Genomic DNA, 265,130 nt, shown 5'->3' with positions numbered 1-265,130 from the left:
AAGAAAGGAAGTTCAACCTTTCTATCCTTTTATTGGGAGAGCAGGTTACTGTGAGGTGTTTGGAGGGGTCCAGGATGACTCAGTGGCTTTGAAAGCTGGTTTTCCCTTTAGAAAATTTTGCAAATATGAAATCTTACAGCACTTTCATATTTATAACATAATTTGCAAATTTGCACCACATTATGGTTAACTTCTGTGTCAAAATAAAGCCAACTTGGAGCTTAATGGGAGGCTAATGGAGGCATAACCATCATAAATGGAATTGATGGTGCAGGCAAAATGGTATGTTATTCTCCCCCTAACCTGTTTTAGGAAGTTACAGTGGAACAAATAGCTCTGATAAACTTACTTGTTTTACCTTCTATGTCCTGTTTAGATAGTAGAAAAATTACATTCAAGTCCCTAACCTGTCAGTTTACCCTTTCTCAAAGTGTATACAAAAATGAATCTAACACTTAAGGATAACTAACCCATAATTGTTGTGGAGCTTACCAGAGTGTAAAGTGGCTCAGTTTTATAAATATTTCAAGCAGCATGTGTGGCCACAACAAACTTAATGTCTAAGGACACCTTTTTGAATGTATGTTACGCATCTAAACTGCCCTGAAATAATACAATGACACTAGAAGGGTGAGGTTGAGTGGATAGTTAAATTCCACTCCATACCACTCCAAGCAGTCCAGACAGATACTATTGGGTAGCAGTTTGTAAAAATAAAATTCCTGACCTTAGGATATTACGTATATTGGATTAAACAAACAAGCTTCATATTGCTGGTTTGTTTAAACTGAGTGCATACCCACCTGTTAAGGAGCCTTATTCACATTTACTATGTGAATCAGATGGTGTGAATTCAGTCTGCGTGGCCTAAATGTAGTTTTGCTGGTATGTATGTATGTATTTATTTATTTATTTAATTTATATCCCGCCTATCTGGTCATTGCGACCACTCTAGGCGGCTAGAGTGTATGTACAGTGTGTGAGTACAGTGGCATAAATTGGAGCAGTGAATTGCCATAACTGAGTTGCTACTTTTATCATGCACCATCATGCACCAACTCGCATTTCTGGTCTACGGTGAGGAATACAAGCAGTGACTTGTTAGTGGCACTTCACCAGTGCAGTTACACAGGCATATCCAATAGAATTCTCACCAAGTTAGAAGCCAAGCTTGCTTTGTCATATACAGTGGTGCCCCGCATAACGAGCGATTCGTTTAACGAGGAATCCGCATAGCGATGAGGTTTTTGCGATCCTAAAAGCGATTGCATAACAATGTTTTCAATGGCTAAAAATCGCTTTGCGATGATCAGTAAGCGTTTCGCTTATTGATTATTGCATAACGATGTTTAAAAAACAGCTGATCAGCGGTTCCAAAATGGCCCCCAGGAAAAAATGGCCGCCCGCAGTGTTTTTGCGCCCTTTCCTCACATATCGGGCAGCGAAAATGGCAGCCGCATGGAGGATTTTCTCTTTAAGGTGAGTTTTTTGCCCATAGGAACACATTTAAGGGGTTTCAATGCGTTCCTATGGGCTTTTTTGTCCTCCATAGTGATGATTCCATATAGTGACGATTTTTTTGGAACAGATTATCATCGCTATGCAGGGCACCACTGTACTGTATTGTTTACATTGAATGTGGCAAAGAATACCCACAAGGGGGCACTCATGTATCATGTTAAGCTCCTGCACTGCAGGCACTGTTAAGTTTTTATTTGGGGTTGCATCTCCATGAAATTCTGTTTCATGTCTGGATGCTGCCCTGACAGGTATGTTTAGGAGTAGCTTTCAGTAGTTAGTCATAGGACTTCATACTAATCTAGTAAATCATTTGTGCCTAATCTGGAGTCCTGACAGTCACAGTGTCTCAACTCACAGCATACTAGACAAGTTTGAAACTGTTAAATGTTCTTGCTGTAATTTGCACCCAGACCATTGTTGCAAGCTGTGGCTTGTTGACTCTGCTGCTGGAGATCTAAAAGCAGACTTAATATTGTCTGAAACATCTTGGGCTAATAAACCCTTCTTGGTTTATAGATGTATTTTGCCTTAATCCTTTTTTCCTGTAGCATATACCATTGTAACATCAATCTTTGTAGATCAGTGGATGAATGTATTATATGCCCATACATGCACGGCAGTGAGCTAGGCAGAGGTGGAATGGTAAAGAGACCATTTTACTGCTCCCAAGATGCTTTTCTTTCCCTAGGGCTTACCCATGTAAAACTCAAGAGTTACCAAATACAGTTTTTGTTGTTTAGTCGTTTAGTCGTGTCCGACTCTTCATGACTCCATGGACCAGAGCATGCCGGGCCCTCCTGTCTTCCACTGCCTCCTGGGGCTTGGTCAAATTCATGTTGGTTGCTTCAATGACACTGTCCATCCATCTCATCCTCTGTTGTCCCCTTGTCCTCTTGCCTTCACACTTTCCCAACATCAGGGTCTTTTTCAGGGAGTCTTCTCATGAGGACCAAATTTAGTTGTAGTCCTGACACAAACATTTGCATGCTGCTACTAAATATAGCAGCAGCATGCAAATGTTTGTGTCAGGACTACAACTTGGGGAATTCTGGGATTTGTAGTCCAAAATGCAAATCTGCCCAGCTCTATCGAGTAGCAGTTTTTGAAACAGCAAATGTCTAAGTATGCTAGGTCTGTCCTAATCGATACAGTCAGAATTGTCTCTGAAATCTTCCTGGCATAATTAGTGATGATATCACCAGCAGGGGGAGATTGTTGGTAATTGAAGTGGTTAAGGATTGAGAGCTGCAGTCCAAAAATAGAGGGCTACAGTTCCCCATCCCTACTATAAAACATTATTTTGATGGGAGACAGGCGAATGGGATAGGGTGTTTGGATTTCTTTCAGCTCCCATTCTCAGAATTCACCCAGAGTATGAGCCCAAAAAGCAGACTCATGCTGATTTTTTCCCCTATTTTGATTTCTGTCCTCGTAGGAGGGCCTGGCATGCTCTGGTCCATGGCGTCACGAAGAGTCGGAAATGACTTGACAACTAAATGAAAACAACAAAAAGTACTCCTTTGAAAAATAGTGAATCTGTCTCTGAAAGTTGCAAAGCTTTGTGGGTGAGGTGGTCTTGATGTCCCTGTAGAAATAGACTTCCAACAGAACCTCCTACCACCACCACATGAAGCCTCCCAGGGATCGTCAGGGGCAAATGTTTGTTTTTTCAAAGGAGAAAAATGCAAACGGCAATGGAAGTAGGGAAACCTCTATCAGCCTCTATTTGGGGCTTCCTCTGAGAATTCTGCTTGAAGAACTGGGCAAATTCTGGAAAAAAGAGTCCAAAAACCTGGAAGTCCCACCTCTGCAGACAAAGAGTTACAGGAAGAAAGTGCCCTGCTACCCCCCAAACCACTTGAGCCCTATTTTTTTAAAATTTTGTTAGATGGTAAAGGTCTTCTGAACAGCATGTGCTGGCCCATAGAAGTTGCATCTAGGAATCTCCTCACTATAAACAGATATATAAAAGGAGAGTTTTTTGAGGGGGGTGGTTCACTACAATAGGCAATTGGTTTTATGAACTTCCCAAAGCTTACTTATCAGAGGATTCAAGTTCATCTAGGGAAGTTCTTAATTCTGCATAATGAAGGTTCAAAAGAAATATACGGATCTATAACAATCACACGCTGTTCAGTTGATTTAAACAACCATGTGACAGCCCTATTGCATGGTTGTTTAGATAGTTTCAGAAGTAGTTGTCATTCTACGTAAAACATGCTGTTCTTCTTCATGGCCTCTGTGAATCACACTGTAGCTGATCTGCACTTGTGCAGAACCACGTCAGAAGATTCAGAGCTTCTGCGGTAGCAAAAAACACATTAGAATAGACCCCTCCTCCTCCATATAAATATCTTGGCACCATGACTCTCCGTTCAGTTTCTTTCAACCACCACGTTGAAAGCCTCGTACCTCTTCTGTGAGATAAAAGTGAAAGGGAGTTGTACTCTTGATCCAAAAAAATCATCGCTATCTGGATTCGTTGCTATGCGGGGCAAAAAAACCCCATAGGAACGCATTAAAACACTTAAAACACTCCCCCTATGGGGGAAAAACTCACCGTTATGCGAAGATCCTCCATACGGCCACCATTTTCGCTGCCCCGTAAGCGAGTAAAGGGCGTGAAAACGCTGCAGGCAGCCATTTTTTTAATCCGGCGGCCATTTTGGATCCACCGATCAGCTGTTTAAAAAAACATCGCAATGCGAAAATCGGTAAGCAAAATCCATATCGCTATGCAGATTTGTTGTTAAACGGGGCGCTCGTTAGGTGAGGCACCACTGTATCTTGATTACAAACTGTTTTATTGTTCTTTCCGTGTGCTGCAGCCTCCAGCCATCAAACCTCCATGTTTTTATAATCAACATATTTTTTTCTTTTACTAATCATTCCGTTACTTCATGGCCCCTTTGGGCCCGTTTAAGCACTGTGTGGTTTGTGACAATAAAATACTGCTTTTGGACAGCCACGCTGAGTGCCTTTTTTGTTTGGGCTAGGCGCATCAAACCTCTTGCTCCCATTGCAAAAACTTTAAATGAGGAGTCCTTCACACCCGTCTCTCCAGACTCAAACTCCGTCTTTGGGAATGGTCATTACAACCTACCAAAATCATGGCTCAGCCTCCTTGTAAGACCGCTTGCCAAGCTAAGGCCATGGAGAAAGCCATTGACGAACCCTCTAAACAACATCCTTCAGCCACACCATCACATTCCAATGCTTCTTCGACATACAAAACCTCTAAGGCGGCGGTCCCCAACCTTTTTGGGACCACGGATCAGTTGGGGGGTGCAGGCTCCATGCGCGGGGGATGCCCTCCCATGCTCGTGGAGGGGAGTGTAGTTAGTCATACATTAGGTTCCTCAGCACTAATGCATCAGAGGTCTCGATCTCGACAGCTCTCGGTGTCAAAGCGATCTCACCACAAAGATCCACATGGTAATCAAACGACTTACTACCCAATACCTAAAAAGTCCAGGACAGTCGAGCGTCACGCTTCTACTCGCAAAGCATTTGCAGCTCCTGTCAGCCAATATTTTCCGGCTCCTCAAGATGATGGAGACCACTCCTCTCCATCTGTATCCCCGGTCTTGATGTATTCAACCACCCTGCGACACGTCCACCAACTCGGCAGCAACCTCCCCTTCACCATCATCGAGATACTGGTTCCATTATCGACAACACACTCTTCTTCAGTTGTCAATCCTCGAATTCAGGTGTCTAAGACCCACAGTCTGTCACTACCAGGATGTTGACTTCAATACCGAAGCCCCTGAATATCCACCTCTGTCCATGGATGCTGCATCAACATCAATACCAGTTGACAATCGTCAATGTTGACAGATGTCCATGGACATGCCGCCTTCCCCAGTGTCAGATTGTCAACGGTATTACTATGGTCCACAACCCCTCAACACCAACATCAATCGACACACTGTTGACTCCAGGCCTGACTCCGAAATTTCAGATCAGAGATCTAGACCACAGACTCCATCCATATTATTTACTTCACCAGAGTCTGATCTTGCTGATGTCAACCCCCATTCCTAGCAGAAGATTTTCAAACATACGCACAAGTCATGATCCACATGGCCAAGTCTTTGGATCTTCAGATCCACCACCCAACAACTGAACCAGTGAATCACCTCTATGATCCCATCTCGAAGGACACAACTATCCCGGTTCATATTTCTACGCTGCCATCCCTACTCAGCACCGCTCAGCGGTGTTGGACTAATTTGTTTGTTTGTTTGTTTGTTTGTTTGTTTGTTTGTTTGTTTATTTATTTATTTATTTATTTTATATCCCGCCTATCTAGTCAACTCAGGACCACTCTAGGCGGTTAACAAGAGAAAATAATAAAAGAAAACATATATAAGGCGGCATAAATACCTAATAAAAACCTTACAGAGATAGAAAACCAGAGAAGAGGGGAAGGAAAGGAGCGTCAGGAATTGTTTGGCGGGAAGGCCTGCCGGAACATCCATGTCTTCAGTTGATTCTTGAAGATACCCAGTGATGGAGCCCCACAAATCCCAGGAGGTAGATTGTTCCTGAGGTGAAGAGCCACCGCCAAGAAGGTCCAATTTCTTGTCTTTTCCTTCCGGGCCTCCCTCGGCATTAGGCTCCTCAGCCTCACCTCCTGGCTCGCACGAGTGACACGGGTAGATCTTGGTGGGAGTAGGCGTTCCACCAGATAACGAGGCCCTAAACCATTTAGGGCTTTATACGTGAGCATCAGCACTTTGAAGTCGATGCGGAAATGGATGGGCAGCCAATGCAATGTGGCCAGAGTGGGTGAAATATGTTGGAATTTTTTCACTCCGCTGAGTAATCTGGCCGCCGCATTCTGCACCAACTGTAGTTTCCACAGCAGCCTCAAAGGAAGCCCCACGTAGAGCGCATTACAGTGGTCTAATCTTGAGATTACGAGCGCATGTACCAAGGTGGTGAGTGTCCCCACATCAAGGTAGGGCCGCAGCTGCGCTATCCGCCTGAGATGAAAAAAGGTGGTGCGGACCACCGACGCCACCTGTGATTCCATGGTGAGCGCCGGGTCCAGATGGATCCCCAAGCTGCGGACCCCATCCCTGGCAGGCAGAGTCACTCCCCCAAAAGAGAGGGAGTTTCCCAAATCCCCAACTGTGGGGGGGGGCACCCTCAGTACCTCCGTCTTGTCCTTGTTCAGCCTCAGCCCGTTCTCCTGCATCCATTTCAGTACGGCCTCCAGGCAGCGCTGAAGGCACAGAACGGCATCTCCTGTGGTTGGCAAAAAGGAGATGTAGAGCTGAGTGTCATCCGCATACTGAGGACACAAGGCTCCACACCCCCTGATGACCCCACCCAGCGGCTTCATGTAGATGTTAAACAGCATTGGGAAGATAATTGACCCCTGTGGAACCCCACAATTGGGGCTCCACGGGGCCGAGACACTCTCCCCAAGCTGCACTCTCTGGGGATGGTCCTCCAAGAAGGAACGGAGCCAGGCCAATGCCAGGCCACCTATTCCCAACTTGGAGAGCCTCCCCAGGAGGATACCATGGTCAATGATTTCAAAGGCCGCTGAGATGTCGAGGAGGACCAGCAGAGACACTTTGCCCCTGTCGGCCTCCCTCAGTAGGTCATCACACAGGGCAACCAATGCCGTTTCTGTACCATGGCGCGGCCTGAAGCCCGACTGAAATGGATCCAGGGCATCCGTTTCATGCAGGAGCGCTTGAAGCTGGTCAGCCACCACACTCTCGACCACCTTGCTTAAGAAAGAAACGTTGGCGACGGGTCTATAATTGCCAATTTCATCCGCCGCCAAACTAGGTTTCTTCCTGATGGGCCTAATGAGTGTCTCCTTGGGGGCAGATGGAAATCTGCCCTTAAGGAGAGACCCATTAATTATTACCGTGGCCCATTCCGTTGTTAAAGGCCTGGCTGCTTTGATTAGCCAGGCCGGGCAAGGGTCCAAAGAGGAGGTGGTGGCACGGCAGCGATCAATCGCCCTGGCCACAGAGTCAGGCGTGACAGGCTGAAAGGAGTCAAGTATCACCGGGCAGGATGGAGCGCTGGACATCTCAGCTCAACTCACTGTATTCAAAAAAGGAGAGAGCCAGCTTCCTCTCATTCGGTAGTGAAGCGAATTGATAACCTATACTGAGTACATGACCCTGGGGTGCTTTTTCTTCCAAAACAACCAGCTCTGAATTAAATATTTATAGAGGCCTCACAATCTTGGTCTCGACATCATCAAGCCTTTATTCCCCCTAATAAAGACAGCAGGAGGATTGACTCTATGGGCAGATAGCTATACTCCTCTGCGACTTTCACCATGCAAATGGCAAACTCAAGGAGACATGGGAGTGTATCAGCGATTCCTTTGAGATAATATGGCCGCCTTGTTGATTCCCTACCAGAAGACAAAAAGGTACTCACTCAGACCTTTCAACAAGAAGGCCTCTTTGTTGCTAAACAAGAGATGTTTTCAGTTAGAGACACTGTAGATGCAACGGCCAAATCCATGGCTACCTTGGTAGTGCTAAGACATTTTTCTTGGCTAAGAACAGCTGGCCTTGCCAAAGATACCCGGGCACGCATTGAAGACCTCCCCTTTGACAGAGCCGAAACAGACAATATTTTAGAAATTGCCCAAAAGAAACTCAGCTGCTAAACAGTGGGGAGTCTATCCTTCTCATCACCAGTGCCCTCAACGTAACCATTGGAGACAACCCTACAATTCTTACCAGAGGTTCCAAGAGGAACCCCAACGTCAGCAACCCTACACGCCTTATTTCAAACAACAATACAAAACCAAGCCCCACCAGCAACCTATCACTAGGCGTAATGATCGCAAACCAAAACATAATATTTGACGCCTTCCCAACTGAGATCGCTAATCAACACTCCCCCCACTCTCTGGAAACACTTACCATCGGAAATCCATCACTACCGATGCCTGGGTCCTGTCCATCGTCCAAAGGGGATACCACATTCATTTCCACCACCTCCCTCTGTTGTCACATGTTATGACACCACCGTCTCAAATCCTACAAGAATAGAAAATTTACTTCTTAAAGATGCCATAGAACCAATACAACAAGACAACAGAGGTTTTTTCTATCATTATTTTACTGTCCCCAAAAAGGACAGCTGTCTTCGTCCCATCTTAGACCTCAGATTGCTCAACCAACATATCATCACCACCAACTTTCGCATGGTTACCTCCTCAAAAAAATTTTTTTTAAAAAAAGATTGGTTCACAGTCATAGATCTCTGAGATCCGTACTTCCACATCCCCATCCACACTTTCCACAGACAGTTTCTTCATTTCCAACTTGGATACCTGGCATATCAATTCAAAAGACTCCCTTTTGGACTTGCCACAGCTCCCAGAGTCTTCACCAAATGCATTGGCCCTGTAGCTGCTTAGCTCAGACTACAATCCTCATTTTCCCATACATCGACAACTGGCTCCTAGTAGCTCGTTCCTGCCGCAGAGCGCGACATGGCACTCATGTCACTGTATCCCTCCACGATCTTGGTCTTGTGGTCAATATGCAAAAATCCAAATTAGGACCTGCAAAAATCGTCCAATATATAGGAGGTCACATAGACTCTACCCGAGCCTGTGCATTTCTCCCTGCAGACAAGCAACACAATCTCATCTCTTTGCTTCAAAGTTTCACACACACCCCAGGCTCTAGTACCTGCCTTACTCATTCAGTGGGTATTAGGCACCATGGCATCTATGACCTCAGTAGTATAACATGTATGTCTCAAAATGAGGTCTCTTCAATCATGGTTTCTTGCCCTCTTCGACCTACTAACCGACCCTCCTCACACTCTGGAACCTGCCTCCCAACTGACATAGAGGCGCTTCCTTCCAAACCTTTCAGTAGGATACTCTTTCCAGCAACCACATCCTCAAATACAGGTCATGACCAATGGCAACCTTACAAGCTGGGAAGCACATTGTGGATCACTCAAGATCCATGCCAGATTAGTCACACAGAGAACGATCTCTCCACATAAACTAGAATTACTGGCAGTGATAAGGGCATGGAAAGCCTTCAGAAATCTCCTGGCTGGCAAAATGGTGTAGATTGCCACCGACAATACCACAGCCATGTACTACATCCTCAAACAGGTCAGTACCCACTCTCCAGGCCTCCTCTATTTAGCACATCACATCTGCCTTACAGCTCTACATATCACTGGTCAAGAAAATGGCCTGGCAGATCTCCTCAGCCGGACAAACTCCCAAGCTCACGAGTGGGAACTGGATCAGACAATCTTCTCCGCCTTTGCAGGTGGTGGGGTGAACCAACTCTGTCCTCCAATTTTTACTCCATCGTAAGTCTAGATACATCTCCCTTTCCTCTCTAAGGGTTTACCTCTCAGCAGTCATCTCCTACCAATCAACAAATTCTCCAGCGGCTCATTTGTTCAGACATCCCACACTGAAACGCTTTCTAAAGGTTTTATCGCACTTACCCAGATACTCATCCACCCTCCCTGCAATGGTCTTTAACGCTTGTTTTGCAACAGCTTACTAAACCCCCTTTTGAACAATTAGCTTCAACAGATCTTCGGCTGCTTACTTTCAAAACAGTTTTTCTTGTAGCAATCACATTCACTTGTCAAGCCAGTGATTTGGCAGCATTGTGGCATGACTACCCTCATTTGCTTTTTTTTTTCCTGACAAGGTCACATTATTTCTGGATATTTCTTTTCTCCCTAAAGTTGTATCTCAATTTCATCTTTCCCAACCACTAGTCCTTCCCTCCTTCTTTCCATCACCATCTTCAGCTCAAGAAAGACTCCTCCACACTTCGGACGTCAGGAGAGTCCTCGCCTTTTATTTAGAGCGCACACAACCTTTCAGGCATTCACTGTACCTTTTTGTCAGTCATCAACGTCCCATGAAAGGTCTTCAGGTGACCTCTAAGACAATTTCTCGCTAGGTTGCTTCTACTATTCACCTTGCATACCAGCTTGCTCGACAGCCGGTCCTTCTGGTGATTCACCCTCATTCCACCAGGGCATTGGCAGCTTCTACAGCGTTCCTCCATGGCGTACTTCTTCTGGACGTTTGCGCTTCATCCACATAGGCACAGCCGTCTACTTTTATGCGGCACTATAGACTGGATGTCCGACAGAAGTCTGATGCGGCATTTGGACATGCTGGTTTGGCTTCCACTTTGACGTGACACCCTTCTTCCGGGTAAGCCAGCTTGTTAGTCACCCACGGTGCGATTCACAGGTCACGAGAAGAATGACAGGTTACCCACCTGTAATTGTAGTTCTTCAAGTGGACCTCTGTGATTCACACATCTCACCCAACCTCCCCACTGTCACGCCATGCAGATTTTCTTCTCATTAACGTAACTGAAGGGAGAGTTGTGGCGCCAAGATACTTATACAAAGGGGGAGGGGTCTATTCTAATGTGTTTTTTGCTGCCACAGAAGCTCTAGAATATTCTGAGGCTCCACGCAGGCACAGATCACCCATGGTGTGAATCACAGAGGTCCACTCGAAGAACTACAATGACAGGTGGTGAAGGAAATCAACTCTGAGTGCTCGCTGGAAGGACAGATCCTGACCAATACTTTGGTCATCTCATGAGAAGACTCCCTGGAAAAGCCCTTGATATTGGGAAAGTGTGAAGGCAAGAGGAGAAGGGGACGACAGAGGACAAGATGGTTGGACAGTGTCATTGAAGCGACCAACATGAATTTGACCAAACTCAGGGAGGCAGTGGAAGACAGTTACTGTTGTATTTAAAAATATTCTGAGGTGTTAGGATTGTTGAATTGTCCTGGAATACAATATTTTTAAAGTAATGAAATGTGTACCTATCAGTTACCAGTTGCAGTGCACAGAATAACTGGTGGCTAGTGGTAAAAGGTTGGTAGTGTTCTTCAGAGACAGATGGATACTTGAACAATGTTCCAAAGGCAGATAATAGTTTATGACAATATTTTAAAACTGGCATATAATATTTTAAATTTATTACAAAAGTTGGAGTAGAAATCGCTGCTCAGCACTAACTGGTAAAAAGGTTACATCATTTCCATAGCACATCATTTCACATAGCTTGAACTGTGTGAGATTTTACACCTGTATTATGTAGTGACTGCCCATAAGCCCTCTTCAATCTCTGAATTAGGCAGATAGAATGGTTGCTATTGGATGCACATAGACAGGGAAGAAATACAGGCTTTCTTCAGTCAGTTTACAGTGGAATTTTACTTAAGATTCTTACAAGGGGCTTTGCATTTTGATCACCCCTTAGTGGGTTGCTGAGTCACTAGGTCGCCATGTACTTGCTGTTGTTGGCTCAAGAATTCAGTGCCCAGAGGAGATGAAACTTCAAACTAGTTGGCACAGAGCTATTGTTAAATGAGCCACCCAGTTCAGCTTTGCCTTTCATTCAGGGATGGCTTTTATCTGAACAAATCTTGGGTTTGAAGAGGGATGCATTCAAATCCTTAAATAGCTGCATTGTCTTGCTCAAATTTTTCACTGCTTGAAAAACATGAGGCCACCTGTGTTTTCCTGCACATTGCTATTTTCTTTCCAATCTCTTTGGTCTGGAACAGTAGCAAAGGCATAAAAATTGCTTTCCGGGAAAAAAGAATTTCATCAATGGCTGCATGAGTAATAGGCTTGATCTGTCTACCAGACAGTATGAGATTGTTCATGTGTTGAAATTTTCTGGCATTCTAAACTTAGCTATTTGTCTACAGCCCTTCTGTGTGGACCATGCTTTTCTAAACAATACCAAAAACAGGTTAACATGGTTTGTTTCTTTGTTCTGCGCTTTCAAGCTTCGTGCCTTACTCTAAATCATTCAAGTATATTATACATTAATTTTCCAACACCTTGTGTTTTTCACCTTCTATTTATAATATCCTTTTAGCTTCTCAGTTTGCTTCTTTTTGCACTACTGTTTTCTTGTACTGAGCTGGCTTCAGGCTTCTGGGATCTATTTTGTTTTTGCTGGGTTGCTGGAATCCACTAGTCACAGTCAGTGCAAAAAAGTAAGACTTGAGAATAAAGCATATTGAGCCAAAGAATCTGGTTCGACTACTAGCATGGAACAAATTTCTGTCATTTTATATTTAAAAATCATGGGGGGGAGAGAACCCCCCCCCCGATGTTAAGTAATTTGGTGTCAAAGGTCTTACTCTTTTGCTGGAAATGATTGTGTAGTAGTAGACACAGATCTGCCTGTCCCTTGCATATACTACTTCTGTGTAGTCTCTTCATGACAGCTAAGAATACAAATACTGGAAAACAAGAGACCATTAGCACACGGAATAAGCATGCCTCCAGTTGCTTTCTGGGGAACTCCCAAAACAAGGTTTAGCTCACTGTTTCAACTTGTTTCAAGGTGAATGATTTTTATAACTCCCAGCATTGCAGTGTTAGGGTACGGATATTTAACTCTGGAACAAGCTGCTCCTTTGATATGTGAGAGCTACCTGTTTGGAATTCTCATCTTTTGCCAAGTGACACTCTAGCAAGCCAATTGTCTATAATTGCCTCACCTGAATGAAATTACTGCCCTCTCCCCACTTTGGAATTACTGCTGATACTGATCATAGCTACAAAGCTGCGCTTGTCCTCAGGGAACCCTTCAACCACAAAGACCTTCCAGTGAAATGGGAAGGGGTGCAGCTGTTGCTGGTTGCCCATCTCCAGCTTTGGGATCGCTCCATTTTTCCCTTCTTTTTCTTTTGTCCAATTTCATAACACAATCTGTACTATGGAGCCACTTCTGCCTTTTTCAGTTGTGTAGACTTCGGGCCCCAGGAACCCTGTAAATCTGCAATTGTATTCTGGCTTGTTTACACAAACAGCCTGTATTAGGAGGTGATGGTGTTGATCATTTTTGCAATATTAACATTTAAGTCTGTGTTGATACACTAAGTGCTTTCTAGATCTAGGACACATCTCTTAAGCCACAGCATCTTGGAGGTGGAGGTCCAGAATAATCTCAAGTCAAGCAGAGTACATGAGAAGGACTTTTGCCTGATAGAGTGTTGCCACTCGCCTGAATGGCTGTTCTGACTCAGATGGAACAACAAACTGAACAAAGAGTTAACTACATTTAGGCTGGAACTGGGTGAACATGTCAGTCGTCAACACTGCAGGACAGGTAGTGTGCCTACAGAAACAAATAGTGTGTCCGGATTAAGACTGCATTATGTAATGTGGGTCCTTTCTGCCTGTGCCCTATTTGTTTGTTTAAAATATTTTTAGCCCACCTTTCTCCTTAAAAGGACCCAAGTTGGCTTACAACATTAAAATGACAATATTTAAAAGCTAAGAATGGTAAATATACAAGTATTTAAAAAATAATTAAACAAGTATATTAAAATGGTAAATAAAATCAATACTAAAGACACATTTAAAAGCAACAAAGCACTACAATTCAATTTGAAAAACTGCTCAGCCAATGACTAAGGAAAAGCCTATCTGAAGAGAAAGGTTTTTGCTAGTTTGCAGAAGGACAACAAAGATGGGACCAGCCTAGCTTCCCATGGGAGGCTATTCCAGAGTCTGGGAGCGGCAACAGAGAAGGTCCTCTCCACAGAGCCCTTGTTTGCTCTCCTCTTCATTTCTGCTAGCTAATGCTGAAGTATTTTACCATAAGCATCCCTCTCCCAGCCCCAGAAAACCTGACTGATGAGAAAGAAAGTCTTGGGTTTCTTACAACATTGTATGATACATGTTTTTCCTTCTGTCCTAAAAGCAAGGTTACGTCTTGCTTTGTGTATGTATGTAGACTCCAGATGTGCATGGTTTGCAATGACATTAATGGAATCTAAACACTTCCCAGTACAACTTCGTGTGTGTTTGTTTAAGTGAGAGCAAGGACCATGAAATCCAATCTAACCATACCGCTATAGGGCCATGGTGCCAGACTGCCTTGTGCTACTACTGGCTCTGGGACATGAAAGTGAAGAATTCTTAAAAGTGTCATGTATAAACAGAAAGAGAAGGTATCCTTGAATGTGTCTCGAAGGGGAGAGGCCAGCCCATTCATTTCAAAAGGATTAGAAAGCCATCCTTCAAATGCCGCACACCAGATGAGCTATAAGTGAAATGGCCAAACAAGATGACACATTCTGCCCCTTCTTGGGAAGATGTGAGGTCATCTTGGATGGAGCTTTTTAGGAGTGGGTTCCCATGGTAACAGATTCATCTTGGTAGGGATAAGGTGAGTATATTTGTCCTTTCTCTTTTCTAGAGAAATCATTCATTTAAAACACAAGAAAACCAACACAACCCACCTTCAGAGAAAGAACACCTGAGACAAGCTGTGTCATGCCAGCTCTGCAAAGAAATGCTGCCCGGTCTCAACAAGCATGTTCATGCATGGCTACTGTACAAAATCTAACTTTTACTAGGTTGTGAGGTGTTTTTTTTCCTTTTAAAATCTCCAGGCTGTTCTCTAGGCAGTTAACACTGTGTTTATTGTCAGATCTGCAGCTCTTCAAGTTACACAGTGTGAGATGCAAAAACCTCCTCGCTGATGTCAAAAATGGGGACAACAATGTCCCTAGTCAGCTGGGATATTCACTGGGGTGCCTGCCCTTCCCCTACGCCATGGTCCAAAGAAAATATTAAGCATTAACGTGTAGAAACGGGGCCATGACTAGGCTAGGTCAGGCTGCCTTGCTGCCAAGGAGCGTGCGCCTGTATTGTGCTTATCTAGCTTGATGGGTAGGGACCAAATGCAAATTCATGGCATGCATACACTATTTTTTGACATAATTTTGTGCCATGTTGCTAGTTGCAACTTCTCACTAATTAAGTAGTCTCTGTGACCAAATCAAAAGAAAATCCTTTTCATAAACAGCTCTACACAATACACGTGTTCCAGTTGGGGTCCCTATGTTTTGTCTTCCATGTGGCATGTATAGGTACCAGAAGAGCTTTGAAAAGTTATTTTTTGGACTGCAGCTCTGACAGTGCCCCCACTTAAGGTGGCTTTTTCAATCTACAGTCAGTGAGTCGTCATTAGCACTGGAATTTCCTCTGTAGGACTTCTTCACAAACTGCCTATGGAAATCTGCACATCCCAGTTTTGGGAGCCAGCATATATTGTAGTAAACTGAGAAGCGATGACTGCTTGTCCTAAAACAGCAATGTAAAATCAATAACAATGATAAAGCACTCTCGACCAAAAACTGAGACATCTCCCATTTGCTGCTACCATAACAGCCAGGTAGTTACCAGTTGGGCATCTCATTTTTGGCCTAGGAACCAATGGGGGAAGACCAATCTGTTTAGTTCAATACTATCTGAAGCACATGTGAGGCACATCCCACTAATGTTACAATACAATTTCTTGGATGGCTTGTAACCATTGTGAACCCACTGAACCACTGGTGGTGCAGGTACAACAAGCCTGCAAGCTTTGGGACTACATGATGGGTGAATTCCTGTTCAAGGGAGGGGGGGACTTGATGCTGGCCCTTTCCTCTTGGGTTCGTAATGATGACATATGGTGAATCATACAGGTGGCACATCTGGCATCAGGTTTTTGCTAGTAGTTCCTGAAGTATTTTATGTGTAACTCAATGGGAATGTATGATATCAGCCTCTTTTAAAATGCCATATGGGATATAAAGATAATTAAGCAGCTTGCAGAAACAAGGTCTGTCTGTCCCACAGCTGTTCATAAGCTTGCACTGACAGAAGCTGATCTCATCCCATCCATCCTGTGCCTTAAAAAGCCACCCCCCCTCCAGTTGGTCAGCTGAGGTGCTGTGCTAGGGCAGGGGGGGAATGCTGTATGAAATGGGTGAAAAGCACAGTCATGTGCATAGGGATGTGACCGATTCTAGGCCTTGTAAGTTCTAAGGAGGCCTAGCCCAGTCTTTCTATCTGCCAGACCCCGAATTCCTCCAGGAATTCCAGGTCTTGTCTGTGCCTGGAAGCCTGGTCCATGGTGAGGGATAACGAGTATAATACCTCAACACTTCTGGAGAGCTACAGGTTTACTGGCCCTGTTGTATGTATTGAACCAGACAGGCCATGTAGGGTTGCCAGGTAAGCAGCACCCGATGCCATCCTATGCCCTGTGATTTCAGGATTGAAACCTGGCACTATGTGTTGGTTGGCACAGGGGTAGGCCAGGTGAGGGTTGGGAGTGGGGCAGGAATGCTTGTAGGCCAACTGACTGTGGAAATGGGCAGGAGAAGAATCTGGAGAAAAGGGCCTGGGATCTCAGCAAAACCCATTTGATTGCCTCTCTAATTGCTCATTGCCCCTTCATAAGCATCCTTCAGTCTTGAGAGACTATGGTAATGTGCTCTGTATGGAGGACTTGTATGCTGTATGCAAAGCTGGAGTGTCTTCTCCAGAGCACAAAGCCTGGGTAAAATAATATGGAGGATAGGCTGCTACCCAAGCAGCAAATCCCCCCTCTCCACCGAAGCTGCCTCCAGGACTCCAACTCCAGATTTTGCCTCGAGGCCAACTCCTGAAGCCTTTTCCACCAATGGATATAGCCACAAGGCAGTGGAGGTTTGAAATCGGAGTTTTCCTTCTCCTAGATGGGTTGCCTTCCATGGCTGATGAGCCCCACCTACCTGGCCTGCTCCCTCATGGCATGGATGATTGCAGCGCCGCCGCCTCCTTGTCGTTCCCTTCAGATAATGGCGGTGGTGGCCCGGCTTTTCCCCTCTCGGCGGCCTCTTCCTGCATTTTCCCCCTCCTGGGGTGCTGTGGCAGCGGCTCCTGTTCCGATTCATCTTTGATTTTGGTTTCGTTTCTCGAGAGGGGAGCAAAAAGTGCACTCAGCAGCTGCAGTAGTTGTGCACCCCTGCATCTGTTGCCTGAGGCAGCATTTTAATGCTGCCTGAGGATAGAGTTGGCCCTGCTTCTGTACAATATGTCTTTCCCACACCAGTGCTGCTGAGAAAACTGAGGACGTGTTCACTGGCTTCTAAAAATGATAAATATGGGTCTTAGTAGCTAGTCTCCAGATCAAACATGGGACTATGCCAGGACTTGCTACTGGCATCTGGAAAGCTGGCTGGTGTCGTGGCACAAGGGGTGCACAGCCACTGATTGTTTTGCTCAAATAAGGCAGTCAGCTCGCCCAGAGCAGGAACAGCTCCAGGTTCCCAGGCTGTTAACCAAGAGGACCTTCAGCATTCTGCAGTCCATCTTCATCTTCCCAGCCACCCTGTCCTTCCACTTTGAATGCCTCCCGTTGTCTCCCTCTGACAGCTTTTTCACTCCCCATTAACGCCTCAGTGCTGTTCATTCAGTCTTGCTCTGCCCCCCTTCCTCACCAGTCTCAACTCCACCATATATCTTCTTTGTCCATCTTGGAGAGGAATGTGGTGAGGCATGCAAGATGGAACCGATGTTTGCCCCATAAATAAACTAAGAAATTAAGATATATGCCAGTGGGGCCACAATAGCTTGATTCTAAGGTGCTTTGTTTTTAAAATGTCTCATTGGAGAGACTGACCCCTTCTCTCTCTCTCTCTCTCTCTTCAGACACTTGTCCACAAAAGCTGACATTATAATACAGCAGTTAGTCTTAAAGTGCCAAAACTTACTTTCTTTCTTTCTCTCTTTCTTTCTCTCTTTCTTTCTCTCTTTCTTTCTCTTTCTTTCTTTCTTTCTTTCTTTCTTTCTTTCTTTCTTTCTTTCTTTCTTTCTTTCTTTCTTTCTTTCTTTCTTTCTTTTTATTTTTGCCTGACACATTGGAAGTCTTGCTAGGCCAAAAACAGTACTTAGCCCAGGAAGCACAACACTATGGCAAGGGGGGGGGGGTGGATATTATCCCTCCTGGCCTCCACACTTTAAAATGATGACACCATGCTGTGGCACTCAACAGTTGCACTCAACAACACAAAATTGGCTATCACCACTGGGAAGTCTTACATAGTTCCTTCCTTCTAATGGGATTGTATCCCTCTATTGGCCAACAGTACATGATTTTGAACTCTGCTTCCCCCACCCCCTGACACCCAAATGAACAGAGAGGAATAAGATATAACACACTTGACTTTCAAGTTGTTAAGGCTGTGAATCAGGGAATAATTTCCTGGGGGTGGCTTGGATGTGTCCTTCCAGATATTGGGCTTCAACTCCCATCACAGTCAATGGTCAGGGGTAGAGATTGGAACAGTTAGTGTCCATAATCCCCCAGCCAGTTAACATGGGTGGGGGATTTTGGAAGCGGTAGTCCAAAAGGTAGCATTTTTAACTTGTGGTCCAGAATGATGTGATTTCTAGGCTAGCAGCCTCTGGAGAGCCTCAAGTTCCTGACCTTTGTTCTAGAACACTGTGTAGATGGAACTCCATTAGAAGCAGGTTATCAGGAAAAGCTGGAGTGGATGTGTGGCCATCCAGGAATCAGCATGTGGTATATATACATGGCTGTATGCATCTATTCAACCACTACAGGCAGGCTTCTTCAGATTGATTTTTAATTAAGGTCTAGCTGGGTTTATAGCATCAACAGATGGCTAAGTGTTCCTGGAGGCAGTGGGAGGCTGTTTTGGCTCATGCAGCATAAATAGGAGGCTGACCTGCTGCTTAAAACTTTAAAAGGCAGGGGGGTCCCAATCTGTCAGCAGCCAGATGCTGAGGCTCTCCCTCCCTCTTTCCTTGTTCAAAGCAGTCCTTGAGAAACACTTTGCCAAGGTCTTCTTAACCCATTGGCCCCCTCAGCTAGATTCCTGAGCTCAAAATAGAGCTGCAACTCCCCGCCCGCCCGCTTCCTATCTTGCACTATTTAGCTGTTTTCTCCATCAAATACATTTCGTATCCCACATTTATTGGTGCACCTCTTCCCCACCCCAGCCCCATCTGTATATGTACCCTCTGCCAAATGCAACATCCAGTTTGGTCTGCTTTAGCTACTGGCCTGTGTAGGGGACACTGATTTTGGTCACATCACTGAAAGAACTCTTGCTTATGGATCTCTTTGAATTTGAGAAGGAAAAGGGAAGAGAAAACAATTATTTCATCTAGAAGATGCTTATCAAGAAGCGACAGGAAGTCTCAAATGGTATCACCCCTTTGATGACCATTGCCACATTTTTAGATTGGAAATAAGCTTTTCTCATATCCAGAAGGCTGGTGAACCGGCCTGTCCTTTGCATCCTTCCCCTGGAGCACTTGGCATGGTCCATTTCTTTGAACCATCAGGATTGGCTGTACTACAGGCCTATAATAAGTAACTACTGCTGTTGCACTGCACAGTGCTTGGTCTTACACTGCGTTTGTTGCTGGCATTTTTCTTGATAGCACAGCACAGCACAGGCCAATCTGTTTCTGAGGTTCATTAGGGGAGGTTTCCCTGCTTGAGACCATTAGATCCTTTCTGGTATAGTGACAGAGGTACAGTTTACTGCCAAACATTTATGGCATTCTATTTAAATGTTACATTCCATTCATCGCTACGATGACATTTCAGAAAATGCTCCCATCTCCCAGAGCTGGCCTAGAACAGTCTGTTGCCAGAGAAGAAGATGATCACAGTGCCATCCATTCTCCATACAGAAGTTGATTCAATTGGCAGCTGAACCTTGCTTCATCACTGACAATGGCACAGCATCTTCCACTGGACCTGAAAGACGGAAGGAACTCAGGGCAGGCTATGTGAGGGACACAGCTCATTTTGCAGATCTTTTCCTTTGCCCAGCATCAAGGCTGGACCTGTTGCATCTTTCCCATCAGTCCTTCTAATCCTACATTTCTGTGATTCCATGACCACGACTTGTGACTGAGCTGCGCTAAATTGCACATGGCTGTGCCCATGCAAAAGTGCTGAAGCAAAGAAACACTTCTCACTGAGATATCCAGGACTGATGTCTTGCTAATGTAAATGCTGCTCGCCTTCAAGACAAGAGGTTAACACAGCTACCTCTTTGAAAATGTCTTCAAGTCAAAAAACATTTAGACAGCAAACTAAACCATAGTTTAGCCCAGTGGTGGGCAATGTGTGGCTGGAAGGGTGTTGCATGGATCCCCATGTGGCTTGTGGGGGTGCTTATGGACCCCCAGAATGTTTTACATGTAAAGACACTGTATCACTGGGGTTTTTTTATTTGTTTTTTGAATGTGCTTTCAAGTCACTTTCAACTTATGGCAACCTTAAGAGTAATTGCCACTCTTTAATAGCAAATTCGGGGCTGCGGCTTCTTTTCTGCAGAAAGCTGTTTAGTGAGTCAAATCATTGCGTATGAGGTCTTGCAATTTCCTTACAGCCTTTAACTTTTCCCAGCTTCATTGTCTTTCCCAGGGAGCATTCCCTTCTCATGATGTGCCCAAAATGCAGCATATTCAGTTTTGTTGTATTTGGTTTTAAGGCGAGTTCTGCCTAGCTGTGGCACCCAGTTACAGTATTTGTCTTTCTTAGCAGAGCATTATATTCATAAAGCTCTCTTCCAATCGCACCTTTCAGATTTTTTTCCCTGTTGGTCTTCTTCACAATTCAGCTTTCACGCCCATATGTCATAATCAGAAATACAATCATAGAAATTATCTTTACCTTGGTCTTTAGTGAAACATCTTTATTCTTAAGGATATTTTCTAGTTCCTTCAATAGCTACCCATCCCAGATCTCAGTTTTGTTTTGATTTCTTGGCTGCAGTCTCCATTTGGTTTCATGGTTGACCTGAGGTATGCAAAATCTTTAGCAATTTCAGTGGATGTGGTTGTAGAGAATGGATAGAGATTGGAAAAGTTCCTGTATCAGGCTATAGCTCCCAGAATCTTTCTGCCAGCCTGGCCATTAGTCTTAGTCTGAAGCGCTGTCTGAGGGACTCTACGGATTATACTTTTAAAAAGTAACTTTTTCAAGCTTTGAGAATGATTTGCAAAAATGCATACTTGGCTCTCGGGACTTTGCTAAGTCAGCTGCATGGGCCACCTGGAGAATGATGGGACACCGGTGATGTGACTCACATCTGCGAAAGCTGTTGAGTCATGCTCTGGGGATCCTCAGTCGCAGCCAAGCCAACCCTGACCGAGCCTGCAGGGACTTCGTCTGGAAAAATTGCAAACCAGTCCAAACATAGCCAGTTTAACAGAGATTATTATATTTGTCTGTTTCTTCTGTCTGTTTTCTGCCAGTTTTTGCTGTGATGATTATCCTCTGGAAACATGCTTGTATAAGTGTGGGTATAAGGAAGCCTTCCTCCAGCCTGGTAACATTCATCATTTTTTTCTGGATCATAACTCCCAGAATCCCTAGGCAAATGGTTGGAGATGATGGGGGTTGTAGTCCAAAACATCTGAAGAGAACCTGGTCAGGATAAGGCTGGCATAGAGACAGTGACCAGTAGGTTACTTGGAAACATTTCTAGATTAATGGACATGATACTGGGATTCAGAGCAAGGGAACAAATGTTGGGCAGTGTGTCACTTTCTATCCTAGTGAAGCAAGCACTCCTGGGCTGTTTGTGTTGTATTTTAAAATGGAATGTGGCACACTTGCTCTTCAGATCCCTTCAGTGAAAAGTCGAAGCTCCATTTCATCCTGTCCTGGCCATTTGGGAGTGCTTGCTTGGAGACATTTTGTCCTTGGAATCAATTTCTGAGAACACAACCTGCGTGTATCATTTCTCTTTATTTATGAAGACTTAACTGCAAGAGTAAATCAATAGCTTTCCCTCTGGGAAAAAAAGTTTGCTTTTTAGTTTATTGTATTTTAAAATGAATATTGCACATTTTTCCTATAAACTGGCTGCAAAGTTTTTCTTACTACCATAAGCCACTTTGAGTCATTTTAAGGAGAAAGGCGTGGCAAAAATATTTTGAATAAATGAATAAATAAGTGGTCTGCAGTTTGTAGATAATGAGAACATAACAAGCCAGCAAAGGAAACAGCATGCTTTACACAGACAATCAGGACCTTCGTTCTTCTCCCTGGCCTCTGTGCTTCACACCGATGGGTGGCTTTGTCCCTGTGCAGATGCCTCTCAGAACCTTCCAGAGCCTTAAAAAAGAGTGTTAGCCATTGAGCATGCCATTGAGCATGCCCAGATACCAGACATTTCCCCACCAGTTCCTTTCTTACTGCCTCTCAATCCTCTTGTGGCCTTCATTGATCTACATGAGAATGACTGACTAGAATGACTGACCGACAAGCTCCTTTTGCCAAGGAATTCCCTCAGAGATGAAATTTTAGAGATGGAAAAACCTTGATTTTCCTCTCTGTCTGAAAAAGCTCTGAAGGCATGGAAAATATGATGTTGAGTAGGGATGGGGGCTGTATATGGTCCACGAGGAATCCTCACCTTGCTTGCAGCTCCTTTTGCTATTAACTCTGATCAAGGATTGGAGAGATGAGGCTATTTAAAGCCTAAGCATTTTTTTCCTCTCTTTTGTGAACTAGGCCCTGGTTTGCAACCTAAAAACACATCCCATTGAACTGAGCACCGCCTGGCTCCAAACATTCTCAAAGTGTCCCAAGGAACAATGAGGAAAAGGTGTTCCTTCAGGTATCCTGTCAGGGTGGCTATATGTCTTACCAGACCAGCAGTCACAGGATAGTTCTCTGGCTGAAGGTATTCTCTGTTCGTAGAGCAGTCTGTTCCACCTTCACTTTGAAAAAAAAAACTAAGAAGAGGTTACTGGGGCCTTAGAAATGCCTAGGAGCACCGGGCTGCACCTGGAGAGCAAGCCTGTGCAGGTGCCACCCAGCCCACCCAGCCCACCCAGTCTTTCTCACTTGCAGCGGGATGCATTGTATTTCTCTTCAAATTATAGTTATCAGGTCTTCATTTCTGTCAATGCAAATGGCATTGACATCCTGCACCCTCTTTGTGTGACACACTTCCCTCCCTTTTTCTTTTCTTGGCAAAATGCTCCTCTCCCCAATCCTGACCCAAAATGAAAGGAAAGATACAATTCAATCAATTGTTCTCATGTGTTTTTTCTGGCTCATGCATACCATGGAGGCTGGTATCCCCAGACAGCTTTCCAAAGGCAGCCCCATGGAAAGTGGCCAGCCTGAACCCAGCCAAGGGCGGAGTGTGCAGGTGAGCAGCACCGCTCGAATCTCGGGCCTTTCTTGGGGACATTGTGTGCAGTCAAACACTTCCAAATCCTCCGTTTCTTTGTGATCAATTTCTATGGATGCTCTTTGTAGCTCAGCCCAAACTTTATCTCCAATAGCCAGGGGGTGCTGCAGGGTGGGTGCAAGGCAGAAATCCATCTCACCTGAGCTGTATATTTTGTTTTGCTCAGCATATCCATTGCCACAACATGTGCGAGCATTAAGTCTCTTTCTATGATTTAATTACCTCGCCATGAAACACATTCTGTAGCCAGACTGGTGTGTGCCTTTGTGATGTGTGAGGTTCTTGCTCACCTCAGACCACATCCTGTGATCTCAGGTCCAGGCAACTGGCAAACCTGGAAAGGGCCAAGATGGGCTTTTATACTCAGTGAGTTGGTATGTCTGTTATTTCTGTCTCATACAGAACCCAAAACTCCATTTCGCCTTCTTCGCACTCTGACTTCAAGAACCAGGGCCCTCCTATCTAGCCCAGGTTTTGCAATTCTGTTCTTGAGCCTCAAATTTTATACCGTGCTTGCCTGATGAAGAGCTCTGTGCAACTTGAGAGCTCACCTTATTTGTAACTCTTTAGTGATACAACAAAGGTACTGCCTAACCCAGAACTTTTTCTTAATACCGAACTGCACTGCAACCTGGGCTTCCGGCCTGATTTTGAAAGCAGAGGCTCAAGAGCTGGGTTTGTCTAGGCAGTCTTTTTAATTCAAAGTGTGCCAAAGTGCCCTCCAGGGGCTGGTAATTAAGCTGCCTTTCTGAAGAGGCATGAAGCTTCCTTGTTATGGTTTGGTTTGATAACTACTGCATGACTCATGCTTGAGATCTGGGCCAAGTGAAATCCATTGTGGTTGAGCCCAGCTGCTCTTGCCCTCCAGATACTGTGCAACAGGGAGAGCTGCCTGCTTGCCCACCTCCCTGCCTACACCCACTGCAAATTTGACCCCACCTGGCAAGGCAGAACCTCCCCTGTCTGGTACAGCACGTAGCACTCACACACCTCATACTGTTAAAGAGTTGGTGTGCCCTGGTTTTTCAGCCTTTGCAGGCTGCTTTCAGTGTGGGGAACAGAAACATCTTATTATTCCTCTTCTCTTATCTTCTTAGGAAATCAGGGTCCCAGAATTCATTGAGAGACTCAAACCTGCAGAGCTGGGGAAAAGGACATGTTTTGACTGCAGTTCCTAGAAGTTTTCCAGGCCACATGGACAAGCTGGTGTATTCCGAGAGTTGTAGTCCAAACATGTAACTTTGCTTTGCTCTGGGAGCAAACCAGAATGTCTAGAATATGGATAGAGAGGACTGGCATCAAGCAGGGCAGAACAACTTCTAATGCCTGTGAAATTAATTAAACATTCACCTGGCACAAAATGGAATCCAGATTTCCCACACAGTTGATTAACTTGGTTTTGGCATTTTTGCAATACATGTTGGTTGACCTACATTCTGAGGTTGTGGTGAAGCAACCACATGATCACTTTGTAGGGCATGATCACTTTGGCACATACACAAGCCTCAGGGAGGACTGGCAATTGCCACAGGTGGCAAAATGTTAAGGAGCACCAGTGGCAACCCACTGGTCAGTCCTCTCTCTTGAGTGACAGAGAGAGGACTGGCTACACCCCGAGCCAGCACCTTAAGGTGCAATAAAACACACGGTATGCTGTCACAATCGCTAAACTACACTTTTCTGCATGTAATCAGGTAGCACCTTCTTTCTAAAAAGCAAAATATCTTCAGCCAGCTTCAACGCTCAGGCTCAGAGAAGTCATATACAATGATGCACCACTTACTTGTCTTAGTACATCCACTCTCTACAGCTTCATCCCCACAGATCTTTTTGACACTGGCTGTGGTCCAATGCGCCCAAGAATATCTGTGGCATCTTGCCCAGGATACATGTTGCAGCAATTCTGCACAAGTGCACAGGCAGGATTCATTTCCAAGAAGTGCACAGCTTCAGGAGAAGTATCTGTGCTCCATTACCTGGAGTGGTCCTAGCTGAAGGGGTAGAGCTGGTGGTAGGCCAGATGGTGTTGGTCCCAAATTCCCAGGACTTCCAGCCGGTATGGCCAACAGTCAGTCTGGCAACATCTTGAGGGTATGGGCTCACCATCCTCAGCCTAAGCTTCAATGACACAGGTTGACATTTATTTTGGTTGTTGTGGGTTTTTCGGGCTCTTTGACCATGTTCTAAAGGTTATTCTTCCTAATGTTTCACCAGTCTCTGTGGCCGGCATCTTCAGAGGACAGGAGTCAGAACTCTGTCTCTAACTCCTGTCCTCTGGAGATGCCGGCCACAGAGAATGGCAAAACTTTAGGAAGAAAAACTTTCAGAACACGGCCAAAGAGCCTGAAAAACCCACAACAACCATCAGATACCGGTCGTGAAAGCCTCCGAGAAGACATTTATTTTCTTGTTCAGTTGAAATGCTATTGAGAGAAAAGTTAATATCAAACCACTGCCCTGTTGACAGTTCTTCCATTCTAGTTCAATGGATGGATGGTTGTCAGGGCCACAGAATTGAAGGAAATGGTTTAGAAAGCACCACTCCTTGTGGGCTTCATCCTGATCAGTCCTCTCCTCCTATAATTGCTCATTATAATTGGCAGAAGATTCACACAAATGTAGCTATCTAAGGCAAGGATCACTTCAAATGGTCTGTTAGTCATGTTGTTGGAATTGGCTGCTAGGTTGCAATTCTCTACTTTTGACAAATTTCAAAGTACACTCAGTTAAGTAAGCTGCATAAAGACTTGAAGTTTCTTTGCCCCAGCATTCCAGCTGAGATGCATCATATATAAAATATATCGTATAGTTTTGTGATCAGGAAACTGTCTCCTTCAAGATAAATGATTTTGTTTTCAAAGCTAAGTTTTGTTTTATACAACACACATTAATGTGCCGTCTTTCTTTATTCATGTCAGAAGCACCAGAATGTAATTAAAAGAATGCAACAGAAAATTAGGCAACAGCCTGTGTATAATGGTGGGGGTGGGGGACACACAGTAGGAGCCTTCCCAAAGAGTGTGAATGCATTCGGGTGTGTCCCTAAGGCAACAAAAATATTCTGCCGGTTGACCTTTCTACTCCCAAAATGCCAATGTAAGTCAACTAATTGTGCGGACACTAATGTGTCATAACCTGAAGTAACTATTAAGAATAAGGAACCCCACAGTACCTTTTGTAAACTACAAGTTCCTTCCAGGCCCTTTCCTCCAGGAACAACTTCTGAAAACAAAACCATGGAGCGTCTCTCCCAGCCTTTCTCTCATGAGAAGTAATAGCGGGGAGGGAGTGGGGCGATGGGAGGAAGAAAATAGGGTAGTGGTAAACTACGGTAAGGAGAGAAGCACACACAGAGATCTGTGACTCTCTTTGTTTAATATACATAGAATTCCTTTGGAATGAGCCGGACTCTGCTCGGCCATGTGGGTGGTCGCTCCACCTGTGTCTTCTTCACAGTCAGAAGACAGTGAAGGGGCCTAGCACAGCTGTGCCAGAGATCCTAACTGCAACCTGCTTTGGCAGTGCTAAGCAGTGGCCCTTTTTTCTTTTTTCCATTCCCAGTCCCTCTGGGACTTCACCCTTCCTCTCCCCTCCTTTCAGCAGACTCTGACATGCAAGACTTTAGCAGCTGAAGAAAGCCTTCCTTGACAAATAATGACATCAGGCAGCCTCAGCAGAGGAACCAGATGGTTTAAAACGTTAAAAGAGATTGAAATACTTCTGCCAGGAGATGTTCCATGACTTGGTTGTACCCATACAGTGCATCTATTTGCAGACCTAAATCAGTGGTTTAGGTATCTGGCTGTGGAGCCAGAGGTTGGGGGTGCAGTTCCTCATTGTGTATTCCTGACGGGGGCTGGACCGGATGATCCACAGGGTCCCTTTCAGCTCTGCAGTTCTACGTATTTGTCAACGACAGAGGAATGGTATGCTTTGTAACTCCTGACATGCGAGCTAGGGAATCTGTGGTCCCCTGTATTTTCAGTTGATCATTCTGTCTACTGCTCTCACCAGCCCGGCTAACTGCGAGCTGAATCATAACAGAAAAAAGAGTTCATTAATCTCGTGGAGCAGCAAATTCTACCAGGAGTTATTTTCCAGTTTATGATCTCAAATTCTTTGAGCTTCAACATTTTATTTTTTTTAAAAAAATGAGCTTTCATCCAGAATGAGGATGGCCGTTATAATTTTTTACTTCTGGTATAGAATTTTTTTAAGCACTGTTCTCCCACTGTCTCCCAATCTGAAGAGACCCTTATCCAGCAGGCCGAGGCAAAGAGGAAGTCACAAAACCAGCAAAATCAGGGAGCTGGACAGGGGACAGATTGGATTTGTCCTCAGTGTGGAAGGGATTGTCACTTTCGAATCAGCCTCCTCAGCCACATTAGGTGCTGTCCTTCATACAGAGCACGTTACCACAGTCTTTCTAGACTGAAGGATGCGTAACTAATAGCACTGTTTCCCTCAAAGTGAGGAGAATTACGGCTTTCTGATTATACTGGCTGCTTCTAAACACCAGCCTCTTGTTTATGAATTACTCTCCACCAATTCCTTGCTAAGGCCTGGTTTTGTCTCCTTCATCTACTGGCAAACTGAGTTTCAAAAGGATTTCTACAATCACCCGGGACAGCCCATTTCCCCCCTCATGGATCCGACAGGAAGGTTGCCTCAGGGTCTCTAGCATGAATTCATAACAAGATTAAGAACATTGAATTGAGTGCTAACCAAAAAAGAGCTGCTGCCTGCATTTTTGGAGGCTGTTCTGCAATGGATGCAGCCAAATGGACTAAGGTTGAACCTGGACAAGACGGAGGTCCTGTTGGGGGGATGACTCTCACCACAAAGAATTTGGTTTGCAGTCTGGGGGTCCATCTTGACCCGGTGCTTACCATGGAGACCCAGGTAGCGTCCATGGTTTGGTCTGTCCATTTACACCTTCAGCTGCGTCCCTATCTAGACACAGGGGCACTCAACACACTGTTCCATGCACTCGTAGTCTCAAGAATAGACTACAGTGGTGCCTCGTATTATGATTGCCCCGCATTACGACGAAACTGCATTACGACGTTTTTGCGATTGCAAAACGCTGATCTAAATGGGCTTGTTTCGCTTTGCGATGATCGGTTCCCTGCTTCGGGAACCGATTCTTCGCAAAACAACGATTTTTCTACAGCTGATCGGCGGTTTCAAAATGGCCGCCAGGTAAATAAAATGGCTCCCTGCTGTTTTCTGGGATGGATTCCTCGCAAGACAGCCACCGAAAATGGCCGCCCTATGGAGGATCTTCACTGGACGGTGAGTTTCCAGCCCAATGGAATGCATTGAAGGGGTTTCAATGCATTTCAATGGGCTTTTTATTTTTGCATTACAATGTTTTTGTTCTACAGCGATTTCGCTGGAACGAATTAACATCGTAATGCAAGGCACCACTGTACTGTAGCACTCTCTACATGGGGCTTCCTTTGAGACTGATGCGGAAGCTTCAGATGGTCCAGAATACAGTGGCCAGGCTATTAACAGGGGTGAAAAGATTTCACCGTATTTCCTCCACCTTTGCTGCCTTTCACTGGCTACTTATCCGCTTCCGCATTGTTTTCAAGGTGCTAACCATTACATATAAAGCCCTTAACAATTTAGGACCTTGATACTTGGCAGAGCATCTTCATCTGCCCAGTTCTACCCGTATCACCAGCTCCAGTCAGGCTGGGCGGCTGAGAGGCCTAACACAAGAGATGCCCAGTGGGAAAAAAACTAGAAATTGGGCCTTCTTGGCAGTGGCCCCTCGCCTTTGGAACAACTTATCTGTAGAGATCCACCTGGCTCCCTCACTGAGGGCCTTCAAGACTAATCTGAAGAAATGGCTATACAGGCAGGCCTTCCCTACAGCCATTACCTAGCCTATCCCCCCTTTTCTTTTTCTCTCCTTCTTCTTTTTCTTCTTTTTTCCTTTCCCATCTTGGACTAATCTGGATTTTATCTTAATTTATTTTCATATTATATGTAAACCACCCAGAGTAGATACGTTCTAGATGGGCGATATATAAATAAAAGGGATGTGGTGGCACTGCAGGTTAAACCACAGAAGCCTCTGTGCTGCAAGGTCAGAACACCAGCAGTCATAAGATTGAATCCACGCGACGGAGTGAGCTCCCGTTGCTTGTACCAGCTCCTGCCAACCTAGCAGTTCAAAAGCATGTACAGTGGGGGCTTGACTTACGAACGGCCCGAATTACGAACATTTTGACTTACGAACCGCTCTCATAGGAAAATATTGACTTGACTTACGTACTTAGATTTGAGTTACGAACTGAAAAAAACCTGAAAAAAACCATGTGGCAGGCAGGGAAAGTGCAAAATTTGAACTTTCAGTTAACTGTTGGCCAGTGAAAAGGGTGCCTGTCTGCTTCCTCACTCCTCCCAGCGTTTAGAGAGTGGATTGGGAGTCTTCAGACTGCCTGGTACTGCCTGGACTGTATTTTCCCTGCCTTCCCTGAACCTTTCTTGACCTAAGAAAAAAAGAAACAAAATATCCCCCTCTAGTGGTTGAAGGCGGAATAGCAGCTTCCCATTAGTTTCTATGGACGGAAAAGAGCAGATACGGATCAAATGGTTCTCAATGCATTCCTATGGGTAATGCAGATTTGACCTGAGAACATTTTGACTTGAGAACCGCCTTCCAATGCGGATTAAGTTCTCAAGTCAAGACCCCACTGTAGAAATGTGAGTAGATAAATAGGTACCACCTCAGTGAGAAGGTAATGGTGTTCCGTGTCTAGTCGCACTGGCCACGTGAAACTGTCTTCGGACAAACGCTGGCTCTATGGCTTGGAAACGGGGATGAGCACCGCCCCCTAGAGTCGGACACGACTGGAATAAATGTCAAGGGGGAACCCTTAGATATATAGATATAATATAGATATAGATATAGGTAAATTATTTATTTATATGAATCAATCAATCAATTCTTAGTGATCTTCATCTTTAAACCAGACTAGAATTAAACAAGCCTTCATAGGCAAGATGCCATCAAACAAAATTTGACAGTTATCTTCCGTAAAGAGACACCCACAGCCTCCTTAGATCAGCATCCATTCTGCACTATTTGACAGATGGTTAGCAAATGATGAAGCCAATACTGTATGTGGTTACTGATTGCTGTCTTTGTTTCCACATGAAGAGCCAACCAGGGTTGTGTGGGATGAGACTGGCTCCATTAGGTCTTGGAGAAATAGGGGAGAGGGGGAATAGCCAGTTCAAAAAATGGAACAATGGCTCCTCATTGCCATTTCTTCACTGTCAAACAACAAATACTGATTTCATATTCAGATGCAGTGGCATCCCAGAATAATTTGGCAGTTTTAATCTGCTCTGTGATTGCAGACACTCAGATGGATTTTGCTTAATTATGCAAAGCAAACTTAGAACCAGTCACATCTGTTGTGGAGGAGGAGGGGGGGTGAGGGCCTGCACAGTGACGCTAGGAAGAGTTTTGTTTAGGTATCAAGGGGCTAAGTGGGCTTGGAACTGCTGCAAGCCCATTCCCCCCCCCCCAGTGGGCCTGGGATAATGGTTTGGCTCAGAGCTTATAGGGAGAGGAAATGCTGTGTCATGGAAATTTGTAACCTACATCTGAGTTCAAGAGCATTAACTTCAACCCAAATGCTGCCGAGAGCTTTAGAGCTTCCAGGCAACATCTACCTTACAATTTCTGACATGTATCCCTTTCTTCCCACACAGACCAGGACCCGTAGGAAAAGACACAATAAATCAAAGATTATTTTCCGGACCTTAGAGGAGAAGGTATCAAGGCCCAAGGAAAAGCATGCTGAAACCCAGTGGAAGCTCACCACAAGTTTAAAGTGGGTTTCCTTAGGGCTTGCATGGTTTTTTGGAGCCACCAATGACTACTCTGTAGTTCATAAGGGGGCATTGAGGTGTTTGCCATCAATGCCAGCCTTTGTCTCCTCCACAGCTGGGAGAACTATTGTCCTTGAGCTGCCCAGGACCTTTCAGATAATGACAAAATGACTGGCTCCAGTTTATCAGGAGCCATAGCCATAGGCCACTTGGGGTTTTAATGGGGTGATTCGCCCAAGAATCGCACTGTGACTTTCCTTCTCTTGGCTCAAGGGCCAGCTACAGTCACATCCATAAACCTGGGGACAACCCATTCCGTGATGAAAACAGATTTCAGAAGTTGGGAAGGTTTTGGGACTACAGCTCCAAACATTTCCCAACTGCAGCAGTGCCAGGAAGCACTATCCCTTTTGTTGCTGGGCTGAAACGGTGACAGGCAAAAGGGCAGAGGCTAAACTCCTCTCACCAATGGGACCTTCCCTTCCAAGTGCAGTGGGAGGAAAGGTGAAAAACTTCCCTCGCAGTGCCCCAAGGTTCTGTGACCCATTCTCCTGTCTTCAGCTGCCATTTAAAATTGACAAAAGATTCACACAAGGGATAGATTTAATATTCTGTTTATTTTTACCTGCTTGCCCCAGTAAGGCAACATGTGCAGCATGGAGCGGCCCGGGAAAGAGCCAAAAAAAGTTATTTTTAAATCCTGCCTTTCCTTACCAGTGAGAAGACTTTCTGAGAGATTCTAATACTTGCAGTCCTGATTCTGATAATTACAGTTGGTGCAACAGACTAAAAATAGCTATCCTTCTGAAACATTTGGTGAGTTACATAGACTTTTTAAAATGTGTATGTAACCAGTTTAACACTAGTAGGAGTAGCATTAATATTTGAGCAGTAAAATGTGCTGCAGCCATCTTGGAGGTTGGTTACTGTTGAGAGGATCATGCTCACCCATATACAAGTGAGAGAGTTTCTCTATCCAGGATAACATTTTTGTTGTTTGTTGTTCAGTTGTTAAGTCATGTCCAACTCTTTGTGACCCCATGGACCAGAGCACGCCAGGCCCTCCTGTCTTCCACTGCCTCCCAGGGTTGGGTCAAATTTATGTTGGTCGCTTCAATGACACTGTACAACCATCTCGTCCTCTGTCGTCTCCTTCTCCTCTTGCCTTCACACTTTCCCAACGTCAGGGTCTTTTCCAGGGAGTCTTCTCTTCTCATGAGATAGCCAAAGTATTGGAGCCTCTGCTTCAGGATCTGTCCTTCCAGTGAGCACTCAGGGCTGATTTCCTTCAAAATGAAGATGGGGCTGTTCTCCTTGCAGTCCAGGGGACTCTTAAGAGCACCACAATTCAAAGGCATCCATTCTTCGGCGGTCAGCCTTCTTTATAGTCCAGCTCTCACTTCCATACATTGCTGCTGGAAAAACCATAGCTCTGACTATGCAGACCTTTGTCGGCAAGGTGATGTCTCTGCTTTTTAAGATGCTGTCTGGGTTTGTCATCGCCAGGATAACCTAGCAGTCTCTAAATAGTTTGATCATCTATAGTCCGTGTACTGACCACAGGTTTGGAACATTAATTTTGAATTATTACAGCCAGGATCCCCCAGCCAGCAGGATCTTAACTCTCATAATCTTCCATATATTGCATTAAAAAGTATCTTTTCCAAGTTCTGGTACAGGCTCAAGGAGACAGCCTGGAGGAAAAGTTATTTTATAGCTTTCCTCACTAAGCACCCACATTATGTATTGCCGTAATTGATGTGCTACTTCCAGAGGCTGCTACAAGTCTCATAAGGGCCTGATGTAGAAGAGGAGTTCTGATGATGATGTGAACAATCCAGCATTATTTATTTATTTATTTATTTATTTATTTGATTTCTATCCCGCCTATCTGGTCTTATTCGACCACTCTAGGCGGCTTACAATTCAACAATAGTTTTTAAAAACATTACATTATAAGTTAGCAAAGACAAAAATCAAAGGAATATAAGAAGAAAAAGATCGTCAGGGATAAGCTGTTGGGAAGGCCTGCCTATACATGAGTGTTTTTACTTGTTTCTTAAAAATGTCCAGCGAGGGAGCCGCGCGAATCTCAGGAGGTAAGTTGTTCCACAGGCGAGGAGCCACCGCCGAGAAGGCCCGGTTTCTAGTCTTTTCATTCCGGGCCTCTCTCGGCGTCAGGCTCCTCAGCCTCACCTCCTGGCTCACACGAGTGACACGGGTAGATCTTGGTGGGAGAAGGCGTTCCGCCAGGTATTGAGGTCCTAAACCGTTTAGGGCTTTATAAGTAAGCATCAGTACTTTGAAGTCCATGCGGAATCGGATGGGCAGCCAATGCAATGCGGCCAGAGTGGGGGAGATATGTTGGTATTTTCTCACTCCACTGAGTAATCTGGCCGCAGCATTCTGCACCACCTGTAGTTTCTGCAGCAGCCTCAAAGGTAGCCCCACGTAGAGCGCATTACAGTGGTCTAATCTTGAGATTACAAGCGCATGTACCAAAGTAGTGAGAGCCTTTTGCAGGGAGCTAAGATCCTGTCAGTTGCTGGCAGTCTAGGGACATTCCTGGGACACGTCCCAGCAGGCCCAGGGCAGAAATTCCAGGACTCTTATCTGTTAATCCCTATCCAGGGCTCTATAAGACCCCCAGCTTTCTCTGCTTGCCTATGAGCGAGGTCTTTCTTTTCCCCCTTACACCAGGGCTTAGCTGGATGACACTCTAGCAGGATGGGGAAGACCTAAACTATTCCCACAAGAGGACAGAGCAAATGCCCATGAGTCCCTCTGCATTACTGATCAGTTAGGGACTTCCATGTTTAAGGTGTGGAATGATGATGGGATGGACAGTAACGCCCATCCTCCATAGCCAGCACAGCCTGGTAGCTGAGGGTGACGTGAGTTACATTCTGATAGTCTGGACAGGGGGAAGGGAGGGTACATTACTCCATAGATCTCCCCTGCTAGATTTCTTAATATCTTACTTATATCCTTATAGATGGTAACAAATGCATTTAAAGGGAAACTTTGGCCTATAAACCAGACTGAGCCTGAGGGAGCCATCAAAAATTTTTACTCTGCAGCTACCTTCGATTTTCAATGGTTGGTGATAGGAAGGGTCTTTAGCCCCACTCAGAGCTGAGACTCTCAAAAGCAAAACTTGGTCTTTGGATTGACCATCTGTTCCTCTTTTACCTGCTGTTAATAAGGTAGTAGGTCTGTAGCTAGGCTGTGTGAGTTCAGACTGCAAAGGGCCTCACAAGATCAAATAAGCTTGCAGGCCAGCAATGAGATTTTTTTTTTTTTTTACTTCAAATGAACAGAAAATTAGACATAAAGAGGGATGTTTGAAGTCTCTCTGACTGGGCCATCTTTCAGTATGTGCTGGGGATTTTGTATGGAGGATCACCCAGTCATGATCTGCTCTAGTTCAGAGACAGGTTTGCCAGTTTATTTTTTAATGTTCTTTGTAGACAACTGGAGGAGCTCTAAATTTCACGAATTCTAGCTGCCTATCCAAAGAAATAAAAAGCAACTGCCCATGCCTGCGGTGCCATAATTTGGAGCCCTGGAGGTACATTTGTTTATTTGTTTGTTTATTTATTTAATCCCGACTTAGTGAGAATCCACTACTCTGGGTGGTGTACATAATAGATATGTGTGATGTGGCCAGTGGAGGAGGATATCCGGGTTAACATCGGTCTGAGCATGGCCTGAGATGCTGGGCATTATGTGTGTAAATGACAGCTGTCATAGAGTACTGCTGTCTTTTTCCATTGCACTCACCTTCCGTCGCCTCCTGAGGTAAAACATATAAGTGCCCACAGGTGGATAATCCTGTGTTGGATCTGTAGCCTGCCTGTCTGGAGTTACGGAGTTTGTACCCTCCAGGGAAAAGGTCTGCTTGGTGTCTTGTACGGGTGGCTTACTCACCCTCCTTCCCTGAGAGGATATGTCCGTACTGTATGCTAGATGGCAGGAATCCCATAGAGGAGTTACTGCCATAACAACATTCCTTGATGATCCAGCTCCCTGGGGTGAGTCATTACACAACACACACCCCGCTCTAAGAGTCTGTCTTTTGGACTGTCAAAGAAGAAAACCACAGGGTGGGTGCTGGTGTCTGGCGCTTGGCTGGCTCCTTTTTTTTTTCTTTTATGAAGCAGCAGCACATTCTACCTGGGACCATTGAATGGGACAGGAAGCAGAATTTGCCACTCACCTTGGAATATGTGTGTGTGTTCTGTGCTGTCAAGTCGGAACTGGCTTATGAGAACTCTATGATTTCAAGGTGAAATATTTAAGGATTGGATTTACCAGTTCCCTTCCCCCAGTGAGTTTCCATGGCCAAGTGAGTATTTGAACCCTGTTCTCCGGAATCCTAGCCTGACACTCTATCTACTACACCACACTGGGAGTCAACCAGCTTTGAATAGGTGGGGAGTGAAATGAGGACAGGGCCTGCCCAAAATATTGCCGCATGAGACAAAAGACAAAAATGGCAACCCCTTCCCATTCTACATACAGAAGGGCAGCGGGCTGGCAACTGAAATCCCTTCAACACTGTTTAATAGACATCATTTTCCTTTGAGGGTGGCAAGCCAGCAAAAGGGAGTACAGGGAAGTCCCACAAAGCACACACAATCAAGTCTCCCAGTACCTTGCCAATGCTCCCCCCCCCATCATCCGGCACCTGAGACAACCACCTCACTCTGCCTAATGATAAGGCAACCTTGAGCAGGAGCAGAATAAAGCTTGAATGCGATGGGAGTAGCTCCAAAGTGATAAGGCAAATGTCAGCCAAACTTCGCTCTCTGAGTGGATGCAGAAGAACTTTGTCAATAATGGAGGGTGTGGGGGGAGGGGAAGGTAGGCCAGACGTTGGAAGCAACACCGGCGTTCTGATTACAGGAATATCATCTCCCCAGGATCCAAATCTCATTCAGTAGTAACATTTCTTTTTCCTGATTAACCAGATGAATTAACGTGTATTTACCAAAATATACTCCTGTTCACAGCTGCTATCTTTTACCCAACAGCCATGGTTAGGCTGCAGATCTAAACAAATGGGTGTGTGTGTGGATCCATTTTATCCAAAATACAGAGGCATTCACTATAACCATGCCTGTCACCTCTGGATTACACTTGAATTTGCATCTCCATATCCAGCTGACCATTTCTCCAAGGTTTTGGTAAAACCATTGTTCCTGTGTTGCTGCTGGATTAATAGACAGATGGGTGGAGGTGCAGCAGGGGGAGAGAAGAAGACACAGGTTCTGGATCTCGGACATTTGCCACCAGCGATGTATATGTGTGTGTGGAATTAAAACTTGAATTTAGAAGATCATGCTTAATAATTATATGTGCTGTAAAGTCGATTCCGAATTATGGCGACTCTTCCTTGTGTTCAATCAGAAGCAGCTGATATTTAACCAAATTTATTTCCTTGGGTCTATGGGATTAATTCCAATCTTGCAGCATTTCTGGAGTCAAAAATAAGATGTTTTGGAGCACATGGGACAAACAGCATTCCAAGACTACTACTAGTGCTACTGTATCTCATACTCTTCTTTGCTCCTGTCATGGACTAGGTTGAACAATTTATCACTGAACCACCCTTTTGTCTCCTTGAATATGCAGCTAAGGCTCATGGGGGTTGCTGTGCGAGACTATTTGGAAGGCAACACGTTGCTCACTCTTGCCTTCTGACATCATCAAAACAAGCAGATCAACTATCCAGAAAGAACAACCATGCAATTCCTTGGCACCCGTCAGCCACATCCTGGCAATGGAGCCAGCTCGCCCAATTCAATTATGATAGTCCTTTCCTCTAGGAACTAAGTGAAGCTGAAGGCTGAGCATCTTTCAGAAGTGCGGAAGTCTTTTGATTTCAGTTTTGGTGGTGGATTGTGTACATTTAAAATTACATTTTTGGGGGGGAGGAGGGATTGTTTCTTTTAATTCAAGTGCATATTTTGATTCTTTTCAGACTGCAACCTCTTGGGCACGGCTGGCAATGAAATGGATTCCCCCACCCATCAAAAAATGTGAAATGAAACTAAGCTAATTTATTCAACTTTGTGATCCTGCTTGTGTGTGTGTTTAGTCGTTAAGTCATATCTGGCTCTTCGTGACCAGAGCACGCCAGGACCTCCTGCCTTCCACTGCCTTCCAGAGTTGGGTCAAATTCATGTTGGTAGCTTCAATGACACTGTCCAGCCATCTCATCCTCCATCGTCCCTTCTCCTCTTGCCTTCACACTTTCCCAACATCAGGGCCTTTTCCAGGGAGCCTTCTCTTCTCATAAGGTGGCCAAAGTATTGGAGCCTCAGCTTCAGGATCTATCCTTCTAGTGAGCACTCAAGGTTGATTTACTGTACTTCAGAACGGATAGGTTTGTTCTCTTTGCAGTCCAGGGGACTCTCAAGAGTCTCCTCCAGCACCACAATTCAAAAGCATCAATTCTTTGGCAGTCAGCCTTCTTTGTGGTCCAGCTCTCACTTCCATACATCGCTACTGGAAAAACCATAGCTTTGACTATCTGGACCTTAGTCAGCAAGGTAATGTCTCTGCTTTTTAAGATGCTGTCTAGGTTTGTCATTGCTTTCCTCCCAAGAAGCAGGTGTATTTTAATTACGTGGCTGCTGTCACCATCTGCAGTGATCATGGAGCCCAAGAAAGAAAAATCTGTCACTGCCTCTATATCTTCTATTTACCAGGGGGTGATGTGACCGGTGGCCATGATGTTAGTTTTTTTTGATGTTGAGTTTCAAACCATTTTTTTTTTGTGCTCTCCTCTTTCACCCTCATTACGAGGTTCTTTAGTTCCTCCTCACTTTCTGCCATCAGAATGGTATCATCTGCATATTGGAGGTTGTTGATATTTCTTCCGGCAATCTTAATTCTGGCTTGGGATTCCTCCAGTCCAGCCTTCCGCATGATGTATTCTGCATATAAGTTAAATAAGCAGGAGGACAATATACAGTCTTGTCGTACTCCTTTCTCAATTTTGAACCAATCTGTTGTTCCATATCCAGTTCTAACTGATGCTTCCTGTCCCACATATAGATTTCCCAGGAGACAGATAGGGTGGTCAGACACTCCATTTCTTTAAGAACCTGCCATAATTTGCTGTGGTCCACACAGTCAAAATCTTTTTCCTGCTTAGGAAAGTAAAATCCTGCTTACTAATGTACAATTTCTTGAAGGACAATTTGCAGAATCCCCCAGCCAGCCTCAGGGTTTAAGAATTTGTAGTCCAGAAAATAATATTTCCAAGTTACTTTCTCTTGGGTTTCTCAGGGGGTGTGGGGCATCGTGTCATGAGTATGCTGATGACACACAGCTCTACATCTCCTTTCCACCAACTGCAGGTGATGCCGTTCTGTCCCTCCAGCGCTGCCTGGGGGCTGTACTGCAATGGATGCAGGAAAATGGGCTGAGGCTGAACCTGGACAAGATGGAGGTTCTGAGGGTAGGTGTCCCCACTATCGGTCACTTGGGTGACTCCCTCTTGTTTGGGGGGTGGCCCTTGCCACAAAGAGTGGGGTTCGCAGCCTGGGGATCCATCTGGACCCGGCGCTCACCATGGAGACTCAGTGGCATTAGTGGTCCGCACCGCCTTTTTACATCTTTGACGGATAGCCCGGCTGCGACCATATCTCGATGTGGGGGCACTCACTACCTTGGTACATGCACTCATAATCTCGAGATTAGGCCACTGTAATGCGCTCTACGTGGGGCTACCTTTGAAGTTGACGCGGAAACTCCAAGTGGTGCAGAATGCGGCGGCCAGACTCCTTAGTGGAGTGAGACAATACCACCATGTTTCTCCTATTTTTGGCCGCGCTGCATTGGCTACCCATTTGGTTCCGCGTCAACTTTAAAATCTTAATGCTTATGTATAAAGCCCTAAACGGTTTAGGGCCTCAATACTTGGCAGAACGCTTACTCCCACCTAGTTCTACCCGTGTCACTCATGCAAGTCAGGAGGTGAGGCTGAGGAGCCTGACGCTGAAGGAAAGGAAAAAACAAGAAACTGGGCCTTCTCGGCGGTGGCTCCTCGCCTCTGGAATAACCTTCCTCCGGAGATTCATGCAGCCCCTTTGCTGGGTACTTTCAAAAATCAATTAAAAACGTGGATGTTTAGGCAGGCCTTCCCCCCAGTTAATTCCTGATTCTCTCCCCTCCTCTCTCTGTTTGATTTATTTTGTATGCTCTCCATCTTGCAGAATTGTCTAATTGTGTAATAATTCTTTTCTTATATTTGCTTATGTATTTTGTGTTGTAAGCCGCCTAGAGTGGTCGCAATGACCAGATAGGCAGGGTATAAATAAATAAATAAATAAATAAATAAATAAATAAATAAATAAATAAATAAATAAATAAATAAATAAATAAATATTTTGTTTCTCCTCATCCTCCACTCCTAACAACTATGCATGCGCATTTCAAGCATCACAGATGGAGGGCTCCAATTTGCCATTCTGGCTGATGAGAGAGGCTCAAGTGGCAGAAGGAGAATGAGGTGCTGCCAAGGAGGCTCATCAGAGATGTAATTAGGGGAACCACCTATGTAAAGAGGATGCCATTGTCTGTGGTGCTCTCTTTAATTTTGCTGCCTTGCTTGTGACTTTCGTCTAATTAGCGCTACTGAAGCTTTGCTGGAGTCTTTGCACAACACCCCCCCAGGCCCCTCTATTCCACACTGGTCTGCATTGCCTGTCTGCAAGCGGAGATTTACAAAGAACCGCTTTGGAGTTCTTTGTGTTTAAAGGCTTAGCACAGAGTCGCCAAGTCTCAGCCTACTGAGAGCAAAAAAGCACCATCTTTTATGCCTTCATAGGAATCACTAGTTGCCTAGGAATCTTCTAGTTGCTGAGCTTGGAAAGAAAGGCACAATGTAATGGTCTCAGGGAAGCGACAGTTATCCCATATAAGATCTTGTCATTATGGGATTAAAATCAAGATCTGGACATTTTCTCTCCTTTTTTTTGGAGTACATTTTCCAGAATCCTATAGTTTAAAAGGGGGGGACTTGACTACCATAAATATAAACGTCTCAATAGACTGCAATATCCATGTGTGTATTGACACATACCAGATTTAAGATATCATCAATGAAGCTCCCGTTTGACTTTAGGATCTTTGATATATAGAATGATGGTCTTTTGCAGTCTTGAGATGAAGTCACACAAATATTTAGTTGCTTCCTACCTAAAATAATCCTGACTTTTTCCCTCAATCCAGATTGAATTTGTCCATAGTGGCTCAGTTGTTTGATAACCATTGGGATCAGTTCCAGCTCTACAATTTGCCCATGAATCAACATTATGACCACACCCGGCCATTTTGTTCCCTAAGGCAAAGGACAACATGGCACATATAAAAGCCAGACAGATTTGCAAATGAATATTACTCTAACCATGGCACAGATCACTGTCCTTCACTGTGCCCTAAAGCATCAGTCTAGTTAAGGGGTTGCCAATAAGGTTGTGCCATTTGGATTTCTTTTTTTACTATAAATCCTAGGATTCTTCATTCTGAGACTTCCACCTAACAGACCCATACCTACAGACTCATCTGGAGAATGGCCTAGCTGGAAAATTTCATGGCCTAGCTCCTGCCTAGCCTTCTGTTAAAAAAAACGAAGCTGCTCAGGTGCTACCTGTCCTGGATGCTAACATCAGGAAAGCCCCCTTCTTAAATAGGAAACTCGGCTGGATTTAGGCCATGAAACTTTTCAGCTAGGCTTTTCTTTGGGTTTATGAAATGTAGGTGTCTGTAGATGTGGGTGTGTCAGGTGGAAATCCCAGAATGGAGAATTCTGAGAGCCGGAATTTTAAAACAACAACACCCTGAAGAACACATCCCAAGGTTCTGTCCTTCATCCGAAGGAAAAGGACTACACACTACAGAGCTCAGGAGAAATGGCTCAGGGGCTGCTACTGATGCCCTCACCCAGCATCTGTTACCTGAGAGTTACTTTTGTTCTGCCTAACGGAAGGACCAGCCCTAACTAGGAGTCAGGCTAACACAAAACCTCCAATAATTCTCATTGCAATGTAGTGAGCAACTAATTATGGTGGTTTCTGCTGAAAGGCTGTTTTCCCCAAAGACCCAGAAGGAGTTACAAATTTAACAGCACAGGGGCCTTGAGGTTGTGCTATGTTCCCTATGATGGTCTCACAGTGCAACATAACATGGGCAACAAGACGGAGAGGAAGCAGAAGCAGCATTAGAGATTTGAAAATTTACTTTTCGTGATAACAACTCCCTGAATTCTCATATGGTCTGGCCAGGCTAATTAGAGGAGGGGTTCTGTGAGTAGCTGTAGTGCAAAAGAGTAACTTTTCCAAGCACTAAGCAGGGCACTAGGTGTTCTGACCACTCCCTTGGAATGACTGCAACAGAGGAGTGATCATCATCAAATACCTTTTCTTCTTCCTTTATAATGAGCTGCTCTACAACTGTTAGCCTGAGGCTAGGTGAGGCACCAGGAAGGGGCAGGCAGATGTCTGGTTATGCCTTTGTTACTGGAGCTTGGGGGGGGGGGCAACCATCATCCTCTCATTTTTTTTGGTGACTGTCCAGCCTTGAAAACCTGAAAGGATCTGGTATCTTTCTCATCTGACATTTCCACAGGGAAATGAATCTGCTTTCTGGCTCACCAAGAGATTGTTTCTGCAGAGAAGCCAACTCTGCTTCCTACTTCTGATGTTCTTCCCCTTTGATTTGTTTTACACTCTCCTTTCCTTCCTCTCAACTACTTTTCTTTAGCTTTTCTCCTTGCTCTCCCGCTCCCCCCTCACTGCCCAGTCCTCCTTGTGCAACATGATATCTAGATGTTCAGTTCCTCATTTTCACCCCCTGGCTCCACTCCAGTTGTAACCAGGATGACCCCACTACGACCAGTCAGGGACAAAAGACAAGGAATGCAAAGCATGGCAAGCTGTCAAACGCAGATTAATTCAGGAGGGTCCAACAGCATGCAGTGCCTGTCAATTATTGGGACAGAGGAAAGACAAAATAAAGGGGGGAAAGGGGGGAAGACAAGAATATGAGTGTAAAGGATGGCAACCTTACACTCAGGTGCTGCTGGGGCAACGTTATGCCCAGACAATCCTATCCAAGATTCTGCTTGGGTTCTAGATTCAGTTTCATTTCCCTTTCTTGGGAGGAACAGACGCAGTCCTTGCCATGAAGCATGTTGCTCCATGGCCCATAAAGTCTCACCAACAGCAAGCTGTTAACTGTGCCCAGTTTATGTGCCCAGGAGGCTTTCTCTTCTGTTATTTCTCTCTCTCATGTTATCATTAAGAGTGCTTCCCACGTAGAACTAAATGAAAGAAAGATATAGCAAAATGCAATGTCTATTGCGGACATAGCATTTGGAAAAACAGAGCCACTTATTCAGCCCAGAAGTGGAAACACTGCTGTTCAATGCTTTCACTTAATCATCAGAGTTCAATGTGTGCTGCTTATATACTGCCCTATAGCGCTTAAAGCACTTTCTGGACGGTTTACACTTAATTATGCAGGCTACACATTGCTCCCCACCAGCAAACTGGGTACTCATTTTACCAACCTCAGAAGGAGGCTGAGTCAATCCTGAGCCAGCTACCTGGGATACAACGGGCCGTGAGCACAGTTTTAGATGCAATGCAGCAGTTTAACCACTGCACCACGGGGCGGGGGTAGGGAGAGGGAGAAGTACCCTATCCTAGGGATTTTCTGGCTCAGAAATCATAGTTTTAGCTACTGCAAGGTTTATTGAAAGGCCCGGTAGCACTCTTTAGGATTGGAGACAGCAAACTTTCTAAAGTACAAATGGAGTGTACAAACAATGTTGCAGGTGGGATTATGTCATTCAGTCTTTCATCTAGCAACACTCTCTTATAGAATGATCCATTCCATCCCCTTCCTTGCACCTCACTTAATTCTGACTCAACATTTTGCATCCACTGAGCATGCCATATATTAATATCTTAGAACTGCAGAGCAGGAATCATTGAGCCCAGTTCCTGTCAAGGAGACACAGTGAGGAATTGAACTCCTAACATCTGGATCTGTAGCCAGATACCTGAACCACTGAGCTATTATAGCCATATTTGGGAATTTCCCAACTAGAGTGTGTTCTCTCCTATTCTTTGTTTTCCTACGGACCACCTCCATGCCTGCTGACATTACTGCCTTGTTTATGTGATATTATTCCTACATAAGATATAGTAGCTGAAGAATTAAATTTAGCTTCAGATAGCTGCATTCTAGTTGAATCCATTAACATGAACGCTGAAGTGTCATGTTCTCTAAAATACCATCTAAAAACACCTATTGCTTCTCAGTCACTTAATAATAATAGTTAAAAAAGGTAAAGGTTCCCCTTGATAATTTTTTGTCCAGTCGTGTTCGACTCTAGGGGGCAGTGCTCATCCCCGTTTCCAAGCCATAGAGCCAGCGTTTTTGTCCGAAGACAATCTTCCGTGGTCACATGGCCAGTGTGACTTAGACATGGAACGCTGTTACCTTCCTACCGAGGTGGTCCCTATTTATCTACTTGCATTTGCATGCTTTCGAACCTCTAGGTTGGCGGGAGTAATAATAATAATAATAGTTACATCCCATCAAATTAATTCTGACTTAACAGAACCCTTTTCCAGGGTTTTCTTGGAAGAGTGTACTCAGGAGTGCTTCGCCATTCCCTTCTTTAAGGGAATGCTCTGCAACTGAGCAGCATTCCCAAGGTTACCATACAGTGGGCGGGTTTTCTCCTAGGAACCACAGAGCAGAATCAAACTCTCAACCTCTGGCTTTGCAGTCAAGTACCCAACTCACTAAGCCATCTCTCATTAGTTATACAGTATAACTCAGTGGAGGGGACGTGGTGGCGCTGTGGGCTAAACCGCAGAAGCCTGTGCTGCAGGGTCAGAAGACCAAGCAGTTGTAAGATCGAATCCACGCGACGGAGTGAGCTCCCGTTGCTTGTCCCAGCTCCCGCCAACCTAGCGGTTCGAAAGCATGCAAATGCGAGTAGATAAATAGGGACCACCTCAGTGGGAAGGTAAACAGCGTTCCGTGTCTAAATCACACTGGCCATGTGACCACGGAAAGATTGTCTTCGGACAAAAAAACGCTGGCTCTATGGCTTGAAGAGCGGGATGAGCGCCGCCCCCTAGAGTCGGACACGACTGGACAAAAAAAAATTGTCAAGGGGAACCTTTACCTTTACCTTTATAACTCAGTGGTGTAGGCATCTGGTTACAGAGTCTGAGGTTGGGAGTTTGATTCCCCACGGTGTCTCATTGACGCGGGCTGGACTTGATAATCCATAGGGTCCCTTCCATCTCTGCAGGTCTAATATTATTATATACAGATGTTTGTGTCTCCACTGGATTATTCCTGTATCCTTGGAGACCAAGGGGGGAGATGTCCTTGAGTTGCCTGGAGCCTCAGATTCCAGTAGATCCTCTGTGGAAGACACATCCTACGGAAACTGTGTTTCCTCTCAGGGAAGGGCAGAGAGGAAGGATTGGAGGGGGCTGGTGTATGATGACAGCTTTCCCACCCCCTTTCTTCTTCTCCCTTGTTTTGTATGAATTAGCATGAGGAGAAGGGAGCGCTTTTGGATGACTTACTCACACCTGGTGCTCTTTCTCCATGGAAGGCACTTGTTCTGCCTGGGGGTAAGATGGAGGATTCCTTTCTAAGCCCAGGTATGTGAGGGAAAGGCATCTGAGAAGTGAAGAAAGCAGCAGGGGCTGATGAAGGAAGCCTTTGCCGTTCCTTTGGCAGTCTTCTCCAAATCAATAACCTCCAGGTGGTTTGAACAACAAACCTTCTCATTCTCCATCAACATAGCCACTGGGCTGATAATAGATGATGATGATGGGGGCTCTGGTCAAACGGTCGGGAGGGTGCCACTTTACAGAAGGCTGTTTTATGACATGAAAGAAAATGGGAAATTTAGAGTGACAGACTCATTAATTTCTGTTGTATCTGAAAGATCACAATTGCATTTCCTAACATTTTAATCACACATGAAACCCCCTTGCTAATGTGAGTCTCCTTCATGGATTGCTGCCTTGTCGTGGCGAAGGGGCTTGAGCAACTCAGAGAAGCTATGGGCTATGTCGTGCAGGAACACCCAAGACGGACAGGTCATAGTGGAGAGTTCCGACTAAACGCAATTCACCTGGAGTAGGAACTGGCAATTTCCACTTCAGTATTTTTGCCAAGAAAACCCCATGATCAGAAACAAAAGGCTAAAAGATATGACGCTGGAAGATGGGACCCTCAGGTTGGAAAGTGTCCAACATACTACTGAGGAAGAGCGGAGGACAAGTACAAGTAGCTCCAGAGCTAATGAAGTGGTTGGGCCAAAGCCGAAAGGACGCTCAGCTGTGGACGCGCCTGGAAGTGAAAGGAAAGTCCAATGCTGCAAAGAAAAATACTGCATAGGAACCTGGAATGTAAGATCTATGAACCTTGGGAAGCTGGAGGTGGTCAAACAGGAGATGGCAAGAATAAACATTGATATCCTGGGCATCAGTGAACTAAAATGGACAGGAATGGGCGAATTCAGCTCAGATGATTATCATATCTACTATTGTGGGCAAGAATCCCGTAGAAGGAATGGAGTTGCCCTCATAGTCAACAAAAGAGTGGGAAAAGCTGTACTGGGATACAATCTCAAAAATGATAGAATGATGTCAATACGAATCCAAGGCAGACCTTTCAACATCACAATAATCCAAGTTTATGCACCAACCAGCATTGCTGAGGAGACTGAAATTGAACAATTTTATGAAGATCTACAACACCTTCTGGAACTGACACCAAAGAAAGATGTTCTTCTCATTCTAGGGGACTGGAACGCCAAAGTAGGGAGCCAAGAGATAAAAGGAACAACAGGGAAGTTTGGCCTTGGAGTTCAGAACGAAGCAGGACAAAGGCTAATAGAGTTTTGTCAAGAGAATAAGCTGGTGATCACAAACACTCTTTTCAAACAACACAAGAGGCGACTCTATACATGGAAATCACCAGATGGGCAATATCAAAATCAGATTGATTATATTCTCTGCAGCCAAAGATGGAGAAGCTCTATACAGTCAGCAAAAACAAGACCTGGAGCTGACTGCGGCTGTGATCATCAGCTTCTCATAGCAAAATTCAAGCTTAGACTGAAGAGAGTAGGAAAAACCACTGGGCCATTCAGGTATAATCTAAACCAAATCCCTTATGAATACACATTGGAAGTAAAGAACAGATTTAAGGAACTCGATTTGGTGGACAGAGTGCCTGAAGAACTTTGGACAGAGGCTCGTAACATTGTCCAGGAGGCAGCAACAAAAACCATCCCAAAGAAAAGGAAATGCAAGAAAGCAAAGTGGCTGTCCAACGAGGCCTTAGAAATAGCAGAGAGGAGAAGGGAAGCAAAAAGCAAGGGAGATAGGAAAAGTTACAAAAAACTGAATGCAGACTTCCAAAGAATAGCAAGGAGAGACAAGAGGGCCTTCTTAAATGAACAATGCAAAGAAATAGAGGAAAATAAGAGAAAAGGAAAAACCAGAGATCTGTTCAGGAAAATTGGAGCTATTAGAGGAACATTTTGTGCAAAGATGGACATGATAAAGGGCAAAAATGGAAGGGACCTCACAGAGGCAGAAGACATCAAGAAGAGGTGGCAAGAATACACAGAGGAATTATATCAGAAAGATCTGGATATCCTGGACAACCCAGACAATGTAGTTGCTGACCTTGAGCCAGACATCCTGGAGAGTGAAGTCAAGTGGGCCTTAGAAAGCCTGGCTAACAACAAGGCCAGTGGAGGTGATGGCATTCCAGCTGAACTATTTAAAATCTTAAAAGATGATGCTGTTAAGGTGCTACATTCAATATGCCAGCAAGTTTGGAAAACTCAACAGTGGCCAGAGGACTGGAAAAGATCAGTCTACATCCCAATCCCAAAGAAGGGCAGTGCCAAAGAATGCTCTACCGTACAATTGCACTCATTTCACACGCTAGCAAGGTTATGCTCAAAATCCTACAAGGTAGGCTTCAGCAATATGTGGACCGAGAACTCCCAGAAGTACAAGCTGGATTCCGAAGGGGCAGAGGAACTCGAGACCAAATTGCTAACATGCGCTGGATCATGGAGAAAGCCACAGAGTTCCAGAAAAACATCTACTTCTGCTGCATTGACTATGCAAAAGCCTTTGACTGTGTGGACCACAGCAAACTATGGCAAGTCCTGAAAGAAATGGGCGTGCCTGACCACCTTATCCATCTCCTGAGAAACCTATATGTGGGACAGGAAGCAACAGTTAGAACTGGATATGGAACAACTGACTGGTTCAAAATTGGGAAAGGAGTACGACAAGGCTGTATATTGTCCCCATGCTTATTTAACCTAGATGCAGAATACATCATGCGGAAGGCTGGACTGGAGAATCCCAAGCCGGAATTGCTGGAAGAAACATCAACAACCTTCGATATGCAGATGATACCACTCTGATGGCAGAAAGTGAGGAGGAACTAAAGACCCTTGTAAAGAGGGTGAAAGAGGAGAGTGCAAAAAACGGTCTGAAACTCAACATAAAAAAAACTAAGATCATGGCCACTGGCCCCATCACGTCCTGGCAAATAGAAGGGGAAAATATGGAGGCAGTGACAGATTTTACTTTCTTGGGCTCCATAATCACTGCAGATGGAGACGGCAGCCACGAAATTAAAAGACGCCTGCTTCTTGGGAGGAAAGCGATGACAAACCTTGACAGCATCTTAAAAAGCAGAGATATCACCTTGCCAACAAAAGTCCGAATAGTCAAAGCTATGGTTTTTCCTGTAGTGATGTATGGAAGTGAGAGCTGGACCATAAAGAAAGCAGACCGCCGAAGAATTGATGCCTTTGAATTGTGGTGCTGGAGGAGGCTCTTGAGAATCCCCTGGACTGCAAGGAGAACAAACCTATCCATTCTAAAGGAAATCAACCCTGAGTGCTCACTGGAAGGACAGATCCTGAAGCTGAGGCTCCAATACTTTGGCCATCTCATGAGAAGGGAAGACTCCCTGGAAAAGACCTTAATGTTGGGAAAGTGCGAAGGCAAGAGGAGAAGGGGACGACCGAGGATGAGATGGCTGGACAGTGTCACCGAAGTAACCAACATGAATCTGACCCAACTCCGGGGGGCTGTGGAAGATAGGAGGGCCTGGTGTGCTCTGGTCCATGGGGTCACGAAGAGTCGGACACGACTAAACGACTAAACGAACGAACGAATGTTCATTACCAACGTTCACTAATTTTTCTCTCTCTTTAAATATGCACCAACATTAGCTATTTGAAGACAATGCAATCCCCACCACACACCACTGATTTACTTGAAAATATATCAGTTAAATTTAAATAAGTTTAAACAAAGAAAAAGTTATAATTTTGAAAGACTTAAAATACAAGGCTCCACCTCTATAACACTAGTGTTATAGATTATTATAACTTTTAGTGACAATTTGTCTCAATTTAGGACATCAGCATTGGCATTTCTTACTGCAACCAGTTCTATGACTCAGTGTGTAATAGGAGATGCCTATTTTGACTTAACATTTTCATTACTGAAAGTTATGCTGCTGAAGTTGTACTGACAGAAATATACCATAGCATTCCACCAAATGCTATATTTTATCTCTCTGTTAAATCTTTGTGAAGAACATATAGTATGGAAGACTGTGTTAAATTCAGATGGAGAAGTGCACATTGATAAAAGAAACAGCAATAACTTAATATATGTACATCACACTATAGGAAATTAATGCAGAGATCCCATAGTTACTGACATTTTTGGTGTTCCCTTTCTTTGGAATTGGAATTAACACTGTACATTTCTAGTCTGTGGGTGATTTGCAGTGATGGTTTTAATAAATCTCTTGCTCCTACATGCAAGTTGCTAAGAATTTTGGATGCATTTGGATTCAGACCCTATTCCTGTCACCTTTCAGAATCATAGAATAATTGAGTTGGAAGGGGCCAATAAGGCCATCAAGTCCAAGCCCCTATTCAATGCGGGAATATAAACCAAAGAATATCTGGCAAATGGTTGTCCAATTTTCTCTTGCTTGTCTCCAGTGTTGGAATGCTCACCACCTACTGAGATAATTGGTTCCATTATTGCACTGCTTTAAGAGTTAGGACGTTTTTCCTGATATTCAACTGAAATCTGGCTTCCTGTAGCTTGAGCCCATTATTACGTGTCCTGCACTCTGGGATAGTCAAGAAGCCCCACCTCTGTATAATCATCTTTCAAGTATTTGAAAAGTGCTATATCATATCTCCCTCCCATCAGTCTTCTTTTCTCAAGGCTAAACATACCCAGTTCTTTCAGTCTTTCCTCAGAGGGCTTGGTTTCCAACCTCTGGATCATTCTTGTTGCCCTCCTCTGAAATTTATTTATTTATTTATTTATTTATTGGACTTATATACCGCCCCATAGCGCTACAAGCACTCTCCGGGCGGTTTACAATTTTAATTATACAGGCTACACATTGCCCCCCCAGCAAGCTGGGTACTCATTTTACCGACCTCGGAAGGATGGAAGGCTGAGTCAACCTTGAGCCGGCTACCTGGGATTTGAACCCCAGGTCGTGAGCACAGTTTTAGCTGCAGTACAGCGTTTGTTGGAATCCTTCTTAAAGTGTGTTGTCCACAAGTCAACATTGTTGTTGTTTAGTCGTTTAGTTGTGTCCGGCTCTTCGTGACCCCATAGACGAGAGCATGCCAGGCCCTCCTGTCTTCCACTGCCTCCTAGAGTTGGGTCAAATTCATGTTGGTAGCTTTGATGACACTGTCCAACCATCTCGTCCTCTGTCGTCCCCTTCTCCTCCTGCCTTCACACTTTCCCAACATCAGGGTCTTTTCCAGGGAATCTTCTCTTCTCAAGAGATGGCCAAAATATTGGAGCCTCAGCTACAGGATCTGTCCTTCCAGTGACCACTCAGGGTTGATTTCCTTCAAAATGGATAGGTTTGTTTTCCTTGCAGTCCAGGGGACTGTCCAGAGTCTCCTCCAGCACCACAATTCAAAAGCATCAGTTCTTTGGCAGTCAGCCTTCTTTATGGTCCAGGTCTCACTTTCATATGCCGCTACTGGACTATAGCTCCGACTATGCGGACCTTTGTCGGCAAGGTGATGTCTCCACTTTTTAAGATGTTGTCTAGGTTTCTCATTACTTTCCTCCCAAGGAGCAGCCGTCTTTTAATTTTGTGGCTGCTGTCACCATCTGCTGTGATCATGGAGCCCAAGAAAGTAAAATCTGTCACTGCCCCCATTATCTTCCCCTTCTATTTGCCAGGAGGTGATGGGGCCAGTGGCCATGATCTTAGTTTTTCTGATGTTGAGCTTCAGACCATTTTTTTCACTCTCCTCTTTCACCCTCATTACGACGTTCTTTAATTCCTCCTCACTTTCTGCCATCAGAGTGGTATCATCTGCATATCTGAGGTTGTTGATATTTCTTCTGGCAATCTTAATTCCACCTTGGGATTCCTCCAGTCCTGCCTTTTGCATATGTTAAATAAGCAGGGAGACAATATATAGCCTTGTCGTACTCCTTTCCCAATTTTGAACCAGTCAGTTGTACCATATCCAGTTCTAACTTTTGCTTCCTATTCCACATATAGATTTCTCAGGAGACAGTTGGCCAGGCACTCCCATTTCTTTAAGAACTTGCCATAGTTTGCTGTGGTCCACACAGTCAAAGGCTTTTGCGTAGTCAATGAAGCAGAAGTACTGTAGGTATTTTTCTGAAACTGTCTGGCCTTCTCCATCATCCAGAGCATATTAGCAATTTGGTCTCTAGTTTCTCTGCCGCTTTGAAATCCACCTTGTACTTCTGGGAGTTCTCGGTCCACATACTGCTGAAGCCTATCTTGTAGGATTTTGAGCATAACCTTGCTAGCATGTGAAATGAGTGCAATTGTATGGTAGTTGGAGCATTCTTTGGCACTGCCCTTCTTTGGGATTGGGATGTAGACTGATTTTTTCCAATCCTCTGGCCACTGCCAGAGGGACGTGGTGGCGCTGTGGGCTAAACCGCAGAAGCCTGTGCTGCAGGGTCAGAAGACCAAGCAGTCGTAAGATTGAATCCACGCGACTGAGTGAGCTCCCGTCGCTTCTCCCAGCTCCCGCCAACCTAGCGGTTCGAAAGCATGCAAATGCAAGTAGATAAATAGGGACCACCTCGGTGGGAAGGTAACAGCGTTCCGTGTCTAAGTCGCACTGGCCATGTGACCACGGAAGATTGTCTTCAGACAAAACGCTGGCTCTATGGCTTGGAACCGCGGATGAGCACCGCCCCCTAGAGTCAAACACGACTGGACAAAAATTGTCAAGGGGAACCTTTACTTTTACCGGCCACTGCTGAGTTTTTTTAAACTTGCTGGCATATTGAGTGTAGCACCTTAACAGCGTCATCTTTTAAGATTTTAAAGAGTTCAACTGGAATGCCATCACCTTTTTGTTAGCCATGCTTTCTAAGGCCCACTTGACTTCACTCTCCATGATGTCTGACTCAAGGTCAGCAACCACGCTATCTGGGTTGTCCAGGACTTAATTCTATAAATTCTATGCTCTTTTTTGTTTCTAACTCCCAGGCCAAGTTTGCCATGTTTTATTCTGCTTTATTTCCTACTTTTGCATTCTAGTTGATATAAGCCACAAATGACATGATGGAACATAACAACAATAAAAGATTAATGGTGTTGGTGATTATTTGGTACTGCTTGTCTCCCATTTCCTTGCAGTATCAAATGCTTGGGAAGAATAGATCTGAGGAGAGAGGAAAAAGCATAGGAAGCTCCTTGTGTCATGTTCTTTCCAAATGTTTTGACAAACATTGCTCTCAAAGAATCTTATGCTCCAACTCTAGGCCTGCAGCCAGATCCAAAACTCTTGGCAGTCTTATCCATGCCTTGTTTAATGAACTCCAGTCATTTAATTGGGACAAGCTGCCCTTCCTTCATTAATCATGCTTTTGAGCACAGGACTGTTTCAGCTGAATGACTGGTTAGAGGAAAGTGAAGGAGTTGTGATTGGGGTGTGTGTGTACATGTGTGTGTACATGTGTGCATGCATGTGTGTACCCACATGTGCATGTATATATACCTCTGATTAGCGTTCTAGGAGAATGAAGCTGGCAGTGACCATAAACTTGAGATCCTGTGGAGCATGATCCCCCTCCAGAGGAAAAATGGACAATAACCCTACACAAGCAACAGCTAATGAGGCGGCAAGAGAGATTTTAAGTGCTGTGTTTTTAAGTGGGGAGGGGATGTTGCGGCAGTCCATCCTCTGTTTTTACAAGGGGAGTGCTCTTCTGGAGCCTAAAGAGGTTGTTTGTTGGCACTGGAATGAAAAGAAGGTTCAGTGTGAACAGCAGTATCCCACTTGTGCGCATCTGGCTGCTGATCAGAGGTCACAACTTCTTGCTGGAAGAAGAATCCTTGAACTCTATGCCTTGAGACTTACATACAAACTAAGACTTAGCCATACAGGTAAGTGAGATAGTTTAGTGTACTCATCCCCTGTTTGTCTGGTTTGGGTTGAGAGAAGGAACCCATCATATATTTTTTTAATCTGTCAGGTGGAGGCATAATTAAATCTACCTCTGCGGATGCCTTACAATTTGGACAAAGAAATTGCTTGTTTTTCAGCTTGCAGAACTTTAGGAAGAGACGTTAGTTAAAACCATAAAATGACCACCCTGTTTCCCCCCCCCCCCAAAAATAAGACCTAACCCCTAAAATAAGCCCTAGTTAAGTGAAACCCTGCCCTCCACCATTGTGGTTGTGGAGATACCAGAAGATGACATGACTGTATTTGAATAAATGTAGATCGTTGTACATGAAAAAAATAAAACATCCCCTGAAAATAAGCCCTAATGTGTTTTTTGGAGCAAAAATTAATATAAGACTCTGTCTTATTATTGGGGAAACAGGATATTATTTTGTTTGTTTGTTTCATACTACGTTCTTCACACACTTTCCCAAACCACAATACAATAGTCTTTTCTTTTAAAAGCACAATAAACACCACTTAAAACAAGTATAGGTTTATCATTGCAAGACGTTTTCTTTTTTAGAAGAAAGGAAGTATTTCTTTAGAGTAAGTATGAGTATATTCTCAGTGGCTAATGATATCAGTCTTGGATTTTTTCCCCAGTTATCTGGAAATAATTTAGCACCGATCTATGTGTCTGCACAAACAGCTTATGAATTCATCTGCAACTGAAAGCTGATAGTGCAATTACTAATTACAGTGCTTAATTTCATTTTTAAAAACTCTAGTTTTAAAAAGGATGATAGAAAAAATAATAGATGAACTGGAAGAGATTTAAAAAGGAGGGAAATAAAAAAAATCAAATGCAAAAGTAGAACGTTTAGAATGAATGTAGGGATGCCAAAGAAAAATACTGGTCCAAAAAAGTGCAAAAACCAAAAATTAAGAAAATATCAATGTGCATAAAAAGAGCAACGGCTAGTAATTAGGTTTAAAAGAAAATGACAATGCCTACTATGGAAGGATATTAATAATTTTCCAGTAGTTGATGCTAAAGACTAAATTGCAGTGTACAGTGAGTATATTGAAGAGCTGTTTCAAGATATCATATCAACAGAATTTATTGAGCCTGGCTTTGATAATGGAAAGGGGGAATGAAATGAAATTAAGTGTGGATGATTTAAAATGGCAACCTCCTGGACTTAACAATGTTGAGAAGAGAAATCTTGACTCCATTTTCTCCCTCTACAAAACATTAGTGTCATATTGCTTGTATGTGTGTCTCTATTTTTAAAACATGGGCCCACCTCCCGTGACGTCACCACAGCCCACCCCAGAATATCACAAAGGCCCTACCTATATGACGTCACAAGTACACATTCCTACGACACTGCAAAGGCTCAACTCATGTGAGATTTTCATTGAGGTTCTCTTGCCACACTTTCTAAGAACACTTTGATGCAGTTTAAAGAGTCACACAGTCATGCATTAAGATGCATTCAGATTTACTGTTGAAACAGAACAGCACATACCTGTTTCAGATAGATGTGTGAAATACAAAACTAATGTACACTCTCACCTCAGTTCTCAGGGTAGTGAAAACTCCAGGTTGCAAGTGTTACCCATGGATTCTTCCCTTGGAGAGAGATCCCTGGAAAGGTACAGAGCTTGTTATAAATCATGCTCTATTTACACATATTCATAAAGCGAGCATCAGTAGATGCTACAGAATGAACATGGCAGCAGACGCAGCCCTGTACCAAGACTTTACCAAGACTTCCCTTTCCAGGGTGGGATACCTTTGTCTCACAATTCTTCCAGAAGGCAATGCAGCTTTGTGTGTCATTTCCAGTCTCAGACCAAAAGCAGGCATTAGATATAGTCCATAACCAGAAGACGGGAATGCTTAACTAATGTGAGCATTTGAGTTCCGGCGCACTAGCTTCTTTCATCTCTAGGATTAGCTTGCTTTGTTTCGTGATTGGTCCCATGCATGACTCAAGCATGGGATTCTCTGAAGTCTGGTTTCACAAACCCAAAAAGACTGCATCAACTGCCTCTCTACAACATTAACATGCTTTCAGCTCTTTGCCCGCTTGCTTACAAACAGGGCTGGTTGGCTTTCTCTTCTTGCCTAGTGCAAAGAGTCACAAGAAGTCCACTCGATCCGTCAACTATTATCTTCTCGGGCCATTTTGTTTGAAACACATCACCAATATTGCAGACTACTTGCAATCTTTTCTCAGGTCTTAGAAGCCATTGCTCAAAATAACTTATGATGATAATAATTACCACAGAAATCTTGGAGCCAAGTAGCTGAAAGGCAATGCCAGTATCAACTCTGTATCTTATTATGCTACGCTCTCTGAAATGGACCTAACCAGCATTCCTTCCCTTCCACATGCAATTAACACACCACTTCCTACCTCCCCCCTTTTTTCTACATAGTTATCACCTCAAAATGTTTTATGATGCAATCCTCCTTCCTCAATTCATCCCAATAAAATTTTCCTAATCACACACCAGACTGAGATACCACACATAATTAAAGAAAAAACAATCAGTTGAATTCAAATGCTGAAGCATACATCAATATTGATAGAATTGCTTGGCTTGACATAACCTATTTTAACAACTGATCTGGGGACTTCCAGATGCACAGTTTTGGGATGATTAATATGACTCATGTTGCTGAAAAGTCATACTTTGTTGAATGTGTTATATAGCTTGAATATCTGTGAGACAGGCCTGCCTTCTTCCCTATTATTCTTGTATAATAAACTATTCATTTGTTCATTCATCTAAATGGGAGGAAAGGGAAAGGAATCCTTGATTTCTTTCCCTTTATACATGCTGCTTTTTCTCAGGCTGCACTGGAAATGGAGCAATCTGAACGTCCTCATGTTGTCCTCCTGTTCGTTTGTTTTTCTGGTGATGGCTGGCTTGCATAACCTCTTCATTAAATTCTGGAGCCACATCCTTCAATATTTATGTACTAAATATATTCTTATGGTCTCCAATGTCTCAATGTATTGCACAAATTGAACCAGAATTCCCCAGATATCCTCATAAAATGGATGGGAACAAGGTTGCACCAGTGGTCATTTTTGCATGTCTGTTGTCTCCCTTGGACCATCAAGGATTGATTTAAAGGTTGATCTAAAATTAAATCCTTCAAGGGATGGCCAATTTGCTTCACCCAGCACCAACTCTCCAAAGTCTAGACAGCAGCCTGCCCACCTTCTCTGGGATATTTAAGCTAGAAATGGATTCAATCACCAATTGTGGAGCTTTCTTTGTGCAGACTGTGCACTTCAAAACTCAGTGGTTTAGGTATCTGGCTGCAGGGCCAGAAGCTGGGAGTTGGATTCCTCACTGTGCCTCCTTGTCATGGGCTAGATAAGGCAGGAAACCATCTGTCAGATCTGCTTTGATTTGGATTCCTGCATAGAGCAGGGGCCTGGATCCGAAGGCCTTATAGGCCCCTTCCAACTCAATAATTCTAAACAGACCTCAGGGTGGGGAACCTGTGATATTGCAGTTGTCGTTGGATTCTAACTCCCAACAGCCCCAGGCAGCATGTCTGATGGTCAGGAGATGATGGGAGTCATAGTCCATCTATATCTGGCCACAGGTTCCTCATTCATGATCTATGAGGAGAACAAATCTACGACTAGTTCTTTAATGTCACAGCAGGAATGTAAGCATCTTTCAAGAAGATGTAAGGAGATTTTTTTTAAAAAATCAAAATAACATTTAAAAAATAGCATGCAAGGTGCAAACAGAGGCAGCACAACAAGTGTGCTGTTAAGGACATTACAGACAGTAGCCAATACACACTCATAATACACAGTCACCTTCTACTGGCAATCACGTTAGCAGCTTAAAGTGCACTGAATGCACCAACTGTTGGAATGGTAACATATTTCCAGGTTTAAACAAACAATCCTATATTCCCACAACCTGAGAGGAAATATGTAGACTGTGTAAGTAATGAGTTACAGCTGTGCATTTAATAGTATTAAAATGGATTATCCAGAAAGGCAGCAAATCGTATGAGTGACAGATCTCTGTGGCAGAAGGCAGCAATGTTAAGATTGTATTATTATGCAGGTGAGGACAAAGCATTACAGATGGAGCGGCTACTGAGTGCAAGTCCTGACACCCTCTGCTGGTTATACTAGGTCAGGCTTGCCTTTGTCTATAGTATAGGAAGCAGCCAATAGCCAAAGATTGTTTTGTATAGCCTCATAGTATACAGTAGTACACACTGGCAGAGAAATTAGCTCAGTGGTTTATGTACCCGGCTGCAGAATCATAGGTTGGGAGTCCGATTCCCCACTGTGCCTCCTGTGAGACAAGCCAGCCTATATAGCCTTAGGCAAGCTGCACAGTCCCAGGACATCTACAGAAGAAGGGAATGAAACCACTTCTCAGTATCTGCTACCTAAAATACCCTGAAAAGAGTCCTCATAAGTTGGAATCTTGACAGCATGTGCAAACACATGCACACAGAGAGAGAGTCTGAAAAACTAACTTCACCATGTCTTGGCTGCCATATATGAGCCTGCTCAAATGTTAAGATCAGGTGCATTTGGTGAGTACATAGGAGAGGGCCTTCACTGACTTTGGAACTCCTTTCCATGGGAGGCCAGTCTGGCTCCATCATTGCTGTACTTCTGCAAGCAGACAAAGACCTTTCTCTTCAAGAAGTCTTTTCTTAGTGGCAGACTCTCTAGGAAAGGTTTTAAGGATAGTTTGCATTTTATTGCTTTTAAATCTAAACTTTAGTAATGCTTTATCTACCATTTTTAATATAATGTTATTAATTCATTTAATACTTGAATAATTCATTATTTTTAGCTTTAATACTGTGTTTTAATGATGCAAGCTGCCTTGGGTCCTTTCTTAGGAGAAAGGCAGGGTTGAATGAATGAATGAATGAATGAATGAATGAATGAATGAATGAATGAATGAATGAATGAATGAATGAATGAATGGCTTGTGAACTGCATTTAACATGTAGGCCACACTCTGGGTGGATCTGCTTGTGGTACTGCCTGGCTACATTTGTCTGAAGGATGCTAAAGCAAGAAGTGGGGTATCTACTCAAATGCAGTAAGTGGGGAGGAGCTGTCCTACACATGAGCAATAGTTTCAGCACCAAACAAAGGCTCTTTTAAAAACACTTTCACATACATATGGCCTTGTATCTGTCTATAAATTAAACTCACAGCAGACAAAGAAAGAAGAATGTATCTTTCCTAGAAAGTTCAATTCTTGGACATGAATTGACCACAATCCCACCCTGCAATTGACACTAAGCACTGCTTGGATGCTTCTTTTGCCTTATTTATGAGAATCCCTTGGTGTAGTAGTTGTTTAAACACATTGCAATCCCTTAAGGTGGATCTTCCAATGGACCAAACTTCCAATGGACCAGCAGAGACACAAAATTTGCAAAATATGTATTTGTGAATATATATATATATATATATATATATATATATATATATATATATATATATATATATATATATATATATATATATATATATATTCACAAATACATATTTTGCAAATTTTGCAAAAGGCATGAGGGCTGAGCCATTTGCACTGCAGTAAGCCAGAAAATCAGTGTACAGTTTTCTACAGCTATGCAAGTGCAGTACAGGAATGCCGTAATTAATTAGAGGTAAAGGTAAAGGTTCCCCTTGACATTTTCAGTCCAGTCGTGTCCGACTTTAGTGGGCGGTGCTCATCCCGCTTTTCAAACCGTAGAGACAGCGCCTGTCCGAAGACAGTTTTGCGTTGTCACGTGGCCAGCGTGACTAGGGAAAGCCGTTTTACTTTCCCACCAAGATGGTACCTATTTATCTACTCGCATTAGCATGCTTTCGAACTGCTAGGTTTGCGAGGAGCTGGGACAAAGCAACGGGAGCTCACTCCGTTGCATGGATTTGATCTTACAACTGCTGGTCTTCTGACCCTGCAGCACAGGCTTCTGCGGTTTAGCTTTGGCTATATAGAAAGATACTTCAGTTAAGGTATGTTATAAGCTACCACAGCTAGGTTCCGTATTACAGAGTGACTACATACATACCTCTGAGTGTGAAAATGTCTAAGAAATGGAGTACTATTAGGATATCTGCTTAAGGGCTGAGGCTACACGTTTTGATGGAAGAGACGTTGGATCAAATGCTACAGCTTGAGAAATCCCCCAGGGCCCATGATGGCTGAGGAGTTCTGGGAGTGTAGTGTAAATTAGTAACTTTCCCAGTTTTGAGTTGCTTAATATTTACTGGAAGAGGTCATAGTCATTGTTACACCTGGGTATGTATGTATGCTTCATTACAAACAAAGCAGGGGGATGTCATCTGCAATAGCAATTATGGGGAAATCTGTTATTTCAAATGAATGGGCAAAGTTTTTAAAAAATGCAATTTTGTATCTTTGTCTTGAAAAACAGGTGCATTCCCTTCTTGGAACTCTGTGTTTAGGTGCAAACTGCTAGGATGTGACAGAGATCTCTTGGATCAAGCTGCTTTAGAATGCAGGGCTGAGGAATCTGTGGCTCTTGGAATCCTGTTCCCAGAAGACTCAAATGGCCTGGCGGATAGTGGGGACATGATGGGGAAAGGAGGTCGCTGACATCAGGAAGGCTACTGGTTCTCCCAATGTGTTTTAGAGCCTGTTCTAAAGGCATGACTCCTAAGGATGAAGAGAAGGGGTTGCACAATTTTTTTCCAGAGGGTCCAGCATAGGAAGATTCTTTCCAGCAGTGTTTCGTATCATTTTTTATTAAAGGAAAATGAAATATAGTACTACTGCAGAATGCAAGACGACTGAAGAATGCAATAGTTGCTCATTCACACCCTGAAAGGCATTCTGCTTCCTCAGTGTCTTTTGTGAACAGAGTGGGAACTCTTGTCTCAGAGGATGCTCATATGGGCATTTGTTCCACTGTTTAGTTTGCTGATGGGTCAGGCTGGTCCACTCTTTTTCCCAGTGTCCACACATGGGTATCACTGGAGTGGACCAATTTGTTCCAACCTGCACCTTTTTCAACCTCCGTCAAGAAGTTCTACTATTTTGGTATAGGATGGAGAGCTCCATTTCACTTCATTCCCACCAAGTGTGGCTGCTTGAGATGGATTAAACCAGAGCCTTGTCACTCCTTCCAGTGTCAATTTCTGGTATTCCTAAGTGGTTTATGAGCCACCTCAGGATATCGGAAATTGAACCCTTCCCGACTGTCGGTGTGATAATTTTTTATGTCCGCTAGTTTGTTGCTGGTGCAATGAATCACTTACTTTAAACTAAAACACTCCCCTACTTTGCCTGTCTGTGTATTGCTGATCCAAACCGCAGCTGCAAGCAATTTCTCAATCAGCAATACACGGATAGGCAAAGAATTTTTAAAAAATTAAATGAAGTGATTGATCAAATCAGTGATGATCTAGCAGATATAAAAATAATTTCACTTACCCTCTATAGATCATCAGGAAAGTGTTTTATTGACAGCCTCATTCCCCGTGGATTTGTTCAACCCCCCCTTTAAGGCTGTCTATTATATGTTGTGATATTTCCCCATAAGGGAGTCACTCTACCTGAGTACAATGTAGGTGCACAGCAGCATAATGAATCATGAGGAATCATAAGAGTCGTAGTCTAACAACATTGGGAGGGCTATACTTGCCTATTCATGGTCCATTTGAGCCTTGATTATTAAAATACCTTTTCCAGTTCTACACATTTATCAGGCCTGGTGACCAAAACAATGCATAGTGTCTAAGGGTGGCTGGACCATACACTTGTATAAGAATAAGATATTGCTAGTTTATTTTAAATTCCTTATCTAACTTTATTTTTTAAACCTCAGCTGCACACTGGCTCAAAATTTCCCTTATGTAGAGAAATTCTTTTGTAACTCTTTGCAATCCATTTTTTCTTCTTCTCACCGCCATAAATAATATGGCACTCTCTCCAGACTTGGCAAACTCACCACCCACCCCCTAACCTTGTAACTCACATATAAACAAACTAAAAAGCATTAGTCCTAATGTACAGCCCTGGTGGACTCCAGTCCCCCATCCCTCTAGTGAAAGAACAGACCACCTGGTTCCACTCTCTGCTTTTTGCTTTTTATTCAGTTTCCAATTTGCTAATTTTGCTCAGCAGTCTTTGGTCAGAGACTTTGTTGAAAGCATTTTGGAAGCCCAAGTAAACAGTCTCCAAAAGATCCTGCCTGTCCAAGTGTTCATTTCAAACCCTGCTGTAGCAAAGTGCAGGGACACATCCCTGAAAATCATTGTGTCGCTGGTGCCTTAATTGAAAGCATAGCCTTAATCAGCAAGTGGCTCTTAATCACCCCTTGCTCAATTTATCCAACTGGAATAACAGTGTCTGTCTGTCTGTGACCCTGAGGGCAGGTTCCCAAGTGTGCCTCCTGCAAGAGAAGCCAGCCTGTGTAGCCCTGGGCGAGCTGCAGGGTCCAGAGGGCCACCAGGAGCAGAGGAGGGTAAACCAGAGTGAGTGCTGAGCCCGCTAGACCTGTAGAACCCTGGAGGGGGGTCGCCATTAGTCAGAACCGATTTCAGGACATGCAGCTACGTATTGTTATTATTACTACTGTATTTCCTCCATTTCGTTGTGCGGGCGATTATGCACACTCTTGTCCCTTCAGGCTTGAACAATGGTTTTTATCCTTTCCCAGAAGGATACCTAGTAGCATCTCTCGCACTGGCGGCGCCTTCTTCTCGTTCTTGGAGAGACGACAACGAAACGACCCAGACCCCTTGAGAACACAAAAAGAGCGCGCCGAGCGAGCCGAGCTGGAAGCGGTCCCGGGCGCGGCCTCGTCAGCTCCCCTCCCGACGTGCGAGCAGCGAAGCCGCCCCGTGTCCCACCTGAGTGCGCCATTGGTTGCCGGGCACAACAGGGGCTGGGCGGCCCTCAGGCACTCCCTCCGCGCCCATCCTGAGCCCATTTGGGGGGAAAGCGCGGGGAGGGCGTTTTCTGGGGCGGGGGGAAGCGCAGCGGGGCAAGAAGGCCGGAGCGGCGCCCAAGGCCGCCAGAAGGAGCGGCGACCCTTCCACACCCACACACCCCCAGACGGCGCCTCCCTCCGGGCAGCAGCCGCGCGCGGCCGGGACGCCCTCCGGATCCCCTCGCCGCTCCTTCGGGAAAGTCGCCCAGGCTCCTCGCTTTCTTTCTTTCTCTCTCTCTCTTTCGCTCTCATGTGCACCACGGAAGCAGCAGCCAAGGGGGGCTCCGGCTGAGGAGGAGGAGGAGGAAGAGAGAAGCAGCTGCGCCAGGGTCCCAGCTCAGCATTGCTCGGTTTGGAGACTCTGCGAGCATAAGAGGCGGCGGGGTGGTAGCGCCAGGTAACTCCCGCCTTTCTGTCGGCTCTCCCCCCCGAGAGCGGCGGAGGAAGAGACGTCGCTCTTACCGCGGCTGCTCCTGCTTTCCTCCCCCGGAGGGGCGGCGGGCGCCGCATGTGCTGCTGGCTTCCGACGGGGCGAAGGCTTTGCCGTTCGCGCCAGCGCAAAGGGCGCCTGAGGGGGTCGGGCGGCGCTGTCCTCAGTGCCGGCGGGTCCTGAGTGAGAAGACGCCTTCTTGACCGAAGAGCTCCCGGCTGGCCCGGCACGGACGCCGCCCGTCCCCTCGCCTCTCACCTGCAGCCGTCCACGGGGGGGGGGGGGGGGGCTCCTCAAGCAGGACTGACTGTCAGGCCGGTCTTCCTGGGGCAAGGCGGCTCCGAAGTCAGGACCGCGGAACCCTTTGGAGTTGACCTCGGGAGGAAGCCTACCTCCTCAGGGGCTGCAGCCTGGGAAAAGCACGCTAGGGTCTAGAGAGGAAGTCCCGTTGGTGGGAGAAGACGAGTGGGCCGCCAGGGGCTGTTGAGCTCCAGCCCCTCTGGCCCGTCTCCGTTGGCGGAGCTTGGGCTGCGGTCCGTCAGCGGTTGGAGGACCACAAGTGGCCCACCCAGACCTACAGGGAGGGGAAGCTTCTGGGCATCACCTTGTGCCTGGGGGGGGGGGGAAGCCTGCCACCCAGTTCATATCCTTGCTAGTGACCTAAAATCCTACAGGGGAATGGCCAGTTTTTGTGGCAGTTGCTCAGTGTGGAGGACGGGTCGGCCACTCTGCATCTTCTGCCTTGACACGGATGGCCTCCCTCTTCCCAGAGGAAGCTTTATCAAGTTTAAAGGAGGCCCCATATTCACCTTGGGGGGTGGTGGTGGTCAGGCTGCTTCTGGCTTTTGTTTGTTTTTGTTCTCATCTGTACTACCAGGTCCCTGGGTCAGCAATGCCTGCTTTCCAGATTGTGTTCAGTGCTTGATAGGTTTAGAGTATAATGTTATAGGCTGGTGTCTGCTTTCTGGAATAAGAGGAACTGCGCACCTCCAGTTTCTTAATCATCCAGTCTCCGTACCTCATCTTGGCCATCACTGTCCCTGTAAAGCTGGAAGTCTGAACCTTTGGTCCTTTGGACTTCAGCTCCCAGAATTCCTATTTACAGGCTTTGTTGACCAGAGCTTCTGGGAATTGTAGTCTAAGTGATGAGGCAGCCCAAAAGATCAGAACCACTGCTGTAGAGGCTTTGCAGCAGGAAAGGCAGTGCAATTGAAAGGGTTCAGTGGTATTGGAATCACTTTTGGATCTAGTCACAAAACATTTCTGAAACTCAGAGACCGATTTCTGTGAATGCATGTTTGTTTGCCTACATCAACTGTTCATTGTATAAGTATCATGCAAAAGCCCCAGGGTTTCTTCTGTAGGGGATATTCTTACAGCAACCCTCAGAGATAGATTAGGATGGAAGCTGGTGACTGTCCTGAGGTGTAACTTACAACTAAAACTCAGGACTCACTGATCCAATGTTTTACCTGCTGTATCTGCATAACCAAGACTATCTGCACATTTGTCAGCAAATTTGCATAATATTCTTTAGGTTTGCACAGCACTGCAGGTTTCTTTGGAGTTCCCCTTCGTGATACCCTGTGAGTGATTACTGCTGTTTTACAGATTGAAAACTGAGGCTGAATCAAGAAGATTTATTTTCCTATTGCATCTTTGCTTTTGTGTGATTGTTCAGTGAGTTCCAGTTTAAAATCAATGGTGTGACGTCTGTTCCATTCATAACTGGCAGAGGTGGATGGCCATGCAGTGAGTAAGGCAGCCCTATTTGCAACGTATGTAGCTGCAGAAAGATATTGCACAGGCTTTGAAGAACTTCTTTTTCTTACTGTTCTTTTCCTTCCGGAGGCTGAATGTCTTCATTGCTTCTTTTGACTTTGAGTGTGACAGGTCTAAGCAGTGATGTTGTGTTGCATTACTGAAGAACTGATTAAAGACAGCTACTTAAAACAGTTTATTAAGTGTGCAGAGGGGCATATTTATTATTGTTGGTCCCCTACAGTCTACTTCTGGCTAGCACTGGCTCCAGGAGAAGTCTCTCTTATGTAAGTGATGCAAAGCAATGATGTCACAAATCGAACTTGGGACTTTCCAGATGCAGAGTCTGTGCACTCCTCCACTGAACTATGACCTTATTCCCTTTGCTTCAGATCAGGGAGTAGTGTGGCTGGTCTCCAGTGTTACAAAAATGAATGAAATAATGAAGAATGGGTGGGTTGCCGTTCCTTTGCAATGAAAACATAGCTTAGTTGCAGAACTGCAGAAATGTCATCTTAAGGAAAGCTGTGTGAATCCCACACCCAGTAGCAAGAGCAATGCATTTGTTGCAGAAAGAGGGGTTGCCCTGAGTATTGGAGGCATTTGTGGCTGAACTGGGGTTAGCATTCAGGTCTCTGAGATCATAGGATTCCCTAGTTCTTGCAGAGTGAGGAAAATATCAAGAACATTAATGTAAAGAAATGTTGGTTCTTGTTTTTGTTTGCAGCTAATTGGAATCTTCTTGCAAAAGACATCAATCATGAAAATGAAGTGAAGGGACTTTGAGTGTTCAGAAAGTCTGCAGTTGCTTTTGGATACTCCTTTCCCTCTGTACAAGAAAGCCATTGGGAAAGGGAATCTCTGTGAGAGGAGGCTCCCAATTATTAAGTCCCTTTCAGTGTTGAAGGACAGATGGGACTGCTCGAAAGCCCAAACAGCATCAATGGACGTCTGCTCCCACAGACTCCCTCCAGTGTGGATAATTGTACAAGACTATGGGAATTGTAGTCCTGCTGTCAAGAGGGGCAAATGTTCTGCCAGCTCAGAGGCAACCGAAAAAAAGAACACCCACATTTACAGGATTAGGAAAGCTAAAAGGGGAAGAAGAGTAGCTGGAGGACAAGAGCTGTGGAGGGCTGGGCAGTCATGCCTGGGAAATTGGATTTTACTGCCTCTGTACACTTTCTGCCCTGAGGCTGAGCTCTTTGCTCCACAGCAGGCTCCTCCCAAAGAACTCTTTAAAGACATGCTTTCCTGGGCTATGCTTTCCTTTTCCTGAAGGTGTAGGAATTTACTTGGAGGAAGATGCAGGGTGAGCCGAGGCCCCTCATCCTAGACAAATAGGACAAGGACAGGGTGGGCTACAGTCTTCATAAGTATACCTGTGCTTGCTTCTTTGCAAATGGGTGGACTAGCAATCTGATCTGTGCACACATGCAGTATCTTCCATATTTTTTTTTAATATAGGGGATAAGGAACTTCTGATTTTCCCCTTCCATGATGTTTTGGACTATAACTCCAATATAGCAGTGGTTCCCAACCTTGGCTAGCCCAGGTATTCTTGGACTGCAACTCCCAGAAGCCTTCACCACCAGCTGTGCTGCTTGGGATATCCGGCAGATGCAGTCCAAAAACATCTGGGTTACCCAAGTTTGGGAACCACAAACACCGAGGAATGTCATTGCATGTGACATTTTAATAAATGAACAAATTTGCTCATTACGGAATAATAGCAGAGCTTCAATGTCTGGATCAATAGAGTATGGAAGAGCGATTATTTTTGTCTACAGATCCTATAAACCTTTCACCAACATGGCCACTGGCTGAAAGTAACTTTTTCACACTCTACCAGAATGTTAGTTGCCTTGGTAGAAAGGTATATGTTGAGATATTCAAAAGGCAAAGCTGCAGTTTCCTAACAAGGCACACACAATTGGGCATTTTACTGAAGTCAGTCATCCATCTCTAAGCAATTGCCATAGTCTTCTGATTTATTCCCATAGTCCAACTTCACCTCCCTGTACCTCCTGCTAGGGGTTTATTCAGTGCTTTTGCTGTCTTTTGTATAAAGCCCTGTAACCTTATCCATGCGAGACTTCCCCCTGTGGTTTCTTTGTTTAGTCTGTTCAAAAGAGGGATGAGCAACAATTTCTTTTGATTCACGTGTTGATAAGAACTTTCCAAAATTCACAAATTTCTTCATAAATTTGATGGAGAGAAAGGGGAATTGGCAAAAGTTCAAATGTAGGAGAAAACAAACTCGAAAAACTCACCCAGCTAATCCATTCAATCTAATCTCTCTCCTCCTAGGGTTTATAAAATCTCAATAATTTCTGCCATGCTCCGGGATATAACGGTAAATTATGAGATGCAGATTTTCAATATGACAGCCATGTTTTTAAGGACCAATTAGAGACTAGCACAAATCAGCGGTTCATGTCAGTTTGATTAGTGGCCAAACAGACACTTCAAAGCCCCACCTCATCTGGCAGGTCCTCACAGAGGCAGCAGCCTGGCTTCCCTGCTCCGCCTCCTCTGGGTGTGGCCCTGGAGTGGGCGCCCGCCAAAAGAGGCAGGGCTTTGAAGGGGCCAACACCTGTTTGGCTGCTAAACAAGCTGGCAGGAACCGCTGGTTTGTGCTAGTCTCTAATTGGTCCTTAAAAACATGGCTGTCATATTGAAAACTGGTGGTTCGTGCCCATCTCTAAGAAGCATCCTTTTTTAAAAAACCTGATATAGTCATATCTATCAAACTAGTTTCAACAATGTTCATATCTACCAAAATCAAGTATTTTGTAAAATAAATGGATTTTATTTGCTCATTAAAGATGAAGCCAGCCAGAAATACATTACATTATAGCATACAGAGAGAGAGGGAGAGGGAGGGAGCTCATAACAAAGTATTGTTGTTAGAAAAATTTGAACCTATACAACCCTGAGGGTTGCAGTTAAGTTCACAGGGAGCAGGGAAGCTTAAAGGGCTAGCATATGGTGTAATCATCCTTTCCTGTCAACGTCCTGGAGCTCTGAGTCTTTCATACCTAGGTCCACTCTACAACTGGCTATGTTTTTTTTCCTTTAAAGCCTCCAAAGAAGGCAATCTTGGCATCTTCCTTATGAGATGTGGCAATTTTGTCAAGATATTGCAGGCAATTGTTTAACTATTTAAACAAATTTACTATTTTATTTTATTTTTATATGATGATTACATGATTTAGCTTGCTGTAAACTGCTCAAAATAGTGCATTTAATGAATGGGGGAGATGGATGGATGGATGGATAGGTTTATTGAGAAGATACATGTACAACAGAGCAAATTGTTGAACAGCAACAAATCTTGGTTAACTCAACCATGGCTCAATGTTATGGTGAAACATGAACTTTGTGTATGGAAGAGAAGAGGAGGGAGGAAGGGGAGAAAGAAAGAAAGAAAGAAAGAAAGAAAGAAAGAAAGAAAGAAAGAAAGAAAGAAAGAAAGAAAGAAAGAAAGAACAAACAAAGAAACAAAGAAAGTGAGGAAAAGAGGACTGACTATGTAGTGTATTCATTCATTCATTTGATTTATATACCACCCCATTAGTGCAAACACTACTCTGGGTGGTGTAGAGAGATGTAGATAGAAAAATAAATCCTGCTCTGGTTTGGTTGCTTGATGAATTGGAGCTTTGTGAATTTTCCTGGATGAGTGTACAGATAAGAACATCATTATTCAAATGTTTCACATCTCCTAATTTTGCAATACAATTCTCAGCTCCCAGCTTTCCTCCCTTCTTTTCCCATTTTGGTCCTGTAGCCACTTTTTTTCCTCCTATAGGCAGTATTTATGGTATGCATAAGTAGTGGTACTACATAACTGCTAAACATTATGATGATACTACACAGCTGAGGGTGCTAGCTCTCATTCACCCTGTTGTGTAGACCTTTGGTCTAGATCAGTGGTTCTTAACCTTTGTTACTCGGATGCTTTTGAACTGCAAGTCCCAGAAACCCCAGTCAGGACAGCTGGTGGTGTAGGCTTCTGGGAGTTGCAGTCCAAAACTCCTGAGCAACCCAAGGTTAAGAACCACTGGTCTAGATGGGTGGGATAGAAATCCAATAAATAATAAATAAATGAATGTGTGTCAGTGGAGTAGAATGCAGCCTCTGCAGCAGGTCTTGCCAATGATCTTCTTCTAAAGGTCTTGCCTCTTTGTCTGAGCTAAGCCAGTGCCTCTTTCTTGTCCTCTGTCTTACAGATTCTACAATGAAGAGGGAAATGCTCTTCCTTGCTGCGTTCCATGCGATGCTCTTTTCTTCACTGCAAGTTATGGCTCAGAAAAGGGACAGAAGTAGGTGGAATATTCTTGACCAAATGTTGCAGAACAGCCCATCATTCAGTGCACATGCTTTGAAGGCATATACTTAAAATCCTGGAGAAGTTATCTTTTTGGACTACAGGACCCAGAATTTCCAAGCCAGCATAGCCACAGTTCACCTCCCTATTGGCAGTTCTTGCTGGGGGATTCTGGAAGTTATAGTCCAAAAACTCAACCAATTCAAGTTCTGCCTAATATCTTGGGGGAGTGGGTGGACACAGCTCTCCAGTTATAAGGTCCGGAAAGAACAGGCCTTCGAGAAGAACCTAGGAAGCTGTCTCATATGGAGTCAGGCCATTGGTTCGTGTAGCTCACTACTATGGAACTGCATTGACCAGCGGAGGCTCTCCAGCACACCTGAGAAGGGCACTTCCCATTCTCACCTGGAGATGCCAGGCATTGAACTGCCAGCCTCACACCTGCAAAACCTATCCTCTCTCTCATTGGACTGTGGTCCTTCTCTGCAGTCAATAACTGGTCCGACTCCATGTCAAGCCGACTTAGTGTGTCCTTCAACGTATAATATTTTACACTAGCATTAAAAAAAAGCAATTCAAGAGAGATCCTGCCCCAAGGAACTTAAGACTGAGTGACTATCTAAGAACTGGAGCATAAATTGGACTGAACAGGCTTAAGATGGGAGGAAAATGAGAAATTGAGGGAGATGGGGATGGAAGATTCAGCCATCTGTAGCAATGGCGGTCCAGTTTATCTATGGAAAAGTATTTCCAAGGGCTTTGAAGAGCCAGAGAGGATGCTGCTGCTTTCACAAAAAGCATTTAGTGTGGGACTGCCTTATTTTTATCATGCGTCTTTTTAAGTTTGCCTTAATTTTACTTGGCTTTTTGGATCTACACTGTGCATCCTTGTAGACAGACTTATCTCTAGCTTTTCCGTGAGGCATACATATGATGTGTGTGGTGGGGTGTCAAACAGATTAACCTATTGCCACTCAGAATGCTTTCATTACTAAACTTTCTAGTTGGAACCATTTTTAAAATGTTAGTCACTCTTTTCTTTCACTTAGTATTAAAACACTTTTCGGGCTTAAAAGAAAATCAAAATATTCATTTATTAAAAAGCAAATTATGAAACATTGTAGTGCTAATTTGTGTATGTGTGTGGGAGTGTGGGAGTGTGTGTGTGTGTGTGTGTGTGTGTGTGTGTGTGTGTGTGTGTGTGTGTGTGTGTGTGATTGAGTGAGTGAAAATCTCTGCTGCTCCTGGCTTCCTGTCCAGTCACCATTATTTTGCTTGCATTAAGTTGGCTGGTGAAGGTCATCTCTACCCAGACCTCTCCCCATGAAAGCCCTTTCCTAAGTTAGAAATTGATCCTTTTTGGTATAAGATGCCCTGTTCCAAAGGAATTCTGAGATGCAGTTTCCTGGCAGCTAGGAAGGATAAGCAACGGAGAATTCCCCGATGTGTTCCCTGTTCTGTAGCAAAAATAAATGGTGTACAGTGACTAGATGGGGGGGAAACCCAAGCTGCATTTTCTCATTAAAACAAGACATGTAGTAGGTACATAGATTCTTGCAATCTGATCTTCTACTGCTTGAAGGTTTACGGGAATGCAGTTGTGCTCCAAAACAAAGCACATATTCCTGGTGGCTGGAAAACTCAATGTGTCAAATTATTATCTTAATGTTTGAGGAGAAAATACCTCATAGAGTCCTGCTGAAATAGAAGTTGTTCTGCTGCTGCTACCCTTGGACCTGGAGCCTCAAGTTAAGGCTCTCTGATGATTTAATTTCGAAGGAATGCAGCATGCATGAGGTACCAAAATAACTTCCTTTGTAAAGGACACCTGACAGACATGCTTATGTATTCCTGAGCAGCTGCAGAACAGTAGCAAAGAATGTGTCATCAGCCTTAGGATACACACAACCTTCCTTTTGGCCCATGTATGTCCAAGCGTAGGCCACACCCAGCTCCTGGAAAAAAAGGGGGGGATGCCTGTCACACATCTATACTGGAAGTTACAGGGATGAGGGGAGGTTGTTTGACTTGGCCATTGTTCCATTGCAGTGGTCTGCACCAATGTTTACTTGGCTGACATGGTGTTCCTGGTGGATGGCTCCTCTAGCATCGGAAGAGCAAACTTCCGCATGGTCCGATCTTTCATGGAAGGGCTGGTTGTTCCGTTTGTCAATGTGGTGGGGGAGAACGGGGTGCGTTTTGGAGCTGTGCAGTACAGCGATGATCCCAGGTGAGTCCTGATCTTGCTTGTCTCTGATATTAGTCACCTTCATAGAGGGTGGGTCTCTCAACCACCATTACTGTATAGTTAAATGGCATCAACCTGTTCAGAAATACTGTAGTGCTGCAAATCAGATGCTGGAGACGAATACCATGCCTGGCAAGTAGATTCCTTAGAGAGATCAGGTTATAGGAACCAACAGGATGCCCACATAGCTTAATAGAGACTTGCAGTGATCCAGCAGGCTTTTTCTTGACAAGAGAGGGTTTTAAGTTTAGCAGCATTCAACCCTCAGCACCTTTGGGCAAGAAAGGAAGAAGCCCTACAGAGCCACTCTCAGTTAGCGTCGACAACACTAGCCTACATAGGTGTGAGTGCACTAGATAGTATATTGCAGCTTCGTATGTTGTTGTGTCCTTGGAGAATTTTTTTATTTTTTATTTTTGCAAAGCGGCTGTGTTTTAAGCAGCTGACTGAACAACATTAGCTGGTCCCCAAATATTGCTGGGACATATTTCTTTTTGGTTTCAAGCTCTCTTGAGATTTAAGCTTGCTCTTTTAAAAAGCAGCATTTATGACATGACCTCTTCTTGTTTGTCTGAGAGCCAACAATTCCTTTTATATGACTTAGAAAAAGCTCATTAGGAACCTCCACTGAGACTTGGACTTTCTGAAAAAAAACTATCTGGTGACACACAATCTGCCTGTAAGAGGAAGTCCTCCTGTAGACCAGGGTGGGGGAATGTCAAGTTTTGGGTTTGAGTGCTTCCACTTGTTAGTGGTAAGAGCTTTATGCTAAAATACATTGGTACTTTTTAGTACCAAAAACAAAGGAAGTTTTTTTACCTTTGTAAAAGGTCTGTCTGGGAAAAGGTCTCTGAAAATGAATTTGGCCCTTGAGGTAGCTGTATATACCACAAGAGAAATGGAAGGCCACGTGTAGTGGGTTTTGCTGCTGCCCTTTCTCCCCTTTAATTTCTTTATGATCCCAGGACTGAATTCACATTCTCCAAGTTCTCCAATGGAACAGAGGTGATGAGGGCTGTCCGAGACATGGCCTACAAAGGTGGGAACACACGCACTGGAGCAGGCCTTCGTTATGTGGCAGATAACTTCTTTGGAGCCAGTCAGATCCGGCCAAATGTTCCAAAGGTACTATGAAAGACTGTCCTTTTGCCAGATGAGAGAGACAGAGAGAGACAGAGAGAGAGAGAGAGAACAAAGGGAATTCCCAAATGGTGCAGACATAAGTTCATGTGACTTCTCACATCTGATGGCTTGTACTGAGTTCGCGATACTGGAAAATACATATATTGAAGCCGGAGTGTTAATGGTTACTGTTTCTGGGCAGGCAAGTAAAGAGAGAACTGTAGAATTCCTAAGATCTGAGAATCTTCCTGTACGCAATATCTGTCCATTCAGGACACAATCTCACTAATGCAGCAAGCACTCAACAAACATGCAAAGACCGTATATCCATTTTCTCCTATCTGGTGCCCTCCAGATGTGTTGGATTCCAGCTTCCATCATTCCAAGTCAGCTAGCAGCTGGGAATGATGGGAGTGGGAGCCAATATATCAATATGTCAGCAGGCGGGAGATGCCTGCTGTAAGTGGTTCTACCAAATTTAACAAATAAGGCACATACTGGAATATTGTGTGACCTTTATGGAATTCAGCAGAAGCTATATGGTGTTTTGAAAGCAGGGGAGATGGCTGGGTCTCTGCTGCATTTTCTGGATAGATGGCCCTTCTCCTTAAAACAAGCAAGACCACCCCCATCCCACCCCCAACATCCCTCATTTTGATTTCTGTACCTGAGCTCTCAGTCAATATGTGTTCAGACCAGGAGCAGTGAAACTTTTAAAATTCAGAAACAGGGACTGATTCAGGGTTCCTTATTACTTTCTCTTCTGCCTTCAGATCTGTATCCTCATCACAGATGGAAAGTCTCAGGATGAAGTTGAACAGGCAGCGATGAAGCTGAAGAATCAAGGCATTAAAGTATTTGCTGTGGGTAAGTGGTTCTTGCATTCATTTCCTGTGAGGGGTTGTGCCCTGTCAGGAACAGCCTTTTTGGGCCTTCCCTCTCCACCCATGCCCCTTCCTTCCATCCTTGGTTCCCACTACTTCCTCCCTCAGGCAGCTGCAGGCTCTGTGCTGGCTGGGTGGAACTAGTTCATGTTTCAGGGAGTTCTTGATTACCACATTAAGACTGGGTAGGGAAGGGGAATATTGGAAGCATTTGATGGAGCCCCTCCACAATTATTAGTCCTGGAAATCCTCCCCTTTGCACAGATTTCACGTGTCCCTGTGATGGTATATATTGGGGGAAAAGGTCAGTTCAGATAAATAGATGTAATACAGTTCTAATGTGATGGTCGAAGCGACCAACATGAATTTGGCCCTGCTCCGGGAGGCAGTGGAGGACAGGAGGGCCTGGCATGCTCTGGTCCATGGGGTCATGAAGAGTCGGACACGACTAAATGACTAAACAACAAAATGTGATGGTTGGGGGCAGTGGAGCTTATAGTAACTTCATTAGCACACTGTTTGACTAGCTTTCAGAACTGCTCCATATGTAGGTATTACCATGATTATCGTATTGTTCTGTAACAATACAGAAAATATAATCTAGAACAGTGGCAGCAAACCTTTTTGGGCTCATGTGCCCAAACTGCGGAAAAAACCCACAAAAATCTAGCAGGTGGTGTGCCACAGCGGTACTGGAAGTGGCGGCGGTAGAACCAGAAGTGGCAGCAGAAGGGGGAATCCCAGGCACGGAGGTGCCTCGAGACCCCACTCTGGATCCACCACCAGCACCAGCTGCTCCAGATCTGCCTGCCAAAGTACCAGCACTGCGGCTGCAGCCGCTTTCTCAGGTTTGGCTGCGGGGGGGGAGGGGAAATAGTGATCCAGCGACTCATGGTTCGCATGCCGGCAGAAAGGGCTCTGCGTGCCAGCTGTGGCATGCGTGCCATAAGTTCACCATTGCTGACCTAGAATATAATTCTAAAATAAAAAAATGAGTTGATAGATTATAGTTGGTTTTGTGTGGCAAGTGTGTAGAGGGATCCTTTCCTTAACAAGGCCATGAAAGTTCCAGGCTGGCCATAGTTCGTTAAAGGAAGAAAAAGCCTCATAGGAATATAAGAAGAGCCATGCTGGATCCCACGAGCAGCTTCTTTAGTGAAGACACTGTTTCTCACAGTGGCCAACTAGACGCCTCACTGGGAAGCTCTCAAGCAGGACAGGAGACCAAAAATACCCTGGTGCTCATGCTTCACAGCAACTGATATTGAGAAACATACTGCCTCCAATACTGGAGATAATTTCTAGCCATCCTCACTAGAGGATATTTGAAGATGCCTGCACAGCAGGACTTAATGAGGGTCTGCCCCGGCCCCACGGGGCTGGACTGTCCATCCACACGTCTTGCTTTGGAGCCAGTCCCACTCATCCTTCCAATCACTCCCAGAGCCCCGCTCAACTGGCCACTCCAGGAAGGGATGGGAGGATGAGTCTCCCTGCATGGTTGCTGAGTGGCCAGCCAAACGGAAAGAGAGCAGCGCTCCAGGCGTGTTTGAAAAGATGAGCAGGACCGGTGCTGCAGCAGGAGGCATGAGTGGACAGTCCTGCCCCAGGGCCCAGACCCTCGTTAGGTCCAGCTGCACGGGGATATTTGTATTCATATGCAAATATAAATACCCCCATCTCTAATCCTGACTAGTAACCATTGAGAGTGGTATAATATACCAGATGAGTGGGATATAAATAAATAAATAAATAAATAAATAAATAAATAAATAAATAAATAAATAAATAAATAAATAAATAAATAAATAAATAAATAAACAACTGAAGTATGAGCTAGCATGAAGGATCAGTACTATCATTGGTATTTTTGCACCAAAGTTGGCATTTCATCAGTGCTGAACTGCTAGCTTGCTTACAGTAGATTCTTGTAGAATTCAGGCAGAGGCCAGCCTCACCCTTTGTGTAGCTTGCAGATATTGTGTGTACTTGTCACTCCCATCAGCCTCCCAGCTCAACATGCTTAAATGGTGCCAAGCCTTGACTTAGCCAGCAATTCAATTCCATTTTGCACTCGTTACTGAACTAAAAGCTCATAGCATATGTCTATGACTAAAAGGACTATGAGGCCTTGAAAGCAGGAAGGATGCAGTGGTTACCTCAGGGAGAATGAACATTAAAGACGATTCTTAATTGTCCTCCCCACTGCTTAGGTATCAAGAATGCAGACCGCAAGGAACTAGACAGAGTGGCTTCCACACCAACCGAAGATTATTCCTTTTATGTCACTGACTTCAAAATATTGGCATCTCTGCTGCCGCTGGTGTCACGAAAGGTGTGTGCCACTACAGGGGGCATTCTACAGATATCAGGTAAGAGGCTTGGCGGAAAAAGATGGTCCTTGGCTTGATTTTGCTATACTTTGGTTCTGAGTCTCTCACTCTGGCAGTGGCAAGAGAAGGATTTGGCCTGCCCCTGTCGTGTTTCCATAGAAACATCCAAGCCTTAAGTAATCCTGGGGGAGGCTCCTGATCAAATCAATGTGATACTTCTTCCACCAGGGTGACTGAGCTCCCATCTTGCTGTTGGTTTAACTTCACCATACCTCACCCTGCAGGTGACTAGCATCCTAGTTCTCCTCCAGTGATTTCTGGTGTCAACATAGCCACTCAGCGTTCTTCACATCTTTCCACTTCAGGGAGGAAAAGAGTAGCTTTTCTGAAATTCTCAGCTTTTGCTGTCTATGCATGTAAGATCAATGACTGTTCTAGCAAGAAGCCTGATTTCCCCTTTCTCTCTCTCTCTCTCTCTCCTTTCTGAAGGAACACAGGCATATACTGGCCCCTCAAACTTGGTCTTTTTGGAGCAGGGAACAAGCACACTGAGAATCCGATGGACTGCAGCCGGTGGTCCTGTCACAGGTTATATAGTACAGTACGTGCCTCTCACAGGCCTGGGACAGCAAATCATAGCTGAGAGGCAGGAGGTGAGCACATCACTTACAATGCAATACAGTGCATGTTTACTTGGAAGTAAGTTAGAGTGGAAAAGAATTTAATTGGGATCAACATTTTCAATTGAAATGTCTATTTTGTACCTCCCCCCCCCCCCCCCAGATCTGTTCATTTTGGAAAAAAAAAGAATATAGACGAATGGGTAAACGTGTAGACCATTGAAAAAGGCACACATACATTAGTTCAGCTGTAAAAATGTGTACAAAAATTATACCTCAAAAATGTGCAACAGTGCTGTCATGGGCAGTGGCAAATCACCACTGATTAATGGCTTCCTCTGCTGATTTCTGAGTGCATGCAGCTTTGTTGGATCATGTGCACATTGCATACACTCCAAAATTTCCTTTGTTCAGCAACAATTTGGCTTCAGTCAGTGACAATTTGCTGCTGATGTCATCTCTATTGTGGAACTGCACAGCAGGATTTTAGCCTTCGATTCCTGTGTGAGAAAAAAGTAACAAAACCAGAACTGAGAGAGTTTTGCATCCCATGTTAAAACCGTTAGTATTTACTTCCAAAGAAGCAGGCTCAGAATTGTAGTTTCACTAGCTGTGATTTGACTCCACGGTGTCCTGAAAAGGGCTTGGGATACACATTCAGGGGCAATCTGTTTAAGTTTGCTTCCTTCCCTGCCCTCCTCCCTTGCAAAATAGAAGTAACCCAGACCCATCAGTCTTTAGACATTTGACTGTTTGTCATGATCGCTAGCAAACATTATCACCATTCTGTATTCTGGAATGGACTTTTGTGATTGTTTACTTACCACATATTTGTACTGTTATTGTCTTTTTTGTTCAGCTGAAGTGTTTTGTTTACATAATAATATGAAATAATGGAATTCTCCTTCCCTTCCCCTTTGTTTTGTTGTAGGGGAGTTTTCTCACAATGTCATTTTTTTTCCTGGTTAGCCCAGCAACTTCTCTTTCTCTTCAGTCTTCACCTATTTCTCCAGTATTTGAAATGTTTTCCTTAGACTGCATTCATTTCCCCCCCTCTCTCCCCCCCTCCTTTCTGACTTTATGAATGAGTTAGTTGTGAAAACTTCCATAGTCCACATTCGGTCCTGTTTGACAGAGAAACTGGGAGCTTCTGGCTAGGAGTAGTAAGGCAGAGGCTGTAAGGTCATCAAGAATGCTATAATTGTCCCCTGCATTATGGATTCTGCCCTGAGTTTGGACTACATGACCTCCATGATCTTTCACAACTATATATTTCTATGACTCATTATCAAGATCGTTTGAAACAACTCTTATTATTTGTTTGTTTATTTGTTTGTTTAATTAATTTGTATACCACTCCATTCTGTTTATCATAAAAGGGACATCCATTTACTGCAAGTTATGGTGGGGGGAAAACACTTTGTTAGGTGATGATTTTGCTGCTTAACTAACCCATCGTATTGGATGCACTGCTGTCCTTGAGATGGGAGTTGCAGGTGGTATTTTCTTGGCCCACTTCCCTAGTTTAAGTTGCTGTACCCGTATTTTCAATTAGCTCCGCAATGAGAAAATGAGGTACTTGTATCTTGTCTGTATTTTCTCCTAGAGAAATTGATATCAGTTTTGGGACAGACTGATGTTGCAATTTATATTGGGAAAACAGGGCAGACGAAAGGGTTAAAGGCTTGCCCCACCGCATTGCTACTCCAGTCGGATGTGGGATGCCCATCTCTCCTGTCTTCGGTATTGGCCCCAAGGTCCCCAAGAAGAGAGATCCTTCTCCAGAGTTTATTGAGCATGTTTCATCATGTGTAGGGAGACAAATGCCGATCATTGCTTCCGGTCTCTTGCACAGTATGCGCAATATTCTGACATGTGACTGGGGTGTGCTTAGCATTAATCATTATGTGCGCATGAAAAAAAAATCAGAGTTATTCTTGCTCTTGGACAGGTCAGTTTGGGAGCTGGTGAAACGAGTACCACGCTGCGTGGCTTGAGGGGAGGAACAGAGTACATGGTCACTGTGATTGCCCAGTATGCCAACAGCATTGGAGAATCGGTTTCTGGCAAAGGACGTACCCGTGAGTAATGAGATCTGCCTTTGATAACACCAGTACTCTGTGATTTCTTTGAGAAATCCTGATACTTGCGTTTGTAATGACCCCTCACAATGGCCTAATTCGCCCTCGCCCAATCTGGTACCCATCCAAGGGGGGGGGGGGGTTGCACTGCAACTCCTCATCATTCCTAGGTATCATGATGACATGTGTGGCACTGCTATGTGCAATAATCCACATAGGGTTTTCCTCCCACTGGAGGCTGGTGGCTCCAGTTTCATAGAGATAATGAATCCACTCTGGGATTTGGCCCACATTTTAAAGGAACTACACAAAGTGCAGGGCCTAGCTTCTGTACAGTTCAGAATAAAAACTGAGTGAGCACAGACACATACACTCATACAAAACTGGAGTTCCTACCATGTGGCTTCCTTTCTGCTATGGAAGTGCTTTCTCTAAAAGGACACTGAAGCAACTGGCTTGGCAGTAGTTTGTTCAACGTGCTTTGCTGGTTAGACTCTTGGATTAGGGTTTAGGGGAGACTCAGGTTCTAAAGTCCACTGAGGTATGAAACTCACTGGGTGATCTTGTGCCAGTCACTTTGTCTCAGTCTGAGACCTTCCTCACAGGTCATTGTAAGATAAAGTAGAAAAGAAGGAGGGAGGAGAGTCATGTACATCACCTTGAGTTTTTTCAAAGAAAAGACAGAATATGCATATAATAATTACAATAATTAGTAACAATAAGTGCAGTGGTTTGATATTTAGCAAATAGTGCTTGATCTGTAAAAGCAATTGACATTTTTCAGCAATGTCAAAGGGGAAAAAAACACATTAAGGTGCCTGAAACTGTCTTTTTATCTGTTCATTAGGACTAATCAGTGTTTAGAGAAGTTATTTTTTTGAGAATATCGCTACCAAAACCTATGAGTCAGTGTGATTTCTGGGGGGTATAGAACAAAATGGTAACTTTTCCAGACTCTGCCACTAGTAGGAAAGCTGCCTGCTAGCTCTCCTTGTTGATACAAAACCATTATGGAAGGTTTATCCCGTTTCCATGGCATGTTGCCGCGCCTTTGGTTGGCGAAGGCAGGCATGCCAGTTCCAGGCCTTCCTGGCTGGATCTGTACACTGGTAATCTCCAGCATCAGTTACTCTCATATGTTAGGCCTGACTTTCAAGGCTTCTTCAAAATTTCAGTTATTTTAATTTGATTTGTTTGTTTATTATGAAATGTGCACGCCTTTGAAAAAGATTTTTTCCCTCAGGGCTGCTCAGCAAGAATACAGCTGCTCGGCTGCTGTCTGAGGCTGGCCCTATAGAACCCATTTGACCTGTTTTCAAGCAGCAGCAAGTCTGGGCTACTTGTTGATTTCCAAGGTGTATTCACAGCACTGGTGCTGCCTTTTCAAAGCCCTGCCTAGCTTAGGACCCAAGACCCGAAGGACTGCCTTTTCCTGCACAGACCTTGCCTGTCTGTTGAGCTCATAACCACATGCTCTTCTCCAAGTGTCCCCAGCCTTTCTGAAAGCAGGGTGGTGTGCCATTTAGCCTACGGTGTCTCTTTGGGGGGGGGGGGAACCACACAAAGAGGCTCGCTCGTACCTACACTTGAGTCCTTTTGATGAAAGACTAAGCTGGTTTCCCTTTCTTGAGCTTTTCTAAACAATGGCTGACAGCACAGCCTTTTAAAGCGGCCTTGCCCCACTTGGATTCTCACGACTCCCCTCAGCCTGACACAATAGGGTCAAGGGGTCAGGAATAAAGGATGATGCATTCCAAAATACCTGAAGGACCAAGTGTAGGGAAAGCTGCAGATAATGTCCTCTGAGAAGTGAGTCCCTACCGAATTCAGTGAGACTGACTTCCAGGTGAGTGGTGTAGAACCGCAACCTCAGTTTGGTTTTACTCCACTTTGCGAGTACTCATGGATGTTTGTTTTCAGTCTCTTCCATTTTCATTATGCTGAAACTGTCTGTTTATGTGTTTTTTGTTTTGTTTTTATTCATTGTTAGGCACCCCTATGGTATATGTTTCTGAGGGGCAGGGTATCATTAAACAAACAAACAAATACAGTATATACAAATTTAGTTCTTTTTCAAGTAAACTCCCACATAGCAATTTGGGATTAAAGCTGGATCCTGGGTTGTAAGACGCTGAACACTGCTACTATCTCCAACGAAAGGCTCATGAGAAGAGCGACTGGGGCAGGCTTTTCCTGCTGAGGAATGATATCTCATTCCTGCTGAGTCCTGACTGCTGTTGTATGCAGAGACGGCTGGCGAGTACGGGAGTACATGAGCTGTGCTTGATCATGAATCTTCTCGTGACACTCTGGAGCAGGATGGGCGGCGTGTCACTGGCCAATGGGACAGGCAGAGCACGATGAACTTTTCACTCTCCAGCTTTTCACTCTTCACACCTTGTTTACATTGCAGAGATCCTGTCTGGAGTGACCAGTTTTCGGGTGTCAGAAGCAGGACCATCCTTCCTTAGACTGTCGTGGGCTGTGGGCCTGGAAGGCGTGCAAGGCTACAGGCTCACTTATGTGGCCAGAGGTTAGTGAAGAACTTGATAAGGCTGCCACCTGGGGCAGAGGTGCAGTGGGTACGGCAGGGAACACCCCAGCCCCAGTGAACTAGATGGAGCCTGGTATCAGTCAGAGCCACTGCAGGAGAGATTTAAGGCTCCTTTGCCATTTGCTGGGTTGAGTCTTTCGGAAGCTGCACCTGGAGCTGCCCTTCCCCAGCCTGCAGCCATCCCAGTGCTTTTAGCCCTGGCATTTCGCCCAGAGCCTCACCTAGTGCACAGCCACACCTGCTGCCAAGGCAGTGTATCTCCATAGCAGAGAATGCTGGCCCCGTGGGCACTAAAAAAGCTGTTGAGCTCAGCAGAACCTTCCTTATGTTGGCTGAGACTTTGCTCTGCAGCTTTGGCCGCAGAGAGCTTATGTGTTTGCTCTCATTGTCCTCCACCTCATTCTAGAGTCTTGTTCTGGCCGTGCGGGATATTCATCTGAGCACCACAGCACAGACAGTTCTGACTCCTGTCCTCTGAAGGAGACTGGTGAAACGTTCGGAAGAACAACCTTCAGAACATGGCCAAACAGCCCGAAAAACCTACAACAACCAATCTGTAGCAATGTTAAACCTCACTGTAAATCTCACAGGTTCTACTCACTGGAAGACAACACTTCAATTTTTTTCAAGCTGCTTCTGTGTGCACATCTAGGGAAGCCATGCCTACTCACAAAAGAGAGGGGGTTGATATTTAAGCCAGTCTCATAAAGAGACAGCTCATGCTCACTACTGTTCATGTGCTGCTAAAATTTTTTCTCTTGGCAAAAACATTCCAGTGTCTCCTGTATTCCATCAAAATCTGGCCTTAACATTTATGAGAAGACTATTAGAAAATCTGTATTATACAGTGGTTCCCTCTAACATATAGCTATGGCTGACGACTGGTATCCGTATTATATGTCCTGTAGAAATGAATGGCAGAAAGGATGCCTTCCCCTGCCTCCTTGTTTTGGGAACTTTCATAGTCTACTTCCAGATCTTGCGACTTTCTGAAAGCTTGAGATATGTATTTCTCTTTTTGCCTAAATGGACAATGAGCAGAAATAATGATGGGATGAAAATTGTGCTTTTTCGGGGATGAAGCAGAAGCTGACAGACCTGTGTGATTAAAACTTTGGCAGCATCATGAGCTGGCATATTAAATACTCTTGAAAGAACAAATGGTTTTATATAAACTTTCTGGTAGTAGAAGGCAAATGAGAGTACTGCAATGATAGGGGTGCTGAATATCATACAGCTATTAGCTCATTTTTGTCCATAAATCTAAATTTGTTTCTTTTCAATAACTCTGTCCACCTGTCCAATAGAGATGATTCAGATGTTGTTCTTTGTACCTCATCAGAACTTTTCTACCAAATATGCTTTATAGCTACTGTTAGCTAGCTCTTTCACAATCTGATGCCCTCCAGATGAGCTTGCCTGCCTGCTGGCTGGGAATGATGGGATAGGATGGGAAGGAAGTGATGAAAGTTGTTGTATTTCCCAGCTGGAAGACACCAAGTTGTGGAAAGTTGCCTAACAGTATTTTAAACCGGGGCCTCTGATCTGCCACATTGCAATAGAATAAGAATTGCCAAGTTTTGCCATTGCTTCTGTCTTGCAGTGAATTCAGGATTCTGTCCCTTTCTCTCAGAAGAGCACCAACTCTTTGTTGTAGGAGTGATGAATCCCTTTATCTTTCAGTCATTGGGCTTGCCTCTGTTTCATGGTCATTAAGTTGCAAGATGAAATTTTCAAAAATGGAGGGACTTTTCTATTACGTTCCAAAATAAGAGGTGACCCTTCCAACCAGTCATGTCACTTATTTGTGGGACCTCTTTGACGGGTCTATTTGCCTCTTACCAGATTTGGGAGAAATATATTCTCATGCTTCTGTTATGTAATTTATTCTGAATTTTTATTCTTCTTTTTCTGCTCAAAGGTGAAGCTGAAGCTGAGGAGGTGACCCTTGGGGCCAGTGCTACATCGTTCTTGCTCAGCAACCTTCGCCCTAACACTGAATATGTTGTCACACTCTACCCCATCTACTCACGACAGACAGTACCACCTGCTGTGGTTCGTGGGCAAACATGTAAGTCCCAGCTGACCTGGAACAGACCTTGTAGATTTGGGAATTGTAAGGTTTTGTTCTCAGGAGGCTTTGCCGTGTTTTAGGAGGACCCGTGCTAAGCTTCATTCAAGGAGACGTTTTAGTGATGGCAGTTGCAGGAAAGACCGATGGCCCTTGGTGACTGCTATGCTCCTGGCTAGCCCTGTGGGAGTGCCCTGGGCCTCCAGGAAAGAGGTCATTTGAATCATTTCCCACAAGTATCATGACAGGCAGGGATGGCTCATGCCCTGCCCAAAATATTGGATTGAAACTCCACACCATCTGCTCCATATGAGCCATCTATGATGATAGCTCTTTCTAAAAGTCGTGTGCTAGATTGTATTTTTGTGCTTGGAACAGTTTTTTCAGGCATCTATTCACAATATGCCATGTAAAGTATGACCTAGAATAATGAACAACATGATCAACAGAATTGGCCCACCAGTTCCATTTGAACTTGGCTGTAGACTCTGAGAAACCAAGGTCCAAGAACACCTTTTTTATTTTTTTGATATAAGCCATGTCTTACGGTATTGGTTGCCTTTATAGGTCAAGGGGTTTTGCAGTCAGGGTGTGTGTTCTGTTGCTGAATGTTAGCTTGTGGGAATTAACCAGGAGAAACTGGTATGTTCCACCAGTGCCCTTTGAGATTTTTTTTCTTTCTTTCCTGAACTGGCCAATTTATGAGAGAAAGCTGAAGGTAAAGGAACTATTGGCTTAAACTATTATGGTGCTCGTGCATCAGTGTCCCGTGGCTATTTCCTAAGCATTAAGTCCTGCTGAATTCATTGGGACTTACTCCCAAGTAAATGTTCACAGGATTATAGCTTCAATGCAGAGGACAAGAGTGGTACAGATTGCAAGGCAAGTTTGATGAAAATGTGGTATTCTTCATTTTATTATGAAGATTTACAGTATGTTTGATCTTTTCTGTTCCCATCAGACTTTACTATTTTAAAACTACTTATGATTTGCCTAAGAAGTATGACAAATATGAAAAGTAAAAAAAGAGAGAGGAATAAAAAAACTTTCTAAAAATAAGAAATGCAATTCATTTCTTTGTTAGTTTAGACTGCGAAGGGGAAGTAAATTTAAGTAACCCTATATTTAACTGAGAGTCATATGTAGAAACATGCCTTTCCAACAAGAAGTATTACAGCACTGAGCATGTAAATGTTTCTGGTTTTGTTAATCCCTTGATAAAAGGTGGCAATGCATGTAACCTCAGCAACACATCCTGTGGGTGATCTCAGCAGCCCCCTCTTCCAGGAAGCACAGTAGGGATTTGAATGCTTAACACCTGTCAATCCAACCTACTGAATTATACTAGCACCACTAGCCTGAGATACTAGGGTGCAAATGTGTCCTGTAATTTTGCTTATGCCTTGAAACATCCTCTTATATCAGTTTCATCCATTGGTATCAGGTGTAAGATCAAGCCTAAAGCAAACAGCATCCTAGAGAAGGAGGGTCCTTAGTGCCATTCTTCCTCTGTATAATTTTGGATGGTATTTGTAGACAATTTCATAACTTTAATGCAAAATTAGCTTGCATCGCTTATCCTTGTTGTGTAATACTCTAAAGTGGCACCACAAGCCCAGTGCCTGAGCATCTTACCTGGCAGGTTGGGGTCTGCTAAACTGCATTTATTTTGTAGCAGAACATATGAGTGGCATGGAGCCTTTGTTTCCAGCTGTTGAATCAACAATTGAGTAGTTTGCCTATAACAGGCAACAGAAGCCCAGTGCCCTGGCCATTTATCTCTGTTGCATGCTAATAAGGCTTAAGTGCCTTAGAAGTTGTAGTCGTTCCCATTTTTTACTGATAGTATTTTATGCATGTGGTGGTCTTTGGGTGGTATTAGGTCTCTGTAGTGTAACAGTTTCAGGATTTTGTTTCTACAGTACTTCAGGCAATTTAGACAGGCATTTTAGTCCAAACAATATTTTTATATATATTTATTATTGGCAGTTTAACATTTGCATGCGTAAACCATCAGTATCCTTGCAACATATTTTAATTAATACATGTAAATAATTGAAGTTGCACTCTTTTATCAACTTTTACATAAGAACTTTAACCCATGGTAGTCATGTTCTCTCACATATGTATGGTGAAATTAGGAATGGAGTATTGAATGGATCTGAAATATAACTTTCTGTGTTGCTTTTTACCTCTCTGGTCAGTGAGTCTGGCAGGAGTGCAGCAACTGTCTGCTCAGAACATCTCTTCCCAAGGTATGCTGGTGACCTGGCGAGGTGTGGGTGGAGCAACTGCGTACCGTGTTACCTGGGGACTTGTCTCAGGTATGTCTTTTTAGCTACTCTCTTTTCCTTCTTCTGTCCCATTGTGAGGGTGCTAGAGCATACGATGAGCAATATAGGCAATGTGGCAGATCTTCTTTTAGACTACTTGACTGACCCACCTGACTTGTATGTAGGTAACTGCTCACATGCTCCCTTAGACTTTATTAGCTGCTTTGGTACGTTATGGAAGCTTAATACAGTAGTATTTATTTCTTCCCAGATATAACAACACCCTTGGTCCTTTCAAGGAGAAAGGCGAATAAAATAAAATAAAATATTTTAAATAGATAAATAAAATTAATAACAAAAACCCAACAGTTATTTTCACATGTTAAAAATCAACAGGATTTGGGCCAGCTGTATAATCAGCTTACTATGTGATTAAGTGATTGGTCTTTGAATGAATCATCACCAGATAATGTCTGTTTCTGTGTACTCTGATGGGAAACTATTCTGTTCAGCCCTTTTAATGCGTAAACTTACTGGTGAATATTAAGAAAATCTCATGAGGAATCAGGAATTCCTCTTGAGTGAATCAGTACTGACACGAGCCTGCAGTGGGCGGACTTGGAAGTGGGGGCCTTGCAGTGTTCCATGTTCCATGGGCTTGTCTACGTGGACTCATTTGGAGCAGGCTGGTGCGGACTAAATAGTGTCACTTAAGACTGGGTAGAGATCTGGTCTACCATTTGGTGCTATCCATGAATTCAAATGGCATACTCCCCTCATGCAAGCCTATTTAGTCTGCCTGGCTGTTGGAAAAAAACAAAAGGAAAAAGAAAATATCCTCTTCCTTGCTCCCTCCTTCCTCCTCTTGCTTCTGGGAGGATGTTTCCAATTTTAATTTTTTTTAAAAAAGTGGCACAGCACACCAACGTTGCCCTAATACATTTTTAAAAACATTTTACTTCCTCTGGTCCACAGAGCAGAGGAAGCATTTCATTTCCCAATATCATGAAGTGGGTGTCTTTTTAAGCTAATGAACAATATGGGAAATGGAAAGAAGAAAGCAAATTTATGTCACAAGCTTGCTTTGGTTCATTTCCAGTGATTACATGCACTGGAAGCAGATCAAAATAGAGTGATCCTACCCACGCTAAACAAAGTAAAAGCCCCTGACAAGGGACCCAGAATGGTGTAGGTCAGGACCCTCTGGGACAGGCTGGTTCAATTCCAGTAATTAGGTCATGTGCACTCTCTAGATGTACCCATCCATTATGGGGATGATGGGGATATAGGTGTTGGGTCTGGGGATAGCATACATAGCCCTATCCCTCATTCATTTGTTCCTGTACCCTCTTTGGCCATAATGACTCACTTAGACTGGAATCTCAAACATCTTTGATATTTAGCTCCGTGTACAGCTTTGTCTTTTATTGCTCTAAATGTGACATACATAGTCTGCAGGCCTTTTTAATGCAGTCATGGGCAACAACACTATGAGAACACTTTCTGGGACATGTCATATAGAATAAATGTAACAGCTATTAGCATTTTTTTACTTGGTGTTTTCTTTAGGTCAGGATACTCAGACAGCTGATGTGGATCCCAGCAAGAATTCTTTCTTGTTGACTGGATTGCAACCCAACACTGATTATGTGGTAACTGTGGCTCCAGTCTACAGGCAGGTGGAAGGGCCCAAAGCTTCCATTAGAAGAAGAACTGGTATGTGCACAAGGGACTGCTGCTGCTGCTGCTACTACTACCTACTACCTACTACTACTACTACTACTACTACTACCTACTACTACTACTACTACTACTACTACTACTACTGCTACTGCTACTGCTACTGCTACTACTACTGTTTTATTGGACTAAATTCAGCAGTACATTTGTGATCACAGCAGAAATGTCTTCCCCTTTCCTTTTCACATCAGCCCTCCACATGGTCCTAAAGCTCTCCAGCGCTGAAGAGTTTTGAAGACCCTTAGAGTGGTTTTGGGAGGTGCATGAGAAACTGGAATGAGAAAGCAGAGCAACTTCTCTCTTGGTTCTACTGGATCCTATTCTTCTGCCACCATTGGATACCGATGACTGTGATTGTAATTTTGATTTGTTGTCAACAGTGCCAGTAGTAGCAGTGGCAAAAGCAATGGTAGCTAAGCAAAGTAGATTAATTACCAACCCATTTATAAACTTGCTTGTCACAGAATAGTTTGTGGAGACGTGACAGTGAAAGTTGGTGCACAGGTTCCATGTTTCAGATCCATATACCAACTCATACCACAGCTATACTCAAAGGGGAGAGGTTAATACAAAATATAATGCAATCTCATGTCGTATTTCTTTGAAGAAATGTAGAAATGGAAATTGGTATGCATATTCAATACAACATCCTACATTTCCAGGATGAAGCCCTACTAAACTTATGCTTTTGAAGAAGTGACCATGCATGCTTTAGTGGTGGATGTTGTGCTGATTGGTTGTCTTCTCCCCACTGAAATTCTCCTAAAGTCACAGGCTCATATTTGAGGCATATTTGGAAGGTGACTTAGTGAATGGTTATTACAATTTTTTCTGTGGGTGAAAAACTCTGCTGACTCTAGTTTGTTTACCCTCTCTTTAGAAATACTTACAGTCCAGACACTGAGAATCATAACTGTTGACCCAACATCCATCCAGGTGGCCTGGAACATCATCCCCAATGCCCGAGGCTATCGGCTGGAATGGAGAAAAGCAACAGGTAGGCTGGTCAGATCTATACAGTGTGTGGAGAGGCTGTGTTGGAAAGGTTGAGAGAGATACCCATGGAAGAGATTCTTTGCTGAAGACTTTCATCTCTCTTTTTTTCCTTAGCCACCTCCAGGTTTTTCTAGGATGTGGCATTTAATAGTCTCTGTTAGGTGTAGCAGCTTCAACTTCTTTAGAAAAGGCTTAGAACAGGAGTGAATGCTCTACTAGGGTTTAACAGCCACACCCTCACCTCTGGCCTTTGGAGGGCCATAGCGACTCCAGCAACCCCACATTTTTAAAAATTCAGACTAATACCTTCTGCCTTCTAATGTTCATCATTATCATTCTAATGCTCTCAGTATTTGGGAAGATGGAGTCTCCCTCCCCCGCCTTAAAACATGGCACGATTGCCGTTTTGCCCCCTATAGAGCACAAGAAGAGTTTCTGAGTCAATATTCTGTTTTCCAGTTTTAGGGGGAAGAGTCTGGTTGGGGGCACTGGGGATCCCTGGAGTTGTGGGATGTGGGCCCCTGGGTTGTTGCTTATTGCCCAGCCCTGGCTTAGGAGGAAAACTCTGGAGTTGTTGCTATTGAAAGTTCTAAGGAGTAGAAAGTTGACAGGCCAGGAGTTGGCAGTCATTGTGACTAAGAAGTCAGTCTTCTTCCACTGTGACAGCTGCATATTTACTCCCTCAAAATCTGTTCCATCCTATTTCTGGATTCATCTGCAAACATATCTATTTTAGTCTCCCTTTTTAATGCAGACTTGAAAAGCATTTAAGTGTTCTAAACACAGTTTTACTAGGGGGTGGAATCTCCACTTGGAGTATTTTCTGAAACACAAGCTGTGTCAGAATATTTAGAGAGAGTAAAAACTGCTGAGTCATTTGCATCGTAACCCTGGAGGTGGAAATTAGGTCAGTCCCTCAAGGATCCTTAACTCTACTTTGTACCCATCTCTAGGCATGGAGCCCCCCAAGATGGTGTCGCTGTCTACCAATGAGAACACCTACACTATGACAGGGCTGCAGCCAGGCACGGAATATTACATCACTCTCTACACCTTATATGATGGCAAGGAAGTGGCCACACCAGTCACCATCTCACAGACAGGTGAGAGAGAGAAAGAGATACCTGATGCCATTTGTTGCACATGTAGTCCTCAAGGAAAACAGTTCTGTAAACAGTGCATCTAGTTTTCACAGCTGGAGAGGATGAAGGACATGGATGTGCATCTGCAAAGTCTGCCTCTTTCAACACCAGGTTGATGTTTTAACAAATATGCTTCCCTGTCTCCGAATCTTACTGCTTAGTGGAGAAATACTTGCCTGCAAAATTAGTTTTATTTTGTTCTGTTGGAAATGGGTTATTCCATTACGGAAATTTCCAGAATAATATTTTTGGCAATTAAACTAAACAAACTGGATTTGGGAGATTTCACTAATGTGGAATTCTTACTGGTTTGGGTCTGCTGGTATTGCCCTTTGGTGTAGAGTGTTTTGTTGTTTTTGTTTTTTTGCTGAGGTTCAAAGTTGAAGTCCAAAGCTTATCATCCCTTACATCATAAGTAAGTCCTCTTCCTCCTCCTCCTCTTCTTCCTTCTCCTCCATAACAAATACAATTGCAGCCCTTCCCTGGTCTCATTACATGGCAGCTCCAGGACTGGCAACTTAGTTCCTCTTGTTGCCTTCTCTGATTTTGTGTTGCAATTGTTTTGCAGGGATAGCATCAGTGGGCACCGTCTCTGACTTAAGAATCCTTGAGACCACAGGAAACCGAGTCCGACTGGCCTGGACGGGTCTCCCAGGAGCCACAGGGTATAAGATTGTGCTACGCAATACCCAGGGTGAGCCTCTGAGAGAGCGAGTGTGGCCTGTTTGGGAAAGTGGCATCGGGCCTGCTGAAGTTTTAACAGCCATAGGATCAAAAGATACAGCAAATAGTTATGCAATGAAATAATATTCCATTCATTGACCCTGGGAAGCCCTGCCCTAGCCAGATAGAATTCCTCACTTGCCTCCTGATTTTATATGCATGTTTCTAGGCTTTACTGTTACCTTTTTTTAAAAGGGGGGTTCTCGGCTCATTACCAGTCAGAGCACCAGCAAGGTAACACCACAAATACATAGCGGAGACAGAACCTGGGACTTGTGCATATGGCTTTTGTGGTCTTTGCTGCAGATGGCACAGAGAAAGTCCGGCGTATCCCAGGCTCCCAAACCACTGAAGACCTAGTTGATCTGAGAGAAGATGTATCTTACGTGGTCCGTGTGTCAGCTCTTATTGGTAATCGTGAGGGTAGTGCTGTTCCTCTCAACATCCGAATCCGTAAGTGTTACCTGGAACCAGGTTAATCCTACTTGTGTTTAATCTATCTGTGTTCCCAAGATAGAAGCAACTTCCAAGTGCATTCTTACTTTGTGAAGACAAATGAGGTTTTCCCCATGGAAAATAAAGTAAGCCACACAGTGGGCAAGGGAGAGGGAGATGTACCTTCTACTTGTAAGGATTTCAGGTGGAATAATCATTAAGATGAATGGATAAGAAAAGTTGAAGTGTCACCTTAGGGCAAAAATTGGCCATGTAGTCGTTTATTTATTATTTATCTTTGTGTAAATGGGGGCTGTCATTTCTTTCTCACAGTGCCTTATGTCATGATGCTCTGTAATTCTTTGGTATTTATGGAAAGGAAAAATAATGTATTTTGGCACTAGCAAAGACAGAATAAGAACAGGAGTGACTTTTATTCCTGAAACTCATCTCCACTGAAAGATGGAAGAAGGCTTCAGGCTTTGCTTATCCCCCTTTTGCATGAACCTTTCCTTCCCATTCGGCCCAAGAATACAGTTCTCATAGTTTCATCCTTTATGTGAATTAGCAGGAACAGCAGCAGCTTGAGATGTGGCAGATAACGTGAATGCTATTTGGTAATTAGATAGATGATGAGTTTTCAGTTTTTTAGTCTGTTTTAATCCTGTTTTAATTAAACTGTTTTAAATGGTTTAAATGGTTTTATATTGTATTTTTAAAATATAATTTTATTGACTGTATCCGACATCGAAATCTGTTGACATATGTACATTAGAAACATTTCCGTGAATAAGCTGGAAAAGATTATAATACTAGGCAACATTGTATGGTGTAGGAAAAGAGGAAGACCAAATATGAGATGGATTGATTCAATAAAGGAAGCCACATCCTTGAGTTTGTGAGAGCTGAGGAGGGCTGTTAATGATAGGACATTTTGGAAGTCACTCATTTATAAGATTGCCATAAACCAGAAGCTACTTGATGGCATATAAAACAATGACAAATAAACAAATAATCATGTGTATACAAATTACTGAAAATGAAAGTTATACAATGCAGTCAGCATAAGGTGCTGGATTCCTGGTATCATCAGAAATATTACTTCTAGCTGTGCTAGAATAATACTCCAAAGTGTGTAATCCAAGATGAAATGCCACTTCTTGCTCCTTATAACTGCTTGGAGGCTTCTGCTATTCCTGTTGTTCCCAAGCGGTCAGTGGCTTCTTGCAACCTTGCCAAGTTCTTCCAGTAATCATGGCACTAGTTCTTTTTCTTTTTTTGTCTTCCTGGCAGGGCCATCATTCATAGGCAGTATATCTAACCTGCGCATGGTGCCCGTGGGAGTGGGTCGTGTCCGGCTATTATGGACTCCCATCCCTCGAGCTACAGCGTACAGAGTGGTGATTGTCAATATGCAAGGTAAGGATTGCTTTGTGCATGTGCGTGCATGCATGCATGTGCATACGTGTGTCCATGGTCATCTGAAGTTAAAGATTAGACTTGTTCAGTGAAATGCTGTGCTCTTTTTTAAATTGGTTCCTTATTTATTTAGGAATATTCATAAACTACATAAATCCAAATATTTTAAATGGTTTACAACAGTCTTATACAATAGACACAATGTAAAAGGAGACATTGAATCAGTAATGCACAATTCCTACATTATCCATATAAAAATAATTACATACTAGGCTGAACTGGGATGGTTTCTGAAGGTAGGTGTATCTTCAAAATGTGCCTTAAAATAAAAGCTATTGGAGCATGTCTGGAATCCGAAAGAAGAGTATTTCATATAATGTGTGCCATCACATAAAATGCTATTCTCTGAATGATCTCAGGAGCCTGTGGCACCATCAGGATGGCCTACCCAGATAATCTGGTCTCAAAGACTGAATAGGCCTGTAAGGGAAAAAGGAAGATAACCAGGTCCCAGGCTGGTCAGGGTTTGAAGATTCAGCAACAGATCCTTAAAATTGGTTCAGTGAAGCCAGAGGTTGACAGTTCAATCCCTCACTATTCCTCCTGTAAGTAGAGCCAGCCTGTGTGGCCTTGGGCAAGCTGCACAGGCTCAGAGTGCCACCAGAAGAAGGGAATGGTAAACCACTTCTGAGTATGCTGTACCTGGAAGGCCCTGGAAAGGTTCTCCATAAGTTAGAAGTGACTTGGCAGCACACGATTATTGTTATTTTTTACAGTTCTTTCAGCAAGAGTGTTGTGTGCTGCTGGAAGGCTTCTCCTCTCACTAACCCAGCAATTCTGTAACAGCTGCAGCTTCTGGACTGGACTTTGGGACAGCTCTACATAAGGATATTCTCAGAGTCCTACCTGAGTTTATTGCTATATGGACCACTGTGACCAAACTATTCTATTTGTGATCTCTGTCTTTATGAACATGGTTGAAAATGGAGAGGGACCTAGAGGAGAATAAGCTTGGGATAGACGTGGAAGTTCTAATCTTTTGAAAGCCGGACAACCGTCTAATGGAAACGGTTAAGCAATACAGGGCACGTGGGGTATGCCTAAGAGTGCTTGAACAAGGGTTCCAGGAGAATAATTATGTCACCTTGTCTGGAGAGACAGAGATGCTTTGTTCAGAGTTAAGGACTGAATCAAGTGAGCCAAACTGCACGAGTATGATCTAATTTCTCTGTACTCTTTCTTCAGATGGTTCTGAGGAGGTCAGACGGATCCCTGGTGAGCAGAGTTTCTTGGAGCTGCAGGACCTGAAGGATGGTGTCACATACTCAGTGCAAATAACAACACTCTCAGGCACCCAGGAGAGCATTCCTGCCACCATTACTTTCCAAGTGGGTAGGTTCTGACTCGGGGGGGGGGCTAGCCTGTTTCATCCTCCTCAGTGGCTCAGGTCTAACTTGCAGACAGCTGTGTCCCTGAGATTTTTTTACCTCTTTAGCTCTGCAAGGACTTCATGACTGGTAAAGGACTGGCAGTGTATACCTTGTTTCTCTCAGTAAGGTTTCAACATTGCTCTAGCAATCCAACATGAAGCTTCTAACAAATCTGTTTATAAGTGACAGCTCTTTAGTAGTACAGTCGTGCATCCCCACTCATGACTTTATAGATTACCATGTTATTACAAGGTATTCTTTGGCATTTCTTTCTTTGTGCCTACATGGAGAGCTCCAAGATGAGAAAAGTAAATTAGCGTTAATAGGTAACTTCAAATTAGTCAGTGTCACTCAGCTTCAACTCCTCCATCAACAGTGTCATGATCATAATGCCACCTCCCTAGCTAATAGAGCCTTTATGGAGATTTCAGAATTAATAGACTTTAGAGAATAAACTTTAGTTTCCCAACAGCTATACAAATTCCCAGTGGTTTGTGATGATGCTGCTTTCTGTGTTTATACAGTACTGTATCTGTTTTTACAAGTCACGCCCTTGATTTCACCCTTGACCTTGTAGAATACCCATCTGTGGGCAGCATCAGCAACCTAGAGGCAGCTGCAGTTGGGCCCAATCAGTTGCGAGTGACATGGAGTCCAGTTGTTGGGGCAACCGGCTATAAGGTGACATGGCGACCAAGAGATGGTGAGTTTTTTCTGTGAATAAAAAATAATATATGCTAATTTTGCAATTTCACATACTTGGAACTTGGCTTTTCATTACTTTCAAGGATGAGAGATGTAAAATTTCTTTTTAAAAAATTCCATTTCTTCCAGGAAAAAAACAGTTGTTCCCTGTTTTTTTCTGGAAACAACATAAATTTTCAGAAATTTTACATCTCTATCCTAGAGTACTAATGGGAAAAATGATATCAGAACCAGGAAAATGAAACTGTATGGGTTTCAGGGGTCTGGATGTAATAGTAGGCAGTCACCTGGAGATTTGTTTTGTTAAAGTGTCTGTAAAATGGCTTGGAAATCTTGTTAAGTTGAAATGAATTGGAGTATCCACAGCAGATCAGACTAGCCTTTTGAGCTTCATGCTCAATCCCATGCTACTTTCTGAAGTTCAGGTTGTGGCAGTGACAAGGTTGTTTTCATTAGATTCATCGGCTTACACCTGGTGATAACGCTGGTGGTTGTCATTCACTTAGTTATAACCTTGAACTGCATTTTCTGTAATACTTTGTCCATGGATATTTCTGTACAAGGTAGCTAAGGCTTTTAGCCCATGAGGAATTGGGCATTTTCCTTCAGGTAGGGTGTACTGAAATGGGGTAGAACAGTGGTTCCCAACCTTGGATAGTCCAGGTGTTCTTGGAGTGCAATTCCTGGAAACGCCAGCCAGCACAGCCAGTAGAGAAGGCTTCTGGGAATTGTAGTCCAAGAACACTTGGGTTACCCAAGGTTGGGAACCACTTGAGTAGAAGGCTATCTATCTATCTATCTATCTATCTATCTATCTATCTATCTATCTATCTATCTATCTATCTATCTATCTATCTATCTGTCTGTCTGTCTGTCTATCTGTCTGTCGGTCGGTCGGTCGGTCGGTCGGTCGGTCGGTCGGTCGGTCGGTCGGTCGGTCGGTCGGTCGGTCGGTCGGTCGGTCGGTCAGTCTAACCTCACATTTCTCTTTTAAAAGGACCAAAGGTGGCTTATATCATTACAAAGACAATATTTAAAATAAAAAGCAATGATTATACAAATATTTTAAAAGAATTAAATATTATATTAAAAATGGTAAATAAAATCAGCACTAAAAAGACATTTTTGCAGCAAGGCACAACCATGGGTTATCTTTTTAAAATAGCCAAATTAATTTAGGAAAAAAGTCAATGGAGTCCACATGTTAGGCAGTATGCCATCTTCTGTGCACTGGGTGGGTGGACTCCCTCTCTTTGTTCCGGTTGTTGTGTTGCCACGACCGGAGGATTTCTTTGTACACAGAAAATGCTACATATGGTTGGTAGGAAGGCAGAGCTTGCAAACAATCTACTGTCCTTTCCAGCTCAAAGCTCCTGAGGCAGCTGGGTGCCATCTCTGAGCACAAACCTTTTCTAGGCATGGAACTGAAAATGTATCTTAGGAAATGAAAATAAAGCATTGAAGGCTGTCTCTGGACTTCCAAGGCAAAGCACATTAAAGCAAGGAGGATGATTTTCTAAAATTATAATTAAATTATATTTATAAGATGGAAACTACAGAAAGCATGCAAATGATTACTCCATTGAAACCTTTCACAGTATCTAGATCGTGTATAAATTTGTAGTCCATGCTGCAAAATTATTGTGAAATAACCTCACCAAATTTTTACATCCCAGCCTGGTGTCCTTCAGCTATCTTTGACCACAACCCCCATCATTCCCAGCTTGTGAGATGGGATTTGCAGTTGAACATCTGGAAGGTACAGGCTGGGAAAGGCTCATCTAAAACAGACCACTTCACTCTCCTCCTAGAGAAGGCCAAGTCATCTTCACCTTGAAACTCACAATGTAGATCTCCCTTTTGTGCCAGATAGGACATACATTGCAAACCGTCTGCTTTTGTAGCATAATTGAGATTTTCCCTGGAATCACCAGGGTAGCAGAGGATCTGGGAAATAGATTTAAGTAGTTCTTCTTTTCCACTCAGAGAAGCTCTGTTCATAGAAGTTAAGATTATGCAAAGCTTCATATGCTTTATCATCCCTGTCAATACTGGTTAAATTAGGAAATGTTTAGACAAATATTGTTAAAAATACAAAGCAATTTCAATTAGTATGGTTTAATAGATGTTTGATATGAACTAATTATAGGTTGATTGGGATGATGGTAGGTTGTTTGGACTTTCTGTTCCCATCAGTTTTCTAAATATTCACTTATTCACAGTGGTAGGCATCATATGGTAGCTGAAGTGGAATTTGGATTGATTACCTACAGTATGTCCTTGATAGGGGCTGGACTCGATCCATAGGGTCCCTTCCTGCTCTTCAATTCTAAGACGATGATGATGAAATCTAGTAGTAAGTTGCGAGTATAGTAGGCCCTTGGGGATCTGGTGAGTCAGTCCCTGTGTAAATTCCATTGGTTCTGATTACAATTTAGGACTGGATTTCAGCTGCTGTTTTCCACATCCTGTCTTCTGAAGTTGATAACAGTTCTCATTTCCTAAATATAGCTAATAACATCCATGGAACAGTAAACAAATAACCAGCTGAGCACCTACATGTTATGTCTGCTAATGATTTGACTCACAATACATGGCTGAGTCTGCCAGAAGGATGATTCATCTGCTTCTCACCAAAGGAAAGTTTGGGTCAGGAGGAAAGTAGATGTCTTCCTGTGAATGGGGCATGCAGTGTACTCGCATCACCACCCACATGTACACATAAACGTGTTGTTCACTTGCCCACCCATCTCCCTCTTGCCCCATGCATTCCTTTGAACAACAGCATATCTTCTCCCATCACCCACGCCGTCATGGACATTATAAGGTTGCTGTTATAAAAATCTGTGTCTTGGAGGGATGCCATGATTTCCATATCCTGTCTTCCACACAGCGACTTGCTAATATTCCTTAAATGTAGTCTGTCGATTGGAGATGTTTAGGCCACATATTTGTATACACAGTTTACACTGGTCACTCCAGACTGGGAGAGATACTGTAGATATGTTTCTATTTGTGCTTTTGATTTGTGCTCCTTCCAACTCAGAATATTTGTCCCTTACTCCCCAGGTCAAGAGATCTCTCAAGTCCTGCCTGCAGATATAAACTCCTACATTATTGAGGGCCTGAGACCTGGGGTTGTCTATATCATTGGGGTTTCAGCCCTGGTTGGCAGCCAAGAAGGGAGTCCAGTTACCACCACAGCTACAACAGGTGAGATTAGCTCTGGACTCTGCCCACTGTAGCTCCGTCTTGGCGGCACCATTGTTGACAGTGCCTTTCTGCTCTTTGTATTGTAGCCTCAGCTCAAGTGGGAATGGTCACCAGACTCAGAGTGCTTGAGTCCAGAAGCAATGTGGTGCGAGTCTCATGGGTTGGTGTGCCAAGCGCTACAGCATACAGAATCGTGTGGAGCCTCCGTGACGGTAAAGTTGTTGCTCTAGTTTAGCAGTAGTTACATTTCCATGAATTCTGTAAAAGTTTTGCTGCTGGAAATCCCTTATTGCTTCTGTTTGGGAATGCAGTTGGCTAAGCGTTGACATGATTATTGTTATTATTCTAAAGCACTAGTTCTTACAATTTTCGATGAAAGTTGTTTCTTGTGGAGATTCTGCTGGAAATAATGAGGGTACTTTGATTTCTGTTGTGAAGGCCCACTCTCAGAGCGATGTCTGACCACTGAGGCTACATTCCAGCTTCCACGATGGATATTTTATGCATCAGAATTCTGAGATTAGAGAAAGGGAAAAGCCAACATGGTGGGATTCAGGGAGATTCCAGGAGGAGAAGACATACCTATAAAGGATATACATTCCTGTTGGCTTCTAGATAGGATTGCAAGCTGGCTGCTGATCGACACCAGTCCTAGATCTAGTGTAGGTCATCTTTCCCCATTCAGTTCTGAATAATAATAAAACCAGAGAAGAACATGCTGGCCCAAATCCTACCCACATAAGCCAAACAGCATGCTGTGGCAAATTATTGCTGGTGAAGAAGTCAGCACATGAATTTCTCATTGTCTGCCAGGTCATACATCTGGTGTGTAATAAGATATGCAAGTCTCGACTTCCTTGTCATGTGTATTCGTAATTAGTGGGAACTTGCTGCAGTGATTTACACTGTTTGACTTACTGGCAAGCATAAGTGATAGGATCGTGGCCATTAAAAAATAACCCCAGGGAAGGGAGCAAAAATGATTACCATTGTCCTTCTTGGGCTACTTGGAATCTCTTGTTCTCATCTAAAAAGCGGGAAAGTATGAGCTGAAATTAATTTGGGAACTAAGGCAGGATAATTTTCTTTAATTCTTATTTTGTAATGAAATTATTATTTATACCTTTCTAGTCTGAATTACTTCACTCATATTGATTATGAAGGCTATTGAATTTAGAAGTTTTAGAGCACGGAGGACCAAGTTCTATCATTTGTTTGTTGTTTTATTAAGGAGACTGCAAATTTAAGCTGATTTAGTAAAAGAAACTGTCAAAGCCAAATTTCAAAACTAAAAGGTTTAGACAGATAAAAAAAGTACAGTTCAGACTCTGAATTTTCTTTTCCAAGGTTTAAACTTGTGGAAAATCCTATTTTAGTTCTAATAAAAACCACCACAGACCAGTCATAAACATTGGAAAGTTGGCGCATCTTGATGCTATTATTGGATATCACCAGACTAATATTTGTTTCGTTCATGCTGCTGTATAGCACAGAAGATATTTTAGTATTAGCCAGATGTTGGTGCTACATGTTAGTATGATCAGAAGATATAACTGACTTTATGCCTGGAATCGTCTAGCGTTGGTTTTTACAACTCAAAAAGTGACGTTATCTTCTTTTGAAGGTGGGCCGGAAAACAGCAGATTGGTTTCAGGAAACACCAATTCTTTTGACATCCTTAACCTAGAAGGAGGAGCCAGTTACACAGTGAGGGTCACAGCACTGATTGGCAACCGTGAAGGAGACCCTGTGTCCATCACCGTCACCACACGTAAGGCTTACTTTTGTCTGTGTCTGATGTTTATACTCCATTTTCATTTCAGAGAGCCCTGAGTGGCATTTTAACCTCAGTGTGTGATGTAGAATGGGCTGAGATATGGTGCTATCATTGCAGAAACATTTCTGGGAGCAGGTGGACTGTGGATGAAGTGTGGCAAGACAGCTTTTGCCTTTTTTCAAGTGTTAATCTGCAGAAAGTGTAGATGGCAGTTCCTAAACTTTTGCCTCAGCAAATTTCATACTTCTCATGAGAAGTATGAGAAATTGTTCCCTCTAGTCTCCTGTCTGGTGGTAATGAGATTTCCTGTGTTCTCTTCCTTTCCTAATCCTCCCATGTTTTCTCTTAGCAATGGTTCCTGCTCAACCAGTTGGGAATCTGCGTGTGACTGACTCCTCAGAAAAGCGTATCCGACTAGAATGGAGCCCAGCACCTGGTAGCACTGGCTATAGGCTCACCTGGCGGCCAGCAGGAGGTGAGCACCTCTCACACCTTCTTGCCTTTTCCTGTGTCCCACACAAATGGCATTAATGGTCTCTTCCACATGGCACAGGTGGACCAGAAAGTAGCCGACTGCTGCCACCCAACATCAACACCTATGACATTGAGGACCTGCAGCCAGGAGGGAGATATGAAATCCGTATCACAAGCCTTATCGGCAACCAGGAGAGTGAGGCCGTGGCTATTGTGGCCAATACAGGTAAATCCAATCCTATCCCCTGCTGAGTTGGCTCCAGTCACTCCAAACATAGAGCAACAGAAGGCGTCTGAGCATCACTGTTCATGCAACTTTGATTGGGGCCAAGATTTTGGCCCTCAGCACCACTTGATAGCTGCATCAGGCTAAGACAGAAACAACAACAACAACAACAACAACAACAACAACAACAACAACAACAACGACTCCAACATAACACACCAGACATAGCAGTAATAGAACAAAGTAATGCCTGAATCATTGACATTGCAGTTCTGGGGGATGGCAGAGTTGAACATAAAGAACTGGAAAAATTCACAAAATACAGGGACCTGGCAAATGAAACATTTTGCTTGTGGATGAAACACACTTCAGTGCTCCCTGTAGTCATTGGGGCTTTCGGAACAATATCAAGAAATTTCACACAGTACTATAAGCAGTTTTAGATCTCAGGAAATAACACCATCAGAGCTACAAAAAACTGCTATACTAGGAACCTGAGTGCTCACTGGAAAGACAGATCCTGAAGCTGAAGGCTCCAGTACTTTGGCCATCTCATAAGAAGAGAAGACTCCTTGGAAAAGACCTTGATGTTAGGAAAGTCTGAAGGCAAGAGGAGAAGGGGACGACAGAGGACAAGATGGTTGGACAGTGTCATAGAAGCGACCAACATGAATTTGACCCAACTCCGGGAGGCAGTGGAAGACAGGAGGGCCTGGCGTGCTCTGGTCCATGGGGTCACGAAGAGTTGGACATGACTAAACGACTAAACAACAACAACATACTGTGCTGATATTTGGCAGATACATAGGTTTTTGGTTAAAACTTGTATCAGTTACATAATACCAGGCAATGTTTCTATAGTTTTGATTGACTGTGCCTGGTGTTTTTTAATTTAATAATAATAATAGTTCCACAGAGACAGTCACTGCTAAACACAGTGTGAATATTTAGTGAAGATATCCAAATGAATTTTTTATTGGGTCAGTGACTGCAAAATAAATACTACTACTACAAATGAAATTTGGAATTGACAAATGTGCAGCTCTGTCTGTGCGCTGTGGCAAGATTCAAAACCTGAATGGAACAGAGTTTAAAAGTGGTGATATTTAAAAATCACTATCAAGTGATGAAAATTATATGATATCATCTGCTTCTAATATTCCAAGTGATGAATTATATTTTCATCACTTGGAATATTAGAAGCAGATAATATCCTGCACACAAAGGTTAAAGAAATGACAGAAAGGGAATATATTTAAAAATCACTATCAAGTGATGAAAATTATATTTTCATCACTTGGAATATTAGAAGCATATACCGTATTTTTCGCTCCATAAGACGCACCTTTCCATAAGACGCACCGATTTTTTAGGAGAAGAAAACAGGAAAATATAATCTGTTTTCTTCGCTCCATAAGATGCACAGACTTTCCACCCCCCTGTTTTGTGGGAAAAAAGTGAGTCTTATGGTGCAAAAAATACAGTAATATCCTGCACACAAAGGTTAAAGAAATGACAGAAAGGAAATATATCAAAAGACTGCAGAAAATCTTAAAATCAAAATTAAATGGTGGAAATACAACCAAAGCCATAAACACATGGTCAGTTCCAGTAATTAGATCCATCTGGAATAATAGACTGGACTCAAAAAGAACTAGAAGAATTGGATTGAAAAACATGGAAACTAATGAACATTCATCACATACTATATCCAGAAAGGGATGTGGAGAGATTATATTTACCACAAAAAATCAGAGGCTGTGGATTACTGCAAATACAGGAGGTAGTAGAGGAAGAAAAAAGAAGCCTAAGTGATTATATCAGTACATGTAGAGAAACATTACAGTACTTAAGGCAGTGAAGATAGAAAATATTTTGAAAGCAAGAGAAGCAAAGGCTCAATATAAGAAACAACAATTTGAAAATAAATTAACAGCTGGAAACCGCTACATGGACAGCACTAGAGAAATATTGATGGAATGCATGATAATAATTCAGCATTGACATGGCTAAAAATAGGGAAGGCTTAACTTTTGCTGTACAAGATCAAGCTAATATCCAAGGAATTAGTGCTAAAAGAAGTTGTTGCTTGACGTTGTAATTCCAAGGGATGCCACAATTGAAGATAAAGAATTGGAAAAATTAACAAAATACAGAGACTTAGCAATAGAAATAACTCACTTGTGGATGAAACACATTTCAGTGGTCCCCATATTCTTTATTACTACCGTGAAATTTTATAAAATATTATAATCAGTTGCAGTTCTCTAACACCAAAACAGCAACATTAGGAACAGCATACATATTGCACCAATATTTAACTGAAAATTAGATTTTTGGTTAAGATTTGTATCTGTTTTGTAACAGCAATCAAATACTATGTTTTGAATTTTTTGTTGTTATTTAAAAATCAAAACAGGAAGTGACTAAACAAATAGTCCTAGTTTTAATTTTTAGGCTGCAGGGAGGTTCTGGGTTTGGGGTCAGCTACAGTCCACCCATACAAAAACCACTACTCTTGGATTGCTCCAAAACAGAAAAACCCCATCTCATCCACTTTACATGTATGTTTATATGTATCTAAACAACCTTAACAGGTGCATGTGGACCATGAATTTCTCTTGGGCTTTCTCTGATGCAAAAAATATACATTTCAGTTTACAAATGGGAGGCAGTCAGGCATAAAGCAAAGCTATCTGACTTTTAGTGTTGCCATTAAATGGCCTGCAGAACTAAGAACAATCAAATCTATCAATATACTTTTTATCAATACTGTATACTTTTGCTTAGTTTGCCAGATTTCTAAAATTAACTTTGTTTTATTTTTATATGAATTTTGTTTTTTAAAGACAGTACAAAAATGCATAATGTTTTGTGCTCAGTTGCCACCTTGGATCCTTCTTGAGGAGAAGGGTGGCAAAAAAACGAACAAACAAAAATAAAGTATAAACATTGTTGTACTGTATTATATTTTTAAATGTACTGTATGCATATTCTCTTCACCCAAGTATATAGTGACTGTGTGTGTGTGTGTGTGTGTGTGTGTGTGTGTGTGTGTGTGTGTGTGTGTGTGTGTGTTTTAATGGATGGACCTGATTCCAACTTTCAAAACAGCTAAGTTTGCATCAAAATGTGAATTGAGCCCAAATCGGGTGTTTCTCTGTAGCTGCCTTAGGTTAAATTCTGCTTAGACAAAGGGCGCCATCTTCTGGTGAGAGCTCCAAATGGCATTTCCCGAGAGCCAAAAACCATGATTTGGCCTTGTCTTTCTTGGATGTGTACTGTATATACTTCTAAAGGAGTAAATTGGGGGAGTTATAATGTTACCTTATACTTGAGGGTAAGGTGTTTTGTGTGATGTCTTCTTGCTATTTTTCCCCACTTGCTGTTTTCAAGTTCAGATGCAAATGTTATTTTCATATCTATAGCACATCTGTGTTTGGATATCATTACCGATCTTTGATATTTTCGTATTGCCTTTCCACAGTATAGTGTTCAGCTTTTAAATTATGCCTGTCAAACTGGTAGCAGTGAATCTGTTGCTATTCTTCTTGCCCACGCCATCTTTTTGGAAGACATTCTGTCGTTTGTACACAGTAGTTACAACTTCCGGTAATCACTCGTATAGTGTCTGTGCTTGTGACTACTTCCCAGAGGGAAGGATGTATCACTAGTGCTCTAACCGCCATCAGTGGTCATGGATATCCCTCCCAGATACATCTCAAGGTAGAGGCAATGTTTGCCCTTCCTCCTCAACGGGCCAAAACATCTGTCTCCCTTTTCCCTCTCCTTTTGTAGCAGCTGCCGGCCGTGTGACCAGTTTCCGGATTTCGGAGACAAAACGGGATTCTGTGACTTTGACCTGGAATCCCGTTCCTGGAGTCTCTGGCTATGTCCTCGCTTGGAAGTCTCCCAGAGGTAAGAGCCAAAAGGATTCGAGCTGCGGCAATGAGGCTTTGGGAGAAGGAAATGCCCGTGGTGTGTTCTAGTCTCATCCCATCCACTTCTTGTGCAGCTGGGTAGGGAGAGGCAGCCCTGCAGCTGGGAACCATCGGATCTCGTTTTCTTTGTTGATTCACTGTGTGCCTGTCCTGCCTTTTCTCTGTGGAGATCAGTTCCCCACTACCATTAGCAGCATCTTATCCCCACATTAGATTACAGGATAGCTTAGGCTTGTGCAAAGTCTCCCAAGGAGCTTATGCCTGAGTGGGGATTGGAATCATCGACCTAGTCCAGTCCAGTCCCCTGAACCCTTTCACTCTTTCAGCTCCCAGGCAACCTTACTATTAATGGAAGACAATTGCTTCTTTTGCTATTGTAATTTGCCCCATGTAGTTTGACCTTAGCTGTGGTCCACAGGTTAAATTATGGCTTAATTGGGTCACCCGCTCAAGACTAATTGTGGGCTTTGTCCATGAAATTGCCTGTGCTGGTACCCCTTGGGTTCCTCTTATGTTTCAGATGGTGAAGAGACACAGAGAACATTGCCTGGATCAGCAACATCCTATCAAGTATCTGGCCTGCGCCTGGGTGAGAGATACACCTTCACTATCCAGCCACGGTTTGGGAGCATCACAGGTGCTGAAGCTTCTGTTACTGAGCAAATAGGTAAGGCTTTGCTTTCAGAAAAGAAGGATGAAGCCTCTTTTCTGTAGTGCTCAGGGTCTGTATCTATCCACTTTAATATCAACTGTCTCAGACATGGCATGTGTAGCATAAAGGGATTGGACCTATGTTTTTCTTCTTGGTCTTTTTAAAATTCTGTATGGAAATGGTATGAGACCAGCTTGTTAATTCAGTTTCGCTGAGGTGGTTTCTATTAGGCCTTGGCCTACTGCAGGGGAAGGTGTGTTCCAGAGGATGGTCAGTTCTGGTTTTGGAAAAAGATCCTAACAACCTAAGTAAGGCGCGCGGCAGGTGAGATGGCCTTGAAGTCTCCAGTAGAACGTCAAGAGGCTGTGATTGCCCATTCGGGGGGGGGGATGGGTGCCAGGGAATTGGAGGGTGCTGGGGGAGGGGGTTAAAGTGGGTGTTTTCGCATGTGGCCCACCCACGTTTTTTTCCCCATCCTCTATTCTGTGCTCCGTTTCAAAACAATTTGTACAGAAGATAGGAAAGGACCACACATGAGGGCAGAATTTCTCATCCGTTCTCCTTCTGTCTTTCAAGATGGCATGAAAGGAAGGTGTCTTGTTTTGTGTTCCTTGGTCCCAAGTGGCTCCTACCCACACCCACACCTCACATTCACTGTGGACCTTTCCCCCCTACAGTCTGTCAAGACGGACGCAGTGACATCGTTTTTCTCGTACATGCCACTCGAGACAATGCCTACAACGCAGAGGCTGTGCGTAGCTTCCTCTCCAGCACTGTATCTGCACTGGGCCAACTCGGCCCTCGTGACACCCAGGTAACTGACAACATCGTGGTTTTACCCCGATGCACTTGTACACTCTCTCTCTCTCTCTCTCTCTGTGTCCACTTGAAAAAGAGCTCCCCTGAAGCTGGTTCATGCCATGGACCATTAGGATGGAGTGTCACTCATTTTAGTCCTCACAATTTTGTACTACTAGCAAAAAATGTAGTAAGATGGAAACAGCTGAAATCGCAGAAGAACCTGCTAACAAGAACACCACTATTGCATAGCTGTGTGTCAGGCAGCCACAGTTTTGCTGCCTGTGCTGGTGGTTGCCCCATAACTGAGTTGCTCTCGGCTTACCAGGACAAAATCTTGGCCCGTACGTCTCTCTCTCTCTCTTGCCTTGGCTGCCCTCTTGTCTCAGCTCTTTCCTGCAGCTCAGTGGTAGAGGTCATGCCTCTCTCCCTCCATCCCCAGGTGGGCATTGTGATTTACAGCTACAGAAGCCTCCCTTTGCTCCTGCTCAACCGCTCGAGTGACCTGGCCAATGTCCTGCAGACCATCCGCTCACTGCGCTTTGAAGAACCAAGTGGCAATGCCATGGGTAAGGAAGAAGCAAGCAAGGGCAGGTCAGTTTGGGAGGCCCTGGGGCTTGTCTGTCAGAGGCTGCCTTGAGGAGGGAGCATGGGTCCCGGGGCGCCTGGGTAGAGACACTGCCTTGAGGCCTACAGGTAGAGATAGTGAACTCCAGGACACAAGAGCTGCTGCCACTGATCATTTCTCTTTTGTGTGCATCTGTTCCCCTGGGTGTGCCTCTGCTTTTTGTTTTGTGCTGGCCAGGAATTGCAATTAATTTCGCCAGGAACTACATGCTGAATCCTAGTGCAGGGCGCAGAGCGGGTGTGCCAGGAACCGTAGTAATACTGGCAGACGGGTCATCTGCCGATGATGCCATTGGGCCTGCAAGGGAGCTTAAAGCGACAGGTAAGACGTGAGTCATGGAGAGAGGGAAACATGGAAAGACAGAGAAGAGGACTTGCTGTTGTGGTTTGAAACACATTGTTGTCAGCTGTTGTAGAGCTCTGTCCTAACGTGCTATTTGGTGGACTTCTATAAAATGCCTCTCCTTCTATTGGGAAGCATTAAAGCAACAAACGGAGGGCAAAGAAGAACCTTTACATGTATGGCTACACCTTTAGTGGCTTCCACGTCCTTAATCAGATCATAAACAATTGAGGTATCCACCATTCAGCTTTATTGAAGGAATTTGGGGTGGAGGGCAGCTAATTGGCTTACAGATGTTTTTCTTTATAGTGTCAGGGCCAGAATTTGGAATGGATACCTGTTTCAGCTATAGATACCAGAATCCTTTGCGTAGTTTGAGCAACCTTGGCTAAAATGTCCCTTTGGAAGAGGGAGCGGAGCTGCCGGTATCCTGAGTCTCTTCTGTGAACTGTTACATGATATGGGCAAGAGGTATGGCACGGGGCCCCTCCACTGGCTTGCCTTCTCTTTTCTCTTGCAGGGGTAGAAGTGCTGGCTGTGGGCATGGATGGAGCCAACCGTGAGCAGCTACGCCGCCTGGTAACCAATGAAGACCCAAGCAATGTTTTCTTTGTGAGAGCGGCCAGCAGTTTGCCAGAGGTGGAAGAGGGGCTTTCCAGTGCCCTTTGCAGGGCACCCATCCCAGTAGAGGTAAGGGATTACTTATGGAGCACACAAAAGAATAACCTAATGCTGGTTGAATGGAGGAGGGAAAGGAATGGGACCATTTCTGTGGAAGAGACCTTGCTCCACCTATGTAGCCGAAATGGTCTTAAAACAATGTTTCTCAACCTTCGGTCCCCGGATGTTCTCGGACGATAACTCTGAGAAATGCTGCCCAGCACAGCTAGTACTGGAAGCTTCTGGTAGTTTTAGTCCAAGAACATCTGGGGACCCAAGGTCGGGGAAAACTGACTTAAAGGAATGATAGGACAACGGCTTCTGTAGTTTAGACCAGTGGTTCCTAACCTTGGTTAACCCAGGTGTTCTTGGACTGCAATTCCCAGAAGCCTTCACCACTAGCTGTGCTGGCTGGGGTTTCCAGGAGCTGCAGTACAAGAACACCTGGGTTACCCAAAGTTGGGAACCACTGGCATTGTCTGTGTCCTGAATTTATCACACACAGAGGATGACAAGAAATGCTATGCTTCAAGTGGGAAATTCTAGCAGGAAGTGGGCACCTATGACCACTTGGAAGGGCAGTACTTTGTTACATCCAGTGAAGCAGGGAAGAGAACTGTGCCACTTTTCTGCACTTTGAGACTTCTCATCAGGTGCACACCAGGCCTCAAATGTTCATCACCTCTTGGTAGGACGTAATAAGCAAGTAGCTTAGCCAGTGGTTACATGAGTACTGTGGCAAATTACCACTTGGTACTTGGCTGTAAACCCCAAGGTCTACGATGTGTCAGGCTTGCATAGCAGCGTTATAGCTGTTCTAACAAGACCTTTATAGCTCTGATTCTTTTTCTCTCTCTCCATTTGTTAGCCTGGACCAGAGTGTACTGTGCAGTGTCCCAAGGTAAGTTACTGACAGCAACCCTGCTGCAGGACAGCTATTGCTTCAGGTAGATGGGAGAAGGCCGAGTAGGTGGGCCAGGGACCATGAGATGTTTCCAAAGCCATAGCAGAAAGAGTGGCAGATTAGATCAGTCTTGCCCTCCAGATATACTGAACTACAGCTTCCACCGTGGGCCATTCTGAATAGGGGTGGAAAGAATGATAGTCCAACAAATCTGAGAGAGTGACTACAGAGGCATTCGTTCTCCTGCTGAGTCTGCTCTTTAGCAGAGCTTTAAAAAAACTTGTCAAAGTATAACTGATATGTTAGCAACACTTGTAAAGAAATGCAAAACTTCCCCTCTTCCCTACCAGAGTGGAAGATTTCCATTTCTCAAGTTAATCAGCTTCTCTAAAGGGTCAGCCAGCCAACTGCTTAATGATCTTGAGAAATCATTCCGTTTAAAGGGAAATAATCTTTCTTTTTAAAGGGAAAGAAGATCTTGATCATGCTAAAAAGAGTTGCGTGAGGTGCAATGTGGTTTCCTGACCCAGAACCATTTGGGCCTTGCTTGTGAATGCAAGGATCGCATCATGTATTTCTATACAACCTTAAGCGACTCTATTTAGCCTGATCCAATTTTACTATCTAGCCAACCCCTCAGTGGCAATATGTGGATGTTGGGGAAGGATGGAATTATGAGAGAAAATGCACATGCTTATCAAGGCTGCTCCCAACATTACTTTTCCCTACTCCAAACGTCTGAACATGGCTAGAAAATAGCTGTTGGGGATATATGTTTTTGTGATATGGGAGTGGCAGATAAAAATCAGGTAAGTCTGATTAAGTGAGAGAGTTGCTGGGAGCATGACCAGGCTTGCAATTTAGATTCACATATTAGATACTCAGAATGTGGGCACTGGAGAGGTTCATGTAGCAGCCCTTCCCTATTGAAAGAATGTGCAAGAGGTTCGGGGGTTTCACAAGCTACTTCTACAAGTCCAGACCTCAACCCATCATCTTTGGCTTCACTTGCTGTGGAAAAGGATTCTCAATATTCATGCATGCATACATCCTCCCTGTTGGAGGAACTGCCACAATAAAGGTTACTGTGTCACGGAAAAGCAATACACACAGCAGTCAGTAGTCTGTAGACCAATTACTTGTGCTAGCCAAATGGGTGGGTAGTTGGCTTTTCCCTATGAACTTTGGTGGCATAAGTATGATTCAGGGCACATCAGCTGTGGGATAAGGTCAGGACTAACCTGCACGCCCCTTTGTGTAATCTTCCAATATTTGGAAGGAAGGAATTCTGTTCATCTTAATTATTTAAGAACCACTGAGAGAGAGGAGGAGAGTTATAAGAGAATTGATTCTAGTATGGTCTGCTTCCTCATGTTTGATAAGAGCTCTGAAATCTATACAGGTTGAGCCAACATGGACAAGTTGGCTGCATTTCCCTTGGCAAAGAAAAATTTGATGAAGGTCAGCAGGCTGTCTGTCAGATTCCTAGAGGACAAGACAAACAGGGAAGGGAAGGGCCTTGGGAAACAAAGAAAGGTGTTTTTTCTGTATTCGCTCAGCATCGTCTTTCCCAGTAGTTATGGGCCAGTCCCAAAGCTGACCTTTAACAAGTTCAGAAGGCATTTTAATAATGAAAGTCCCAAACTTAAACAATTATACTTGAAGTAGCTCTAGCTATTTTTGAATCAGGCTATCAACATACTGTCCTTCTCTTCCTTTATAGGGTGAGAAAGGAGAACCTGGTGAGATTGTGAGTATTTTAAACATGGAGAGGACTGAGCTCCTCGTCTGGAGTTCCTTTGAGGGCTGGAACACATGGTTACTTGGGGAACAGGTATTAATTTCTCTGGTCATTTCTGCAGGGACAGAGAGGACGCATAGGACCTCCTGGCCCTCCTGGAGATCCGGTAATGTTGGCTGTTCTTTATGAATCCCTGAAGTGTATGATTTGCTACAGAATTGATCCTTCTCATTAGAACCCCATTATTTTGACTAAATCCTTTTTTGATGTTTTAGATCCTCTGATGACACCATCTCTTTTCTTAAACAAATTATTGATTCTACCCCCAGAAGTACTTTTTCATGACTAGGCACTTTGTAAATTTAAAATTAATTCTGTCATTTATTAGCTTCGGTAGTCTTCGCTGGTTCACGGTTCTCCCCAGATACCGTATTTTTCGCACCATAAGACACACTTTTTCCCCACAAAATGGGGGGGGGTGGAAAGTCTGTGCATCTTATGGAGCAAAGAAAACAGATTATATTTTCCTTTTTCTTCTCCTAAAAAACTGGTATGTCTTATGGAAAGGTGCGTCTTATGGAGCGAAAAATACGGTAATTTGCCTTTCATAGCCATCTTAAAAACAATTTATTTATTTATTTATTTATTTATTTATTTATTTATTTATTTATTTATTTATTTATTTATTTATTTGATTTATATCCCTCCTATCTGGACGACTGGACCACTCTAGGCGGCTAGCAGAGGCAATCTTTTCCCTGGATGGTCAAGTGATGGCCAAGTGATGCTATTTTCTGTAGGAATGTGTGAATGAACGTCCATATGTCTAGTATGATCACAGCGCCAGCCCAACAATACCTCTGTAATATGTGAAGCTGCTGTAGACATGACCAGTTGAATGTTATTGGCATGATATATTCTCTAGCCACACCATTACCTTTCTCAAAAGCAAAAACTATTTGGATTTCCCATCATTTAGTTACTTTTGGGGTTGGCTGTATTATTTAAAATAAACACTATAGAATAATAGTACTGCCTAAACTGGAACATTGGCCCTAGTTAATTTGCCAAAGACTCCAGGTTTTAAGTCAGAGGTGAGCAAAGTGCAGCCTGCAGGTTACATAACACTAGCCAGGAACCCACAGGTGTCCCCCTCGGCAACCATCTTTCCCCCACCAGCCCCCTACCCTGCCAAATTTAATTTTTAAAAAACACATTTTGCTCAACAAATCTTCTTGTCCTTTTGCCACGTTAGGGCCCCCAAAAATCTTGTTTTTAATAAATAATGTATCTTGATTGTGTTAATCGTCTTCACGAATGCCCTTTTTGAGATATAAAAATGAATAAGTAAATAAAAATTAGCAAGTCTTCATAGTTCAACTATGCTTTTCAAAATCTGACTTTTTTCATCATTCATTGAAAGGAGCTTATTCTTTTTATGTCGTGTCTTGCTTAGTTAGGGGTTGTTTAGGCATCAGAAAAGCCGAGAACTATGGTTTTCTGATGTTGCTTTAGCTGCTGGTCACTGCTGTATTATTTAATTGATTATAAGTGTTCTAGAATTATTTATTTATTTATTTATTTATTTATTTATTTATTTATTTATTTATTTATTTATTTATTTATTTATAGCCCACCCATCTAGTCCTATAGACTACTCTGGGCGGGTAACAACATATCATGTAACTATTTAACATTTAAAATCATAACAATATATTACTAAATAAACAATGATCTAAGATGGGAGAAAACACAAAATAACAAAAATTCCGATGGTGGGTGGAGAGAAAGCTTGCTTAAAGGTTTTCAATAAGTATCAGTGGTCGTAGAAATAAAACTTAAAATTAGGGAACCCCACTCTTCTTGCAGAACTCAATTAGCCTCAAGAAATGAATTTGATTTCCTGAGTTTTAAAAAAATTTATTTAAGGAAATAAACAAATTAACAAATAGTTTTTATTTAGTAAACAAATACATCATTTTTTTCCAAACTGAACAAACAAGTTTAAAAGTTAAAAAAAAAAAACCCTTGCAAGTGTGGTTCCCTGAGCTGGTGGTCAGTCTGAAAAATGCTTTCATGATGGCATGGAAGAAGAAATTTCAGCTGGTGCCAGGCTAAACCCTCCGAAATTTCCTTTTTGAAATTGCTATTAAAGCTAGAGGAGCCCTTTCCTCCCTTTCAGGTGGCTGTCTGATTGCTACGTACCTGAGACAGGTGTGAGGATCAGGTTCCTGGGACCTGACTTGCAAGTCAATAAAGACTGAGCCCATTCCATGTTTGTAATGTAAATGAACAGTGCTCAGAAAGACACACAAAACAAAAGTAGAGCCAGCCCAGCCTAAACATTTTGAATTCCATAGACTGTACACCAGTGGTGAGTAATACAAAACCGTTTTGGTGGCCCTCAAGGCCATTCCAGAGCTCACCAAATAAACTCCCCCCCAAAGTTTTTGTCTAAAAAAGTTGCTATCATTTCTTTGCTCTGTGGAATACAGTTGAGAATGATATGAGTGTAAATGGATGTAAAAGTGATTTTGCTGTTAGGAGGAAAAGAAACTCTTCCTGCTACAAAGCAATAAAATAACACAAATTTTCTACTCCTTTTTTTCAGGGACGCAATGGGCTCCCAGGTCCTCCAGGTCCAGTGGGACCTCAGGGGCCCCCAGGCGATGTCATTGGACGACAGGGTGATAAAGGAGAGAGGGTGTGTATTTCCAGCATATCATGTAGTCTTGAGTATTTTATCAAGGAGGGAAACAAGCAATGAGGGTTATAGAACTTCATTTTAAGAGCGAGAAGCCTTCTTTGTTGCTCTACCTTCACCTATTGAATTTAGCCTCATGGATTTTAGCAAATTACTCAACACTTTATGAATGTCAGCTGGATTTACGGGCTGAAATCCTGTTGGTGTAACTATGCCTAAAGAAGGGTGATGATATTCTGAGCAGGGGGTGATTTATTGGTAATTAAATTTTTTCTGTTTCTGTCCCAATTTCCATGCAATACCTTTCATAGCGTAAATACCTTGAGAGCCACAGGACAGAAGGAGGAAGGCTTTTATTACTGAAAATCCCCACCACAAGACAACACTATCCACAGGGGGAGATTTTCAGTAATTAAAGTCTCTTTCTGTCCCGTGGCTACGATCACTTCCAAGTGATGAAAGCCATTACACAGGAGCTGAACAAGCTGAGGAGAGAAGTAGCATGTGTTTAGTTTCTGAAATCATCCCCCAGCTTTGTTAGTGGCACAATTACCCTTCTGAAGACATGAATTATGCAACCAGATTTTAGCCATTAAATATCTTCAATGAAAAGTATCACAGTTTGATTTGACAATGCATTGTAAGAAAGCTGGTGATTTGTTTATATATGGAAATTATCATTTGATGACAGACAGCAGTCAAGTGAAGAAAACCATTTATGAACCATCTCTATGAGAATCCCATGTCTCTTTGCCATCACTAGAAAGCAAACTCTCTTTATATGGAGGTGGGAAAAATGCTGCGCTGAGGTTGCATGCAACTCTCCAAAGCTGTTTTTACATTTCCATCCTACCCCATCTGACTTATTTGTCTTTCTGCTATTTTAAAAAAGAGGGTTTACCAAGCCAAAGAAGTTCCAGGGTAATTTCTACTCATAGTTTTTATGAGCAATGATAACTATTTAACACTAATACTAATACGTACCCATCTTTCAACCGGGAGGCAGTGGAAGATAGGAGGGCCTGGCGTGCTCTGGTCCATGGGGTCACGAAGAGCCAGACATGACTAAACGACTAAACAAAATGACCCATCTTTCAAAATCAGAATTTGACTTCTTGCTACTTTGGTTTTAAGTTTCTTTTCCTTCACATTCCTGATGATCCTGCACAGTTTGTGGAAGATCATGCGGAAGAAACTTGGTTCATAAACCTCCCAAAATTGTCCTTCCTGATATTAGAAGAAAGATTTGGTCAAGGACCAGTTTTGGGAGGCGTCCCTACTCTTGCCTCTGCAACTCACAGAATTTCCGGTTTGGTCAAAGGGATCATCCAACAATGGGTGCCCTCCTTATCACCCAGAAACATCAGGGAATGTCAGGGACCAAGATCTTCGTCTTAATGCTGGTGATCTTCGACTCCTTCCCCCAAATTCATCCCTGCCTTTCATCCAGTGCAGAGCTATGTCTTTTGCTGTGTTCTGTGTGATTATGTATGTCCACGTATTCATAAATATTAGGACCGTGTTTGCAAAGATATGTCCCTTAAGGTTTTCTTTTTCTTTTTTCTTTTTTCAGGGGCTTCCAGGAGCAAATGGAGCACCAGGGAATCCTGGCCGTCCAGGCAATCCTGGTTCACCTGGCCAACCAGTAATTAACACTTTTGTCATAGTTGCAGGCAGGGGCATATCTATTTCCCAGGCTGCTTTGCTGTATTGAGACATTGTTTGACAGAATCCATCAGTTTCAGCCTCAACATAAAGAGGGTCTCTCCTTAGTGCGGAAACATATTTTCACCTTGTATTCTAACCATTCTAGACATGTGCACTAGTGCCAACATTTAGATTCATAATTTGGAATTATAGTTCTTCAGATTCAGAATTTGGCATTTTAAAAATTTGGAATTTCTGGATGTTTGAAACTCCATTACAGTCAATATGAATATAATATAGTCAAAATTTTATGCTTTAGAAAAACAGAAACAGGAAAAACATTTTCCAAGGATTTCCCTGTATCATCTGACACCTTTTCAGTGATCGTGCCAAACAAAAAGAACGCTCATCGACAGCAGTGCCTAAGTATTAGGAGTGGGCATAAACATGAACAGTGGGAATGCCAGTAGGAAATGCCAGCAGCATTAGTAAAGCAGAGGACAATATTCTTTTGCTTTCTAATCTGTAGGAGTAAATGGGACTGTAATGTTAGGAATTAGTATTACAGATACTCAGAACTATCAAATTCAAATTTGGATATATTTGGAACTATTCGTTTATTTATTTAAAATATTTTTACCCCACCTTTCTCCTCAAAAGTACCCAGGTTGGCTTACAACATTTGAAGGTCAATATTAAAAAGCTGAAAACAGTAAATATATAAATATTTTTAAATTAAACAAGTATATTGAAACTAAATAAAATCAGTACTAAAAACACATTTAAAAGCAACAGACACAACAATCCAATCTGAAAACCCCCTTTCAGACTGCCAGTCACTAAGGAAAAGCTTGTCAGAAGAAAAAGGTATTTGCCTGCTTGCAGAAGGGTAGCAAAGATGGGGCCAGCCTGGCTTCCCACGGGAGGACATACCAGAGTCTGGGAGCAGCCACAGAGAAGGTCCTCTCCTGTGTCTCCACCAAGCGCGCTTGTGAGGGTGGTGGGACTGAGAGAAAAGCCTCACCTGATGATCTTAATGCCCAGTCAGGCTCATAGAGGGAAATGTGGTCTTTTAGATAGCTTTCACCCAAGTCATTTGGGGATTTATAGGTTAAAACCAGCACCTTGAATTGTACCCGGAAACGGATCAACAGCCAGTGCAGATGTTGTAACAGGGGAGTTATATGTTCCCTGCAGCCAGCCCCAGTTAACAATCTGGATGCAGCATTTTTGACCCTCTGAAGTTTCTGAATGCTTGCCAGAGGCAGGGCCATGTACTGTATAGCGTTACAGTAATCCAGCTGAGATGTAACTAGGGCATGTGTCACCATGGCCATATCAGACCTCTCAAGAAATGGGTGCAGTTGGTGCACTAGGTTTAACTATGAAAAGGCACTCCTGGCCACCACCGAAAGCTGGACATCCAGGCTCAGAAATGAATCCCGGAGCACCCCCAAGTTGCACACCTATGTTTTTAGAGGGAGCGCAACCCCATCTAGCACAGACTGAATTCCTATTCCTTGACCTGCCTTTCGACTGACAAGGAGTACCTCTGTCTTGTCTGGATTAAGTTTCAGTTTATTCACCCTCATCTAAGTCCATTACTGATACCAAACACTGATGCAGAGCTAAAGTAGCTTCCTTGGATTTAGGTAGCAAGGAGAGGTAGAGTGTCATCCACATACTGGTGACACTGAACCCAAACACTCTGGACAACCTCTCCCAGTGGCTTCATGTAGACGTTAAATAGTACAGGGAACAAAACAGAACTCTGAGGGACACCACAGGTCAACAGCCTGGGTGTTGAACAGGAATCCCCCAGCTGGGTCAACCCCTCCAGGAGAGACAGCTCAGAAGGATACCATGGCTGATGCTGTTGAAAGCTGCTGAGAGGTCCAGCAGAAACAACAGGGAGGGACACACTGCCGCTGTCCAGTTCTTGGCATAGGTCATCCACCAAAGTGACCAAAGCAGTCTCTTTCCCATAACTAGGCTTGAAGCCAGATTGAAATGGATCTAGATAATCATGCTCATCCAGGAACCCCTGGAGCTAAAAAGCCACTACCCACTCCAACACTTTGCCCAAGAATGGAATATTAGAGACTGGCCGGTAATTATCCAATACCATGGCATCCAGAGGGTTTTTTCAATAGAAGTCTTACTGCTGCCTCTTTTAAGCATCATGGGATCCTACCCTGCTGCAAGAAGACATTCACTATCCTTTGTACCCACTTGGCCAGCCCCTCCCGGGCAGCTTTTATAAGCCAAGAAGGACAAAAGTTCAGTAGCTTTGATTCCAAGGATCCTGTCATCATCAGGCTGAAAAAACTGAAACCTATCCATTAATACAGGACAAGCAGGAGCCATAGTTACATCTACAGGGCCTGTATTAACTACAGCTTCCAAGTCAGAGCAGATCCAAGGGATTTTGTCTTCGAAGTGCCATGCAGATTCCTCCCAGCAAGCTCTATTGTGGTCTACAATCTCTTCCTGGGGGCTGGCATGTAATAGGCCCTTGAGCACTTGAAAGAGCTCCACTGGCCGACTCTTTGTAGATGCAATGATGACAGAGAAAAATGACTTCTTTGCTGCCATTCCTGCCACGAAATATTCCTTCCATTGGGCTCTAGCCCCTAGTGGGTCAGATCCTCTCTGAGTTTTCTGCTGTAGTTGCTCTAGTCTCCGTCCCACTTCTTTCATCACCACCACCTCCCCACTAAACCAGGGAGCCTAGCTGGCTCTCCTTCATGGGAGGGGACATTTAGGAGTGATTGTGTCAACAGCCCTGGCCTTTCCCCCATTCCAAAGGTGAACCAGGGCTTCAACAGAATCACCTGCCGAGTTGACAGGAAACTTCACAAGAGATGTTAGGAAACCACTTGGATCCTTCAGCCTCTTGGGGTGAACTATGTTAATCAGTCCCTCACCCCTACGGAGGCTCTGAGTTCCAGTAAGTCTATACCCCACCAGATGATAATCTGTCCATGACAATGGGACTACAGAGAGTTCTTCCATGCCCAGACCACCAACGTCTGTCCCAGTACAAAAAAGCATGAGTGGGGGCAGATACCATTTGGGACAGACCCATGGTCATCATGGAGGACATGAAGTCCTGAGCCACTCCTGACTAGGCTGCCTTGGCACGGATGCTGAAGTCCCTCAGCGCAAAAAGCTGAAGGGGCTCCACTACCACATCTGAGACCAGGTCAGCAAGCTTAGGCAGGGAGACTGTTGAGCAGCGATGTGGGAAGTACACCAATAGAATTCCTATTATGTCCTGGGCTCTGCACTTTCAAATACACACATTCAAGCCCAGAAAACTGAGGGATGTAGCACCTGGTGAGGGGGAGACTATCATGATAGACCTCTGCAGCTCCACACACACTCCCCAGCCCCCCAGCTCCTGCTTGCTGCTGCACAGGGAACCCTGGTGGACAAAGCTGAGTGAGATTGACACCCCCGGCCTTATCCAACCAGGTCTCTGTTATATAAGCCAAATCAGCCTGTTCGTCCACGATCAAGTCCTTGATGGCTACTGTTTTTCCATTTACCAATCTGGCATTTAGCAGCGGCATTTTCAACCCAGGGAGCCTGTCACAAAGGTCCAAACTATCCAGGCTATTTAAATTGGAAGACAGCTTAGGGGCAACCAATACTCTCTGAATATAGTGTTAGTCGGTGAATTCCAAATATTTCTGAATCCAAATGCACATCCCTAATAATTTTGTAGGGACTGATGCTAGCCTGCTTTGAGTACTTCAGGAGTTAACTTACACATGCATCACTTTAGTTTTATTATTCTTATCTGGGCTTTTACACAAAAAGAGAACCTATTCCCTATTGTTCATTTTCACCTGTTAATTATTGTTCATTGTTGTTTATTACTATATTTCTTTTTTTTTTCCTACCCCCAGGGCGGTCCTGGCCTCCCTGGTCTCAGAGGATTCCCAGTAAGTAATAGGAATGGTGCTTGTGATTCTTCGTTTATCACCTTAAGAGAGTCTTGCTGATCCTTAACTTTGCCTTCTAGGGAGATCCTGGACCTATTGGGCCACTAGGTCCAAAGGGCGCAAAAGGCGAGCCGGTAAGTGGATAGAGTTTCTGTCTGTTTCTGGTGGGCTTTTGGGAGGTTGGGATTTTCAAAAGAGGAAGAAAAAATATATTAATTATCATTGAAAGCTGCTTCAGAGTCTTGATTTTTAATGGTACTACACTGAGTGATAAGCAAATAAGTATGATGTGTCTCTATATCAATATGTGTGATAATTTCACCATGTGTCATCCTTGAGCCATCCAAACATTGTTTCAAGGAGCACTACCATGGCCAGGATGTTGGTAGCAAGTCCCAGTATTCAATATTTCTGTATTGCTTCCATGCCATATATTTCAAATTCATTGCAGAAGCTTTTAACTCATCAGTTATGTCAAGATTCAGGGGCCCTAGCAACTGCTCTAGAATTCTTGAAATGTTGAAGCTACACCAAAAGCTTGTTCTACCTCAGGGGGTGGGCCACAACAGAGTTCCAGAAGCCGAAAACCTCTCATCCCCAACATTTTGAAAGATTTCTTTTTTGAAAAGTTGCCATTTGCACCCCTGATTGTACACCCAGCATGCACCAAGCATCTTGTCAGTTATCCACAATTAGCCATGGCCACTTGGTGTGATTTATCCTGTGCAAATATAAAATTGCAATAGGATTTTGGAAGTACAAGGAAAAGTTCTGGTGAGCTTGGAAATTAGCAAATTATTTTATGTCTTTTTAGTCTGTCCTAGCATATTCATCCATATTCTCCCTTAAATTAATTGTGGAATAATAGCTGCTTCTTTTCCATCCAGAGAAACTGATTCCCACTTAGTTTGTGAATGGTAATTTTTAAAAATGAGTTTTGCTATTTTGTTTTCCAGGGGGATCCTGGAGCAGGTGTAGGTGGAGAAGGACTTTCTGGCCGGAAAGGAGAGCCTGGCAATCCGGTATGTTACATCCTGCTCTCAGTAAATGAGTTGTTAAGAAAAAAGTGGTGGGGGGTGCCAATGGGAGAAAGGGGAGGCAAAAGGGATAGCAAGTAGGCTCATATTACAAGAGAATTTATGGTTTTTATATCCTGCTGTACATAACCCGTATACATGCCTATCTCAGCACTTGTGCTCTCTCTTGGAAATGGGCAGTGCAGTCCTATGGGTGATTACTTAGAATCTCGTTCTACAGTGTCTGGTGAGGTTTATATTTACATGTAAAAGTGCATGGGAACGGCAGCTATAATTGGATGCCTATTGAGTAATCAGTGTTCCTAGGGCTGTGAGGGCATCTGATGGATAAGGCCTTGATTTTGATGAGCTTTTCCTCCTGTCCTCCCCAAGGGAAGCCCTGGACTTCCTGGAAATCCAGGACCCAGGGGGCCATTTGGTGATCCTGGACCTCCTGGGCCACCAGGACCTCTTGGGCCACCAGGATCTCCTGGCGAGTTTGTCAAGGTATGTTTTCACCTCCCTCAGTTACTCTGTGTTTCAAAAGTCCCTTGATACACTTTTCACAGAATGCTGTTCATCTTTGGTCACCTCTGTTGGCTTTGTAAGGTGAGCTTGTGGTCCCATCGGCACACTTGCATCTCCTTTGCCCACATGCTTCCAAACCCATGAGTATTCCCCTTGGGCCCCTCTGTAGCAGCTGCATGCTGGTCTCTCATCTTGCTATCATGCATCTTTTCTGGCATAAACATCAACCCCACAGAGCTACCAAACCTGTATTTTGTCTTTTGTAAGGCCCAAATTGCTGTCTATGTATGTAGGCTTGGCCAGATAGGAAACACAATCCAGATACCCAGTTTTGTTTAGAAGCACCCGTGCATATGAGCAGGAATCCCAGCATCTCCTGTGACCCAGGCAAGCATTTGTGGAACATGTCTTGTGATGCCATTTTGGGATAAACCCTGAAAATATTATTGCAATAAATACCCTGTCATTTCTCATGCACCATCTATTGCAACAGTTTCTTGTTATTAGATACAAGTGTATAGCTATTTGCTTGTGATTATTTGGTGCAACTGTTCTCTTGCTTAGTATGTAGAAAACTTTTGCTTACATGTGGGCAATTTTTTTTTACAGGGAGCGAAGGGTGATCGAGGTGAGCGAGTAAGTGATCTTTTTTTTTTCCTGGCTGCTCCGCCTTTTCTTGTGGCGTATTTGACCCTGAGAGATCAGTCACTGATTACAAAACAACTGAATTGTGTGGTTTGGAGAGATCTGCAGGTCATTTTTCCCCTGCCCCTGTACAGAGACAAAACACTCACTCTGTCCATCTGTCTAGATCTGGAGTAGGCTGAAGACAGTTGTCTAGAAGTTGATGGACTGCAATTTCTACCACGCCTAGCCAGTGTATGCAGTGATGAGGAATGCTGTGAGTTGCAGCCCAACAACTTCAGTTTTTAATTTATTTTATTTTATTTCTAGACGGCACCATCTAGTCAGGTGACTGGTGCCTGCTAGATCCAAAGGACCTTCCAACTCTGTGGTTAATCCATGTCCAATGTACCTCTTGGATATTGCTCTTCTTGGGAAGACAGTGGCTCTGTTTTACAGGCTATTTTTTCGGTAGTGTGTAAGAAAGAGCAGGAGCGTGTCCTCACACTCTCCATTTTTACAGGCATATCTAATACATTTAGAGTGTGCATGTAAACGTGTACATGCATACACATACAGAGAGCAAGAGAGTGAGAGCACAATGTAGAGTATGAATGAACCTAGCCAAAGTTGTGTTTGCCAACACATACATCATACCCTTACATTAATAGGAATTTTGGTTTGACTGTGGCTCAGTGTCAAGCACATCACTAGTCACGTGTGAAATGGTCTTAATATACCAATGAAAAATAAGAATGCATTCCTATCTTCTGGATTCTTAATCAAAGCACCTGGATAGATGCCCCTATGCTGCCTTTTGGGCTCATAGGATGGGAGGGACATTAGCCTCTTATGTGGCTTAAGATATACTGGGAGTCCCCTAGTCTCCTGGGTTTGTGGCTCATTATGGCCTTCAGGTTTGACCCAACTCCAGGAGGCAGTGGAAGACAGAAGGGCCTGGCATGCTCTGGTCCATGGGGTCGGACACGACTTAATGCCTAAACAACAACAATGGCCTTCAGTGGCTTTCATGTTACTAAATCAATCCAACATAATAACCATTAAAATCCAATTCTGTTTTACAACTCCGTGGTCCAGTTTTATGATCACTATTAAGTTTTGGGTGCTGTAATGGAAAGGGAAGCAGACTCAGCTAATCCTGCTAGTTTTGCTAGACATTCAAAACCTATTTTTGCTGCAGTAGCTCATATCTTTGCTTCAACAGCTGCAAATAAAGCTGGCTAGTAGGATTTTTATTGGTTGATTCTTTTGTCTATATTTAGGATTTGGTTGCCTGATCAACTATGGTTATAAGCTGTACTTTTGTATAATGTGATCTTAATATACCAATGAAAAGTGAGAATGCATTCCTATCATTTTTTTCTTTTTGTCTTTTGCTGAATTACTTTGTCTTCTCTTAAGGAACTGCACCATCAAATGTATTTGTTGACTTCCAGTTCTCTCTCTCTCTCTCTCTCTCTCTCTCTCTCTTTTTCTTTTGGCCAGATTGTGTCCCAGTTCTTTTAAGCTTTCTCTTCATTCCTCAATCATCTCATGGTGTAATGTGGGTGGTGGTGGTTTCCTGTTCCAAATTGTGCTTATCTCTTTCCCTTGTCTATGCTTCTCAAATCATGCGTAAGTCTTTGCTTCTGGGTATACTTTTGATTTCTTCTTCATGTTTGCTCTTGTCCAAAGCTTCAGGTGGGCTGTCTGTCCTTTCCCCAAATATTTTTACAGTTTACAGTGGACCCTCTACTTACGGAATTAATCCATATTGGAATGGTAGCTGCAAGTCGAAAAGTCTGTAGGTCGAATCTCCATTGACCTACAATGCATTGAAAACCGATTAATCCCATAACCAGTGGTTTTTATTCTATTTTTGTTTCATTTTGGTTTTTTTCTGGTCTGTAAGTCGATTCTCCGGCTGCAAGTCGAATCTAAATTTTGCGGCCAGAGAAGTCTGTAACTCAAAAAGTCTGTAAATCGAGGGTTCACTGTATTAGATTAAATGTTTGCAACATCAAAAGAAACAGCTTTTGAAATGCTAGCAGTTTTGCAAATCTCATAAGGGCCAGCTGATCAATGCTTTTGTACAGAGCCCCTTCAACTGCAAATGGAACCAACTTAGCACTTAAGATTGCATATCTCACCAAAATGGGATAAGTGTTGTTTTGCTTCAAGGTAACTGATTGAATTATAGAAATCAGGAGAAATCTCCAGAAAGTCCTCTATGCAGTCACTACAATTTGAACTCTTCTTTGCATATCCTTGTTCTGTGTTGTGTGGTGGAAGGACAGAAATCTTCCTGATTCAAAGTGATGCAGAGCCTGAAAAAGTAGGATTCATGCTGGCTTCTGGGAGCTGTAGTCCAAAAATATTCCTTGTCCACATTGTAGGGTGCTGGGCCACAAGTGGTTGACCTCTAAGCTGGAGACTGTGTAGAGATGAACGTTCCAGAGTGTAGTGATGAGGCTTATGCTCCTAAGTGATTACATCGTGTGCTTTCCATTCCTAATGTGTTGCGATATACTATGTAGTTGTTGGAACCAGTTTTTTAAAGAAGACCAGAGTTTACCTTGACTGTCTTTCTAGGGTCCTCCTGGAACAAGTGATGGAGGAGGGGCCAAAGGAGAGCCAGGCATCCCAGTGAGTACATCCCTTGCCAGGCTTTGGCACCACAGAGGTGGATGGAGTGGAGGGGCAAGGGCATTGTTTAAAATGTATTGGTACTGCCTTCAACACATCAGGATGGGTATTTGAAATTATACAGAGGTTAGGGTAAAGAAGTGAAGAATTACGGCTGTCTGATAAGATTGTCAAAGTGCGTATGCTTGGGGTGGACTATATCAATATTATCATCTGACTGCTGGGAAAATATGATTTCACTGAAACAAAATGACTTCATTAGGGGAAAGCATCTGAATTCCTTTAGAAGAGGGTCTGTGAGCTGTTTTACTGAAGAAGACATAAGAGTTCTTCCCCTTTTGTGTGATCTCTGCTTTCTGTTTTTCATTTGCCAGGGTTTGGCTGGAGATCCTGGGCCCAGAGGACCTCCTGGACCCCCAGGGCAAAAAGGTGAAAAGGTAAGGATCTGCCCGTAGGCACTAGGCGAACTAAACTGAGTGCTCCTTTGCCACTTCTAAGCCACCTGCACAGGGTAGAAGCTTGCTGTTGTGCAGATATACAGATTAGCCTGAGCCATAGAGAATGCTGCAGCTCCGCTGCTTGCTCTTAATCACTGGACTGGCTACCTCCTCCTTGGATAGGGAATCCTGGGCAGGTCTCCGTTTCTTGTGGTTAAATGGCTCTTTGTTTTGTGCCCAAAGGGGGAAGGAGAAGAAGGTTTTCCTGGACCACCTGGACGTCCTGGAGAGCCTGGGGATCGGGTAAGCCCTTGAAAAGGAAATCCTTGTTCTTCTCTCCATGGTCTTGATGAGATTTAGATTGTACAATATCAAGGCAATTTCTCTGTCCTCATTGTGAGAACAAACTTAATAACGTCATCATGGGCGAAGCAATTTTAGCTACATAACCTCATCCACAGTATCAGCCTTATCTGTTTATATGTTAGACTACTCCGTAGTGATCCTCTTGTGGAGGTGGGTGCAAGGGTCCTTAAGAGATCTTATAATTCCTCCAGCAAATTCCTCACTGAAATATGATATTCATGCTATTGTTTTCAGGGCCCTAGAGGACCTCCAGGTGAACAAGGAAGCAAGGTAGGTACTCTTGACTGTCAAATTTGGAGTAGTCGGTTAGGGTGGGTTGAAAAAATTGCAGCTTGTGATCACTACTTTGAACAGGTCTTTCCCCTACTCAAGACAGAAGGTAAAACTTAGCAGATGAAATGGTCCTCCAGTTCCCTTTAATGTTTTACTAGCATTCTAGTTCTTTTAAGATATTCTTGTATTAGAGTGGGGGGGGGGAAGGCCATATTTACTGATCACCCCCCACTTACTTACCTTGCATCACCATTAGCGAGTCTGCAGCATATCCTTAAGTTCTTGACATGATTTAAAATGGGGGGGGGGACAAGCTTGAGGACCACTTTCCCACAAAAATGGCTTTTTCATCTTATGCCCTGATTTCGGGAATAGTGTCTGAGAAAACCCTAACCTAATCTCACAGTATACACTTTCTTTTTTCAGGACACGCTGATGTAATAGTGCTTATACATTGGTTGAGGAGAGAAGTCCTTTGACTTATTAGGGTTGATCTTTCCCATTTGCCCAAACATTCTTATCCCCTGCTGAATTACTTATGTGTTTTGCTACTGGTGACTCATCTCTTCTTTTCGCAACAGGGAGACCGTGGGCAGCCTGGTTTGGCAGGACCATCTGGAGAGAAGGTGAGATCAGCTGGAGTAGATGTTCCCACTGGGCAGGTCAGAGGCAGAATCCTGTTGAGTCAGGAAGGCAAGGCAAAAGCAACTGGCTTAGGCAAAGGCATCGTGTCCAGAAGTCTTTCCAAGTGGAGTTTCCTTTAGCCTATTCACACACATGCCCTGTGACCCTTGCTGCCTCATCACTTGATATGTGGCATTGGACATCTGAATGTGTCAATCTTTTCTTGTCAAGGAAGTGGTGTAAAATCACTCTCTCCAAGATGTATGACTGGATGCCTTTCTCCACCTCTCCCTTTCCCCATCTCTAATGCTGCAGTTGTCAGGTGCCTAAGATCCATGTGTGACTAGGCTAAAAGAAACTCCGCCTGAAAAGACTGTCCTTAGAGAACTGCTGAGATAAGGTTCTTTATTTTATTTTATTTATTTATTTATTTATTTATTTATTTATTTATTTTATATCCCGCCTATCTGGTCGGGTGAGGACCACTCTAGGCGGCTAACAATAATAAAATACAACAATAAAAATATGAACGATTCTGAATGACAGAACATTACATTACATTATGTATTAGACAAAAAAGAACGATAAGAAGGGGAGAAAGGGCGTCAGGAGTTATCTGATGGGAAGGCCTGCCGAAACATCCATGTCTTTAGTTGATTCTTAAAGATACCCAGCAAGGGAGCCCCATGAATCTCAGGAGGTAGGTTATTCCAGAGGCGAGGAGCCACCACTGAGAAGGCCCGATTTCTTGTCTTTTCCCTCTGAGCCTCCCTCGACCTCTGAATCCCATAGTGACTGAGAAGCAATATACGTACATAAAATTTCCACACTACATTTCAATCAAATTATCCTTAAAGCAGTTTACAAGATGATCCCAGTATCATAGTAGTTCAGTCTTATTGATAATGTGTGTGCACCAGGATTACTCCTTTCCTGTTGGTAGGGTTTGTGAACATCTGGGGTCATGGCAGTGCTCCCTCATGGAAAATAGTCATCACATTGTTGATAGTAATGGACTTGTTGAGATTTTAGCTAGGGTCTTAAATAAATCCATAGGAGTATTCTGGGTAATCTTCTAGGAGCCTCTGCTACAATCTTGGTTGTGCAATTGGGGGAATTGTTTTTCAGGCATATACGGAGAATTGAAAGTTGGGAAAGGCTGCCCAGATCCCATTCTCAAAGTTGAAAGCCTTAGCTTTGGCTTGAGGAGACTCCAGAATAATTGTCCTAGGTCATAGCAGGACTTGGCAAAGTGTCCGTGCTGGTTGGGCAATTCTGGTCATAAGTATGGGCCCAAAAATGTAACATTTCTAAGCCTGGATAGAAGTATTTCTTCAAGATGCTGCTACAGGGAAGAAAATACATGCTGTAGATGTCTTCTAATGGATCCTGGCTGGTGTCAGAAATACATTTTGTTCAGTACCCCCTGGCACTTCAATCTTCCTTAAATACATGTATGTCCTTTTCTTTGCAGGGAGATCGCGGACCACCTGGACCCGAGGGAGAAAAGGTATGTTCATTTAGTGCTTGTGCTGCTATTCCTAAGAGGTGACTGGATTGTTGGCAAAATAGGCAGTTTATGCTATCCTTACTGGATAGCAGGTTCACTTCTTCAGTTAAAATTTATTTACTTGTGTTATCAGCTGTCTGTGCTCCACATTTTTCTTATTATCCTCCCAACTTTTCACACTACTGGAAGTAAAAAAAAATGCCCCGTATAGATTGGCACATCAATTTCCTGACACCCACTCTGCTCACCCTGCCTCTCATTGCTGCTTGTTCAACCCATGAAACCTCATTTAAAGCTTCTAGCCACCATTTCTAACCAGCTGTTGGCTAAAACGGCCTTCCTCATAGTCATTACCACTGCATGCTGTACAGGAGAGATTGGAACACTGAGGGTAGACCAATCATGTTTGGTTTGGCACTAGGACAAAGTTGCATTTTATCCTGGCCTTTTGTTTCTACCTAAAGTCCTCCCAACCTTTCACCTTTTCTAGGATATTGCCTTACTGGTCTTTTTTCCATGGCCTATGTTACAATTGGAAATACTCTTTCACATGCTGGACACAATTTATGTATTTATTTAAAATATTTAATTTAATTTAATTATCAATATTGAATTTAAAACAAGGAAGGTCCTCTGCATTTTATGTCCAGCTCCATTTTCAAAGTTGATATGGTTGCTTCTGGCTCACTCTGGCCCTTAAAAGTGACTCCCAGTGACGTTTCAATATCTTGCCAAGTGGATTTTGAAGATGATCAGATTGGTTTATCAACGGGCTAAGACCCTGTTTCCTGCTGTTTCAATAAGTCATTTCACTAGGGCAATAGCCACCTCCATTACTTCTTTGAAGGCAGTCTGCCTACCTGAATTACGCTGAGTAGTGACTTGTTCCCAATTACCCCCCTTCATCTGACACTATTACCTACAGCAGATATCAGATCACACAGGCATATTTGTTTGGATAAAGTAGTTCTCTTTTCTATGCCAATGGTAGTGAGTACAGGTGCCTACCTATCATCTTCCAGAGACAGATCTTCCAGAATCTCACTGAACCGTATATATGGATGCACAAAAATTACAATGAAGGAAAAAAAGATTGCTTAGCTGTAATATTGGTTCTTTGAATAGTCAGTCATCTGTGCATTCACCTATGGTTCTGCCACGGTAGCACCTGATTTTCCCCCCAGTCAAGGGACAGCTTGCAGACACATACACTTTAGATAGGAGGGATGGCCTATCTTTCCCTATTCAGGAAGTTCCTAAAAGCAGCTTTATGTAGGCACCGCATCGTTTGTGTGAACACACAGATGGCCACTCAAAGAACAAAAAAAGCGACGTGTTTTTCTCCACAAGGGTGGTACAACAAACATAACAGAGGGGGAAGAACTCAAAAAGTCCTATTTATCCAGACATTTTGGTCATTAGGCTTCTAGTTTAGTCCTGGTCTCAAAATAGAGGTCTGCTGAATGTGTTGCTGGTGGCCGTTGCAGATAAGTGACTACCCCAAAGCGGCACATTCTGAGGTAAAGAAGCAGTGGCTGATTTCCACTTCTGAAAATATTAAGTCCGATTATAATTCAGACTACCCTATTTTGACATGTTCATTCTGTTAATAATATGGGGAGATTCTTAGTTATGCTACTGTGGGCAAGTGAATAAGGAGCTGATTAAACAGAGATGCTTTGTGGGGGGCTGTTCAGTTCTTATTCCTTAATACTGAACCTGAACCTTTGTCCAAACCTGGTTCAAAGAAAAAATATCTTATGGTTGTTGTGGGTTTTTCGGGCTCTTTGGGTGTGTTTTGAAGGTTATCCTTCCTAACGTTTCACCAGTCTCTGTGGCTGGCATCTTCAGAGGGACAGGAGTCGGAACACTGTCTGTCTCTGTTCCTCTGAAGATGCTGGCCACAGAGACTGGTGAAACGTCAGGAAGAACAACTTTCAGAACACGATCAAAGAGCTCGAAAAACCCACAACAACCATCAGTTCCCAGCTGTGAAAGCCTTCGAGAATATAAAATACAGTATATGGTATCTTCTTTCTGCCAAACCCACTGTTTCTTCTTGTTTCAGGGAGAGCAAGGACCATCAGGGCGCCCTGGTCCATCTGGCAGAGATGTAAGTTTGGGACTCCACATAGAATGAAAACCAATCTAGTTGGGAATCAGCAGTTTCCATTTCAGGGGCTATGTTGACAGTACATCTGAGTGCTTGGAAGTAATTGTCCATATTCGTTTTCAATATAACCACCCAGAGATTGATCTTTTGTGAGTTGGGAGCAGATGATAATTGGAGTAGGCGCAGTGATGGAACTTGCTGACGTTGCCTTGCCTGCAGCTGAGTTTAGTGTTGGAGTGCTGTACTAATGGCTAGAATGATATATTGATGGAGACTTTGGTTTAGAAATCAAGACTTCACTGAACAAAAGTCTTTTGTTGGCTGAGCATGGTTTGAAACAGAAGAGGATGGAAGAGGAGAACTTCATCAAACATGGTTTCCCTGACAGTCTCTCCTTTCCTGCCTGGGATTCCAGGCCTGCACAAAATTTCATTTCTACCAAGTCATTCTAGTGAAAAAAGATGTCTGTGTCTTGGTATTTGCCACATCATGGAGAAAAGAATACATGGAATGGGTTCCATGAGGAACCAGTTATTCCAACACCCCTCTCTTAGCTGCTTGAGTTTGCAAGAGCTGACCAGGGTCGCATAGACCAGATGGGCAGGATACAAATCAAATCAAATCAAATCAATCAATCAATCAATCAATAGAATAGAATAGAATAGAATAGAATAGAATAGAATAGAATAGAATAGAATATTTTGGAAATCACAGTCACCAAAAGTCAGAGGTACTTGATAGCACATAAAAACAATGACACTTACTGTAGCTGCTACTTCCTCTGCGACAGCTCATGCCCACCACATCCTCTGCTTTGAAGCTGCCCAGCAGAAGCCCAGGCTCACAGCCTTATGTTTTTTTCTGAATGGGTCATTCCACCCAAAGTGTCTACGTTTTTGCCAGCATGATGACCCAACATGAATCCATACCTTAAGGGCTGGTCAGGCAGCGTACTTAATGCTGCCATTCCACTAAAAATAGCCCTATTGGTGTATTCCAATTGTGCAGTGTTACTGAGTGTCATAGCAGAAGTTTACTTAGCCTTGTGTTGTGCATCATGTGCACAATATGATCCTTTAACAGGCTGCATCATAAATCACTTTGAATATTCTTCCCTCTATTGTTCCTGAACGAAGACCTTTCTTAATGTTGATTATTGATGTTCTCCTCTATATCTGCTCCCTGGATATACCCAAGTGCTCTGCAAATGGTGCTAGTGTTATACAGAAATGACTAATGTTGCTAGGGTGAGATGCATGCAAGCTATCAGATTTAATTGTGATGCCTGTATCTGCATTTGATCATTGGAACAGGGCTTGCCAGGACCACCTGGGTCTCGAGGAGAAAGGGTAAGTATTATTTGACATATTCTATATGATGTTTCTTGTCTACCTACAAGGGGCCTTCTCAGTAGCTGCTTCCAGGTCTTGGAATGCACTGCCCCCCTTCCTTTTAAGGCACTCCTTTAAGCGGTAAGTGGATGTCTATGGCATATTGTATTTATGAAATTTAGATTTTTTTAAAAAAATTAATGTTTTAAAATTTGTTTTGAGTCTTATTTTCAATCTTAATTAATTTTTAATTGTATTTTAAATGTTTAATTCAACTTGCAGTTTAAACTTATTATTGTACAGTTTTAATTGTTGCGAGCCACCTTGGATCCCTATGGGTAGAAAGGCAGCATATAAATGATATAATGATCAACAAATAAATAAATAAATATAGGTTCAAGATGTGTACTAAAGATGCCATTGTCCCATGGAATATCTCTGCTTTAGGCAAATCTGGCATCTCTACATAGATATTAAAATTACAGGCTGTGTTTTGTATTAAGACGTTTGTGGAGTTTGGCTTGCCTTTTTTGTGACCCTTCCTCCCCCTACACCAGGTTATACTCCTTACCGAGATCGGTCAGCAAATCTAAAGAGTTGCTCCATGCCTCTGTTTCCTACTATGGTAGCCCAGTCCAATGTATGACCCACCAAGTTAAACTTAGTGCATCAACCATATTTTGTGACTTGTTGGTAAAACAGGATTTTATCAGGTTTCTGGAGACTTTTTGATAGTTAGCTGTTGGGTTAATTAGCCACAAATTGCATAGGCCCAGCCTGTATGTTCAGTTAGACAAAAAAAAAAGCTGACCGTGTTAAAAGCAGAAGCTCTTTCCTTTACTCAGTAAGATACCATACCTGAATTGCCTTCTCGCAACAACAACTGAGATGATTCGCAATTCACCACAAATGAAGTTATAGCCTCTTCGACACCTAGCACATTCGTACTTATTCTGATTTATTAAGCCAGGGTGATGACCCTCAATAGTAATGCAGAGAGTCCAAGATTGCAAGATGATTTGGTATAGGGGAGATGATGAAATCCTAGTGAGAATCACAGTCACACTGAATACTTTCCCAAAGGGCTTTGTTGTCTTTGTGAGTTTTCTGACACCATTTCCTCTGCTCTTCCTTCCATAGGGAGAGCCAGGGGAGCCTGGTGTACCTGGAAAGCCGGTAAGTACCCTCTACTGAACTGGCAAAGCGGCATGGAAACAATTAATGGATATACTTCTTAGCTTATTGTACCTCTTCCCTCTCCTCTCCATATAGTTCCTGTAATGGACTGGGCTGAGAAGATATGATCTCTCATGCCCTCTACAACTCTGTTTCATTTTCTTATCTGTTATTGTCATCCAGTCACTGCACAAGACACTCTACGTAAATCATATATCTTCCCATGCACTCCATACATGGGAATGGTCATTTAGCATCCCTTGAATTTCACCCCCACAAAAACCATCTGGACAGTTGCTTGGATAGAAGACTGTCCAATGCCCAATGTATCTCTCCTATCATCACCTTCCTCTTAACCATCTTGACTAGTTGGTGGGCAGATGGAGAACTCTGCCCTCTTTCTGTGTGAACAGAGAAGACCCTGACTTCACCAACCCTGTAACTGTAGGAAGACTACCTTATAGAGTGGTGTCCACGTGGTATTGTTAAGAAATGCTCCGAAAAGGTCACAACAGTTTTTCCCCCTCCCTGTGTGTCTCTTCCAGGCTTCTAGTGTCTCAGGGATCAAAGGAGACAAGGTAACTAATTTGCTTCTCAGTAGATGTTTATAGAATTAGCAATGTAGAATAATATTAATCCTGTCTGTTACTATACATTTTCTTAGATTGCAAGAATATAGTTCTCAAGCCAATTCTGGCTACCCTTTTCCTGGTGGTTTAATTCCTAGTTTTAAGAGCACCTCAGGAAGCAGCTCTATGTATCTTTCATTAATAGGATATGAAGAAGAAGAATGCTGGCATATGAGGGGGAGTGCTGAAGCTACAATGTGCCATTTTTTTTCCTTTTCAGGGGGAGTTGGGCCCTCCAGGACCCGAGGGACCACCTGGACCAAGAGGAGATCCTGGGAACAAAGGGGAACGTGTGAGTTTCCTCACTGCTCAAGATTATTATTTTGATTTATTTTTATTAATTTTTCAAGGGGATAGGGGTTGAGGTAGAAATAGAGGGACAAGAAAAAAACAGGGGGGAAGGGTAGGAAAGGGTAAAATTTCAGAGAGTGGAAAGGTATTCTTACATCCACTTATACAGTTATATTAAAAAGGGAAATCATACAAAGAGAAAAACAATATAGTGATTTTCCAGAATATCTATAGTTACTAATCTTCCATTTCCTTGGACCTTCCCTTTCTTTTTCTTTTGATCTTTAAACTTACTAATTTTGCAAGTTTGATATTATTCTGCCAAATTAATGTCCACTGCTCCAAATCAATATTATAACCAATATTTTGTGCCCATTTTTTCATATATTCTTTCACCACAACGTATCCTCTTATATTTTACATTTCCATCATTTGGCCATCTATAGAACATCTTATCTATATTTTCTTGTTCTGCCAAGTTTATATCCATTGCTCTAAATCAATATTCTAAGCCATATTTTGTGCCCATTTTATCATGTAATCTTTCATTCCCTCATCTTCCATCTTATCAACCATTTATATTTACTTAAATCTGCTCCCAAAAAGTTTCATCTTTACATCCAATACTCTACATTAATATTATAACCAATATTTTGTGCTCATTTTATCATGTATTCTTTCATTCCTTCATCTTGCATCTTATTGACCATTTATATTTAATTAAATCTGCTCCCAAAAAGCTTCATCAACTCCACATACTGTCTCCTTTTTTGTCCCATCTGCCACGACATATGTCCCATCATCTCCATTCCCCTCCCTTTCATAATAATGTTCATTGTTTGCCACACTTGTACTACTGACATCTCCATAAGAGGGGTTAATAAATTAGCTGTCAGTTGCACTGTATCTTAAAGTTTTTCCAATGAAGACTTCTGGGATCTAGAAGTAAAATTGTCTCCCTCTGTTTATAGTTTTAGTAAGTTGATTTTGTCTTGTTTTGTTTCCTGTCATAGTTCTTCCGGCTCGGCCTTGGGACCCTTCGGCTTTTTCTCCATCTTCACTGTAGATTTCATTTGTATCCCTAAATCTTTAATTTGTTCAGATAGCTGTTCCATCTCTCCTTTTATCTGTTGTAATCCAATAAATAACGTATCTTGAGTATTCTCTTGCCAGTCCTTGAGAGCGTCTTGTTCCATGATTCAAGTAGATACTGTCTCTTTGCAAGTATTATCTGTTTTTTTCCCAGCAGGTGGTAAACACAATAGATGCTCACAAGGGCAGCTTGTGTCTTGTGGCAAATAACATTTACAGTTCAATCTTTCCAGCCTTTGTAATTACCAGTTGTTGGCAGGGGGTAGGGGTTTTCCTCCATTTAAAATGTTTTCCCAAGACTTTTCCTGGCTGCTTCACAGATTTAAGTCCATCAACTTTATAATTCAGTAGTTTATGGTTATATTGTCCTGCTGAAGTGGGTCTTATTACAGCAATACAAACAAAATCGTTTTCTCCCCTCTCCCTTTCTTTTCTTTTCTTCCTTCTTTCCTTTCTCCCAATCAAGCCTCAAATGGAGAGGGGGGAGTGCTCACCCATCTCGCCAGATCTAGTTTAGTTATCTAGTCACTTTCTATGACAGATTACACCTGCTCTCTTCATTATTTAGGTCCTTAGTTCCATATGTAAAACAAACAACTTACTATGGTACAAGTTCTGGTCACAGATATTTTCCAAAATTCTTCTGTACTTTTCCACATTCTGCCAGGGGCATTCACAGCTTTCTGCCAAGATGGCTCCCACTCAATTTCTGCACTCAGATGAGTCTTCAAAGAGAAGGGAAAAAACTCAGGCTTCCACTAGTACTTCTCCCTTCTCAGTCGATTCTACTGCTTCAGACTTTCACTTCTCCTAGAGAAAATCCTCCCCACCCCAAGGTTTGTGGGGTTGAAATTGGGCGGTCTCCGTTAGTTTCAGGAGCCCTCCTGAAATGTGACCAGTTTCGCTGCGATGAAGCCCTGCCTCCCTCACTGCTAAAGATTATTATGTGATGTCTTAGCCCATATTTTATTACAAAAATTCATCAGACAGAACTTTTTTCTTTCTGGTTGGTGATCTGGATTTCAGCCAAAACTGAGATGCTCACTTCTGGATATTTTGTCAGAGGCTGTTTCTATTTTCAAGCAGGAACCAATCTAGTCACCTACTAGGAGAGCAAAGGCTGGGATCAAGATATAGAAGGCCAGACAACCTGCTATTTCTTCTGGAGACTCTAGCAGTGCAGGGCAAGAGGGTGTCTCTATTCTGATGGAATGGAGATCCCCTGGCTGTCTCTTCTGTTGCCTGAACATCAGCCTGCCTTGCCTTTGTTCTGCAAGACCTTTTAACAGGGCCTATTTCAAGACCCTAGTGTTCAGGTTGACTCTCTGATAATGGTTCAGCACTTCCAGCTCTGCAAGATTTCACTGTACGTTGAAGCTTTGCTTTTGTGCTGATATGGCAAATCCATGTTTTGTTTAAGAACTCCACTTTATCCCATGGGAGAACAAACTCTGGAAAATCTTCAAAATGGTAATGAAGCTGATCTTAGAGTAAAGATGTGGTATCCACATCCTTCAGGAGGGTTTTATAGTTTTGTTTTACTCCTTAGGGATCTCCTGGATTCAGTGCACCTGGCCCACCTGGTCCAAAAGGAGAGCAAGGGGACAGAGTGAGTCTTTTTTCATTTCCTAGATCTACAAGCAAACAGAGAGCTGTGTACTCCAAAAACTGTATTTATCGGAGGAGGAGAAGGGCTCTGCTGTGCCTGAGCTGACTGGTGGGAGGCCGTGAGCCTGCCTTAGCAGACTCAGTCACTGAAATGCTTCTAATGTCTTAACTCCAGCCTGAGCAAATTGGCAAGTTGCCTTTTGCACACAAATATAAGCCAAGTCTCTGAGACCAGATAATTGTTAAGGGGATGGATTTAGGACCATGGATTCTTCCAGCCTATGGGCAAGAAGGGTTTTTCCTTCCACTCCCACCATGCCCCGTGCTGTTCCTTAGTCCTGACTTGAAAGAAGCTCCAGAAGAGCTTCAATTCTGTAAGAGCCTCTGCTTTCATAACATCACCCCAGAACCATATTAAGTATCTGTTTTTTCTCTCTTCACAGGGGATTGTTGGCCTGACTGGCAAAACTGGCCCAAAGGTAACAGTATTAGATTAAGCGAACAAAAGGATTTGTGGGGTTTTGGGCTTGCTTGGCTGGTGTGATATGAAATGATATTGCAGGGGTGCGATAGACAGTGTTCAGTGGAAGACACACCTCATCCAGCAGCAATCTGGCTTTAGGCAGACTGCCGCAGGATGCTAATCATGTTCTTTACATGATTACATGTGACTCTGATTCAGTTCAGCATCACAACAACCTGGAAAGTCTCAAACATTTGCAATATAGGAATGGCATTTCTATTTTTTTATAATTGCATATAGATCCTCCAGGGAGGTGGGTTTTCTCTCCTATTTTATTATCAAAACAAGCCCAGGAAGTAAGTTAGCTGAGACGTAGTGGTAACCCAACGTCGGTCTGTGAGTTTAACTGAGGAGGAGGAATTTGAACCCAGAGCTGCACAGGTAGAAGCCAACATGTTATCCAGTATATCATACTACCTCCCTGGTAGTTCTGTTCAGCTTGATCAGGGATGGGAGAAGGAACACTTCCTAGCTTTCCTAGAGATATGCACCTGCCAGTGGGTGCTAGTCAGGAGTTTTGGCCTGCTCCATGATCCCAGATCATTTGGGCTGATATCATGTTCTTTTCCCTGTGCTATGGTTGTTTTGCTTAGGGTGACCCAGGAGATGCAGGGGAGAGGGGAGAGCCAGGAAGACCAGGACCTGCTGGACCGATTGGCCCACGAGGAAAAGAGGTGAGAGAATGAGATGAGTCTGATCCTTTCATATTAGTCTTTTAGCCCTGAATCCCATCTTAACTCAAATTGTCATCTGGAGCCTGACTTCTTAATTCCCTTGCTGTGTATCTGTACGGTATTAATACTACTAGTACAATCCAAGTTACAGCCCAGTGAACGTGGGCCCATCAGCTAGAGACCAGTGTTCTAGGCAACATGGAAGTGGCATTGTAAGTGCAGTCTTGCTGGTGGTAGAACATTTGCCAAGAAATATTGGAAGTGTGCTTGAAGATGGGAATATGTGGCATGAAGCTGGACTGCAATTCTCATCATTTTCACCATTGCCCACTGTGGCTAAGATCAATAAGAGCAGCAGTCTAACAACATCTGGAGGAGGGCTACTTGGTTTCCATTATGACGATATTGGCAGTGCTGTGTGGGCTTGATTTCCATGGAGAACTTGAAGAATTGCCATGGCAAGATTAGCACATAATTTCTGGGAGTCAGGTTTCTCCCTTCTTGTAGTAATCAAAAACACCAGGGTGCTGCCTCTCCCTCGATTTAGGTTGGAAGAGAGTGTTCCTTCACCCCTGACTTAAGTCTTTCTTCTGCAGAGTCTGTTTGTTTTTCGTGAGTATATGTGCAACAGTTGGATGGCCATCTGCCAGAGATGCTGTAGTTGTACCCTGCATTATCCGGTAGCTCCTGCCGTGAGCTAGAGATTGGGCTAGATGATCCCAGTTTTTTTTTAAAAAAAAAAACAACAACAACAGATTATATGATTCCATAGGACAGAAGAGCCAAGGATGCATCACATGTAGACTGCGTTTGAGATTTTGATCTGTTACCATAGATTGTGCACGGAGGGACAAGGATATTGTTTTAACAAGCAAGTTCACTTTTGGTACTGAGACATGAATCATAGGACCTGTTGAGATTGTTTGATCATCAGTAACTTGACTGCTGTGAATAATTTATTTTTAGGGTGAAAGAGGTGACAAAGGAGAAGAAGGAACCCCAGTAAGTGATTGTTATGTACTCTGGCACGCTTCCTTTTTTGTCATTAAAAAAAATTACTTTGTTTATTTTTTTATTTGACTTAGTCCTGCAATATTCTATTTCTTTCTCCTCCTTTTCCAAGGGTGAACCAGGTCCATCTGGCAGACCAGGAGAGAGAGGTCTACGGGTAAGTGTGGTGGACAACACTGTCCCAGTTATCGCACATGGAGGGAGAACAGAAATGGCTGGAGACAGTCATGAGCTGTGCTCAGTGACTTAAGCTAATACGGGTCTCTTGGTTTGTAGCACTGTTGCCATCTCCTTGTGTACAACTCTCTTATACCGAAGGCTTCAGAAGTGTAGATATTGTATCATACAGCATTCCTCCTCCCAGCTGCCCCTGAGTAGCTATTTTCATCAGCAGTGGTGATGGGGTTGGTGGCTAGAAGTTTTATAACCTACTGATTACAAATGTGAAGACTCTTAGCTCTCCAGGGATTAAAAACCTTGTATTCCATAGCTCTCTTACCTTTAAGAGCCTTATGTTTTCTCATTGTATTGTCTGGATATTCCATCTAGTCCCACCCATTTAGTCAAGGGATTGGGGCCCCTACCTTTCCTTGAGTATAACTAGGAAAATGACTGCATGTTTATATTCTGTGTTGTTGTTGTTGTTGTCTAATATCACAGGGTCTCCCAGGAATCCGAGGGCCCCCTGGCGAGAAGGGAGACCAAGGGGACCCAGGTGAAGATGGAAGAAACGTGAGTGTACCTTTCCTTAGAATCTATTGCTGTACCTGGCTACCTATCCTTGTCTTCACCATATTTCTTCTTCCTTTTACAGGGGAGTCCTGGAGCACCAGGGCTGAAGGGTGACCGAGGGGATCCCGTGAGTAGTGTTGCCATCCCGGCTGCTTATTTCAGAGTCCTTAAAAAAAAAAAAACTAAATAGTCCTTCAGGTAGTCTATGGGCTTGGCTACATGGCTCAATTGGAGTGGGCTGGATCAGGCTAAATAGAGCTGCTTAAGGGTACAGAGTGGTCTGGTATGCCATTTGGTGCAATCCTTCCATTTACATAGCATACACACCTCAAATGACCCTATTTGGCCTACCTCCCTTAAGAAAACAACACCCCCCTCCTTGCTCCCTCCTCTTCCTCCTCTTTTCTGGGAGGAAGCATTCAATTTAATTTTTTCCTTAGAGGTGTAGTGCATAGAGTTTTAAAAAAAACTTTTGCTTCCTTCCTCTGCTCCAAGGAAGGGCAGAATAATTTTTAAATTTCCCAGTATCATGAAGTGATAAATTGTCTTCTTAAGCCACTTAACGATGTTGTGAAATTGGAAGTAGAAGGGAAATTTGAAGCTGTAAGATCTGCTTTGGTTTGATTCCAGCAATCACACATGCTGGAAATAAACCAAAACAGGGTGATCCCATCCACACCTAAAGCAAGCAGCACACCTAGAAAACAGTACCCCCACACACAAGGACCCAGAAAGGTGCAGGTAGAAACACTCTGGAGGCAAGCTGGTTTGTACTGGCACTTGCATCATCTGGTCATCAGAAAAAAAGCAAATCATCCTGTCCCCACAGTGTGCCCAACAGCAGGACAAATGCCCATGTGTTCACTGCCAAAGTCTGCTTATTGAGACAAGGGCCAGAAATAGGGTTGCTCTAGCTTAGAATGGGTTAGCACGTAAGTACTTGTACTACTGAATGAGGCTATAGAAGACATCTTATTTATTGCAGACCAGCAAGGCAGGAATATGCAAACCCTTCTGGCCACTTCCAGTTTTGTTTTGTTTTTAGAGTGCTGTCCCCTGGTGGGATATGGACTGGCTTCTTGATCCATTGAGCTTGTGCACTCTGGCTTTGTGCACTGATTCTTCTCCTTGTATCTGCAGTGGCAAATGGAGTCTCTTTTGCTCCAGTTCTGTGGCCTGCCAGTTTCCTTGCAACCCTTCTGTTCCCTGGCATATACACGGTGTCACTTTTTAATGCCATCAGTTGCTTTAGATATCAAGGGTTCTTGGCACTGTGGGTGGAACTGCTGTACCCGTTATCCTTATTATATTAATATAAGGAAATTGTGCAAGAATATGTTTAATATTACTTGTTCTGATTCTGGGGGAAAGGCTATTGTCTGAAGGTTTACAATCTTCAGCTTTGCTGAAACCTAGGAGGTATAAGTTTGGTTACTGCCTCGAACAGTATGAAGAATCTGAGGCCACCCTGAGGGGACCACAGCTCCCATCATCTCTGATCACTGTCACTGCTGGCTATTGCTGATGGGAGCTGCCTACCTTAACTTCTGTCGTTGATGAAAGGCAGAATATAAATTAATAAATCAACCCACCAATAAAACAGGAATGAAAGGCTTAGCTAGCCATTTCTGAGCACCTGACCTTCCTAGCATTATGCTCTGAGGTAAACCAGAACTTCTCACATGCCTTGTGGAGATATTACATGTGTATCTTATAGAGTGTGCATCAGGGATTGCCCTTCTTTTTCCTAATGAGCATGAGTTATTTTATGTGCTCTTGCATGAGACATGCCCTGGACACTGTGAAAATACTATGTTTTAATCTTTGTTCTTCTGATTTCCTCCCCTGATGCAGGGTCAGCCAGGACCTCCAGGCCAGGCAGTAAGTCCAATGTTTTCCCTCCAAACCCCAGTAGCTTGTTTTGACTCTGCAGGTCATTTCATGTGTACCTTCCTTTTTGTACTCTGTAGGTTGGTGGGGGAGCTGCTGGAGCAGGGCAAAAAGGAGAAAAGGTAATCCCGCTATGAGGTTCCAGCATCCTCTTGGTGATAGTCGTTGAAATACTGTTGCTGCTTGTCTACAGATATGTTTGGGGGGGATGAAAGTGCACAAGAGCACTCCCAGTGAAAAGATTATTTGCTTGGTGCCCAAACTAAATCTTACATTAAATATGCATTTGCATTCAATGTACAGGATGTTGTTTTTAAGAAAATTGCATTGGGTGGGGGAGGGATAGTACAACTACAACTGTCATAGCACATACAGAGAGAGATATTCAACCCTTTCTTCCTCTTCTGTGGTCTTAAACAAAGTGCCTCTTTTGTTATTTCCATTGGATAGGAAATCCACACTGACACTCTTCCTATAGTCATGCTAGATCACATTAAATGCCTATCTAGTATCCTGTCTTCCACAATAGCCAATTAAACACCTATTAGAACACATACACCCAGTGGTATGTGAGGGCAAAAGCCATCTCAGTGTTTTCCCAGCAAATGATATACAGAATCATAGTGCTTCCCTGTGTAGCCATCATGATTAGTACACATTTATAGCAGGATTTGCCACTAATGTGTTTAATCCTATTTTTATACTATCCAAATTGGCATCAATTAACTTCATCTTGTTATAGTATCTACATTTTGATTATGTGCTTTGTGAAGAAGCACTTCCTTTTGCCTGGCAGTTTCAGTGGACAACTCCAATTTCTAGTATCATTGAAGAGGCAGAAAAGTTTTTCTCTGTCCACTTCTATCCATCACATGCATAGTTTTATAAACCTCTATCATATCCTGTACTTAGGAATAGAAATACTTTAATTGCAAGGGTTTGCTTAAACATCATGTCCAGACTGGTCTTCAGCTAAATTGTTGCATATTTCAGAAATAGTTCTGCAGAGGTCCGTTCATAAGAAGTAAGACTCCAGTGTGTTTCTTGTCTGGCTGCATAATGGTTTCTATTGCAGGGGGAGCCTGGAGACCCTGGAGAAGATGGAATGAAAGGTGTGAAAGGAGAGTCTGGTGTGCCTGGCCTGCCAGGAGAACGGGTGAGTATAACACAACACTACAGTACATCTTTGCATCAAAGGAAGTGTCAGTCAGTGTGTCTGGAGGTGACTGATGTGGCCATGGTGGCCCACACTACATAACCTCAGGATTAGACTATTGTAATTCACTATCTGTGGGGAAAACCCTTGAAGACAACTTAGAAGCTTCAACTGATACAGCATGTAGCACTTGGGCTACTGATAGGTGCCTCCTGCCACAAACCATGTGATGTATATTCTGCACCAGCTTTATTGACTGCCAGTTGCTTTCTGAGTATAATTCAAGATGCTGGTTATTCCTTTTAAAGCCCCACGTGGCTTTGGACTCACCTCTGCCTGTTTGAGTTCTTGCATCAGTTGAAGCCATCCAGGATTGCCCTTTTAAGGGTGCCAGCTGTCAAAGCTGTCTGATCTGGATGGGTCAGGAAAAGATCCTTCCATGTTGTGGCACTTATGCTCTGGAACTCTCTTCCTGAGTATCTGCAAAACATGGAATCTTTGCAGGGATTCAGGAGAGGATGTAAGATAGATCGAACTGTTTCCACCACTTCTTGATTTATTTTTCACTCTTGACATTGCTGTGTTTGTTATATGGTTTAACATATTTAATATCTCATGTCATGTTGTATGCTATTCTGGATGCCCTTGGACAAAACAATAACATATAAATTAAGATAATAAATAATGCTAAGTGTAGAATAGAACACCAGCTGACTTTGGGGGAAAATAGAAATGGAGTAACAGTGAATAGATTTTGAGGTCTGAATGCCATTGGCTCATACCGTGTTTTCTATTTGTTAATGTTTCTGTACATGCCTTTGGGTAACCTATGGAAAGTACCTAATGAAAGCAACAGGTCATTACTTTTGTGCTGCCTTGGGTTGGGTGATGCATGGGTACTGGTGGATCCTTTCAACAGAAGGTGTTTAATTAGTGAAAAGTGATTAGGAGTAAGAGGGCGTTTGGAGGAAAGAGTAATTACCATGTTATAAGTGAGAAAAAGTGAAAAGGGGCTTCAGATAGGAAAGTCAGTTCTTCTATGTGTACAAGACATGTATAGATAGTAGGAAGATCAGCTGGCTGGAACATGGTTCAGGAATGTCTGCATAGGTTGAAGGAGTCGCCCCTCCACGAGATCTCTTTTTTGCCTCTTTCAGGGAATTGAAGGATCCAGAGGTCTCCCTGGAGTTCGTGTGAGTCTTTTTCTGTCTGTCTTGAAAGGGAACAAAATACTCTGCTTTGTATTATTTGTTTCTCAGAAAACGTCATGTCCAGTTGCACAGCCATTTATGAAGCCGATAAATAATCATGTGCTTCATTTTGCAGGGTGACCCTGGGGATCGAGGACCAGTGGGAGAGAAGGTAAGAGAGCAATCACTTTAAGTCACATGTCAGAGGAGGTGATGGACAGAAATGAGAACCATGGAAACCTATGAAACGTATATTTTATGTTTATTTTATGATTTCCCCCATGTAAATGCAATGTGTATTATGTTATACAGAATGTGGCATTAAAGGGAACCTGGGCCTTTTTCGTTAAGCCTGGAAATTAGTCCTCTTTGTTCTGGATGAGTGCTTAGCATTACCACTTGTCCCTCCATACATAACATTGGTGGTGCTTCTCTTCTGTGGTCTCAGAGGGTCAGTAACGTCAGTACAGAACATTGGGTTGGCTTGGGTTTTTAGCCCAGAGTACAGAAATCTTTCCTATGATTCTCATACTTCCTTAGTGTCACAATCCAGCGGTCCAGAATACTGGGTTCTCTCTTCTTCATTTTCTAACTTTCTCCCTCAGGGTGACCGAGGCCCTCCAGGGCTGGATGGTCGGAATGGGATCGATGGAAAGCCCGGGCAAACAGGGCCTGCAGGCCAAAGGGTGAGTATGAAAAATACGACAGACAGGTAGAGCTGAACCACAGTGACACTACTGTCAGAACAATCTGCTACGGCTCCACATTGATTGAGATGGGCATCTATTGTGGAGCTTTCTTGTAGCCTGTTACAGCAAAATCCGTAGTAAGAGAGTTGACTTGGCAGCAGGTATTTCTTTTCTTTTTCTTTCTTTCTTTCTTTTTTTGGCCCCATATAATAAATTATCAAAAGTACCACCGAAGCAGATTGGCTGATATTGGAGTATATGGCTGTTGCTGAGCATAGTAAGTTACCAACTAGAGTAGGCCCTTTACATCTGTGGAACCTACAAAGGCATGGGTTCATCAGATCTGCACTGATTCAATGGGCCTATTTTAGTTGCAATTTACAATGCTAAACAACAGGATTTCAGCCTATATGTTTTGACTTTCATGGCCTTGTTCATTAGGCAAACAATTCTGCCTAATGAAGCATTCTTAGAAATGTGAAAGCATAGAAAGCTAAAAAAAACTTATTAATTAGATCTTCATTAGACTGATGGCATACAAAGCATTTGCTCAAGAAGAATACCTTTTCTTATGCAGTACTAACTATGCTTCTGATATGGTTGGCCTTTTCTAGTCCTGGCTTATGCATCTCTTCAACCATATGTGTAGAGAAAGTCAGAGGGGATGGATGCAGTCACATTGTCGGCTGCAGATAAATAACATTGATGTTAGTGTTGCTGGTTGTAGTACTAGTCTCATAAGTATCTTAGCATCTTAGATGAAAAATAAAATAAATAAAAATGGCATAGTGTGTTATGGACACCAGATATTAGGGCCACTAAACACTAATGGGAACCTATTTTCCTTGTCCTCTGATATTCACAACGCCAGAATATTTCTTTCACATGTTCTTGCTGCATCAGTTCTTGCCCTTTATAAATTGTTGCCCACCAAACCTCTACATAAAATAGTTTTTGCCTGCCTGGGGTAAGTTGCACAGACCTTTGGCTACTTTCATTCCACTCCTCAAAGATATTGGCTAACACCTATGCTGGAGTTGCAGGCATGGGTGAAAGAGTCCCTACGTTCCTGAGTCTTGGCAATAACCATGTCGGAGAATTTAAGATTGCCTGGCCTTTTTTTTTCAGAGCTTGAAAAAAGCAGTTCTGTTCACTCTGAAGAATGAAAGCAACGTTTCCAAGTTCCAGAGCTGCAACTAGCTGTCTTTGCATTTGGGGGGAAATGTGGCACCACCTCCTACTCACTCCACCCTGAGATATGGTTACCCTAAGAAAAAGGAGGGGGGAAGTGTGGTGCCTCCTTGAAAGAAAATATGTATGCTTTCAGAAAAAGGGATGTGAAATGGTCAGGGGTGTGTGTGTTGCCATTTCTTTTCCTAATACTTCCTAGTAGACTCACCTCTTGATAATTGGTCCCTCTACATTTTGGTGCTGTAGAACAAATCTCTGGTTGCCCCATCTATTTACAGCCCTGCCAAGGTCCACCTTTGTTGGCCCACTTTATCCTGTTGGTTAACCACACAGTATTCTTCTTTGTAATACTCTTCCTGCAGGAATACTGTTTACTCTTTTGAAGCAAACGTGAGGTGCAGGGCAATGCTTTGCTCTTAATCATGTCCACTTTTACTTCTACTTTTTCTTCCCTAGGGTGACCCAGGGAAGCTGGGTGAACCTGGCCGAGATGTAAGTATGGAAATCCTACATCAGAGGGGATGGATTTTGAGTACCAAAATTCTTTCTTTCCCAATCAAAACATAAGACGTCATAGCAGATTATTGGCCTGTCGTTTGTTGTTGTCTCCATGTCCTTGGTTTATTGGAATGCAATTTCTGGGTGTTCCTCTTGATTAGAGCTTGAAACTGTTGTCGCTATTATTGACCATAACTCTCAGAATCCCATGGCCATACTAGTTGCAGAGTTCTGAAAATTGTAATAGAGAAGAATAGCTTTTCTGAGTTCTCTTCTGGAGAGAACTTCTTCAGTTCGGAGGCCTTCTGCTGACTGTGAAAACCCTGAATTGGATGAGGTCTATCTTTACCCCTCTTCCTTTAGCTGATCTCTAGGTGGTCTTCTTCCAGTCCAGTCACCCATCAGTCTTGCTTATGCTGAACAATATTTACCCCAGTGATTAGTGTGTGATATTACTAACTCTCAGTTAACCAAGTATTTTAGAGAAGAAGGTGTTGTCTTTTACTCTACATTGGAACCAGAACCTTCTTCCCACCAGCTTTTTTTTTTTAAAGGGTCTGCCAGGTCTTCGTGGTGAACAGGGTCCTCCTGGACCAGTTGGCCCTCCTGGCCCTCCAGGGTTGCCGGTGAGTAATGTGGCAAAATGGATGGTCTATATATGCACAACCAACGACCCACACATGGTGGGGTTGGTACCTCTCATCCTCCTTCTTCATAAAAAGCTTTTGTTAAGATGTTGTTCTTCTTTTAAGCTCCACCTTGTACAGTATCTCTTATTTAATATGCTCTACTGGTTGGAATTGTGAATGTATAAAAAGGAATCTTTGGCACATAATCTAAAAAGACATGGCATGGAAGGGAAGGCAGATTGGTGATAAAAAAGAAAAGGAGACATCACTGCTAATGTACTAGAAATTTTCAATTGATCAGTTGCATTGCAGTTGTAATGTTGTCAAACAGACAACTGTTGATCTGTTGGTACAACCAGCTAGAACGGAATCTGTTCAGAGAGTCACATCTGGCCACATCTGGAGCATTGCAATGACTGGTCCAGCACATGCATAATACCTTGTGTGCCACTCCCTGTGGAGCCAGGAGTGCTGTCCAGAGACTCTGCTGGCGGGAATTCTATGCATCCATGGAGCCTGTTGTTCTGTCACTACAGGAAAGGTCCCTTACTTGGCTAACAGTCTACATTTCTTTTCCAGGGCAAGCCTGGTGAGGATGGCAAACCTGGTCTGAATGGGAAGAATGTGAGTGATGGGCCTGACCCCCATCCCCAGCTGCAGAAGTGGGGCTTCAGGCCTGACAGGCAAGGGATCATATTGGGGAGGGCAGAGTCAGGAACTAAAATTCTGCTAAGTTTTTATTAGATCTCATAGCAGAGTGGACAGTTGGGGAATGTGTGTCTAAGCAGAGTTTAGAAGACAAATTGTCATTTTATTTTCCAGGGTGAAGATGGGACACCTGGAGAAGATGGAAGGAAGGTAAGTGGCCCCTACATTCTCCCATTATGTTAGCCAGGGCTTCCTTCTGTTAACTAGTCATGTTGGGAGCCAACAAATGACTGGGCTTGCCTTAGTATGAAACAAAAACTTACAATATGTGTAGTTGATTGTTTCTCACTGTGATGCCCAAGCCTCCCTAAGGAGCGCTGAGCACTCGGTCAGAGATTTCGACAGGCCACTCACCTACCCACCTTTGCACTGAGGCAAGTCCCAAGACCTCAGCAGTGCATAGCGTGAGCCCCTTGAACAAGTCTGGCCTTAAAAGAACACTTTACTTTTACCCAGTACTTTGCAAGTACTGTACAGACACATGGGCTTTGTGATTCCTTAGAACTCCTTTTCCAATCAGGTAGGACTCTTAAAGATAGCTAGTTTGTTTTTTTCTGATTTTTTGAAAATATGTCTATAAACCTTGGAGTTCTCATAAAACCGCTCACATCTCTCTTTATGCCAGTGTTATGGTTCCAGAGAGACCCACTCTCTGGAAATGAGTTCACAGTGCATAAAATAAAGAAGCAGCTCAATAATTTTAGTCTCTGGCTCTTCAAAAGGTACTTTAGCCCAAATATGTTAAGGGATTTAGATGAAGGAAGTGGATCCTTTGATGCAATCAGAATACAAAAGAAATATGGAAATCTAGGCTCGTTCCAGAAACGTAGCTTGAGTACGAGACTATTGTTAATGCCTTTTGCATGGATTGTTAGGGAATACCATTCTGTTTTACCAGTACATAAGTTGTTTATTCATTCAAGGAAAACTTAGATAATCGCCTGACAGATATGCTTTGATTGTATTCCTGCATTGAGCAGGGGGTTGGACTTGATGGCCTTGTAGGCCCCTTCCAACTTCATTTTTCTACTATTCTATTCTATGCCACCAGTAGGGGAAAATGTCCCTTTTTAATGCACATCATGTCTCAGGCAACAGATCTGGAGGATGCACCATTTGCCTTGTGCATTTCCAGTGTGAGTAATGGAGCATTATTTCTGGTGCCCAAAAGCTTAATGCTGTATTTTTCCTGCTGTTGATCTAATTGGAGTTGGAATGTGAATAAAGACTAAAGTGTGAGCTGTAGTGATCAGTTATCATCTCCATGAGACTTTTCCTCTGTTTTCTTCTTCCAGGGGGACAAAGGTGAAGCAGGCGCACCTGGCAGAAATGTACGTATGGCTAGAACCGTTGACCACACTTACAGGTTTACTCTCATTCATTCCTTCATCTAAAGTACCAGCAATAGCCAATATGTCCTTTTAACACTGAGATGACTGAATTACAGGCAGCACTCCAAATCATAAAGGTCCTGCCAGACAGAAAAATAATTATATATTCCGAGTGACAAATATATATTATAGTTTGCACATTGGGTAAATACATTTTCCTGAAAATACAAATTCATCCAATTGAACACTTCGGTAGTAATTATGCTAGAGACTGAAATAGTCCTGTGGCGACCACTGCCCATAAGTGTGGGGTTCATGCTGAGCTATGGGCACGGTCAACTTCAGCTGCCCATTTCTTCTCTGCCTGCCATTTTCCCTCCTAGAGATTATCTTCGCTAAAATGTCAGCTGATTATATGGCATCTTCTGCCTGACCCTGGGGACTTCCTTCACTACATTTGTGCACATTTCGCAAGTTGCTTCCCCAGCATACTGCTCTCCTGTCATGTATGATCACAGCTCCCCATGCCCCCATCCAGCCCTGCGTCCTGTCTTGGGACAATGGGTGTTGTAGTACCCAAGGGCACCAGTATGATGATGTCTTGTTATATAGGTCATGACTAAATTTGGGTAATAGAGTGTGGGAAGTATTACTATCAGAGGCTACTGATGAAAGAGAGTTGTGTGTGTTGGGGGGGGGTTACTAGGAAACAAGCATGGGGAGGCTATACTTCATTAGTATGGCAGATATAGAGAAAGTCACATTTGGTCCATGGCTTCTTTGCTTAAGAACTCTCTCAGGGGGCAGAGATAGGAAGGACCTCTGCCTTAGACTCTTCACATCTACTGCCCGTAAGAGAAGACAGTAGGCTGGATGGATCCATTCTAAGGCAGCTCCTTATGGGCTGTATGTAACTCTGTTTGTTCTTTGTTGGCAGGGTCAGGAAGGCATTAAAGGAGAGCGAGGAGCCAGTGGGCCTCCTGGGCCTCCAGGACCTCCAGGTGTCCCTGGTGTACCTGGACTAGCCGGCCCACCAGGCCAGGTAAGTAGCCTCCTCCCAAAAAATAGATGTTTTGCAGAAAGATGCCACCTCCTTGGAAAATGAACTGACCGTAAATGTCTTAGGCCTGAATCAGGCAAAATGTAGTTTTGTGGAATCTACATTGTTTTCCTTTGACAGGATGCTAAGATCAATCAACTGGATTTGGGTGCAAAATAATGAATCAAGACAACAGAGACAGAATTTTTGGACTAGGTTTCTCTGAGCACAGGGTTGCTTAGGAATTTAATTACAAAAACTAGAATTCATTCTTTCATACACACATCTATTCCCATCCCACCTTAAGTGTTCTTGATTTTAGCAGTCTAATTTAGAAAAAAAAATTACTGTATTTTTCCACGTACAGTATAAGATGCTATTTTTTACCTAAAATCATTACACTAAAAATTGAGGGGCATTTAATATACGGAAGTAAGCTGAGAACACGGAGAGAATAAAACTGCCCATACTTTGTAAACAGGCTTCCTTCAATCACAAGGCTTAGCTTCCTACAGTCAGGAGACTCAGCTTCCTCCAGTCACAAGCCTTATGGAACTGATGTCATCTGATGCTGAACAAACCAGTTGGAACACACCTCATTGGAGGTGGAGCCTGTAGGCTCAGATGCAACAGGGACTCGTAATGTCCAAGCGTTCTGAGCTCAGAGACTGAATACTCAAAACTAAGTTTTCTTAATTTGGGGGTTAGAAAAGTGTGTGGGGTATCTTATAAGCAGGGGTGTCTTATAAACAAAATACGGTAAGCCTTTTTGATCTCTATATTTAAGTCATTGGCCTAAATGCTGTTAGTTACTCAAACAGCTTAAATTTTGGAAGCAGTTTGCCAGAAGTTATGAAGTCCGCATGGACAGTATCTGTTGCATGCTTAATTGTGCAGTTCAGTACACAATAGAAGTCACACCTTTGTGTTACATTGGCAATAGTATTTTGGCCAATGAGAGTCTGAAGCTTTTACTGATCTATTGCAAATCACTTGGTTATCTAGCTGGAGATCCCAATTTCCTTCCACTCACCCTGTCTAGGGCATGAAGACCACGTTTCAGCCCTGGACATAGACTTGCACAATGCTGGATTGAGACTGAATTCTTTACACAAAGGGTGAACAAAGCATGGCCCTGGGGTCATGTAAAGCCTTCCAAGGCTATTTTTGCAGTCCATAGCAGTAGCAGTCTCCTCTCCAATGAAAAGTTTTCCAAATACAAAAAGTGAATCTGTAAGACTTCTAGGAACAGTGATTGGCTTTTTCAGTAGGTTGCAGAGCTATATATGCAGTGCTTAACCACAATTTAAAAATGGATATCCGTTTGTCATTTTCCTTGGTTTTGTTCTTTTGTTTTGCATTTCTGGTTGACTTTGCAGAAGATCCTAGAGATGGCAAATTGCACCCTGGGAATCCACTGAACTTGCCAATCCCGGCTTTATGGGGTTATCTGAAAGCAAGTTTGGTTATATGAAATAGGACTTAATTCTGAATAAAGTAAAGTAAAATCAATGCTAGAAGTGTTTTGCGGTGAAGGCCTTGTCTGCAATGCCCATAGGAAACCTTATTCTGAGAGTCCTAGCAGAGATTACATAGTTAAGGACTGACTAAACGTCTTCCATCCTTCCTTAATGCCCTTCTTCCATCTTTCATTTTTCAGAGCCTGCCAGGCCTCCCTGGGAATTCCGGACCAAAAGTAAGCACATTTGATTTGCATTAAATTTGGTCTAATAAAAGGTCATTAATGCAGTGCACCTCTAACCTCTATCTACATTTTTAGCAGTTATGTTCTCCCAATTTCTTAGCCAGATATATTAGATCCTTAGACAAAAGTGGGGCTTTGTTGTTTTGAAACAGGAAAGGGAAAGGGTCCTCCTAGGGCCTTGGGACGAACTTGCGGGCAGAAAATAAATCAGGTGCCTGTGGTAGAAGTGTACGGAGAAATGGATATCTTGGGATTGCTACCTAACCATTCCCACATCTCGTGCTTACAGGAGATGTGTCATGTGGCAGAATTCTTCTTATATAGCTCCAGTGCCTGGGATCCGCCATGCCCTTTATATAGAGTCAAGGACCCACAGTATATTTTGTCTAGCATCAAACCTGATATTCCCCCCCCCCTTACAATGCTATACACAGATTTAGTGGTTAATGAATATTGATGTAATCATTCTGTTTCAGGGAGACAGAGGGGAGTCTGGACCCAAAGGAGAGCAGGTGGGTGTCTGTCTCCTCTACTAAGCAGTTCACAATATTAAATCCATTTTTCTTTTGGGTGTTGGAGCCCTTTATGGAGGGGTCACTTGTCAGACGGGATTTGGCCTTGAAAGCCCTGTTGTATTATACTGTAACTGGATGTAGTCTGTTTTGGTGATCTGTTTCACCTCCATACAGATACTGTACAGTCTACCCTGAGCCACAGTGGACTTTATTAAAATCGAAAGCATACTGGAAATAGGGCTGATTAGAACTCACCAGCAAATCAAGCATGTGATGGGTTATGTGGTGCATGCAAAAACAGTGTATAAGGTAATGGGATGAATCAGTTATGTTATTGACATGCATAGCCCACTGGAGGCCTTTAAACAGATGTAATGTGGTACAGCAGAGATGCTCAACCCTATTTTATCTCTGTGATGTAAGGTGCTCTGGAGTCCAGTGGATTTTTGAATCCAAAAAGTTGTTGGAAAGAAGTGCAAAAATCCTGGTAATTAAACTTTTCTAGAGAGAACTGCTATGAGTGACTTCCTTGCATTATGCATGGTACCCCCGGCCCCACATATTCATAGAATCCAGTATCTACCCAATATGTACTCACAGGTGCCTTTTCGACCTCTTTCCCACCTATTTGCCAGAAATTACTTCTGTACAAAGTATGGTGCAACCAAGGTGTGCTCTCTGTACCACTTCGGCTTCCTTAACTACACAATAGCCTTATCCTGTTTTTAATTTCCATTACTAGGGAAGGCCTGGGGAGCCTGGGATGCGAGGAGACCCTGGGACAGCATCGGTAAGTTACCTGGAACATATTTGTTTTCATCTTTGAAAACCTGGTAGGGGAAGATGACACAGGCTGGTACTCTGGAGGATTATAACAGTTAGCATAGGCTACCTACATCTAAAAAAGCAGCTAGGCTTGAGTTGTGGGAAGATACAAAGCAGTGCTTGTGTTTTTTGCACATGGCACATTGTACCAAGAATTGCATTGGTTCATCTGAACAGAACTGGTGGATTATTGTTCCTGCCTTTGAGAAGAAAGCCGATGCAGGTAGGTTTCCAGCTGCACAGTTTAATGACATTGTTGTGACTCCCTGTTGCCACAGTCGGGTCACAACAAAGCAAAAGCAAAGTGTGCTGCTTATATACTGCCCCATAGTGCTTCAAGCATTTTCTGGGCGGTTTACAAGTTAATTATGCAGGCTACACATTGCCCCCCCAGCAAGCTGGGTACTCATTTTACCAACCTCGGAAGGATAGAAGGCTGAGTCAACCTTGAGCCGGCTACCTGGGATTGAACCCCAGGTCGGGAACACAGTTTTGGCTGCAGTACAGCCATTAAACCACTGCGGCACCAGGCTTTTGTTCTGGTATGTCATGTGGAGAACAAGCTCATGTACACAACAATCCCATCTGCAACAGAAACTGTGGACATTATGCAGCACTGTTATGCTTAAAGTTTATTTCCAGTGGTCTTTTTGCATTTCTAGCTTATGGTTTTTCTCCTTTTTTCTAGAATGTTGAACGTGCCCTAGAAGCCTATGGTATTAAGGTATGAATTAACAGTTGTGCTTTTACCTTATCTGAGGTTACATTTGTCTCTGTATATCATCTAGGAGTCTTGGTTTTGACCAGTGTCCAGACAAAGGGGGAAAACGTATTGGTATTAGGGTTTTACTCCCACAGTGAACTAACGCAGAGATACCTTAAGAACTTTGTTTTCTTATAGGAACCTATCAGAGCCTTAAGATAGTTTTGGAGGATCTCCTCTTTGCTGTGAGAAACAGGGAAAGTAGCCATTAAAAAGTATTTTCCCAATGATACTTAAAAGATGGAATAGCCTTCCAAAGGAAACAGGCCAGTTTTCTTTCTTCCCCCTCCCCTCCCCCAGTTTTTAGGTGAAAAGTTCAAATGTACCTGTTTCAACATACTTTTGAGTTTTCTTGTTAGTTGCCTTAGAACATTTTATTACTTCTGTATCTGATGTCATCTTAGTTCTGTCCCTTCGCCTTCAACTGTTAGTTGCCTTCAGTCTAAATAATACATACTGGGGTGTATATATACCAAAATAAACTACGTCTGGTCTTATGTGGCTCATGATTCCCAGAGATTCTTGATATAAAAATCTCACTAGCATATACCTCTGCAATGAGACTACCAGGAGAGGGAAGGAGCTCCCATTCATTGTCCCTTTCTAAAAGCTTATTTCTGTTCCATACTTTGCATGTTAGCCATTTTTATTTTTATTTTAAAAGAAAGACAGATGAAATCATAAATAGTAAACAGATGGAGGCTAGTGAATCTGACAATAAAGATGGAAGTGACCCCATTATTTTGTTTTACTATCCGTAGACATGAAAAGCAGCTTGGAAAAGTCATCTGGAAAGTACTTACAGTAAAGGCCACATACATTCTTTCCCTGCCTTCTTTGAATGGAGGCTCAAATGGATTGGAATGGTGTTTGGTTTCATAAAATCTTGTCTTCTACCATGGTCAGGTTGTACCTTTTTTGTTGCTTTAGAGAGCAAACTCACTGTTCCTCCCTCCCTCACAGATTTCCTTACTGCGTGAGATCACTGGTGCCTATGATGGGAGTTCTGATCAATTCCTTCCAGTTCCTGATCGCCGAAGAGGCCTGAAAGGTGACAGAGGGGATCCAGGAGAAAGAGGACCTGCAGGCAAAGAGGTGGGGTTAAGCATGTGCGCAGAAGGATTACAGTCCCAGGTCTTTCCTTTTAACTTTGACTGTGGAAGGTTCTGCATAGAAAAAGTGTAGAGGCAGATTTATGGAATCAGTACAATTAATCTCTTCTGGGTTGTGTCCTAAACACAATATAAGCAAACTTACATTTAACCTAGAACTGAAATAGCTATGGAAAAATTCATATTTGTTAAAGCATATTAATATGGGCTTTTTTTACAATAGTTTCTGAAAAAGTTCGCTAAAAATAGCACAGAAAACCAATTAACTGTTTTGCAACCAAAATGTTTACATTTGGTGATAATTTGTTGGGTTTGTGCAGGGCTTTTCATATTGGACTCATAGGTTTTGCAATATTGAAACTCATGATTTGGAGAATAAAACACAGTATGGTAGCTTGAGGTTTTAAAATATCTCTGATTACTAAATTTGGGAAAATAACAGTAGGAGATAACCACTGTTAGGATTCTGTGTGTTAGTTGCAAAGTTCCTTGAAGAGTATTCTTTCATTTTGATTGGTAGTGGTAGGTTGGGTATCTGTCAAGAGAATCTATTAAAACTTTTGGGAGGAAATAAGAGTATGTGTGAATGGAATTGTGCTGATAGGTTTATGATCTGAACTGAAGTGTTGAGTTGAGTTAGGGTGGTCAAGAGTTTAAGAGAAAAAGGTGTGAAGGAGTTGGTTAAGATCTGTGTTCTTAGAAGAGGCTGAGAGAGCTGAAGTGTCTGTTTATGTGAAGAAACCTAATGTGTATTCTTGTTGGATTCTTGTGTAAAAGCAAGCATCCATACAGACATATACGATGATTGATGGATGGATAGATATATTAATTAGATACAATGGTGCCCCCATAACGGGCACCCCGTTTAACGACGAACCCGCATAGCGATGGTTTTTTTGCGATCGTTTTTGCGATCGCATTGCAATGTTTTAAATGGTAAAACATCGCTTTGCGATGATCGGTAAGCTGTTTCACTTACTGATTTTCGCATAGTGATGTTTTCCTAACAGCTGATCGGCGGTTCCAAAATGGCCACCTACTAAAAAAATGGCCGCCCGCAGTGTTTTCGCGCCCATTCCTCGCTTACTGGGCAGCGAAAATGGCGGCAGTATGGAGGATTTTCGCAGAACTGTGAGTTTTTTGCCCATAGGAACGCATTAAACGTGTTTTAATGCATTCCTATGGGCTTTTTAGTTCTGCATAGCGACGAATCCGTATAGCGACGATTTTTCCGGAACGGATTATCGTTGCTATGCGGGGCACCACTGTATATTGATGTAAGTGTGCCTGAAGTGTAGGAAGAGAAAAAAATGGGAGGAAAAAAAGAGCTTTTGGCAGACTGATGAAGAACCTTGACAGATTTTAACTCTGAATGTTTTATTCTTTTCTATGTTTTTGAAAATAAAATTCTTTTAGTTTTGAAACACTGCTTGTTTTTGAAAATAACTGTCACAAAATTTACCATGCATACTGCTGGCCAACTCTGGTACACATTGTCAAGATTGTGTTACAGCAATAACATAGGCTGCATATGAGTATTTCATCTAAAATGTTCTTTAAAAGGCAGGGGCAGTGTGCGTTCAGTTCTTAGCTGTGGCAGTGTTTTAACCGCAGTGAAAAGAGAACATTTGCTGTTTGCCTGGCTTGGTGAAAAGAAAGGACCAAGGAAGGAGTCCTTATTTACAAGTTAAACAGCAACCCCAAACTTAGTGAAGGGTTTTGGGGATGGTCGATGGCAACACACACTGGGTAGAGAAATGTGGGTGAGCATCTTTGCTACGCAACCTCTGAGCACCCTTTGAAGAAAACGTATGTGAGGCCACCTAGATATGTCCTATGTTTCTTGCAGGGTCTCATGGGGTTTCCTGGAGAAAGAGGATCAAAGGGAGATAAGGGAGACCAAGGCCCACCAGGTCCACAAGGCCCAATAGGACGTGCCATTGGAGAGCGGGGACCAGAAGGACCACCTGGTCAGCCGGGGGAGCCTGGAAAGCCCGGGATCCCAGGAGTGCCCGGCCGTGCAGGAGAACTTGGAGAGGCTGGGAGGCCCGGAGAGAAGGTATTGTTGAAGACTGGGGGGAGGGGGGGAATAATTGTCATCTTTGCATAAACAGCAAAAGGATTCTCTTAAGTAATATCATTTGTGGAGGGTGTCTCAAATTTATGTCTTTGTTTGGAAACCTAAATATATTGACTTGAAAGACTATAAAGTTATCCTATGAAACAAAAAGAAAACAATGCATTAAGAACATATATAATAATTCCATGCTAAAACGGTTTCGGACCTCAATATCTGGCTGAGCGCTTCCTTCCAGTTAGGCCTGCCCATCCTATGCGATTGTTGCAGGCAGGGCGGCTGAGAGTTCTGACCCCGAGAGAGGCCCAGAAAACAACCGCTAGAAATGGGGCCTTCTCGGCGGTAGCCCCATGACTATAGAACTCTCTTCCACCCAAAGTCCGCCCAGCCCCTTCACTGGGCACATTAAAAAAGCTATTAAAAACCTGGCTATTTAGATAGACCTTCCCTGAACAAACTATACTCTGATAATATAAATTCTATCATACTGTCATATGTTTTTATTTTTCTACACTTAAAATTGTATTTATTGTATTATAATTTTATCCTCACTGCACTTTATGATTTTTTTTATTTTCACCCCTATGTATTAATGTTGCTATTTGCTATTTTGTTACTTTGTTGTTTTTTGCTATTTGTTGTAAACCGCCAAGAGTGGCCTTGGCTGCCAGAAGGGTGGTATGTATATAAATCAAATAAAAGATAAAGCAGTCAACTCACTTGTTGACTTCAAATTGGAAAGTCTGCTAGACTTCTCCCTCCCTCCCTCCCTCTCCCTCTCTCCCTCTCCCTCTCCCTCCCTCCCTCTCCCTCTCTCTCTCTCTCTATCTATCTATCTATGGAGAGAGACAGCAGCTTCAGAAGTTATTTTTCAAGAGTCAACTTGTTGTATTTATTAGAGATGACACCAAATTTTTGCTCACTTTTTCATCTTTCTTAAAATATATTATTTACTTATTTCAGGGTGATCGGGGTGATAAGGGTGATCGAGGAGAGCCAGTAAGTTACATTAAGTGATTATAAAGAATATTTATTTCAGTGTAATGTTTATAGCTGATGATCATGAGGAGTTACAAATCAACCTATGTTAGAGCATTTGTAGGTGTGGGCATGAAATATGTATTACGTACCTACAATATGCATTTGCCTGAAAGCTCAAGGCTGCTGCTTGATAATAGACTTTAAGCCAAATAAAAGGAGGTAGAAAGGAAGACAATTGGTGAAAGTTGGGAAGCTGCAGAGAAGATGCTAAAAAGAGGCTTTAAGGAGAGCATAGGGGGAAACAAAGATCAGAAAACAGAGAAAGTGAAAACAAGCAACAAGAATGGACTAAAATTGAATTTTTATGACATGGCTTGACTGCTATCCAATTTATTTCTTGCATGTTTTTATTCTTCTTCCAAAGCACTAATTACCAACCTTGGATAACCCAGGAGTTCTTGGACCGCAATTCCCGGAAGCCTTCACTACCAACTTTGCTGGCCAGGATTTCTGGGAACTGCAGTCCAAGAACACCTGGGTTATCCAAGGCTGGGAACCACAATTATAAAGAGATCAGGACAGTATGTTTGATTCTGCTGTCCATTTTTCCTCACAACAGTCTGATCAAGTAGGGTAGTCTGAAAAAGAAAATGAGTAGCCCTAGACCTAAGGAGCTTCATGCCTATATGGAATTTGAACCTGGATCTCTCCAGTTCTCATCCAGTTACACCACTTAATATGAATGAGTCCATCTGTTAGTTACAGCCAACTGACAACATTGCCATACAACCAACAGCAGCCTGTGATTGGGTAATTTATAATTTTCAAAGTCTTGTTCACTAATATAGTTTTGTTAGTGGATTATATTAACTGGTTCAAGGAAATGTTGTTCATACTTATTTGAGTCCAGAAAGTTTGCAACTCTGCCTTTTATATCCATAGTTCTGGACTCTGTCCGATATATCTGATATTTCTTTTGGGATGGTAAAGCCCCAAACATCTTAGAAACACTATGAATAGAAATATTATAGGGGGGGAAATAACAAGAGTATGGCTGAGGCAAAAACAATTGTTCGAACTCAGTTTTCCTTACCCAGTTTCTTTGAGGCACCCTCAAAACGTTTTTGGAGGAAGTACACAAAGGAATAGGAAACCATCCTGGAATTTTAAAATTAGGTATTTGTATTTTATTATTTTCCCGGGAAGCAGAAAATAGAGATCCCAATCGGTCCCAGAAGAGGAGCCCATATGTTATACTGGAGTTCAAGGGGATGTGCTTTAGACAATTCAAAGGCTTTAAGTGCAGCCGAATATTTTCCATCAAACGGAGGCCATGGCCCAGACGGAGGAGAAATACTCAGGAGTGTAGGAATGGCATTCTCTGAAGAACATCAAAATTAGCAAAATAGAGAGATTTCTTTCCTGAATATTAAAGGGAATGAATGCTAAAACGCTACTGTAGAAAAAAAAAGAAATACATCAGGGGTGGTTTCAAAAAGTGTATGACTGTGTTCATGCCTTCCAGTGAGGATGTGACCACAGATAATATTTGAATAAGAGAGCTGTCAATCTTTTGGAAGACATATAGAAAGGTGTTAATTTTGAGTCGAGGCCACCAGTGAGATGGCTTTATAGGATCTACAAGATCCTATAAAGCCCCCCCCCCCCAGAAGTGACTTGATTCCAAAATAAGAGGGTGGAGGGGAAATGATTGATTGTTAAAGTGGCTTATGGTGTCAGAAAAGCTTAGCCGGAGCAGAGTCCGTTGCTGATAGTTGCTTGTGACCGGGGAGAAGACCCAGAGAAGAGATTGGCTGAAAGATGAGAAAGAAGAGGACCGATGGAAAGAAGAAGAACATAGTGAAAATAACAGTTAGATTTAAATGAGTTTTATATAATTTACCAGGACACTCCACAGATTATTTAAAAGTGGCCATCCTAGAAAAAAGAAACTGTAGGCAAGAATCCACAGAGAAACAGCTGAGATGAAATAGATATTCATACTAGACATACATATCAAAGGACTTAATATAAGCCAAGGCTTTTGGGAGCACTACCAAATATAAACACTATAAATAATGTACTTTATTGCATCTTCCAAATATTTTCCACCCTCAACAGGTCCACCTTAGAAATTTCTAAGGGAAAACAAATTCTACTTTGCTCTTGTGGCCATCCATTGCCTGGGATAATTCACACACTTTGCACTTGAATACAAAAAACAGCTTGTAGAAAACTTCACCAAGGACTGTAAATAGTCCATCTAATTAGCATTCATGTTACTCTACCAATGTTATTTTACCATTGTTAATTTATGAGAGGTTCTCACATTCTTTAGAGCACAATAGCTTCTACTAAAGACCTGCATAACAAAGACACTATTATCATCACTCACCAACTTTCTTACCAACCAATTGTGATCTCTGTGTTGATATCTATATTTTGATGCCATCTATAAATCTTTCTCATATTATTTCTCCTTATCTTATGTCTGATGAAGGGGACTTGTCCACGAAACCTCACATCAAAAATATAAAAGTCAGTCTTTAAGGTGCCACCAAGTTTTTTGTCTTTTTTTACTTGTTATTTTTATTTTGTTTTCACCTATAATTAAAACTAGAAAGATTCAAATCCAAAAGCACAACACATTTTTTGAACACTGCTCAGAGAGAATTCACTTGGGAGGAGTGCACAAACAGACATGGAAATAATTTAGGGTCATTGCCTTTTAGCTCTAAATCCCTTTGTCTTGAATCTGTTTTTCTTTTCTTTTTTAATTGCATCTTTTTAAAAAAATATATAAATGTGAAATGCATAGACTATATGTATGGGGCTATCTCTCTGATTACTCATTTGCCTTCTGCCTTAAAAAGTCTTTGTAAAATGTCTACTCCTGTGACTTACATGTGAGTGTGTGTGGACAGGGATTAGGTTATCTGTCTGACAGATAATTCATGCATTTGATTCTGTGCTGTATCTCTTGTCTCCAGGGTAGAGATGGCTTACCAGGCCCTCCAGGGCCACCAGGACCCAAAGTGAGTGCTTCGTTCAAGCCTGGACATCAGCTTTTCTTGGAGGATGAGCTCACAATGATGACAAAAAACTGTTCATTATTAGTGTTGATCTGCATCCTGAATACCTTAAACTCCAAGGGAAACCTTTGGATTTGAAAGTCCTAGAAACAAAAGTATTCCTGAATCTTTTGTCCCTTGTGATTTGTACTCTGTGATCTACACCTGATCTAGATCTAGACCTGGGTAAAAATTGCCCCCCCAACCATATTTGCATACTTCGAAGCTAAAATGGTGTCACCAAATGTCACTGGTAACCAGTACCTCCTACTTCAAAAAGAAGTATTTCGCTTGCTTAAGATGCTTTGCAGCCACCTGCTGCCAAATCCACAGATGTCCTTTTGAACTAAGCTAAATGATTGCTTTAAAAGGAGGAGGGGCAATTGCTGTGGTGGAAGTGCAGGTCATTGTGGCTACTAGGGAATGGGGTTGGTCCAAGGATCCACCAAAGTTGCCTACCCCAGTCTGGCCAATTCCTTGGGCTAGCATTTCAGTACGACACAACGTTCACTAAATACACACATCTATTCCCACGCAACACCTGTTCCCATTTTATCTTGATCACTAAGAATGGCCTAGTTTCTAACAGGGATAAAATGTAAAGCTTGCCCCTAACATGCGTTGCTCTAAGTAGATATAACACCTCAGAAAATATCTCTAACACAAGTGCTAGGCATTTCCTGTCTGCTGACTGACCCCATGGCTACACAATTCCCCATCCACTTTAATTATCGGAGGAAAACACAAAGAGTAACCATCAACATGTGATACTGTCAATCTCTTTCCCCACCCTGCCAAGCCCCCACCCAAATTCCTGCTCGTCACCTTATTGCGTTTCTGTTTGAGTTGTTGTTTATTGGCCTTACCTCCATAAAACTCTAGCTTCTACATTCTGAGTTTTGACTTAGACCTATTGAAAGTCTCATCGAGCTCAAAACTCTCAAGATAGAAGCCTAAAAAAAGTGCTGAGTAAGATATCTGGTCCTTTAGCAATCATTTGCTCGTTCCCAAGGAAAGGTGTATCATGACAGGATGTAACCGTTCCTACAACTCTGTTTTGAATATGAAATTTATTGATGGGTTATGAGATAGATGAAAATGCATAAAGAAGCTGTTTTTGTATTGAAGGGCAGGACAGAGGGAGGGAAATCGCTGGACTGATATATTTATATGTTTCCAGGTAGATGTGACGGAAGGAAGCCTTTCGGGGCTTCCAGGGGAACGTGGCCCTGCTGGACCCAAAGGAAGCAAAGTGAGTGCAGAGCCCTCTCGCTTTTCCTTGCATTAGTGCCAAACTCGACCTCATGTTAATTGTGTCAGTGTTTTTCTAGTGAAAGCTTCCTTTTCTATGTGGACAGAAGATGAAGGGAGGCAGTTTTCGCTGGGACTACGGGGACCATGAGAAAGAACTAAGCTCTGCTTTCCCTTGCACTTCCCCTTAGCAGCTCTTCACTTCTCTCTTTTTTTTATAATAGTTTGCATTTCTTAATTGCATTTATACAATTAATGTCATGTCTAGTTTGGTATTTATTTGTTAATGAAATTCATTTTGCAATTTTGGAGTGTTTGATTTTTTTAAACAGTTCTTGTTTTTCTATTTGAATCAGCGGTCCGATCGACTTACTTACAATGTCAATAATGAATCCTTGTTTTGATCTTGAGTTATATCAGAATTGCCACTTCATGTCCTTGCTTCCCAAATCTGAGAACCATAGCAATTTGAACCCAGTTCAAATCTTAAGTCAGCTCTACAACTAGAAATAAAGTTTAGCTTATGCAGTAATGTATGGGTGATCATCTTGTAATGGGATTTCATTGAAGAAAGCATGGAAGTTGCACATTAGCTTCCTTTTACTTGGCAATTAGTCATCAGCAAGAAACAAGCTGTTTTATTTGCAAGTCAATTTTGCAAGTATGGCATCTTTGAAAATGCTGTAATTCATGGTCATTTGTTTTGATCCTGTGGTTGCAGGATTGTAAACTCCTTTCTCTTTGGAAATATTTAATCATCAGTAAGAGATCTGGATGCTCTCTTTTTAAGAAATCAAAAATATAAATATTTATCAAAACATCAGTGTGCATGTTGTCTTGAGAAAATTAAGAAAATGACTGAAACAAGCAAAAACTACTCATTGTTAGAAGTAAAAATCTATCTTTAATTTATTAATTCATCTTCCTTTTAACACTTGTCTATTAAAACTTTCCAATTAAAAACTGATCTCATAAAGCGCATCATTAAAATTAAGCCCTCTCTTTTTCTTCTTTCTTTTACAGGGAGAGCCAGGAGAAGATGGTGAAAAAGGCTCTAGAGGCGATAAGGTCTGAATGTAGTAAGTCTTCCAGCCTTGCATCTCTCCAGCTTTCTCTGTGTCTCTTCTCTTCCTCCACTTGCAAGAAGGCAAACTCTTCTTTTCTGCAAGTGTTTGACTTTGTCTTGCTTTTTGATTCCTTTTCTCTATCTGTTTCATGGGCTTAATAAATAACTCACCGAAGCAGAAGTTAAATTGCTGGTTGATCAAAGAGCAGAATGTCAATTGGCGATTCAGTGGGAAGACTCGCACAAAGCGGTGTGTGTGCGTGCGTATGTGTGTGTTTGTGCGCGCGTGCCAGCCTGATTGCCTTTGTGACATCAAATGACATTTTGAATTGCAGGGTGAAGCCGGGCAGAAAGGGGGAAAAGGAGAAGCTGGCGAGAAAGGCAGAGATGGTGCTCCAGTGAGTATTACTGATGGACCTGTGACAGAAATGGTGGCCATTAGAAGAAAGCGTAGGAAAACATTTCCAAAATTGAAGTTCCTACTGCTCTCTAGTCATGTTGGGATTGGGGAGGACATGTTCCATACTGAGAAATGCATGATACGAAAACAAGGGCGTCCTGTTATGCCTTACAAATGTATTCAGTGCTGCATTACACTGTGCTTTAGAAGGTGGTATGGATGCCTTCTTAGTCTAATGGCTACTCTCAATGTCCTTTTTTCCTTCAGGGCCTTCCAGGAGAGAGAGGCCTTCCTGGGCCTGAAGGGAAAGCAGTAAGTGAAAGGGAAGACATTTCAGCATTGAAGTTGGGAATTAGTATGATGTTTGGAGCAAACCAGGGTTAGAGGAGAGAGGAAACAAAAGAATCAATTCTTGAATTATGGCAGAAATGTGAAAGAAACGTAATGAAATTCACAAGCTGTATGGCTTGGCACCCCTCACCCCAGTTTCAGCCAAATGTTGCTGTCCATAACCTTCTAAGAAAAGCATGCAAGGGGATCATTCCAAACACAACAGGGGTGCCTGAGTGTCCCATTTAATTCAATCCGTGTACAAAAAGGTCCAGATTGGCTGAAATGCTTCACCAAAAGGAAGTCAATGTCTGAATGTGGGCTTCTGGAGAAAATAATGGCCCATGAGCACAGATCTTTGCCCAATGCCTCCAATCTGTCATATAAACTCTCTGTTTCTCTTCAGCTCACCAGTTCTGCTGTTGTGGAGACACTGCAGAAACTTCTGTAAGCGTAGGCATTGGTGATGTTTGTTATTGGGACACGTGCAGTTTGACTGGAATCCTTGTTGGGTAGATACAAAACAAACTTTGAGTGAGGCTGATAATGATTTTCCTCATTATGGGACTGGCAGTGTGTTATCAGCACTAGGATACCAGGGTGAAATTTGGGGAGCAAGGACTGTGGAGAAAAGGGATTCCATTCTGTTTTGGTTTCCGTGTATATTTTTGCATCTTCCTAGAAGCTCTTTCACTGTTGTAGTGTGTCCCTTGCTCTTTCTCACAATAACAATTGTTTTGTGATCTAGAATCTTCCTGGTTACACCTTTTGTTTTGGGAACAAAATGGACTCTTGTGTAATTGCATGTGATGTGACAGCTACCTTCCACCCACACTGTCCTGTGAAGATTTTCTCTCAGGAGATTCAGGATCTGTATAATGTCCATCATCTATAGGAATGGTCATTTGGTATTTCTGCGCATTGCTTCTATTAGGTGGAGCAGGCCTGCTCAGTCAAAACATTGGGTTTTTTCATGAAGGCTTTCACAGCCAGGATCTAATGGTTGTTGTGGGTTTTTCAGGCTCTTTGGCTGTGTTCTGAAGGTTGTTCTTCCTGATGTTTCGCCAGTCTCTGTGGCCAGCATCTTCAGAGGACAGCACTCTGCACCAGAGCACAGAGTGCTGTCCTCTGAAGATGCCGGCCACAGAGACTGGCGAGACGTTAGGAAGAACAACCTTCAGAACATGGCCAAAGAGCCCAAAAAACCCACAATAACCATTGGGTTTTTTTTTTTTTTAAAGTTGAAGCATTGATTTAAGCAACTTTATAGCTGGAAACCATTAAATGCTCTCTATGTCTCCAGAACCTAGGATGTCCCATTCCCCCTTTCGATCTACTGTTTTGGGGAATTTCCATGCTAATAGAAGGACTACAGGTCTCCAACAGATGATAGCACACAGCATCCTTGCCTTCTTATTATAGTCAATGTTGTTGGTTCATATGTGTCTGTTCTTCAGTCTCTGTGTGTGTCATTTCCTCCCATTCAGGGCCTGCAGGGTTTTAGAGGGCCACCCGGCCCAGCTGTAAGTAGTCTCTCTCAGATCTGGATTACTGGCTTGAGTTGTCTTCTTCTACTTGCTTGCTGTCTTTTTAGCGCAATAGGAGCAGCTCTGCCTTGGCTTTGTGTTGTAAGGGCAGCAAGGACCTAAAAAGGCTTGCTTGAGGGATTGCTCTGGGTCTCGCTAACACTCTGGATATTTGAATTGGATCTTTGCAGGGTTTCCCAGGCTTCCCCGGAGTTCTGGGCAGACCGGTAGGTGCTCCCATCCCTTCTTCCCTTCTTGTATTTCTCCCACTCTACTTTACATGTAGCAATTTGCTTCTTGCTGATAGGGGTGATGGGTCTTTTCATCTTGCTATAGCACTTACTGTTATTGCTGTCAGAAGAAAAGCGGAGTCCTTGACACAGAGGCTCAAGTAGGAGTCAAAGGATTTTTAAAAAGCCTCTTACTGCTTTCTTTACTTGCCAAATAGGATCAGGATAGCAACACTTAGATTTAACATTTGTAAAGTGTTTTGGTATCCTAAGGGGAAAATCCTTCATCATCTCCTCCTCTTTCTTCTTCTCCTCCTTTTCTTAGAATTTTCCACAGACTAATGGAGTGTAATTTGAAACTTGGGAGTCCTCAGCAATTTTTTTTAAAGAACTCACTATTCCTGTACATCTCATTATACCACCTACCATCTTGAAATCTTTAACTTGGAGGGAGGGAGTTAAATTTCCCTCTAACCAAAGTTTTCTAAGTAGTATCCAATGTGTTAAAAAGATAAAATATAAGGGTTTGGGGGAATCCTGTCCATTTGAATCACCCCAGGGTTTGCAGAAATCAGCTTTGAAAGCAGAAGGTGTATCTTGTATATACTATATGGTATATAAACCTTGCTGCTGTGGAATATACGTTTATCTGTTAAAAAAACAAGCAGACAAACACACAAATATTACCAATTTCTAAATTATGGCAACTCCAGAATGTACTGTTCTGATTTATGCAAATCACCACGAAGTGTTCTGCTAGTATTTTCTGTTCATGAGTGTGAATATGCCAAGGCCTAACAATGGTATGAAGAAAATCCAATGGCAGAAATGGCTGGTGGTCTGGTTTTGAGTTGTTGAGGAACTAAGAAAAGCTCAGATGTTGAATTATCAGTGGAAATCTCATCTGAAGTGAAGTAGCCTGACACATCTGTTTTACCTCTCTGTCAAGACTTCAGAAATAGCTGATTAGGGTTGCTGAGACAGGTCATCACCAGATCCAGCCTTAATTATGTGTCTCTTCATTCATACAGGGCAACCCAGGGGATCCTGGACCACCAGGCCCTCCTGTAAGTAAGAGTGGCATTTTTCTTAGTGATATGGTAACAGTTAAAATCCAGTTAGTTGACTGCAGATAAAAAATATGTGTTTCAAATGTCTGAGATGAGCACAAGTAATTTAGTGCTTACCTAGTTACATAACAGCAAAGCCTTTTGTATTCTTCTCAGAACAGGAGACAAACCCACCTTTGCCAAATAGAGAACAAAATGCATTTCACAGTAGACTTCTGATAAATACTATATTACCTTCTTCATTCTATATCATTGCCCTATCATATTCTCAAGACTGTAGGCCTAATCTTTCAAGACACTTCATAGGAGATTTTAAAAAGTTATCTCATTCCTAAAGATACATAGAATCAAGAGGAAAATTTTTTGAGATGAATTAAACAAGTATGTAAATAATGAATTAAATCAGGCTTCATCTATAAATAAAATTGTTTTGCTTTGGTTCAAATTCAGGTTCATTTAGACTGTCCTGATTTCACTGTATATCTGAAGAAAGGTCCACAAATTTGTGATAGGAAACAAATTTGTGGTATAGAGTTTTTGAGTTAGTTCAGTTGCCATTGTCACTGTTGTTACTCTTTGAAATATCTGTCTTCTCTTTCCTTATAGGGTCCTGTTGGCCTTCCAGGAACACAAGGCCCTCCTGGAATAAAGGTAAGTCAGTATACACCAGGCATATATCCTAAGATGAACACACACACACACACACAAATTCAAAATGTGATGTGATTTTGGAACCTCCTTTCTCGCCAAATCCCTAGCATCTCGACATTTACATCCTCTTAGTTGTAGGATGAACAGGTTTGTAACCATTCTGTGGAGAACTCTATTTCACAAAGACATCTTTGAATCTACATGTTTTCTAAATGTTTGGTACAGCAACTCTATTGTTCCGCCAGATGATTTGCCACATTCTGCTCTGCAGAAACTGAAGCAATTGGAATGTGTGTTTTTATCAGTTATTAAAACTAAGTGAAGATGGTTGTTTTTCCTTCCATATTTACAGGGAGATGCAGGAGAACCTGGCTCCAGCATCCGGGTAAGTATCTCTGACCTTCACTCTTCAGCGCACACATCCTGTTGTCTCAGAGTGTTGTGGTTTTATATCAAACATTTCAAACTGTTTGTTCATTGTCAAAAATACTGATATGAGCAAAATGAGTGTTACATCTAGCATGTTACCTTGCTGGAGGGAGCAAGAAGTTACATATTGACCAGGAACGATCATTACTTTTGGGAGGTCCAATGAAAAACATTTTTAGTTATTTCCAAAGAGCATTGTAGCTATTTTTAGAGGCATTGTAAATGACATTTTCAAAATTGGATGCCATTCTTCTTATCAATCATAAAGTTGGGTTTGTTTGTTTTTTTAAGTAATGAAAAAGTAGTAATGGATTGAGTCACCAAATAATACAATTTTTATGTAATGTTGATAATGAATCATTGTGGGATTGGGGAGAGACTCTGCAAAGTGTAAAACATCTAATTACATTTTAAAGCAATGCTGTTCCAAGCATTGTTCATTTATTTGGTGGGACCTTGCATTTTGGCAGGACATCTTCAGTGTCATGAAAGAAACCAGTGACTGTCGCTCTGGCTAGGTGTAGGTCAGCAGGACTCCTCAGTTTTTCCTTCTCTTCTTCTTAGGGTTTACCAGGCCCTCAAGGCAATGTTGGACTTCCAGGACCACCAGGACCACCTGGAATTGCAGTGTGTATCCGCTTCTATCTCTTAAGCTTGGGAGTTGCTGAATAATGAATTTACTCAGTTTCTAATTCCTTCCTTTTGTTTTTGTCTCTTTTCAGGGTCCACAGGGCCCCCCGGGATTACCAGGACAAGTGGTAAGTTTGCTTGTAGTCTCTCCTCACTTTCTGCACTCTGCTCCACTTTAGGGACTCACACGTCCCTCTTCAGTGAACCGCACTTCGATGCCTACTCAAATTCAAGCTGCTTTCTGCCTGTTTCCTCAGGGTGAGCCTGGGAAGCCAGGTGTACTAGGGAGAGATGGAGTGCCTGGAAAAGAAGGGGAACCTGGACCGCCTGGGAAAATGGTACAGCCTTCAACTTGAGACTGTTCTTTAAACTGTGATTCTGCCTAAGAATGGAAATGACAGTAAGACATGATGTTACGTGATCTTGCCTCACCCACACAGCCAAAGGCTTAGTTTCAAAAAGACCTTACTTTTGTGACTTCTTATATTGGTGGGTTTTAAATATCTGCATAGTATGTGCAGACCAGAAGAAAGGTATTTCAATCTTATGGAAGTACACTTCCCCCTGTGATTTTGCATGAGTTGCCATTCAGCTCTCCAAGCAGAGTAACACAATGTCTCATGTAAGGGTGCAGGTTATGTTTATTGACGGGCATGATGGTAGGGATTTAATTTGGATCCAAGGCATGGAGAGGTTTGTCTGAAAATGAAGTAGAGCAGAGATACTTTGCAGTAGAAGAGGCCAGCTTTTTCTCTTCTGAGAAGCAGCTACTGCCAAGCATATGACACTCTGTTGCTCTTTGGCTAAATGCCTTCCCCAGGGAGCAAGCACTGTTGAGCACAGAAGGAGATACTTTCAAGTGAATATGCTGAGGATATCACTGTCAGTAGGGGACAGACAACAAAGTACGGTAGACATCATTCCATCACACAAGTAAAGCCTAATTGCCTGTATTCATTGCTTTCAAGGGTGTCCCTGGACCTCTAGGACCTGCTGGCCCCAAAGGGGAACCTGGGGATGCTGGGCCCCCAGGGCAGGTGAGAAACGCATCCCTTTCCTTGTCTTTATACTTCAGTCTTCTCTCTTTCATTCATTCTTGGGCCTCTTGGCTTCTGACAGACAGACAGACAGACAGACAGACAGACAGACAGATATACATATACAGTGGTGCCTCGCATTACAACGTTAATTCGTTCCAGCAAAATCGCTGTAGAACAAAAACATTGAAAAGCGAAAATTAAAAAGCCATTGAAACGCATTAAAACCTGGTTAATGCGTTCCAATCGGCTAAGAACTCACCGTCCAGCGAAGATCCTCCATAGGGGCGGCCATGTTCAGGTGCCTGCGCAGCGAAAAATAGCTCCTAAACACAGCGGGGAGCCATTTTGAGCACCCGGTGGCCATTCTGAAAACCCGACAATCAGCTGTTTTGATCATCGGGAAGCGAAAATCAGTTCCCGCAACAGGGAACCGATCATCATGCAGCGAAATTCCCCCATTCAAAATGTCATTTTGCGATCGCAAAAAACTCGTAATGCGGATTCGTCCTTAAACGGAGCGCCCGTCTTGCGAGGCACCACTGTATATATGTATGTGGGGACAATGGGAGTTGTTTGTATGGCTACAGCTCCCATTGTCCCCAGCTAACTTAATCATGCTGCTGTTATTTTCACAATATAACATGACTGAGATTGCCAAGTTTAGTTAAGACTGCTGTTTTCATTATTATTTCTAAAGTATCTTGCCTGCTTGCTGCCTTCAAAATCTTTTAAGCTACTCTTTTCATTATTGGAAAGTGCTGAAAGATAGGATAAGGGGGAAACCCCAATGATAATAAAAACATCTTTTATATCATTGTTACTGAATACCTACTAAAGGTCACTGCAGGAGAATCAGTAAAATAAATACCATTTATCTGGTATTTGTATTTTGTGTTAGAATTATTCCTGTATTGCTTCTCATTAGAACAAATTCGGAAACTGACTTATAGTACGACTTACAGTACTATAAATCAGTTCTAAATGCTCAACAAAAATATTTCCAGACAATTAACAAAGGGAGAAAACCAAAGTGGAAATCAGAACAGTAAACTTGGAAGGTACCTCCAGATCATCAAACTCAACCTCTGGTTTTAAATAAATCTAAATGTAGAGTTTGGAATAAATAAATATTGAGGCTGACTTGCTGCAGAGGTGAGATCATTTAAGGAAGAGCAGCACTACAGAGGAGATCCACCTCAGTGTCACATCCTAATGGAAATCCATAGTCTACTGCACAGACAATAGAGCTTCCCCCAAAGATTGTAATGGTGTGGGAGGTTGGTGTATTGGATCTTGTAGATCATTCTAAAATGCCCATGCTGCTAAAGTATTATTATTTCATTATACTGTCATTAACTATATGCATTTAGTTTTATGTAGAGTCTTACATAAAACAGCAAGCAGTTTTATGTAGAGCCTTACTAATTCATGTCTTAGTACGGTGGTGCCCCGCTTGACAATTAGCCCGTTAGACGTCAAAATCGCTTAACAATGAGTTTTTGGCAATCACTATAGTGATCGCAAAACAATGATTCCAATGGGTTTTTTGTTTTACGATGATCAGTTCCCTGCTTCGCGAACCATTTGTTCGCATTATGATGATTAAAAACAGCTGATCGTTGGGTTTTCAAAATGGCTCCCCGCTGTTTTCCAGACCTATTTCCAGAAGACAGCGATGCAAAATGGTTTCCCCTATGGAGGATATTTGCTGGACGAGCAGATATTTCCCCCATTGGAATGCATTGACCGGTTTTCAATGCATTTCAATGGGGTTTTTACTTTCGCTTGATGACGATTTCGCTTAACAGCGATTCTAACGGAACTCATTATCGTCATCAAGCGCGGCACCACTGTACTATGTTATGTGCCTAAATATAATTCTTTGTCTTGGTCTTGGTTCTGCACCTGAGTGAACACTCTCCATGAAACTTTCCAGAGCTCCAGCTTCAAGGCTTCTTTCCCTTGATTTTACAAAGCATACTCCACCCATTTATTTCACTCCTGTTTTGTCTACTGTGGCAATTACATCTGTAGCTCACCTGGAGCTAAGAGAATGATGGAAAGTTTCTGTAAATAACCTCTATAATTGTTTGTCCATCCCCTTCATCTGAAAGAGGCCGTGAGGTAATAAGCAGTGAGAATCACTATTCTGAATGTCTTTTTACACAATATAATATTCATCCTTTTGTATTTAAACCTTTATTGGGAGAAAATTCAGAATCTGTGTTTGTAAACTGAAAGCTTCTCTTGCATTACTGGCATGATGATACGATCCAGTAGAATAGGTTCATTATCAATAATTCCAGCTAGGTCTGGAGGGGTTGATGCATTCCAGTTTCAAAATTTGACATTTTGTACATATAAAGTGCTAAAATAGTTAAAAGAACCTGCAACCCTGAAAAATATGCATTGTGCTCAAAAATGAGGTTTGAATAGCAATGTACTGAATTCCTAAAGGACTCTGCAGGACAATTAGTCAGCTGTCCAAATGCAGCCATTTTCTTTAACAGTAACATTCTTACTCAGCAAGAGACATCCAACCAATCTCCCAAGCCTGGAGACTGCAGACATACTACATGATTTACTGAACTATTTACATATATGCTAAATTCCTTACTTAGCAGACCACACAGTTGGCACGGCACACACCTATATCAGAAGATCACAGGGAGAGCAAGATAAATGTAAAATAAGATTTGCCTCGCAAATTATGAGCACCCTCAAACGATCTATCAGTTGAGCGTGGAATATCAACATTGATAAGAAAACCAAAACAAGAGCAAGAAGATGTAAATATACACAGTCAAACAATGAGCTCACAAGAATGCAGCTAGACAGAGCAACACAACTTCTGATTCCCCCCCCCCCCAAGAGGTCTATAAAGGTCTGTAAGGCTCTTAGGAAAGATATCGAGGCATCAGACCTTCTGACTTTACACCTTTTATTCTTGAATTGTAGAAATTACTATCTTTAGAACCTTGCACCCATTTTTAGAAAAAGGTTCCGTAGTAAGTTGTCCACTCATTTAATGTCTCACCTTTTTTAATCCACCTCTTTTCTTCTCTGATTGGTTCTCTGCAGACGGTTGTGGGGCCACCAGGAGTTAAAGGCGAGAAGGTAGGCTGAAATTCTGCTTGGATCGGTGTGGTAAATGCATACAGTATAATGTGGAGGGATCTGAAACTACAACACAGTATTTTGGGAGTTTTTGGAAACGTGGGAAGAATTATAGAATGAGCTTTAACGTTCTGATTCTTTTTCAGAATTCTATTCCTGCAGGTAGTAGTCCTTTAAAAATAGTAGTGTTTGCAAAAGACTATTTGGATGCTACAGTCTGTCAGGATTGTATTGGTTAGTCACGGATGCTGTAAACTGTGGCCGGTCTTGTTTAAGAGGTGATTACTTATGACATTCATCCCACAAGTATAAAGCATCCTAGGTAGAAAATCAAGAATATTCTCTATGATATCTGAAACAGAGGAGAGGCAAGCTCAAAAAGAGAAAAGCCTATTGGGAGGATGGCATGCAGGGCTAATGGAATTCAAAGAGGAGCTTCTGCAGTATTGAACATCTACATGATCTGTTTTAGGGTGCACCCGGTGATTTCGATGGGGAAGTTCTGGGAAGACCCGTAAGTTGCCTTTCATCTTACTTCCCATTGTTATTTTTCAGATCCCATGCTTCTCATACCAATAGTACTGACCTTTCTGTTTTGCAGGGTCCCAAGGGTGAGCGTGGCATACCAGGCCCTCGAGGAGAGAAGGTGAGAAACAGTCCTCCAGGGGGGGAAAAAGCCTTTCCCCCCCTTTTTTCTTCTGACAGCTGTGGGCTTCCTGGAAACCTCAAGGCTTCAATTTTATTTTCAATGTCAATCCCTTTCAATAATGTCTTTTTTACCTGTGCTAGGGAGAACCTGGGGAGCTTGGGGAGCCTGGAGATCCTGGAGAAGATGTAAGTATTTTGGGATGTAAAGTAAAGCCCTTGGCTCAGTCACTTCCTCTCCCAGGACAGCTGGGAGACATCATGTCCAAGTATTGTGGCCCTGCTTCTGGAAAACAAACCATAGATTATCTGGGAAACATGAAATACAGAGGTGCCTAACCCCATGCCAGTGTTTTGGGATATAACTGGCTAAATAACAGTACAGCTGAATAGTGTTCCTGCATCATCACAAACTTGTCTGAAAATATACAGACAGGATGTGTGTTTAGTCGTTTAGTCGTGTCCGACTCTTCGTGACCCCATGGACCAGAGCACGCCAGGCCCTCCTGTCTTCTACTGCCTCCCGGAGTTGTGTCAGGTTCATGTTGGTTGCTTCGCAGACACTGTCCAGCCATCTCATCCTTGGTCGTCCCCTTCTCCTCTTGCCATCACACCTTCCTAACATCAAGGTTTTTTCCAAGGACTCTTTTCTTCTCATGAGATGGCCAAAGTACTGGAGCCTCAGCTTCAGGATCTGTCCTTCAAGTGAGCATTCAGGGTTGATTTCCTTTAGAACTGATAGGTTTGTTCTCCTTGCAGTCCAGGGGATTCTCAAGAGCCTCCTCCAGCACCACAATTCAAAGGCATCAATTCTTCGGCGGTCTGCTTTCTTTATGGTCCAGCTCTCACATCCATACATCACGACAGGAAAAACCATAGCTATTGATTATTAGAGTCAGGTGCAGCAGACAGGGACACCTCACGGAATCTGTGCAAACGCACAGAGGTGTTAGGCAAGGCTGCCTACTGGCTCCAGCATTATTCATATTTTACATAAACGACTTATCAAGCTGGCTTAACACCGCCGATCTCCATTCACCTAAACTTACAGACAGAACAGTGCCAGCCTTACTCTATGCTGATGATACAGTAATTCTATCCAGAACCCCCATAGGGCTGAGGAGGGCACTTAAGAAGCTTGCCTCATACTGTGAATATAAATCCCTAACGATTAACTATCAGAAGACCAAGATAGTCGCCTTTGGACAGAGACCCAAGCGTAGGTCATGGCAAATAAATGGACACAGTATCGAACAGGTGAACAGCTTCAAATATCTGGGGGTAGTACTACAGGCCTCAGGATCTAGGCTTCAGCATAGTAAATTTGTGGCTGATCAGGGAGAAAGATCGGCTAATAGTATAGTAAAATTCCATCTCTCCCAAGGAGGGTCCTTTATACCAGCAGCCCTCAAACTGTATAGAGCAAAGGCATTAGCCCAGCTGCTATACGGCTCATTCATGGGGCCACCCAGCTCTCACTTTGCACCACAAGAAATAGTCCAATCCAAATTCTTAAGAACTATACTCCAGATCCCAAGATGCGTGTCAAATGCAAGGATAAGGCTAGAAACAGGATGCCTTAAAGTAGAAGCCTGGATTAGAATTCAATCTATATATATGTGGCTAAAGGGACAGTTAAATCCAAAAGGCCTATTTTCCTTGTTATTTAAAGACAACTATCAATCTAAGTGGGTTAAATCGGTCCAGGGCTACTTGGGGAAAATTGGCCTCTCACCTCAGGCACTTATATCCTCTGGAATAGAGCAGGCAAAACAAATAGTTAAACAAAGAATAGAGGACAATGAATATCAAACAGACCTTTCTAGCATCCAAAATATGGCAGCAAGGACTTACATCAAAAATTTTATGGTACCGGCCAAATACTTAACATCTTTGGAAATTAAAGGAATTAGAAGAGCCTTTACTCTGGCAAGGTGTTTGGCCCTCCCCTCTGCTGTACTAGAAGGGAAGTATAAAAATACCCCTTTTGCTGAAAGGTTATGCTCCTGCCACCTGAGGGAGATTGAGACCATACAACACATGTTCTTCACCTGCCCATTGTATGAAGCAGTGCGGAAAGAGACTATAACCCCCTTAATAGATAGACTGCCAGGACGTTCGGAGGGAAAAAGGCTTGAGTTCCTTCTCTCAGATGTTGATGTCCAGATCACCTGTCGGGTTGCAAGGCTCTGTGTAGCAATACTTCGACTGCGGAAGTTAAATACCAATTAGATTGCTGTTCCCAGTTGTATGTATGCCAACATGTTCTAATGGAATACTGAAAGTTAGAAATTTTAAGGTTTTATAAGGTTTTTACTTATGTGACTGGTCTAAGGACTGTAAATAAACTATTGATTGATTGATTGAGCCCAGGAAGATAAAATTTGACACTGCCTCCATATCTTCCCCTTCTATTTCCCAGGAGGTGATGGGACCAGTGGCCATGATCTTAGTTTTTTTGATGTTGAGTTTCAGACCGTTTTTTGCACTCTCCTCTTTCACTCTCATTACAAGGTTCTTTAATTCCTCCTCACTTTCTGCCATCAGAGTGGTATCATCTGCATATCGGAGGTTGTTGATGTTTCTTCCGGCAATCTTAATTCCGGCTTGGGTTTCTTCCAGTCCAGCCTTCCGCATGATGTATTCTGCATATAAGTTAAATAAGCTGGGGGACAATATACAGCCTTGCCGTACTCCTTTCCCAATTTTGAACCACTCAGTTGTTCCATGACGAGTTCTAACTGTTGCTTCCTGTCCCACATATAGGTTTCTCAGGAGACAGATAAAGTGGTCAGGCACTCCCATTTCTTTAAGAACTTGCCATAGTTTGCTGTGGTCCACACAGTCAAAGGCTTTCGCATAGTCAATGAAGCAGAAGTAGATATTTTTCTGGAACTCTCTGGCTTTCTCCATAATCCAGCGCAAGTTAGCAATTTGGTCTCAAGTTCCTCTGCCTCTTCGGAATCCAGCTTGTACTTCTGGGAGTTCTCGGTCCACATACTGCTGAAGCCTACCTTGTAGGATTTTGAGCATAACCTTGCTAGCGTGCGAAATGAGTGCAATTGTACGGTAGTTGGAGCATTCTTTGGCACTGCCTTTCTTTGGGATTGGGATGTAGACTGATCTTTTCCAATCCTCTGGCCACTGTTGAGTTTTCCAAACTTGCTGGCATATTGAATGTAGCACCTTAAGAGCATCATCTTTCAAGATTTTAAATAGTTCAACTGGAATGCCATCACCTCCACTGGCCTTGTTGTTAGCCAGGCTTTCTAAGGCCCACTTGACTTCGCTCTCCAGGATGTCTGGTTCAAGGTCAGCAACGACATTGTCTGGGTTGTCCGGGATATCCAAATCTTTCTGATATAATTCCTCTGTGTATTCTTGCCACCTCTTCTTGACGTCTTCTGCTTCTGTTAGGTCCCTCCCATTTTTGTCTTTTATCATGTTCATCTTTGCGCAAAATGTTCCTCTAATATGTCCAATTTTCCTGAACAGATCTCTGGTCTTTCCTTTTCTGTTATCTTCCTCTATTTCTTTGCATTGTTCATTTAAGAAGGCCCTCTTGTCTCTCCTTGCTATTCTTTGGAAGTCTGAATTCAAGTTTCTGTAACTTTCCCTATCTCCCTTGCATTTTGCTTCCCTTCTCCTCTCTGCTATTTCTAAGGCCTCGTTGGACAGCCACTTTGCTTTCTTGCATTTCCTTTTCTTTGGGATGGTTTTCGTTGCTGCCTCCTGGACAATGTTACGAGCCTCTATCCAAAGTTCTTCAGGCACTCTGTCCACCAAATCTAGTTCCTTAAATCTGTTCTTTACTTCCACTGTGTATTCATAAGGGATTTGGTTTAGATTATACCTGAGTGGCCCAGTGGTTTTTCCTAATCTCTTCAGTCTAAACTTGAATTTTGCTATGAGAAGCTGATGATCAGAACCGCAGTCAGCTCCAGGTCTTGTTTTTGCTGACTGTATAGAGCTTCTCCATCTTTGGCTGCAGAGAATATAATCAATCTGATTTCGATATTGCCCATCTGGTGATTTCCATGTATAGAGTCGCCTCTTGTGTTGTTGGAAAAGGGTGTTTGTGATGACCAGCTTATTCTCTTGACAAAACTCTATTAGCCTTTGTCCTGCTTCATTCTGAACTCCAAGGCCAAACTTCCCTGTTGTTCCTTTTATCTCTTGGCTCCCTACTTTAGCATTCCAGTCCCCTAGAATGAGAAGAACATCTTTCTTTGGTGTCAGTTCTAGAAGGTGTTGTAAATCTTCATAGAATTGTTCAATTTCAGTCTCCTCAGCAATGCTGGTTGGTGCATAAACTTGGATTATTGTGATGTTGAATGGTCTGCCTTGGATTCGTATTGACATCATTCTATCATTTTTGAGATTGTATCCCATTACAGCTTTTCCCACTCTTTTGTTGACTATGAGGGCTACTCCATTCCTTCTACGGGATTCTTGCCCACAATAGTAGATATGATAATCATCTGAGCTGAATTCGCCCATTCCTGTCCATTTTAGTTCACTGATGCCCAGGATGTCGATGTTTATTCTTGCCATCTCCTGTTTGACCACCTCCAGCTTCCCAAGGTTCATAGATCTTACATTCCAGGTTCCTATGGAGTATTTTTCTTTGCAGCATTGGATTTTCCTTTCACTTCCAGGCACGTCCACAGCTGAGCGTCCTTTCGGCTTTGGCCCAACCACTTCATTAGCTCTGGAGCTACTTGTACTTGTCCTCCGCTCTTCCTCAGTAGCATGTTGGACGCCTTCCGACCTGAGGGTCCCATCTTCCAGCGTCATATCTTTTAGCCTTTTGTTTCTGATCATGGGGCGTTCTTGGCAAAGATACTGGAGTGGCTTGCCATTTCCTACTCCAGGTGGATTGCGTTTAGTCGGAACTCTCCACTATGTCCTGTCCGTCTTGGGTGTCCCTGCACGGGATAGCCCATAGTTTCTCTGAGTTACTCAAGCCCCTTCGCCACGACAAGGCAGCAATCCATGAAGGAGACAGGATAGTTAGTGGCAAATAGAGATTCAAGAGCAAGCTTTGCATTGATAAGAATGCACAGCAAGATGTGATAATCTTAGAATGAGATTGTTGTTGTTTTTAATGTTGGGGTTCTTAATTTAGTCTTGTACCCTAGAAATACTGTCTAATAATAAATTCTCATTCCTGATGTCCAGTGTTGCTTTTTAAACATTCTGAAACAAAAAACGATATGTAACATGCCAAAACAACTTGGTTCACATTATTTTAAATACTTTCTGCATCAAATGTTTTTAGTAAAGTTTAATAAAAATTGTCTTTAAGTCTTTAAATCCATTGCTTTTCATACTCTGTCCATGGGGATATGGTGGCCAATTGCTCTCCGTTTGTGTTCTGGTTTTATTTTAGTATTTCACATCTATTTGTTCCCTCCCTTTCTTTGTATCAGTACCAGCAATGCATGTACTACGTTTCCTTTTTTCAATTTTATCTTCTGTTGTGTTTTTTTCATATTAACAGGGAGCCAAAGGGTCATCTGGGATCAAAGGAGAAAAGGTATGCTTTGGTTTTCATGTATTTTGTGTATGCTTCTGTCCAAATTGGTTGTTTAGTGTCTTGGAAGCCCTTTTCTTTAATCCATGTGAATAACAAGATGTTTGCCTTAGCACAGTATGATATTCTTCCATATTCTTAGCTCTGCATCATTGCAGGTATCTTCAACTGCAGGCTTCTCCAGCTTGATGCTTTCCAGATATATTTGACTGCAAGTCCCACTATCCCCCATCAACGGAGTAGTAGGCATGGGGGTGGTTGGGATTGTGATTTCATATGCCTGCAAGATAATTAGTTAGCCAAGGCAGCATCAGTGGGAAGACATTTAGCAGCAGTCAGGGACGTGCCCACAACTGGGCACTGAAAGCATCCCTTCATCCTAGAGAGCGCTAGGCCCTATCTGAGTGTCTTTGCTAGTTAGTGAGCTCTCCAGGAGCAAACTGGATTGTATAACATATTTTATGTATCTAGTAACAACCAGTGGCACTCTCAGTCTGTGCAGTCTTTTGAGAAATAAACTACGAACTAGATTGTATTCACAATTTGTTGGTGTTGTTATGTTTCTGTCAAGTCAGAACTAACTTAGGTGAACCTTTTAGGGCTTTCAAGATAAGTGAAATATTGAAGGAGTGGCTATACCAGTTCCACACACCTAGTGAGCTTCCATGACTAAGCAGGCATTCGAACCCAGGTGTCCTGAGTCCTAGGACATCACTCTATCCACTCTACCACACTATACATGATGCCACTTATTCTTCCCTCACTTCTATATAGGGTTCACCTGGGATTGGCCTCCAGGGACCTCCAGGACAAACTGGACCACCAGGTTTGAAGGTAATTGTTTGTATTCATCAAGCCACAGTTGGTGTGCCACCTTTTGGAAATTTTCATGTTCTTCTAATCTTACTCACTCCTTTGCACAGGTTTATTTCCTGATATCTAAACTTATTTATGTTGTTTCTGCAATGCTGTTTGTGGACAGGTCCTGCTGAACACAGTTCATAATTCTTGTTACAGTTTGCAAATCAGGCATAGGGTGGGTGAGTGGTGACATCAAATTAACAGTTGTGATGCACACTCAAATATGTGGTTGAGATTGTTTTTCAGTGTTCTACTGAAGTTGTTAACTTCTGGTCAAAAACAGTTTTAACATTTCTTATTTGTTTGAACTTTGTATTTCATATACACCACCACTAGGCAGCACTCTGAAAGGAATGAAGGGAAAAAGTAGATAGAAATCAACTGCTTTGCAGCTTTGATTGAGCACTCCAACACTGGAGGCGTTCTGTCAGATCTGCTTTCGGTTTGGATTCCTGCATTGAGTGGGGGGTTGGACTCAACGGGCTTGTATCCCCCCCCTTCGAACTCAATAATTCTATGATTGTTTCATGAATTCTATGTGGTTCTCAAATGTCTGTGAATGAAGTGAAGAGGGTACAGTCATCTGCATTCCTAGTTTCCAGGACTGACATAATGTCTTTGGCTTCTTTTCAGGGAGATCCTGGTTTGCCAGGTCCACCTGGACCCCCAGGTTTGCCAGGTGTGAATGGGAGTCCAGGCCAACCAGGCCTGAGAGGAGAGAATGGATTAATTGGCCAACCAGGACCTCCAGGAGAGAGGGTAAGGGAGATAACACCATCAGCTTTCAAACTTCCCTGTCCTACCCTAGCTTCTTTTGTTGGGAAAATAAAACAATGATGGTCTTCAGGAACCAAGCCAAACTGCTCCATTATCTCAGTGTATCACTGGTCCACAGCTAAGTATAATTGTCTTGAGAGATGCTTTGTCACGGTACCCCATTGGTGCTGATTCTAGTGCTCTCTATAATGATGAGTGATGGCCTAATTCATTTGGACTTATTATTTTTCTCCTTCTCCCATTTTTTTCTCATTTTAACTGCCTTTGAGCAGACCTTCTTCAGGAGCTATATATAAAAATAAATTAGTTTGTGAACACCAAGCTCAAGACAACTGTAACTGTCTATAACTAGTGCTCATCTTAATATCCATATAGACATATCCATACAGACAGTATTATATCAATGAATATGCATTCAAATTTCCACAGCATGATCTATAAACCTCTAATAGTCATGATCAGCCAATATGAATTGATAACAACGTTTGTGACACATACCAAAATTTTAGAAATAAAATAGATCAATAGCTGAAGCTGGTACAGACTGAATGAGCTATTGACATTTTGTCTCTGCTTTCTGTGAAGAGACATATCATTCCTATCCCAGAGAAATAAAGGCTTTAGCCAGGGACCCTGTACCTCAAGCCCATGGTACAAATTTGGGCCTCTCCGTGTATCAGTTTTAAGCTCCAGACTCTCCCCGTGCTTTATCACCTCAGTAGTGCATTTCTGAATTACTGATAATATTTACTGCATCCTGTTTTCTCCCCTGGTGGAGGGAACCTTGCAGAACTTGGGGAACGAAGATATCAAATACCAATGTATTCCCCTCCTCCCCAAAGAAGAAAGGTGAGAGTCACATCCGTAAATCCCTCCAGGTTTGACACTTATCTCCCCACTCTCCTTAGTCTGTGGCTGTGCCCACCAGTGGAATACAGAGGTAATGTGCTCCCCACAAACCCAGCCTGTGCCTCTAGACTGAGAATTTTTTTTCCTTTGCCAGGGTCTGATTGGCTTCCCTGGAAGAGATGGCACTGCAGGATCTCCAGGACCACTGGGACCACCGGGACCAGCAGTAAGTGCTTGGGGACTTGCAATGTAGTGATGACTTGCACATGACAAGCTATAGTTTGCTCTCCTGTCTGTCTCAGTGTTACCTATGTGCATTCTTCTGTTGGCGTTGGGATAGTAATCTGTTTTTCTCTCTTGCTTTGGCTCTTTCCACTCATCACCTCTTTATTTTAGGGAGCACCAGGAATCCCAGGACTGAAAGGTGACAAGGTAAGACCTGTTTGTCCTCTACCAGGGGCTTGAAGATTTAATGGGGAAATAGATGTGGTCTTCAAGTCTGCTTACTCTTTCAATTTTTTTGTACGGTGTGGTCTTTTCCAATGCTGTTAGTACTCATGAATCTTAATGCCCAGAACTATTCATAAAATTTGGTGGAATCTGGCAACCTAATATGCAAAGAATCTCCACTTTCATTGTTAAGAAAGGAAGTTGTAGTTCTCATTATTTAGATACTTCTTGCAGAAAGTTGGTTTGTACCAAAGACCAGAAAATATAAAGAAAGACAAGATGAGACAAGTACTGTAATTGATATCCTAAAGTGAAACTCCTATATTTTTATTATGAGATGAATTGTAAATAGAACACAATCTAAACACATAATTACATGTGTGTGTTATGTGTGGTCAGTTTGCTTTCAACTAAGGGCAACTTTATGAATGAATGATTTCCAACAGGTTCTGTCATAAAAAGGTCTTACAAACCAAAACTGTCTAGCAAAGACAGATGATAGTCCCAAGATGTAAAAAAGGTATCAGTATTTTTATTCAAAGATCGGCCAATACACTTTCTGCCTTCTTCAGGGGATATAATGTAACTGATAAAACAGAAAAAGCATATATGTGAGCTTCTTACTCACAAGGGACAACTATGTAAAAACATAGAATGTGCCCATATCATGTATTTGCCAACTGGAATACATTCTATTTCTCCCTATGCCATCTTAATTGTAGGCTCTTGTTGTGATACAGTGGACCCTTGACTTACAGACGGCTTGACTTACAGACTTTTTGAGTTACAGACTTCTCTGGCCGCAAAATTTAGGTTTGACTTGCAGCCTGAGAATTGACTTACAGACCGGAAAAAAACCAAAATGGAACAAAAACGGCCTGTTATGGGATTAATCGGTTTTCAATGCACTGTAGGTCAATGGAGACTTGACCTACAGACTTTTTGACTTGAGAACCGCCTTCCAATATGGATTAAGTTTTCAAGTCAAGACCCCACTGTATTGGTCCTTGTGGGCTTTCCCCCCCCTTGGAAAACCTCATTGTGACTGAGAACCATGAAATGAATGAAAGGTTTTGCTGAGTCTCTATATCTTAAATTCACTGAGGAAATAAAACCATACCCCTCAATCTCATTCTTATTTTTTTAGGGGAACACGGGTGCTGGATTGCCAGGTGCTAGAGGCGAGCGAGGAGAGCCCGGGCCTCGGGTATGAATTCTTGATTCTCCTGCCCAGCTACAGGACAGAATTCACTGCAATCCGTAGGGTGACATCAGCTCTTTTCAATGTTAGGCATTTTAATTTTCTCACCAACCATCAGGGATTTAGTTGGGATTTAGTTGCTGACTGTATGGACATTTGCATGATTTGAAGGAGAAAGCCTTCATATTTTTCTCTTTTCTACTCCCGTGAAGGAGGAGGGGATGTGAAGATCTGAGGATTTTGCATCCCCAGTTTGCTTTTTTAATATATAGGATATGCTTCTGCAGCCTGGTACAACCCAGATACATTCAACTACAACGCGCAACCTCACAAACTAATGATCAAGGTGACTCCAATGATGGGGTTGTAGCCCAATATATCTGAATGGCAACAGGTTGGAGAATGTGCTGTAGAATAAGCCATTAACAAAACAGGCAGGAACAAAATTTGAAGGTCTGTTTGGCTTACCTTTGATAGTACCTCTTTGGAATGTGCCTGCTTGCTTGCCTGGCACTCAAGACATCTAACAATAATGTCATTTAAAAAGAAGGTCCTAATTAGAGTATAAGGAAAAAGTTTCCTGAATATATTTCAAGTTTCCTGAATGAAACTGTCTGTCTGATGGATCTTGTGAGAGATTCTCACTTTCAGTTCAGCTGATAATATACAGTAATCCCCCCACACACGCACGCACGCACCCTGCCCCCGGTATTTTCTCCTTTGGTGCACCTAAACAATGTCCTCTCTTTCCATGTGCCTGCAGGGTGAAGATGGGCGTCCCGGGTTGGAGGGAGATCGTGGTCCTGCGGTAAATATCTGATTCTTCCAGATTTATTTATTTCTTCATACCTGAACATAAAGACCGGTCACTATTCTTAAGCAATCTCTACTTTGTTTTGTCTTTAGGGGCCTCCAGGAAACCGAGGGGAGAGAGGGGATAAAGTAAGTCAAGCATTGGCAGTGAGAAGGATGGAGAATTCATAAGGAGAAAAGGAAGAAGGAAGGCTTTCTTCACGATGACCTTGAAAATTAAAATATTGGCTGTCCAGTAACTGGCTGAGGGATCGTGAGAAAGTCAGCTAAATCAAGCATTTTGCTGAATTTCTGTATGATGGGCCAAGATCCTGCCTCTCTGGAAACCTTTAATTATTGGCAAAAGGAAACACTTTTTGGAAAGACTGAGAGCCGGTCTCTAAAGTACATTGAATTATTTCAAGTTGCTATTTCAACCCTGTTTCTATTTTATCAAATAATTAGGCCATAATGAAATCCCATTGTTTCACAAGATAATCTGAGTAATCTGGCTCCCTAAGAATAGAGGCCTTTGTCCTATCAGCCCCTTGTGGCAAGAGTCTGCCTTTGTATGTTAATTTATAAAGTGCTATGGATTAGAAATATTAGGAATAATAATGACAAAGTCCTCCAAATATGTGTGCAGGCAGTCTAGTCTGAGGCATTTGGGTACAGAATAATCTGAAAGACACAGTAATCCTCAAACCTATGAATTCTACTTATTTCTAATCTGTGCTTCCTTCTCTCCTAGGGGGACATTGGATCTATGGGGCCAAAGGGAGATAAAGTGAGTATAGCCTCAGTAGTAAGGTGATGATCATTAATGTGTAGTCTTGAAATGACAATCTGCTTAATACCTGGGGAGTTCTCAGGCAAGTCTTCAAAGTGAGGCAGGAGAAGTGTCTTCTTCCTTGCTGAGCTGTTTTTGAAAACAGGATTTCCAGGCCACATCCAAATAACTTGCAGTCTTTGGTTATACTGAGCCAAGATGCAAAAGGGCTGTATTTCAGTGGTAGAGCAAATGCTTTGAATGCAAAAGGTCTCTGCTTCCATCCACCTGCAGATAGTGCTGGGAAAGGCCTCTTGTCTCAAACCCTGGAGAGCTTGTCATGAGCTAGATGGGCTAACAGTCTAATTCAGAATAAGGCAGCTCCCCATGTTCAGATTATTCTCATCCCCTGGAAGAGCAATTCTCCAGTCGTGATGCAACTGAGAGCTTGCCTTGGGACAGGTTCATATCTTGCCTTCTCTTATCGAAAAGCTTCTGTTACTGAATATATGAAAATTAAATTAGGTCAGGGTTCCAATAGATGTGAAGTCTCCAGATGACTAGAATACTTTGATCTCTGTTCTCTCCATTTCAGGGTGATACTGCCATGGTGGAGGGCCCGCCAGGTGCTCGGGGGAACAAAGGGGAGCCTGTAAGTGTTCCAGCCAGCTGCATAAGAACTTCTGGCCTTCAATCTGTACTCTTTACAAATATTTTGCTTCTCGTGTTCACCTGAACACCAGTATCCTAACTTTTTTCTGATTCCACCACCAGCGATTTAGTGATTTTTCTTCTCTTATGCCTTTCCAGGGGGAACGTGGCCTAAAAGGGATGGAGGGGGAGAAAGGTGACAAAGGAGAACAGGGCATCCCTGGAGAGAAGGTAACGGAGCAAATTCATGGGCCGTTGCTTACTAGTCTGGTGTGGGGAAATTTGGATTCAGTGTATATTGTGTGCCTGTGTCTGAAGGCAGTAAAAAAACCCGATGCAGTTCTGGTGTTTGGGTTGGGTTTTTTTCCCCTGTGTTTAAGGTGCTATCTCAGAACAAGGTCTAGATTTTTTTGTTGTTGTTTTAATTGCCTGCTGTGCATTCCTACAACATCAGGCACCAAAAAGTGAGAATAATAGGACAGGCTGGAACCAATAGCGCGAAATCTGCATTCTGCATATATAGCAAGTATAGGACCAGTCACAGGCAGAAAGGCCTTTTGATTGAAATTATATGTCAGGACCCCTTCACGGATTGCTGCCTTGCTGTGGCGAACGGGCTTGAGTAATTCAGAAAAGCTATAGGCTATGCTGTGCAGGGACACCCAAGACGGACAGGTCATAGTGAAGAGTTCTGACTAAACACGATCCACCTGGAGCAGGAACTGGCAAGCCACTCCAGTATCTTTGCCAAGAAAACTCCATGGACAGAAACAAAATACTAAAAGATATGACGCTGGAAGATGAGCCCCTCAGGTCGGAAGGTGTCCAACATGCTACTGAGGAAGAGTAGAGGACAAGTACAAGTAGGTCCAGAGCTAATGAAGCGGTTGGACCAAAGCCGAAAGGATACTCAGCTGCGGACGCGCCTGGAAGTGAAAGGAAAGTCTGATGCTGCAAAGGAAAATACTGCATAGGAACGGAATGTAAGATCTATGAACCTTGGTAAGCTGGATGTGGTCAAACAGGAGATGGCAAGAATAAACATTGACATCCTGGGCGTCAGTGAACTAAAATGGATGGGAATGGGCAAATTGAATTCAGATGATTATCATATCTACTATTGTTGGCAAGAATCCCATAGAAGAAATGGAGTAGCCCTCATAGTCAACAAAAGAGTGAGAAAAGCTGTACTGGGATACAATCTGAAAAATGATAGAATGATTTCAATACGAATCCAAGGTAGAACTTTCAACATCACAGAAATCCAAGTATATGCTCCAACCACCAATGCTGAAGAGGCTGAAATTGACCAGTTCTATGAAGACTTACAACACCTTCTAGAACTGACACTAAAGAAAAATATTCTTCTCATTATAGGGGACTGAAATGCTAAAGTAGGGAGTCAAGAGATTAAAGGAACAACAGGTAAGTTTGGCCTTGGAGTTCAAAACGAAGCAGGACAAAAGCTAATAGAGTTTTGTCAAGAGAACAAGCTGGTCATCAAAAACACTCTTTTCCAACAACACAAGAGGCGACTCTACACATGGAAATCACCAGAGGGGCAATACTGAAATCAGATTGATTATGTTCTCTGCAGCCAAAGATAGAAAAGATAGAAAAGTCAGCAAAAACAAGACCTGGCTCTGAACATCAGCTTCTTACAGCAAAACTCAAGCTTAAACTGAAGAAAGTAGGAAAAACCAGTGGGCTAGTCAGGTATAATCTAGACCAAATCCCTTATGAATACACAGTGGAAGTGAAGAACAGATTTAAGGAACTAGATTTGGTGGACAGAGTGCCTGAAGAACTTTGGATAGAGGCTCGTAACATTGTCCAGGAGGCAGCAGCAAAAACCATCCCAAACAAAAGTAAATGCAAGAAAGCAAAGTGGCTGTCCAATGAGGCCTTAGAAATAGCAGAGAGGAGAAGGGAGACAAAATGCAAGGGAGACAGGAAAAGTTACAGAAAATTGAATGCAGACTTCCAAAGAATAGCAAGGAGAGACAAGAGGGCCTTCTTAAATGAACAATGCAAAGAAATAGAGGAAAATAATAGAAAAGGAAAAACCAGTGGTGTGTTAAAGAACATTGGAGATATTAAAGGAACATTTTGTGCAAAGATGGACATGATAAAGGACAAAAATGGGAGGGACCTAACAGAAGCAGAAGACATCAAGAAGAGGTGGCAAGAATGCACAAAGGAATTACATCAGAAAGATTTGGATATCCTGGACAACCCAGATAATGTGGTTGCTGACCTTGAGCCAGACATCCTGGAGAGTGAAGTCATTTGGGCCTTAGAAAGCATGGCTAACAACAAGGCGAGTGGAGGTGATGGCATTCCAGTTGAACTATTTAAAATCTTGAAAGATGATGCTGTTAAGGTGCTACATTCAATATGCCAGCAAGTTTGGAAAACTCAACAGTGGCCAGAGGATTGGAAAAGATCAGTCTACATCCCAAACCCAAAGAACAGCAGTGCCAAAGAATGCTCCAACTACTGTATAATTGCACTCATTTCACACGCTAGCAAGGTTATGTTCAAAATCCTCCAAGGCAGGCTTCAGCAGTATGTGGACTGAGAACTCCCAGAATTCCTGGATTTCAAAGGGGCAGAGGAACTAGAGACCAAATTGCTAACATGCACTGGATTATGGAGAAAGCCAGAGAGTTCCAGAAAAACATCTACTTCTGCTTCATTAACTACGCAAAAGCCTTTGACTGTGTGTACCACAGCAAACTATGGCAAGTTCTTAAAGAAATGTCAAAAACCTCTGGTATGCAGATGATACCACCCTGATGGCAGAAAGTGAGGAGGAATTAAAGAATCTCTTAATGAGGGTGAAAGAGGAGAGCTCAAAAAATGGTCTGAAGCTCAACATAAAAAAACCGAAGATCATGGCCACTGGTCCCATCACCACCTGGCAAATAGAAGGGGAGGTTATGGAGGCTGTGACAGATTTTACCTTCTTGGGCTCCATGATCACTGCAGATGTAGACAGCAGCCATGAAATTCAAAGATGCCTGCTTCTTGGGAGGAAAGTGATGACAAACCTGGACAGCATCTTAAAAAGCAGAGACATCACCTTGCCAACAAAGGTCCGCATAGTCAAAGCTATGGTTTTCCAGTAGTGATGTATGGAAGTGAGAAATAGACCATAAAGAAGGCTGACTGCCAAAGAATTGATGGTTTTGAATTGTGGTGCTGGAGGAGACTCTTGAGAGTCCCCTGGACTGCAAGGATATCAAACCTATCCATTTTGAAGGAAATCAACCCTGAGTGCTCACTGGAAGGACAGATCCTGAAGCTGAGGCTCCAATACTTTGGCCATCTCATGAGAAGAGAAGACTCCCTGGAAAAGACCCTGAAGTTGGGAAAGTGTGAGGGGAAGAGGAGAAGGGGACAACATAGGATGAGATGGCTGGACAGTGTCTGCGAAGCAACCAACATGAATTTGAGCAAACTCCAGAAGGCAGTGGAAGATAAAAGGGCCTGGTGTGCTTTGGTCATGGGGTCACAAACAGTCGGACACGACTTAATGACCAAACAACAACAAATATGTCATGAAAGGGTAATTGTTTCAAAGTATAGCTGTGGAGTCTGGTTCTGTAAATGAATCCTGGAGAGATTCCTATTAACTCTAAATATAAATGTTGAAAGAAGAGGCAGAAAATGGGCGGAACAGGTTTGATTTTACTATACAGTAGCTATTCTCATTATCCAAGTAAGTACTGGGATATACCAATACATTGGCCACTATCCTATTGCTAGTCCAAGTTATAGCCGACCCATTGAATCAGTTCTGTAAATCCCCTTGAGTCAACTGGACTGCTCCAGTTGGGACTAGCATTAGGTTACTGGCCAAGATGACTGACTGTAAGTTTCTGTACAGTAGAACTAAGCAATATCCTGACTTAGTGAAGCACCTAGAATAGTTTGGCTAGTTTCATATGGGTGGAAAGAACTCTGCTTACAGCACGTAATAATTTGGTAATAATTTGGTACAGTGGTGCCTCGCTTAACGAGCGCACCGTACAACGACGAAATTGCATAGCGATCCCTTTTTTGGGATCGCTAATGCGATCGCTCAACGTTGTTTAGATAGGGCGAAACTCGCTTTGCAAAGATCGGCAAGCGTTTCGCTTACCGATCTTCACAAAACGAAGCCCGACGATCAGCTGTTCGGCGGACAAAATGGCCGCCGGAAGCCCCGAAATGGCCGCGCGCAGCGTTTTCGCGCCCTCGTTAAGCGAGGGGAGGGCGCGAAAATGGCTGCTGGCCATCCCGGAACATCGCTGAACGGTGAGTTTTCGGCCCATTTGGAATGCATTAAATGATGTTTAATGTGTTCCAATGGGTTTTTTTGATCCGTTCAGCGATGTTTCGCTGTAGCGAAGGTTAATCCGGAACGGATTAACCTCGCTATGCGAGGCACCACTGTATATTGTTTTTGTTTGTTTGGCAGCAAGGAGAAGTTGGCATCTTCTTAATCGTCCCTGGGTTGTTGTTGGGTTGGTTGGTTGGTTGGTTGGTTTGGTCTATTTGTTTGTTTGTTTTATTTTGAGTAATCATCACTTTTGACACACAGGGAGCAAGAGGTGATGTGGGAGAGAAAGGATCCACAGGATTCCCAGGTGCACGAGGTCCTGGTGGGCAGAAGGTAAGGGACGAACACATCATCCATGGCTACATATTCCTTGACCCAGGTTCTTGCAAAGGAACCCACACCTACAGGTAGCTGTACAATCACAGTTTGCCTGCAATGGCCCATCCTGTTGCTTGGTCTACATGATTCATATTACTATGTTTCCCCGAAAATAAGACAGGGTCTAATATTAATTTTTGCTCCAAAAAACGCATTGGGGCTTATTTTCAGGGGATGTTTTATTTTACAGTCATATCATCTTCTTCAATTTGCTGCACAATGGTGGAGGGCAGGGTTTCACTGAACTGGGGCTTATTTTTGGAGTAGGGCTTATATTACGAGCATCCTGAAAAATCATACTAGGGCTTATTTTCAGGTTAGGTCTTATTTTCGGGGAAACAGGGTACTGGGGATTTTAAATGCTGTCATTTCAGTCCTGATCCACACTTCCAGCCACCAGCATCTTGCCTTCTTTTCAGGTATTAGCAGATATGCTTTGAAAACCGTACATGACCAGAATGCTGCAATCTTAAAATGGTTCATGATGTGAAGCATTCCAGTGTCAGGTCAATAGAGTAACTCCATCCAGGATGTTTTCTTCTGAGTCTTCGTAGTTTGCCCAGCCTGAAACTGATGAACATTTGGGTCTTTCAGCCTTCTGTCAGTCTTGCTGCTGTAATAGTTCGCACCTTGATTCTGAAGCTGTAGATGATTCTACGTCTGCACTTACCCTTCAGCTTTTGTTGTATGCAAAGTTTTGACTTTTAATACATGCAGCGCTTGACGTTTTACTTACCATATCATGTGTTTTCATATTTCACATTTGCTTTTGTACAGGGAGAGGTTGGAGAGCCCGGAGAGCCAGGAGAAGCGGTGAGAACTTGTCATTTGCTACCGTGTCAGCCCTTGGGTGTGCAATGCAAAGGCAGGGAGTCTCATTGCTTTGCTTTCATTTTTATCCCTCCAGGGCCTGCCTGGAAAGGATGGTATCCCAGGAACCAGAGGAGAGAAAGGAGATGTGGGTCCTATTGGAATGCGAGGCCCAAAGGTATGGCATGGCATGGTTTCTTTTTTTAAAAAATGTACTTCCTTATCTTTACAGACGCTGTCCAGCCTGGCAGGAAGGTGAGTGCTACTGTGAGCCATAGGGAAGCTATGAAAAATACTTCAAGAAGGTTGGGAGCTATTGAAAGGAAACTGAGATTTCTCAGTCTTCAGAAGGCTCTTGTTTTCAAATGCATAAAGCCATTCTGGAGGTCTTTTCTATTCTCCAGAAAATATTTATGCTGAGTGTAACATCTTTGGATCAAATTAAAATAATAGTCTGTCCTGATTCAGGTTAGGCATTAAAATATTTTGGCTTGAATGTGGCAGATTCAAATCCTTCCTTAGCCATATTAGCTGCTGGCTGGCTTCTGGGAATGCACTGTTTTTAGTGTAACCAACATCACAGACCTGTGCAGAAGAGATAAAAAGATGACAGACTCTTTTGAAGAGGAATCCTATGATGAAGAACTTACCACTCTAGAAAGTGAAGTGAAAGCTGCTCTAAAAGAACTGTGAAGAGGTAAATGGGATACTAACAGAATTGTTTAAAGGCATAGAGACTGAAGCTGTCAAAATCCGAATAAGAATATACCAACAAATACAGAAAGCAAAACACTGGCCAACAGACTGGAAACATTCAAATATACAGTCCAATCCCTAAGAAAGGAGTGAGACCATTGCGCTAATATCCCATGAAAGCAAAGTGATGCTCAGGGTGTTGCAACAAAGGCTTTTACCTTATATAGAGTGAGAAATGCCGGATGTTCAAGCTGGATTCAAAAAAGGAATAAACACTCAAGATCATATTACACATAGCCGCTGTCTACTGGAGTATACTAAAGAATTTCAGAAGAAGATCATTCTATGCCTTATAAATTACAACAAAGCGTTTGATAGTGTGGATCATAAGAAGCTATAGGTTGTTCTGAAAGAAACGGGTGTTCCTCAACATTTGATTGTCCTGATGTGTAACCTATATTCAGACAGAAAACTACCATTAGGACAGAATACAGAGAAATAAAATGTGTTTCCTATAGGCAAAGGTGTCAAACAAGGGTGGATTTTATCTCCCTATCTGTTCAATCTAGACAGAGAGCATATCATATGGAAAGCTGGGCTAGATTCAGATGAAGCACAACTGAAAATTGGTGGATGAAACAAATAATTTAAGTTATGCAGATGATACTGTCCTACTGGCAGAAAGCAGCAATGACGAAACAACCTCCGATGAAAGTGAAAGAGCCTAAGCAGGTCTGCAACTGAACATTAAGAAGGCAAAAAGTCACAATTACTGAAGAACTAGAGAGTTTCAATGTTGACAATGAAGAAACTTAAATTGTTAAAGATTTGTTATATCTTGGTTGAATCATCAACCCGAATGGAGACTACAGTAGCGAAATCAAACAAAAAGTGAGACTCGTAAGGGATGCAATAAAGAAATTGAAAAATACTAAGTGTCACTGGAGATCAGAACCAAAGTCATCCATGCTATTGTATTCCTGTTCAGTTTGTATGGGTGGGAAAGTTGGACAGTAAACAAAGCTGTCTGGATAACTGAGTAGTTTAGGATCTGGCTGTGGAGTCAGGGGTTGGAAGTTTGATTCCCCAGTGTGCCTCCTGCATGTAGAGCCAACCTATGTGGCCTTGGGCCAGCTGCACAATTAATACATGTGAATACAGTACATCAAGAACCATAATAAAAGCAAAACATCAAGAATCATAACAAAAGCAAAACTCAGAGAACAAACATTACAGGTAAACAGCCTGGAATTTTTGTTATGGTTCTTGATATTGTTATGCTGTGCTGTTTTTGTCTTTGTCTTTGTTAAAAAAACTACTCTAAAGCATAAACAGATAAGCCATTATATACAATTAAAAGTACCGTATTTTTTCATGTATAAGACTATACTTTTGTCTAAAATCTTTAGACCAAAAATTGAGGGTCATCTTATACATGGAAGTAAGCTCAGGAGAGAACAAAAACAAGTGGAGGGGAAAGCAGGGATCAAAGCAATTCTGCAGCGCTTTGATCCCTTTCCCCCTGCACTTGCTAAGCCCTGCTTAGATTTCTTAATTTTGGATTAGAAAAGTGGGGGGTGTCTTGTACACAGAAAAATACAATAATATTCAGATTGTTACAATAAGTTTGTTATGTTATGTTTTTCCTGTCGTAGGGGGAACGTGGAATGAAAGGAGCCTGTGGCCAAGATGGAGATAAGGGTGAGAAGGTCAGTGCCAGATTTTCTCCTGGGTGTTTTTAAGTTTTACTCCAGAATCATAATGTGTGACTGCACAGCTATCAAGAAGAAAACTGGGAAGACTTGAGTCTTCTGTCCTTTTAGGATGAATGAGTTTCTGATCCTTTCCTGATAATATCCCTTTCTGTCTCTGTTCTAGGGAGATCCTGGCCTGTCAGGCCGAACAGGACTTCCTGGAAGGAAAGGTGAACCTGTAAGTGTTTGAAGCATATACCACGGAGGCAGATTAGTCCGAAAAATCATTTGGGCAGTTCCACATATCTTTTATTTTGTCTTCCTAGGGAGAGGTGGGCATGCCTGGAACCCCAGGGATGCATGGGAAGGAAGGTCTCATAGGACCAAAGGTAGGGGCTAACGGATGCTGATTTATCAAGAAACAACATGTTGGTCTGTATTTTCTGGATTCACCAGAGATCCAGCACTCTGAAATGTAGATGCCTGAAACTTGGCATGGATGCTAAGAGGACCCTAAAGATGTACACCTCAGGGTTATTTTTTAAATTGCTGAATGGACTATGGTTAATTCAAATCTGTCTGTAGCAGCAGATTTCCCTGACCTTTCCTAGAGATGAAGCTACAGTCAGACCTTGGCATGTTCATTTCTACAGAGGATCTCTAGACAATCCCACAAAGTACTTCTCTCTACAAGGCTTTCAGACTTTTAAAAAAGTTGGAAGGTGCACACAGATGGAAGATCTTGCTTGCTGGTATTTTACATATGACCACTTCTGTAAATTTTGTATTGTCTCCATTCCATATGTGATGATGAGAGTCCAGGCAAGCAAGCCGGCAAATGATTTGCCCCCTCTGGGATGTATGGCTATGACTCCCCTGCCGAGCTGTGTTTCTGCATTCATGAAATGTTTCATTTTCAGACTCTACAGTATAAACTAATCTCACAAGATAATTTCATTCAGACACATAATCAGTATGTTGGTTTTGTTCACAGGGTGACAGGGGATTTGATGGCCAGCAAGGATCCAAAGGAGACCAAGGGGAAAAAGGGGATCGGGTATGTGGTTTTTTAAAAAACTGAAAAGTAGCGATATTTTTCAATGGGATAAAAAAGGATGCTATTTCCACATTTTCTGATTGTGATCTTCTCATTAGGGATCTGAAGAATACTCATTAGATGCTTCATTCTTGTTGAACTGGGCCAACTCAGTTCCATGAGACCCCCCCTCAAGGAATTTCAGCATCATGATAATTTCCTTTGCTCAAGCAGAGAATGAGAGGAGAACTTTTCCCTCATTAAATGTCTCCCTAATTAGTGCAAAGTTATCTTCTTCCTCTTGCCATTCCTGCAGGAAGCACAGAAGGACTAACTGTTAAGATACAGACAACCAGCCCCTGCAATTAAGTATTAAATTTCTGTGAATACACTGTTCCTTTAAGTTTGTGCTTGGCAGCCTGCCTTCCCCACCTCAGCTTGAGTGCACTTGTATGGTCGTTCTGTTTGCTTAATATGGGCTTTGCCCATTCTTGTAGCCTTATCTGAAAAGCCTATGGAAAAAAGGTAACCATTCCCACCTCTCGTAGTCTTGCTTAATTTGCCAGGGTTTCACCAAGTAGGGGCCGAAACCTTATCTTTGTCTATGGGAGAAGTGCCTTACGTCTGTGGATGAGTCAACCTTGAATTGAGATGTGCTCTATAGCATCTCTGTCAAGAGCTACAGAAAGCTTTTACTTAAGTACTTCCCTCAGTATTGAAAGGATCACTGAAATCAAAACCATCTACAGTGGTGCCTCACTTGACGAGGATAATTTGTTCCATTCGAATCGCTGTTAAGCGAAATCCTCGTCAAGCGAAACAAAAAAGCCCATTGAAATGCATTGAAAACCAGTTCAATGGGTTCCAAGGGGCGAAATACCTCAGTGTCCAGCGAAAATCCTCCATAGGGCAGCCATTTTCCGGTGCCTGTAATGCGAGGAATCTGTCCTAAATAACACTGATGAGCTGTTTTTTTCTCTGTCAGATCTTTCCCTTATTCTATAAAAAGGACTAACTACAGGTACAGTATTTTCAGTTGATATGAAGAACCTTATTACTTGCGGTAAAGAACCAGAATAAGATTTAAGTCCTCTTGTTATCAGTAATTGAAACAATTTTTTAGAAACAGTACAGTCAGTTTTATTTGCACCTGAAACTACTGTTACAAAATTGTTCCTAATGCTTCTCTCTCTTTCTCTTTCTCTATCCCTAAGGGTGCTCCAGGCATCATTGGTTCCCCAGGACCAAGGGGAAATGATGGACCTCCAGGACCTCCTGGGCCTCCTGGCAGCATTGGTCCAAAAGGCCCAGAAGGAATTCAAGGTCAGAAGGTGAGTATTTGACAGTCTATTTCCAATATAGTCCAATGCCCATTTTTCCATTACTCTGTGTACCTGGCAGAAGCTATTGTTGGCTGTTGCCTCCTGAACTCCACATCTCCACAGAGAGTATAGGAATAGAACACCTCTGGCAGGTGATCTGAATTCAGAAGACATGGAATGAGCAGATAGATTGCTCAGGTGTGTTTTCCTCTCTTGTATTTTCTAGTCTGTATAAATCTACATGTAGATCATAATCTGAGGCTTCCTTATCTCTTTCTCTCTGAGGTCACTTTCTATTTCTTGCTTCCCCATCTTATCTAGACCGTATAGCAGATTTCTGAACATGGAAACCAGCAGATTTCCAAACAGGAACACATTTACTTATGTACATAATGTTTCTCTCCTGCACTATCTTAAGTGGATTTCCTTAAGAAATACATAGTACAGTCTTCCCCTTTGCTCTGTCTACCAGCCTATAGGCTGTTCATTGCTTTTCATGGGGCAGAATTTTTTTTTTGTTTTTGCAATGGATTCTAAAGAATTCATTGTGAATGTGATTGGTTTTGTCTCCCCAGCGTTTGCCAAAGGGGGTATTCACAACCCCCTTGCACATATGGAAAGCCTCACTGCTTTCAGTGAGTCCATCTCCATCTCATGCAACTGCATCTGGACATGATGTAGAGCATCATGGTTGTGGAACATTATGCTTCACATTTCTGAAAAGGATTTTGCACTAGACCAATGTAAAATATCAGTAAAATGCCAAATAACTCCCCACAAGAATCAGACGCACAGAATTATAACAATTCACTTTTCTTTTCCTTCCTTGTTTTCATTTCCTTCTACTCAGGGCATAGATATATACCAATTAGCACCCAAGTCTCTTAGTGGTGTAAGTTTTTAATAAAGAAAGAACAGTAATATGTATTACTCAAAAGGGGTTAGGTTTCCAACTGCTAATCAGTTTCCTGTAACTTGCCATCTTCTTTGGGCTTTTCTTTTTCTTTTTCCAGAGTGCAATAAGCACTCCTAAACATGATTAGCAAAATATGAAAGTGATCAATTTTGAAATAAAATGAAACTGTTAAGATATTACAAAAATAAGCCTGGGGGAGGAATTGTGTTGCACATCATCAACGGTTGCAGTACCAGAATAGATGTGTGTGATACCTCTAAAGTGACAAATGCCCTCTTCTGCTCTCTGCCATTCACACGGGTCTAAAAAAACCTTGACAATACCTGACAATTACTTTGCATTTGGGAGGGAAGTGGATAACTGATGAAAAAAGGACTCAACATTTGGAATTTTCCCTTGCTTGGTGTTACTTTGTGAATGGTAGTGAACACTAGAAGGTATCTACTGTAGAGACCATCTTGACTGTGCTGCCATTGGTGTTGTCAACATTCGGGCTGCCCTTTGCTATGTAAAGCTTGGCATCCTTTTTCCTGCTGGCAGCGTGGCCGTGATCTTGTGCAGCAATATTTGACTGGCATTTTGTATCAGGGATACAGAAGCACACTATCCCCACATCCATAAACCAGAGGGTGTTCTAAGAATTGAATTTTCTGGGTTTTTTTAAATGGAAATTTGATTCTTTAATGAGAGGATGCCTTAGGACAAAGGCAGGGACTGCATATTAAGCAACACTAACGCATGGGACTGGGAAAATTCTCACAGAATTATAGAAAGTAGCAGAGCAAACATTTCCATGAGTTTGCTGTGCACAAATCTGAACTTCTTTCCTTCTTTGCTCATAGAACTGGCAACATTTCCTTGAGCAACAGAGGCTGAAATTGAATGGTTAGCATTTGGTAAGAAATTAGTTGTTGGGGGGGGGGGAGACTTAAAAAATAAGGAATTTACAGGAACCTTTCCCGATGTTCTGCACATTTATAAACATTTCTCCTCTGGGTGAATCTATAGATGTTCTTTAAAGGTTCACTTAGCTTCCCCTCACATTCTTCACACTGATGGAGCTTCTTTCTTGAATAAGAGCACTGGGGTACTGTAAAAACTGAGGGATCACTGAAATGTTTTCCACATTCTTTGCATTTATAGGTTTTCCCCTGAGTGACTTCTTAGATGTACAGTGAATTTTGAGCTGTGACCTTTTAAAATACAGATTCTGGAAACAAATTCATCTTATATAATAAAAAGACATGAATCTGCTGAATTCTGCTCTGCCATGACTATTTCAAATGACATCCCCCTGGTGTTCAGTGTTGACACAAATTTCTCAGTGTGTATGATTTCCCGCTGCAGGGTGAAAGAGGACCTCCAGGAGAGTCAGTTGCAGGACCTCGAGGACCTCCAGGTTTGCCAGGAGAAAGAGGAGAACAGGTTTGTTAAAAAAAAAATTCAAATTATTTTTGATGTGGCTTGGCTACCAGCAGATTTTATTTAGCTCATACATCGTGATACCAGTTCTGTCACTTCCAATTTGGCATTCATTCAGATTTGGCAGGTCTAAACCCAGCCAATTACTCCTCCAAATATATACTGGCCATCTAGTTTGCTCTTGTGGGGTTTGATCCATTAAACTAAGTTACCTAGAGGCATGTAGGGCCTTGAGTTCACCATCACTATGGATCTTGGAAGGATTATAGAATTTGGGAAATAGAAAAACAAAGCAACATGATCCATGAAAAGAAACAGCATTCTAGATTCAGCAAGTTCTTCCTGTCCCTCACCCCAAATTTTACTGCTTGAAGATTATGTCTTAACTTGGTCATACTTCTGGCTTTTAACCCCTAGGCTGGCAACAAGGGGCTATAAGTGGTGGCTACAGCAGTGCAATTGGTGGAGTCCTAATGCAATAGTTTTCAGCAGCCATAGGGAACGTTGGTGGGGATGGAGGGAGGAGGGAGTCAAAGACTGAGCAGGTCAGAGTTAGATAAAGTCAAGAAGATGCAATTAAGCAAAGTCTCCTTGGCTACTTCTGTATGCTAAATCTGAAGGATCTAGTGTCACTTCCTGATTCAGAGCCCAGTTCTTCCTGAAAGAGGCCACACATTTCTCAGCTCAAAGTGCTCTTTATCATCTTCTGTAATCACCTTCTTGATCTCCTTTTCTCTTTGTTGGTAGGGAAACCGAGGGCTGGATGGCTCCAGAGGAGAGAAAGGAGAGCCTGGCATGATGGTGAGGAGAAGGAAAGGGAGTGCGCCTTTTCTGTCTTATGCCATGGAGTCTTATGCCATGATACTGACACAGGATCAAAATAAAATTAAACCTTTGTGGCAGTCAGTTGTAAATGAAAACCGTATGGCAATATGTATAATGGAAACTCTATGGCAATATGCACCTTGCTAGCTTTCAGTCTGCCGAAGAGTTGTTCCCATTGTTTTAATTCCTTTAGCAAGGTGTTATTTTTCAATCACTTTATCCTGCGTTCTCTTTACTGCAGGCTTTTAACCTTCTCTCCTTACTCTTTCCATTTTGCCTATTCTGTCGCACTGGAATGTTTTGATTCAGAACCTCTGCCCACTTCTGCCTGCAGATATTTCACACCATGTTATCCTCTGTGGGGAGAATCACAGCATTGAAAGAGATCTCAACCAACATCTTTTGCATTGGTCTTTTCTGCAGGAAGAAGAGATTCGACTGTTTGTCCGGCAGGAAATGAGCCAGCACTGTGGTAAGGCTCCAGCCATCGCTAACTTTTTACCTCATCACCTATTCCCCTCCCCGGGACTGCCTTTCCCTCATTTAAAAGGTTTGTGTCACTTCAGTTGCCCTGGCTGGACCTTATGCCTACTTGTTCTATAGTGACAGTTACTCCTCCTTCCCCCTCACGTCAGGATGTTCTGTCCAGGTCAGACTGTTTGGTGAAACACTTTGCCTGGATTCTGCAATACTTCAAAAAAAATGGAACTGGTTCTTGGAGCAGTTGTAGATCTGCTTGCAGCTGTGGTAGGGATTAAAAGCTGATTTACTTTTCCCCACATTGCTATTTTCCCAGCCAAATTTTACTCACTTTTCAAAGAAGAAAGTGCATACAAGTACTTGCATATATTCCTCATGTGAAAAATATGTAGCTTAGAGGGTAAAGAGGGTAAGATACTTGTGGCACAGTGGTTAAAACACTGTACTGCAGCTAAAACTGTGCTCACGACCTGGGGTTCAAATCCCAGGTAGCCAGCTCAAGGTTGACTCAGCCTTCCATCCTTCCGAGGTCGGTAAAATGAGTACCCAGCTTGCTGGGGGGGCAATGTGTAGCCTGTATAATTAAAATTGTAAACCGCCCGGAGAGTGCTTGTAGCGCTATGGGGCGGTATATACCGGTAAGTCCAATAAATAAATAAATAAATAAATAAATAAATAAATTCCTGAGGGGAGAGTGTCATGGAGAAAAGGCTTATTATACCTCCTCCACCACCACCTTTTGGGTGGGCTGCTGGACTGAAGAAATTGGCAGTACCCACACTGAAAATTGTGAGGAGATAAAGTTCAAATCTTCCATATAACATGTAGCAGTTGTTCAGGGCCTAAAAGCAGAGATTTCAAATTGAGCGTTTGAATGATTTAGGCAACATGGTGCTAAGTGGCAGTTTTGGACCATCCTAAGTGACCTAGTTGAAATCCAGTAGTAAGTTGCAACAAGAGTAGGCCCATTGAATCAGTGAGGATTCAGTCAGTCAACTCCTCTGTAAGTTTCACTGATTTCATGAGGTTACTCTAGTTGTAACCTACTACTGGATTTCAGCCATGGGGTTCTAATGAAGACAGAAAGCCACTGATGCCTTTAAAAGGCTTGTTGTAACAATATAGCAAAAGGACACATGCAGATGCCCTTGCACATTGTCAAGCCCCCCTGAGGGCAAGTGGGCTTGGTCTTTTGAGGTACAGTATTGTGCCTCCCTCCCTCCCAAGCCACGAGGGCCTACCCTTGCCTAACCCCTCCTCCCTTGAAAATGGTAGAAAACAATGGAGGGCTACAGCAACCTACCCTCTCCAGGGGGAAGAAATCATTTTGTATCAAGCGGCACGAACTGCTTCTCTGACTAGGTTTAGGGTCCTGCGTGTAATTGCTTTCTACAGGCATGGTTAGCACTAAGCTGGTGACCCATCCAATAAAACTCCATTTCTCATTTCAGCTTGTGGAGGACAATTGTCTCCTGAACGACGTGAGTATTTTGAATGCAGTTAACTGCCTTCCTCTCCACATAATCTCCTCTAGTGTTAAACAGCAGGATTTAACACAAAGTTAATTTTAAAAAACATTATATGTATTCCCAGATATACAGAACTGTTAACTGTCAGGTGTATCAGTGGAATGGTGGGATACAAGAGATGACTGATTAATTGCCATGCAATAGCTAATTTGTTGAGGTTGTTGGAATCAAAACATATTGTTTTATGTACTTCAAGTGTAATCTAGTTAAAATAAAAGCCTATCCTCTCTTAATGTCCAAAGCCAAGTTTTAAAAATAGTCTCGTTTGTCTCACAACAAACCTGTCAACTAGGTAGGCAAATTTATTTTACAGTTGAAAAATGCAAAATGAGTGATATTATCTCAAAGCTAAATTGGATGCCTGGGAGCCTAGGTTTCCACTGACCTTCTGAAATGATGGGGTGGGGTGGGGGGCCCTTTTGGTATTTGGAGGAGACAAGAAACAAGCACAGTGGAGGGTCTTTGCCCATGTCATGCCCATCATTTCCCCCCTGGACTCCATTTCTCTAGCCATGGTACCTATGCATGTAGGATCAAAGTATCTGGGAGGTGGGAGTACAAGGGAAGTGATAACATGCAGAAAGATTAGCCACACAGTTCCCACCCACAAATCCTTTCCTCCAACTCTTGAGTCTCCTCATCACCTCTGCTTTTTGAATATTTGGCACAGCCCCATGTTTCAAGTCCTGGGCCTCCTTGTGAATGTGCCCTTTCAGGATTAGGGGGTCCAGTTCTTTATTTCTGAGTTCAAAATGGAGGACTTCATTCACTGGATCAAATTGATTCTCAGACTTGGAAAACAGCAAACCAGGTAGCCAATCTCCAATAAACATGATAGTGGTTATTACCTGATGATTTTCTAAAGGATGGGGGGGGGGGAAGCATGCAAGGAACAGAAGACGACGTTTCAGAGGTAAGGGATAGGGAGCATCAGTCAACCGTCTGTACTGAGAGGAAGGTTGCCTGACATTGTCAAAGGTATGAGAAGCATGCATGGGGCTTCTCAGTGTCTATGCTTACCTTTATGTTTGTGCCTGAAATCATATTTCTTCTAGTCTGTTAGTGAGAATCTCTGCACACTTGGAAACCTCCAATATTGTGCTTATGTGTCTTCTTGACATAAATTTGCTATTGGTGTTTGATTAGTAGCTTGCCTTGTTTAGTTGTGCATTGCTTTTATTGCTGAATCCTTGACCCACTCTAACAATCCAGTGGCCAAGAGCACTCTTTGTGCCCTGTTCAGAAGAAGACTGTTAGAAAATTAAGCTTTGCAGGCCAGCCTGCTTTTCAGGAGATCCTCTGCCAGTGAAGGTGGGAACATCTGCCTAAATCATCAATGTTGCTTTACTAGGTTGATGGAGATAAAACAAGTTTGCCTATAACTGTCCCAACTGGCTTATCGTGCAAACCTTATTTCAAGAGGATCTTATATTGTACACAATGCCTGGTTCCATTCTATAGAAAAGGGCAACACAGGTGTGATTCTTGAACCCTGGTTGGTGGTCTGCCTGTTTTTATGTCTTGAGGCAAGGAATGAGCTTTGTGTTAATTATTTTTATGTGTGTGTTGAAGTTTGCATTGTGACCTTGCCCCTCTCAGGTCTCATCCCCAACTATCCATCCACCCAACCGTTCCCGTCTGTTAATGCTCAAATAGTGCCTGTGCTTAAGTTGTCCCACACTGAGGAAGATGAAGGTGAGTTGTGTTTCTCTGTGTTTCCTTGTGCACAGTAACATCTGTTAGCATATGTAGACTTTGTGCCCTCACCCTCACATTTCCTTGCTGGCACCTGGCAGTTTCAACTGCATGGCCATGCCCCTTGGCAACACTAACTGTACGGAATATGAGGGAGTCCTTTAGAAAGCAGCAGAAAGAGGTGTCGTCATTTGGATATAGGGGCCCTTCTGTCTCAGGTCAATCCGTGGTGACCTTAATAAAGTTAAAATAACAAAGGATCCTTCAGGACTAGCACATTCATTACAATCTGTAGCTTTGTTAACCAGAATTCTCTTCATCAAATGTATGAAATAGTCTACTTCCTTCATATATCTCTTATCCAAGAAGGAATCTGGATCATATATCTGACCAGATGGGTTCTAGCCAACAAAAGATTATGTCACGTTATATTTGTTAATACCTGACATGTCTAATTAAAGACCCCTTTGCTTCTTTTCAACGACAAAGAAATGCAGCTGGATTGAATGAAATTATATTTACAGTAGCAATGACACCCAAAAACGGACAAACCATTATTATCAGAGTGACAGTACGTCTGATATATTAGCAGCCTAGTAAGATGGCCTAGTCTTTGGATGTTGCATGAAAGGACGTCTGGTATAAAGTGACCTAAGAATGCTCTTTACAGGAAAACTGACATTAGAGCACATAACATTATACACGGCCCCGGACTGTGGCCTTTGGGCGTGTGATCTCTGTGGCACAGATCAGCAACCTATATGCTGTGAGGCACATTCAAAGGGTGGAGGAGAGAATGTGCAAAGACAACACCTGTTGTTCTTTTCTTGACGTTTTGGTTTCCTCATTCTCGGAGCCCTTCTCAACCAGCCATTCCGTTTCCTAGGGGGACAAAAAATAGTGGAGTCAGACGAACCTGAGTATGAGTACATCTACACAGAGGACGAGGACTACGAAGAGGGCCTAGGATCACATGAGCCAGAGAGCCCCCTGCTGAGGGACGGTGAGCTCCACCTCAAGCATGCTTAAAGGAGTGGTGGAGGGATTGTGAGAGAGAGAGGGAAAAACACACACACACACAACTCTGCCAGGAATCCTCTGGAGATGCATAGCAAGAGCCAGGGGCCTCTATTCATGCCCAGGGAAACAGATCAGTAAAAGTAGTTGAGCCTGGAAACAGACAAACGATTACCATGTTTTTGCGTTCACTGCTCCAAAGACATTACAGTATTAGTTCGTTTACCAGTACTTGTTATTCTTCACCACAACCACAAGTTGGCAGTCTTGGCAGAGGTGTCTTTTCTCACCCTGGGAAGAATGTAGAATGTAGACCACCCATAAGCAAAGAAGGTTCCACCACAGGGCTGAAGATAGAAAGAAACCCTCTATAGCTTACTGTGGGGATAACTCTCATCTCCAAAAGCTGAATCATATTTTGTTTGTTATCCCTGCATGGTAACTACCATGTTTCCCCGAAAATAAGATGGGGTCTAATATTAATTTTTGCTCCAAAAACAGCATTAGGGCTTATGTTTAGGGGAAGGTTTTTTTTAATGTACAACCATCTACATTTATTCAAATACAGTCATGTCATCTTCTTCTGGTTGCTGCACAGTGGTGGAGGGTGGGATTTCACTTAACTGGAGCTTATTTTGGGGATTGGGCTTATATTACGAGCATCCTGAAAAATCATGCAAGGGCTTATTTTCAGGGAAAACAGGGTATATAGTCAATCTAGCATTCAGTTTTAAATGTTTTGTGTTCCTTGGGCTAAAATCTGGCCAAATGGAGTTTTCTGACAGAAGATGTCTGAATGATAAGACTTTTCAAGAAATGCGTTTGCAGAATTCCTGTCCCATTAAAAGTAGGACAAGAGACTATCACCAGGAAGAACTTGCTGGCTGAAATCCTTTTGCACAGCTCTGAATGCATGACACAAAGCTATGGCAGCATTAGTGGAAAGTGCAGCAGAGCAGAAGTGTTATTCGCAGAGTATGTTTGCATTTGGCCCCACAACAATTGTGATAGGAGCGACAAAGTGGTTCACACAATCTAATTGTGCAACATTGATTGCTTGGGCATAATGTGTGGCATGCTTATGTTGGTGTAATGGTAGGTTACACTAGAACATACAGGATTTCAGCCATCATGTGACTGCCTTTCCTCATAAGTTTCAAAAATATTTTTTTTCAAATATTTCAACCTTCTGTACGCTTGGTTTATTCATCCATAAAACACAGCGTCCAATTTTATAGCTTTTAATCTTGGAGATGAAAGAGCATGTCAATAGTGAAATGGGAAAAACATAATGGCCACCGTTCACCATATATTCTATGCAAATGGAAAGTGGGATTGTCATGTTAGCCTTTAGTCCCACCCACCATTCCCTCAGAAAAATATTCTGTACTTCCTCTGAACCCAAACTGCATGTATTAAGTGTTTTGCCCTTCTTTTCAATGTGTGGGAGAGCAAGGGAAAGATGGAGACAGACACTAGAAGCCATAACTTTTTAAACCACTACTCTGCTCCCTGTTTGTAGAAGTAAAGGGCCCAAGGGCAGCTCCCAAACATGGACAGCAAAAGAGAAATCCTTCAGAGGAAGGTAAGTTGCAGTCCTGTCGCACGGCCTTTCTCTCAAAGGAAAAGTGTCCTTTCCTTCCATCCTATTGGACGACATCCATTGTTTCCTCCTGCGTCTCAGACTATAAGTAATACAACAGATTGTCCAGGCCAAGGTTGGAAATGTATAGCTTCAGAAAATGTCTGCAACTTGCCAGGATTTTTTTCTTTTCCTGACCCCTGTGGCTGCTGCTGTTCGGGGGGGGGGGGAGGTGACAGGCACTGTAGCAAAACCAAATACAGTTGTATCACACTCTATTTTCAGTGGAGATGGCATTTGCTGCTGGAGCTATTGTTTAAATTACTTTTAAAATAAACATTCAGTCTTGTTAAAAGACAGGAATGGCATTTGGAAAGCATATTGCTAGACCTTTGTGAAGATTGCTGCACTTCTTCTATATTAGCCTGTGGTCCAGAAGAATGTTGGCTTCTGTGTTCTGGATGAATAACCAGCATCCTTAGGTGTCACAAGACTTGCGAGAAAATCTATAAATTGAAAACATGAAGGCAAATTAAATGTACATTTTTCTAAGTAATTCTCTCTGTCATTCCCTAACATCTGAGTTGCAACTATGAAGAAATCAGGTACACCAGGAACAACTGCAGCCTTTCAACCAAAGGCTATCTTGTTTACTTACTTGTAGACAAAAAGCAAACTTATCTGTTAGTCCTTATGAATTAGATCAGATAGTAACTGCTCAGACTGATGCAAGACCTAACTTCCAGTACCTATCTGAACATCACGTTACTCACCATAGGATAGCAAGATCTTGTCACAGCAGAACTTTTAGCAGAAAAGGTGAGCAATAGTTCCAAAGGGGCATATAGACCATTGTGAGTCGATGTCATATGAGATAACAACTGAGTTGTCTTATATTTCTGAAGCAGATGTTGCCATCTGATTCCCATCTTCCTATGTGATTACTTTTACACTCATCAGAAAGTGTGCATCAGATTACTCCACAACAGCCTCATAAAATTTTTATCTGTTTTTTAGCAATCTGCTCAAAACAAGTTCCCCGTAATCTGTAAACATATTGAGCATTACAGTTTTGCATATACAGTAAGCTGCAACAATACAGTGGAGAAAGGATTCCCTTTCTTATTGAAGAAATGGTTCCCTTTCTTAAGATGAAAAAGGCTGACAGTGAAATGCATTGAAAATAGTATGTGAATATTGTTTCATAGAATCAAGTAATTACAATGTCTGTAGTTTATCAATGGAAACAACTCCACTATATTGATTATGACAAGTAAAATATTTAGCTTTAATTCAAAAGCCATGCCACAATTTACTATACTGGTACACTGCATACCTCAGTATCAGTCTTTAGGTGTAAACACATGAATCAGAATATACCCAAGTGCAACCTTCTGAAATGTTGCCTACTAACACTCTATGGCTCCTTTCCATCCTGCTTTTGCATTGTCTTAGATTTGTGTTTGGAGCACTAGGGAAGATGTGCAGTGTTTTTTATTTGGGTTCTGCCAAGTGTAACATATGAAAGTGAATGCCTAAACCCTAAAAAAATTAATTTATTGGTTTGTTTTATCCTTCCCCTTCCCTTGTAGATAATCCATGCATTTTACCTCTGGATGAGGGAAACTGCAGTATGTACACATTACGGTGGTACTATAACCAAAGAGTATCTGAGTGCCGACCCTTCATCTATAGTGGGTGCAGAGGGAATTACAACCGCTTCGACTCCAAGGAAGACTGTGAGCTTCAATGCAAACCACAGGCAGATGCAGGTAAAAGCTGGCAATAGGGCTGTATTGTTATGTGCTGTCAAGTTGCTTCCACCTTATGGCAACTTATAATTAGTGACCTCCAAAAGGTGGTGTCATTATCAGTCCACCTTATGCTTGGCCTTCTTTTTCTGCTGCCTTCAACTTTTCCAGCATTATTGTCTTTTCCATTGAATCCTGGCATCTCATGATGTGTCCAACGATGGGCTCCGTTTAGTCATTTTTGCTTCAAGAGAAAGTTCAAGAGAAAATAGGTGCATGATTTAGCACCTAATTGTCTTTTGGTTGATCCATGGTATAAGTAAAGCTCATCTCCAGCCTCATCTTTCAAATGAATGTTTTCCCTGTCCAGCTTTCACATCCATACACATTAATTGTGAATTCTCATAGTAAAAGGGCTCTCTGTACTCACTCCTTCCTGTTTACTTTTCTGAAGATATTTGTTTCCAATTATGGTTTTGTTTTGTTTTACATTTTTGACAGGTATCGGCACCGGAGGATAGAAACAGAAGTATATCAACCGCACCTGGTTCCTAGCCTTGGGAGGGCTGGTCAACATGGCTGCCTATATGTCCTACATGACCAAAAGAGGAGCCCCAGCTTTTGAGGCGGTCAGCCCACTCTTAGCCTGCACAGAGTCTCTTGAAAGACACACACAGAGAGGACTGGACTGGGTCTGAGGCTGACCTTGCTGCCATTTCTACTTCCTGCAGCACAGTTGTATGTCTTTTTGTGTGTTCGCGCACATATGCACTTGTGTGTGGGCTGCTTCACCTGGAGCATAGAAACGGTGCTATTCTTTTTATTAAAAATATATATATTTGTTGCTCTCAGTTTATTTTTTAAATTAAGGTGAAATTTTTATCAAATGAGAAACATATGCATAACTTCTTTTATATATAATATAAAGAAAAGACAAGAAAAGACATATTTTAAAATTAGAGCTCTCTTAACTTATTTGATACTGGCAAACTAATGACACGTGGAATGTATTCTAGCTTGACCAGTTTTTTTTTCTTTCTGCATCTTGCTTTCATTTGGATGTACTGTATAAGCCTATGAGTTTTTCCTGCTATGTTACATGGATAGGAAACTAGCCTGACTGTCACACCTAGATTTCATTCATTCAGCAGTACTGTAGCCATGAGGCTAACTCATTGCCAAAACTAGAACTATCCATGCTCTGGATCAGCCATTCTCAACTTCCTTTTGACCACAGTCATCAACACGATATGAAAGAAGTACAGGCAAATCAAGGTTGTATAAATTGTGTAACAAACCTTATAAGGCGGTATGTGAAGAAGTGTTTCCAGTCTGTGGCCCTCTTCAGATGTTCCAGCCCCACCCCCAGGAGCCATTTAGCTCCCATTGAGAATGGCCGCTCTAGACCGAGAGTGGTGGAAGCTACTGACATTCTGACCAGGTTCCTTCTGTGAGTCTCAAATATAGACACTCTGTTAGTCCCTGTTTCTTCCTAGCTTATTACTCTTTGCTGCTTGCCAAATGATGCTTTAGCAATAACACTATTCACCACGCCTGCAGATCTGCCAGGAATAAGGCTGCCACTTAGAAAGAACAAATTAAATAATAATTCTAACTGGGTATTTGTAAGGGCACAACCAGAGGGAAGAATCTTCTATTTTCACATCTCTTGCTGTTCCCCTTTCCCCCGAGCTTTCCAACACCTAAATGGTAGCAGGTCTGCCTCGTTTTATTTTTCAACTCTAGACCCAAGGCATATTGGTTTACTCCCTGATTTGCTTTATGTCACAATTCTGCACAGGACAGTATCTTAGCAACACTGGCAAGACTGACTCTAGTCAGTCCTTTAAAAAAATCATATGATATTCAGATCTCTATGAAAGCAGGCACTTGGAAAAAATTGAATTTTGTGTCATAGCAAATTGATTATTTGGTCCCAGTAAAATGGGGGTTCTTATAATCTTGCCTAATAGCCACTGGTAGATATATCCACTGGCCATTTGTCTACCCCCTTGATAAAAACTAGCAGTTACCACCACATCCAAGTCTGTGAATTCCTTATATTGTGCAAAATAGAGGTGTGAACAAGGTGCCTGTGAGATTTCTGCCTCCAGCACTAAAATAACTTTTCTGGCTTTGGGTGCTTCTGTACCGTGACTTTAAGATGGAGGGGCAGTATTTGCCACTCCACCTCAAACTGCTGCCTAGCATTGTGAGTCAGCCCTTGATATATTCTGTCCCAGTTGGCATTCTTTCATAATTTATTTTCATGGAATCTAATCTTCTGTTGTGTTGTCCAGTCTTTCCGTTTTAAGGGTTTCCTCTGGAGTTGTTCCGAGGCTGCTGGGGGTTTCGCCCATCTTGACTGATTTGATGTCACTCTGCAAACTTGACTACCTCACTGCTCACTTTTAACTCCAAGTCATTTATGAATATATAAAATGGAACCAGGCAGTCTGAATATATTCCTTCCACTGTTTAATTTCCCTCTATAGTGAACACTGTTCATTGCTTTTTACTTCGCGCTTCTTGTTCTTTGACCACTAACGGATCTTCAAAAAGGCCTGGCCTTTTATCTCGTGTTTAGCTGAGAGCATGGGCTAAATGACATTGGTAAAGAGTTCTGAAAGCTGGGCGACACATCCTTCTAAAAGGGTGTTAGCGTCTCTGTGTGTGTTTGCCACCACAAGAGGGCAAGGGTGACATTCAGCAGTGAAAGAGCAATTAACTCTTTTCTCCTCTTACTTTGGTATTACTCCTCAAAACATGAATTCATTTGAAGAAGTTTCACCTTAATCCTGAATAGGAAGGGATACCCTCCAATAATCTTCCATTGTGTCTTGGAAGATGATACTAAAAAAAAAAAAAAAAAGCAGAGCACATTTATTTGCTGGGAATGGATTCTGTGTGAAGCACTCACTTGCAATTGCCTCTTTAAACCTGCTGAATTGTAGTATGAAAACAGTCAGTGAAATGCTGAGAATGGTGCTATGCTGTTGTTTTATCGCTACCATTACAGGCCATTTTAAAAAGCTTTGCATGATCCTTTTCTTCTATTTCTGCCCTTTTGGAGCTCTTAAGTTTTCCATTGTCTTTCTCAATCCTTCTCCTCCCAATATCCATCTATTTTTTTTTCTCAGACATCCTTTGGTCTTCTCCATGGACTCAGTTCCCATCTAACAGCTAGTGTTATTAGATCTCTGTAGAAAATAGGTAGGGACATGCACTGCTATGGACATATAGAAGCCTCAATGAGGAAAGGTATGAGTAGTATCTGGTGCAGTTCTAGTTACCATGTGGTGCTCCCACAAATGGGCAAGCTGCAGTTTGCAAGCCATGAGCCATGAGACAAATCTCATGAGCAAATGGGCTATGGATTGTTTACTAAACAGTCTTAATTTTCTTTTCTTAGTCTTATTCATGCCTAATTCATGGACGTTGATCTTAAATTCCTATTGAATTTCTGCAGTACCTCTGACTAATTCACAACAGGAGACAAACAGTAGTATTTTTAAACAGTGACATTTGATCAGTTAAGACTAATTTTGCTGAATTCTCTTTAGGGGTTTGCAGAACATGCAGTATGGATATGAATATGAAACACAGCTAGCTAAGTATGGGAGGATGCTATAATATAAAAGGGTTCTGACTATAATCCCAGCCCATTCCCTGTCTTTTGTATTGCATATATATGTATATTACTTTGGTGGTGCTAATACAAATTACGGTCAAAAGTAATACGATGTAATATGATCTCCACAGTTGAAAGAAGCACAACATCTCTGGCACAGCTAGCTTAAACCAAAAAAAAAGTGATCTTTGCAATAATTCAGATCTGGAGCCTGCAGGCAGCTTTGACTACTGAATCATACAGAGGTGTTAATTTTGAAGCACCAGAGACCATGCTGTGTATTCTTCGCTAACAAGTGGTATTCATAGCATGGTCTCTTGCTCCACCTAGTGGCCTGTTCTACATGTGAAAATTGTGGGTAGGAGGTTCTTTTAATATTTTCAGACTGTAGATAAGTGAAACCGTGGATACTGATCCTGTGGATATAGGGGTCCTGTTGTACTAATGTCTTGGTGGCACAAGAGACCTTTGGAGACATCTGTGTGTGTTGTAACTAATAATAAACCAGCTGTGTTCTAGGTAGTGTCCCTTGCTTTCTCTTATAAATGAATTAGACCACTTTAAGATAATTTTGAGAGGATGGTTTGAACCTGTTTGCAAGGAGTACATCTATTCTGTTGTCACACAATACAGTAGTCCTTTGTGTTTCCAGCATCTTGTAGATTCCTAAAGAGTTACCATGTTCCATCTGTTGCGACAGCAAGAAATCCCATGGTACCTTAAACCAATACATTTTTGCAGCTTAAACTTTCATAGATGCTGTACATGAATCACACCACTCAGTCACTCGCAGTTGTGTCCTGCATGTCCTGACTGCATCCAGGCCATTGTGCATACACTACAAGGAGGAACTTAGCAAAGTCCTTTTTCGTTTGTCCTCCGCGTAGCTGCTCAGAGAGTAAGGGCTCTTGGCCAGATTGCATCATGATTCATCCCTTAGTGCACGTGTGTGGAGATCTACTTGCATGGTGTGCACATGCACATCCCACAGATATGCTTACTGTCATCACTGTTTAATTCTCGGGACCGTAAATGTAAATATAACTGTGGAAATACAGTTGTTTCTTCTCTTTGTAAGATGCCTCTGATTATGGTGTATGGTGCAGAAATCCGACTATGGTAAAGAAATAAAAGTTTGTGGTACCTCGTTCAAAAAGGTGTTTTCATTGTTTTGTTAAAACCCAAAATAGATCTTCTCTCCTACCAAAAAGCCCATGTGACATCAAAACTCTTTCTAGGTTTCTTGAGATAGATTGGGAAAGGGCATCACTTCATCCCCAATCTGTTCTTTTCCTTGTTCTCATATTATCTAAAGCCAGAGTAAACAAAGTGGGCCACGTGCAAATCTTCAGCTCTGGTTTTGCTGGCCAGGATTTCTGGGGTTTTTGTCTAAAAGGCCCTGGAGACCCAAGGATGGGGATTGCTGTGGTAGAGAAACAATCAAACCACCTCTAAGGAGCAGTAAAACAAGCTGTCCCTCTCCCCAGTTGCAGCAATGAGCTGTTGACTGAATCTTGCTCTTTGAGGTCTAGTGTGAAAAAGACAGAGATGCGCTTTGATGCCATTCTAAATCAGAACTGACTGGCCTGAGCAAAGAACAGCTGCTTAGTTTCACCTCAGTTTTTAAAATGCCACACTTGTGAAAAATATGTATAAATCCTGACCATTTAGATTTCCATCAGCTTCCTTTGACTTTCTAAAAGAGCCTGTTATTGCACAGACTTAGCTCTTATCTTAGAATTCTAGTAGAGCTGGCTGTCAAATACATACGAGTATTCTGTAAGGAGAATGATTTGCTTGAATTGTGGGGGACAAAAAGATTCTTCATGAAATCCTTAAGTCACATTTGTAATTCAGTTTTAGACAACATATGAAGGCACAATTTTAATCTAGCCTTCTGATGAATAGGAACTATGCAGCTATTCTGTTTCTCAATGAATTTTTCCTAGTAAGACCTTTTTAAAAAAACAGGTGGAGATATAGAAGAACATCATGTTAAGTCTCCTTAAGAGTTAAACAAATTAAAAGGTGGACTAATGGCAACTCTCAACACTGATTTCCTCTTTAATTGTGCTGTATTCACCTATGTGTAGACTTATCATAATATTATATAGTATAAAATATCTGCATAGGCATCCTTCAGTCTCGAGAGACTATGGTAACATGCTCTGAATCGAGGAGTGTCCTCTCCAGAGCATGAAGCCCGGTTAAGGTAATATGGAGGATAGGTTGTTACCCAAGCAGCAGATCCCCCCTCTCCACATTGCTGAAATGGTCCAGTGGAAAGGCAAGGGCCAATACAACTGGTTCCAGCAATGTCGCAGGAGTTGACACATGTTGCCTTCGGGACTCCAGCTCCGGATTTTGCCTCGAGGTTAACTCCTGAAGCTTTTGCCACGAGGGGATATAGCCACAGGGCAGTGGAGGTTTGAAATTGGAGTTTTCCTTCTCCTAGAGGCCACTTACCCGGCCCGCTCTTTAATAGTGCGAGAGTATGATATATAAAATACATAGTCTCCAAAATCACCTTAAAGCTTTCAGCTTCTCTGGATTGTAAAAGCCATTCATAAGAATAATTTATAACCTTGGTTTTAATCTTGATTAATATTTAATTTAATATTTTAATATTTAATGCTGGGCATAGTGTTTAGTTAGACACTCTGGTGGAATTCATGTTGTTTTTTGACCTGCATGTAATCAACACAAGTCCATAGAGCTTGTGTCCTGAGTACATTCCTGTACAGAAGTGAGTCCTAGATCTTTAGTGCATGGCAGGAGAGGAAGATGAACACGTTCCATATGCGTTGTCTCTGGCGCATTTTTGATATCACCTGGCAGGACAAAGTTCCAAATAGAGTAGTCCTAGAACGAGCTAGAATTTTTAGCATGTATACATTAGTGAAACAGCACCATTTACACTGGCTCAGGCATGTCGTGAGAATGGCTGATGGTCGGATTCCAAAAGATCTCCTGTATGGAGAATTTGTTTGTTTGCTCAGTCGTTTAGTCGTGTCCGACTCTTCGTGACCCCCATGGACCAGAGCACGCCAGGCCCTCCTATCTTCCACCGCCTCCCGGAGTTGTGTCAAATTCATGTTGGTTGCTTCAATGACACTGTCCAACCATCTCATCCTCGGTCGTCCCCTTCTCCTCTTGCCTTCACACTTTCCCAACATCAAAGTCTTTTCCAAGGAGTCTTCTCTTCTCATGAGATGGCCAAAGTACTGGAGCCTCAGCTTCAGGATCTGTCCTTCCAATGAGCACTCGGGGTTGATTTCCTTTAGAATTGATAGGTTTGTTCTCTTTGCAGTCCAGGGAACTCTCAAGAGTCTCCTCCAGCACCACAATTCAAAGGCATCAATTCTTCGGCGGTCAGCTTTCTTTATGGTCCAGCTCTCACTTCCATACAACACTACAGGAAAAACCATAGCTTTGACTATTCGGACTTTTGTCGGCAAGGTGATGTCTCTGCTTTTTAAGATGCTGTCAAGGTTTGTCATTGCTTTCCTTCCAAGAAGCAGGCGTCTTTTAATTTCGGGGCTGCTGTCTCCATCTGCAGTGATCATGGAGCCCAAGAAAGTAAAATCTGTCACTGCCTCCATATCTTCCCCTTCTATTTCCCAGGAGGTGATGGGACCAGTGGCCATGATCTTAGTTTTTTTGATGTTGAGTTTCAGACCGTTTTTTGCACTCTCGTCTTTCACCCTCATTACAAGGTTCTTTAGTTCCTCCTCACTTTCCGCCATCAGAGTGGTATCATCTGCATATCGGAGGTTGTTGATATTTCTTCCTGCAATCTTAATTCCAGCTTGGGATTCCTCCAGTCCAGCCTTCCGCATGATGTATTCTGCATATAAGTTAAATAAGCAGGGTGACAATATATAGCCTTGTCGTACTCCTTTCCCCATTTTGAACCAATCCGTTGTTCCATATCCAGTTCTAACTGTTGCTTCCTGTCCCATATATAGGTTTTTCAGGAGATGGATAAGGTGGTCAGGCACACCCATTTCTTTTAGGACTTGCCATAGTTTGCTGTGGGCCACACAGTCAAAGGCTTTTGCATAGTCAATGAAGCAGAAGTAGATGTTTTTCTGAAACTCTCTGGCTTTCTCCATAATCCAGCGCATGTTGGCAATTTGGTTTCGAGTTCCTCTGCCCCTTCAGAATCCCGCTTGTACTTCTGGGAGTTCTCGGTCCACATACTGCTGAAGCCTACCTTGTATGATTTTGAGCATAACCTTGCTGGCGTGTGAGATGAGTGCAATTGTCCGGTAGTTGGAGCATTCTTTGGCACTGCCCTTCTTTGGTATTGGGATGTAGACTGATCTTTTCCAGTCCTCTGGCCACTGTTGAGTTTTCCAAACTTGTTGTCATATTGAATGTAGCACCTTAACAGCATCATCCTTTAAGATTTTAAATAGTTCAACTGGAATGCCATCACCTCCACTGGCCTTGTTGTTAGCCAGGCTTTCTAAGGCCCACTTGACCTCACTCTCCAGGATGTTTGGCTCTAGGTCAGCAACTATATTGTCTGGGTTGTCCGGGATATCCAAAACTTTCTGATATAATTCCTCTGTGTATTCTTGCCACCTCTTCTTGATGTCTTCTGCTTCTGTGAGGTCCCTTCCATTTTTGTCTTTTATCATGTCCATCTTTGCACAAAATTTTCCTCTAATATCTCCAATTTTCCTGAACAGATCTCTGGTTTTTCCTTTTCTGTTATTTTCCTCTATTTCTTTGCATTGTTCATTTAAGAAGGCCCTCTTGTCTCTCCTTGCTATTCTTTGGAAGTCTGCATTCAGTTTTCTGTAACTTTCCCTATCTCCCCTGCATTTTGTTTCCCTTCTCTTTTCTGCTATTCGTAAGGCCTCGTTGGACAGCCACTTTGCTTTCTTGCATTTCCTTTTCTTTGGGATGGTTTTTGTTGCTGCCTCCTGTACAATGTTACGAGCCTCTATCCAAAGTTCTTCAGGCACTCTGTCCACCAAATCTAGTTCCTTAAATCTGTTCTTCACTTCTACTGTGTATTCGTAAGGGATTTGGTTTTGATTATACCTGAGTGGCCCAGTGGTTTTTCCTACTCTCTTCAGTTTAAGCTTGAATTTTGCTATGAGAAGCTGATGATCAGAGCCACAATCAGCTCCAGGTCTTGTTTTTGCTGACTGTATAGAGCTTCTCCATCTTTGGCTACAGAGAATATAGTCAATCTGATTTCGATGTTGCCCATCTGGTGATATCCATGTGTAGAGTCGCCTCTTGTGTTGTTGGAAAAGGGTGTTTGTGATGACCAGCTTGTTCTCTTGACAAAACTCTATTAGCCTTTGCCCTGCTTCGTTTTGAACTCCAAGGCCAAACTTCCCTGTTGTTCCTTTTATCTCTTGACTCCCTACCTTAGCATTACAGTCCCCCAGAATGAGAAGAATATCCTTCTTCGGTGTCAGTTCTAGAAGGTGTTGTAAATCTTCATAAAATTGTTCAATTTCAGTCTCCTCAGCAATGGAGGTTGGTGCATAAACTTGGATTATTGTGATGCTGAAAGGTCTGCCTTGGATACGTATTGACATCATTCTATCATTTTTGAGATTATATCCCATTACGGCTTTTCCCACTCTTTTGTTGACTATGAGGGCTACTCCATTCCTTCTATGGGATTCTTGCTCACAATAGTAGACATGATAATCATCTGAGTTGAAATCGCCCATTCCCATCCATTTTAGTTCACTGATGCCCAGAATGTCGATGTTTATTCTTGCCATCTCCTGTTTGACCACCTCCACCTTCCCAAGGTTCATAGATCTTACATTCCAGGTTCCTATGCAGTACTTTTCTTTCCAGCATCGGACTTTCCTTTCACTTCCAGGCACGTCCACAGCTGAGCGTCCTTTCGGCTTTGGCCCATCCACTTCATCAGCTCTGGAGCTACTTGTACGTGTCCTCCGCTCTTCCTCAGTAGCATGTTGGACGCCTTTTGACCTGAGGGTCCCATATTCCAGCGTCATATCTTTTAGCCTTTTGTTTCTGATCATGGGGCATTCTTGGCAAAGATACTGGAGTGGAATTGCCGGTTCCTACCCCAGGTGGATTGCGTTTAGTCAGAACTCTTTACTATGACCTGTCCGTCTTGGGTGGCCCTGCACGGCATAGCCCATAGCTTCTCTGAGTTACTCAAGCCCCCTCGCCACGACAAGGCAGCAATCCATGAAGGGGGTATGGAGAATTAGTGCAGGGAAAGTGCCCCGGAGGGAGACCCCAGCTGCGATACAAGGATATCTGCAAGCAGGATTTGAAGGCCTTAAGAATGGACCTCAACAGATGGGAAACCTTGACATCTGAGCGTTCAGCTTGGAGGCAGGAGGTATTTGTCCTCAGTGTGGAAGGGATTGCCACTCTCGAATTGGCCTCCTCAGCCAAGTTCTCATTCAGAGGACATTACCATAGTCTCTCGAGACTGAAGGATGCCTACTAGAAAATCAACTTGAACCATAGTCCCCTATCTACCTTTATTACATCTGGGAAATTAAGGGGGGAAATCTGCAAAACAGACCACCTTAAAAAGTAGATATAACATAACCCAGTCCCACATACAAAGGGTTCCATTTTTTTGTCTCTGACTACTACAGTATCTGGTTAAGGAGCTAAGGTTTTATCTTTGACAAAAATGCCTTTTACTCAATTGTAAAGCTATCAGGAAGCATGTCTGAAATGTCACCTTATACTGTACTGTATTACTGACTCTTGTGCTCTTTGTAAGTATTTTGAGATAGCAGTGGCTGGCAGCTTGGTGCAAAGTACACTGGCTGCTTGTGCTGTTGGTGCAAAGGACAAGTCAGAAGGTCCTCCTTACGCCGGGGCTGGAGCTCTCTACAGATCTCAACATGTTCTTTGAGGATGACTTTGGCTACAGTAGGTACATCTTTCTTTGTGTTTATTCAGAGTATCAAGGAGAGTACAGACCATTTTGAATGGGCTTCTTGCGTCCTTACTTGGTATTGGAAATAAATCTTTCACACTCTACAACAGGAAGTTTCCGTTAGCATGCCATTACTCCATATACTATGATGATGGCGGGAATACAGCGTACAACTTGATAACCTTGCTAAATGAGTTGGAAGAAATGGAGACAACTGGAATGGGTTAGGAAATATTTATCCATTGACAATTTGCTACTGCTTGACAAAGGCTGTAGCACTTTTTAAAAAACTGATTAATACTGTCAGTTTCTTCCAAGACTCAGGGCAGTGACAGTGATGTTGGTACTAAACTGCTGCAGAAAGGGTCACAGATGATGTGAAGGCAGGTGAATAGGGGTGCTGTTTGCCCCACCCTTCCTCTTCGGTCTGGATTCATACAGCAATCACAATAGCTAAATTACAGTTTAGGACCTGCCTCAGATTTGGAGTAGCTTCTAACTTGTTAGAATACTTTGCCGAAGGGCTTATGCCCTGGGGCCTCTTACATGTTGTGCAGTTTATAGGGTGCCACCCTTGCAGGCCACCAAGCTCAGTCTTGTCGACCGTTTCGAGACCGATGTACATCAGGTGTAGCTTTCCCACGGCACACAGGCAGCAATGGGAGGAAAACCTTTGCCAAAATGTTGTGCCTCTTGGGCAGCTTTCTAAGGCGCTGAAATTTTACCACACACACACATACAAAAAACCGTTGGCAAGCTAATATGTAGCTGGAAACACACGGAAACGGCATTCCTTTATGGAGAGTAATTAGTTAGAAACCGCCGTTCGTTCATACGAGGGAAGCATAACCCCCCGCACCCTCCTTCCCGCTCCCACCCAGACGCCCCTGCCTCTCCTTTCTACCCCTCCCTTTCGCCCTTAGCTCCTCCCTCCTCCTGGCAGCCACGTCAGCCCTTCCTCAGCTTCCTGCCGCGGGAGTGCGCCTGCGTGCCGCTGGTCGGCGGCGCTTTCTCAGGACTGTCATGTTGGCAGGAAGTGGCGCTGGAGCAGGAAGTCGAGTGGCCGGAATCCCGTGCCGGAGGGGAGCCGGTCTTGGCCGTCGTCTGCGACGTCGCCCTCTTTTCTTTCTGCCCCCGGGGGAATCCTTGTTTTTCCCTTCGCCCCGGGCTAAGTACAGTAGCCTTCCGTCAGCTCAAGACCCTCGTCCCCGCTTCCTCCTCCGCCTCCGCCCCCACACGGGACAGAGGCTTCAGGGATGCTGAAGAAGTTTGATAAGAAGGATGAGGAATCGGGTGAGTGCGGCAAAGCGCCAGTCACGGAACAGCTGTGTGATCCTCTCCCCCCCCCACCCGACCCTTGTTTTAGCACAAAGAGGGGGGTGGGGGTGGCCCATCTCAGCAATCAGCCTTGTCAGCTGTGCTTTGGATGGGACGAGCTTTTCTAGTTTATGCAGGGAAATGCTAGCCTATAGATAAGTCCCCCCCCTCCCGTTATGGATTACACTTACATTTTGCCATGCTGCATCCTGGCTTGTAGATAGATGTCCCATCTACATTACAGCTTGTTTCCCCCACTATTTTATTTTATTTTATTTTTTGTCTTGGGGGGGGGTCTCAGTCGTTCTCCCACATATCCAGACTTCTCCCTTTCTTAACCCTTTTCTGTTTTGCTTCTTAAATTACATAAGCCATTGTTAGGTGTCTTTATATACTTTGAATTTTACAGTCCCAGGTACAAAATTAGGTATTCTACAAACAAATAAATAGACTTGCATCTGACGGGTTTAAAAGTGCTGTTGAGTTTGGATATCTTGCCCTCCCTGTGTACAACAGGCACTGCAGTTTTCTGTCTCTCTTTAGGTTATGATACAATGTGACTTTCATTAACAAACGTGTCTTCAAGCAGTCTTCTGCCATAACTCCTTGGAATGAGGATTACTGATGATGCGGCATTGCCGTAGCCGCACAAGTAGATAATGAGTTTGGATAGATCAGTGGTTCCCAACCTTGGGCAACCCAGGTGTTCTTGGACTGCAGTTCCCAGAAGCCTTCAACACCAGCTGTGCTCATCAGGGTTTCTGGGAATTGCAGTCCAAGCACACCTCAGTTAGCCAAGGGTGGGAACCACTGGGACAGATGGATGCTTCAGATGACTGGAGCAATAAGGGCAGCCATATTCTTGTATGTAGTACAGTATATGGAAAAATGGCTAGTGCTTTCTTCCACGATGAGTCAGTCTGCAAGAGCATTCAGAACAGCATCATTAGTCTCCTGGTTGTCCAGGTAGCTAAGCAAATTTTGTTGCTGATATCAAAACATTTCTTACATATATATAGTGAATTATAAGAATCCAAAGATTAAATATTTACAACTGTCATCTTAAATATGTTGGTTGACATGCAGAGGTGCATGTTCTTCTAGAATAGGAAAGTCACAAGTACTCATTAGAAATTCTGCTTTGAGGATTCCAGGAACAGAAATTGTTGCTGATATTGTTATGTGTAGTCAGATTGATTCTGATTAAAGGTGACCTTGTGAATTTGTGATCTCCACAACAACCCTGCTCAGATCTTGCACATTAAAAGTCGTGGCTTCCTTTGTAGAGACAATCCATCTTACTTTAGGTCTTCCATTTTTCCTAGCATTATTGCCTCTTCCACTGAATCCTGTCTTATGATAGGTGCAGTTTAGTCATGTTAGTTCCTAGTGAGAGTTCAGGCTTGATTTTATCTAGAGCCCCCCTTTTTTGTCTTTCTGTTGGTCCATGGTATCCATGAAACAGTCCTGTAATACAGCTGTTCAAATGAATCAGTCTTTTTCTTGTCACATTTCTTCATTGTATAGCTTTTACATTGTGACCAGGAAAAAGAATAGAAATATTGATCTTCAAATCTGAGGAATTGGGGCTGTTGATGGAAGAACCTTTTGCAGATCATAAATCCTTAAGACCACCATAACTTGAAAGGAACTTGATGGCACATACTATTTCTATCACAACATGTGGTATTTAAGAATCTTGTAATAACATAGCTCTTACGTATGAGGAATCACATTGCTGCTTGAATAGTCCTCCTCAATGAACATGAGGTTTGTTGAATTTTTGGTTTTTTATTTGGCTGAACCAACCTGATTGATTGAAGTGCCATTTGGCTATCAACAAATGCCTTCTGCAGACATTTTAGTTCACTGGGCCATGAACAGGGGACTGTAATAATTGTGTGATATAACTACATTTAATCTGTTTGATTGCTCCGCCTTTAGCTGTATCTAATGTCTTTTATTCAGAAGTTGAATAAGTAGACTGATTTAAAGCAGATTTGAAACTCATTGATTTTATCTCTCAGGTGGAGGTTCCAATCCATTCCAGAACTTGGAGAAAAGTGCAGTGCTGCAGGAAGTAAGTTCCTTACCAGTAGCAGTCATATTCTTTTATCCTAAGGAAAGGTTTGGATACAGTCCTGAAGTGTTATTCTCTGCTTCTAGGCACGAGTATTCAACGAGACACCTATAAACCCTCGGAAATGTGCTCATATCCTTACCAAGATTTTGTACCTCATAAACCAGGTAACAGGAGGAATGATTGTTTGTGTTTACCTTTACAATGGTTCTGTTACAGAGGTTAAGCCCAAAGTGGTTCACTTGTGGACATTGACACATTCACATTGGTTGCTTGTGATAATTGTTGACCTTAGCTGATGCCCTTTCCTTGGCAATGCTAAACATGATGTGTCCAACATCCAGGGTGAATTAAAATTGATGATTTTCTTTTTAAAAAATCAAATGTTGGATTTTTTTTTATTTAAATCAAATTTATTTTAATGAAATGCTTAAGTTACATTATAGTTGAAAGGTTATTCAGCATTGCTTAGTTATATAGCAGGAAGCTGTAAATTCATTCAATATTTACATTTTTGGTAAACTAATTCAATTAATTCAAGTAATCCAAACTGAGATAACATGCGTTTTTCACAATAAAAATGGTATAAATTGAACAGAGTTGAAGAAAAGACCTTAATCTCATTCTGCAAATCTATGTACAAGCAATGAATGCATTGATGTTTACGCAAATATAAGAACGTGTATGTTATATAATATTCTTTTAGTTAAATAAAACAATTTAAGTAGTTCTTCGAATATGAGTGCTTAATGTATTAAACTAAAGTCAATTCTGATATAGCTGTTTTCCTAATTTGACAGGTTTTTATTCTAAATATGAAATCTTTATCTGGTTGCAAATATTAAAGATTATAACTACTAGCAAGAATGAGTCTTTACATTTAAAAATCATGACTTAAATTGAGCCTTACTGACTAGTGATTGAAATTATGATTTAAAGCATGATTTAAATTGACTTGATTTAAATCAAATCCATGCCACCTACATCTAAATGCCTGGACTCCCCCCCCCCCCCCCCATCTGCAGGGAGAGCACCTTGGTGTGATGGAAGCCACAGAATCCTTCTTTGCAATGACCAAGCTGTTCCAGTCCAATGACGTAAGTTCTCTGCATGTGCACTGTGGGTTTGCATAGGGAACTAGAAATGTGTTACACGACAGGTCGGGTTGACCACAAAGTTTGGAAAAGTTACTTTTTGGGATTACAACTTCTAGAATTGTCCAGCATGATCACTGTATATAGTAGCTGGGATTATCCAGGAGGTGTAGTCCAAAATATAACTTCTCCAAGCTCCTTGACAGAGGGATACTTGGACAAGGACTAGGGGATGAGAAGCCGCATGCCATGCCATGCTCCAAGCATGGCCTGAAGTTACAACACATGGTCACATTCAATCCTTGTCTACTTCTTCTCTGGTCTTCTGACACAGAGTTTGTTTCCTATGCTGGTTCTCAGTTTCAATTGCAACAGGATGACCAAGATGTTTTATTTAGTACCCTGCTAAACTGTCTTGTGCAGGAGGAAGCTTTACTTTTCATCAGTAACAACAATATTTGTGAGTCCTAATGCATTGTTCATTGTATCTCCATTACTCTTCAGCCAATTCTCCGCAGAATGTGTTACCTGACCATCAAAGAGATGTCCAGCATCTCAGAGGATGTCATCATTGTGACTAGCAGGTGATTCCTGTGGTTTTTCATGTGGTGGCCCTTTTTTCAGAGAGCATAGGTTTCTTCAACTGAGACCCACCCAGGTTCATAGAGACAAATCTGCCAATGTTTTCCCACATCCAGATTTTTATTATCTCCGTTTCTCTCAACTATATGAGGCAATGTGCAGGTCCCAGAAAATTCATGTCAGAAATAAAAATGAGCAACATTCTGAGCAAACTGCAGTGGTCAAGTTCATTTGATGTAGTTATCCTTGGCCTGAATATGGCCGTGTTCTAGAGCTTGAGAATTTTGCTTTTCTGGATTATGACTCTTAGTTAGCATAGCATGTGTGGTGTTTATAGCCCAAAACAGTAACTTTTCTAGGCTCTGCGTATTGGTTGCAAAGTTCTGAAGAGGGCTGCCTACTTCTCCAGGATCTGTGTTAGTGAGTATATGTGCATGCATGCGCAAACAGACACACTGAAATTCCTGGGGAAGGCAGTATTATTTTCTTTTTCTCAGTGCAAAGAAAAGGATTAGGTTGCTCACCACTTTTAAGAGCCTTGCTCCTGTTGATTTAATGTTTGCGAAAACTGATAGGACATGCCTGACAACTTACTCTGTCTTTCTGTCCAGTTTAACCAAAGATATGACTGGGAAAGATGACAATTATCGAGGCCCTGCAGTGCGAGCCCTATGCCAGATTACAGATGTAAGTGCTGGTTGCTTCCATTTTCTGTATGTCTTTATTTCTGCGATCCCTTTCTGACCTTCAGTCTCCTCATCTTTAAGTTTCTGCTCGTTGTTCCTTCCAAGTCCTTTCCTCCCACCTCTCACCTTCTGGCTTGCCTGAGGTTTTGATTGAAGCATTTTGGCTCTTTCCAGACATGCTCCCAAATTTCCTTCCAAGTAATCTCCCTCTCTCATTTTGGTCTTCCCTGCAGACTACCATGCTGCAAGCCATTGAACGCTACATGAAGCAGGCGATTGTGGATAAGGTGTCCAGTGTATCCAGTTCTGCCCTCGTGTCATCTTTGGTGTGTGTATGGACTTGCAGGGTCACTTCCATTAATAACAGATCCACGTGAGGAGAGGAAGGCTCCTTCCCTCACTCTTTTGTGTATACTTTTAAAAAGGGAACTCAGAGTCACAGCTAGAGGATGTCTCATTGGCTAAGGCATCAGGTGTTGCTTGCTTGAGTTCCAACCTTGTTCCCAGTCATGAAAAGAGGGAAAGAAATGGTAGAATGGTGTTGGTGTTTTTATGGTGTAACTGGGTCCCACAGCGCTTGGTCTGTTCACAAGAACATGATGCCATTTGTAGTTAGAAATCAATCTGTTCCTAGGCTTACAAAACACTCTACGAAAGAGAAACATGTTCAGTAACACATGGATGAAATGTTGGCTCATATCTATTAATTATCCTCCCCTGCCACAAAACCCCTAATATCTCCCTCCCCTTTTTTTAAAAGAAAAAAGCACAAAACAAGATTTGGAGGTGGGGAAAGGAGGGTGTCTTTGGAAATGGACTTATTTATTATTTACTTATTTATATGTGGCTTTTCCCCCATAGGGGACCCAAGGTAGCTCACAAGAGCTAAAACTATACAACAAATAACAGCTTTAAAATACTATGGTAAAAAACAATTAAACATAAATCAAGATTAAAATCAAAATGAAAAACAATTTTAAAACATTTAAAAAATAATGAAAAATCTCTATGTTTAATAAACGAAACATTCCCGAGACATTTGCTGCTTAAAAGCCTGCCTGAAAGGGAAGGTCTTTGCCTGATGGTGGCAGGACAAGAGGGAGGGGGCCAACCAGATCAGCCTCTCTCTGCTTGTGCTGCACCTCATAGAGGCCAGTATCTGTTCTAAAACTTTCTGAGCATTTTCCGTTCATTATCTGAAATGACCCCACTTGGACTTCTGAAGAGCCATTCCTGATAGGTATGCCGGTTTTATTCCTTCACAGCATCTTCTGAAGACCAGCTTTGATGTAGTGAAGCGCTGGGTGAATGAGGCTCAGGAAGCAGCGTCAAGTGACAATATCATGGTCCAAGTAAGAACCTTAAGGCCACATGGAGCCCTTTTTGGGTTTACCTTAGAGCTCAGATTTAGTGTTGTGTCTCTGGATTAAGTGGTGGGGTTACAAAATGTTGATACAATATTGACCCTCTTTCTTCCTTTGTTAACCCATTCCAGTATCATGCCCTTGGCTTGCTGTATCACATACGCAAGAACGACCGCTTGGCTGTTAACAAGATGCTGAACAAGTTCATGCGCCATGGTTTAAAATCACCCTTTGCCTATTGCCTGATGATCCGTGTGGCCAGCAAACTCCTGGAAGAAGCTGATGGGTAAGAATACTTTCCTTTCTTGGAAGAAAGTTCTGAAACAGGATAGGTTACTTTTTCTCTCTTTTTTTATTATCATTATTCTGTGCAGAAAAATGAGATTTAGAGAGGGTTGGAAAGTGCATTCACAGCCCCAGGAAGTCTTGCCTTCCTCATGGCCATCTTTTTGCTCTTTAGAGTTCCAAGTGGGCAATGTTTTAGCACCAGTTTTTCAAAACAATTAGCCTTCCATTTCCTAGAAACACATCTGGCTACACAACAACATCATTATGGGAGGACTCTCCACTCTGTATAACTTTGTTTTGCCTCAATAATGTTGGAGTGTAGGCAGAGTTGACTGGCTGTTATAGCACAATTGAAAGGATACAGAAGAACAGTTTTTTAAAAAAACAATCAATGGAGTAGCTGATTGGGACTGAAACTATTGAACAGGCATCAGGGAAAGGAGCAGTAAAATTATTTGCGTGACTGTAAGCTGCATTGGAGCCACTTATGTTTGGTGATAATGTGCAGACACATGTGTGAACTGGTCTGAGATCATTGAAACGTTGCTGACGGAACTGACTAGCCTCCAAATACTGTTTGGAGGATTCAGTTTCCTCTTCTAGTTGGCTCCACGTTCTAAATTGGGGCCCTCCAAACTTTTCACACGGAGAGCCACATAATATATTTGCGATATTTTCAAAGGCAGAAGGAATGCACACATATGCACACACTCCTGCCTGCACACATGCATACATGCACAGATGGGCCATATAAAAAGGCCAGGTGGGCTGGATGTGGCCCGTGGGCCGTACATTGAAGACCCCTGTTCTAAACTATACGGCTGCCATGCATGAATGTGACTCCTTTTCTTCTCTTTGACCATCCTAGCCACGAGAGCCCGCTGTTCGATTTCATTGAGAGCTGCTTAAGGAACAAGCATGAGATGGTGGTCTACGAAGCAGCATCTGCCATTGTGAACTTGCCCGGCTGTTCTGCCAAAGAACTGGCCCCTGCCGTGTCCGGTAAATCCTTGAACTATTGGGACTCCTTGGCTGACATGATAAACGTTGGTTTGCTGATGGCAAAATTAAAGTCCGCTGTCAGTGACCAGCATTGGCTTGCTGGACTCTTTGCAGAATCATGGAGCATTTTGAATCTTGCTGGACATTGTAGAGGAGACTTGGCCTGCAGGGGGATATCGCTGGAGTGACATGCAGACATGTTCCTGGAGGGAATTTTGGGTTTGGGGAATAAATTTGGGGTTTGGGAAAAAGTGGGGATATACAGTATAAATGCCCTGCCTAAAGTTCCCAAGGAAAAGGAATGATATTTTAAGAGGAATGACTGGAAAATGGGAAAGAAGCTTTAAGACCTTATGAGCAACAAGTATAGATGCAAAAACCCAGGGGAGAGGAAAAAAAGAGAGAAACATTCTTCCCATTCTCTTCATGCAGTTCCCGTCTTCATTTCTTCCTGTTTTCCACCCTGTTTTTAAAAACATTTTTATATTTCTAAGAATTAATGTAGGTACAAAAATCAATGCTGCCTTGTACTTTGCAGCTGAATATGAAATATGTGGCCAGCCAGGGATTAAATATTAATCTTGCAATTGCAGAGCTGGAAGGAACCCTATTTATCATCGGATCCAGCTCCTACCAAGGAGTCCCAGTCGGATAAGTGAACTCTCAACCTGTGTGTTGCTGGACTACAGCTCCCATCATCCATCATCATCGACTATAGTGGCTTGTGATGTTGAGAGATACAGCCCAACAACACACAGACCTGTCCTCTCATTTTTCCAGTACCTTCCCATCATTACAGTGAGTTTGAAACACTGCGTCCTCTGCTAGTTTGGCCTGCGTTGCTAACCAAGCTGATGTTTCCCTGCAGTGCTGCAGCTGTTCTGCAGTTCCCCCAAAGCTGCCCTTCGATACGCAGCAGTTCGAACTCTCAACAAGGTAAGAAGAATGGAAGAAACTTGTGATGGATTTAGCTTGCTCGGGTGGTTGGGGGTTAGTGTGAGTTGATGGCCAACAGGGCTTGATCTTGGAAGGCTAGGTTTTAGTCTTGGCTTTGTCTTAGTCTTTGGCCTGCAAGTCCCCCTCTGCCACACCGAGAATATCCACTAGTGAGACGTGCTGTGAAAATGTCTCACCCATTCTTTTTAACCTCTTCCTTGGTTACCTGTCTATTTCTGAGCACAATTCAAAACGCAGTGCCTTCTTTTTAAAGACCTATGTGGCTGAGGACCAGGAACCTGAAGCCTACCCCCACCTTATCCTCCCAGTGTCCAAATCCCATCTTTGGAGCCCTGCCTTCTGAGGTGAAGCAAGTACCCTGTTTCCCTCAAAATAAGACCTAACCTGAAAATAAAGCCTTAGTATGATTTTTTTCCAGGATGCTCGTAATATAAGCCCAACCCCCAAAATAAGCCCCAGTTAAGTGAAACCTTTCCTGCCCCAGGACGGTAGCACTCTCCTGGCAAAACAGCGGTAGGTGTTAAATGTCTGCCACAGAATTAGGAGCCTGAGGAACTGCTCAGAAATCTTTTCAAATTGCATGCAAGCTCTGTTTCCCTAGTTTATGTCTGTCACTGATCTTGTGAATAGAATGAAATATCAGTCCTGTTACATTTGACTGAGCTCTGAAGGCATAGAATAATGAGACAGTCCTCGAAAGCTCACCATCTTCCTAAGCAGTGAGGGGTGCCTGAACTTGATTCTTGTACCCCATTTTTAAGCTGGCTGGATAGTTCAGTGGATTAGGTATCTGGCTGCATAGACAGAGGGGTTGGCCAATCACTTCTGTGTACTCTCTACCTAGAAAACCCTGGAAAGGGTAATTGTAAGTCAGAATTGACTTGACAACACACTATTGTTACCATTAGTACCCCATCTTTTTGGTTTTGATTTCTCCCAGAGAAAAACAGTATAGTCATTCTATTCCATGTGGAAAGAGGCATAGATTGTTTTGAGAGTGGCTGATTATGTTGGGAGCTGCTGAACAGGCTAGCTTTTGTTTAGTGTTCTTGCCCTTTGCTGCCCAGTAGTAAGAACGGCATGAGCCATGGTAGATGAAGATGAGGATATTGTCTTAACACTGGGGTTCTGGTAGCTGTCTTTCAACAGGGTTGATATTTGGCCCTTTCAGAGGTGACAAATGATGGCTTAGGGAGCCAGGAACGAGTGTAGGGCTTATACCTGCCTCTAGCATTCCTCCTTTTGCTACAGGATTCGGCACTGCAACCTAACGAAAGCTCCTTGTTACCCTGAAAGTAGGAAACTGCGGTTTTAATGTTGGTTTACTAATGAGGATCAAGCCATTACTTACTTCTGATGGCAACTGATATTAAATCACAGTTTCCTAATTCAAATGGCCCGGGGACTCCATTCTACAGAGATCGGGTCTGACAAGCTAAAGCTAGGATGCAACCAGCGTGGGGCTGGTGGGAAACAGGAAGGCCTGGAATGTGTCCCGGGATTAATAAACAGTGGTTTATTAAGCCAGAAATGCCCACCGGGCGTTACCTGACCTTGTGAACTTTCTCTCAAGACAGAGATTAAATTTGTTACTTATTTTCAGCGAGAATTTGCAGAGCCCCCAGCCAACATGGCCCCCGGCTATGGTGACTGCTGCCTTCTGGGAGGTTGTGGGGGGGGGGGGAAGTACATTTTTTCAGGCATAGAAGAAATATGACTCTTACTTTATGCCTAGGCTTGCAGGATCATCTCAGTCCTCATGAAGTGAATTCTGTTACTCTCTGCTAGGTTGCAATGAAGCACCCTTCTGCCGTGACCGCTTGTAATCTTGATCTGGAGAACTTAGTGACAGACTCCAACCGCAGCATTGCTACCCTGGCCATCACAACTCTGTTGAAAACTGGCAGTGAGAGCAGCATCGACCGGCTCATGAAGCAGATCTCCACCTTCATGTCTGAAATTTCGGATGAGTTCAAGGCACGGCAAGAGTTCACATCAGCATTTTCTTATGCTTTTGCATGGGGGCTGGGAGGGCCAACAGTGAGATGGAATTCCAAGAATTCATTGTGCTTGCTATGGTATCTACTAGGTCGTGGTGGTCCAGGCTATCAGCACCCTCTGTCAGAAGTATCCCCGCAAGCATACAGTCCTCATGAATTTCCTTTTCACCATGCTTCGGGAGGAGGTAAGTGCCATTCTTTGGAGGGTTGTCAAGATTCTTGGTTTGCAGCCGTATTTATTCTGTGATCCTTAACAACACAGGCTTGATCCCATAGACAGACAGGATGGGCCTAATGTCCCTCTTTTCAGAGTACTAGGATTTGCAATCATGGCCTGCTAGGCCTGTAGCTGGAATGCTACCTGACTGTGTGCTCCAGGGCCCATAAATCAGGAGTCTGTTTGGGTTCCTGTAAGTCAAGGGTTGGTAAAATGCGGCTGGCCTGATGTTCCCTTCAGCCAGCTTCCACTATGGCCAATGGTGAAGAGTGTCGGGAGTGACCATCCAGTAACCTCTGGAGGGGCCCACTGTGCCCAATGCAATCCTGGGCCCTCACTGTCTGCAGAATAAATGTGCCAGAGGCAGGACTATAATTCCCAGATGCTTCCAGCCTGCCTGAGCTGTGGCTAGGGGGAAATGGCAGGTGTAGTCTTATGAAAAAGTCAAAAATCTAGTTGGATACTTCTCAGTATAATTTTCTCTCTGCTGTTGTCTCTGAAGTGAACTCGGGTACTAGCGTTTGGAAAAGTTCTTTTTTTTTTTGGACAATAGCTCCCAGAGTCCCCTTAGCCCAGTGATGGCAAACCTTTTTGAGCCCAAGTGCCCAAACTGCAACTCAAAACCAACTTTTTTTTTCAAAGTGCCAACACGGCGTGTCCTCCGGAGGGCAGCCCAGGGTCACCTTTCCTCACCGCTCACCAAACATAGGTAGGGCCCTTGCTCGGGCTTCATGCGCTGCGCCCCACCCTGCTCACTCACTCTCCTGTAGCTCCAGAACTGCAGTCAATGGGCAGCCGCTATGTGTGCCAAGGGGCAGCTGGGCGCAGCTCCTCCTTCACCTCTTCCTCCTCCTGCTGCTGCCACCTGATCACCACCTCCAGCGCCACTTGCAGGCTCCCTTCCGGCGGGGGACAAGGTGGCAGTGTGAGCTCGAGCTGAGACGCGGCAGCAAGTAGCACCCCCTCCCTGGCCGGCATGGGGAGCAGCATTGCCATGGCTTATGTGCCCACAGAGAGGGCTCTGTGTGCCAGCTGTGGCACATGTGCCATAGGGCAGTTCACCATCACTGCCTTAGCTTATGGGGCTGGTAGCTGTATGAGCTAGGGAAATTTAGGGAACCATCCCCCACCCAAAGTCCTTTTTTTTTTTTTTTGAGCCTCTGGTAGAACCTTTGCCTATTGTTGATGGCCCCAGCAAACTTTCTGAAAATATTTTATGAATGTTACTGACATTCAGAGATAGAAACCAGAAATACTACAATTATTTTTCTAGAAAATTTTTTTCTGGGAGATGATGATTGATCAAATGCAGTATTACATAACCTCCAATTATATTTTTCTCCTAGTCATTGTATTGTTTTCTGCCAATGAAAACATTATGATTTGGATGATAGTATGCCTATATAGGCCAGATTTATTTTACTACCCACACAAAATCTGTTGGAGCAGAACAGCTAGTCTTTAGCTAGAGATTCTCATTCCAGTAGACAGTGGTTTCAAAGTCCCTCCCACTCACTTTTATACCTACTGTGGACCTAATGGCATCAGAATAAAAGCTCAAAAGATTTGCAACTCGAAGCATGGGCCAAAGTTTAAGCGAGATGCCATATTTCTGAATCTCAAGGTGCACAAAAGATCGCTTTCCCTTGAAAGTCAGGAAGGAATTCATGGTGAGCCTGGGATGGCCAAATTATGGTTATATCAGAGACTCAGTGTGTAACTTTTTACTTGCACTAGGTAAAACAGAAATATTTAGAACAGATGTTTTAAATCAAAAGAAAGTGGTGCATACTCAGATGCATATGTGTATTGACACATGAGCGCATATAGCTAGAAAGTCACATTAAAAACAGGGCCACTGTCTTCTCTTTGCATTTCTCACTGACCCATTCACATTACTGCCTAGGGGGGCTTTGAGTACAAGCGGGCCATCGTTGAATGTATCATCAGCATCATTGAGGAGAACTCAGAGAGCAAGGAAGCCGGCCTCTCCCATCTATGCGAGTTCATTGAGGACTGCGAATTCACGGTCTTGGCTACCCGTATTCTCCATTTGCTGGGCCAGGAAGGCCCCAAGACCAACAACCCTTCCAAATACATCCGTTTCATTTACAACAGAGTTGTCTTGGAACATGAAGAAGTCCGGGCAGGTACGTCCACTTTAAAGAGGACCCCCCCCCTTAGAATGACTCGGACCCTTGGACCACGTAGCTTGTTGTCATGGACGCTTGACTTGCCATGGCTTGCCTGGAGCAAAAAATGTAGATCCTCCCCTTTAAGTCTTTTTTTCATTTTTGAACTTTCCTAACTCACAGTCTAACTGAGCACAAGGCAGCTGGCCGCTTCAGACTTGGGTTCCAGTTTCGGACTTGGGAGTTTGCTTCACTTGCCCCAGTCCAGCATTCCAGTTGCTGTATCGCACTGGCTCTCCGGTAGACAGGCAGGCCTGCAAAGGGGAGGATTTGCACATTTTAACAGAATTCCATTGTACAGTATTAACTCATAGAATGATCACCCCAATTCCTTTAGCCCTCGGTCAATTCTTTGCCTGGTTTCTTGGTTCTGTAACATGAAATTCTAAGGATAATCTCTGATAGTTTTCTCCACTTGAAGATTGTCCTTTCTCTTGCTTCTTTCTCATTTGTTTGCAGGTGCGGTGAGCGCTCTGGCCAAATTTGGAGCTCAGAATGAAGAGATGCTGCCCAGCATCCTAGTTTTGCTGAAGAGGTGAGCTATGGGGTAAAAGAGCCTGACTTCATGCAGTATCTTAACCTGAGGCCTGATCAACTCAGCAGCTTCATCAGTCAGAATCTAAGATAGGAGAGCATGCAGAACACTTGTAGGACGAAGCGATTGCTGTCTTGCTAATAATTCATAGACGGTGAAGATAAAACAAAGCAAAGGAAGCCTCTCTTTCTAACACTGCTGGCTTTTCAGGGGACTTCCTCATTACATGGCTTTGTTCTGACAGCCACATTCAGCTCAGTGACAGACATTGAAAGGCAAACCTTCAGATTTCACCATGATTTCCTTGGCCTACTTCTAGGATAGTTCCTGGGATAGAAATGAAGCAGGCAAAGTAAAAGTTCCTGTTCATCTCACAGTTGCACTATACAGTAGATGGCAGGAGAAGAGTTCACGACAGCTGGCAGATCGGCTGTCTCTCTTTAACCTGTGCTAAAAAGCAAGAACGTAACCCTTGCATGTCCCTGGCAGGATGTGACCTAATGCCTGTTAATTTCTGCTGCCTCTGTGATCGCCGCAGGCAGATTCCAGGATTTCCAAGATGAATATTTGAGGACCAGTTCCTTTTTTAGTATTGTAAGCACACCAAAGTACCAGAAATAGGAAAAGTGTGCTTTGGGAAATGATGGCATATTTTGCTGCTGGGACAGCCTCGAGAAAGATACTGTATATGCAATTCAGGCTGCACAGTTGAAGTTGGCTTTGTTTGGGATATCTACTGCCCTGGAATCAAAGAGGGCAAGTTTACCCTTTACTCCTGAAGCGCTCTGAATAGCTTACGTTGGAATCTGAAATACTGCGTTTTGGAATATTAGTTCCCAGAATACCCTCAAGCAGTGTGACCACTGCCTGAAATTTGAGCCTGCCTGATACCTGTGATATTCAGCAGATATTCCCTACCCTGAGGGATTAGACTCGAGGAACTGTAGTCCGAAAATGTCATTTTTTTCCTAGCTGTGGTATAAACTGATATAATATGAAAATGCACATTACTTCCCCAAGCAAGCAGCTTGAAAACCTGGTGTTTTATGAATCCTAGCTTTCTGCTAATATAGGAGAACTATCTGGGTGGTCAGCAGTTCTTGTTGAGGCTGCAGTCATTAGATCCTTGCCCATGGGCAAAGAAACAAGAGTTCAAGATCAGGTTTTCAATAGGTTGATATGAGGGCAGGATTAGTTTTCAACAGGTATGAGAAATTATATACTGTAAAGTCATTTTTTTAAAAACAGAAATAACAGTGTGCCATTCCACAGATCCCCAAAACTGTGAAATTCAGACAAAGGAAAATGCCAGGTTTTTGAAATGAGAAGATAAAATAAAATAAAAACAATTAAAATAAAATAAAAACAAGACTGTAGAGTAAAACCAACTAACAAGTAGAGTTAAAGAATGTACAGTGTATATGATAGTAAGTCTCTAACATGCTCAGGTTCCGATGGCACTGTAACCGATTTAGCACAGAATCATTCACGAGAAGCATCTGATCTACAGCACTAGATGGATGAAACTCAGGCTGGGGAAGTGTTGGCACTCCAAATGTTTTGGACTTCATCTCCCTTCTGCTGCCTCTGCCCAGAAATGATAAAGGACAGTGAAAGCTGAAGGCCAAAACCGGAAGAAGACAACAGCCACTCCATCCCTCCCAAATTTAAGAGTAATGATAGAGACCTGGATCCCAAACCCCAAAATGCCAACAGTTTGGGGAGTTTGCTAAAAATGAGGATTTGGGATGATGAGAGGGATATCGGGTACCTTGATAAAGTAAGCTGATATAGTCCACATGCCTCTCACTGGCAGATGCGGAGATTAACTGGGTCAGCCCAGACATCTTGGTCCAAAGTAGGGATTGCCCGGATCTGTGGTGCATTTAAAAAGGATCACTGGCTACAAATGAATGCTAGTCCTCAGTGTCAAAAGGGATTATTCAGAGTCTTTGAGTAAGAAGTTGCTTCCTGGAACCTATCAGCACTTGTGTTTAGCAGACATTCCCAGTTCCATGAGATGATAGGTGGTAGCTGCTGTAGCAAAAGAGAAACCAGAAGCTTTGGAGCATCTTTACGACTAATGAGATTTTATTTTCCCATAAGCATACTTCTTCAGGTGAGGAATCACAAGAAGCATCTTATCTGCTGATCAAATGCTTCCCTGTCCCATGGTAACAGCATACGCTACCGTCTTTTCTGACCATCTGGGTTGAGTCAGGGTTCTGGATGACTCTGTGTGAATTTGAATGCCTCCACTGAACACAGCACTCTGATTTTGGTTTCAGGTGTGTGATGGATGATGACAATGAAGTGAGAGACAGGGCCACCTTCTACCTGAGCGTCTTGGAGCAGAAGCAAAAGGCCCTCAATGCTGGCTACATTTTGAATGGTAATAGACCAAGAGAGAGCAATTTAGTGGTGTGAGGTTACCGAGGCTACATCTAGAAGCTTCTCAGTGCAGCTTATTGTAGTCTGAGTTCTGGGGGCAGGTTTTACAACAGTGTAAACCTTCCTACAGAGTCAGGGGTTGGGAGTTTGATACCCCACTATGCCTTCTGGGAGTAGAGCCAGCCTATGCAACCTTGGGCAACCTGAATAGTCCCAGGATGGCCCCAGAAGGAGGGACTAAACCATTTATTAGTACTTTCTACCTAGAGAATCCTGAAAAGGTTTGTCACAAGGCTGAATTGACTGGATGACACACAATTACTACATTTGAAAAACAACGTGTAGAAAAGTTAGTCATTTGGACTGCAGTCCCCAGAATGCTAGTGGCCCTGCTGGCCAAAGGATTTTTAGTGTAGCCATTTTTAAAAAATACATATGGGTACTTGGCCTCCTCTGTTCCGTTCCATCCTTCCCCATCTTGAAATAACAGGCTGTGCTCCTGAGACGCGCAGCTTTATAAGCACTGGGGAGCCCAAATGGCTCACACCTGTGAGCTACGTTTTGCCCACCTCTCACTTTGGCCAACAGGTAATCCTGGGGAGGTGGTGTTCATGGGGATGCTTTCCTTCACTGCCACTCACGTGCTTTCTAAGATGAACAGCATGTTCTGTGAAAATTTTGGGCTCAACTCAGTGGTAGAGCCCATGCTTGTGTGTGCAGGTGGTCCCAAGTTTAATGCTTGGATTTCCAAGTAGGGCTGGAAATACTTGTGTGTAACAGTGGGAAGTGGATGCTCATCTCTGCTGAAAGCTGTGGACTAGATGGGTTTGAGATTCAGCATAAGGCCGCTCACTTCCTATGTTCTTTAAAAAAAATCACTTTTCCAAACTCTGATAATTGATAGAGAGACAGTAAATCAAATCTGGATAGTTTCCCTTCCCTTAGCACTGTGCCTGGAACTCAGAATCGGAGAATCTGAGAACTTCAGAGCTGGAAGGGACCCTGTGGATCATTGAGTTTAGCCCTATCAAGGAGACCCAGTGGGGAATCAAGCTCCCAGCTTCTAGCTCTGCAGCCAGATACCTAAACTACTGAGCCATCCAGCAGTTATTCTGAACTCATCACTATTCAAAGCAGTGGGCGGATGATTCCCCTTTTTTTCTTATCTCCAGTAAGATTTTTACTTCCAGTTCAGTCATTATTTGCATCTTGACCAGAGAGTACTAAATTTCCATTTTCATCAAGGTGTGGTTTGAAACAAAGGTCAATAATGAAAACTGACAAAATTTGAGGAGATTATCGAACAAAGACAAGATCAAGAAGAAGGAAACAAAAGAAAGGGAACCGTTAGCGTAATTTATAAGATTCTAGTACATTCCTGATTCAAACATGCAATGATGAAAAACCAGTGGCAGGAGGACTTTGAGGAAGAGATTAAAAAAGAAGATTGGAACAAGATATGGTCACAAAGAATAATGAAGAGTATGTTTATAAGGATAAAGAAAATTGTTATAAGGTAGTATTTTATTTCAGCAAGACTGAATATAATAAAAACATACCATCTCAATGCTGGAGAGGCAAAAAGGAAAAAGGGGCATATATGCATATGTGGTGGACAGGTGAAGTAAAAAAGAAAGAATGGGCACTGGTCTTTAAGGAAATTAGAAAAATTATTGGATATGATATTCAGATATCACCAAGTACTGCCCTCCTGAATATAATTAAGAATGACCATCTGAAAAAAGATCAGAAAGAGTTAGTTGTTAGTAGCAAGATTAATATTTGCAAAGTTTTGGAAAAGCGGCAAACAGATTAATCTTGAAGATTGGTATAAAGAAATGTGGAGCTTAGCAATTAATGGTAAGTTAACATGTGAAATGGAAATAAGGAGAGGAATAGTAAAGTCTAATAATTTAAAAGATGTATGGAATTGATACTCAGAGTATGTCTTTTTGAAGGAGAAAGGCTATATGCCAGCAAAAGAATCAATGTATTTTTGGAGAGGTAAGGTGTGAAAGAGGTATAAACTGATATTATTGGTCACCTAGTCCCAAGAGTGATGGTGGCACGGGTGGGGAAAGTCCAATGGGTATTTTGTGTAGTCACTATTGAATTTGTATTTTAGTTTTAACTTTGTAAAAAAAAAAAAAAGGACAGGAATGTACTGTCCCTAATTCTCCCTCTCCACCTGATTCCTGGTACACACACCCCATGTAGTGTAGCATTCATTATTTCAATAAACATTGATTAAGAATGACAGGTGGAGTACTGCTTTCTTTTGCCAACATTGCCTGCATTAGGGAGGGGAAAAAGGCTCTCTGTATTAGCAGAAATAGATTAACCTAGCATGATAGGCTAATTCTTTAATCTAGTTTTCCAAATTCATTCTGCTTTAACGGTAGTACGTATTAACTGCCTGAGCCAACTATATAAAAATGTAAATATCTCTTCCCTCTTTTTTTGAGCTCAAACTGGGAGCAGATGTGTGCCACATGTTTGTATATCACCCAAGGGAAATTCCAGATGTAGCCTTCTGAGGAAATTCTGGTCCTCTTGAACACAAGTGCTCCTTGGGTACAGGATTTGCTGCCAAATGTACAGGTGCCCCTGTATCTGGAAAGAGAGAGTCGCTGTGGCTCAGTCTGCAACCCTCTTAAGCTGCTGTGAGTGATTAAATTGGCTAAAAGCCTAGCTCCTTAAGTAGTCCCACCCCCCATGCTACCCTCAGGCCATATGGAAGAGCAGATGTGGAGAGTTAATTGTGATCTGATTTATAAGCAATCTGGTTTCCTCCTTAATATGATTTTGTTTTTCGTTTTTTGTCACTGTTCTTATCCAGGATTGACAGTCTCCATCCCTGGCCTGGAGAGGGCACTGCATCAATATACCCTGGAGCCCTCTGAGAAACCTTTTGACCTCAAGTCTGTTCCCTTGGCAACTGCCCCCCTCATGGAACAAAGGACAGGTATAGTAGAAAGGTCAATGGAAATTTGCCCCATCATTGACCTTTTCTCCCCCCCCCCCCCTTTGAAGAACAGTATCTGCCATGTTTCATCTCCCTAGAAATTCCGGATCATTTTCTTTTCACCTTTATGCTGCCATCACGTTAGCATTTGGGCCTCTTCCTCTTGCATTGCTGCCCTAAATGTGTTTGTTCCAAACCTAGCTCTTCTCCTCACCCCACCTTCTGCCCTGTTCTAATAATAATTGCATAATGTCTAGTCAATTCCGACTTAAGGCAGCCTTAGATATAGAATACTTAGAGCTGGTTTACCAGTCTCTCCTCCCCCGTGGCACACTCTGGGATTGTGCGGCTTTCACTGTGGGGAAATCAAGTTCCCAGCCCGCAGTGAGCTGTCCACCTCTTTTCTACATCAACATCAAGAATAAGATTCTCCTTCACTGTCACAGAGAAGGGGTGCTTTCTAAATCACTACAAAATCCCTTCAGGTGACTAAACCTGTATTGTGTTCTTATTATCTGTATTGTGTTCTTCTTGCCCCTCCGCAGAAAATGCTCCTATCTCTGCAGTTAAGCAGCCAGAGAAAGTGGCAGCAACTCGGCAAGAAATATTCCAAGGTACGTGCTTGCTTTTGTTTGGGAACAAATAAAATGGTTCCGTAGAATGTGGTGTTATTCCCTCAGTCTTTCCAATCAAAGGAAGGGGATTGGTCAAATGTTTTCAGTGGATTTATTTAACTTGACTACTCTTTCTGGCACTTGACTGAAGAAATAATGCCCTGTCAGTGAATGGCAACTGATTCTCTCTCTCGCTCTTTCTTTTTGCACTTTAGAGCAACTGGCCGCTATCCCTGAATTCCAGGGACTGGGTCCACTATTTAAGTCCTCTCCTGAAGCAATGGCACTTACAGAGTTGGAGACAGAGTATGTGGTCCATTGTACAAAACATACGTTCACCAACCACATGATATTCCAGGTCAGTCTTGTGCGAAGTACAAATCATCTGTTCACAGACACAGTGCCAAGTGGGGCAGGGGAGAGATTCTACCCTGTTTCCCCCAAAATAAGACCTAACCTGAAAATAAGCCCTAGTATGATTTTTCAGGATGTTTGTGATATAAGACCTACCCCCCAAAATAAGCCCCGGTTAAGTGAAAACCTGCCCTCCACCATTGTGCAGCAGCCAGAATATGACATGACTGTAAAATAAAACATCTCCTGAAAATAAGCTCTAATGCGTTTTTTGTTTTTTAGCAAAAATTAATATAAGTCCTTGTCTTATTTTCGGGGAAACACAGTAAGTCAGGGATAACTCTTTGTGCCATGATAATAATAATTAAGGTTTGATTCCATTTGCCGCACAGATGTTAAAAGCAACAGTGAGTACTGTTGGTTCTGTCTTGATTAACTGACATCATTGCCCCTTCGTAGTTTGACTGCACAAACACCCTGAATGATCAGATCCTGGAAAATGTCACAGTGCAGATGGAGCCAACTGAAGGCTATGAGGTCCTTGGATGCATACCAGCCAAAACATTGCTATACAACCAACCCGGCACTTGCTACACATTGATTGCATTCCCTGAAGAGGACCCAACAGCAGGTAGAATTTTCTTCTGTATTTTCATAATCATTTCTTCTTTTCTCAAAAAGCCCCTTGCCCCCATTTCTTTGTGATGCTATGCCTGTTTGTACATAGATGCAAAACAGATACTGATTTAACATATCACAACATTAGATCCTGCTGCCTGGTGTACACATAGTAGTAATAAAACTTTCTGGACAGGCTTTCTATAAAATAACCTTATATGGCTGGAGAAAGTGACTGCTTGTATGATCTGACATGCCTGGCTAGGTGGAAACTGACAGGTCACTTTGCAGGAACTCCGCTTCAAAGTTTGTCATGGTGATTCCTCAATGAAAAGGCAGATTACAGTAAGAAAATAGGCAGGGGTAAACATTTAACCTTCAAATTTCACAGCGGCGTGATGGCTTGCTTATACTTGTTTTTGCTGTCTCTGCAGTGGCCTGTACATTCAGCTGTATGATGAAGTTCACTGTCAAGGACTGTGACCCAAACACTGGTGAAGCTGAGGAAGAGGGCTACGAGGATGAATATGTGGTAAGAAAGGAGCCTTGGTTAACCTAGTGGCCATTCTCATGACCACCTAGGCAGACGGCACCTGATTTAGTGCCACAGTTGATATTAATGCCTATTATCCTATAAAACAGTGGTTCTTAACCTTGGGTTACTCAGGTGTTTTTGGACTGCAACTCCCAGAAACCCCATCCAGCACAGTTGGTGATGAAGGCTTCTGGGAGTTGCAGTCCAAAAACACCTGAGTAACCCAAGGTTAAGAACCACTGCTATAAAAGACAAGGCCATTAGTCTGTGACCTCCCTCCTTTTATAAGGTGCCGTGGCTCAATCCAACAAAACCCTGTTTTGCTAGGTCCAAAAAATGATTTTGATAAAGATTCTGAACTAACAAGCTGTTGGGTCTCAGCATGTCCAGATGGTGAAGTGTCAGCCCTCCTGGAGAGTCCCATCAAAGCAGCTCATGCGGAGACTTGGCTTGGTACTAGCCAGATTTTGGCAGCTATGTGCTAGAAGGGCCATGACATCTCCCACAGGGATGTTTGCTCTAAATACCACATGTGATTCCTATGCTTTATGAAGAAAATAACTTGGCAAAATTGTTTTGCTTGCTTATGGTTTGGATAGAATTTTTAAAGCAACAAAATTCCCCCCCCCTTACCACTGCGAACATAGAGTATCAACAATTTTAATGTGTTTGAAGAAAAAACACATAATAATATGCTCCAGTTGACATGCTTTTTGGTGGATGCTGATGAAAAGGGTTTTATGCTTTGGGCAGGTACTTTGCATATGTCAGAGCATTGATTTCCTGTCAGCTTAGGGCACTGTGGAACTGACTCTGCATAGTGTCAAACTTGAAGGGATATTTTGAGAGGGCTCTCTTTCTTGACTCCAGTGTATTATGACAGCTCTTCTTCCCCTCCCAACATTTTGAAGTCAAGTCTGCTTCACATAATTTTGGGCAAAGGTTGGGCTTCCCTCACCAGAGGCCTGTTTCCATCCACCAGCTCTGACAGTTTCACAGTGGGTAATGGACTCCTGCTCCATTCGGACTACCTAATGCGCTTTGAACTCTGCTCTGAGCTATCGATTTTGACTCTATTTGATCATCATCCCTACTGAGTCCCTGGCTTTGAGAGTTCTGTTGAGAATCAATGTGTGCTCCTGGTGTTGCTCATAAATGCCGTTGATAATCTCAGCATCTGGGAAAGGGAACCATCAGTAGCATTCACGGTTCATTTGGGAGATATGAGGAAGAAACACCTTTGAGCAATTCTCTGTGTGTCACATTGATGAACACTTAAGGTTGGGGCTAGCTCAACACAGTTTGCTGCCTGAGGCAAAAGATAAAATGGCTGCTCCCTTCTTCCTGCAAGAAACCAACCAGAGCAGCAATGGCATCAGTTTCAACGCTGGCAACAGGAAAGCAGCTTTTGTTAACATTTGAAGGTGGCAGGCCACTTTATGGGATGCAAGACAGGCTGGTTGCCTAAGAAAGGGAAATGAAGAAACAGAGAGCTGTACTGCTGCCTGAGGCATTTGCCTTATTCCATCTAGTGATAGGGCTGGCACCGCTTAATAGTAGGTGTACACACTCAGCAGGGTGGTGTGCAAATCCATGTGTTGGAAGATCCATGCTTTGCAAGCCCTTCCTGCACATGCATCTCCAGTGTGAAACCAGTATGCACAATGGCTTGAGCTAAGCACCCATTTCCTTTTAACTGTGAAAATGTCATACAAATAAAGCCATTCTTTGTGTTGGCTTTCATGTGGAACACCCACATGTATGGTAACAGACAGGTTGCGAATATTTTAAGTAGGGCTACACAAAGCTGTATTTCACTTAGTCAGCCTGTCTCGTGTCGCTTAGTACAGTCTGCTCTGATCAGTGTGTATCTCCAAGGTCTCAAGCAGATAATATTCCCAAGACCCACCACCTGACCATTTATCTGTAATTATTAGGGACTTATCCTAGGACCTTTAGTTGCAAAGTATTGGCTTTGCCACTGAGCAGTGGTCCTTCTCTAAGTAAGAGTTTGGAAAAGTTATTTAGTTGGCCTACAATTCCCAGAATTCCTCAGCCAGCTCTCTTGAATCAGAATCATCATTCAGCTGAGTGTTATCAGAATTGTAAATTGACATTTTTATTTAAACTGCATTGGCCTTGAAAAACAGGCTATTCAGAAAGCCAATTAGCTTAACATGGTACTGCTAAGCTATTTTTGTTTTGTTTTGTTAGATGCTTTCATGTTGACTTTCCACAAGAACTTTAATTTTGGCAGTTCTGATCTGAGTGAAGAATCTGAACTATGCATGAATACTTTTTTGAACTCTAATATTAAAATAAAGTGTTATCGTTTTATGAAGTAAATTTATACGTAGCAGTGGGAGAAAAGAGCTTGGAAGGAGGAACACGATATAGACGGGAGATGTTTTAAACTTAGTGTGCTACTGTTGTTAAGGAAGCCGGAGGTGAAGTTTGTTCAACCAGTATTATTTCCAATCATTTTCCTGCCTTAGCTAGAAGACATTGAGGTAACCATAGCAGACCACATTCAAAAGGTTCTGAAACCAAATTTTGGAGCTGCCTGGGAAGAAGTTGGTGATGAGTTTGAAAAAGAAGAAACTTTCACGTTGTCCACTGTTAAGACACTGGAAGGTAAGGAAAACTATTAGCGCTTAACTATTAGCCTTCTTCTCCAAAAACTGAATTATTAGATTATCTCCCTCAACTATTTGATGCTGCTAGCTAAAAAGTATTGCCCACAGTCCCATTAAAATGTTTTTTGAGACAAACAATTATTGTATAATTTTACACAATTTGTGTGTTCCCATCAGAAATTTTGGAATGATATGTTCTCTGTAGCATCAAACTTGAGTGAAAGAATATTAGTATATCAGAGGGCGTACAAGAAATCTGAATTCCATGAACAAAGGTAGAACAGAAAATTAGTGGTGATTATTGTAGAGTAAGGACAGAGAATTCTTGGTTCTTCACAGTCCTGACTGTGGACAATAGTGGAGAGCCAATTTCTCTAGACTTTGTCAAAATAAAAGGAAAGAAACACATTTATGACTCTTCTAAATATATTTAGGAGAACTAATGTCTTATAATAGAATGCATGTGTTTTTATGCTGAAGGAATTTTAAATCTGGGGTTGCAGTATTTATATGAATATATGCTTTAAAACTGTCACTTGTTTTTAAAAACAGAGGCAGTAGGCAACATTGTGAAGTTCCTAGGGATGCAGCCCTGTGAGCGGTCAGATAAAGTGCCTGAAAACAAGAACTCTCATACCTTATATCTGGCAGGTGAGTTGTTGCAGTGATATCGCTGCTCCAGTTTTGACAGTGTTCCTGATGGATACCACTTGACTCTAAGATCCAGTGTGCAGTAGTGGTCAGAGTGTTGAAGTAGGGCTCAGGAGACCTGTGTTCAAATCCCCACTTTCTTGCAAAGCTCACTGGGTCACCTTGGGCTAATCACAGTCTTTCAATCCTTCCACAAAAGGTTGTTGTGAGGATATACTGAACATGTGTATGCTGTTTTCAGTTCATGGAGGGAAAGGAAGAATATGCATGTACAAATAATAAGAATAAATAATGGGCTGATAAATCATCCCTGTAGTAGCATGGCCTAAATGCAAGGCATTTAAGTGCCTTTCCAGGTGGTGTCCTTTTTCTGAATGAATTGTGCAGCCAGTAGTGACCTACGTGATACCAGCTTGCTGGAAAACAGTAAGTCGCTCTCCCAGCATGTGTGTGTGGTCAGTAGGCAAGGTTGTATCATGAGCACGAATTAGATGCCATTTGTCGCATTGTGACTAGGTCTGTCACAGGTCCCCCTGTTGCCTCATGATGCTTTGACAGGCCTCTGCAAATTACCATTCCAGCAGATCTTTCCTACCATGTAAGGAATCTTGGGTTATTCTGCAGAGTCAGAAGTTGCATGTTTCTGTACATGATTACTATTGTCCACCATTTGTTGTAAATTCATTTGGGAGAAGAAAAGGAGGTAAAGCAGGACAAGGTGATTCTTGCATAGCTGAACTATCAATGCTAGATGGCCATAAGCCATGATAGTTAATGTAATAAGTGCTCTTAAATGGGATAATAAAAATTACTATCAAGTCTCTCTTTTTTTAAAGTGGCTTTAAAACTTTAGTTTCTTTCTTTTGAAGGAAAGTAGATATGGAATTATTCCAAGCTAGTTGCATATGTTGATGGTTGTATCACTGCTCCCCTTGTGTCTCCTACAGGTGTCTTCCGGGGTGGTCATGATCTCTTGGTTCGTTCTCGCCTTGTCCTGACAGACACTGTGACAATGCAAGTGACAGCACGGAGTGGAGAAGAACTTCCTGTAGATGTCGTCATGGCTTCTGTTGGCTAAACACATTTTAAGACTTGGTATTTGAAACGTCAGAGTGGAAGGAGGCTGTTGGGAACTTCTTTCCATACTTCTGGACATTGAGAGAAGCATTAGACCACTGGCACCAGCTCTTTTTCTAATTAGGAAACAAAATAGTTGGGTAGGTTTTAAAATCATGAGGGTGTTTGTATGGCATGAAGAGAGGATTTATGAAATACTGAATAGCCAGCTTTTTCAAGATCTCCAGACTGCTTTAAAACAGCAGTTGTCCCTTTTCATATGACATTGCAGGGCTCCATTCCTCAAGGATAATAATTTGTTTATACTGTGTCACATCCTTTCTGTGACTGGTGAGAGCCTTTATAATTACAGCAATTTCTATATGTGTTTATGATTGTTTTTTAAAAACGGATTACAGAAATAAAAGCATTTCCTAGTCTCAGTAATGAAAAAAACCCTGTCAACTGGAAACTAATCTCCTGCAGGTGGATTTCTCAAGAATCCCAAAAGAAGCAAGTGGTGGTATCTCTTCATCACACTAGGCTTAAAAGACAGCCACAAAGTGCAGATCTCATCAACCTATATAATTTTTCCTATCAGCTTTGGCTGACGCTTTCCTTTCATGTATTCAGTGCCAGTTTATCTTGAGTTACAAAGCAAAGTTACATACAAAATGGGTAGGAAACCTCATAGCATTTTGCCATTAAAGAGCTGCTTCTGGAGGTGCTGACCCAACAGCAAGAAAAAGAAAAAAAAGAAAAAAAAATCAGTGTCCGCTGGACAAGAGCTCTTGCAAACATGCATTTAACCCTTTTATGGGGGAAATCCAGAATGGATGACAAGGAATGGGAAAATGCTTAATACAAGGGGTTGCTGCTAAGTATTGAGCCTTACCCAGAAAAAAAATGAGCTAGGAAGCTGTAACTGCCACACTACTCTACATATTCCCCCAGGAAGCCAGTGCACTTGCGACATCTGTCCTGCAGCTTCTTAAGTCCCTGCAAATTAAATTCTTCCAACTGCTGGTGTAACCACTCATTTGCAGCATTAGTTGCTTCCAGAACACTCCCAAATCGTTGTCCCTTTAGGTGTTTTTTGAGTTTGGGGAACAGATAATCGTCAGAAGGAGCCAGGTCGGAAGAATAGGGTGGATGGGGCATCACTTGAAAGCATAAGGACGTCAGTTTTGCCATTGTTTCACCTGCAGTGTGTGACGAGGCGTTGTCATGCAACAGGATGACACCTTTGGAGAGCTTTCGTCAACATTTTTCCTTGATGTTTTGCTTCAACTTCATCAATAAAGCACAGTAATATTTTGCATTGTTGGTTGAACTCTGTTGGAGGTAGTCCACCAGCAGAACTCCTTATCCCAAAAAACTGTTGCCATTTGCTTCTGCACCGACCTTTGCACTTGGAATTTCTTTGGCGTGGGGGAACCACTGTACTGCCATTCCATAGACTTTTCTTTGTCTCAGGATCATAACAGTAGATCCATGTCTCATCACCAGTTACCAGTTTGCCCAGGAAATTGATTCATTCCTTGCAAAATGTTCCAAAACAGCCACCGATGACTCAACACGTTTCCTCTTTTGTTCAGTTGTCAAAAGTTTGGGGATCTACTTTGCTGCCAGCTTTCTCATTTCCAAGTCGTTGTGGATAATGGCACCAACTCTCTCACGTGATATTCTCAGATATATAGCAATACTTTTAGCTGATATTTGGTGGTCCTTCATGATCATGTCATGGATGGCTTTCACATTTGCAGGCACAGAGACAAAACCAGGCCTTCCACTGGGTTTCTCACTTTCAACACCAAAATGGCCAGTTTTAAAATTGACAACCCAACGTTTAACTGTTGCATATGAAGGGCCACTGCCACCCATAGTTTATGACATTTCATCATGGATCTGCTTTGCACCTTTCCCTTGGAGAAACAGGAATTTGATTATGGTCCTATGCTCTTCCACACTGAACTTTTCTGGAGGTGCTGCCATCTTCAATTTGGATCTGAACATGAAAGATAAGTTAAAATCATAGGTAGTTGATTTTTGCACCATTGAATACAGACAAATTGGCCAATGCACCCTGCAATTTATAGCTTCCTAGCTCAATTTTTTTCTGGGAAGGCTCAATACGTGTCGGCACCCCCTTGTAACTCATCCCACCCCCATGTCTTATTCCAAATTATCTTTTGCCAACGTAGTTTTTAATGCTAAAACAAAACTGTTGGACTATCCTAAAGTGTAGTTTGGCTAGAGCAGAGTTACTTTCTAGAGTATCTTCAGCTACCATGACCTTATCCAAGACACAAAGTTGGCCTTAAAACAGTAGATTACCCATGTACTGTTTGCCAATGTGTGTTTGTGTGTATGTATTTCATTGCATCTGGAAAGGGGAATGGTCAAATAAATTATTGATAGTCACATTACTTTATCTTTCCTAATGCAATTTATTTTAATAAGGCTGAACTTTTATTCCATGAATTGCCAACCACTGCTGTTATTAAGTTATATGTGATTTTATAAAAGTTAACTATGCTTCTGGTCCCTTTTATGTATAAAAGTTATGCTACTTTTCATGCAAAAGTGAACGTGTGACACTCTTTTTGTAATCTGTGCAGCTCAGTCATGACACTTTTGAAAAGATGGGTGATGTACAGCTTTATTTCCTATCTGCATATGACTTTGGCAAGAAGAACAGCTTGCCCATTATGCTGAGGCTTTACACTGAGCAGGGTTCCATCTAGTCATTGAGTCTGCCTATATCGGCCTTTTCCGGGCTTGTGCCGTCCAGATCATCACTTTCCATGATCAGTAGCCATGTCAGGGTTGATGGAAGCTGCAGTTCAAAAACATCCGTAGCATCCCAGTTCTTCTTCGTGGTCTCTGTGAATGCACACAAATTGATTAAACTGTGCCTGTGCGGGACTCTTTGGAATATTTTAGAGCTTAAATAAATGACCAATAAAACGTCTCCCCGTGTCGCGCGTGCTCCGCCTGCCTGCGGGACCTCAGTTCCGAATATCCGCTGCTGTAATGGCTCTGAAAATTAAACGCCAAAAGTAGTCATGACGGATAGCGGGGAGGTTGGGCAGGACGTGTGGATTCACAGAGTACCACTAGAAGAACCACGGTTATGTGTAAGTAACCTTTCTTCTTCGTGGTCTCTGTGAATGCACAAAAATGGGTGACTAGCAAGCTCACTTACCGGAAGGAGGGCCATCATGGCAGAACTGAAGTCAGCACAGCCCTTCCAAAACCTGCTTCTTTCTTGGCTCTGATATCTAGTCTATAATGCGTAGCAAAGGTCAATGGTGTAGACCAAGTAGCTGATCGACAAATGTCAGAGAGTTCAATGCCATGTGCAGTGGAACTAGCCATGGCTCTAGTAGAATGCGCTTTCAGCACATCTGGTGGAGTCTTGCCAACCAGGTCATAGGCTAAAGCGATGGCAGAAACTGTCCATCTGGAAATTGATTGGGAAGAAGCCGGATGATCCTTGCAAGGCGCATGAAAGCAGACAAACAATCTGGGGGATTTGCTAAAGTCCTTAGTCCTAGAAACACAGAAAGCCAAAGCTCAACAAACGTCAAGGGAGTGGACCATGTGCTCAATATCTGAAGAAGGGTTCTGAAATAATATTGTGAGAATCAAAGGCTGATTTACATGAAAATTCGAAATCACTTTCGGGAGGAATGAAACATCAGGGTAAAAGATGACCTTATTGGGGTGGAACTGTATATAAGGTGTATCAGCCTGTAGTGCAGCCGACTCACTCGCTCTCTGTACAGATGTAATACCCACCAAAAAAAGTCTTTAGTGATAGAAGTTTCAAAGAAGTTGAGGCCATAGGCTCAAATGGAGGCCGCGTGAGAGCCTTCAACACAGTCTGTAGCAACCACTGAGGAATTGGTTGCCGCACGGGAGGAAGAATATTGTGTAGTCACCGTAGGAATCTCTTAACAGTAGGGTGTGAAAATAAGTGGGAAGCATCTGAGCCCACAGGTTGATATGAAACAATGGTCGACATATAAACTTTAAGTGTGGAATGTGCTAGACCCATATCAAACAAATAACGAAGGAAAGTAAGGAGGGTCCTTACACAAACTGGGATAGTGACCAAACCTCTGGTCTCAGCAAACTTAGCAAACACCGACCATTTATAAGAGTACAGAAGTTTGAAGGCTTCCTAGCCCGTTCAAGCACTTCTTTTATAGTGGGGGAGTCCTCCAAGCCATGAGGTGGAGAGATTCTACATCTGGGTGACAGACGTTGCCTCCGTCCTGAGTCAGGAGTGATGGTTGGGGGGACAATCTCAGGTAATATGTCTCAACTGTCAGTTTTAGTTCAGTTTATTGGCCATTGACCAGTCCATTATCAATGCTAGGCAGCACCCAATGATCAGTACAGCATAATCTGCAGATGAAGAGAGATCGAGCTGTGTGTCATTTGTTTATTGATAACAGCAAACTCCAAATCTCTGTATGACTTCTTCCAATGGCTTCATATAAATATCAAAAAGCTTTGGGGAAACAGGCGATCCCTGAGGGACCTCATAATGGAGGTCCCAAGGTGTAGACACCATTTCCCCAAGAGTACCATCTGAGATCTGCTGGATAGCTCAACGGTTTAGGCATCTGGCTGTGTTTGGGAGGTTGGGAGTTCAATTCCCTGTGTGAAGGTTCATGTAGATGGGCTTCCCCTCTCTTGAATAAATCACCAGACTCATTGGAATCAAACAGATTTGTGTTGTTTATTAATTCAACCAACGGAGTATTAACATTAACATGATCTTTCCTCTGTATCTCTTGTTCAAGCAACAGCTCAGACAAGGGCAACCATAAGTTTTCTTCAAACGGATTAGCAGTAGTAACATTCCAAGGTCCAGCAATCACCCATTCTGTTTCAACTGTAACTAGTCCAGGGTCATCCTGGTATAAAAGCGGGAGGGTCTCTTCATCCCCCATCCAGCCCCATAACAGGGTTCCTTCTCCTGATGAGTCACCCCAAGGTCCAGGAAGCACCTCATCTTCCTTAACTCTTCAAGATGCCATGCCCGGCGTGCCTCGTTTTCTCTGGCAATAGCTTCCTTTTCCTCTCTAAGCTTCCTTCTCCATTCCCTTGTCTCAGACTCACCCCAATATGATGGTCTCTGGGGTAAACCTTTACGCTTCCTGTTCTCAGCTTCAGCCTTAGGCACGTGAACCTGTTCCCATTTCCCGGTCCATGGATCCTGCATCCAGACCGTTTCCCCACCACCCGGGATATTGTCCCGGGCTATATTTATTTCCCCTAACTCCCCTTCTTCCAGAGCTCGTCCTTTCTCCTTTCCCCCCGCCATTGTGACCCTAGATGGAATAGCCACACTTAACCCTTTCAACTCTTTCTCTAAGTCTTGGGTATCCACTGCTCGCAATATCCCTTTTTTTTCTCATGTTCTTCTGCTCCAGCTCTCGGGTGTCTATCCCTTGGTCTTTCTTTCGGGGTGGGGTAGGAGGTGGGGTTGTTTGAGTCCCTTTTAAGGAGAGACTGCTCCACCAGAAAGACCTCTTGTCTTTGGTCTTTCCCCTCACACCCTGCTGTGCTTCTTTGACGGAGGTTGGACTCAATGATCTACAGGGTCCCTTTCAGTTCTGCAGTTCTGAGATTGTTATTTATTAGTCTTTGAGGAAGGACTGGAACCACCAAGGAATGGAGCTCTTAAATCCTAAACTTGATAGCTGCATCAGGAGGACATAGCGGTCAACCGTATCAAACGCTGCAGAAAGATCCAGCAGAGTTACACTCCCCTTGTCTGCTTCCCTCAGATCATCTTGCATCATAGGCTGCATCACAGAATAGAACTAAAACTGAATCCAGATAAGACAGAGATCCTACTGTTCGGGGGATTGTCAGACCTGTTATAGAGATACAGTGGTGCCTTGCTTAACGAGCGCACCGTTTAACGACGAATCCGCATAGTGATGCGGATTTTGCGATCGTTTTTACGATCGCATTGCGATGTTTTAATAGGCAAAACATCGCATTGCGGTGATCGGTAAGCGTTTCGCTTACCGATCTTCGCATTACAATGTTTGGGAAACAGCTGATCGGCAGTTCGAAAATGGCCGCCCACAGTGTTTTTGCGCCGATTCCTCGCTTACCAAGGTGGCGAAAATGGCGGCCCTATGGAGGATTCCCACTTAGCGGTGAGTTTACCCCCCATAGGAACCCATTAAGCGGAGTTTAATGCGTTCCTTTGGGGTTTTCCGTTCCGTTTAGCGATGTTTCCGGATAGCGACGTTTTTCCTGGAACGGATTAACGTCACTATGTGGGGCACCACTGTATTTACCTGATCTTGGTGGGGTTACATTCCTCCTGAAGAGGAGCTAACACCAGGAACCATGTTTTCTCAGTTGTGGCCCCTTCCATCTGGAATAAGCTTCCTAAAGAGATTTGTCAAGCACCATCCCCTCAGTTTTTAGGAAGTTAATTAAAACAGAATTATATGAAGCTGCCTTTTATTAGGGTTTTAACAATTTGTGAGGCTGTCGGTGAGAGCAAGTCCCCTCTCACGGTAGTACTGTCCCTCCTGCTCTCTGACGACAAGGAGGTGCAAACACCACCCATTCCCCTTCCCAGGAAGATCAGAACACCTGAGCCAAGCCTGGGGAGTGTGGAGGGGGAATTGGGAGGAATGTCCGTTGGAGAAGGCGGACATGTTTTGGTGGGAAAAGAATGACAGCCCCGGGTAGAAGTAGAGGTGGGGCTGGGGGATATAAAGAGGGGGAAAGACAGCTTGCCTCATGGTTGGGAATGGACATGGCTAGAGGACCCATGGACTGGGAAGGTGGAGAAGCTGAGGGTCCCAAGAGGCAGAGCCCCGGAGAAGAAGTGAGCTTACACCTAAACCCTCTTATTGGGGAGAGTGTGAGACGAAGGAGTGGAAGAGGAAGTTGAGGGAGGAAAAAGAGAAGGTTGGGAGGGAAAGGAGAGGGAGACTGGAATGGCTGATGATGCTGCAGAAGCAGCAGAGAGGTCCTTCGGGAGACTTTGGCCAAAGAATGCCTCCTCCCGGGACCCGATCTGGGCAGATGATCGGGGCGAAGACACAGTACCCCTATTGGGGGGAGGAGGGAGGATGACAATTATTAAACGCAGACTGTACCCTGGACTGGCCGGGCCCCTGGAATACCCAGGAGACCAGTCTGTTCAGAGTTGAAGACTGGAAGCCCCCTCCTAACCCGATGTTAGAGGGAGACAATGGTTGGAATACGTTTGCAGATATAGGCTGTTTGTTAAATAATCCAATAAATGTTGACTCCTGTTTCCAAACCAAGGAAGTCTGTCAATTTATTCAAAAAAAAGTGGAGCCAGGACTTGAACCCTCACACTACTGACCTGAGATTTTAAAAATTGTTTTAAATGTGCTTAATTCTATTTAAATACAGCTTTTATAATTTCAGCTAGTGACTGGGTTTTACTGTATTTATTGTATACTGTACTTTTGTATTGTATAATTTGTAATCATACCTTGATAGGTGGTTAGCCATGCAGAGAGTGTTCCTACTAATGATGTGAAGGTTGAACCTATACCTCAACATATAAATGTTGAAGTAATAAATAAATAATGGCATTTAACTAGCAAGACCTGAGCAAGGCTGTTAATGATAATACGGCCTTCTGCACGTGACAAATCCAGAAGATCCAAATGAGTTAGTAGCGGTTTCTGGCAATGACATAACAATGACAACTACTGTATCGTTACACAGGGTGTGCAGTGTAATGGACCGGGAGCCAGACTAGGGCTCAGGGGATCTGGAATCGAATTCTCACTCGACCATGGAAACTCATGGGGGGCACTATTAAACCGCCCCTTCGACATTTCTCTTACCTTGAAAGTCCTATTCGGGTTGCCGAAAGTCCGTTCCGACGTAACAAAAATAATCGCAAGGATGCAAAGGCCTGATTACACTGAATAGGATTTACTGCAAGGAAGCTTGTGGGAGAAAACCTGAAGGAGGGGCCTGGACTTGTGAACTGCCTTTGAAGACTAGTTCCTTGTATTCAACCCTCAAGAGCTGTGCAACGCACCGGTCTGAACAGCTGGGCCTCTCTGGGTCGGCGGAGCACAGCAGTAGGTTTCCCGAGGCGGCGCTTTGAAAAGGCGGCAAGGAGAGCCCGGGGCCGAGCCGACGTCAGCGCCGGAGCGGAGCAGGACTAGAGGGAGGAACCAGCCCCCTGGGAGGCGCGGGATACCCGTTGGGAGGCCGCGGAGCCCCCCCTCCCCCATAGAGCGGGCCGGGGCCCAACACGACTCCGTGGGGCCCTCTTGGGGAGGAGGAGGCCCTTTCTCCCCTTCCTCTGCCGCTCACTTTCCGTCACGTGAGAGCGGGCCAGCCTCGGAGGTGGCGGCGGGAGGTTTGTCACAGGAGGTGAAGCGACAGGAGACGAAGAGCCCGGGGGGGCCTCAGCGGGGACAGGTTCTGACGTGCAGGTGGGCGTCCTAGGCGGCCCTGAAAAAAAGCCTCCCTTTCTGGCAGCGAGTTCCTGTGTAAGCAACAATGTTCCTGGCGGTCCCCGTCTTCTTTTCCCTTTGTCACCCTCGCACCATTAGGAAGCGCCTCTCTCTCCCCCCCCTCGCTCCCCTTCCCTCCATTTCCTGCAACGAGGAGCGGCGGCACAGAAGGCTGCGGGTGTCGGGGGGTTGGGGTGGGGGTGGGAAAGAGAGAAAAAAAGTTTTTTTTCCCCCCTCAGGCTCCACCAGCAACATTTCCGCTACTGGATCAGGCTCTCGATAGAGGCAAACGCAGACTCCCAAACGGCTTTTGACCATTCTTCTGCAGAGTCTCAAAGGTGTCCTTAGCAAAATACAGTAAGTGTTAAGAGACATGGCTTCTTGTGTAGACAGTAATGGGTTCCAGATCAAGAAGCAGACAGTAGGACTGTAAGAGAGTTCCCATTATGGAATGCAAGAGCAGGGGAGAGGGAATGGTGTCAGCTGGTCGGTTCTGTGGCAGGGCTTCTTTGGGACCCGGTACTGTACAGTACTTGTAAAATAATTCCTGTGAAAGTACTAGAGTGAGCTGTGAACCTTGCCAGACTGTATGATAAGACCGTAATATACTTACAGTATTTCCTTTGCAAAAGGGAATTGCAAAAAGTTCTTTAAGGATCTCTCCAAACTGGGTAGACGCTAATAAGCATTGAATTGGCAGATATAGTTCAGTGTAAGGGGGTAGAAAGTGATAAAAATCCTAACAATATGCACATTGATAGGGGGTGAGTTGACCATCGTAAAAAGTGATATTCAGATCACCTCAGATAGCGTGGTGAAAACGCTGGCCCAATGTGGAGGAAGTGTTGGAAATATAATCTTAGAGGGAGTCTTGAGAAAAGAATCAAAAATAAATCTGGCAATATCATAATGTCTTGATAAAGATGTGACCACACTTGGACTGCTATGTGCAGTTCTGGATGCTGCATCTTAAGAAATGTAAACAGAGATGGAAAATGTACAGGAAATATCATTAAAATATCAGGAGGGAGAGTAGAAGCAACCCACTTTCAAAAGAAAATTGTGTTGTTTAAGGCTTTAAAGTTTAAAAAAATGAGTGAATAAGAGCAGAAAGACACTGATATATAAAATTCTGCTTATGGTGCAAAAAAAAATTAACATTGCTGTTAAGTACCATCAAGTCATCTCTGACTTATGGTGACCTGCATCTCCAAAATGTGGTGTCCTCAACAGTGCTGCTCAGCTCTTACAAACTCAAGTCTGTCACTTCTTTTGGGAGTCAATCCATTTCAGGTTTGGTCTCCCTCTTTTGCTGCAGCTTTCCATTTTCCCCAACATTATTGTCTTTTCCAGAGCATCTTGCCATCACATGATGTGCCCAAAGTAGGATAGACTCAGTTTTGCCATTTTTGCTTTCAGAGATAGTTAAGGCTTGATTTGCTTTAGGATCCATTTGCTCATCTTCCTAGACGTCCAGGGTATCTGCAAAGCTCTCCTCCCTCACCACATTTTAATGAATCATTTTTTTCCTTTCAGCTTTCTTAACTCTCCAGCTTTCTGACTTGTACATAATGATCATGAATACAGTAGCATGGATGACCATGGTCCTGGTCTCCAGTGACACATTCTTGCACTTAATGTTTTTTTTCTAATTCTTTTATTGCTGCACTTCTGAATCTCACTTTTCTTTTGATTTCTTGGCTGCAGTTTCTGCTTGGATTTATTGATTGAACCAAGATATAAGAATCTTTTAACAACTTAAATTTCTTCATTGTCAACATTAAATTTGTGTAGTTCTTCTGTAATCATGATTGGTCTTCTTAATGTTCAACTGCAGGCCTGCTTTGGCACTTTCTTCTTTCACTTTCATTAAAATAATTTCAAGTCACTGCTGCTTTTGGATAGCGAAATGGTGTCATTTGCATGTCTTAAATTTTTGATGTTTCTTCCATCAATTTTCACCTTGTTCTTCATCTGAATCTAGTTTAGCTTTCCATATGATATTTTCTGTTATAGACTGAAGAGCTAGAGAGACACCTTTGCCTATAAGAGACCCATTCTAACTCTCCATATTCTGTCCTAACAGTAGTTTCCTGTCCACGCTACTGGTTATGCATCAGGACAATCAAGTGCTGAGGCATAGCAACGTCTTTCATAACAGCCCATAGTTTCTCCACCCAGCCAAAAGCGAAATATTTTTCTCTGCCTCTTACATACAGTCATCTGTTGATACTAAATGGTATGAAATTCAGGACAAAGCAAGAGGAAGTACTTCTTTATGCACTTACATTATCAGTCAAATATTCAGGACTCTTGATCAGGTTGGATGGTAAATAAAAGCAGAGGGCAAGCAGAAGGCAAGCTGGCCGGTGATGAAGCCGCAAAGTTTTCATTTACTTATAGTTCTAAAATAGTAACTGGGAGGAAGTTGCAGACATTCAAATTAGATTTCTGTATTTCACATTAAGACTGGCATTAAATGCAGGCTTGGTGTCTCCAAACATTTTACTTGGCAATAATAAAGGTATTGCTGTGATATAGATGTTGAATCATTTTATGGTCAGGATGCCTGCTTGTGATTTTTAAAGATTCTTTAAGGTGTTGGTTTTATGAAATTTGCTACCTCAAAATGTTTTGATGGCCACCAACGTAGCTGACTTTAAAAGGGACTTGAAGAGATGAATAGAGTGGCTTATTCTCAGGATCCAGGCAGTATGCCCCAGTTGCTGAGAAACAGCAGTGGGAGGATGCTGTTACTCCCCATATGCCATTGTAGGTTTCCTAGAAGTGTCTGGTCAGCTGCCAGGGGAAACAAGATGCTGGGCTACATAGGCCTGTTCATGCTTCTGTCTTCTGACAGCCCTTATCTTGTCATTTCTGCCCCCCCCACCTTTCCTTATCTGAAAATAACTTGTACAGGACCATCTCCTCCTACCTGAACCTGCCAAAGTGTTAGTCATCTTCAGACTCTTTCTTCTAAGTACCTTCTCCTTCCAAAGTACCATGGATTGAAATAGGGATTCCTTTTTTTGCTTCAGCTTTAGAACAGTCTCCCATTTCAGTCCAGCTTGCAAAGGTTTCAGTTGTTACTTGGCTGGTTTTCATTGTAAAGTGTTTAAAAATTGTCTTGACTGTACAGCCTTGTTCTCCTTTTATGCTGTTCATTTAAGTACTGGTTTTACTTTGTATTTGTTTTCTCAGTCTTATGTTCATCTCCAGGTAGTTTTGGAAAAGGAATATGTACCTTAAGGTAAATTGGTCATAACGTGCCAGACTCTTGAGAAGTGTAGCAAAGGTGCATCATTTTAAACCTTCAGGTTAAGAATAGGTATACTTTCTCTGTATTTGCTTCTCAAACCAGAGTACCAACCAAATTTGTAGGACACTGATTAGCATGCGTTTCTGCAGGTTACTGGTGAAAAATGTGTGGCCGCACTGCAGTTTCTCTGGGAGCTGACCGTATCCGCCGTGCCTGCGTATATCGTGATAATGAAGGGAGAAGAAGACATCCTGAATGGAAAAATGCTGACAGATATAGCCCATCCTACAATAAGAGTCCACAGTCTAACAGCCCTGTGCTTCTATCTCGAAAGCACTTTGAGAAGGTGAACCTTCTAAATTGCATCCTAATCTTGTAGTTTAGATACATTTTTTCAAAAAGTTGTTCACTAGGATCAGTATCTGTTTTCTGGTATTTTTATATTCAGGGTTTGTACCTTAGCTTGGACACCAAGGTAAAAAAATTCACAAATAAGAGGAAATGTGGTTTCTGCTGTGTAGAAGTCAGTGAAGCATAAGCATTTTAAAACTGCAGGTATCTGTTGTATTTTACTTTTTTGTGATCGTTTAGAAAGGAGAGACATTCTAAAGAAGCACTGCCTCTTACAGTAAGACAAATGGCAATGTTTACTTTACATATGAGGCGCCCAGGTGTGACCAGCCTTTATTTAGGGTTATTTTCCCCTTATTTCTGTTTGGTTTCTCTAAATTTGTGTTGTTGTTTTTAATGCATGAATTCACTTTAAAGATTCCAAGTTGTTGAATCTTCTCTCTTCTACTGGCTGCTTGGACCTCAGAAGCTGTACCCCTGTTATGACATGAATTCACTTGTAGTTGAAAAGTGAAGAAGCTGTGACATTTAAAAATATTTGAGTCTTAAATCACTGACCATGCATAAACCTTTTTTTTAAGCATGACATTTTGCAAACTGTTTCCTCTTTTATTTTCCCGCCCAGATACAGTCCAGTAGTTAATAAAGGGGAGGACTCTCCCATCTAATGCACATACATATGCATATACACCGACACAAATAGCTACACAGCTGTGCAGGCTGTCCCTTTCCTGGGATGAGATGCTGTCTTCCCAACCATTTAAATGGCAAATGTGTCTATCTACTATCTCTTCCATCTGCCACTCCTGGTACTGAAGTGGCAGCTGTTATGCTATTATGTGGGTCACTGGCCAGAGTGAGAAAATGTTTTCTCATTGTAGAAGGGAAAAGGTACTTGTGCAGCAGTGGCAGGTGGAGGGCAAGGCAGAAAGAAGAGGAATGAAGTGGAATGAGTGGCTGCTCCCCCTCCCCCTGGTGCTTATCTACAACCTAAGCCTTCCATCATGCTTATGAATCATGTACAGTATCATACTACACATCTCAATGGAGTAGTTCCAGTGCTTTTTATCATTAGTCCAGAGTACATTATATATTGAGATTAGAAACTAAAGAGCTTGTATAATATTTTCTAATGCTGAGACTTGTAAAACTACAGAATAGTAAAGCTATTTTGGCATTTGTTTTCAACTGAGTGAAAACACTGTCAAAGTCACGCATAGGATAGCAGTGAAAGTTAATCAGACTAAAATTTTAGCGAAAAGGAGAAGTGAAACCCGTTAGTTTGTTTCAATTGTCCCAGCTGAGAAAGCTTAAAAAATGATTCATATCAATAGTGGAAGGTACATTTAGAAGCAGCGAATTTCAGAATCATGTAATCCAATCTCTATGCATGTTTATTTAAACATAAGTCCCACTATGTCAATGGGACATATTTCCAGGAAAATCTGAATAAGGTCACAAACTAAAGTTACTGGTCAGGTTCAGTTGGACTGACTTCCAGCTATGTGTGCATAGCAGCGGTGAAGAATGTATATCCTTGCGAATATTTTTGGACTACAACTTCCATCAACCCTAGTGAGCATGGTCAGTACTGAAGAATAATGGAAGTTAACAATCCAACAACATCTGGAGGGCCACACGTTCCTCATCCCCAGTGTATAGAACGGTAGCCTTATGTTACAGTCCTAAACACACTAGGACATTGGCTCTATTGAATACAGTAGGTATTGCTTGTAAGTACACATGCACATGGCTTTGTCCAGTCTGAAGTCTGCTCAAGCGCACATCTTTGTGGATTTTTGAGACCACACAGAATAACTGAAAACGTGGGCAGCTATTTCTCTTAGTAGCTGCAAGTTAAGGAATAATATAGAGGTGGCTACATTGTTGAGTTTTTTTTTTATGAAGATACGACTGTTGTTTGACTTCAGCCACAGTATTGAATAATGCTGCAATTATTCTACAGTATTTAGTAATACATTTAATAATGTGTTTTCATGTGGTATTCTGCAATGTGGCTTGCCTGGCTACAATGAGTGCCAAATTTTCTTCAACTTTACATTTTCTTCTGCAGCATGTGTGGTCGTACTTTACATACAGTACAAAACCATTTCAACACAGAATTAGAGTAACTTAAAAAAAAACACAGTAGCACTAGATCTTTCATAAATACATAATTAACTTGGTTGCCTCATCATATAAGCATGGCATGTTATTTTGTTATCATTCAGTGACTGAACTGACCAGAGTTTTCATTTTTACAATGAAGGACAAAGCAGAAATTTAGAATGCTTTTCACTTCACCACTCTTACAGCTTTGCAAACAATGGCTGAAATCCAGTAGTAAATCACAACTAGAGCAGGCCCATTGAATCACTGGAACTTACAAAAGAGCTGACTCACCAAACTCCACTGATTTAGTGGGCCTGTTCTATTTGCAACTTGCTGCTAGATTTGGAATGGAGGTTTTGATGACTTTGCATTCTTTCTATACATGTATGGATGTTCCTCCTCAACCTTTCTTCCTGTTTCTGCTTTATAAAAGGATGTCAGTTCTTCTGAGCGCATCCTTGTGGCTATGCGTTGGGGGCTGATTCCATCCTGGTTCAAGGAAGATGACCCTTCTAAAATGCAGTATAACACTTCCAATTGTCGGAGTGATTCCATGATGGAGAAACTTTCCTACAAGGTTAGTTTTTGAGTATTTGAAAACAGACATGTTGTACTTGTCTCCTCCTAACCATGCTGTTTATATCTTCTGAGATTGACATCTGACTAGATAGATCCTGATACTTCTTCATAGAGGTACTGCCAACAGTTGCCCTGCTGTATCAAGTGTAAATAATTCTGAACTGCATACTGTGAATCCAGCTTCATGATTTTCCTGAAAGGGAAAAGTCCAGCAGGTGATAGCATTTCACATGTTATGCTTGACACACTGCCCTTGAGATAACCTGCTGCTTGCTTTATGTGCAGTTTAGATTAGAGAGAACACAAATAACACTGACTGTATGGAAGCCATTTAGAAATAAAATACCACAGATAGAAGTCATGAAAACCCCACTCAGAGATTTATTTGGATTAGCCATTTGTACAGCAAAAGAGTGTGTCTCTCCTTTTCTCAAATTCCATGCACTCTTGTTCCATTAGGGAAAAAAGAAACAGTTATCAGAAAATAACTTATTCCCAATCTAAGAAGGAAAGATCAGATCGGAAAATTAGCCCTCTTGTGTCTTTGTGATGACCCAGCTGCTTAGCCAGTGCTTTTGGAGGAGGGAGGATTGCTTAGGTCTACTCTGCTTTTGTATCCCAGGTCTCCACTTCTCTAAGCATCCAGTTTCTTCACTATCATTCTTTTGATTCCACTGCCTCCTGTTTCTCAGGCTCCAGCCATGGCTCAGTCTAGACTATAGGATGTTCCCTGTGTTCCTGTTTTCTAGAGTTTCATTCATGTTTCTGTCTCTTGCATTCAGATCCTGCCCTACCTGCTTCCATATCTTTCCTGAAATCACCACTTTTCTATTCCTTTCTTAATATTTTTATCTTGTCATGGGACCTTTAAGCAAGGGGTGGGAAGGGCACAGAGACTGGGGCAAGGAATAATTTGTTTGTGTTTCTTAGCCTTTTTTCTCTTTCTCATGGCTGTTGTGGGAAATAAACAAATATTTCCTAGCCAATATATATGTTACGTACTTTAATACCACATATCTATCTCTGAACACCTAAACTAACAAAAATCCTAAATCTAATCAGGGACAAGTTAAAACTTGCAAAAGATCCTGGGTAAGCATAACTCTGAACATGCTTAACAGTGCCTTTCTTCGCATACAGTAATACTGTTCCTTGCTCCCAATAATGACAGTCAATCCTGTCTCCCTCACTGTTGTGTTAGGGAGGTGGACCTGAGTCTTTGTTTTCTACAGATCAGGGATGTGTGGCAATTGGTTTTATGCAAAGAGACTTCAATTGAGCATTTCCCAGCTATTTTCTGTGCAACCTTTTCCCCAAGCACACTTGTGCTTTAATTTTTGGCATTTGAGAACTACATTAGTGAAAGGAATAGAAGAACTGCATTATGAACAACTTGGTGCCTCTGGTGCCCAAGTGCAAATGGATCGTGGCTGATGATATGCTTCCTTACAAGGGGCCCAGTTTCTTCACTGACCTTGCAGAATCTCTAGGGCCTCTGTGAATATAACTTACTTAGCTCTTACCAGATTTTCTGCTCTGAAATAAGGACAACATTAGGCTGTCTGTGCCATTCCATTTCCACTGTCAGAGGTTAGACTACTAAGAGCAGAGCAGAGCTAGATGCACTTCTTGGGTACAATTTCTTCCTTACACTGTGGTAGCTGTGTTGTAGCTGCACATACCCACAACGTCTTGTGATAGTTTTGTGATGCTCTTTTGGATGTTTCTCAGTTACCTGTATAGTATTCTATCTCAGTAGCTCAATCTACTTTGTCTTTATTTTGATAAACGTTAGCTATGGGAATGCATTTTTTTCATCTATAAAAAGTTTCCCCACCAATTATATTTCTAGAAAAACCCAATTAAGACCCCAGTGTCCCCACTTGAATATGGCCAGTGGTCTTACACCATTGGCAGAGGTAGCTGAAGGGTGGGATAGGAAGGAGCAGTATTAGAACATACTTGTGAAATCAGAAAAAGCTTTTCTGTTAGGCTGGTAAGAAAGTGGCACCACATAAACCTGTGGTAGCTTTGCCTCAATATTCACATGTTGTGTTACAATATAACACAAAGACTTCAGCATCTTTATACTGGTGAATACCCTACTTGCTGCAGGTTAGTTTGATGCATGGGGACACCACAGACCATAATGTGGTAAATTCCAGTTTTTGCATAGATAAGGCCTCACTGACCTAAAGATGAGCTAAGGAAGCTAGTCCTGGTATTTGCATTGCATTAATTTCATTTTCACAAGACAAGCAATGTAGATTAATTCCTATAAAGGAAGTCTCAGGAAATATGGCTGTAATTAATGTTATATTTCTCACTTACTCTTGTAATGAAAAGCAGGGCAGGTTCATAGTCCAAGCAGAGGGGACACCTCAGCCCCCTACTTGCAGGGGAGGCATCTCTGCTATTTGGCTCATGGGCTACCTCTTCCAAAGGCAGCAAGGAACAAGTCACAAGTCTCTTTTAACAAAGCTCCATGTGAACTCAGATTGGCTTTCAGAATCATTCCATAGGATATAATATGTGCTCCCATTACCCCCCCCCCCAAAAAAAACCCAATGAACAATTTTGGATGTAGCTGAAGCTTTGGTTTGCTTGAATTGAAACTGCCTTTGCTCTTGTCTTTCTCCATCCCCAAAGGGACCTCTTCTAAAAGGCCAGCGCTGTGTGGTGCTGGCTGATGGCTACTATGAATGGCAGCAGCAGAATGGACAGAAACAACCCTATTTCATTTACTTCCCTCAGCCTCCGGAAGAAATGGTATAACATTACAGTACTGCATTGATAGCATTATTTAGTGCAAAAGTTCTCATTGGCTTTACTTTTTTCTCTACCCATTTCCACTAAAGTCCATCTTGCCTTAGGTAGACTCTATAATTATATAGACACTTTAATTAATGTGGTGGAAAATAAATAACACACAGCAGTGCCTACTAGGTCCAGGACAGTTACAAGTAGCATTTTCGGTGTTCTCTTAGTATATTGAGTGAACAGCAGCTGTTTGTTTGAAAATCAAGAGCACAAAGATTATTGCTAGGAAGATGAACAGAAGGCTTGTCAGAATCAAGTGAACAAGCATCATGCTCCTATGCCTTTACATGTCTTTTTTTTGTCTTCCACTGCTGTTGCAGCATGTGCTAGGAGTGATAATGGACAGAGGTGAAGAGCGATATGCCCCAGGGATCTGTTCTGGGACCGGTGCTTTTCAACCTGTTCATAAATAATCTGGAGACAGGGATAAGCAATGAGTTGGCCAAGTTTTCAGATGACACGAAACTTTTCTGGGTGGTAAAGATCAGAAGGGATTGTCAAGAGCTCCAGAAAGATCTCTCCAAACTGGGAGAATGGGTGGCAAAATGGCAAATGTGTTTCAGTGTAAGAAAATGTAATGTACACTGGGACAAAAAAAAAATCAAAACTTTATTTTCAGTTAATGGTTTCTGAGCTGTCTGTGATGGATCAGGAAAGAGATCTCAGTGTGCTGGTGGAATAGAAGCAATGTCTTGTGTAAGCAGCAGCTGAGTCAGATCTTACAGGCAGAGGAAGCAGAGTATTGAATCTGCCCTTGACATTGAGATATAAGATCCAGTTGAAATCATAGTGGAAGGTAATGAGGGACCAGGGATGTTAGGGCCCCCAGGGGAGTGACTAGAATGACTTGTGCCTGGGTGTGGTTTAGGCGAATGATTACTCTCAGGAGGAAAGGAAGAGAAGAGAACATGCATAATGAGGGATGAGGATTACATTGGCTAAAGGGTCATGACCTATATGCTGGCTCTACTATCGTCCTGAAGCAAACATGTTGACAGAAGGAATGCCCTATCTACAAGTGAGGAGGCAGAAAGACACCTGGGTGAAGCTCCCATCTTACAAAATAAATGGCAACTCATTTCTAGAATTCATAGATGACCACTCAGAGAGCCAAAGTTAGCAAAGGTGAGTTGTCATTCTCTCAAGCATCCAAATCGAAACCAGTTGAGGGCTTTCAAGGGAAACACTAACACATAGTGCTGTGTTTGGAGATAGACTATTAGGCAGGAAAGCTGTGTTCCCAATGGCTAGTGCTGATTAGAGCCCCAGTGGCAGGAATTTGAATTAAGGGCAGTTTCTAGACAGCCTGGAAGGGAGCCCGGCGTAGAGTACATTGCAGAATGCCAACCATGAGTGTATGAGAGCATGGGTAACTGTAGCTGGGCTGTCTCCACCCAACAGCAGTTGCAGACAGTGAAAGATGCTCTATGCTACTAAGACTGATCATGGGGCGTTCTTGGCAAAGATACTGGAGTGGCATTGCCAGTTCCTACTCCAGGTGGATTGCATTTAGTTGGAAATCTCCACTATGACCTGTCCGTCTTGGGTGTCCCTGCACGGCATAGCCCATAGCTTCTCTGAGTTACTCAAGCCTCTTCGCCACGACAAGGCAGCAATCCATGAAGGGGAGCCTGAAGCTGAGGCTCCAAGACTTTGGCCATCTCATGAGAAGAGAAGACTCCTTGGAAAAGCCCCTGATGTTGGGAAAGTGTGAAGGCAGGAGGAGAAAGGGACGACAGAGGATGAGATGGTTGGACAGTGTCATCGAAGCGACCAACATGAATTTGACCCAACTCCGGGAGGCAGTGGAAGATAGGAGGGCCTGGCGTGCCCTGGTCCATGGGGTCATGAAGAGTCGGACACGACTACTTGATTTTCGGGGGTGGGGGGAACAACTTCCAAAAGTCCAAATGACCATCTCCCCCCCCCCCAGTTTTTCTTACAGTTTTTTTAATTGAAAAAGGCTCCAGCGCCCTCTAGTGGCCAATTAAACCATGAGCTTCAAAACATGGTAGAATTGACCTCCGCACTTTCTGAATTCCTAAAGCCAAGAACTGGGAAGGTTGGAGGCGCCCAGGGATATTTGGCACCACATTCCGGCCCTGGGGCCACATAACAGACGCCATGCTGCTCATCTATGTTTTAGTGCCATAGCTTGCTTTGGTTCGTAGGTTAGACTGATCAATCTAATATAGGCTTAGAGTATATTAGAATGCAAATGCTAAAAACTTATGTAAATCTGGATGAACACTGCTGCAAGGTAATTACAATGGCTACTGTGTGACCGTGGTGGAAGCAAGAAGAAATGCTTCTTGGGGTCCTTTGAGTCTCATTCAACAAACTGTTTCTCATTAGTACAGAGCTTACTTCAGTTTGGCTCACCAGATGACGTTAAGGAGATCTCAGAGGCCCTCTGTGATATATCTGGTAAACATTTTCAAGGATAACATTACATGCATTTAGCTTGACCTGGACTCCTGATTTTCTGTCTACCAATGTGTCCAGAGCAGTCTTGGCTTGGACCAAATCTTCATTTGCAGCCTGGAGGTAGAGATGGGCAGGATAAGGGTGAAAAAACGACAGCTCAGTCCCAAAAAGATGGATGCTAGTGGGTGATCCATCTGTCCAGGAAAATAGTACTTGCTTTTTTTCTGGAAATGATAGTATGCCTGCTAAGTGTACTTTTTGCTCATGTAGTTCTTTTCTTTTGCAGTTCAGCAAACCAGATGTGAAGGATGATGATACAGAGTCAGAGAGCAGGAGGTTACTCACCATGGCTGGTATTTTTGATTGCTGGAAACCCCTTTATGGAGGAGAAGCATTATACAGCTACACCATCATCACAGTAGATGCAGCTAAAGGTGTAAGCTCCATCCATCACAGGCAAGGAAGCATACGTTGATAGGAAATTGTTGTAGAGCAGGGATGAAGAACTTGGTTTGGATGCCAGATTGCATGGCACCTTTATGACCCCATGTGAACAGGATGATATCACGGCCCCCAGCTCTGCTCATCCTGTCACAATTTCCCCAGCAAAACTATTTGTTGACTCAGAGGATCACAAGTCACAACACTGACTGTGTAGATGAAAGTGAACTGGAAGTAGAGCCATGCTCACTCAGCCACAACCTGCAAAACGGCAAGTCTTGACCTTGGGCTTCATCTATAAGTCCTGGAAGGGTGGTTTTACCTGTTCCAATATACCGTGTACACAACAAAGAGAAGGAACAACGTCTTGCCCACTTCCTACTATAGAGGTGCTCCAGCAGTTAGCCCTTGGATCTCAGGAGCCATCCCCACCCTGTCCTTTATCTCTTCAGGGAGGATGCAGCATAGGCACAGCTAGTTCCAGATTAAGCACCAGCTATAGGAATATTGCTGCATCCAAAGTTTGGGTCTGGGGAGTTCTGCCTGCCTTGCACTTTTCAGTATTAGGGAGATATGAGGAAAGAGAAGCTTACTGCACAGACAGAGTTCCGACTCCTGTCCTCTGAAGATGCCGGCCACAGAGACTGGCGAAATGTTAGGAAGAACAAACTTCAGAATACGGCCAAAGAGCCCGAAAAACCCACAACAACCATCAGATCCCGGCTGTGAAAGCCTCTGAGAATACTTACTCCTCTTCCCTGTCAACTACAAAATAACAGTGGGGATTTTCCTCCATGCACGGTCACCCTTCCTAAATGAGAAGGCAAACAGCACATAGGGAAAGAGGTAGCCAGGATCACAGATAACGGGGATTGACTTCCTCCCCACTCTGGTCTGAACTGGATGAACAAAAGGCAGAACCTGATGGGTGGGCTTTTGGGAGGGGCAGGGCACTGGACTTTTTGCAGGCCAGATTGGGCTCATCAGTTATGCCCACAGCCTGGAGATTCCCCTCCCTTCTTGAAGAGAGCATTATAAATAGGCGCTAAGTGGGGATAACAGTTCACAATTCACACTTTCCATCACCTAATTCTTCGCTCTATGCATCATTTAGTGTAGGTCAATATATATCATGGTGATCTTGGTTCATATTTTTATTTGTTTAGGATGCCAGCTATCCTTGATGGGGATGAAGCTATTAGAAAATGGCTGGACTTTGCAGAAGTACCCACACAAGAAGCACTTAAACTCATCCACCCCACAGAAAACCTTGCCTTCCACCCAGTATCAACCATTGTGAACAACTCTCGAAACAATACGCCTGAATGTATTAATCCCATTGAACTGGATCTTAAGAAGGTATGATTTTGTAATATTTTTCTAATAATAATATATTATTTTTTGTAATATTACATCTGATAAGTTAAACCCTTCTATAAAGTATCACTGCCACTGTCCTTGAAATCAATGAAATAGCAACTGTTCATGTTGTAGATTCATGAGAAAACAAGCAGCAAACTCAAAAAATGTTCACTGTGTTGTGCAACAGCTGAGTCCCCTGATATCAAACAGAATGTGTGCCTTTTCCCGGGTTTCAGCAATCTCTCCTGCATTAATTGCAAACACCCAGATAGGATTACAAAGCACTGTAACAGCCACCTTCAACCGAGATTCATTTTCAGCGTTGTTCCTTTGACAGGTCACCAAGCCAGCTGCTTTCCTTTCCACTTTGTGTGACTTGTTATTGAAAACTGCAATGCCTGTTTCTATCAGTAAAGATATATTTCATTTCATCTAAGCTTGGGGTACTACAGGAAACCACGTGACTATAGGAGGAAGATTCACTGAACTAGCCTGCCATTCCCAGTGGAATTTGTAGTCAAACAGTGATTGTTTTCCACATACTTTTCCTCTGTCTTCCAGGATGTTAAAGTTAGTGCAAGCAGCAAAATGATGTTGAACTGGTTAAAAAACAAATCTCCCAAGAAAGAAGATGATGGTGATAATGATGGCTTACCAAGATGGTCCAGTCAGTTCATCCAAGCAGGACCACCTAAGAGAACAAGTAAAAGCTTAATGGACCAATGGCTCAAGAAGGAAGATGGGGAGCCTTCTGCAAAGCAATCCAGAAAGCAGTGACTTGTTCACCCTTTCCCTGCATTGTTAAACAGATTGACAGGTTCAGTGGTTTAGACACATTCTTACTGCACTTTGTATATAAATTTGGAAATTTCTATTGATAAATATTGATAGAAATTTGAGGTGTGATTTTTCAAATGTTCTGCATATTCATGAGGCCTTGACATTTAACAAGTGGGCCCTGACATTTAACATTTTGTTTCTTGTATCTGGTACAAACTGGTGGTGAGTGGATTTTATTTGCTGCATCCCCTTTGGCTGGTTTATCAGTGTCGAGGTAGCAACTGTGGTCCAAATATAGAAGTACTAAAACACTTAAATTCAGTCTGTTTTAAGAGAGATGCAACTACAAAACATATTTCTGGCACTCTTTTTCACCCAGTTCATTTTTGGATTTGTTTCTTTTTGTACAGAAAATGGATGGTGATTGAGATCTTCAGCTGCAATAAGGAAATGGCTATGTTAATGTGTTCTTAAACCAGTACAAATACAGTAGCTTATAGTTTTGTTTTCAGGGCCTAAGTGGTTCTTTCAAGTATGTTTAAAAGCCATCTGTATTGGTGGGGAAACCACTCTGTGAAGTTGTATCTGCAGTGAGAAGATCACAGGTAGAACTGGCACTGTGGGAGGATTGAATAAGTTCCCTGCTTTTCATATATCAGACCTGTTCTTAGATGGAATTATAAATGCTCCACATCACTAAAACAGAAACTGGATATTTTGGTAATAAGAAGGTGGTCTCTATCTTTCAGGTTATTAGTTTGTGGCTAGTATTGGTTTTTTGCATGTATACAATTGAGGAGCCAATTCTGTTTTATAATATCTTTGTGAAATGAGAGGATCACTCAAATATTTCAAAATAGTAGTACTACAAACAGGGAAGGTCAGATGAAGGGGTTGTTAACTCTATGGTCTCCACCACCATTACCCAGCCAGTGGAGGAGAGCCGTTTTCTTTTAAAGGCACTGGTCCTAAAGAAATAGCAGGTTCTCCACAGGATTCTATACATGTGCAGAGGATAACTCCAAAACCTTCTGGAGCTCTGGCTACAGGGCTCTTCCACATTGGTGGTACACCTAACAAATGTGACAACAGTGTCTAAGCACCAATGTTTGCTATTATGGAAATAAAGTGCCTGGCTGTTTGGTTAACAATACAGATACATTTAAAATTTATTTCCTTTGACTAAAATATCTGACCTTAAATTACATGTACAGAGATTTTTTTTCTTATCAATGTTGTTTCCTCATTAATCTGTCTTGGAAAGAAGCTTATCAAGTATAAGGATGTGTAACTGGAGAGTAAGGCCAAGATCATCCACATGATAGTATTCCTGATTACTGTGTGTGGATGTAAAAGCTGGATAGTGAAATAGGTTAATAGGAAGAAATTTAATTCATTTGAAATATGGTGCTGGAGAAGAGCTTTGCCGATACCTTGGATTGCCAGAAGGACAAACAAGTGGATCCTGGATCAAATCATGCCTGAATTTTCTCTGCAGGCAATTTTTTATTTATTTATTTATTTATTTATTTATTTACTTACTTACTTACTTACTTATTTATTTATTTGATTTATACCCCGCCCATCTGGTCTTCTGACCACTCAGAAGTCCTACTTCTGGCGCTGTCCTACTTTGGGCATATGATGAGATGGCAAGATTTGCTAGAAAATACAATAATGCGGGGAAATGTTTACGGCAGCAGAAAAAGAGGAAGGCCAAATATGAGATGAATCAACTCCATCAAGGAAGCCACAGGCTTAAGTTTAGAAGAGCTGAGCAAGGCTATTCGGACAGGTGATTTTGGAGATCACTCATTCATAGGATTGCCATACATCAGAGGCAACTGAATGGCATGTAACAACAATGCATGTTATGTACCATCAAGTTGTTTATGGCAACTATGTATTAATAACTTCTAAAAGATCCTTTCATTAACAGAACCTCAGGTTTGTCAACTACAGTCAATGGCTTCTTTCACTGAGTCAGTTCACTGCACATTACATCTCCCTCTTTTCCTACTGCCTTTCACCTTTCCTAGTACAGTGGTGCCCTGCTAGACGACAACCTCGCTGAACGACGAAACCGCAGGATGATGGCTTTTTTGCTATCGCTATAGCTATTGCTTCCTTTCCCAAAATGGGTGTTTTCCGGACAGAAGCTTCGCCAGACAGCGATTTAAAACAGCTGATTGGCGGTTCTTTATGGGCGATCTTCGCTGGACTACGAGGTATTTTCCCCATTGGAACACATTAAATGGTTTTCAATGCATTCCAATGAGGATTTTTTTTCGCATGATGACAATTTTGCTGTACAGCGATTTTCCTGGAATGGATTATCATCATGCGGGGCACCACTGTATTAATCTTTCCCACTAAGCCTTGTCTTCTCGTGATATGTCCAAAATACAAGGTTTTTGGTTTAGTCATTTTAGCATCTGAGGAGAGTTCAGACTTGATTTGATCTAGAACACACTTATTTGTCTTTCTGGCATTATATACATAAAGCTCTCCCATCAGCTTATTTTATTGTCCAATTTTTGCATGCCTACATAGTGAATACCATACTATGGATGATCTTCG

At 42.8% G+C, this 265,130-nt stretch overlaps 3 protein-coding genes and 2 long non-coding RNA genes across 20 annotated transcripts; 3 read left to right on the top strand and 2 right to left on the bottom strand.

The window, feature by feature from the left end:
- The first annotated feature begins 51,971 nt into the window (after positions 1-51,971).
- Positions 51,972-208,033, top strand: COL7A1 (collagen type VII alpha 1 chain). Of its 7 annotated transcripts, none has more exons than XM_078385261.1 (123): positions 51,972-52,971; positions 68,391-68,483; positions 70,538-70,718; positions 71,702-71,861; positions 72,632-72,725; positions 74,956-75,114; positions 75,565-75,728; positions 77,647-77,776; positions 80,190-80,309; positions 82,252-82,401; positions 84,606-84,725; positions 86,244-86,390; positions 87,295-87,411; positions 88,364-88,513; positions 89,121-89,246; positions 89,582-89,728; positions 91,004-91,129; positions 92,375-92,521; positions 93,137-93,262; positions 96,334-96,477; positions 96,564-96,689; positions 98,102-98,248; positions 98,604-98,729; positions 98,808-98,954; positions 102,753-102,872; positions 103,416-103,562; positions 104,225-104,361; positions 104,788-104,914; positions 105,151-105,294; positions 105,836-106,005; positions 106,844-106,876; positions 108,603-108,629; positions 108,742-108,786; positions 111,232-111,324; positions 112,219-112,245; positions 112,898-112,969; positions 116,886-116,921; positions 117,002-117,055; positions 117,878-117,943; positions 118,331-118,444; positions 119,075-119,101; positions 121,682-121,735; positions 122,110-122,172; positions 122,416-122,475; positions 122,773-122,808; positions 123,393-123,437; positions 124,910-124,945; positions 127,014-127,058; positions 128,372-128,407; positions 129,530-129,565; positions 130,111-130,143; positions 130,415-130,486; positions 133,127-133,186; positions 133,629-133,664; positions 134,302-134,382; positions 135,349-135,384; positions 135,506-135,550; positions 136,054-136,125; positions 136,208-136,252; positions 137,980-138,006; positions 138,096-138,137; positions 139,091-139,171; positions 140,329-140,364; positions 140,498-140,533; positions 140,967-141,047; positions 142,698-142,733; positions 143,294-143,365; positions 143,948-143,992; positions 144,191-144,226; positions 145,372-145,407; positions 146,345-146,449; positions 148,107-148,142; positions 148,628-148,663; positions 149,409-149,456; positions 150,180-150,215; positions 151,218-151,349; positions 153,216-153,425; positions 154,407-154,442; positions 157,415-157,459; positions 158,676-158,747; positions 159,770-159,814; positions 160,148-160,210; positions 160,480-160,524; positions 162,260-162,295; positions 163,330-163,365; positions 163,975-164,019; positions 164,372-164,404; positions 165,013-165,075; positions 165,171-165,206; positions 165,336-165,416; positions 166,047-166,115; positions 169,200-169,235; positions 169,708-169,749; positions 169,837-169,881; positions 170,025-170,069; positions 175,384-175,419; positions 176,191-176,250; positions 176,911-177,036; positions 178,058-178,129; positions 178,300-178,335; positions 179,501-179,560; positions 180,318-180,362; positions 180,461-180,496; positions 181,098-181,133; positions 181,711-181,767; positions 181,926-181,997; positions 186,355-186,426; positions 187,249-187,284; positions 187,379-187,459; positions 189,633-189,686; positions 189,856-189,909; positions 189,998-190,060; positions 190,666-190,728; positions 191,922-192,038; positions 194,293-194,370; positions 195,115-195,168; positions 195,616-195,664; positions 197,124-197,153; positions 198,801-198,896; positions 199,783-199,899; positions 201,436-201,498; positions 203,088-203,267; positions 203,748-208,033. In XM_078385261.1, the coding sequence occupies exons 1-123, from the start codon at positions 52,668-52,670 to the stop codon at positions 203,765-203,767; spliced, it is 9,648 nt and encodes a 3,215-aa protein (XP_078241387.1). In that variant the 5' UTR covers positions 51,972-52,667; the 3' UTR covers positions 203,768-208,033. The 7 variants fall into 7 exon arrangements, with proteins under 7 accessions (XP_078241387.1, XP_078241388.1, XP_072845661.2 ...); XM_078385262.1 differs by lacking the exon at positions 162,260-162,295 and adding an exon at positions 162,030-162,065; XM_078385266.1 differs by lacking the exon at positions 51,972-52,971 and adding an exon at positions 62,042-62,361.
- A 6,754-nt stretch (positions 208,034-214,787) lies between these two features.
- COPG1 (coat protein complex I subunit gamma 1) lies at positions 214,788-242,895 on the top strand. Of its 2 annotated transcripts, none has more exons than XM_020798086.3 (24): positions 214,788-215,080; positions 217,132-217,184; positions 217,271-217,351; positions 218,210-218,281; positions 218,783-218,862; positions 219,472-219,547; positions 219,780-219,872; positions 220,812-220,898; positions 221,042-221,196; positions 222,067-222,200; positions 223,069-223,136; positions 224,946-225,134; positions 225,247-225,342; positions 227,281-227,524; positions 228,026-228,101; positions 230,390-230,493; positions 233,332-233,457; positions 234,003-234,071; positions 234,287-234,429; positions 234,885-235,056; positions 235,478-235,575; positions 238,074-238,212; positions 238,767-238,865; positions 239,813-242,895. In XM_020798086.3, the coding sequence occupies exons 1-24, from the start codon at positions 215,044-215,046 to the stop codon at positions 239,941-239,943; spliced, it is 2,622 nt and encodes an 873-aa protein (XP_020653745.3). In that variant the 5' UTR covers positions 214,788-215,043; the 3' UTR covers positions 239,944-242,895. The 2 variants fall into 2 exon arrangements, with proteins under 2 accessions (XP_020653745.3, XP_020653744.3); XM_020798085.3 differs by having other exon boundaries at positions 234,000-234,071.
- LOC140704364 (uncharacterized) lies at positions 219,343-225,018 on the bottom strand. Its single transcript, XR_012083521.2, has 2 exons — positions 224,882-225,018; positions 219,343-220,194 (listed from the first exon to the last, which is right to left on the bottom strand). It is a non-coding gene; the product is annotated as an uncharacterized LOC140704364 (long non-coding RNA).
- On the bottom strand, positions 239,969-247,886 carry LOC144586690 (uncharacterized). 2 transcript variants are annotated; one of them, XR_013541649.1, is made up of 2 exons: positions 247,796-247,886; positions 239,969-245,679 (listed from the first exon to the last, which is right to left on the bottom strand). It is a non-coding gene; the product is annotated as an uncharacterized LOC144586690 (long non-coding RNA). The 2 variants fall into 2 exon arrangements; XR_013541650.1 differs by having other exon boundaries at positions 239,969-244,337; positions 247,796-247,881.
- Positions 247,887-247,888: 2 nt separating this feature from the next.
- Positions 247,889-263,061, top strand: HMCES (5-hydroxymethylcytosine binding, ES cell specific). 8 transcript variants are annotated; one of them, XM_078385260.1, is made up of 8 exons: positions 247,889-248,038; positions 248,659-248,757; positions 251,828-252,024; positions 254,575-254,718; positions 257,370-257,489; positions 260,254-260,423; positions 261,575-261,767; positions 262,332-263,061. In XM_078385260.1, the coding sequence occupies exons 3-8, from the start codon at positions 251,842-251,844 to the stop codon at positions 262,545-262,547; spliced, it is 1,026 nt and encodes a 341-aa protein (XP_078241386.1). In that variant the 5' UTR covers positions 247,889-248,038; positions 248,659-248,757; positions 251,828-251,841; the 3' UTR covers positions 262,548-263,061. The 8 variants fall into 8 exon arrangements, with proteins under 8 accessions (XP_078241386.1, XP_072845658.1, XP_020653750.1 ...); XM_072989557.2 differs by having other exon boundaries at positions 248,659-248,776; XM_020798091.3 differs by lacking the exon at positions 247,889-248,038 and adding an exon at positions 248,170-248,455.
- The last annotated feature ends 2,069 nt before the right edge of the window (positions 263,062-265,130 follow it).

Source organism: Pogona vitticeps, chromosome 2, assembly GCF_051106095.1.
Source record: "Pogona vitticeps strain Pit_001003342236 chromosome 2, PviZW2.1, whole genome shotgun sequence".
NCBI classification, from domain to species: domain Eukaryota; kingdom Metazoa; phylum Chordata; class Lepidosauria; order Squamata; family Agamidae; genus Pogona; species Pogona vitticeps.
The sequence above is the reverse complement of the archived record's forward strand: the minus strand, read 5'-3'. Positions and strand labels throughout refer to the sequence as shown.

Coding starts and splice junctions, on each gene's coding strand:
- COL7A1 (XM_078385261.1), top strand. CDS start 52,668: ATGGACAATAACCCTACACAAGCAACAGCTAATGAGGCGGCAAGAGAG. Junction 70,719..71,701: donor CAGTACAGCGATGATCCCAG/GTGAGTCCTGAT, acceptor TTATGATCCCAG/GACTGAATTCACATTCTCCA. Junction 135,385..135,505: donor AAGGAGAAGAAGGAACCCCA/GTAAGTGATTGT, acceptor TCCTTTTCCAAG/GGTGAACCAGGTCCATCTGG.
- COPG1 (XM_020798085.3), top strand. CDS start 215,044: ATGCTGAAGAAGTTTGATAAGAAGGATGAGGAATCGG. Junction 219,548..219,779: donor CCCTATGCCAGATTACAGAT/GTAAGTGCTGGT, acceptor TCTTCCCTGCAG/ACTACCATGCTGCAAGCCAT. Junction 227,525..228,025: donor ACATGAAGAAGTCCGGGCAG/GTACGTCCACTT, acceptor ATTTGTTTGCAG/GTGCGGTGAGCGCTCTGGCC.
- HMCES (XM_078385260.1), top strand. CDS start 251,842: ATGTGTGGCCGCACTGCAGTTTCTCTGGGAGCTGACCGTATCCGCCGT. Junction 252,025..254,574: donor CTCGAAAGCACTTTGAGAAG/GTGAACCTTCTA, acceptor GCTTTATAAAAG/GATGTCAGTTCTTCTGAGCG. Junction 261,768..262,331: donor TTGAACTGGATCTTAAGAAG/GTATGATTTTGT, acceptor TCTGTCTTCCAG/GATGTTAAAGTTAGTGCAAG.